We start from the raw sequence: 288,358 nt of genomic DNA on the forward strand, positions 1-288,358 counted from the left end.
TGGACATTTATTTTCTCCAGAGAACCTCCATGGTTCATCATTTTGATTAAATTTTCTCATTTTGAGTGTACTGAAGGTCAATTTGTTTTAACTGTTAAAAAGCATTTAACAGCTAATACCGCATTAAATATTTGTTTACTTTAGACAACCGGTTTCATCAGTCTTTGCAGTTATCTTCAGGTTGTTGTAAAACATGTTTATTTTACGCTGAACCTCACTATCGTGTCAGGTGGATAAAAATCAGTACATCATAAAAGATTTGTCGTCTATGCTATCCACTTGGCATCCTGTACGCGAGGATAAGCGTAAAATGAACGTATTTTACTATTAAAGATGTTTAAGACCTGAAAATGACAAAAAAGTTGGATGAAACTGGTTGTCTTAAGTAAAGAAATATTTTATGCAATCTTGGCTGTTGAGTGGTTCATCATTTTAATGTTGTCGTGTTACCCTCCGTTGTGCATTGCTTTCCTGGACCTCATAGAAAAAGCTTGCAGCAGCCTCCAGACGGCAGTAATGGTCGTCAGCTTAGCTGCACTAGATGGTGAGATCGGTTAGTCCTCCCATCCTTTTTGGCGGGGGCTCACAAACATGCCTGTGTCCCTTGTGATTGTTTCACAGGAATCTCGTATCATCGTCCCCGCTGTGGCTAAATGCTAGCTCTCCCGACCTGAGCTCGAAAACCAAATCTGACAAAACACATTCAGTATTCCCAATCAGAATAGATATGGTTATCAAATACAAACACATTGGGTGACCTTCGCAATCACTGATATCATTACTGCAATCAGTATCAAACTAAATCCGATAACATCTGACTGAATGAGCATAATGAAAACGAGATGTGTGAGACCAGGGACGAACTGAAGTCTCTCTTATGGATTGCACAGGAATTCCGCAGCACATCTCAGAGCACTGAAAAGCAAAAGCTCACGCTCAACATTCGCAGATCACCTAACACCCCAGAATCACCCCCACCCCCCAAGCAAATTAATAACCAACTTAAAAATCCTTTAAACTAGTACAGCGTATACCAAAAGTTAACAACAGAAGAAAACTACAGCATCAAAAAATCAGTTGCCCAAGGAAAGAGAGTACTTAACGAATATATATCACTGCAATAAAACCCTCTTTGCCACAATAGAAGAACTATATGAATAACTACTACCCCAAAACTGCGTATGTTCGACCTCAAAACCACAAAACTCAACAACATTTCAAATTAGCGTGGCAAACAAACATGCCACGCAATAAATGAACACAGCGACAGCAACGCATAAGGGGGGCGAAAACTCTGTGCTTGCCGAACATATCGTAGAAATTGAAAGTATCACGCCAGAAGTGTAAGATATAAACGTGTTACCACTATGTCAAAAACTGTGAGTAACATGCTAAACAACGTGATATCTAGTTATTCTCGGCCGGAAATGTATAATAAACAGAAAATAAAATAATTTTTTCCTGTTTGCGGATGACAAGCTGCAGATTGCGTAGGACAAAAAATCTACTAGCCTAAATATCCAGTAGTTTCATGTGAGATATGTAAACAAATGATACATCCACTTTATTTCCAAATATACTATAAACTATAAATTTTGGACATTTCGTTAACAAGCAACTTAGAATGCTTCAACTCAGTTATACGTGTCTCAACTCTGTGTTGTATGCAAACCTCTGTAAAGGTATTTAACAATAATCGCTCATTTTACAAATGCAAATGTTTTGTGCAAAGAGTTTCTTTAAAGGTTAACGCCTAACAATTTCGAGAAGGAAAATGTCCAAATTTAGCCGCTGCAGATGTTGTTGTTGTTGTGGTCTTCAGTCCTGAGACTGATTTGATGCAGCTCTCCATGCTACTCTATCCTGTGCAAGCTTCTTCATCTCCCAGTACCTACTGCTACCTACATCCTTCTGAAGCTGCTTAGTGTATTGATCTCTTGGTCTCCCTCTACGATTTTTACCCTCCACACTGCCCTCCAATGCTAAATTTGTGATCCCTTGATGCCTCAAAAATGTCCTACCAACCGATCTCTTCTTCTAGTCAAGTTGTGCCACAAACTTCTCTTCTCCCCAATCCTATTCAATACTTCCTCATTAGTTACGTGATCTGCCCACCTTATCTTCAGGATTCTTCTGTAGCACCACATTTCGAAAGCTTCTATTCTCTTCATGTCCAAACTGGTTATCGTCCATGTTTCACTTCCATACATGGCTACACTCCATACAAATACTTTCAGAAACGACTTCCTGACACTTAAATCTATACTCGATGTTAACAAATTTCTCCTCTTCAGAAACGATTTCCTTGCCATTGCCAGTCTACATTTTATATCCTCTCTACTTCGACCATCATCAGTTATTTTACTCCCTAAATAGCAAAACTCCTTTACTACTTTAAGTGTCTCATTTCCTAATCTAATCCCCTCAGCATCACCCGATTTAATTTGACTACATTCCATTATCCTCGTTTTGCTTTTGTTGATGTTCACCTTATATCCTCCTTTCAAGACACTGTCCATTCCGTTCAACTGCTCTTCCAAGTCCTTTGCTGTCTCTGACAGAATTACAATGTCATCGGCGAACCTCAAAGTTTTTACTTCTACTCCATGAATTTTAATACCTACTCCGAATTTTTCTTTTGTTTCCTTTACTGCTTGCTCAATATACAGATTGAATAACATCGGGGAGGGGCTACAACCCTGTCTCACTCCTTTCCCAGCCACTGCTTCCCTTTCATGCCCCTCGACTCTTATAACTGCCATCTGGTTTCTGTACAAATTGTAAATAGCCTTTCGCTCCCTGTATTTTACCCCTGCCACCTTCAGAATTTGAAAGAGAGTATTCCAGTTAACGTTGTCAAAAGCTTTCTCTAAGTCTACAAATGCTAGAAACGTAGGTTTGCCTTTTCTTAATTTTTCTTCTAAGATAAGTCGTAAGGTTAGTATTGCCTCACGTGTTCCAACATTTCTACGGAATCCAAACTGATCTTCCCCGAGGTCCGCTTCTACCAGTTTTTCCATTCGTCTGTAAAGAATTCGCGTTAGTATTTTGCAGCTGTGACTTATTAAACTGATAGTTCGGTAATTTTCACATCTGTCAACACCTGCTTTCTTTGGTATTGGAATTATTATATTCTTCCTGAAGTCTGTGGGTATTTCGCCTGTCTCGTACATCTTACTCACCAGATGGTAGAGTTTTGTCATGACTGGCTCTCCCAAGGCCATCAATAGTTCTAATGGAATGTTGTCTACTCCCGGGGCCTTGTTTCGAATCAGGTCTTTCAGTGCTCTGTCAAACTGTGTTCACGCAGTATTTTATCTCCCATTTCATCTTCATCTACATCCTCTTCCATTTCCATAATACTGTCCTCAAGTACATCGCCCTTGTATAAACCCTCTATATACTCCTTCCACCTTTCTCCCTTCCCTTCTTTGCTTAGAACTGGGTTGCCATCTGAGCTCTTGATATTCATACAAGTGGTTCTCTTATCTCCAAAGGTCTCTTTAATTTTCCTGTAGGCAGTATCTATCTTACCCCTAGTGAGACAAGCCTCTACATCCTTACATTTGTCCTCTAGCCATCCCTGCTTAGCCATTTTGCACTTTCTGTCGATCTCATTTTTGAGACGTTTGTATTCCCTTTTGCCTGCTTCATTTAATGCATTTTTATATTTTCTCCTTTCATCAATTAAATTCAATATTTCTTGTGTTACCCAAGGATTTCTATTAGCCCTCGTCTTTCTACGTACTTGATCCTCTGCTGCTTTCACTACTTCATCCCTCAGAGCTACCCATTCTTTTTCTACTGTATTTCTTTCCCCCATTCCTGTCAATTGTTCCCTTATGCTCTCCCTGAAACTCTCTACAACCTCTGGATCTTTGTTTATCCAGGTCCCATCTCCTTAAATTCCCACCTTTTTGCAGTTTCTTCAGTTTCAATCCGCAGTTCATAACCAATAGATTGTGGTCAGAATCCACATCTGCCCCTGGAAATGTCTTACAATTTAAAACCTGGTTCCTAAATCTCTGTCTTACCATTATATGATCTATCTGCTACCTATTAGTATCTCCAGGATTCTTCCGGGTATACAACCTTCTTTTATGATTCTTGAACCAAGTGTTAGCTATGATTAAGTTATGCTCTGTGCAGAATTCTACAAGGCGGCCTCCTCTTTCATTTCTTCCCCCCAATCCATATTCACCTACTATGTTTCCTTCTCTCCCTTTTCCTACTGACGAATTCCAGTCACCCATGACTATTAAATTTTCGTCTCCCTTCACTACCTGAATAATTTCTTTTATCTCGTCATACATTTCATCAATTTCTTCATCATCTGCAGAGCTAGTTGGCATATAAACTTGTACTACTGTAGTAGGCATGGGCTTTGTGTCTATCTTGGCCACAATAATGCGTTCACTATGCTGTTTGTAGTAGCTAACCCGCACTCCTATTTTTTTATTCATTATTAATCTTACTCCTGCATTACCCCTATTTGATTTTGTATTTATAACCCTGTAATCACCTGACCAAAAGTCTTGTTCCTCCTGCCACCGAACTTCACTAATTCCCACTATATCTAACTTTAACCTATCCATTTCCCTTTTTAAATTTTCTAACCTACCTGCCCGATTAAGGGATCTGACATTCCACGCTCCGATCCGTAGAATGCCAGTTTTATTTCTCCTGATAACGACGTCCTCTTGAGTAGTCCCCGCCCGGAGATCCGAATGGGGGACTATTTTACCTCCGGAATATTTTACCCAAGAGGACGCCATCATCATTTAATCATACAGTAAAGCTGCATGTCCTTGGGAAAAATTACGGCTGTAGTTTCCCCTCGCTTTCAGCCGTTCGCAGTACCAGCACAGCATGGCCGTTTTGGTTAATGTTACAAGGCCAGATTAGTCAATCATCCAGACTGTTGCCCCTGCAACTACTGAAAAGGCTGCTGCCCCTCTTCAGGAACCACATGTTTGTCTGGCCTCTCAACAGATACCCCTCCGTTGTGGTTGCATCTACGGTACGGCCATCTGTATCGCTGAGGCACGCAATCCTCCCCACCAACGGCAAGGTCCATGGTTCATGGGGGAAGCGCTGCAGATAGTAGCACAAAAAGTGCTGAAACATGTCTGAGTGAAAACTAAACAACAAAGGTGTCTTACATGAGGCGGAAATACTCTCCAGTTTTCTTAACAAGCACAGAAAGAAGAACTTCAACCTTCATAACACGATGTCTCATATGTACTGTCTGTGTGTAGTGTATACAACGCTTGGAAAATAACTGAACAGTGGAGCACATTACATTATCATATATAGTACTTGCAGGACTGGCTTGTATTCAGGAGGTTGGATCTTCAGTCCCCACCTGGACATCCCGATTTTTGTTTTCTTCGACTTCCCTGAATTGTTTTACATGAAAGTTGAGACAGTGTCTACTCTGTGGTCTGCCCATCCTTGTCGAACAGGACATAAATGTCATAATTTGAGTTATACTTATTTGCTCTTAAACTGTGTTAACACGGTAGGCTAAGTATTCTTCTAAAAGTGATCCACGTACTAATAACAATAACAAGTTCTACTACTATTAATAGCAGTAGTAGTAGTAGTAGTCGTGTAACATACCCACAAATTTTTGTATCTGTCTGAAATTTAACCTGCGGCTCCCCCCCTCCCCCCTCCCTCGGTGGTTTGAGTCCTTCCCTCGGGCATGAGTGTGTGTTGTCCATAGCGTAAGTTAGTTTAAGTTAGATTAAGATTAAGCAGTGTATAGGCTTAGGGACCGATGACCTCAGCAGTTTGGTCCCATAAGACCTTACAACTAATTTTCAATTTCCAATTTCAAATTTAACCCAACATTATCTCCCACTCTATAAACTCTTCGTTTTACCATAACTATGTACGCACAAACTGACATTGAACTTAAACTCGTATGCTAGCCTATGACTAAACAGGACCTAATCTGAAGTAGACTGTAACTGACCCGAATGCAACACTTCATTATATGAAATGTGTAACTGAAGTAAAACAATTGTCTGGTCCTGATAAAAATTTTCACTTACCTCTCGCCCTGACAGCAGCAAGCAGCAAGTAGATAGCGACTAAGCTAGATTTCTGTTTCTAAATACATATGAAAACTATTGGATGTGGTAATACGTAGTGGTAAACAGTGGGATGGGGAGAGTAACCATTCCTACGAAATTGTATTCGAAGACAACATTTTTAGAATGCATTATATATTCAGAAAAGGCAGAGTAAAACTTGGCGTGATCTTCGCACATAACATACGTCTGAACAATACTATGCTCGACAACGTAAACAGTTATTTAAAAAGGGTACAATGTCTACATAGAATTCCTATAAAAGTTAAACATCTTAATCTTTAATATGTTAATGCATGACTCAGGGATGTTGGGTGGTCTTTCTCTCAGCTCTGAGCAAGTTAACTGGGTGACAATAATAGTTCCTCGTTGCGCAGTGCTGAAGTCTTTTCTCAACCTTCTTCTCTTGAAAAATAATAACTTCATTCAAAATATATATCTCTTTGCTTTTTAATGTATTCATCTTACTTATCCTTGCTGTCCTTTACAATCAATCTTTCTTCATCTAATACATACCATCGTAAGTCAACACAGCACTACCGAATACGTCCATCACCTACCACACTTCAACTAAGAATGTACCAAACTGCACGGAGGTAATGATTGAGCCACAACAAGAGTAAAGAGTGTTTAACAGTAACGTAACTTGCTCTATCTCTCTCTGACGTGCACATCGATGACCCACAAGAATCAAAATTACATGACTACCTTACAGTTTTTGTTGTTGAAGTAGTACCAATGGTCTCACCACAGTGGTTACACCGGTTACCGTCAGATTACCGAATTTAAGCGCTTTTGGGACTGGCTACCACCTGGACAGGTGACCGTGCGTTGCTGGCAGGCGGGATTGGCAAGTGGGATGAACTCACCCCTTATGAGGCTGTTTGGGGATCTACTTGATTCAAAAGTAGTGGCTCCGATCACTAACACTGACATCGGCCAGGAGAGCGGTATGCTGACCACATTCCTCTCCATATCCCCATCTAGGGTCACATTTCAGCTGAGGATGACACGGCGGTCTGTCGGACCGTAGGTTTTTCGTAGCTCTGTTCGGACAGAGTCGTAGTAGTAATGGTAGTAGTAGTAGTAGTAGCAGTAACCGCTGCGCGACCTCGGGCAATGCCCGGCATTTGCCATTTACCTGGGTTCGACGTTACTAATCATGAATAAATTTGCTCCAGGACATTCTTCAGAGGGAGTGGGATCACAGAACACCGCCGCGTGCTCCTCCTTCGGCGTTCCATTAAAGAGCCGGGAAAAAATTCAGAAGCAAAAGAGGACATAAAAATAGCACAGTTGTCCGTTTTATGGAAATGGCGCAATATTGCTGAATGTGTACGTCTGAAGCTCAGACGTACACGGAAGAGAAAAATGAACTACCGGGTATCCGGAGCAGAAGAAACTTTAAACGTTAGAAACTTAGTTCTCTCGAAGAATTTTAGAAACGGTGGTTGACAGACAAAGTAGAAAATGAAGCAGTACTAATAAGAAGTCTGTGGAAGGCCGTTGCCAGAAAAAGGGACAGATTAGTGATATTCCCTCTGTGGCACCCACAAATAGTGAACTTTACGCCGCAAGGGTTGTTGTTTGGGGGAGGAGACTAGAAAGCCAGGTCATCGGTCTCATCGGATTAGGGAAGGCCGGGGTAGGAAGTAGGCCGTGCCCTTTCAAAGGAACCATCACGGCATTTGCCTGGAGCGATTTAGGGAAATCACGGAAAACCTAAATCAGGATGACCGGCCGCGGGATTGAACCGTCGTCCTCCAGAATACGAGTCCAGTGTGCTGACCATTGAGCCACCTCGCTCGGTACGCCGCAAGGCACAGCAGAGGAGAAAAAGTAGTAAGCGCAGACAAAGAGTAGGATATGCAAAACAGTTTATACAAAAGTAGCGTGAAGTAGTTACGTAGATATGTAAAGATCACCACAATATAGGGAAAGATGGGGAACACCAAAATGCCTTAAAAATGGAAGAAGAGTCTAGAACGAAATTTTAGACAGAACCATCCTATAGTTTAGTCTAATGTCTACGATTAGATTCTTTACCCTCTGCCAAAGACACCACTGCACGACTACATCAGCGGTTCACTGTCTCGACGTACAGCTTTCTCGGCTGTTAATGTTGTTCTACGAACACTGGTCTTATTGTAGAACAGTCCATCTGGTGATGAGAGCTACTCAAACGGCAAGTTATCCATTATAAAGGCCACTCTGAGCGAGACCTCCACAACAAAAATGTTCAAATGTGTTTGGATCTTGTGGAACTTAACTGCTAAGGTCATCAGTCCCTAAGTTTACACACTACTTAATCTAAAGTATCCTAAGGACAAACACACATACCTATGCCCGAGGGAGGACTCGAACCTGCGCCGGGACCAGCCGCACAGTCCATGACTGAGACTTCCACAGCGGTAAGGCCCGTGACTGGAAAACCAAAAGTCACAGGATCGAATCACGATCGGACCTTGGATTTTTCAGTATGAGTTTCGATCTAGTCTTCAACTCCGAACAATGTGAGGAGTCACCACGTGAAATTATTATTGCCGGCCGCGGTGGCCGTGCGGTTCTACGCACTCTCGTCCGGAGCCGCGCTGCTGCTACGGTCGCAGGTTCGAATCCTGCCTCGGGCATGGGTGTGTGTGATGTCCTTAGGTTAGTTAGGTTTAAAAATTTCTAAGTTCTAGGGGACTGATGACCACAGCAGTTGAGTCCCATAGTGCTCAGAGCCATTTGAACCAAATTATTATTATACTGAATAAATTTACATACCATCAAATTCAGCTGAACTGTCAATAACACAAGGATCATCATTCATGAAGAGGTGTATTTTGTCTAATCATGACAGAAGATTAAGCGCCTGCGAACTGAATAATGCTCCAAATTACGCACCTGTGTCTTTCAGAACGAAGGAACAAGGCGCTGTTAATGGTGACTCAACACCAGCGGATGGTTTAAGACGGACTGTGATGTCTTGTTATGAACATAAAGTACTAGGATGTGAAAGACTAACAGTTAAACCTGAGTACAAGAGGTAACTATCTTATTTTCGGTGGAACCATGAATGTCTAACTTACCCATCCTTCTCATCAATAAGTAGCCAGAGGTAACTTTTCTCTTTGGTATGAAGAATGTGATGTACCGGATTCGTAATGGTGAGCGCCACTACGTCACAGGAATTTCATGACATTAGCTGCAGAGGTACATGGTGAAATCTTCTTACAAAATTTTCCTTCGAAATATTTATCTTCTCAATCGCTCATAAGTTCAGATGGTTGTTCTCTTTACTACAAGAGATGTAACAATTACATCAAACGCCACTTGCCACGTAATTCGGTGTTTCGTTAAGCTATTCCGTATAGGACCGACAGAGCCTGCCTTAAACCATGAGAGTAACGGCGCGTTTCTTGCGCAACAGGTGTAAGGCTTACGCTGTAGTCTCGCCAGAAATACCCACAACGTTACACATTGTTCCGTGCACGCCTTCTGAATCGAGTTGCTGTCTTACTCACTTTGCACTTCCAGCGACAGACTTTCCTCCTGTACAAACCATCATCGTATATTTTGAGAGCTACATTATTAGTAAAACACAGGTATAATAAAAACAATTGACTGTTTTGCGCAATTGGGGGAAAACGCCATTTCTTGTAATACTTGCATGACGACTCACCGTTTTCCACATCTCGCTCGGAAATCGAGTTATAAGTGGAAGGTTTCATCGTAAATCTCAAGTGCAGAATTGTCTCTGTGCGATAGTTACTTCATAAGTAAGAATAAAATGGGTGAACTAAGTAGTCACTGACGACAACGTTCGAAAGGAGGATGAAATGATGCAGATCCGCAGACGTTTAGTGGGAATTATGCTCACACGTTTCCAGCCTTACGAAGTGACTACAGATAGATTGTGTTAACGGAATGTGGTTGAAAATTCGAAGGCTGTGACTGAAAACCGGAACAACAAAAATTAGAAACGATAACGACTGGATTCGGAACGGATATTCATCGCGCGTTATAGAGAATAAATAACTTTCTGGTTGAGCGTGTGTAGCTGTACGCACACTTTGTAATAAGCGATAACGACTGAAATTTGTATCCGTCACGACTGCACAGCACTTTCTTCAATGTTATCGCTTTGGATTCTCATGTGACGTTTGTTAACTAAAAATTTAGCATTTTACGGATCTTAGGACTGTATAACAAATGTACAAATACCAAATAGTCTTGCTAAACGAACTGCATTTGCAGTGAGACATTTCCGATCTCCGACTGACTGTGAAAGTGGTTTGTGACAGACGCGTATATCTAGTATTATAACACTTTGCAGTAAGATAACTGTTGCCAAGACGGATAGTAAAAGAAAATTTGAAATGATTCATCCCATAGCAGTCATCAAGAGAGGAATTAAAACTTTACGCCCAAGATCAAAGATTCATGGCTCTCACTTATCTGGAATATTGTCCCCTATCAGATGCTACAAAAACATCTTGGAGCAAACGAGCAGTGAGGAATGCAGCTGCGGAGAATTTATTGACTACAAGATCAAAGATTCACTGTGGAACCCACGGTTCGAGGACACATTATATTTACAAAACATCTGTGAGGAATGCTGTTTCGGAGGATTTGTTTACTGCAGGAAGAAGCCTGCCCCAAAAGAATACCCGAAAGTGAACGTATAAATAGATAGCTGTGATTAATATGTGTATGTCCAGATTTTTCGGCACATATTGCATACAGATATAAGTAAATCCTTTGTATAACGATTCCTGTTCTTCTAACCCATGTTGAATATAACTATATCATAAAGAAACGAATCAGTAACACTTTAAAATAAAAAAATGAACAGAATGCTAGCTAACACAGTAACTTTATGTACTGTCCAACTCATAATCACGTTCTACAGCTTCACACTTCGCTGCAGGGGAAAAGATTCATTCTGAAAACAATTCCCTAGACTGCAGTCACGTACCATGGATCGACCAAGAGTACAGCAGATGCTCACGTGTCAGCCAGTGAATCTTATGATACTAATGAGGGAAGAGTGTTGAAGAGCACGTTATCGACACATGATACGCTACTCTCGATAAAAAAGTCTCGACGGATACTGAAGATTCCACTCGCTCCAGTGTCCTCGTCCGGTACGTTACGCATTCACATGTCTGTCCGTTCCATTACTGGTAGCGAAAATCTCTTCCAATGATGGATACGAAGAGACTAGCCACTAGTGTGCGTTAGTCTCCTTGGCTGCCGTTGGCTTCGGCTGCAGAATGTTTCAGAAAGAACGATAAATATACATGTGGAGGTTGTTTTTTCGGACACACCGAAAGAACAGACACCGCATATCTAGGGTCAACATTGATAAAACCGACAATTGCAGGGACAGATTCCTGATTCTAAATGAAGAAACATGTATCGATCAACATGTGTCCGGAAACGCACCGTTGCCACGGTAGAAGGAGCTGACGAAGTTACGCTGAACACATGACGTGTTCCCTGTGTGTTGCAGGCTGTGTGATTGACGCGGCGTACTGTAAGAAGCAGAATGGTCCGATATTCATGTCAGGAACAAGCCGAGATGGTGTTTGTGTACGAACAAGCAAATGGAAATCGTCGAGAGGTTGCACGGCTATACCAAAACAAGTACCTTCACAGACACCAACCACATCACTCAACATTTAAAGCCATTTTTTGGCGTTTATGTGATCATGGGTCCTTTCGGACGGACGAACGTGCAGGGAGGCAGCCGACTGTGCTACATCAGATTTGGAGGACATCGTTCAACAGGATATTAAGGTGAACCCTGGTACAAGCTCCAGGAAAGGGGCCTGCCAATCTAGTATAAAAGTACGATTACGTGTATTCCGCATGACAACTGTGACTATCCTTATCACCTGCATCGAGTGCAAGGAATATCAGCAGCGCATGTACCTCTATGGGAAGGATTTTGTCGATGGTTTTTGCACCAGACCATCACAGTTATGGTATTGTATTTCTGTCATCAGTCCTCCTTGCTGACGTGTGAAGGCGTGCATTGCATCCTATGGAGGCCACTTTGAAGATCAGTTGTGGCATGGATTGGATGTAGCCCTGTACTATGATCCGGGACGATTTGTTGTCGTTGGACATACACCGTCCAGTTCTGTACACGGGTTCATGGCACCTTTTTTCCTCCATTTCCTGTCAGGAATTCGTCCTTGTAATGTGTCGGCTTTACTCATGTTCATCCTGCGTATAATTAAGGCGAGCACGCCCAATTATAGCTTCAGTGTGGATGCCCACCAGTCACGAACTCTTATGGGAATCAGCGAAATGCCGCTAGTAATAACAGGCAAACGGCGCTTCATTATTAGAGTGCGGATAAATTGCGAATTTGAGGGTGACGGGAAGCGTGCTAGGTTAGTCCGTACAGTTCAAATGGTTCAAATGGCTCTGAGCACTATGGGACTCAACTGCTGTGGTCATAAGTCCCCTAGAACTTAGAACTACTTAAACCTAACTAACCTAAGGACAGCACACAACACCCAGCCATCACGAGGCAGAGAAAATCCCTGACCCCGCCGGGAATCGAACCCGGGAACCCGGGCGTGGGAAGCGAGAACGCTACCGCACGACCACGAGATGCGGGCGGTCCTTACAGTTGCGATGATCGCTGTGTCTGAATGGCTTAGTACACACATCACCTCGGTTCCCAGAACTCCTGAAAATAGACGTTCACTGTTGGTATTGTATCACAGACACAGTCCCTTTGACTGTTCAGAGATGTCACTAAACCCGTACAAAGATGTAAACAACCACGCTTGAGCAGAGCCTATTAGACGGAGGGGGTCCGACAGCCGATCAGTTCCAGTCATTCCACCAGGAATGAGGTACATAGCTCGCGTTGTCTGTAGTTCAATCGTGCCTAGACGATCAATACCGCGGTTCGATCGCCTCAGTGCCAGGAAGGGCTCTCATCAAGGGAAGTGTCCAGGCGTCTCTGAGTGAACCACAGAGATGTTTTTCGGACATGGAGAAGATACAGAGAGACAGGAACTGTCGATGACATGCCTCGCTCAGGTCGCCCAAGTGATACTACTGCAGTGGATGACCGCTGCCTACTGATTATGGCTCCGAGGAACCCTGACAGCAAGGCCACCATGTTGAATAATGCTTATTATGCAGCGACAGGGTGTCCTGTTACGACTCAAATTGTGCGCAATAGGCAACATGATGCTCAACTTCACTCCCAACGTCCAAGGCGAGGTCCATCTTTGCAACCACGACACTACGCAGCGCGGTACAAATGGGCCCAACAACAACCCGAATGGACCGCTCAGGACTGGCATCACATTCTCTTCATCGATGAGTGTCGCATGTGCCTTCAACCAGACAGTCGTAGGAGACGTATTGAGAGGCAGCCGGTCAGGCTGAACGCCCTAGACACACTGTCTAGCGAGTGCCGCAAGATGGAGTTTCCCTGCTGTTTTGGGTTGGCATTATGTGTGGCCGACGCACACCGCCGGTGGTCATGGAAAGCGCCGTAACGGCTGTACGACACGTGAATTCCATCCTGCGACCGATTGTGTAACCATTTCGGCAGCATATTGACGAAGCATTCGTCTTCATGAACGACAATTCGCGCCCCCATCGTGCACATCTTGTGAAGGACTTCCTTCAGGGTAACGGCATCAGACTAGAGCGGTCATCATGTTCTCTAGATTTTAAACCTATCGAACATGCCTCCGGTAGATTGAAAAGGGCTGTTTATGGACGACGTGACCCACCAACCACTCTGAGGGATCTACACCGAATCGCCGTTGAGGAGCGGGACAATCTGGACCAACTGTGAATTGATAAACTTGTGTATAGTATGCCACGACGAATACAGGCATGCATCAATGCAAGAGAACGTGCTACTGGGTATTAGAGGTACCGGTGTATACAGCAATCTGTACCACCACCTCTTAAGATCTCGCTGTTTGGTGGTACAACATGCAATGTGTTGTTTTCATGAGCAATAAAAAGGGCGGAAATGATGTTTATGTTTATCTCTATTCCAATTTTCTGTAGGGGTTCCGGAACTCTCGCAAACTTTTTTTAATGTATGTAGTTGGTCAGTCTGCCGTCGGTAGTGATGAGCCGAGCACGCTTAGTTTGCGTCTTGCCTGTTGTGCTGCTTGCGAGACAAATCGCGTTTCTTCAGTTCCGCCAAGAACCGCTCGGCCACCGCGGCCGGCTCTCCCCATAGGGTGGGGTTTGCGAGAGAGGAGTTAGAGTTTTACAAATGTTGACCCAAATATTAATTTCTTTCATATTAACAGAATCTTCCGTCGGTTCTTGGTAGAACAACATTATAATGAATGAAAATCACCAGTTTGCTTTTGTTCTACAACATTGTAGAACAAAAGCCAACTGGTGCTTTTCATTTTTTTTTCTGCAGAGCCGGATAAGTTCTTTTTTTCCGAGGTTATGATGCCACACAACTTTTACTTATCAAACAGATCATCTGACTAGCTAACTAACTAACCAAACATCCTACTTACTAACGAGTGAATTTATTAACTAAAGAATCTAATAAAAAATTAGGTTCGTGAGTCAGTTAGTTTTTTAGTTGGAGGCCTTCTGGGCCTGGAGACGAACAGAGGAAGCTGGGTTCCACAGAATCATTGTTTTCGGATCCCATGTTGATTCCACCGGAGGAGATTTTTGGTCTCCAGAAATATCATAAGACACGAGCATAAAATTTGACCGAAACTTTTATGCGTCTATTCGACGATCCTTTGTGAAAACGGGAATGAGCTGTGGTTTCGCCAGTCCTATTTGACCCAAAATTTTATGCGTCTATTCGACGATCCTTTGTGAAAACGGGAATGAGCTGTGGTTTCACCAGTCCTATTTGACCCAAACTTTTATGCGTCTATTCGACGATCCTTTGTGAAAACGGGAATGAGCTGTGGTTTCGCCAGTCCTATTTGACCGAAAATTATATGCGTCTATTCGACGATCCTTTGTGAAAACGGGAATGAGCTGTGGCTTCACCAGTCCTATTTGACCCAAACTTTTGTGTCTATTCGACGATCCTCTGTGAAAACGGTATCGCCAGTCCTGAAGAGCTAAGGCCACTTGTTCAGTAGAAGAGATGTTTAACTGTAGCGTAGATGAAGACGTGCTCATAGCACTTAAGGTACTATTCGTGTTTTAGAGTCCATACTTACCAACCCTTTTTTTTTGTTTCAGTCCATCTTACATCCACCAAAATATGGAAACCAAAGAGTTTGCAGTATCGAAGTTGAACAAGTGCTCATAGCTCTTAAGGTACGCATTTTACAGCCCATGTTTGCTTCATATTTTTTTCGTGTTTTGGTCCATACTATCACCTTCTAAAGTTGGTCTACCCTGCAGTATTAGCAGCAACAGTACCGGTACATGAATTCCACAGTCAGAAATATCAGAACGACTTTTGCTTGTAACTTTCGACTCGCTCGTTTCCCGGCCAGGGTTCATTACCTCAGATTGATACATTTACCCTTCTCCATCACCCATGAAAGTCTGTAACATCACGACGGCACTACCAAGTACGTATATACTCCACAAGCAACCATACAGTGGTTGACGGAAGGTACCTGGTACCACTGTTGTCATTCCCTTTCCTCTCTCATTCGAAGATGGAGTGAGGAAAAGTGACCCTGTGTATATTGTCGTACGAACCTTGATTTCATTTATCTAGTCTTTATAGTCTTTGCTTGACATGTATGTTGGTGACAGTAGAATCGTTCTGCAGTGTGTCTCAAACGTCGGCTCTCTAACCTTTCTCAGTCGTGTTACACGAAACTAACGTCTTCTTTCATCCAGGGATTTCCATCCGAGTTCATCGAGTACTTCCGTAGTACTCGCTTGCTCGCTCGTTGATCGCATATACACGCGGATGGGTGAGATGGGCGGAGAGGCGAGGGGGGGGGGGGGGAGGGTAATTATTAGGTGAACTTCGCGCAGAGAAGATGAGTATACTGGTGACAGCATTAGGAGGTTGTCATTCTGGAAATAAATTAAGGTAAATGAGACGAAGTGTGTGGAAAAGCGGGTGATGATGTCCCTGGAAACCGTATGCTACATCAAAACATCAGGTATAATGCAAATGCTCCCTGACCTAAAATGGAAATCCCTGGAGGGAAGAAGACGTTTGTTTCAGGGAAAACGATTGAGAAAGTTTAGAGAATCGTCATTTGAGACAGACTGGAGAATGATTCTACTGACACCAACGTACATGCTACGCAAGGACTAAAACGATAAGATAAAATATAATACGACTCTGACGACGGCATATACATGTAGAGGGAAGCTGTACTTCTTTGTATTGACCAAAGTTTACGGTTTTGGGCCTCTGTGTAATGCCAGTTCCAGATACATAACCTTGCGCACAATCCACAGACAATTTCTTTGATTCCATGATCCACTATGTAACTCGAGTTTCATCTTTGCTAACTTTGATGGATAATCGTAAAGCGAAGAGTGAATAAGTTGGTCATGTACACAGAAGATTTATTTCCAGAATGAGATTTTCACTCTGCATCGGGGTGTGCGCTGATATGAAACTTCCTGGCAGATTAAAACTGTGTGCCGGACCGAGACTCGAACTCGGTCCCGAGTTCGAGTCTCGGTCCGGCAGACACTTTTAATCTGCCAGGAAGTTTCAAAATGTTGAAATGTGTGTGAAATCTTATGGGACTTAACTGCTAAGGTCATCAGTCCCTAAGCTTACACAATACTTAACCTAAATTATCCTAAGGACAAACACACACCCATACCCGAGGGAGGACTCGAACCTCCGCCGGCACCAGCCGCATAGTCCATGACTGCAGCGCCTAAGCCCGCTCGGCTAATCCCGCGCGGCGCCAGGAAGTTTCAGAAGAGTTATTGCTCGTACCATAGTTATCTGGATGTTGTGAACTTTTCGAACTGCGTTTTATTGTTTGAGTGACAATTACACTGGACAATAAAACGAAGTTGTCACACTAGCAGACATGAAATTGATATCGTGTAACACCACCTCTACACCTGTCAGTAGCGTCAAAGGATCCAAACAGTCCATGACGTTTCCTATGGGACTGAGATCGACTGATTTGCCAGGCTAATCGACGTGCAGTAAGGTGCCAGATTTTTCTCCAAACTATGGAATTGTGCTCGGAATCTCGTGACCACAGGTTCCGTAATCTTGTAAAATGGGAGTGTCCGGAGTATATTCATAAGAAAGATATAAAAAGAATGGCGACACTTGGTCACCGAGAATGTGGAAATAGACAACCTTGATCCTTTTACGGTAATCTGAATGAGTAGACCCTAGTCATGGTTCGAATAACATCCTCCTCTCTCCCGCCCACTCCACCACCCCCTAACACTAGCCGGCCGCGGTGGTCTAGCGGTTCTGGCGCTGCAGTCCGGAACCGCGGGACTGCTACGGTCGCAGGTTCGAATCCTGCCTCGGGCATGGGTGTGTGTGATGTCCTTAGGTTAGTTAGGTTTAAGTAGTTCTAAGTTCTAGGGGACTTATGACCTAAGATGTTGAGTCCCATAGTGCTCAGAGCCATTTGAACTCTAACACTACAGAACAATCAACGGGCTACAATGCAACTTAACACAGTGTGAAATAAGTGCCTCATTGGGTCGCTGAGGCACGTGATGCTTAGCGTCATTTGAAAACAAATCAAAATCGCTAATCGTCGGACTACAAACTATTGCCGTTTCGCTGTTGTCTTTCAGTCACATGTTATTGTAGCACAGGGAGTAACCCAAGATAACTACACACGCCAGAGGAATTTTGATTTCGTTTTGTCCAACTAACGGAAAGTTACGTCAGTTGTGACGTAGCTGAAGCAAGATGCTATTTACAGGGAAGAAAGTCCCTTAATACACCAATTAAATCACCCTGACTGAGCGAGGTAGCGCAGCGGTTAGCACACTGCACTCGCATTCGGGAGGACGATGGTTCATACCCGCGTCCGTCCATCCTGATTTAGGTTTTCCGTGATTCCCCTAAATCGTTTCAGGCAAATGCCGGGATGGTTCCCTTGAAAGGGCACTGCCGATTTCCTTACCCATCCTTCCATAATCCGATCTTGCACTCCGTCTATAATTACCTCGTTGTCGATGGGACGTTAAACACTAATATCCCCCTCCTCACCCTGAAGACTGCCGCTACAAAGGCAGTCGAAAAGACGAATTTACCTGTTTTATTGTTCCATTATAACGCTGCCCTACATCCGACAGGTTTTATTCAAAAAGGCTGAAGTGTATTCCATTGATACTGACACAAACGCTAAGTAAGTAAATAGCAAACTTTTTACCCACTTTCTGGCATTGGAGAGCTCTTTTTCTATAAATCAGAGTGCCTGCAGAGAGTAGCACATAAGAAACCGCAGTAAGGCTGGTTTAATTTATTTTCGAGAATTTCATAGACTGTGAAAAAATGTTTAATACGGTGTGACGAAAGAAGTGCTGAAATAGTTAACATACGCGTGCGTGCACCCCTTTCCACGCGATACAGCGTGTTCATCGAGTGTCACCTAATGGGGAGGGAGGAAGTCAGTCAAGTGTTGGAAGTGTTGGCCGCAAATTCGGCTAAACCGCTCGAGCGTGGACAATTTTTCCCTCACTAACAAAATCGGCCGCGTCGGTGAGGCAGCTCCATTAAATTAACGCAGTTCTACTGTCACTTTACGTATTTGCTGTGTCCAACGCCACGCACTTGTTCGCGGAACCGAGGCGTGCTTGCGTGCACACACACACACACACACACACACGTGAACATACACGGCATCTCCTCTACCCTCATTTCTCTTCTCTCTCCCCCCCCCCCCCCCCCTCCTACCTTTTCCGACACCATTTATCCATCCCTCTCTTTCGCTCTCCCTCCCTCTCTTTAACTAACACACACACACGTATGTGGGCGTGCGCACAGGTAACTGCGCAGCGAACCTCTTTTTTTTACGTTTTTTCCGATTGTGTCCGCTCTCCTGTATAAATTACGTGGAAGGCCCTGAATGAAAATTAAATGAAGCGTATTACACATACGGGCGGACGACTCCGCCTAGGCAGCGGTAAACAAACAGCGCGTTCGTCGCCAAGTCTGATGGCCGCATTGTCGTACGGTATCCTGCTATTTGCTGCGTCACAGCCTCCCCCATCTGCTATGAGATCGATGAACTGGGGCGGTAAAAAAAAAAAAAAAAAAAAAAAAAAGAATAAAATAAAATAAAAAAGATGGCGAACTCTTTTGCGACACCAAGCGCTTCCGGATAGGCACCACAGTACAGTTTGTTGCGACATGTTTTCAGGCGAACTAGCCAACCAGGCGCCATCCCCTTCTTATCACCTACTTTTCGTCACAAGGTACTTGTTTCTCCCTTTTGTTAGATGTGATTCCTGAGTGATTTATGACAACACCAACGATAAGATTATATGATAACATAGTGAGAGACGTAACGAAACGTACTGTAAAAATCATCTGAGTTTGTTATACTACTTCTAAGTATAAGATGACCAGAAGCAACATGGAATGGATCTGTCGCTTCCTTCCACAGTTTCCTTACACCATTTTTTTTTCTTTCGGCTTCGATGTTACCTATGTAGTGCAGTCAGGGCGTTAACGACAGTATGAGCTTAGTAGCTTGTTTCTCAACCTTGATAGCGGAGATGAGGGGGAGGACCTGCCCTTGGTTGGGATGGGAGTTCAGTTACAACAGGTGGGTGATTCTCGTGGAGTTGGAAGATTGATCTGCTGAAGTAGCAAGTACTTACATTTAGTCAATTCGTTTCATGTCAGATGTTTTATCAGTGACGAGTGCTTTCACTGGCACTCGGTCTGCTAACTGTTGGCCACTTGGCCAAAATTATGAATCATCAACACTTTGAAACAATTCACTGTCTGTCAAGGGCCAGTTGCTTTATAGTACAGGAGACAATTACCAATCAATAGCTTGTTCTTGCTATTCACTCAGATTCCTCTAACTTAATTCTTTGAGAATGTTCAATGCTATTTCGATGAATATTGGAAACAGCTACTAAGCTTGCAGTTGACGAGTGTCCGCCATAGTCGATGACCGTCTTCTCATAGGTGAAGTGCGTAGCGCTCCATCCGGTGCTGCTGAGGAGTGTCGTTAAACTCTGGCTGCTCTGATTGCACGCTGAATATCTATTCTCCTTTAATCTGTCCTCCTGTGAGCTTTCATTCCGTTCTACATTAACACTGGGTGTACCGTGCCCTCTGCAACATCTGTCGGAAATATCCCCTTGGAAGCTTTCCTCGACATGTGATCGTCTTTAACTATCATTCTAACGTGCATCGTCAGCCGCTGACAATCAAACAGCTTTCTGTTGTCGTTATCTCATCCTGCTTCTCAAGGTCTGTTCCAGGCGCCTGAAGGGGTATTTCCGCTTCTGGCTATGATCTGCTACGCAATTACATTTATTACCAGTTTCTGATTTGACACAGAATTAAAATCATTAATATTTTCTTCGATAATGACAGACTTAAAACCCATCAAATGTAATCACACGTGAAAATAAATATATTGTTTATACTAAGATGAAGAACAGCACTATCGAATAAAAGTAAAGATTTAAGCATTGGCAGAAACCTGAAAAATATAATTCGCCTTCTTTGTCAAGCATTTGTTGATGGCATTGCACTCAGATCAAACACAATCGTATCTGAATAGAAACTCCATGAAAAAGCAGCCACATCTTGACTCCTGTTTTCATACGAGAAGACGCACTCTCCGGGAGAGACGAATACGGAATACAACAGTCAACTATTAATCGCCAAATAAGGCAAAATCTCTCAAACAGACATAGTCACCTACCAAAGGAAAGGAGCAAATATTGGAATGGTGGGTCTAAGTGGGAAAGCTAACAAAGAACGCATATGAAAACCATTAAGAGCACCAAAAGTCACCTAATGATGCAGATACAAAAAAAAAATTGTAAAACAGGAGAGGAAAATTCTGAGAAAAATCCTGGAACGAACATGTTAAAATTGGATGAGAAAGAAATAACCGAAACTTATCAAATTCCAGAAAAAAATCACTGAGTTTTCTGAAAAACGGCGATTACTGATTTATCGTCCCATGTCTAGAATGGATAAACGGGCTCGCAAAGAAAACTGTGAGCTAAGTTGTATAGATGAAAACCCACAACAACTGATGTTGATGATGTTCTAAAATAAACTGGCACTCATAAATAGATTATTTAAGATGAAACTAAGTGTAAAAGCGTAATTTACAAATAAATATTTTCTGGGAAGCTTATCCGACAAAATTCAGAATGGACTGAAGAACGCAAAAAGAAACACAGTAAAAGAATGGAGAGATACTGCTAGAAAAACATGGGAAAGAGAGCAAAGAATGTTCAAAGCAATCTAGAGCCAGTCCCAACGAATAAAAAAATGGTAGCTATTATTTTGCGTATAAAAAAGAAAGACAAATGTAAACGAAGGAGCTGTTTTTTAGTTGTGACATATGTATTAGCCAGATGTGGTGACCAATGCATTGAGCAACTGAAGCGCTTCGTCGATGATTAAATTATATCAGATCTTTCTCTGTTGGTCACATTTACTTTAAATGTTAAATTTTTTATCAGTAACGGACCCCATTCATTTGAGTGCGTCAGATGCTGCTCCCAGTACCGCAGTATATTAATTCCCATATCAGATCAGAGACAAAACATGCTAGCGATCGGAAATGCCTCCGGGTCGACACATAGGCGATGCATCAAAGCAGTGACCTGGTCCCGACGATATGCAAATATCTTAGCTTAAATAAGGAGACCACATAGCGAGCAATCACTTATTGTTTCTACATGAAATGCGTAGCACCGCCCAACTTCCGTGACACTGTTATGACCTTGCTACTTCTTTGGATTTTTTAAAATTTGATATTGCTGCGATATTCTCTCGGCGTTGATAACATTAGCTTTACATCTGGTAATTCCCGTCTTCACGGACATCACGTCTATCCAGGAACTGATTGCTTCGTGTCTCTTCACTCTACCTGCACATATCGTAGAGCTCAGTCCAGTTTGTCTACATATATGGGCCTATATCAGGCAATTAATACATAAAGACAGGTCGGGTACTCTGATTTCGTCCCGGGGGGCGTGGGCCGGGGGTCGGTGATAAGAGACTGGTGATTTTAGACATTGAGTCACTTTAAAACACAATCAGCATCAACAAATACTAATACTATATTCGAACAAAAAAATGGTTCAAATGGCTCTGAGCACTATGGGACTTAACAGCTATGATCATCAGTCCCCTAGAACTTAGAATTACTTAAACCTAACTAACCTAAGGACATCACACAACACCCAGCCATCACGAGGCAGAGAAAATCCCTGACCCGGCCGGGAATCGAACCCGGGAACCCGGGCGTGGGAAGCGAGAATGCTACAACACGACCACGAGATGCGGGCTATATTCGCACATTAGAAGTATGTTTCTCCCTCAGTTGACATTAAACTGCATGTACAGAAATTGCACGAAATGTAAATGCTATCTAACAAGGGGAGGCCGCCAATTGTGAAATTCAGATTCGATTCATACTGCGCATAATAAAAGCTCATGGCCAGAGGTGTAATGTGGCAAAGCACCAAGATGCACTTCTCATCCGTTGTCGAGAAAATCGACAGTTAAAAGAAACCGTTGCGGTGAAATACTCTTGACGATTAGTGATTTTCTACAGTGTCGTGGCGTAGCGGTAAGCGCTCGGTTTCGTAATCTGAAGGTTGCCGGATCGAATCTCGCGCCATGCAGTTTTTTTTTTATTATTGGTTTTTTATATATTAATGAATTGCTTATGCATGTTGGTGAAGGCGGATCGCTCTCCAATTGCACCGCCTCCATTTTCCCGTTTTTTTAACAGGGTGTACCAATGATTTTCGACAATGTTATAAGTAGCGCTAGGGACCGCATCTACCTTCTTTCGAAGTTAGCAGGCAACTACGCTGTTATGCGGCGGCTCGTTTCGGCCCATTCAACATCTGTCATTCAAGTGTAACGAGCGAGTAACGGAGTTTATATTTCATACCTGCCACAGCAAATTTGTGTTCGTGGGGTCTCTATTCTAATTCGAACGTTTGACTTACGCTATACGTATTCGTTTCGGAATATCGTTTCTACGTCTTCCGTCAACTATACGTGGTTAACATTATGAAGACATTTAATAACATTTGTGAAATACAACTTTGTTTGCGGAAAACATAATGATGTTCCACGACAAACGACTTTCAACAACTTATTATATGCATAATAGTTGCAACTGATTCCCGGGAATTATATATATATACACTACTGGAAATGGAAAAAAGAACACATTGACACCGGTGTGTCAGACCCACCATACTTGCTCCGGACACTGCGAGAGGGCTGTACAAGCAATGATCACACGCACGGCACAGAGGACACACCAGGAACCGCGGTGTTGGCCGTCGAATGGCGCTAGCTGCGCAGCATTTGTGCACCGCCGCCGTCAGTGTCAGCCAGTTTGCCGTGGCATACGGAGCTCCATCGCAGTCTTTAACACTGGTAGCATGCCGCGACAGCGTGGACGTGAACCGTATGTGCAGTTGACGGACTTTGAGCGAGGGCGTATAGTGGGCATGCGGGAGGCCGGGTGGACGTACCGCCGAATTGCTCAACACGTGGGGCGTGAGGTCTCCACAGTACATCGATGTTGTCGCCAGTGGTCGGCGGAAGGGTCACGTGCCCGTCAACCTGGGACCGGACCGCAGCGACGCACGGATGCACGCCAAGACCGTAGGATCCTACGCAGTGCCGTAGGGGACCGCACCGCCACTTCCCAGCAAATTAGGGACACTGTTGCTCCTGGGGTATCGGCGAGGACCATTCGCAACCGTCTCCATGAAGCTGGGCTACGGTCCCGCACACCGTTAGGCCGTCTTCCGCTCACGCCCCAACATCGTGCAGCCCGCCTCCAGTGGTGTCGCGACAGGCGTGAATGGAGGGACGAATGGAGACGTGTCGTCTTCAGCGATGAGAGTCGCTTCTGCCTTGGTGCCAATGATGGTCGTAAGCGTGTTTGGCGCCGTGCAGGTGAGCGCCACAATCAGGACTGCATACGACCGAGGCACACAGGGCCAACACCCGGCATCATGGTGTGGGGAGCGATCTCCTACACTGGCCGTACACCACTGGTGATCGTCGAGGGGACACTGAATAGTGCACGGTACATCCAAACCGTCATCGAACCCATCGTTCTACCATTCCTAGACCGGCAAGGGAACTTGCTGTTCCAACAGGACAATGCACGTCCGCATGTATCCCGTGCCACCCAACGTGCCCTAGAAGGTAAGTCAACTACCCTGGCCAGCAAGATCTCCGGATCTGTCCCCCATTGAGCATGTTTGGGACTGGATGAAGCGTCGTCTCACGCGGTCTGCACGTCCAGCACGAACGCTGGTCCCACTGAGGCGCCAGGTGGAAATGGCATGGCAAGCCGTTCCACAGGACTACAACCAGCATCTCTACGATCGTCTCCACGGGAGAATAGCAGCCTGCATTGCTGCGAAAGGTGGATATACACTGTACTAGTGCCGACATTGTGCATGCTCTTTTGCCTGTGTCTATGTGCGTGTGGTTCTGTCAGTGTGATCATGTGATGTATCTGACCCCAGGAATGTGTCAATAAAGTTTCCCCTTCCTGGGACAATGAATTCACGGTGTTCTTATTTCAATTTCCAGGAATATATATATATATATATATATATATATATATATATATATGAATTATAAAAAACAAATACAAAAAAAAGGTTGCACAGTGCGAGATTCGATCCGGCGACCCTCGGATTACGAACCCGAGCGCTTACCGCTGCGCCACGACGCTGAAGAGAATTATTAATCGTAGAGAGTATTTCACCGCAACGGTTTCTTTTAACTGTCGATTTTCTCGACAACGGCTGAGAACTGCATCTTGGTGCTTTGTCACATTACACCTCTGGCCATGAGCTTTTATTATGTGCAGTATGAATCGAATCTGAATTTCACAATTGGCGGCCTCCCCTTGTAAGTTGTCCTAAACGCTGCTACAGTCACTCGACGGCGACACATTCCCCATGCACAGTAGCATATCGAACAAACAGGCCAAGTTATTTTTCACGTGATCCAGCAGATCATTAAGAAAAATAATACAAATTCTTCGTTGAGGTTGACATCACATAAAATGAACTCCTCTTTTCATTTCGTACGCATTTGTAAAGTATTTTGAACTCAGACTGTCGTAAGCTCAAAAGAAAATGGACCTTTGATAAGTTATCCCAGAGTAGGAAAATTAAAAATCAAGCGAGGCTAAGTATTCAAGATATCAGCTACAGAGGAGAATAAGAAGTGCGGAACGAAACGTGGCTGATTCTAAATGTTATCTGGAGAAAATAAGCAAAAGGGGGAGGTAATTACACCACATACGTCGCTGTGTACGAAATTTATATTTGATAACAAACAGAAGCTGTGCAAAGTAGAAGATCCTGAAATCACCGATATTTAACCTGATGTAAGGCTAATCCACAACATACTAACCGAACTCTGAACCACAGTTCAATAAAGAGCGTCTGCTCCGCCAGATCCTATATGACACGGACATTGCCCATTGCCTTATTAAATTTGGAACGCAATGGAGACTAATCATTTTCAAGAAAAGTAATTATTTAAATGACATCAAAATGGACTCAAGTAATTTGGTTTTGCTGTCGATACTTCGACATTTACAACACTTAAGATCAAATGGGATAGAATTTTCAAACACTTCCATTAAATTCATGGTTCGAAGAAATTGAAACACTTATTTTCTCTGTATGTATTCCGATGAGATCAACAATATGCAGTATTTAGGTATCACGAAGTCTGATGGAAAAATGAGATCAAACCACATACAAACATTGATACAGTTAATTATACAATATAAGTGCGGGAAAGCTGTACTGGTTAGGGTAGCGCAAATGCACAATACCATAATGGATCTGAAACACAACCACAAAATCTCCCTTTAGTAGCTAGTTGTGCGAGTGGTTACATGAATGTGACTGCGAAGGTATCCGTAGTCAAATGGCTCTGAGCACTATGGGACTTAACATCTGTGGTCATCAGTCCCCTAGAACTTAGAACTACTTAAACCTAACTAACCTAAGGACATCACACACATCCATGCCCGAGGCAGGATTCGAACCTGCGACCGTAGCAGTCGCGCGGTTCCGGACTGAGCGCCTAGAACCGCTAGACCACCGCGCCCGGCTATCCGTAGTCCCAGATACGTACTTTGACCAATAAATCGCTGGTGAGGCCAGCGCACATTTATATTTTTGGAGCGATGATTACAAATTGAAAACAACACATAGTCCGTTCGTGCATAATCTTCATCAAAGTCTCGCAACCCCGCGCCGTAAATACGTCTTACCGACTGTGTGTCGTAATCTGCCTGCACGACGTGTGCGCTCACAACTGGACGAGCCCCAAATATCTGTTGCGTTACGTACAGATATACCTTGTTTTCGATATCCTTCTGTCTCCGCAGCTCATCAGCCCAAGTACGAAAAGTGCTTAATGAAAACCAAGGCCGGAAACATTTTCAATCCAAGAACGCCTACCACATAATCCTCCGGAACTCCTCCTCTTCTCAGTTCCAGAGTTCGGTTCATTTTTGCACCATCTTCCACCGTCAGAGGACTAGCGCCAAAGCTTCTGACATATGGAAACTTTAATAACAAAGTTAAAACTTACACTTAAGAAAATTCCCTGAATGAACCCATGGGCTTGAGTTTCTGTGTACAGAGCAACGAGTGCTCAAATCTTTTCCCAGGCCAGGTGCCTCTCCGGCACATTCCACCCCTACAAAGCAGAGAAAAAAGCGTAATTGAAAGCGGCGTCTGCTCCTCATTCAACATAAGGGATTTCTATCCCAATGAAACCCTTTTCAGCCAATACTCCGGGGATGCGTCATTTTGGCAACAACTACTTTCATGTTTTCTGCTGTCGGAGGGCATCCACTGAAAAACATTATATGGTCTGGCTGAAGCACACGTATCAGTTCTACTTCACAAGCACTATCCAGTTAATTTCCAATTTAGCAAATGAATATGAAGAAATGGAAATGAGCGTAAGGCACTGTTGGCCGGGAGGCCCCATCCGGGGAAGTTCGGCCGCCAAGTGCAAGTCTTATAACAGTCGATGCTACATTGGGCGACTTGCGTGGCGGTGATGAGGATGAAATGATGATGAGGACAATACAACACCCAGTCCACCAGCGAAGAAAATATCCAGTCCGGCCTGGAACTGAACCCGGGCCGGATGCACGGAAGGCAAGCACTTTGCCACCCACCTAAGCGGGCGGGCATATGAAGAAATGGACTTAAAAGAATGAGAGGAGGTAGCTAAACTTGAGGCGCTTTACTACTTGAAGATGTTCTCTTGATCAGGACTGTTTGTCAGTGAACAAATACAAATTACAGCAAATTTCCTTTGCGTTTCTTGATGTTTAATAAGTAACACTGTTTTGTTTTGCAGTTCAGTCACATGTACGTTGAGAAATTGATACCCCTAGCTAATATCGTGTAGAGGCTCCGCGAACACGCAGAGGTGCGCCAACACAACGTGGCATGGACTCGACTACTGTCTGAAGTAGTGCTGGAGGGAACTGACACTATGAGTCCTGCAAAGCTGTCCACAAATCCGTAAGAGGACTAGAGAGTGGAGATCTTTACTGAATAGCGTTGCGAGGCATCCCAGATATGCTCAATAATTTTCATGTCTGGGGAGTTTCGTGGCCAGCGGAAGTGTTTAAATGCAGAAGAGTGTTCCTGGAGCCACTCTGTAGCACGTCTGGACGTGTGGGGTGTCGCGTTGTCCTTCTGGAATTGCCCAAGTCCTTAGAAATGCACAATGGGTATGAATGGATGCAGGTTATCAGACAGCATGCTTACGTACGTGTCACCTGTCAGAGTCGCATCTAGACGTATCAGGGGTCCCGTATCACACCAACTGCACACACTCCACACCATTACAGAGCCTCCACCAGCTTGAACTGTCCCCTGCTGACATGCCGCGTCCATTGTTTCATGAGGTTGTCTCCATAACCGTACACGACCATCCGCTCGATATAATTTGAAACGGAACTCGTCCGACCAGGCAACATGTTTCTAAGTCATGTCTTCGCAATATCCTTTCTTCCAGGAGTGCTAGTTCTGCACCGTTCGCAGAAGAACTTACGTGAAGTTTGGACGGTAGGAGATGAGCTACTGCCAAAATTGAAGCTGTGCGGACGGGTCGTGAGTCGTGCTTGGGTAGCTCAGATGGTAGAGCACTTGCCCGCGAAAGGCAAAGGTCCCGAGTTCGAGTCTCGGTGCGGCACACAGTTTTAATCTGTCAGGAAATTTCATACCAGCGCACACTCCGCTGCAGAGTGAAAATCTCATTCAGGAAACATATTTCCGTTCATCAACAGTCCAATGTCGGTGTTGACGGGCCCAAGCGAGGTGTAAAGCATTGTGTCGTTCTGTCATCAAGGGTGCACGAATGGGCCTTGGGCACCGAAAGCCCGTATCGATGATGTTTCGTGGAGAAGTTCACACTCTAATATTTGTTGATGGCCCAGCATTGAAATCTGCAGCAATTTGCGGTAGGATTGCACTTCTGTCACGTTGAACGATTCTCTTCAGTTGTCATTGGTCCCGTTCTTGCATGATCTTTTCCCGGCTGCAGCGACGTCGGGTATTCGATGTTTTACCGGATGCCTGATATTCACGGTACACTCGTGAAAATGTCGTAAGGTAAAATCCCCACTTGATGGCTACCTCGGGATTGCTGTATCCCGCCGCTCGTGCTCCGACTGTAACGCCTCTTTCAAATTCACTTAAATCTTGGTAAACTGCCATTGTAATAGCAGTAACCGATCTAACAACTGTGCCAGACACTTGTCTTACGTAGGCGCTGCCGACCGCAGCGCCGTATTCTGCCTGTTTGCATACCTCTGTATTTGAGTACGGATGCCTATACCAGTTTCTTTGGCGCTTCAGTGTATCTCTGTATTTGAATACGCATGCCTATACCAGTTTCGGTTGGCGCTTCAGTGTAAATGCGCCTATTCTATTGATGCTTATAACATGGGTGTTGAATGTTCTAAATTCATGTTATCTTTTACAGTACCTGTTCAAACGTATCCGGACACCTCTGTACAAGAGCATATATGTTTGGCCGAAAGGGTGTAAGTCAGGAGCGGATGCGCATCCGGCGCTTAGGAGATGACTGCAGGTTGTGAGATTACAAATGCAAGAAGTTTCTATTACTGAATTATGGCAGGATTTATTGTCTATCTCCAAGGGATACGCCAAAGAAGTCTGAAATCTCTCGTACAATGTTGTGGCCTCATGGTCGGAGAGGGGCGGAGGTACGTCTTAACAATCTAAAAGCTGACTGAGAAGAGAGCGACCGAAAATTGAGCACACTCTCCAGCTCTCTCCTGGGCCCCATGTGATCGATTCCGTTCCTGCGATTGGTTTTGCCCGCTAAAGTTTGTTTTCGTATGGCATCAGCGACGGTTGGTCGTGGCGGTACCTTACCAGCACAAGTTGGTAGTTCCATCACATAAACTGATCCTGAAGTGGCTGGCATCCGGCTAACATCCGGTGTCAGCCAGCCCAGATCCTGCTGCAGCCTAAGAAAAACTCCATGAGCTACCCGCCTCGTACACTCTTATCTATTGCGAAACTGGCCACTAGATGTCATGTGAGACGGACCTGCCAGTATAAAAGGAGGTGGTGAATATTGTTTGGTCAGTAGAGACACAATAACAGCAGAATGGGTTAGACAAGAGAGCCCAATGACTTCGAACGTGGGTTAGTTATCGGTTTTCATCTGTTTAACAGCTACATCAGACACTTTTCAACCCTTCTGAAACTGCCTAAGTTGACAGTTGGTGATCTGAGAGTGAAGCGGAAACGCAGAGGAACAACCATAGCTAATCGAAGACCAGGCAGACAGAAGTCGTCGAATATTGCGGAATGCTATTGTAAAAAATCGCATTAAATCAGTGGAAGGATCACTCGTGGGTTCCAAAGAGACACCAGCAATTCAGCTAAAACAATAATTGGGCATAGATGTAGAAGCAAAGAGGTACAACGGTGGTACAGCTTCTCTTAAGCCAGACATTTGTGTAGCAATGCTAAACGACGCTTGAGGTGGTGTAAAGGGTAGCTACACTGGGCGGTAGATGACCAAAAACGAGTGATTGGGAGCGATGAAACTCTACACACTCTGTAGCTACCTTGTGTATGTGTTTGGTTCTGGCGGATGTCCAAAGAATGTCAGCCTTCATTTGTAAAGCCAAATTTTAACTAAGGAGGTTTGGATGTTATGTCATGGGGATGTTTTTCGTGGTTTGGGTGTGTGATCCCCTCACTGCGCTTAAGAAAACGCTAAAAGCGGAAGGCTATGAACAAATGAAATGTATTCGCAGTTGCGAACATAAACGACCATCAGGTGTATAATGGAATTACAACAATGGAAGTTTGCGCCGGACCGCAACTCGAACCCATATTTCTCGCCTATCGCCAGCGGTCGCCCTATTGTTAGTTATTCCAAACACGCCTCACTGCCAGACGCGTGTCTGCAACCTGCACTCTTACATCCGTTATGTACTCTGAAGCGCCAAAGTAACTGGCATAAGCATGCATATTCAAATACGGAGATACGTAAACAGGCAGAATGTGGCGCTGCTGTCGGCAACGCCTAAATAAGACAACAAATGTCTGGCGCAGTTGTTCGATCGGTTACTGCTTTTACAATTGCATGTTATCAAGATTGAAGTGGTATTATAGTTGGCGCACGAGCGAAGGGACGCAGCATCTCCGAGGTAGCGATGAAGTGGGAATTTTCCCGAACGACCCTCTCACAAGTATACCGTAAATATCAGGAATCCGAAAAAACATCAAACCTCCGACATCGCTGCCACCGGAAAAGGATCCTGCAATAATGGGACCAACGACGACTGAAGAGAATCATTCAACGTTACAGAAGTCCAGTCCTTCCGCAAATTGCTGCAGATTTCAAAGTTGGGCCATCAACAAGTACCATCGTGTGAACAATTGAAAGAAAAGTGAACGATATGGGCTTTCCGTGCCCTCTCGTATAACTTTGATGACTGCATGACAAAGAGCTTTACCCGTCGCCTGCGCCCTTCAACAGTGACATTGGACTGTTGATGACTGGAAACATGTTGCCTGGTCGGACGAGTCTCTTTTCAAATTGTATCAAGCGGAAGAACGTGTACGGGTATGAAGACAACCTCATGAATGAATGGACCCCGCATTTTAGCAGTGGACTGTTCAAGCTGGTGAAGGCTCTGTAATCGTGTGCAGTTGGTGTGATATGCGAACCCTGATATGTTTGTAGACGATTCAGACACGTGACACGTACGTAAGCATCCTGTCTGATAACCTGCATCCATTCATGTCCATTGTGCCTTCCGACGGACTTGGGCGATTCCTGTAGGCCAATGCTACACCCCACACGTCCAGAATTGCTACAGAGTGGCTCCAGGAACACTCTTCCGCATTTAAACACTTCCGCTGGCCACCAAACTCCCAAGACATGAGCATTATTTCCTTGGAACGTGCTGTTCAGAAGAGATCTCCGCCACTGGTACTCTTACGGATTGATGGACAGCCCTGCAGGATTCATGGTGTCAGTTCCCTCCAGCACTACATCAGAGATTAGTCGACTCCATGCCACATCGTGCTGCGGCACTTCTGCGTGCTCTTGGGGGGGGGGGGGGGGGCGTACACGGTATTGGGCAGGTATACAAGTTTCTTTGGCTCTTCAGTGTACATTCCTGTACAGCACAGACTTTTTTATTGAAAGTAGCTTGCCCCCTGTTGGCGGACGAGTACGATACTGCAATCACTGCCCAACGTTCAGACATCTCACTGAAAGTATCTCCTTCAGAGTTCAAGCCGACTTGAAGGAGAGTGGTAGAAACACCTCATAGTAACGTCCACTAGAAGGTGTCCACATACTTTTCATCAACAATGAAGTGAAAAATGTATAACACGTGAATGTATTCGTGACAAATGCTGCAACTAATAACAAGCATGTATTTGACGCCAAATGAAGCTTCCTTTAACATATAATTTTAATTATTGGTTTTAAGATAAACGCTTGATCAAAAATGCTTCTCTCAGTGCTTTCATTACACGCTGTTCTTTAAATACATTGACGCTGTGCAGCACTGTTTACGGAAGGATAATATTAGATAAAGGTCAAGGTAGCTACATTCATCTACTCTTAACAGAGCTTTCATACTTCGCGAATTAAATATGCCTGCGGGTGCGGAGGATAAGAAAAACTTTTCCCATCTCCCAGTTATTCGGCAACTCTATTTTATTTCTTAACTCTTAGATTTCAAAAATTGGAAAGATATAATGTAAGGACGACTTTCGTCCGATTTTCCAGCTTTGGAGCGGTGTAATCATAGGGTTTCCTAGAAACGTCCGATTTTGAACGGAAATCCGGAGCACTCTCCCGCGTTTAATTTCGACCTGAAGCGGTGCCACAGCTAACGGTACAGTAATCAGAGTGCGTCCGAAATGCCGACTGCAGCAACGGAACTGCGCAGGGTGAGGCCACCCTAATTGCTGTTCGCCATTCGAAGCATGTCGCAACGTATGTGTGCGGTGCACTGAAGCTCTCGCTGGCGCTACGTACGCGGACCAGTAGATGTGGCCCTAAGCCGTAGCTTTAAAGAGGGACGGGGTGGGACAGGGTGCTAAATGTCGACGCGCCTGCGTCCACAGACGTGCGCGGAATGAGACACGTCCGGCTGCAGGAGTGTACGCGTTAGGGTGGGGGTTGGATCCGAGGGCAGGAAATGCGATCAGCTGCGGCCTTTGGGGCCGGGGTCATCATAGTCCTAAACAAACTCGGCCCTCCGTTTGCGCGAAGATCAAAGCGCCGCCACATCTGCGCCGCTTCCGTAGGCTACACGCCGCCCACTGTCGGGCGGGCTGCGCACACGCCACCCGTCACAGTCAACAATTCGGCCGCAGCACGGCGCTGCAATCGCTAAGGCCGCAGCGCTATAACGGCTCATGCGTGCGTACAGCGCTGTTGACTCCGCCCCTAATGGCGGTGATGTTTCTCAGCCAGTAGCAGGCAAACCAGTCTCGCTCTGCTGGGTATGTCACGCCATAATCTCGTAAATTAAAAAAAATAACAAAAAAACATTAATTAATTTTCCATTTTAATTTAATTGTAAGAACAGTTCTAATTTTTAGTTTAAGAAGCATTATAGAAGCTATAAACAGACACTCACTTACGTTGTAAGTTATCCATGACGTTACTCAACCTGAGGACTGGGCGAAATATGAAGGAAACAAAGGATTTTGGAATGGGAATTAAAAGTTCAGGGAGAAGACATAAGACCAAGGTATGTTGATGACTTTGTAATTCTACCCGTAAATCAGCCACGACACTTGAAAGAATGGACAGTGTCTTGGAAAGAGGATATAAGATGAACTTCAACAAAAGTAAGACAAATACAAGGGATTAATAAAATATTCCCAGGTTTCAAGCGGTGTCAAGTGGTTAGCTGCCCACGAGCTCTCGGCAGTGACCTTGTCTGCCATTGTCAAACAGTTGATTGTCGTTTAGATGCCACTGCTGTGCTATATAAACACTTGTCAGTGGCAGAGGAGATCTCTGCCGAAAACTCGTGGGCACTTAACAAATGATGTGGCTTGAAATCCTATTTTATTAATGGACGTCGCTGCGAGAGCACACATCCGCGCATAATATGATGGAATATAGTCGAACTAAATCATGCTTACTAAATAAATCAGATTAGAAAATGAAACACTAACACTTGTAAATGTATTTTGCTACTTACTCAGCAAAATAGGTGCTAATTCGCAAGTATAGAATTCAGAAAGGCAATAGCATGAAAACATTTATGAAAAAGAGAAATTTTCGAACTTGGCGTATATGTTATGTGTTCGGAAGACTTTCCTGAAGGTATTTGTCTGGCAAGCAGTCTTGTTCGGAAGTGAAACGTTGACAACAACGATCTCATACAAGAAGACAACAGAAGCTTTTGAAATGAGTTACTACGGAATAATTCGGAAGATTAAGAGACTAGCTCGAATAACTGATAAGGAGGTACTGAATCTAATTAGGGAAAAAATTGGAAATTTGTGGTAAGTTCCCATGTGACCAAACTGCTGAGGTCATCGATCCCTAGGCTTACACACTACTTAATCTAACTTGAACTAACTTACTCTAAGAACAACACGCACTTCATGCCCGAGGGAGGACTCGAACTTCAGACGCGGGAGCCGCACGAGCCGAGGCAAGGTGCCTGAGACCGCGCGGCGATTTAGGGAAAAAGAACGCAGACTAAAAGATGAACTTCTTAAACATCAAGGAAACGTCGGTTTCGTAATGAACTGAAGTGTGTGTGTGTGTGTGTGTGTGTGTGTGTGTGTGTGTGTGTGTGTGTGTGTGCGCTCGTGTGTGTGTGAATAGGAACAATAATACAGATATACAAAGGTATATCGAATATGTCTTTCTGTACCTGTATTGCTTTCGATTAGATCACATTCGGCGTATTTAGTTGTAGGTCTCCAAATAAACAGGTTTACAGGCGTAATTGAAGATTCATACGCGGCACGGTCGTTTACTTTTCTCCACCCTGCCACAAAACTGAATAGTACAAAAGGGCCAGTCTCATTCTTTCAGCTCTGTATCTAGCCACTGGCATGCCAGGTCTGTTTAGTGATCTCTATGTCGACCTCGTCTCTTTACTTTCATGTGGCTCGGAAGGCGCCAGTCAAATTTCCATGCTCGCCGTGGGTCTAGCGTGGTCTGTTGAGCTGAACCAGCCAGAAAATGGTTCAAATGGCTCTGAGCATTATGGGACTTAACATATGAGGTCATCAGTCCCCTAGACTTAGAACTGCTTAAACCTAACTAACCTAAGGACGTCACACACACCCATGACCGAGGCAGGATTCGAACGTGCGACCGTAGCAGCAGCGCGGTTCCGGACTGAAGCACCTAGAACCGCTCGGCCACAGCAGCCAGCTGAACAAGCCAGACCTTGGGTTTATGCATATGTGTTTTCCTCGACTTGGGGCGTTTCTCATGTTGTTGCACGTTTGGTGAACGCACTTCAGTGACAGAAACTATTTTTTTTCCGGTCAGCAGCTTCACTGCCTCACACCGTTACCGGATGCTAATCCCAACAGCGTCGATATCGTGTCTAATGGTGTCGATCTTAGTAAGCTGGTGATGATACTGCTGGACTACATCCGCTTATTCAAAATGGCATAACCTGCGAGATGACTTGCATACTCGTCTATAGAGTAGCACGTAACTTTGCTCCGGTTCCCAGTGTCTGTGGAAGGGCGCCACAGATTGCACCCGTTAACTAGTCAGTTAGTTGAACGATTCTTTTATCGAAATGTTGTGGAACGAGTAGGTTTTCGGTATATATGACTAGTGTTACTGTTAATATAAATGAATACGTTATGTTTTAGTCCTACTCGCGCAACTACGTTTGTAACAGAGATTCGTGCAGGCGAAAGAACTGCCAGTCTACTACCAGAAATCAAACAAGCATCCAGAATTCTGAGAATCCATGTAGAACACCGCCCCGAATCAAAATAACCTGGAGTTGTGGGGCCACGTAGGTTTTTTTTTGTTTCCAAAAGTTACTAATATGAGTAGCCATAAAACAGTCCGGAAACGTGTTACTCGAAATCAGTAGTCCACTCGTACACGTTTGAGCTCACCAGGTCTGAAAATAAATTTATACTCCCTACTTTGAAGGGAATGGGGAAATGATGACTAAAAATTAAAAGATCCGTGTTTGCAATAGTCAAGTACATTAAAAAATCTTTTGTTTCACAATAAGGCGCATAAATTCTTTACTGCTCTATCGACACTTTGCACAACACAGATCCCAAATATCCTCAAAACTCTGATATGTATAAATTCATGACCTGCGACAAATCGTTCTACCGATTCAGAGTTTAGTTTTTCTCGCCTAAGCGAAGTAGGTTTTAATACACCACCCGCCACGCGAGTTTAGAACAAGCGCGACGCACAAAACACCCCAGGCCAAAGTGAGAGATGCTTGTAACTACTCGCATTTCGCTGGAAACTTCGATTTCTAAGAGCTCTATAACAGTGTCATTTTAAAGTTCCTCGTTATTACCAAGGGGAGTACGTACACAGCCATCCGACGCTCGCGTTCCCGTTTGCGTTAACATCACAACGCACTCTATCGCTAAACTCGGCACCGACTTATCCGACAGCGATACACACTCATGAGGGAAAGGCTCTGAGCGAGTGAAACTCCAAGGCAGCTCATATACTTTCGATTCGGTCGGGAGCGGACCGTCAAACAGAACACTCGCTTCGAGTACGCCGGGACCCCTGCCTCAACATTCAAAAAGTGCCCTCTCGTCACACTAAATTACTAATAACTTTCCCAATTGGGATTGTATCACCACTCTAATTTATGATACCACAGAGTCGTGTCTGAGAAACATTTTCACTTCAATTTCATTTTTAAATCTTGATAAATCTCGCAGTTAGTACGATTTTAAAATGCAACTTTAAGCGGTCTCACCCCATCCAATCTTTGCTGTATCCCTGTTAAACTAACTCTATTTTATTCATGCAACTTACGGGAATGCAGTCCGGTGATAGTGACTACCACCGATATTTCGGCAGGAGCACACACTGGCATTTTGAAGGCAAAACTGCAGCAAGCCATCACAGTCCACGGGTATTTAGAACTGGCTGCATTCCTGTAAGTTGTATGAGCATTGTATACGCCAGAAATAACTCAGGTCTAACTCTGTCTTCTTCAATCCTGGTACATCGTCATCATGTTACATACAGAATATGGTGCTGTAATATCTATATTCTAGCTTATATCTAAATAGAGGATAATCTACTAAGGTTTTTTGACTTAAGTCCAAAACTTAATTTTTCTATAAATTTTCTAACATCATGGAAGACAACTTACTAGCTTGTTCAGTTCTATAGTCCATGTGGTGCGCCAGTAATCACCCTCCATTGCAGTCTGTTGTCGTTTACTCCCAACTAACTAAGTTGAAAGCTTCCGCATTATCCTTCACGTCGTCTTCCCATCTGTTTTATGCCCTACACAGGGGACTTGTTGTTATGTGGACAATGAAAGGTTGCTTAGAAAGTCGGTTCTCTGATATGCGAATTACGTGACCTGCCCATTGGAGACGTCTGCTCTTTTGGTATTGTAAAACGGTATGATCTCATAAATTTCATTCGTCTTTGTCGCTCTCACCGGGTCTCAGATTCATTTCATCGCCTTTCTTTTAAATAACATAAGTGTTTGCTTCTCCTCTTTAGTTAGCTATCCGAACGATAGAGAACAAAGTGGCGTAGAACGGCGTTGTACATCTTTTCTGAAGCATGTGGTATGATTTTAGTCTTCAACGTATCTCTGATAGGATCTGGAGCCAGGAGAAATTTTTTAATTTACATCTATGTGTATTTGATAGTAACTATTGTACGAGTTTCCTTGGTACCTGAATTGATCTACAGGCATGAACTTTTCTCCGTCAAGCCTGAAATTCACATTTTCTCGCCTATTTTTGTATCATATTTTTATTTCAAAATGCGTATACTCCCAAAAGTTAACCCTTGCATCTTTAAACCAAGCCGGATGCAAAATTACGTAAAATAACGAATTTTAGTGAAACTACTTTTTGATTATGCTCCAACTCAGTATTCCTTACTTCCGCACACTTCTACACCACTCTACTAATGAATTCAACAAGTTTAAAATACTGTGTTACACCGATGCATAACTCTTTCTCTACCTCAAACACATCTAGAAGTGAGCCTGGCTTGATCATGGGGCTGGATAGAACGAAGAGGGAAAGTCCCTCTGTCTTGAACCTCGACAATGTTTCCAGGCAGCAAAGGCGCTTGCTTCTTCACAGTGACACAGGACAGGACACTCAAGTGTAGGAAGCATTACAACAAACACGGAGCATACGGCAGTGTCTTCGAACAATATTATTCGGAACCAAGTTTCAAATCTAACCTAAAGGCTTTGGCCATGTACAGCATTTCCTCAACAATTTCGAAATTTTCTTCTTGGACTGTAATGTCACAATCGTTTGGTAAGGTTTGATTATCGCACACTGGACACTTATATGAAGCGATCAGTATCTTCGTGTCCATCCATTTCTTCTCGTACATTCTTGAAAATCCACGAAGTATACCAACATCTGTCTTTGCTTTACTAATGCAATGAACTAAACTACGATTTCTTTTGTTATACGTTTTAGCTCAAGATTGAAGGAATAGTATTATTACCAGTTTCTTAGCAAGTCATCTTCAGATGATTTTCTAGCGACTGTAGTTTTATCACTTGGTTCTAACAGGGTATTACAACGATTGTGGCTGTCGTCACGTCACTGGTGACTGAAATGAAAAGATTGGTGAACGACCTAACAACTGTCCCTTATCAGAAGGTAAGTGAATAACTCGCCCTGACCTTCTGTCCTATGACTGCTGAGGAATCAGTCCTCGTCACGTATTGCATGTTTTGGTTGTCTAGTCGATGATATAATTGATAAATTATTGATATAGGGAAGCTACAGTAAGTGCCGATCCTTTTTTCTCCTCTCCTTGCCAGACTTTGATCTCAGAGTACGACTTGCACCCTACGTCCTCTATTACTTGCCGCATGTATTCAAATCTCTGTCTCCTACTACAGTTTTTAACCTCTACAGATCCCTCTTGTAGCAAGACAGTATGTCTTAAAAGTTATCCTATCAACCTGCCCATCCATCTTGTCATAGTTTTGCAAATATTCCTTTCTCCGCCGAATCTGCGGAGAACCTCCTTATTTCTTACCTTCCATGTCCACCTAATTTTCAACATTCTTCTGTAGCACCACACCTTAAATGTTTAGATTCTTTTCTGTCCGTGTCTCCCACAGTCCGAGTTGTTGTTGTTGTTGTTGTGGTCTTCAGTCCTGAGACTGGTTTGATGCAGCTCTCCATGCTACTCTATCCTGTGCAAGCTTCTTCATCTCCCAGTACCTACTGCAACCTACGTCATTCTGAATCTGCTTAGTGTATTCATCTCTTGGTCTCCCTCTACGATTTTTACCCTCCACGCTGCCCTCCAATACTAAATTGGTGATCCATTGATGCCTCAGAACATGTCCTAGCAACCGATCCCTTCTTCTGGTCAAGTTGTGCCACAAACTTCTCTTCTCCCCAATCCTATTCAATACTTCCTCATTAGTTATGTGATCTACCCATCTAATCTTAGGCATTCTTCTGTAGCACCACATTTCGAAAGCTTCTATTCTCTTCTTGTCCAAACTATTTATCATCCATGTTTCACTTCCATACATGGCTACCCTCCATACAAATACTTTCAGAAATGACTTCCTGACACTTAAATCTATACTCGATGTTAACAGATTTCTCCTCCTCAGAAACGCTTTCCATGCCATTGCCAGTCTACATTTTATATCCTCTCTACGTCGACCATCATCAGTTATTTTGCTCCCCAAATAGCAAAACTCCTTTACTATTTTAAGTGTCTCACTTCCTAATCTAATTCCCTCAGCATCACCCGACTTAATTCGACTACATTCCATTATCCTCGTTTTGCTTTTGTTGATGTTCATCTTATATCCTCCTTTCAAGACACTGTCCATTCCGTTCAACTGCTCTTCCAAGTCCTTTGCTGTCTCTGACAGAATTAAAATGTCATCGGCGAACCTCAAAGGTTTTATTTCTTCTCCATGGATTTTAATACCTACTCCGAATTTTTCTTTTGATTCCTTTACTGCTTGCTCAATATACAGATTAAATAACATCGGAAAGAGGCTACAACCCTGTCTTACTCCCTTCCCAACCACTGCTTCCCTTTCATGTCCCTCGACTCTTATAACTGCCATCTGGTTTCTGTACAAATTGTAAATAGCCTTTCGCTCCCTGTATTTTACCCCTGCCACCCTTAGAATTTGAAAAAGAGTATTCCAGTCAACATTGTCAAAAGCTTTCTCTAAGTCTACAAATGCTAGAAACGTAGGTTTGCCTTTCCTTAATCTTTCTTCTAAGATAAGTCGTAAGGTCAGTATTGCCTCACGTGTTCCAGTATTTCTACGGAATCCAAACTGATCTTCCCCGAGGTCGGCTTCTACTACTTTTTCCATTCGTCTGTAAAGAATTCGTGTCAGTATTTTGCAGCTGTGGCTTATTAAACTGATTGTTCGGTAATTTTCACATCTGTCAACACCTGCTTTCTTTGGGATTGGAATTATTATATTCTTCTTGAAGTCTGAGGGTATTTCGCCTGTTTCATACATCTTGCTCACCAGATGGTAGAGTTTTGTCAGGACTGGCTCTCCCAAGGCCGTCAGTAGTTCCAATGGAATGTTGTCTACTCCGGGGGCCTTGTTTCGACTCAGGTCTTTCAGTGTTCTGTCAAACTCTTCACGCAGTATCGTATCTCCCATTTCATCTTCATCTACATCCTCTTCCATTTCCATAAGATTGTCCTCAAGTACATCGCCTTTGTATAGACCCTCTATATACTCCTTCCACCTTTCTGCTTTCCCTTCTTTGCTTAGAACTGTGTTTCCATCTGAGCTCTTGATGTTCATACAAGTGGTTCTCTTATCTCCAAAGGTCCCTTTAATTTTCCTGTAGGCAGTATCTATCTTACCCCTAGTGAGATACGCCTCTACATCCTTACATTTGTCCTCTAGCGATCCCTGCTTAGCCATTTTGCAATTCCTGTCGATCTCATTTTTGAGACGTTTGTATTCCTTTTTGCCTGCTTCATTTACTGCGTTTTTATATTTTCTCCTTTCATCAATTAAATTCAATATTTCTTCTGTTACCCAAGGATTTCTACTAGCCCTTGTCTTCTTACCTACTTGATCCTCTGCTGGCTTCACTACTTCATCCCCCAAAGCTACCCATTTTTCTTCTACTGTATTTCTTTCCCCCATTCCTGTCAATTGTTCCCTTATGCTCTCCCTGAAACTCTGTACAACCTCTGGTTCTTTCATTTTATCCAGGTCCCATCTCCTTAAATTCCCACCTTTTTGCAGTTTCTTCAGTTTTAATCTACAGGTCACAACCAATAGATTGTGGTCGGAGTCGACATCTGCCCCTGGAAATGTCTTACAATTTAAAACCTGATTCCTAAATCTCTGTCTTACCATTATATAATCTATCTGATACCTTTTAGTATCTCCAGGGTTCTTCCATGTATACAGCCTCCTTTTATGATTCTTGAACCAAGTGTTAGCTATGATTAAGCTGTGCTCTGTGCAAAATTCTACCAGGCAGCTTCCTCTTCAATTTCCTAGCCCCAATCCATATTCACCTACTACGTTTCCGTCTCTGCCTTTTCCTACTACCGAATTCCAGTCACCCATGACTATTAAATTTTCGTATCCCTTCACTATTTGAATAATTTCTTTTATTTCATCATACATGTCTTCAATTTCTTCATCTTATGCAGAGCTAATTGGCATATAAACTTGTACTACTGTAGTAGGTGTGTGCTTCGTATCTATCTTGGTCCCAATAATGCGTTCACTATGCTGTTTGTAGTAGCTTAACCACATTCCTATTTTCCTATTCATTATTAAACCTACTCCTGCATTACCCCTATTTGATTTTGTGTTTATAACCCTGTAGTCACCTGACCAGAAGTCTTGTTCCTCCTGCCACCGAACTTCACTAATTCCCACTATATTTAACTTTAACGTATCCATTTCCCTTTTTAAATTTTCTAACCTACCTGCCCGATTAAGGGATCTGACATTCCACGCTCCGATCCGTAGAACGCCAGTTTTCTTTCTCCTGATAACGACATCCGCTTGAGTAGTTTTGCTTCCAGCCGTATCACTGCCGTACAATTCTGTAGATCCTCAGAAACGTCTTCCTCAAATTACGACCTATGTTTGATACTAGTAGCCTTCTCTTGATCAGGAATGCTAGTTTTTTAGTACTAGTCTGCTTTTCATATCCTCCTTGCTCCGCCCGTCATGGTTATTTTGCTGGTGAGGTATCAAAATTCCTTAACTTCATCTACTTTGTGACCATCAGTCTTGATGTTAAAATAATCTTAGTCCTCGTTCCTCCTCCTTTCTTCTCATTACTTTTGTATTTCTCTGGTTTATCCTCAGTCCAAAGTCTGTACTCGTTAGAATATTCATTCCATTCAGCAGGTCCTGTAACCGTTCTTCACTTTCACTGAGCATAGCAGTATTATCAGCGAATCTTACGATTGATATAATTTCACCTTCTGTTTTAATTCCGCTCTTTAACCTTTCTTTTATTTCCATCATTGCCTCTTCAAGAAACTTCATTGTTTTTCTTCCACTCCTACTGATCTCCCTTGGTTCTTATGCATATTGTGTTTTCCTCGAACTTCCCTAAAACTAACCATTATTTTTCTCAGGATTTCGAACAGGTTGCATCATTTTACGTTTTCGAACATTTTTTACGGGTCTAGATATCCTAGAAAGTATTTGATATTTTTTTTTTACCTTGCTTCCATTATCAACTGCAACGTCAGATCCGCCTTTACGGTGCCATTTACAAACAGCTCGTTTTCTATCAGGTCTTCAATTATCTTTTCCATTCTCCTGAATTTTATTCTTGTCATCAGCTTCGAAGCAAGAGCTATTAAGCTGATTATGCGATAATTCGAACACTTGTCGTCTCTTGCCATCTTCGGAATTGTGTGGATGATTACTCATTTCTAATTTCTGCTATCAGTCATTTTTATTTTATTTTATGTTTAATCTAACATGATACAACGCGTTTCGAACACGTTCTGTTCATCTTCAGGCGTTTATACATACATACATACAGAGAAATGTTACTTAAAAATAAACAGTCTTCACTAGATTAATCTAGAACTCTTTCTCCAATGTTTGTTACTGTAGAGGCTGGTGTGGCATTTGGGGGGGGCGGGGGTGGGGGGCGGGGGGATGGGCCAGTGGACGGCTGGAAATCGAAATCAGTGGCGTCTTCTGCTGCTGTTTTTCTTCCTTGTGGTTGAGTAAGTATGATATCACAGCCTGTATAGGATACAGGTGGATTTGCATCAGTTATGTGTTACGAAAATAATGTGAAAGGCTTTTATATGACAGTTAATCACTTACGATTTCGTCATCTTTCTGCTTCACTTGCATTACTAATGTAATGGTGGAGATGTTGATTGACATTACACTATTGCACGTTGTATTTTGTCACTGATTGCCGACGTAATCCACTGTTCGAAACGTGTTGTATTATGTTACATTAAACATAAAATAAAAAAGTGACTGGTAGCAAAAATTAGAAATAAATAATTATCCCATAAGGTCACGGTTCACAAACATAGCCATTATGGCTGAGAATAATTGTGTGGATGATGATTCTCAGAAAATATGATGGTATATAGCCAATCTCATACATTCCATACTCGAACGTGAATAATCGTTTTATTGCCACTTTTCCCAGTGATTACAGAAATTCTGATCGAATATATCTATCGCTTCTGACTTATTTGATTTTAAGTGTTCAAAAGTTCTCCTCAATTCTGATTCTAATACGGGGTCTCCTATTTCTTCTGTATCGACTCCCGTTTCGTCATTTTTTCGCGTGATCAGACAAGTCTTCACCCTCATAGACGCCTGAAATGTGCTCCTTCCAGTTGTTCACTCTCGCCCCTGCATTTAATAGTGAAATTCACATTGCACTCTTAATGTTACCGTCCTTGCATTTAACTTCACAGAAGGTTGTCTTGACTTTTCTATGTGCTGAGTCAGTGCTTCCGACAACAGCTTCTTTTCCGATGTCTTCACGTTTCATCTAGCTACTTTGTCTTAGATTCCATGCATTTCCCATTTATTTAATTTCTTAGTGACGTGTATTTCTGTATTCCTGAATTTTTCTGAGCATTTTTGTACTTCCTCCATTCGTCGATCAAGTGAACTATTTCTTCTGTTATCCATGATATCTCCGCAGTTACCTTCCTTTTACCTACATTTTCCCTCGAACTTCTGTGATTGCTCTTTGTAGCGATGTCCATTCCTCTTCAAATGAACTGCCTACTGAGGTACTCATTGTCGCAGTATCTACAGCCTCAGTGACCTTTAAGTGCGTCTCTTTATTTTTTACTACTTTCGTATCCCATTTCTTTGCACATAGAATCTTCCTCACTAGTCTCACTCTTCTTTATTACCAGATTGTGATCTGAGTCTATATCCGCCCCTGGGTGCGACTTACGATCCAGTATCTGATTTCGGAATCTCTGCCTGGTCATGTTGTAATCTAACTGAAATCTTCCTATATCTTCCAGCTTTTTCGAAAAATATCTGTTCCTCTCGTCAATATTGAAGAGAGTTGTCGCCTTACTATCTGAAATTTATTGCAGAACGCAGTTTTTCTCCTACTATTAAGCCCATATTGTCCTGTAACAACTCTTCTACTCCGTTTTCTGCAACCGCATACCAACCCCTAAGACTATTACATTTTCTTCTCACTTTATGTACTGAATTATCGATTCAGTACCCGCATATACTTTTTCTGTCTCTTCATATTCTGCTTGCGACGTTGGCATGTTTACCTGAACTATCATTGTCGATGTTGGCTTGCCGTTGATTCTGATGAGTACAACCCTATCACTGAACTGTTCACAGGAACTCACTTCCTGTCATACCTTCCTATTCATAACAAATTCTACTCCGTCCTACATTCTCTGCTGTTGATGATATTACCGCATACTCACCTGACCAGAAAGCTTTGTCTTCTATCCATTTCACTTCACTGGCTACTTATACCTAGACTGAACATTAGCATTATTCTTGTCCTATTTTCTTGCTTTCCTACCACGTTTAGATACCTGACATTCCAATCCCCGACTCGTAGAATGATACCCTTTTGTTGGTTATTCCACCTTTTTCTCATGGTCACCTCGCCTTTAGATCGGAATGGGACTAGTCCGGAATCTTTTGCCAGTGGGGAGATCATCATGACACTATTTCAACTACAGGCCACATGTTCTGTAGATACACGTTATGTGCATTTAATTCAGTGGTTTTCACTGCCTTCTGCATCCTCATACCGTTGATCATTGCTGATTATTCCGCCTTTTAGGGCAGTTTTCACCCCAAGGGCAAGAGAGTACCTTGAATGTCTGTCCGCTCCTACGTCCTCTATGACAAGTCCGTTAGCAGAATAGGGCTGATTTCTTATGCTGGAGGTATTCGACCACAATTTATTATAAGTTTTCTTCAAAACTGAAGCAGTGGAACGGAGTTGTGGGGTGTTGGAACCCTGCACCCAAGACGTTTTGCGCACTAAACGAAGACGCTACCCCTAGACCACGGGGCACCAGATGTCATCGACGAACAGCACCTACAGACGCACACACACAGACACACACACACACACACACACACACACACACACACACGCGCGCGCGCGCGCGCGCGCGCGGAGAGAGAGAGAGAGAGAGAGAGAGAGAGAGAGAGAGATGATGTCGAGAGTTGGACCTCGAAAATGAGAAAGGAAATCCATGGCAATCAAGACACAGGTACGTTAGCAGAAACATGACGGCACGTTAAACCTGCATTACTGCCGACGGACTGGCGCCGCTCTGCGATTGCACGATATGCAGCCACTCTAGTTGCAACATGCTTCCGACTTCCTACGATGTTACCCTAGTTGACGCATACAAGTAGCTGATTCGAAGGTGATGGACAGGCGGTAGTGTTCAAAGATGATAACATCCATTTTGCGGATACTGACTGCATCTTCAACCGACTGCGTACAATGAGGGCGTGGAGGTAATTTCATCGTGGTTTTGTTTCTTTTCGTGCCGCCTCATAGCACGCTTCCGCAGGAGGCGAGAAAGTGCCCGATGCCATCGTAACTGGGAAAGGAGGCGCCAAGGTTCCTATGGCTCCTCATGGGCGGAGAGGCTCGGCCGTTCTCCGTTTAGGAAATGACTTACAGTGGTACAGCGTACTCCCCGCCAGGCGCCATACGGAGGCTCGCGGAGTGCCGATGTAGATGTAGATGTAGCTGTCGATGAAGTTAAGGTTACCGGGCCTGTTTGGGCGCCATTTTTTTGAGCTTATGCACAGTCGGTACCGCAATGTATCGGAGTGCACTTTGGCCAGCTTTGAAAGCAACGCCTCCCAGAAAACTCGCCGTCTTGAGTGATTTTAATATCAAATGTATGGTGGAGGGGAAAAATGTTTTCTCTCCTCCTGTTAACAGTCCGCCCTGCAGGGTTGACATCGGTGGCGTGTTTTGGCCGGAGAAAATTGGTTTTGGTACACAAATTGATTTATTTAATTAGTGAGCTTTCTAATTGCACAGTTAATAGGTCCATGTTTGGTACCAATAAACTCGTCCTTTTGTCAGCATTATGAATCTCTAATTTTACAGATTAATTAGGTACTGGGCAGTCTGGCAGGTGCTGGGTCAGGTCACGAAAAGTACATGAGTTACAATTTGAATACGCTACGTAAAGTTAGTGAGAAACTCTACGTGACTGAGTTATTATTTAACACTTCTAATAATAACAAGAAGGAAATCGTAAATGGAAAATACTTCTGCGTGACCTTAGGCTGAAATATATACGGTAATTAAAAATATTCATTATGAAACAGTCACTATGTTCCCTAAGGAAGCAAAGCCAGTCTGTGGAATCAACTAACTTTCTTCGCGTGTGTGTCTTTGAAACATTATGTTCCGTAACTCTCAGTTACTCTCATATTTTTTGGATGGCAAATATCTGTTCTCATCTGAAAACCTCACATGTATCAACACTAAAAATATCGGTACCTCAGGCATTTTCTTGTACCCTCTTACCGAACACACGACCTTTCACTCTCTATTGTTCAAACAGCCACTAGAATTCATTGGCGCAAGAGTCTGACAATGCAGTACTACAGAAAATGAGGCACTAGCAACTCATTATTTTCCACAAAACTACACAAATAAATCAGCGTAACGAACGTGATAGTATCGTAAGATGTAGCACTCTTTCACATTAAAACTGCGAAAAAATTCTGACTAGTTGTACCATTGATTTAGTAGTTGGAAAAAGTTATCCCCCTGTTTCAACAAATGACTAACAGGCGGCAGTCTATTGTGGCCTCACAGAAAAGAATGACGTGTCCGTTCAGAGACTGGCGGCGTGCACAGCCCTGGAGAAGAGATCTTGTAATGGTCGTTCACGGCGTAAAAGACGATTAACTTTACTATTACCGAGCCAAGGTCCCGTCACGCTTTCCACTTAGATCAAAGAAGCCGTTACCGAACATGTGGAGATTCAGGTGCGGGTGGTAGTATCACTAACGATTCCATTGTTTCAACTGTTTACTCTTTATTGCGTTTATGTATGACTAAGTTTGTGCTGTTTGTGCTGTCTTCACTCGTGTTTTCGGGCGCCACAAATCCGCTATTGTTCTGGCCATTCTCTATGAGTCCCTCTGCTCCCCTCCCCCTTTAATCTTATTTGTCACTTTCGACAGGAACTACGGTTTAGCATTCATGACGTGATGCAATTGGCGGGAGCGGCTGGCAAAATAATCGTTTATATGTCAGTTATCATCAATTATCATTCGTGATTTTGCGCAAAATGCTGTGTCCATGTAGACTACTCCTAACTGCTCCAATTCACTGGAAAAGTAGAAACTTAAGACTTCAAAAAGTCTGGAACAATAATACGCATACTGCGGCGGCGCAGTGCGTTGCTGCTTTGAATAAAGTTTCACTCACCTTGCGATGAATCTCTTCTCACACGTACGCCTCCCTCAAGTCACTGGACAGCAATTCCCAGCCGGAAAAGAACTTCAGAATAAGTAGCTGTACACCTCGTTACCACAGTCGCATTAAATATTGTTTTGTCGGTGGGAGGTTAATTATAGTTAAACGAAAGTATTTATATGCTTAAAATTTAACTACGTTACGGTAAGCTTGCATACACCAATTACTACCGAACCTTACTCTAAGCTGCCCTAAGTCTGAAAAGTCAACACACACACACACACACACACACACACACACCTCATTCAGAACCGTATCCAGTTTATGGTAATTATTAGTCATCCTTCAGGGAAGGTTTACAAGCGGATTGTCTCTTTTAGAATAGCTCGCTCAAATGTTGCCGTAATCAGTCTCTAGCAGCAAAATGTTCACGTTCGCCAGTAAGCAACAAGCCATGCGGAATTTTATTATTTAAAATGCCACCACTAAATCGAACTCTCTTCTACACTAGACGACACTTTCATTTTGCTACCGAAATATCGCAATATTAATAATTTTCGTCGGAGTACCTACCAATAGGTCTGATGACTATGAGATCCAAGACCCGAGTCTACACAAAAGAAATTTCTAGTTCCCAAAGTAGCCGCGAATATGCTAATTTCTGACTGGCAGAGAAACGTCACACGCAATCGTAAAACAACATCAAACCCGCGCATATATACATAATCAATCGAAAGTTGTCACTGAATCAGAACAGTAAATTAACATAAATAAATTTTGAAACCTACAAATATAAAATTATCTCCCTCTTAACAGAACTACTTTAAGGATATAGTAACCTCATTTACCCAGTACTATGAAGAGACAGAATATAAGAAATTCCCCGGTACGAATAACTAACACACGCATCATTCTCAAATATTGATCACGGAACCAGTTACTCAAGTTTAAAGTATAAAAACTTTACGTAAAACATTATTTCACATTCACACCTTTCTTCACTCTCATAACTAAGCACACTTATAATAGTAACTAATAAAAAATTAGAAAATTAAACAAGCGGAATTGCAAATGAAAATGAGAGTATTTTGGCTGGTGCTCAGTGTCCGCCAGCTAATGACCTATACCAGATCGCATTGAAACTACATGCACTTGGCCATCTGGGGCCACCTATCCTGCGCGTGACTCATACTGCACGTCCGTTCATCGCTGTACCACACCAAAGAAAAAGTGAGAAGTACACCTGTGGTCAGACTTCTGGAAACAATAGCAGCTGAAGTACATCTTTCAATTCCTGAGACCTTCAAACCAATAAAATTAGTTTTATTTATGTGGATCTGCTTCACAGAAACTGGAATTCTCAGACTTTAAGTCGGTTGCGTTGTATTGATTGAATGAACTGATGGTGTCGCCTCACTATGCATTAGTCTATTCCTTCTAATCTAGACGACGTAGCACCCTCGGCGCCAGCGACTAACGCATACTGCGTATCCACAAACTCTTTACTTCCCGACGTCCATTTAAGCTGCATAATGGAAAGGCGCTTTGGGACGTCTTTGGAGACGAATAATCAGTTGGGATATTCGAGAGTGGACCGGTACTACTGTTCGTCATATTTCAAAAATGCATTCGATATCTCCTATCAACCAGTACATTATTTTGATAAACCACCAAGGATATACAAAATAATACCTATTTAACGAGATGTTAAGACAACGGCACGTGATTTTCATCGAGATCCTTAGCATCTAATAGACTCCATACTAGGACCACAAGTTCATTCACAGACCTTCGCAGTAAGGTCATAAACACTATTCTTGCTGTGAAAGTTCCATACGATGTAGGAATCGGAACCAGTTTCCGGAAGTTTACACAGTTGCACCTCCGGACTCTCACTCGCGCAACGACACGTACTTCGACTTTCACGAAGAGTCTCCTTCGATCGGTTAAATTCGTAAGGACGTTTGTATATACGGCGCCCACTCGTTGACGTTCATGTCCCAACGCGTCCGCTAGTGTTGGCTCAGCACACAGTATTGTCCATTATGTGCTAAGATTCTGTAAAGTGTCCGCTACATCGGTACTACGGAAATGAGGTATCGTCGTTTCGGTGCGTGTGAAGGACTTTTGCATTGTTTCCCGGCCAGAGAGAGTGGATTACTGGACAAAATTGTTATGGGGGATGAAATCTGGGAGCACTGTCGCCAAACTGAAGCAAAAAATCGAGTGAGGAATTGTACCATAGCGCTTCGGCAAAAACTGAAATCAATTCGCACTCAACCATCGGCAGGGAAAATCAAGTTCACTCTATTTTGGGATGCAACAGGGCTAATTTTGGAGCATTATGTGGGAAGGGGATTAGCAGTTACCAGTAATTCATGTACGAAAATCTGTTACAAAACATGCTTCGGTGGGGAATTCTGATTGCATCTGTTTTCGTGGAACATGACAATGATAGTCTCTTTACTGACCGTTCAACCTTAGCCACAATACAGGAAATTAAATTTGAATGTGTCCTTCTTACCTACTAGATCCCACCCCAAGTGACTTTCAGGTGTTTGGTTGCTCAAAGAAGCACTGGAAGATAAGGATTTCGGAAGCGATGAAGAAGTGAAAACCGCGGTGCACGAGTGGCTGCATTCACAATCAAGTTAAATCTTCTCACGAGGTAGTCAAGTATTTCCAAAGTGGTGCAATTCGTTCTTTACACGTAATAGGATTAACAGTTTTTCTGAGTTACCTCATTTGCATAATATTAAATGAAAAAGGTTTCCATCTGAGTCACCCTCGAACATCAACGTCCTCCCGTACTCCACAAGCCACTGTACACAGTATGCTGTATGATGTACCAATATTAGTGCTGCCACACTTTCGATTTCCAGCCCAAGTGAAGAATTAAATTTTCAGTGCTAAATTTCTAAGATCGACCCGTTGGTCTTCTTCAGCTAAGTGCGGATAGCCTTAGCAGTTCTTGCTATATGAAGTTCGATCAGACTATTGAATATGTGCGGTGTCGCGGTTACATTTAAAGACCAGTTCGTCTCCCTTTGACACGTATTCTTTTTCTACTCCCTTGGCAGTACTACATAAAGCACTCGTGCCCTCAAAATTACGGACGAGATGGCCGGTAAGGTCTTTAATTTATCGCTGCCTTAATTCAAACTCCCGTTTCTGTTTGTTAGAGCTTTCACTTCACTTATTTTTATGGACTCATTCATTAAACTACCCCAAAAGCCTTGGAAGTGAAGCGCAATACTGGTCCAGTCGTGTCGCACTTTAGGGTTATATTCCTGGCAGTGCTAAGTAACAGCTGATTTGCTTAGCGGTTTACATCGAATTTCTCACAGGTATTCTTTGCACCTCTACATATATGCAGTTGGTACATTCAGGACTACAAGTGGTAAGTGCTCTGATGCTTGAACCCACCACAAACCTGACTTACTAAGTTGATACAAATATTTCCGCGAAGGTTCTGTATGGAATGGAGTCCACGCTAAACCTGACGAGAACAAACTATAGTGGGTATGTGCTCCACCGTATTCGGACATGTTAGACGTATAAAAATGTCACAATGTGAAAGTGTGTCCGTTTCCCTCAAAAATTAGAAACAAAATGAGATGTATCTTAAAAACGTGTTACTTTTAAGGTCATCATCAATAATTTTAAATTACATTCAAAAACAGTGTCAAAATTTCTATTATTTTAAACAGTGCACTACACTGACCACTTTTGCTTTTTTTGTTTGTTATACGTATTACTCATTTCTGCCTTACAGAGGTAGTTTGGTTATTCTTCATATACCCAAAAGATTATGTTGGTTGATTTGGGGGGGAGGAGACCAAACAGCGAGGAGGTCATCGGTCTCATCGAATTGGGGGATGATGGGGTGAGAAGTCGGCCGTGCCCTTCCAAAGAGACCATTCCGTCATTTGCCTGGAGCGATTCAGGGAAATCGCGGGAACCCTAAATCAGAATGGCCGGACGCTGGTTTGAACCGTCGTCGTCCCGAATGCGAGTCCACTGCGCCACCTCGCTCGGTCCAAAAGTTTAGGATTTTACTCATGACAATTTATGTGAGCAAAGTAATCTGCCCTGACACACATAACACAATGAACTGCTTTTAGACGGTGAAGGGCGTAGCCTGCCACAGAGATCATTGTTTCTTGTAATTTAATATATTCATTCTGTTTTATTCGACAGTTAACGCGTACAGAATTCTTCAATCCAGCATTAGTCATTATTTGACAATTGCAATGAAAACACTGTGCAAATTTTAAAACGTGTGGGAAATGGGTATCAAAGGAGAAAAATTAAGAAAACTTTGTATTTTAGCTGTGTACACACAGCTTCCAGTTATTTGTAGTAATTCAATGCAATTCATAATGGTAGTTCAATGAGCTGTACCAAATGAATATGTAATGGGCTACTCCCGTTAATTCGCCTGCAAGAATGGGTACCACAGTTCATGGAAACATGTCAGCTCAGTATAATCACTTGAAACTGGTAGTTGAGAAAAAGTATTTGAGAAAAGAGTTTAAATGCATTGTCATCAGTCATGCCCTAATTTTTATACATTCGTCAATACCCCAATAAAAAGATCACGTTTTCAGTAGGTCTGAAAACAGTACATCTACCACCGCACTTCAGTGTTCATTCGACTGAGCCATGATGACACTACACTTGAGAAAGTTAAGTTACCGTTTGCCAATAATATTGTCAGGTCTTTCTCGTACAGTAGACAGATTCTCACACCCAAAGAAAGAACAAACACACACAGCTTCCAGTTATTTGTAGTAATTCAATGCAATTCATAATGGTAGTTCAATGAGCTGTACCAAATGAATATGTAATGGGCTACTCCCGTTAATTCGCCTGCAAGAATGGGTACCACAGTTCAGCGTCTGGAACGATCGTAAAAGTCAGCACATAGTCTCCGTCGTCTTCGATACAGTGTGTACACATCAAAATAACGTCAAACCAGACTTTTCTGGGTGCAGACAGATCCGCCCCCCCCCCTCCCCCAACAGCAGCCAGCAGTGGCCAGAAAAGGATTTGGCGGGCAAATCATGGACCGCTTGGGTTCAAACCGTGGCTCTGCAGATGGCGGAATCAGCAAAACGACGGACAGTGGATGTGCTTTTTACTTTTATGACTTTTTACCAGTCAGAGTATTTGTTCCATTTATTGATTATTTTTCAAATGGTTGTTGCTGCATCTACTTGCACTATTTTGTACTAAATGTAACAGTTTTATTACGTATAAGGTTTCAAGTTAGCATTTCAGTTGTCTTTTCACCTCCACACAATCCTTCAAGCTCGTGATTATCCTTTAATTGCAGTGTCTGTGAAGAGAGCTTCTGGCGACAGCGATTTAAGTTACAGAATGCCAGGTCTATACAAACATCTTTATATTTCAAAGTAAATATGCAAGACTGAATTACCACTGTTTGCTTCCGCTTCTTATCAACACCTCGCTTCCTTCTCACATAATCCAAAATTACCTAGAGCATTAGATATATGAAAAACACTATGTTTTTGAAAACTGGTCTTAAGTTTCCCTAAATGACATTGTAGCTTTGTGCCATTATTAAAATAGAAATTTTACTCTAATAGGGCATAGTTAGTGCACAGTTTCACTTTCCCAAGCACTCACTAACTCTAGATGTAAATTGTTACAATGTCTGTTGTGATGTCAAATTTTTTGTGTACAGTACTTTTAAAAATTTAAAAACGTGGTACAACGTTACTCCGACTGACTGTGAAGAAATATTTTTAAATTAAATAATAATTCACAATTTTGTCATGTTACAAAACCAATCACATGGCCATAATCACGGCAATGAGTTGCGTAAATCGAGCCTTTAATATCAGCTGTATTGTAAAAATTACAGTGGCACAGTAAATGTTTTACATTACACAAACCATTATAAATTAATACTTATTGAGCACTTCATGTGATCTTTACGACCAAGGTGTTGGGTAACAGCTGAGGTCACTAGATGTCATCACAGGAAGTCAAAGACCTGTCTATGTTGTATTTATTGAACTGTTCAATACTTGTTTTTTATTATGAAAATGTGTCAGAACAGCGTATTTCCCACACTTCCACAGAAAATGAATGTAGCATGTCATTCTTTGTATCTTTGCCTATGTAATCATGTACGATATGTGTAGTTTTCTAAGTAATTTCGTTCAAATGTTCAAATGTGTGTGAAATCATATGGGACTTAATTGCTAAGGTCATCAGTCCCTAATCTTACACACTACTTAATCTAAATTATCCTAAGGACAATCACACACACCCATGCCTGAGGGAGGACTCGACCTCCGCCGAGATCAGCCGCACAGTCCATGACTGCAGCGCCTTAGACCGCTCGGCTAATAGTAATTTCGTATTTAATTAATTATATGGTACTGCGGCGTTTAATAAAGACAGTCCTCATTTAAAAGTAGTATTATATACATAAAATATAAAAAGTATAAACAGAGGAGAACATCTTTTTTGTTTGTCATGTATTGACAACAATACATATTGAGTGAGTGTGCAGAAATTTTACGTTGTAAGTACCTGTGGGTAAAATTGTAGACATGTATTGCCTGAGAGGAACTATCAACGAAAAACAGTTCTTTTGACATATTTGTCGTATTTGTGCATTGCATATACTGTAAAGCTTGGAGGAGTAAATTTCTAGGCATGGAAGTCCGCATGGGGACATAGCAGGAGACCAGAATGATGCTGAGTAATTGCTTCGGAAGTTAAAAGAGGAATATGTTATGGGCTCACACAAGTTTTTCAAAAACAGTATATCTCCAGGACGGCGACTGTACAGTAGGGTATCTCGAGGCAAGATCAGGGATATAAACTCTTTTAAATGTCCGGTGGTTACGATATCATTGGACGGAAAAAGAGAAAATGACATAAATAATAAAATAGAGCAGAACAAGAGGGCCATACACCACTTTAGAAAATCAAAATAACAAACAGAACCAAACACGTGATACATAATTCAAGTGTTGAAAAAAACCTCTAAGTACAGAGCAGAAAAAAGAGAAGTAAACAAGCGTCAGCGGGACGATTTGCTTGTTCTACAGTTGACGTTCTGGAGGCGAGCTTGTGGCATCTCCAAGCTGGACCAACAACATCGAAGAGGCGACGGGTTTCGTTAAATCAGTACTAGACACCGTAGAGATGAAACGTCTGAAATGACAGTTGATAGTCAAAGGAAGTTCAACAGTGAACTCTAGCGTGGAAAAGAAAGCGTGGGTGATGTAGCAGGAGCTGGGTTTGAGATGATGGCCAGGACGCGAAGGATACCAGAGGACCACTAGAAAGGAGGGCGGCATGAATGGAGGAAATGGAATACGGGATGACAGAATCGTCGCCAAACATAGAATACTCTCCAACATGATGAGCACTTTTTTTTAATGGTGATACATTTCATGTATTTTTGTGATCGATCGAAACTTTCAAGGGCTTAACGAGGGCTTATAAGGCAGCATGGACTGTCGCGCCTGGTCATTCTGCTTGAAGCGTCCTACCGCGCTAAGCGGACGTTGGAGGTATCGTATGTGCTGGAGAGGTGCTAGCGTGGTTTATGACTTGTAATGTGACAGATTTTGAGTGGTAACTGGCCGCATGAATACATTAAATTACGTTCGTATTGAGAAGTATTCATGGCTGAATGGGATTTAGAATGTCTGAACCAGCTGAAATTCTACAATTAAGCGAGTGTTATGCGAAAGACAGCATTGTGCTCTGAATTATTTCGGCAGCAATTTAGGATCTGTTACTGATTAACCTGTTGGATCTACTACTAAACTACCGGTTTACATATGTTAATCGCTGTATTGAACTATATTTATGTGTGAGGTGGTGATTATTTTGTGTGTAGTTTAGCAGAATGGGTCTTGGTATTTCATACCCACTGAAATTAAGTTATACTAAGGAATCTGCTCCTACTTTACTTAGTATTTAAGGAATCGGCTCCTACTTAAATAAGCAAGCGTAACTGAAGTTGATTTTTATTTTTACTTCATTTCATCTTTATAATCTTATTAATAGGAACACTATTTTTATTATTTATTAGTCGGAAGTACAAGTATACAACATTTTTATTGCTTTGTTGTTATTTATTTAATATTAATTTAATTTCGCATAACCGGGCAACACTTACAACATTTAGAGTACAGGAACACCAGCTGAATCAATTTTGCTGTGAGTTTAGATGCTGTGCAAGAAAGCAAACGGTGCACAGCTCGACTCTAGGACAATATCAAGCTAATATTTGAAACACATTCGTTCATTTTCCCAACTGTGTGTGTGTGTGTGTGTGTGTGTGTGTGTGTGTGTGTGTGTGTGTGCGCGTGCGTGCGTGCGTGTAAAGTGTATCATGATGCTAAACTGGTTTTCTCGTCAAGACAGCCACTTGGTGACGCAAGGTTGTAACACACATCAGTAAAGACGGAAGATACTAAGTTCATATATGTATTTACTTTGTTGTATATAGACTTAATAATAGAGTGAATAAAATGTCGACACAGATGTGGTTTAGAATTCCTATGGATTATTTGAACTATGCTTACTTTACATTCAGTGGACTGAGCTGTGATTGTTAGTGTTGCATCCCACTTCTCCCCTGTTCACAAACTACGGAAATCACTGATATATATTACTCCACACAACACGCTGAACGCTACAGTTTGTTTCATACTTCAGGAAAATGTTCTTTGTTTAAAATTAAATACCTGGTAGTTCTACGGGGCCAAACTGATGAGGTCATCGGTCCCTAAGCTTACACACTACTGAATCTAACTTAAACTAAGTTACCTAAGCACAACGCACACACCCTTGCGCGAGGGAGGTCTCGAACCTCCGACGGGGGTAGCCGCAAAAACCAAGACGAGGCCCCTAACACCGCGCGGCTATTGCCAACTTTCCAAGAGCGTTTAACTTTAATCTTGTTATTGGCTCTGTGTTCACTCGTTCAGTATTCTACTTTCATTATTGAGTATTTCAGTATGCTACATGTAAGCATGAAGATCATGTATCTTTCTGGACAATAGTTTTATTGTCTGGGATTTCATTAGGGTATTTTGCCCACACAGTGCCACAGTGATTCCGTAACAGATCCATAAACTATGGCTGTTCTTAAGAAAGTGAGATGAGACGTTTATGGAGTTTCAGATTTGGAGGAAATTACATAAGGGCCGAAACTTGGCAGTTGTCCTTGAGCTCCACTCTGGCAGTAAAAATCTGGTTGGATATCTCATTTGAATTTGTCAAGTGGTACATGGAGTAAAAGAGTACTTCCAAATTTTCTCCATCTGTAGCAGTATATTGGTGCAGTTTTCTTCACAGATCAAGTGCAAAACGCTCGAGGAAACTGCTAACACCTTCACCAAATACTTTTATAAAGAACCAAACGGGTTTAAACTGATGGAACTGAGCGCAGTAAAGGAATAAATTATGAGTAAAAAACCGGTACGCTTGGGTGCCAAAACAAGAACAGATATAAACAATAAATCGGAAAGACATTTTTATCGTATGTGTATTTCCTCTTTCATTTTGTTTTTATGATTGTTCGTTAAATTAAATTCTTCAAACAACCGTCGCCCAACCCTTCTCAATCTTTATTTACACTCTAATATTCGACTTCTTTTTTGTTTCAGGTATGGGTCGTTAAGAGGTCTAGGATTAAGACTCCCAAGAGGACAACACAGTGAGTACCATATTGATTTTGCGAAGCTGAGAACAAATTTCCGTGACTTTTACTGCCCGAAACATACTGATTGATAAAAACTGAAGCACCAAGAAGGGACAGAGGAAGCGATATGAAACTACACGGGTTGAGAAGATAAATGATCTTACTGCAGCGTTTAGAAAATCTAGTCAGATTTACAAAAGAACTGAGCCCGCTTACCAGTATGTAACTGCACTCTCTCTAGTTTGGATGCACGCACTGATTCGTTTGAAAAGCGTGTCATATTGTCTTTCTATCCAAAGTCAACCTGGCCCACGGCTGTTGAACTGGTGTGTAACATCTCCGATACTGACATTGGGGAGAAGTTCGATCTGGTCTCACACATACTCTATCGGGGACATATCATCCTGACCATGGCAGTACGTCAATATCACGAAGACACTTCATAGAGACACGTGCCAGTTGTGGACGGACATCGTTCTCATAAGTTTCCACATAGTTACAGTGAAGTTTCCCAGCGATCCAGGAAATTTTTATTTTATTGTAGTTCCAGTAACAGATCGATAACATTTACAAATGAGGTTTACAATAATTTGTGGTGAGTGACTGGAATTATACACTACTGGCCATAAAAACTGATACACCACGAAGATGACCTGCTGCAGACGCGAAATTTAAACGACAAGAAGAAGATGCTGAGATATGCAAATGATTAGCTTTTCAGAGAATTCACACAAGGTTGGCGCCAGGGGCGAAACCTACAACGTGCTGACATGAGGAAAGATTCAAACCGATTTCTCATACACAACCAGCAGTTCACCGGAGTTGCCTGGTGAAACGTTGTTGTGATGCCTCGTGTAAGGAGGAGAATGCGTACCATCACGTTTCCGACTTTGATAAAGGTCGGACTGTAGCCTATGGCGATTGCGGTTTTTCGTATCGCGACATTGCTGCTCGCGTTGGTCGAGATCCGATGACTGTTAGAAGAATATAAAATCGGTGGGTTCGGTAGATTACCCTCCTGAAACCACCGATTCCATATTCTGCTAACAGTCATTGGATCTCGACCAACGCGAGCTGGATCCCAACGGCCTCGTATCACTAGCAGTCGAGATGACAGGCATCTTCTCCGCATGGTTGTAACGGATCGTGCAGCCACGTCACGATCCCTGAGTCAAAAGATGGGGACGTTTGCAAGACAACAACCATCTGCACGATCAGTTCGACGACGTTTGCAGCAGCATGGACTATCAGCTCGGAGACCATGGCTGTGGTTACCCTTGACGCTGCATCACAGACAGGAGCGCCTGCTTTGGTGTACTCAACGACGAACCTGGGTGCACGAATGGCAAAACGTCATTTTTTCGGATGAATCCAGGTTCCGTTTACAGCATCATGATGGTCGCATCCGTGTTTGGCGACATCGTGGTGGATGCACATTGGAGGCTTGTATTCGTCATCGCCATACTGGCGTATCACCCGGCGTGATGGTACGGGGTGCCATTGGTTACACGTCTCGGTCACCTCTTGTTCGCATTGACGGCACTTTGAACAGTGGACGTTACATTTCAGATGTGTTACGACCCGTGACTCTACCCTTCATTCGATCTCTGCGAAACCCTACATTTCAGCAGGGTAATGCACGACCGCATGTTGCAGGTCTGTACTGGCCTTTCTGGATACAGAAAATGTTCGACTGCCTCCCTGGTCAGCACATTCTCCAGAGCTCTCACCAATTGGAAACGTCTGGTCAATGGCGGCCCAGCAGCTGGCTCGCCCCAATACGCCAGTCACTACTCTTCATGAACTGGGGTATCGTGTTGAAGCTGCATGGGCGGCTGTACCTGTACACGCCATCCAAGCTCTGTTTGACTCACTGCCCAGGCGTATCAAGGCCATTATTACGGCCAGAGGTGGTTGTTCTGGGTACTGATTTCTCAGTATCTATGCACCCAAATTGCGTGAAAACGTAATCACATGTCAATTCTAGTATATTATATTTGTCCAATGGATACCCATTTATCATCTGCATTTCTTCTTGGTGCAGCAGTTTTAATGGCCAGTAGTGTGATAAAATAAACATTGTCCACTTGGAAAATGGCATCTCGATACCGTCACATTGGGGCGCAGGAAGTCCGTAACATGCAGCTGTACCAGCAGTTTTCTCAATTAGTATCTGCCGTGACATGAAATCACACCCTATCGCTCCCTTCAACATGACGTCAGGAATAAGACCGCTGTCCCTGTCCATAACGCTAGAGCAATAGGATTCTCCCTAGGTCACTGCTACACTCGCCGACTATGGTCACCTGCGGTGACGTAGAACCCCAATTCATCGCTGAACGCAGCCTGACGCCTTTCATCAGCAGTACATCCTCCTCGCTGACGGCACTTCTCCAAGTGCAGCCACTTCTATTGTGGCGTTAACGCCAGCCTACGCATGGGGCGGGTACTACCTACTCTCACTGCTGCCTGCCAGCGAGCAATGGTACGGGATAACCCAGAATGTTACAGGAAGTCCATTATTTGGTCACAGATGGTGTGCGCAAACGACGGTCTTCCATTGTCGTTGTCAGGTGTGGTCGGTCAGAGCCCTGACTAAGACTATGCCTGCCTGTAAGTTCTCATGCAGACCAGTCAACATCGGGACACTATCCCATCGGAATACATCACAAATGTGGATGTGCACGATTCGACCATCCGGCCAAATGGAGACCGACAATGAGGCCCTTTCAAACTCTGTCAGCTGAAGGTGATTATGTTCCACACCAATATGCGACATCTCCGTGTCCTTCACAGCGATCTCTCAACATCTGACTCTGTTCACGCTCCTTACATGCCCAACCACATCTGGTAACATATAATACGAAGACAGTAACTTGTTTTTGAAAGAACAGTTACTGATGACGACCGTGCAGCTTTTCCCTGGATTAAATGATTAACTGAAAACCTCAGCTGCCGACAGGTGTTGTTGATACACCTCGATGTGGACAGCTGAAAATGTGTGCCCCGACCGGGTTCGAGTCCCGGTCGGGGCACACATTTTCAGCTGTCCACATCGAGATATATGAACAACACCTGTCGGCAGCTGAGGTTTTCAGTTAGTCATCATTTATATCTGGTAACAATACTAAACACAAACTATACTAACACTCACTGGTGGACGTTTTACTCGTCACAAAAAATGCATCTGTAATCATTTTCGGACCCACAGATTGTGAGTATGTGTGCGAAGTTACATTGATATCCGTCCATGTTTTCTGGTTACCTTATTTTTTATTTGTCAGGCAGTGCAAGTTTCGTGATTATTTCCCTAGAAATTTATAAAGTTTTTTGCTCGTTCTGCCTCTTTCTAACTTATTGTTAGATGTATTTCTCCAGATCTATATTATTTTTAAGGTCTGATATGCTTCAGTCTCCAAAATTACCTATTATTCGTAACTTTTTGTCAGATGTGGTCGGTCAGAGCCTTGAGAATTATCTCCAGTTACTGTGTCATCAAGTTTACAGCGTCAGATTGTTCCCTTCCATGCTGTCCACCCCCACTGACCTGTCCTTCGCTTTGTCCCACCATCTTTCCTCAGCCTTTCGTCTCTCCTCTACCTGTACGACTGCCTATATCCTTTGTGATTTGTCAGCTAGCCCAGTACAGCTTCCCATAACACTTTTTCAGGCTCTCCAGAGATATGGCGTTCTCGATCCTCCCAGCGACTTATTTCTGCCTCTTCAAATGATTTACCTTACCGTAAATAGTTTTTCGACATTTTGTCTTCATGCGCGCGTGTACTACGCATTGACATATAATGTTGAATTGACACTTAGCTGAGATGAACACTTACAGTATCTGTATAGTTTTGAAGCCATTGAACACAACATTTTTTCGTATTGATAAGGTACCAGTCTTTTCATATCTGTACCGAAACAATCATGGCGCATGTGACGAAGTTTATTACACACTATATGATCAAAAGTAACCGGATATCCCCAAAAACGTACTTTTTCATATTAGGTGCATTGTGCTGCCACCTACTGCCAAGTACTCCATATCAGCGGCCTCAGTAGTCACTAGACATCCTGAGAGAGCAGAATGGGGCGCTCCGTGAAACTCACGGACTTCGAACGTGGTCAGGTGATTGGGTGTCACTTGCATCATACGTCTGTACGAGAGATTTCCACACTCTTAAACATCCCTAGATACACTGTTTCCGATGTGATAGTGAAGTGGAAATGTGAAGGGACACACACAGCACAAAAGCGTAAATGCCGACCTCGTCTGTTGACTTACAGAGATCGCCGACAGTTGGAGAGGGTCGTAATGTGTAATAGGCAGACATCTATCCAGACCATCACACAGAAATTTCAAACTGCATCAGGATTCACTGCAAGTACTATGACAGTTAGACGGGAGGTGAGAAAATTTGGAAGTCATGGTCGAGCAGCTGCTCATAAGCCACACACAACGCCGGTAAATGCCAAACGACGCCTCGATTGGTGTAATGAGCGTAAAGCTTGCACGATTCAACTGTAGGAAAACGTTGTGTGGAGTGACGAATCACGGTACACAGTGTGGCGATCCGATGTTAGCTTGTGAGTATGGCGAATGCCCGGTGTACGTCATCTGCCAGCGTGTGTAGTGCCAAAAGTAAAATTCTGAGGCGGCGGTGTTACGGTGTGGTCGTGTTTTTCATGGAGGGGGCTTGTACCCTTGCTGTTTTGCGTGGCACTATCACAGCACGGGCCTACATTGACTTAACCACCTTTTTGCTTCCCACTGTTGAGGATCATATGGGGATCGCGATTACTTCTTTCACCACGATCGACCACCTGTTCATAATCCACGGCCTCTGGCGGAGTGGTTACACGACAATAACATCCCTGTATTGGACAGAGTCCTGACCTAAATCTTATAGAACACCTTTGCGATGTTTTGAAACGCCGACTTCGTGCCAGGCCTCACCGATCGACATCGATACCTCTCCTCAGCGCAACACTCTGTGAAGAATGGGCTCCCATTTCCCAAGAAACCTTCCAACTACTGTTTGAACGTATGCCCGTGAGAGTGGAAGCTGTCATCAAGGCCATACTGAATTCCAGAATTATCAATGGAGGGCGCCACGAACTTGTAAGTCACTTTCAGCCAGGTGTCCGGATACATTTGATCACATCGTGTATATTACAGATATATTCTGCTTTCTACAGTTTTACCTCCTGTTATGCTCTCCAGACAGAGACATAAATTACTTATTATATAGTAGTGATGGACTTCAATTAGATTCAGGCTCCACGTTGATGAATTCAGTTGATATCAGTGTCAAAAATTAATTAATTAAGCATGCATCACTCCACTCCATGACCCTGCAGTAGTTAGTTCTTCCAAAAGAAGAATACAGTCTTTTTTGCATAAGTCTTTATCGCTAATGATGCGTTTCGTGCGGCTGGGTTATCTTCAAACACAGATAATGTAAAGATGGATCGCCCGCATCTCGTGGTCGTGCGGTAGCGTTCTCGCTTCCCACGCCCGGGTTCCCGGGTTCGATTCCCGGCGGGGTCAGGGATTTTCTCTGCCTCGTGATGGCTGGGTGTTGTGTGCTGTCCTTAGGTTAGTTAGGTTTAAGTAGTTCTAAGTTCTAGGGGACTTATGACCACAGCAGTTGAGTCCCATAGTGCTCAGAGCCATTTGAGCCATTTTTTTAAAGATGGATCATGACGCCCGCGCGAAACACCTCATCTGCAATAAAGCCTTTTGCAACAGAGACTGTTCTTTTTTTGCTGATTGGGATTATCTATTAAAGGTTGTTGAGGGAGAACGTAACCAACGAAAAGTATTTATGAAGCCTTATTATATACCGGATTTGATATATCATGCCGATCTTCTGATGATTATAGTTGTCTTACTACAGTAGTAGATTGGTCAACAGAACGTGATCGGCTTCGGTGCTGCATAAGAAAATTCTTGTGAAATGTGCGTTTTCAGAACTAGACGTTAAAAAGATGCAGCATGTCAAAGGTAAGTCTAAATGCACTTTGCCACTCAATTTTTGGACAATATATTTCTGTATGGTGTGGAAGGAGTACCTACGGACAAACATCTTTAATCTACAATTGAAACACTTCTGATATCTCTCACATATTTTATTTCTACTGGTAGATTGTAAAAGAGATTTATAGCCAGTTATTTCACGCTTTTCTGCACCAAAGGCAGGTTCATTAAAGAGAACAGCAAATTATTTTTCTTTCCGGTGTTATATTTGCGAATATCTCCGTTACTTTGAAACTCAGATGGATTGCTGATGATAATTTTCACAAGTGAATTAAAGTGCTGTGAAGTTATTAACATTTCTAGATGCTGAAAGAGATGCCTGCGACATGTATGTGTGTGAGCCCCACACATAATTTAAACTTTTTTTTAGTGTGCAATGAATACTTTTTGTCTGAGTGAGGAGTCACTACCTAATATTATCCCAAGAAACATATAACACTTCCATATTCCCAAAGCTGGCAATTATTCTTATAGCAAAAGTAGTGCGAATCATCTTACTCCGGTTGGAAGTTCCTTTTGATGCTATTTTCAGTGTTTGCGAATTCAAGTTTGGGTTCTTTTTCTTAACTCCGCTTTATACAAAAATACAATTTGTTTCTCCAGAATGAAATTCTCACTCTGCAGCGGAGTGTGCGCTGATATGAAACATGGCAGATTAAAACTGTTTGCCGGACCGAGACTCGAACTTGGGATCTTTGCCCGGGAAAGGTAAAGGTCCCGAGTTCGAGTTTCCGGCACACAGTTTTAATCGGCCAGGATGTTTTACAATTTGTTTATTTTTATTCACTCAGTCATATTTCTTCTGTGGGTCAAATTTATTTCTGTAAACGATCATACAAACCTTGCGTTCGTTCATCTGATGTAGGTCCAATATTGAAACATGGGAATTTAAATTTGTTGGTTTCATTTGCTCTCCTGAAAATTAAATTGCTAATGAAAATAGAATTTTCACAGATCTTTCTTTTTGCTCTTTTTTGTTGTTTTGAGAACATGTCACTGTAAAGTAGTCATGAAGAAGTTTGTGCAGTTTTAAATATATTTTGTTGGTAGTGGTTATCTGAGTTACTGTGCATACACTTTCCATCCTATTGTGTATTTCTGGTGGATATCTCTTTCTACTTCTGTTGTGTACTCAGTTTTCTAATTTTATTACACAATTTCACTCTCATCTTTATTTCACACGTATTTTCCATAAAACTTAATTTGACCAGTCGTTTATGGCGCAATACTTACTGAGAGGAGCTACGTTGTTGTCGCTGGTTACTAGTTCATCATTTGGCTTATGCTCAGTGTAGCGCTAATCAATGTGATGTGTATGTTGGTGGAGAACGTATGTCATGTCATGTGATGTGATGTGATGTGTTGTGGTGTGTGTATGTGTGTGTGTGTGTGTGTGTGTGTGTGTGTGTGTGTGTGTGTGTGTCCACAAAATGCGATAGAGAAAGCGTGCGCGTGTGTGCGTGTGTGTGAGAGAGAGAGAACTGGAAAAGGGGTGGGAGGACGGAATTGAGAAACAGATATTTGATTACTAGTTTTATGTGTGTGTGTGTGGGCGGGGGGGTGTCATTGTATAGTTCAATGAGTAATAAAATGGAACACCTACAGACGTTCTTTTGATGTTATTTATTCATTCTATGGGTACCAGTTTCGGTGCCTCAGTGTACCATCTTCAGGCGTTAATTGACTTGATAGTTGCAGGCACAACACCGTTGTCACGGGTGATTTGCGTAAACCTGGTTATAGATGTTGCCCACTGATGAAATCGTGTACATGATTGGAGCTAACCCATTCAGGGCCTGAAGGTGTTTTACTGAGCCAGCCGGTGTGTCCGAGCGGTTCTAGGCGCTTCAGTCTGGAACCGCGCGACCGCTACGGTTGCAGGTTCGAATCCTCTTTCGGGCATGAATGTGTACGATGTCCTTAGGTTAGTTAGGTATAAGTAGTTGTAAGTTCTAGGAGACTGATGACGTCAGATATTAAGTCCCATAGTGATCAGTGCCATTTGAACAATTTTTTTTTGTTTTACTGAAGCACCTTAACTGGTACCCATAGAATAAATAACACCGAAAGGGTGTACAAAACGTTCGCTGAGTGTTCCAAGCAGTGTTTTGTCCCACAGTGTTGTATTTTCATTCAAGAACTTTTTTCACTATCTCTTTGCTGTTTGTATATGGGTGTTCTCTTCTACTGCGTGTTTTTGTTAGAGGTTATTGCTTTCTCTGAAGATCTTAAGATCAGTCTCAGTGTTATCTGGGTGGTATATTTCTTGTCTGTATTTTCATTCAGTACTTTTTTCCTTTGTGTTATCGCTTTTTGATAGATTCTATTGCTATCTCAGTCTCAGTGTTCTTTGGGTGGAAGGTTTCTTGTTCTTGTCTCTCTCTCTCTCTCTCTCTCTCTCTCTCTCTCTCTCTCTCTGTGTGTGTGTGTGTGTGTGTGTGTGTGTGTTTGTGTGTGTCTATTGGTGTGTAAAATGCGGGTGTGTCTGAGAGAGGGAGGGAGGGAGAGAGATCTGGAAGGTGGCCGGAGGTTAAGGATTGAGAAACGATATTATAGATATTTGAAGGAAGAGTATGTATATAGCTCATTGAATGTTCCCAACAGTATTTTGTTCCATGATGTTGTCTTTTCAGTCTGCACTTTCTTCGCTATATCCTTGCCTTTTGTGTATGGTAGTTTCTTCTGTTGTTAGCTTTTGATGGGAACTATTGTTTTCTATGAAGATCTTAAGATCAGTTTCAGTGTTGTTTGGATAGTAGTCGACTAGGTATGATGATCTGCTGATGTGGAGTGTGTACTGCAGTAGTACGAAGACGTATGTTAGGGAGTTACGTTGCGCTGCGGAGAAGTGATCGTTAGAAACTACACCGATGGCTCCGCTTTCACATGGAGTGGTATCGCGAGCGACTACAAGTTGTGATCGAAAGGGCCTGTTGTGCGAGGAGTCTCTTGTTTCTGACCGGGAGAAAGGTAGACCGACATCTCGTCCAACAAAGAAAAAGGAAATAGGAAAACTTTGTCACTCGGCCGGTACTCCTTCCGCGAACACGCCAAAAGCGACGGGCGTCACTGACAAAGAGAAAAATGTGGGACTCAGAAAGAGGGGGGGGGGGATAGCGGGGATAGGAGTGGGGTCAGGGTGTGAGTGTCACAGGCAGCACGAATTTGGAGATTGCTTTCCTTTCTTCCAGCTGGTGCGAAGTAAGGAAAGGGATTAAATTGCGATGATGGGTGGAGTGGAGGATGAGGCCAGAGGGGGAGCGGGTGCAGGAGAAGGGGGGGGGGTGAGAGCTCGTCGCAACCTGGCGCTGCTAGCGTCGTCTTTCAATTACTGGCGGCTGCCTGTGACCGAGAGGACGGCCGCCCACCCCTCGGTTCTGCAGCACGGGCCTCTAGCCCAGGAGGTTAGCGACCCATACCACTGCCGCTGCCACTCTGTTTTGCGCTCGAGAGTAAAATTGGATCTGGCAAGGGGCGGCGAACGTGGGAGCGTGCGGCAGCCGCTGTACGGGCTATCCACCTCGCCCTGCGCTTTAATTGTTCTCGGCCGGCCCTTGCTTGCCCTTCGTGCACCAGTCCTGCACACGCAGCGGTGCCCGACACCTCCGCCTCAAGGGCGCTAATGACGCAGTAGAGCCGCGTAAGGGAAGGGCTGCCCCATGCTGCGACTTCTATCCCTACAGCGAAAGCGTTACTTATACATTTTCTTGTTCTAGCACAGGATTCCCCAGTGTTTGAACACGTGGATACGTGATGGCCAGAGAGATATACTCTAAGCAGAATGAGATCCACCTGCGCGTCGACATATGCACTCTCTAAGAGATGGGTATTCCTCAGCCTTCTAACTCGATAAATGTTCGAATAATTAGATCATTCAAACAAATTTATTCGCCAATATATTATCTCTAAACTAAATAACGAATACCAAACGATGATACCTTACTTTCTTCGTTTACCTCTTGTACAGAACTAGTATTTGTTCCCTTGCTAGTTTCTTTTTCATAAAGAACTTATTCCTGATTTAGTTAGAAACGTGGCTTTGTGGGTCAGTGGCTTGAGTTCCAGGCAGCTAAACTAAAGGTTTAGATATATATACTAAGATGGTATCTGTTCTTTCGGACATGTCCGACCATGCAGCTCGTTAGAATGAAATTACAATGAGAAGAACACCCAAGAAATGCATGCAGACAATTTCGGCAAGGAAGGTGATGACGACTGTCTTTTGGGACAGAAAAGGTGTGATTTTTGTGGATTTCCTGGAAAGAGGCACTACAATAAACTCTCAAAGGTATTGCCAAACTCTGCACAACCTCAGAAGAGCAATACAAAACAAGCGCAGGGGAAAGTTGAGCTCAAAGATCTTGCTGATTCACGACAACGCCCACACGGCAAATGCCACTCGTGAAGTTTCTCCAATCTTTGAAGTGGGAGTTGTTTCCTCATCCGCCGTACAGTCCCGACCTGGCACCGAGCGACTTCCACTTATTCCCAGCAATGAAGAAGTGGTTGGCTATGTAGCGTTTTGATGACGACGCACAGCTTCAAGAAGAGGTAACCACGTGCTTGAAGGCGCAGGCGGCAGAATTTTACGACGAAGGAATTTCCAAGCTCGTCCATGGCTACGATAAGTGCCTTAATTTAAATGGCAACTATGTAGAAAAGTAGTATATAAGCGTGGCTTTCATCTGTATATAATAAAAAAATTTCCAATACTTTATTTATTTTTAATTCCAAAACGTGGTGTACTTTGTGGATAGCCCTCGTATATACTAAGATGGTACCGGTATCTGTTCTTTCTGACATGTCCAAAAGAACAGATACCATCTTAGTATATACAAAGTTAAGGCTCACCGGCCACTTGACTATCTTCTTCTTCTGTGCGAATGCACAAACAGTGCCCGAACTCTTAACGGGAATCGGCAACACGCCGCGAGTAATGAGTATAATGGGCGGGGGCACAACGATTGCAGGTCGGGACAATACGTTGAGAATGTGGGTTTCGCGGAAGGCGTGCCAGAGATAAATCCCTGCAGTCGCGCTATCCTCTGTGTCCTCGGTGGCTCAGATGGATAGAGCGTCTGCCATGTAAGCAGGAAATACCGGGTTCGAGTCCCGGTCGGGGTGCACATTTTCATCTGTCCCTTATGACGAATGTCAACGCCTGTAAGCAGCTAAGGGTGTTCATTTCATTGTAAAGGCTTAGAGTTCTATCCCTTGTTGGTACTACGATTTTCTCTGTTAGGTATTGTTTCTTTCACCAATAAAAAATGACAACAATGCCAAGTCAAGCTGCACTGTGTATCGGAGTAGGCATTGAAACGTAGTTCAAGTGGCTCTGGGCACTATGGGCCTTAACATCTGAGGTCATCAGTCCCCTAGAACTTAGAACTACTTAAACCTAACTAACCTAAGGACAACACACACATCCATACCCGAGGCAGGATTCGAACCTGCAACTGCAGCGGTCACGCGGTTCCAGACTGAAGCGCATAGAACCGCTCGGCTGTATATGTCTAGTCAGAGGTGGGAGGAAATCAGGTGCACTCCACCATGCCTAGTAAAGCACTGCAGTGCTGAAGGCAGCCTTCGAGATCAGCACAGTTTTACATGATGTGCAGCGTAAAAAAAAGAAACTTAAGAATTCTTACAGATGAACGGCCTCAGCAATTTGGGCTAAAACACACTATGTATACACCGTTACGACACGACACATGCTGCCTGGCTACACGGCACAACGCGTTCCAGTCTCTAACTGTTTCCGTCTCACTCGTAGGCCGTCAATGAACTCGCCCTCCTCCGAACTCCAGCACATGGCGAGTACTGGGTCCAGCAACGCCAGACCCAACAGTTAACAGCCAGCGCTTCAGCACAGACCGCGGCTGTCCCACGACTTGTCAGCCACTGGTCATTGTGGTCTGTGGCGGTGGCTAAGTTGTCGCCGTTACTACATCCGTACCGCTGACCCGCGCGTCTAAGACCAACCCACCTCAAGTGTTACACCATCGCCTCGTCACGACAACGCATCAGAGTTCGAAGTTAATCAATCGTTTTCGTTTGTTACTACGAGGAAGTGTTGGAAGGTAATGCCGCCAAAAATTTTTGATGTGAAGACTCTCAAAGGTTTTTAAATAAGACAAATGGTATTTACATTCTACATCTTTACACTTCACATCTGTAGCTGGAGGGCTCCGATATGTGGCATGTAAGACGGCTGTGCCGGCCAGTGTGGCCGAGCGGTTCTAGGCGCTTCAGTTCGGAACCGTGCAACCGCTACGGTCGCAGGTTCGAATCCTGCCTCGGGCATGAATGTTGTGATGTCCTTAGGTTAGTTAGGTTTAAGTAGTTCTAAGTCTAGGGGACTGATGACCTCATATGTGAAGTCCCATAGTGCTCAGAGCCATTTGAACCAAGACGGCTGTATTTAACATAAGTATGTAAGTACGCGAGAAACAGCGTGCTGTAACTTAAGTTTCGAATTCGATGAGTTCGTCCACATATGGAGCACAATCTCCTTCACCATGATAGTGTCATACCATATACGAGCGCTGCGACATCTGCAACAATCCGGCGCCCTGGGTTCACTGCCATCGGTCATTCTCCATACAGACACGGCCCCACCCGCTTTTCATCTGCTTCCGAAACTCAAAGAACACCTTAAAGAACTTCAGTTTGATAGTCATGAAGCGGTGCAAGCAGAGTTGAGGTTTATTCTATCAACAAAGTTAAACATTCTACATAGGTGGTATTAACCAACTGGTCTGCGTTGGGAGAAATGTGTTTTTCGCCAGGGCAACTGAGTTCAGAAATAAATATGTAGACATGAAAAATTAAGATATAGAATGTTAATAAAAAATCTTTGAGTTTTCACAAAAAAAATCGGAGGCATTACCTTTCATCGCGTTCTCGTAGGTAAGAACTTCGAATACTTCCTCAGAACGGCAGCAAATATTACGGCTCATCAGCATGCTTCCCTATGATTACCGCTGTCACACTGAAAGTATTCTGTTGGTCATGGTTAAATCAAACACATCAAGTAACATTGCAAAGGTTCATACCTCCTGTAGAGGTCGATTGTATTTGTGGTCTAGTATTCGACAAACCAGGAGGCCTCGTGATAATTATCTTTAAACGTGGTCTACCGACACAATAAATAATAAATAAGACAGAGACTTGCTGACGCACCCATGATTTACGCCAGCATCGCATAGCACATAAGAGACGGGAGGACATATGAGACAATGAAGGAAAAATATTAAATTGGTGTCACGCATCAGTACACATTCACAATGAATGCGTAAGCATCCAGAATATCATTCTGGAAACGTATCAGCAGGCTGTGGCTAAGCCATGTCTCCACAACATCCTTTCTTCCAGGAATGCTAGTTCTGAAAGGCTCACAGAAGAGCTTCTGTGAAGTTTGAAAGGTAGGAGAAGGGGTACTGGCAGAATTGAAGCTGTGAGAACGGGTCATGAGTCGTGCTTGGTTAGCTTAGCTGGTAGTGCACTTGCCCGCGAAAGGCAGAGATCCCGAGTTCGAGTCACAGTCCAGCACACAGTTTTAATCTGCCAGGAAGTTTCAAAGCGCAAACATAATTCTTAACCAGAATTAGTAACCCCACATTTATAGCAAACCCGCCTCATTCCAAGGGCGGTCACAAGTTCGTGAAAAGGCGGTAGTTCTTTTAAAATGAATTTTGGACCAATGAAGGCAAATTACGTAGATATATGAGTATCCATCCGGCAAAAAATGCTGCGCATTATTATCCGATTGGACAGGTTTCGATGATTATTTGCAAAACAATCCCGTGAACCTCTGTCCGCGGTCGTTTCGCATGTAGAAGGGGAATACACCACCAAAATTCATCTGCATCTACATCTGCATACGTACTCAGCAAGTCATAGTGCGGTGTGTGGCGGAGGGTATCCTACACCAGTACTAATCATTTCCTTTCCTGTTCCAGCCCGCATCTCGTGGTCGTGCGGTAGCGTTCTCGCTTCCCACGCCCGGGTTCCCGGGCTCGATTCCCGGCGGGGTCAGGGATTTTCTCTGCCTCGTGATGGCTGGGTGTTGTGTGCTGTCCTTAGGTTGGTTAGGGTTAAGTAGTTCTAAGTTCTAGGGGACTTATGACCACAGCAGTTGAGTCCCATAGTGCTCAGAGCCATTTTTTTTTCCTGTTCCACTCGCAAAAGGAGCTAGGCACAACTGACTGTCATTTGCCTCCGTAAGAGCCCTAACTTCTCGTACCTTAAGTTCGTGGTCATTACGCGAAATGTTTGTTGGCGACAATAGAATCGTTCTGCAGTCAGTTTCAAATGCCATTTCTCTAAATTTTCTCAATAATGTTTCTCGATAAGAACGTCGCCTCTCCCCCAGGGATTCCCATTTCAGTTTCCGAAGCATGTCTGCAGCACTTGCGTGTTGTACGAATCTACCGGTAAAAATGTAGCATCCTGGCTTCTATATCTTCTTTAATTCAAACTGATATGGAAACAAACACTCTAGCGCCGACCGCGGTGGCCGAGCGGGTTCTAGGCGCTTCAGTTCGGAACCGTGCGACTGCTACGGTCGCAGGTTCGAATCCTGTCTCGGGCATGGATGTGTGTGATGTCCTTAGGTTAGTTAGGTTTAAGTAGTTCTAAGTTCTAGGGGATTGATGACCTCAGATGTTAAGTTCCACACTGCGCAGAGCCATTTGAACCAAACACTCTAGCACTATTCAAGAACAGGTCGCACTAGCGTCCTGTATGCAGTCTCCTTCACAGATGGACCAAATTTCCCAAAACTCTCCCAATAAATCGAAATCGACCATTTGCCTTCCGTACAACAAGCCTCATAAGCCCGTTCCATTTCGTATCACTCTGCAACGTTCCGCCCAAATATTGAAAAGGCATGAGTGTGTCAAGCAGGACAGTACCAACGCTGTATCTGAACATTGCGGGTTTGCTTTTCGTACTCACCCGCATTAACTTACATTTTTCTACAAGAGATAGCTACAATTAATTACACAAACTAGAAATTTTGTCTAAGTCACCCTGTATCTTCTATAAGATGGCTAATTTCTGATGATGTTATTGGATGTATTAATATTAGTAAAGGAAAGATATATGTGTGAAGAATTATGATTAGAGAAACTGTTGGTACGCAACAATATCTGTGTCTGCAATGGCAGCACTGTGGAGTCGTAGAATCTTTGACAGCCAGTAGTGGAAAGCTGCAGTGAGTAGTTGGCGGGGATTCGTCGAGTGTACAGTGTAATGCATGGACGCACGTTTGGATCTATGTGAGTTGCAAAATTATTACGAGGAGGAATGATGACTCGCAGCAGTAGTTGGATAGCATACGGTCAACGGAAGGTTTTGAAATGAAGAACGAGGTATGATTTGATGAGGTAAAATGTTTATTTTCATTTTTTTAGACATGTATTGTTGGTCAACTTCACGCTCGTCACAGTCGAGTTTTGATAATTAGTTTATTGACTGATCTTCAGAGTTAATTTACTATACCAAGGAAGATGTTTCACTAAATGAATTATCATATTATAGTCTATAATTGTTTCTTTCCTTTTTTTTGATAAGTTCGTTCCTAACTGAAATTTCGGAACTTAAAGTTGAATCATGTGTTTCATTGGCATTCCCTGACAAGGTAATGAACCCAATTTCCTTGGCCCAACTGTAGTTAGTTTTTAGTAGTATTTTTTTAGCCGTTGCGGTGTCTTACTGTGTTGCTGTTTCTGCCAGTACCACATTTTGCAGGTGAGATTCATAATACAGTTTGTTTCTTTTCCTTTGCGCAATATAGGTCACTTCAGTTTTTTTATTTTATCAAGGCCATATGTCAGTGCAGAAATTTTCGTTTGTTTCAGGTTACATTCTCATGCAGTTCGACATTACAGTTTTTTTTATGCATTTACGTTTTTTCAAGCAGTTCGCACTGACCAAGTCTACTGGGCGTGAAATTATTCGTTTACTTATTTATTTGCTTACGAATGAGATGGGATTTAACACACGGGGGATTCTTTACAATTTGATGTAAGTGATCTGTCTTTGAGCTCAATAGCGCATGTAGGCTGTCGGTTCAAATTCCTAGATTTGTATTTACGACAATACACACACACACACAAGTAAAAGCTGCTCACTCAGACCTCCTACAATAATTCTCCTTCGAAACCTTCCCGTACACTAAGGCATCATCAGCAAACAACCACAGATTGCTGCCCATCCTGTCTGTCAGATCATTTGTGTGTATAGATAATAACAGCGGTCCTGTCACACTTTCGTGGGCCCTTCTCTTGTTACACTTGTCCCTGATGAACACTGGCAGTCGAGGACGAGCTGATTTCTGTTACTTAAGAAGTCTTCGAATCACTCACATATGTGCGAACTTATTCCACATGCTCGTATCTTCGTTAACAGTTCGCAGTGGGGCGCCGTGTCAAACACTATCCGGATATTTATAAAGGTAGAATCTGCCTCTTGCCCTTCAGCCATAGTTCGCAGTATAAGACGTGAGAAAAGGGGGAACCTGAGTTGCGCACGAGCGATTCTTTCTACTGTAAAACTGTGCTTCTCGAACTCAAGAAAATTTGTTATATTCGTAATGAGAATATGTTTAAGGATTCTGCAGCAAATCGATGTTAGGGGTATTGGTCTATAATTTCTCGCGTCCGTTCTTTTACTCTTCTTTGGAATCATTTGCGCTTAACGAGAAACATCTAGCGACTCAGCTTTAGAACAAAAGCGAGAGTGAAGCACTTGTGATCATACGTGATGCCCTATACGACTAAAATTTAGTAAGGATCTGTAACATTCAACCAAACACTGCGAATGAATGCCTTTTTAAATAAGTGCTGAATGGTATACGCAACTAAAATGCATTCGAATTCATGTGGGATGTAGTTCAACAATGACCTGGTTTTTGACAAGGCACAATTCGAACCAAATCAGACACAGGTGGGAAACTGCCCTTAAAGGTGGAAGAATCAGCAATGATCAGCTTCTTGAGAATGCAGAAGGCAATGGAAAACATTGCATTAAAGATACGTAACATGTATCCACAGGACACGTGGCCTGTAATTGAAAAAGTGTCATGATGATCTCTCCATTGGCGAAAAATTTCGGAAAAGTCCCCCTTCCGGATCTCCGGGAGGGGACTGCCAAGAGGTAGGTGACCACGAGAAAAAGAATGAATGAACAACGAAAGGATAATGTTCTACGAGTCGGGGCGTGGAACGTCAAATGCTTGGATTTGGTAGGGAAGCAAGCAAATCAGAAAAGGGAAATGTAAAGCTCAATCTAGATTTAATAAGGGTCAATGAGGTAAAATGGAGAGAAGACAAGTATTTCTCGTAGGATGAATATACGTTAATATCAGCAGTACCAGAAAATCGTATAACGGGAATAGGTTTCGTTATGAATAGGAAGGTAGGCCAGAGGGCGTGTAACTGTGAACAGGAAACAAACATCGACAACGATGGTTGAGGTATACATGCCGACGTTTCATAGATGAAGATATAATAAAAGTATATGAGCATTTAAAGGGTAATACAGTACGTAAAGGGAGGTGAAAATTTAATATTCATGGGGGTGTAGAACGCAGTTACAGGGGAAGGGGTGGCGGAAAAGGTTACAGAAGAATATGGGCTTGGGACAAGAAATGAGAGATGAGAAAGACTAATTGAGTTCTGTAATAAATTTCAGCTAGTAATAGCAAATACACTGTTCAAAAATCACAAGAGGAGGGGGTATACTCGGAAAAGGCAGAGTGATAGGAAAAGATTTCAGTTAGATTACATCATGGCCAAACAGAGATTCCGAAATCAGATAATGGGTTGTAAGGCACACCAAGGAGCAGATATAGACTCGGATCAGAATGTCATAGCTATGACAAGTAGGCTGAAGTTTAAGAAATTAGTCAGGAAGAATCATTACCCAAGGAAACGGGATACAAAAGTACTAAGGAGTGTCGAGATACGTTTGACACTCTCTAAGGCTATAGATACAGCAATAAGGAATAGCTCAGTAGGCAGTGCAGTTGAAGAGGAATGGAGATCTCTAAAAATGGCAGTCACAAACCTTGGAAAGAAAAACATAGGTGTGAAGAAGGTCACTTCAAAGAACACAGGTGGGAAACTGCCCTTAAAGGTGGAAGAATCAGCAATGATCAGCTTCTTCAGAATGCAGAAGGCAATGGAAAACATTGCATTAATGGTTCAAATGGCTCTGAGCACTATGGGACTCAACATCTATGGTCATCAGTCCCCTAGAACTTAGAACTACTTAAACCTAACTAACCTAAGGACATCACACAACACCCAGTCATCACGAGGCAGAGAAAATCCCTGACCCCGCCGGGAATCGAACCCGGGAACCCGAGCGTGGGAAGCGAGAACGCTACCGCACGACCACGAGCTGCGGACAACATTGCATTAAAGATACGTAACATGATGATGAAAGGAGGAAGTACAAAAATGTTCAGCGTGATTCAGGAATACAGAAATACAAATAGCTGAGGAATTAAATAGATAGGAAGTGCAGGGAAGCTAAGACGAAACGGCTGCATGAAAAGTGTGAAGAAATTAAAAAAGATATAACTGTCGGAAAGACTAACTCAGCATACAGGATAGTCAAAACAACCTTAGGTGAAATTAAAATCAGGGGTGGTAACATTAAGAATGCAACGGAATTCCATTATTAAATGGAGAGGAGAGAATGGGCAGGTGGAAAGAGTACACTGAAGGCCTCTACGAAGGGAAGATATGTCTGATGTGATAGAAGAAGAAACAAGAGTCGATATGGAAGAGATAGGGGATCCAATATTGGTCAGAATTTAGGAGAGCTTTAGAGGACTTAATAAGAAATAACCCAGAAGGGATAGATAACAGACGGCCGCTGGTGGCCGATCGGTTCTAGGCGCTTCAGTCCGGAACCGCGCGACTGCTACGGTCGCAGGTTCGAATCCTGCCTTGGGCAGGGATGTGTGTGATGTCCTTAGGTTAGTTAGGTTTAAGTAGTTCTAAGTTCTAGGGGACTGATGACCTCAGATGTTAAGTCCCATAGTGCTCAGAGCCATTTGAACCATTTGATAGATAACATTCCATCAGAATTTCTAAGGTCACTAGGGACAGTGGCAACAAAACGACTATTCGTGTTGGTGTGCAGAATGTATGAGTCTGCCGACATACCATCTGACTTTCGGAAAAGTGTCATCCACACAATTTCGAAGACTGCAAGAGCAGATAAGTGCGAGGATTATCGTACCATCAGCGTAACAGCTCATGCATCCAAGCTGCTGACATGAATAACGAAAAGAAGAATGGAAATGAAAATTGAGGATGTGTTAGATGACGATCAGTTTGGTTTTCGGAAAGGTAAAGGCACCAGAGAGGCACTTCTGACGTTGCGGTTGATAATCGAAGGAAGACTAAAAAAACTCAAGACAAGTTCATAGTATTTGCCGATCTAGAAAAACCGTTCGACACTGTAAAATGGTGCAAGATGTTCTAAATCCTGAGAAAAATAGGGGTAAGCTGTAGGGAGAGACGGATAATATACAATATCTACAAGAGCCAAGAGGGAATAACAAGTGTGGACGACCAAGAATAAAGTGCTCGGATTAAAAAGAGTGTAAGACAGGGATGTAGTCTTTCGCCCTTCCTGTTCAATCTGCACATCGAAAAAGCAATGATGGAAATAAAATAAGGGGTCTGGAGTGGAATTAAAATTCAAGGTGAAAGGATATCAATGACACGATTCGCTGATGACATTGCTATCCTGGGTGAAAGAGAAGAAGAATTACATGATCTGCCGAATGTAATGAACATTGTAATGAGTACAGAATATAGACAGAGTAAATCGAAGAAAGACAAAAGTAATGAGAAGTTGCAGAAATGAGAACAGCGAGAAACTGAACATCAGGATTAATGGTTACGAAGTAGACGAAGGTAATGAATTCTGCTACCTAGGCAGCAGAGTAACCAGTGACGGATGGAGCAAGGGGGACATCAAAAGCAGACTAGCACCGGCGCCTTAATTTGTGGAAGAAACTTCTGAGAATGTATGTTTGGAGCATAGCATTGTATGGTAATTTAACATGGATTGCTGGAAAACCGGAAGAGAAGAGAACTGAAGCATTTGAGATGTGGTGCTGCAGACTAATGTTGGATATTAGGTGAATTGAAAGATTAAGGAATGAGGAGGTTCTACGCAGAATCGGAGAGGAAAGGAATATGTGGAAGACACTGACAAACAGAAGGGTCAGGATGACAGAACATCTATTAAGACATCAGGGCATGAATTCCATGGTGCTATAGGGAGCTGCAGATGGTAAAAGCTGCAGAGGAAGACAGAGATTGGGATACATACAGCAAATAATTGATGACATAGGTTGAAAGTACTACTTTCTGATGGAGATTTGACACAGGGGAGGAATTCGTTGCGGGCGTCATCAAATCAGTCAGACGACTGATTCAATTAAAGGGAGAGAAAACAACATTCTGAACCACTAAAACAAGAATTAATTTTACCATTAGCAAATAATTTGAGCAGTTGGCCACTGCGGGGGGAAAGATGCACATGTGATATTTATGTCATATAGAAAATTGTTTCTCTTATATCCTCCCTCTAAACTTTCCGGATGGGTGTTAATGGAACAGACTGGTTTGCAGACGAATATTGATAAGACAAAATACCTCACAGAAAGAAAGAAGACAGACATTTAGACGTCGATCATAAAATCTTTGACATGTTAACAGAGTTCAGATATCTTAGGGCAGTGCTCAGTGAAGCGAATGAGATAGACCAGGAAATAATGTCAAGAACTGAAGCAGGAAACAGGTCAAGGTTTATTCTCGGAGAGTTGCTCAGGCCCTGGCTTCCCTAGAGATCCACGATCTACAGGAACACAATACGGTCCATGGGTGTATAAGGAGCAGAGACCAGGATTATGATCCGAGAGAGGAAGAAAGGCCCTGACATTTGAGAATGTTCTTCTGCGACAAACGACTGGAGTTGTACAAATCGTTGGACATTATGGCAGTGATTAGGGGTAGAAGACTGAAGCGGTACTGGCACGTAGTGCATCAAGAAGGCCAGATCACCAGGCAGGTGGTGGAAAAAGATATCAGAAGTAACAGAACAAGGGAAAGATCACGGCTGAGATGGACTGATGGGATCATGAAGGATATGAGTTCGATGGGACTTGCTGGAGAATACAGGGGCCCAAGAAGATGGAATAGGCTGATGGGCTAGGCCGAAGGCCGCGTTTGTGTGGCCAATCTACTAAGTAATTACGTTTTCTGGTACCCTATAGTCTTTCATTCAGATGTAGGCTCCGATCTATGTGATGCTCGTCATCTTGTCAAAAAACAGTTTATACTGATTACAGTTTGTGATAATACCATATTGAAGTCAGTGGTAGCTCACAAACACATCCGTGATTTCGTCGCAAACGACAGTTCTTTACCGGTAAGCTTCCGCTTCTACAAATGGTTCAATGGGACTTAACTGCTAAGGTCATCAGTCTCCGAGAACTCAGAACTACTTAAACCTAACTAACCTAAGGACATCACATACATCCATGCCCGAGGCAGGATTCGAACCTGCGACCGTAGCGGTCGCGCGGTCCCAGACTGAAGCGCCTAGAACCGCTCGGCCACTCGGGCCGGCTCCGCTTCTAGTTAGTTATGGTTTTGTGCATCCACGCACTTGAAAACGTTTAGAATTCTCGTAATGATAGAGGAGTCGCAAGTAATTTCATACCCTCGATCTTGAAAGCATATACTAATATGAAGGTTATGGATCATTGATAAAATACAGGAGTAGTTCACACTTGTACGTGAGACATTGCTTCGGAAACAGTTGTATGACATTCACTGTGAAAGTGTTACATGTCAGCTGGGCCTTACAGCAAACTTGGAATATGTACAAAAATGGCAAACAGAGAATAATTCGACTACTGGAATACAGTAAGAGAGAATACTTCAACATTTGGCTACTATCATAAAGTATGGGGTATAAATCGTAGCAAATATATACTAATAGGAGTAGTCCTAAGTCTCCAACACCATGCTTCCTTGGGTTTCGTGGAGGCACGTTAACGCTAATAAGTGTTAGCATCTAAGCAGTCATTCAGTTCATATGCATCTGTCATTACAACGGTAAAAAGAACGGTATAAAGAAAGAGAAGTACACTCTTTCACGTAAATTGTATGGACTCACAGATTAGTTTAGAAATAATTCACTACTACCTCACCTCCAGTCGCTGGCAAAATCATTTTCCGTAAAAATTTGTGTATTTATTTGTGGCATCAGATTTCACGCAGTTATCAGGTCCTCTCACCTTCCTCTCAAGGAGAAATACCCGTCGCTCTCCGTTGTCTCAACAAGCTATTGTTCATATTTGGTTTCATGCTGTTTGTCTTGTGTTACCTCGGAACTTAACTGCAGGTAAATGCTTCCAGAGGACCCGTGTGAGGTGTGATTAACTGGCGCTGAATAACACGCAACGAACAGGAGTGGTTGTGAGACGCTAACTCTGAGGAGATAGGAAGGGGAGAGCTTTTAATACTTGATGGTGAGAACGTTAAACGTGAGACAGCACTCGGAAAGTTAAGAAATATTCTTGGCAGTGACGCAGAAAAAGCAGGTGACTTGCGAAACCTGGACAGTCGACCTCATTCTGTTACATACGATCGGCTCCTTAAGCCAAGATACTCAGGGACAAGTCACACGAGCCGACGGTGGGAGGTAAGTACGTTTCACTGCGTCTTGAGCACGCACCGATGCAGCCGAATGAATCACAGGGCTTTTGTCTACCGCCGTATTACCTCTGAGCTCAAAGCAGTTTCAAGAAGTAACACATAAAGTAAGAGTTGTGAGCTGAAGTAGAAAGATTGTCAAATTAATAACACTGAATTGTAATACGCTCACAACTTAGAACAGGACCTACGGAAAGCAGTGGAAACTTCCAGCTTGAATGTCGAAACAAAAACTGTCGGCGTGGATACAATGCAACCTTAATGCTGTGTTGGCTAGAGACCAGTTGAAGGTACCTACCCCGTCGCCTTCCTCTGACTTGTGTTTGTGACAGGTGATTGATTGTGATGTGTGCGTATTCTATATAACATTACATACATCAGAAACAGATTTGCAGCATGTGTTTGTTTCGAAATTCGTGGCACAGGAAGTAATTGGCTCTGAAGCATGGGTGTACATTCATTTGAAACATGCCCAGGTCCTAGACCACAAAAAAAAGTTTAACGACAGACTTATCTAGAATGAAACATCCCCCAGGCTGTGGCTAAGCCATGTCTCCGCAATATCCTTTCTTTCAGGAGTGCTAGTTCTGCAAGTTTCGCAGGAGAGCTTCTGTAAAGTTTGGAAGGTAGGAGACGAGATACTGGCAGAAGTAAAGCTGCGAGTACCGGACGTGAGTCGTGCTTCGGTATCTCAGATGGTAGAGCACTTGCCCGCGAAAGGCAAAGGTCCTGAGTTCGAGTCTCGGTCGGGCACACAGTTTTAATCTGCCAGAAAGTTTCATCGACAATCTGTTTCCAAGCGGGGAGGGGGAGGGGGAGCAAGGGGGCACATAGAGGATTCACAGCACTCCTGTCTTCTGAGCAGTGTCAGTACGTGATGGAACGACCCTTGATCAGATGTAAACTTGAATATGTAGTGGCATACTATCGAAGAGACCATCGAGCCAGCCCAGTCCAAACCTTCCCATTCTTCAGTGACAATTCTGAAATCAGCTCGTTTCAATCCACCCCATACAATTTCGATTGGTTTCATGTCCGCAGAACAGGTAGGACACTCCATTCTGGAAATCCTAATATCCTGAAGGAACGTGTTCACGAAAATAGCAAAGTGAGCACCCGAGTTATCATCTAGCAAGATAAACTTGTCGCCATATACTGCCACACTTGAATATCGCTCCAGTGACACATTGTTGAACGTGTGAAACACAATGTTGAAGGCGGCCAATACTACCGGTTTGTCTCCAGACAAGTTGTCTGCGATTATCAGGCTACAAATAGGCCCGAGTTACCTTCGTGAACAACGTCCGACGCCAATCCAGGCTCGTCCATCCTGCGGGATTTCTTACCCGCCTGTAACGGTGTCCGTGGTGTTGTAGTGTAAGACATGCTGCTCCTCATGGTAATCGGAAATGGAAATTAGCATCACGTATTTCTCTCCTTCCAATCTGATGCGAAACGTGTCCTCCATGACCTCCTCGAAAGCCGAATTTAGTAGTGTAGCCGACGGTTCTTTTGCCTCATAAGGAACCTGTTGAACGTGGACGGCCCACGCTGCGTAACTCATGTACACTACCTGTCATTTGGACTCGACTCCATGGCCGCAGCTGATCACTTTGACTCCAGTGTACAAGTAGAGTAACTTCCTGGATGACAAGCCTTCTGCGCAAAACGTTCGTTGCTATTGTTCTTCATGACATGATATATGATCACGCTACTGTTTTATAGACGTCTCTCATGCGTCCCTGTTGGTGTTCCACTTTCAACTAAAATTATGCCATCAGTTCCAGTGCGGCGTTCTATTAATATGCAGCACTCAAGGCAGCTGTGTGTTTGTTTACAAACAATGTCAGGTATGATCTTTCGATTGGTACAGGATCAGCCACAGCAGCAATACACCTTAACAACATATCGACGAGTTGAGGCGTGCATCTTGTCGCGGTTACAATAGAAATGAAAGCATAAATTAGGCTAAAATTCTGTGCGGGCACATTGCCTACGAAGCTAGCACTAAGCTTAACGGGGACATCAAACGGGCGGAACACCTTCGCTGTATGAATCATCACTGAGGTACAAGGGATTGCAGAGTTGAACATTACGCCATCTTCTCTCCTCCTCTCCATGTCCATATTAACGACAAAAATACCGTCTAATTCAGTTGTTCGGTCAGGTTCAAGACTATTTTGAGCTTCACAAATTTTTGTTTTTATTAATATTATTATTAATTTATTTGTTCAAGGTGATTACATTAGAGACAGCGACCGATGTTTTTGGGTGTACAAAACTTATCGCATTACAGTTTAGTTAAAAAAATAATGGTACTTACTCCGTTACAAACAATAATAATGAAAGTTAAATGTTAAATTTAACGATAATTGCATACAATTTTGGAATAACAGTGCTGACTAGAGATTAACTTTACTACTTGTACTCCCCTATTACTATGAGTACTACTGGTACTACTTCTACTACTACTCCTACTACTACTACTACTAGTAGCAGTACTAGTGCAAACCCAGTCATTTGAAACGGTACAAAATTCTGATTTCATGAAACAGTAGATTCTTAAAAGAAAGAGTTTTATGTAGATTGACCTTGGTAAAAAGTAAAGGGCTTGTGGGGAACGCAGGGTAATAGGTTGAAAAGGTGCAAACAGGGTTTCAAGAACAAAGGTCAATTTTGTACAAGATGTCATTGGACATGACTGAAGCCTTCAATACTGTGAGGGAGACTTGAAAAGCGGGACACTTTTACGGAATAGGATTTAGTGAATGTGGTTGAGTAGTTGAGCGAGGCAGTTAAGAGTTTGCTCTCATGAGAACGAGTGCTCTTGCCTTTCTGTTCCGGTAATAGTTTTAAGGCGACGGAGATACAGAACAGCACCCGCTGACCATAAGGTAAAGCAAGCAGAGTGTATGGAAATATTTGCCCCTTGACTGCATTTGGGATAAATGTGCATGAGACAGTGAAATTTGTCTATCGTACACATGCGTTTATCACTAGACCTAAGCATCGTGAGCTTTCCACAGAGAGATTTTAGAGTGCTGCGTTGCTGTATGTACGCTTCTAGGCTATTCCGGCGAGATTCAGTTTCCACGATATTCTTCTGGTTTGTAGGGCGCATATTACCGTTGCATGAACCAATGTTTCGATCTTTATAGCAAGTGACCTACCTCAAGGTACGTAACACTGTTAGGGCAATGTTACTTTAGTGTAGTATCTATATTTTTGCCCTTCCATTTTTTTTTTCTTTTGGACCATCAGTCTCCTGACACTTTTGTTATGGCTAGCCACGGATTCCCGTACTATACTTGCTTCTTTGTCTCAGAGTAGCACACTGAATGTCCTCGATTGTTTGTGTCCTCCAGTATCCTTTCTGTCTTCGACGTCTCAGTTGAATACCATGGAAGTTATTCCCTGACGTCTTAACATATATTCTGTCATCCGTGAGCAAGTTTTGGTTCTAAATTTAAAACTGATCTCATTTCTACAAAATGTCATTACTTTCGTCTTTCTTCGGTTTACTATCAATTCGAATTATATGCTAATAACATTGTTCATTCCATTCAACAGATCCTATACCTCTACTTTATTTTCACTAAGGTTTTCAGTGGTATCGGCCAACCTTATCATTAATATTCTTCTCCACTAGGCTTTAATTTCCGTCTTTGCTTTATCGCTTTTCTGGTTTACCAGTAGAGGAGAAACAAATCCTCCATAATCCGAACACCTATTTCTTCATCTTCAGTCCTAATTCTTCCCTCTTGGTTCTCGGGCGAGTTGTATATTATTTGTCTTTCTCTATAGCTCACTATTGTTTTAAATTTTTCAGTACCACGTGGTTTTACATTATCGAACACTATTCCCAGTTCGATAAATTCTATGAAGGTGTCTTGACTATTCTTAAATGTTGTTGTCATTCTCAAGCACAACGTATTAACTGTGTCTGTAGCACCTTCATCTTTCGTAACGCCGAAACAATCGTCTAACATTCCACTCTCTTCCGTTCTTCTTTATATTACTGTGAGCGACCTGTATGATTGAGCAATTAAGCTGACTGTGTGACGGTTTTCGCATTTACCTTTCTTTGATATTTTTGGAACTGTGTGGATGAAAGTCTAGTGGTGTCTGTCCGGTCTCATAGATTACTCTCATCAATTGAATAGTCTTTTAATGAACGAATCCACAGCCTGAATGTATCATCTAAATGATGGAATCATTGTAACCACCATGGAAGTCAGTTTTATTCATTTAAGGCAGTTTGCATATAGATTACGTTAATGGCCAGTTTTGGCCTTAGGCCGTTATCAGATGTCTGCAATCAAATATCAAAAGTACAGTAAATAGGTAAGACATAGTAGTAGATAACAGTACGCTTGAATACTACAACTGTTGTTCAGATTACTCACATAATACTGGTAATGTGTGTGTATCACACAGATGTGGTGACACACAGATCGATCTGACATGGGATGTGATCAAATATAAGGACTGTTTTATTACAATAGAAAGGGACAGGAATGTTGTGCCACTTTATGGTTTGTGCAACGACAATAAGAAAAGAGGTTACTTTCAGCGATGGCATATAAACCTCAGGCAATTTTTAAAAGAATGTAATAAGACCGCGTAGCATCAATCCAACAATTATGGAAGTTTAATTATGCCTACAATGTTTTAAGTATTGTCAAAGTCCATCACGTAAGAAGTTTAATGAGAATTAACAACGTGTACACAAAACTGTGTTCACATGACTGCAGCTCCTCTGGCGATAACTTTGTCTCTGCTAAATGACACGTTTTAACACGCTCCTTGGGATATGCATGTTTCCCATGATTTGTAACAGTTATGTGTATGTACCAGTGCGGAAAAATACACGGTATGCTGATAAACGAATGTGACTGGTTAGTAACCTACCTGTTAGTTAGATTTTTGTTGTTTTTGTTGTGAAAGTTGTTCTTGTAAGCTGGTTAGTACGTGCAAGACCATTTCTGTAACATTCGACGTATGTATATGTGGGAATTTGTGTGTCCCTAGATAATACGAAAGAAACATCACCACTATCATGCAAGTAATTTAAACAATTGCAATACGCAAGCGTAATGTTATCCACTAATATGTATTACCTATTTACTGTACTTTTTGTGTTATATTGCAGACATTTGAACATGGCTTAAGGCCGATACTGACTAGTAATGTAATTTTTATGCATAGTACATTAAACAAATAAACTGAAAGCCTCTTGTGGTTAAAATGGTTACATCCATCTGAATAATCATTTGGCTTCCACTTCCCCTAAGAATTTCAAATTTATTAAAGAATGTTACCTGTACGTTCTGGTTTATTTGCTTACTAGTCTTCCAAACTTGCATTAACGTCTGCTATAATACTGAATCCACTAGGCCTTCCAAATCACCATTTCCTCTTCTATCACGTCAGCAGCCAGTTCTCCCCCTCATAGAGTCTCTACAGTCTTTCTTTTCATGTATCTGATCTCTTCTTATGCATTTAACAGTGCAATTCCTTTCGCGCAGTTTTGTATCCACTGTTTCTTAAATAAGTATAGATAATATTTATTGAAGCGAAACCTTACTAATTCTAAATCATCTGGGTCAGATCTAGTCCTAATCACTAAAAGACAGAGGATTAGAAGAGTTTCGTTAACTAGTTACCGGAATCCGTGATTACGAGTATAACATCGAGTAAATGTAGTGATTAAAGAAGTAGAAGTGCTGTAATATTATACGAAACACTGTACATTGTATCTCATTTTAAAGCAGCTGATGTAATGAGTTAATTATAATGAACAATACGGTTAAAAAAATTAAATTTACAATACATATGGGCCATAAAGTTCTTGATACACGGAGATGAAGAGGACTGCCTAAGATAGGAAGCTGTGGCTGCAGAGACAAGGCATAGCCTCTTGGAAGAAGACAAATATATTCAAAAGTTGCACTAAACAAGCTTGATATATACAATGCTGCACACATGCAGTACTCTGGGGGCACAAAAATAAAATTTTGCATTATGATGGACAATTTTATGCTACAATTCCTGTATAGTTACACGCAGTTTACCAGTTATTTGCTGCAATCATCTGGATCTATGATCAGGTCCACAGGAGGCAGAGAGGCACTACTACCTGATGTTGAAGCAATGGCAATATTTTGATGGCCAGTTTATATTATTAATGGCTCAAAGAAGGAATTTGTTTTTGAATGAAACCCTGTTGTGTGGGTTCTTTTATCAGTTATTGTCGCATCTCCTCCAGTGAAAAGCAATACTTTCGGAAACCAAGATTCCATAAAGTTGATACGTGTGACAGATTTTACCTTGCGTTTCAGAGTTCAAATATTGGTTTGCTACCTATCTGAACTATCACAGATTAGTGACTGTTTACTGTACATGACTGGATGTTGGGAGTGGAAAGAAAGGTACATAATGTTCTCCATTGGTTATAGATCAAAACTGAATTTCATAATCCCACAGTGGTGATTCAGAAGTGAGCTGCTCCTATGACATAGCGCTCCTGCCGCTGTGTCTGGCGGCAATTATGTTAACCCAGAACGTTGTATGTTTCAGGCAGAAGTATCTACAATTGCGTACTATGGGGCAATCCAGCGAGCGCAGTCTGTACCTATGTAAGCTACTAGTAGAAGCCGAGATGTTAGAAGCCTGGAACTATCTTCAAGGTTCTGTTGGAGGAACACTTCGCCATCTTTCTTTCCTAAGCAAGTGTCTGCCTAGATAACATGTGAACCTCTATATGTTAATGCTTCATTTTGATATTCAAACACTGCTGATTTATCACGTTGACCGAAAGGAACGTGGCGCTCGCTGTATTTAACCCATGTTCTGATAGTTCGCTCGGTCATTCTATTGTAAATCAATCTGCGAAGACGTGTTAAACTCACGGTGCATGCAGGGTTCCGATGACATATTTGGTGAGCTGTAGCAGTTCTTTCAAGTTTGTTGTTGCTCTGATACTCTCGTTTTATTACGCTCGGTGAAGTTTCTCCGAGCGTTCTACGAGTTCAAGTGCACACGGTAAAGGAGAAGTGAATGCTTGTTCCACGTCTTCGCTTCGTCACTTGAGGTTTCTGTGCCCATGTTTTGGAATTTTTCCGTTTTAATCATTAGCTAAGCTGCTATGCGGCTTGTACAGTATCAATTCCACATTGTCTGCAGCATCGATTCGTTGGCATCTCTTGCTCATCCTTTGTCATATCGAGCTCTGCTAATGTAGCTGGTGATGGAACATAAGATGCAGCATTACATTGATACTAGTGGGAATCTTATGGACTAAGCTCCCAAGTTGATTGCTATACAGTGGCCCACATTTTTCCAGATCGTGAGAGAGATAAGGATGCAGCATTACATTGATACTAGTGGGAATCTTATGGACTAAGCTCCCAAGTTGTGTGCTATGCAGTGGACCACAATTTTCTAGATCGTGAGAGAGATACCGACGCCATCTTCCAAGCAGTAGCTATGGGCGCCGCCCTTAACTCTCCGCTGATGAAGGGATGTTTATCGTAATCCCAATTAGGTTTAAAGGTGGGTTTCTCAAAATTTTGGGATAATGAACGACAAAACCAACCAGGATTCATTGAGTTTGGGATGGATTTAGTCATGTGCCTGTTTTCATAATGCGCTAAGATGTCTTGATAGCAGTTCTAAAATTGTTTATTATTATTATTATTATTACTGGTAGTGGTGGTGATTGTGGTGGCAGTGGTGGCGGTGGTGGTGATGTTGAGGTAAGCTACATTTGAACAAAATTTAAGCAATCGAAACCCTGACAACGTCAAATCGTAATTGAAGGCGCTGAGACAAATACTTCTGGTTGTTAGTCAGGCGTTGATGTAAGCCTGTAGCGATTGTTGGTTTGGTGAATAGCTGTAGCTACATCTAGTGTTTCTGTCATATCTCTTTTTAAGAGTCTGAATTAATGCAGTTCTCGAAAGATGAAAGAAATGGTCTCCGGAGATGTGCCAACTATTAGTGTTCGCTATCAGATCACTCATCTGTCGGTCTCCTGCCCCAGGCAGCTGACTTTGCCTTTTAGAGCACGTGTTTCATCGCCTAATAAAGAACTCATAAAAGGTAGAGACCAGTGAAAGTCAGTGGAGTCTGGCAACGCATCTATGCAGAAATGGACACCCAAGTGAGAGATAACCCTGTCACAAGTTTCCTAATGTATCTCTCATAATAAAGCAGCCGGTACACGAGTAACGCACCTGCTGTAGGACAAGTCAAAAGAACATAAGTTCACAAATATAGTAATGTCCAGTATAAAGACCAGTCCATATAAAGAGAGCACAAAATAAATTAATCTGAATCACTGCTTCTATGAGTTAATAATTCGGTCGCAGTTAAGAATGCGGTCACAGTTACCACGCTACACGTCGATTTTCAGCACCAATACCTTGTGGTGCAAATGCAACGGTAGTACAGACGCAACTTTGCTGCTGCAAGTTGCATCGTAATTCTAAATGTCACGAGCAAATTGCGGATGATTAACACAAGGCTGTTCCCATGGTAATGTAAGAAAACACTTGCTTCAAAATTGTGATAACTGAGGCACGACGAACCTCGCAGTGTCGATACCTTTAGTAACTGCAAAGGAAAGGACCGGAGATCTGATCTCCGGATTATTTAAAGACTCGATCGTTGAATTTACAGTGCACCTCCACGATATACGTGGAAGTCTGTGGGAGGTGTAACCGTACCGACTGAATCGGCCGAGTTCTTGCCTACAAGTCGGATGGGCCGAACTGGCGCGGATTTCCAGAACGCAGGAGAATTTGTCTGTCTCCGCCATTGCGTGGCTTCAACAGCCATTCGAAATAACAGCCAGTAAAACAAGCAAGGGTTCGCAATCTTGGGCTTTTTCTGTCTTAAATAAACGGGGAATGCAAAAATAATCCTGTCCCATTCAATCGCTGATTATTTATGTCTACAAAATCTCGGTAGTGTCTGCGGATATGGGGAAATTAGTCTAGCAGTATTAATTGAGTTATTAAGATCGAGGACTTGTTAATTAATCAATCGACGGTCTGTGTGTGGTTTTAATTAACTCGGAATTTTATTGGGAGTTCAAATCGGTAATGAGAATTACAGGATTTATTTTGTTACTGTGGCCTCGGCAAGTGCATTATTTGGTTGACAAAGTCGCTGCGTTAAAAAGTGAGCGGCTTGAGCATAGTAATTTTAGAGAACATATCTCTTGGAGAATAGCGGATTTTATTACTTTAAAAAGAACGTAAACGGTCTCCAACCGCACGAACTTTTTTTTTTTTTTTTTGAGCTTACCGTTTTCGGTATGATTTAGACCATATTCATATCTTATACCAAGAATAGTAGGCGTGACCCTCAACGGAGAAGGTACTACGACTGCTGAGTAGCTAGCATTCGTGGAGTCGTAGCGCCTGCTCCGTTCACCGCGACGTCTACTATTCTCGGTATAAGTTCTGAAGATGGTCTACAATATACCTAAAACGGTAACCTCAAAAACGAAAATTCTTGCAGTTGTGATTGTTTATGTTTATTTAAAAGCATGATTTTACACAGCCAGCTAAAATTTAAAACCACTTAGCCCCAAGGTGATAACAACAGAAATGAATTGCAAACCGCACGGCCACAAATCTCATAAAAACGTCTCATGCTTCAACTGTTACTTAATAATCCTGAAAATAACAGTGGAAGTTTAACACATGAGTATATAAAAGACAACACAATCTTTTAAAGGTTAACCTCTTCTAAGAGTTTTAACGCATAGGCCTTTAAAAGAAAGCACGGAGTTTTAAAAAGAAGATTATTTTCTTAGGAAATAAATACGTAAATAATACGTCCATAAAAACAATGAGCATTAAAGTCTAAATTCTATTTGGTTTTTACCAGTGGACTTAAAGTAATACTGGCATGTACTGGTAACTCGGAATGCTGATCTACATTGGGGACGGACAGAAATGTAGTGATTGCTAGTCAAAACTGGACGGAGCTACACGCGAGAACCCAAATTACATCTCTATAAAAAAGCTTCACTCAAAGGACAAGGGTTTGCATGAATCACAACTCTTACTTTAGTCACACGTAACAAAAGGTGGTCATCGTTTTTCTCTCTAATCGGGTCCTTGGCGTACAGTAAGCTCTGGCAGCTCCGTATCCACAAAACAAAGAAGTAAAGACCGACCGAAGCAGAAATTCTTCACATACGGTAGGCACCCTTTATTCGGGCAAACCATCACCATCCGTAACACGGGGAAATCGACTACATTTCTCCGTTAGCAACTATAGTTACCATGCGGAGCAGCAAGCAAACACTGAAACCAGAAGAGAGTCCACTTTCCAGACCGTACATAGAAGTTTCATGAGATCGAGATATCGATAAAAATGCGCACACTGCTCAAAATCATGTTACTTAGAATGTAGGCCGTAACATCTCGCCGTATTATAGAGACAGTGGCTGGCGATTGTGTTCCAGTAGCGTGAATCACGTTGATCATTTACGACTCGCGAATAGAAGACGGAATTTTCGAAAGCTCTCTCTGCCCCCGTCTTATTGAAATCATGATGCCGGCCGGTGTGGACGTGCGGTTCTGGGCGCTCCAGTCTGGAACCGCGTGGTGAGTGATGTCTTTAGGTTAGTTAGGTTTAAGTAGTTCTAAGTTCTAGGGGCTGATGACCATAGATGTTAAGTCCTATAATGCTCAGAGCCATTTGAACCATTTTTGAAATCATGATGCCTGCCATGAAATCCTGTATGTCTGACACTGACTGGGTGTTGACTCGTCCAGGACACCGACAAAACTGAGGATTAGGACCATGCTGAGTCATATTGAAAACTTCGCTGCCTGCAAGACAACAACAGGCTGTCAGGATGGGCTACATTTTCTATTGCCAGCAGAAACGGCCGTTCCCACATATAGTTATATTTGTGTGACAAGCGAGTTCTGAGGGAACTGTTCAGATCTGTTAGGGTGCTGTTACCTGGCTGGTCCTGACATTAAGGCATCTCTGTGCTCCTAACATCCTTCAAATCAAGAAACCTATCTAATGCTATGGCCACACCGGACGCGCCTCATTCGCGACTCGCAAGGTGCCAAGTGCGTGGATACTTAGTGGCCACACCGCAACATCGATGCCAGTCGCCAGAGGCTTGTTTCTTCGCTCGCATTTTGGAAATACCTCTGCCAATGCACAGTCAGAAAAAGCGTCTGGCAGAAAATATTTCTTTGAAATAAGAACTGTTGCGGAAACTAACATCACGCTATGCACATGGTACACTGAGGCGAGAAAAGTCATGGGATACCTCCTTTTTCCTGCTGTAGTGCAGCATCTCGACGTGGCATAGACTTCACAAGTCGTTGGAAGTCCCTTGCAGAAGTAATGAGCCATGCTGCCTCCATGGTGCCCATAATTGCGAAAGTGTTGCCGGTGCAGGATTTTGTGCACGAACTGATCTCTGGTTTATGTCTCAAAGATGTTCGAAGGGATTCATGTTGGGCGATCTGAATGGCCAAATCATTCGCCCGAACTGTCCAGAATATTCGTCAAACCAATCGCCAATACTTGTGGAGCAGTGACACAGCGGATTGTCATCCACAATAGTTCATCTACATCATAATCCGCAAGTCACCTAATGGTGTGTGGCAGAGTGTACTTTCAGTACCACTAACTGATCGCTCCAACCCTGTTCCACTCGCGAATAGTGCGTGGGAAGAATGATTGTCGGTAAGCCTCTATATTGGCTCTAATTTCTCGACTTTTCTGCTCTTGGTCAATACGCAAGATGGTGTGGGGGGAAGTAATATGTTGTTTGACTTCTCCTGATAAGTGCTGTTCCGAAATTTCAAAAGTAAATCTCTCCGTGATGCACAACGTCTCTATTGTAATGTCTGCCAGTGGAGTTTATTTAGCATATCGGTAACACTCTCTCGCCAGCTAAACGACCCCGTGACGAAACGCGCCGGTCTTCGTTGGATCTTCTCTATATTCTCAATCAGCCCTACCTGATAGGTATCCCAGGTAGGTGAACAAAAGTCAGTAATCGGGCGAACAAGCGCCTTATAAGCCACTTCTTTCGTTAATGAGTTACATTTTCCTAAGATTCTTCCGATGAACCTGAGTCTTGTGTCTGCTTTTCCCACTATTTGTTTTATATTGTCATTCCACTTAAGATCGCTCTGGATAGTTGCGCCTAGATATTTTACGGCAGACGCTGTTTATCCTCGATAGTGTAGCTGTACAGTAGTGGATTTCTTTTCCTATGTTACATTTATGTACGTTCAGAGTCAACTGCCAGAGCCTGCACCAATCATCAATTCTCTGTAGGTCGTTCTGCAAATCCTTATTATCTTCTGGCATTGCTACTTTGGTATAGACCACTGCATCATTTGAAAATAGCCTTGAATAGCATCCCACGATTTCTACTAGATCATTTATATATACTGTGAACAGCAATGGTCCTATCATACTTCCCTGTGGTATTCAGGATATTACCTTTACATCTGTCGATTTGGTTCCGTTAAGAGCGACTTGTTGAGTTCTGTCAGCAGGGAAGTCTTGAATGCAGTCGCGGGTCTGCTTCGATACTCCGTAAGCTCCTATTTTTTTCATTAAAGGGCAAAGCGTGAAGGTGTCAAATGCCTTACTGAAACACGACATCAACACGAGCACCGCTGTCCACCGCGTTGTGGATCTCATGGAGGAACAGAGCGACCTGAGTTTCGCAGGATATCTGCGGAATCAAATGGTTCAAATGGCTATGAGCACTATGGGACTTAACTTCTGAGGTCATCAGTCCCCTAGAACTTACTACTTAAACCTGACTAACCTAAGGACATCACACACATCCATGTCCGAGGCAGGATACGAACCTGCGACCTTAGCGGTCGCGCGGTTCCGGACTGTAGCTCCTAGAACCGCTCGGCCACACCGGCCGGCTCTGCGGAATCTATGGTGATTTTCATCCAGGAGCTGTTCGTTTTCCAAGAATGTCATAATTCTTGAGCATAAAACATGTTCCATAATTCTACAACAGATTGACAACTATATAGGCCTATAATTGTGTGGATCTGTCTTAGGGCCCTCCATAAAAACGGGAATGACCTGCGGGTTTTTCCAGTCATTAGGCACCTTTCGTTGCTTAAGCGATCTACGATAAATTACTGCTAGAAGGGGATCAGGTTTATAGACTCTTATAGGTATCTCATCTGATCCTGAAGCCTTTCCACTATTAAGCGATTGTAGCTGCTTTTCAGTTCCGCGATCGGTTATCTCAATATTTGCCATTTCGACGTTCGCACGACGACTCAAAGGAGGGACAGTGTTACGATATTCCGCTTTGAAACAACTTCGGAAGACCGAATTCAGTATTTCGGCCTTGTCTCTGTTATCTTCTGTTTCTGTGCCGGTGTGGTCGCAGAGAGAATGAATAGATGATTTTGACCCACTTATTGATTTTACATACGAACAAAATTTCTTAGGGTTTTTACTCAGATCGATTGACAACGTCTTACTTTCGAAATCATCCATCGTTCATTGGCTGCAAATGGTCTCCAAGTAGCCAAAAATAACCATTTGCAGTCAATGATCTGTTCCGTTGGACCAGGGCATCCAGTCCATTCCATGTAAACATAGCTCACACCACTATGCAGACATCACCAGCTTGCATAGCGTCTTGACGACAACTTGGGTCCATGGCTTCCCGACGTCTGCGTACACTCGAAGCCTACCATCAGCTTTTCCTACTGAAATCGGGTCTCGTGTGACCAGGCCACGGTTCCCCCGTCGTTTGGGGTCTAACGAGCCCAGAAGAGGCACTGCAGACAATGCCGTGCTATTAGCAGAAGCACTCGTGTCGGTCGTCTGCCGGCATAGTCTATTAACGCCACATTTCGGCACAATGTCCTAACAGGTACGTTCGTCATACGTCCCACACTGATTTCTGCGGTTATTTCACACAGTGGTGCTTGTCTGTTAGCGCTGACAATACTACGCAAACGCCACTGCTCCCTATCGTTTAACTGATGGCTGTCGATTACTGCGTTGTCCATGCTGAGACGTAATGCCCGAAATTTGGTGTTCTCCACACACTGTTGACATTGCGGATCTCGGAATATTGAATTTCCTAACGATCTCCGGAATGGTATATCCCATACGTCGCCTTCAATTTCCGTTAGTTCGAGTCGTGCTGTCATAATCACGCAGGAGAAATTTTCGCATGGATTACATGAGTACAAATCACAGCTCCACCATTGCACTGCTCTTTCATACAGTGTGTACGCTGTACTACTGCCATCTATATATGTTAATATCTATATCCCATGACGTTCGTCACCTCAGATTAATAACAGTGAGAGGAGCGCGCGTGATGAATTCAACATGTTGTACAAACAACTTTGGGAGTTTCTAGACAAATTTTTAACTTATTTACTAATGAGTGGAAAATAGTTCGAGATCCTTCACATGGTTATTACAGAAAATCTACAGAAACCAAATACTAATTGGAGGGCTATTCATCCCCTCAGTATCTCTCCACTAAGTGGCGACGGAGCTGATGATACTGCCAGAAAATTTTCTAACTTTTTTTACCAGTTAAATTTTTTTTAAAGTACTACAATGAACTCCGAGGATAGAGATTCTAGTGTTTTATAAAGTGGAAGCCAATCAACACATGAATGTGGAACGCTGTTTCAAGACATTCAATCTCCGAAGTTAACACACCTAACTACATAAGAAGCAAGAAATGTGTTCCCCTGCGTCTAAAAGCAAAGGGGACTAGATGTTACTCTTTCAGCGAAAACAGATTGAGATAATAGAGTAACAGACTGATACACGATAAAATGACGAACTTCCTTTCTTTCCAGAGTTCGGTACTTTGGTTGAAACTCCACCTTACAAAATCTTATATTGCGAAGCAAAATACCTAATTTAAATGTTACAGATCTTGGATCGGTTCAGCATGCCATTCCCCTTTGGAAGATTGGCTGTATCAGTGCTTTGTCATCCAAGCTCTAAAAGAAACAAATGACGAAATTAGTAGCGTTTATCAAGTATCGATAGTACAATCGTCGAAGCCAGTAGGCGACACTCCAGGAGGGAACAACACGACCATTCGTCCCTAGAGAAACGCCAAGTGACTTCCTTAGTTACCTAGCACTCATTGTTGCCAGTGTCTTAAGTTCATAGCTGTTCATTTAGCAAGCAGTGCTGCCTGACGAGTCTCAAGGTATCTAGGCCCCAAAGGTGGCTGGCTGGTCGGGTGTGGCCGTAGCTTTACACTCACCACCATCTTGGTAACAACCATTAACTACATTTTGAAAGGCGTTGCATTACAACCAATCTCACCCAGGATGGGATGCTGTTTTCGTCACACTCGCGTCTCACGCGCAAGGAAAACTGGCAAGCCAGATTTTTAAATTTAATTTACACTGAAGACAAAAAGAAACTGGTACACCTGCCGAATATCGTTTAGGGCCCCCGCAACCCGACGTGTCATGGACTCGACTAATGTCTGAAGTAGTGCTGGAGGAAATTGACACCATGAATCCCGCATGGCTGTTCATATATCCGCAACAGTACGAGGAGCTGGAGATCTCTTCTGAACAGTGCGTTTCCAGGCATCCCAGATAAGCTCAATAATGTTCATGTCTGGGGAGTTTGATGGCATCGGAAGTGTTCAAATTCAGAATAGTGTTCCTGGAGCCGCTCGGTAGCAATTCTGGACTTGTATGGTGTAGCATTGTCCTGCTGGAATTGCCCAAGTCCGTCGGAATGCCCAATGGAGAGGAATGGATGCAAGTGATCAGACAGAATGCTTACGTACGTGTCACCTGTTAGAGTCGTAGCTAACACGTATCAGAAGTCGCATATCACTCCAACTGCATACGCCCCACACCATTACAGAGCTTCCACCAGCGTGAACAGTCCCATGCTGACATGCAGCGTCCACGGATTCATAAGGTTGTCTCCACACCCGCACCCGTCCATCCACTCGATAGAATTTGAAAAGAGACTCGTCCGACCGGGCAACATGTTTCTAGTCATCAACAGTCAAATGTCAGTGCTGACGAGCCCAGGCGAGGCGTAAAACTTTGTGTCGTGCAGTCATCGAGGCTACACGAGTGGGCCTTCGGCTACGAAAGCCCATATCGATGATGTTTCGTTTAGGGGTAGCGCGCTGACATTTTTTGATGGCCCTGCATTGAAATCTGCAGGAATTTGCAGAAGGGTTGCACTTGTCTTGTTGAACGATTCTCTTCAGTCGTCATTGTTCATAGAATGAGAATTTTTTTCACTCTGCAGCGGAGTGTGCGCTGATATGAAACTTCCTGGCAGATTAAAACTGTGTGCCCGACCGAGACTCGAACTCGGGACCTTTGCCTTTCGCGGGCAAGTGCTCTACCAACTGAGCTACCGAAGCACGACTCACGCCCGGTACTCACAGCTTTACTTCTGCCAGTACCTCGTCTCCTACCTTCCAAACTTTACAGAAGCTCTCCTGCGAACCTTGCAGAACTAGCACTCCTGAAAGGCAAAGGTCCCGAGTTCGAGTCTCGGTCGGGCACACAGTTTTAATCTGCCAGGAAGTTTCGTCATTGTTCATGTTCTTGCAGGATTTTTTTCCGGCCGCAGCAATGTCCTGATATTCACCGTACACTCGTGAAATGGTCGTACGGGAAAATCCCCACTTCATCGCTACCTCGGAGATGCTGTGTCCCATTGATCGTGCGCCGACTAGAACAACACGTTCAAACTCACTTAAATCTTGACAACCTTCCATTGTAGCAGCAGTAACAGACTAACAACTGCACCAGACACTTGTTGTCTTATATAGGCGTTGCCGGCCGCAGCCCCGTATTTTGTCCTTTTACATATCCCTGTATTTGAATACGCATGCCTTTGCTAGTTTCTTTTTGCTTCACTGTGTATTCCCTAACAAAATATAAGTTACGTCACGATATGTTCAAATGCCGGCCACACTCTGAATTTTTCTATGTTTGCTTCAATTCTTGTATTCCAGTTCTCTGTGTAACAGCATACGTACCAGTGTACGACGTCGTTGCAGAATGCTTTTCCTGCTCGCTCCCGAGACATCCTTTCACGTTTTTTCTTGTTTTCGTTTTTATCGGCTGCAGCGTGCTACAGTTTCAGTCAGCTGCAGAGGAATTACGAGGGTCGACGGCGCCCGCGTTCCATCGGATTAGTCTCACTGATTAATAGGCGCGGCACATGAATGAATTTGCATCCGGCGGGCGGTAGCGAGGATGCTTCATATAAGGGAAAACAAAGAGCTGCGCTCGCGTCGATAATGGCATAACGCGCTCACGCGGAAGTTTCTGGGGGCGCTGCGATGCCATTTTCCGGCCACGTTTCGGTCGCTGGAACGATCGCCGGCTGAATATCCAGTGGGAGATTAAAGCCTAATTCGTTCCCTTTTGGTTTTCATTGTGACGTCTCTCGTCGAATATCACGAAAATAACGCTAATAAATTCGGACAGATAAGTGAAAGCTAAGCTACCAAGTCGTATTCTAAAACTGGTACGCTTTAAATAAGAGGATACAATGATGTTTCATTAGCTATACCAGTAGTGTGCGACTTTAGCGAAATCCTGCTCTATTGATAATGACTGGTTGTAAACTTTAAACGACAATGGCACAGTGAATTTTACACTGCATGCCCGAATGATACTCAACTACTGCGTCATCGGGATCTTCCCAACATTCAGCCCACATCATCTCCGAAAACCGTACAATACCTGTATGGGAAATGGAATTTTATTGCAAATTATGTGCCGGCCGAAGTGGCCGAGCGGTTAAAGGCGCTACAGTCTGGAACCGCATGACCGCTACGGTCGCAGGTTCGAATCCTGCCTCGGGCATGGATGTGTGTGATGTCCTTAGGTTAGTTAGGTTTAAGTAGTTCTAACTTCTAGGGGACTTATGACCACAGCAGTTGAGTCCCATAGTGCTCAGAGCCATGTGAACCGTTTTGCAAATTATGTCCATAGTCGAATTTTCTTAGACTGTTCTATTTTCTAACATTTTTAGGCTATTACCAGTGACAGAAAGTAAATGTTTCTAAATTTATACACTCATTCCGTCTTGAGATGTTATTTTCCACATAACCTCAACTTCAGAATCTCTCAGAAGCTGCACATCTACAATTTCCTTAGTCTCACCGTTCCAGATGTAAACAGACATTGATGTTCGTCACCTCAAGACGCCTCTCAGAAGACTGCCAGTACAGAGGGAGTTGGCGTCCCGTTGGCGATGATGTCCTTGGAGACGTAGTAAGACCTGTGATTGTATAAGGACGGGGTAAATAAACCGTCAACGTCGAGACTATCAGAAACGGAATTCAATTGATTTCGTCATTGTAGAGGTTACACATTAACATTCATGAGATAGTTGAAGCACTGGACATCATGGAGTTCACGAATCACAGTCTACTGTATAAAGCTCTTGCATTTGGAATAACCATGAGCGTAAGTAATTGCAGTGAAGACCTCTTAGTAAAAAGAATTCATTGGGTATTGCGTAAAATAATAGTTTGAAAGCTTCTGAGACATAGATCTAGGCAGGTTCTTAAAAATTGGATGGACTGATAAGAAATGAGGAGACTCTCAGCAGAACTGGGGAGAAGAGGAGGATGTGGAAAAGACTGGGACAGGATGGTAGGACGTGGTTAAGGCATCAAGGAGTAAGTTCAGTGGTACTAGGCGGCGCCGTAGGGAGCTCTGTCACAGCATTTCCTTGAGACTTTGCCTTGCATCAAACAAACCTGTAACCATTCGTGTCATTAGTCCTATTTGTATAGGTTCTATGCACATGAGTAATATAATAATCTATGCTGCGATCAGTGTTATAACATGAGAAATATAGGTCTTTTGTATTCAGAGCCCAAGAAAGAGGTGCTCACATAAATGGTTTTAAGACAGAAAAGAAGACCTTCACCCCTACTGCTCAATCTGTACATCGAAGAACCAGTGGCGAAATAAAAGGGAGGTGCAGAAATATGATTACAATTCAACAGAAAATAATACAAAAGATAGGCCGGCCGAAGTGGCCGTGCGGTTAAAGGCGCTGCAATCTGGAACCGCAAGACCGCTACGGTCGCAGGTTCGAATCCTGCCTCGGGCATGGATGTTTGTGATGTCCTTAGGTTAGTTAGGTTTAACTAGTTCTAAGTTCTAGGGGACTAATGACCTCAGCAGTTGAGTCCCATAGTGCTCAGAGCCATTTGAACCAATACAAAAGATAAGTGTCGATGATGATATAGTTATCCTCAGTGAAAAGAAGAAGAATGCAGAATCTGCTGAATGGGATGGAGGTCTAGTGAGCACAAACTATGGTCTCAGAATAAACCAAAGAAAGACGAAAGCAATGAGGATTAGCGGTAAACTTAATACAAAAATTCGGGACCATGAAGTAAAAGTGAAGGAATGCTGATGCCTCGGATGCAAAAGTAAAACTTGACCAACGGATCAAGGAGGACATTAGCACAGGTTGGAAAAAATAGTATCACGCATGAAGCTTAGTTTGAGAAAGAAAGTTCCGAGAATGTTCGTGAGGAGCACGGCACTGTAGGGAAGAGAATCGAAGACTGTGAGAAAACCGGAAAAGAGGAAAGTGGAATCATTCTTGATACGATGCTATTAAGGGGATGTTAAATTTAAAATCCACTGCCAAGATGAAAGAACGAGGAGGTTCTCCGCAGAATTGGCGAGGAGTGGAACATTTTAAGAATATTGAGAAGAACGGATAACATGACAGAACATGTACTGATACATCAAGGAATAATATTTATGGTACTTGGAGGAACTGCAGGGGAAAGTCAGAGATCAGAATTAATCCAACATTTAATTAAGGAAATAGGATGGAAATTCACTGCTGAGATAAAGGGGTTGTCACAAGAGAAGAATCTGTGGCGGACTGTACCAAACAATCGTAAAATGAAAGATAAAGAAAGGATCGGGGTTGGAATTTAGCCATTTAGGGAAACTATGGTCTAGGATTTCAGCTGTCGTCCTCCCCATTGAGCGTCCAGTCCAATGTTGTTCAACTGCACCACTTCTCTCGGTCTACCAGTTTCGATTTTCTTTCTTTTGTGTGTCATCAGTCTTCGAAATCGTTTGATGTCGCCCGCCACGAATTCCTCTTCTGTATCAACCTCTTCATCTCAGAGTAGCATCTGCTGGATGTATTCAAATCTCTGTTTCTCTCTACAGTTTTTACCCTCTACAGCTCCTTCTGGTACTACAGAAGTTATACCGCGGTGTCTTAACAATGTCGTATCACCCGGCCCTTCTTCTTGTCAGTGTTTTCCACATGTTCCTATCCCCATCAATTCTCCGGGGAACCTCCTCATTCGTCACCTTAACAGCACACCTAATTTATATCATTCTCCTGCTGCACCATGCTTTGAGTCTTTTCTTTTTCCGGTTTCCCACAGTCGATGTTTCATTTCCATACAATGACGTGTTTTAAACGTACGTGCTCAGAAATTTCTTCCTTAAATTAAGGTCTATGTTCGATACCAGTAGACTTCTCTTGGGCAGGAATGAGCTTTTTGCCAGTTCTAACCTGGGTATCATGTTCGGCTTGCGTCGTCCGTAATGAACTTTTTGCTGCGAAGGTAGTAGGATTCCTTAACTGCATCGACTTCCTGATAACCAAACGTGATGTTAACATTGTCGCTGTTCTCATTTCAGCTATTTCTCATTACTTTAGTCTTCCTTCGCTTTACTCTCAATCCACATTCTGTACTCATTACACTGTTCATTCCAATCAACAGATATTTTAGTTTTTCCTCACCTTCACTGAGGAGAGCAATATCATCAGCGAATCGATATCTTTTCATCTTGAATTTTAATTCCACTGTTGAACCTTTCTTTTATTTCCCCCATTGCTTCTTAGATCTATAGACTGAACAGGGTAGGCGAAAGACAAAGTCCCTGTATTACACCTTTCTTAAACCGAGCGTATCGTTTTGGTTTTTCCACTCTCATTGTTCCTCTTGCCTCTTATACATGTAGCGTATTACCCGTCTTTTCTTATAGATCACATCTATTTTTTTCTGAATTTCAAACACCTTGCTCCATTCTATTCTCGAACGCTCTTTCCATGTCGACAAATACTATAAACGTGTCTCACTCTTGTTTCCATTATCAACCGCAGCGATAAAATTGCCCCTCCAATGCCTTTACCTTCCATAAAGCCAAACTGATTGTCATCTGACACATCGTTAATTTTCTTTTCAGTTCTAATGTTACCGCCCTTCCTTTTAATTTCGTCTTAGGTTGTTTTGACTTTTCAGTATGCTGAGTCAGTTGCTCCGACAGTCATTTTTTTCGATTTCTTCACATTTTTCGTGCACTCATTTTGCCTTGCTTCCGTGCACGTCCTATTTATTTCAGTTGCAAGTGATATGTATATCTGTATTCATGCATTTATATGTACATGTTTGTTCTTCCTTCTTTCATGGTCAATTGACGTATTTCTTCTGTTACCCATAGTTTCTTCGCAGTTACCCTTTTTGTACTTATATTTGCGTTTCCACCTTTTCTGATTGCCCCTTTTAGCGACGTCCATTCCTCTTCAACTACTGTCTGTTGAGATATTTCTTATCGCTGCATTTATAGCCTTAAATAACTTCAACCATATCTCGTCATGTCTTAGTGCTTCTGTATCCCACTTCATTACATATTGATTATTTCTAATCTCTTCAAATTCAGCCTACTCTTCATCACTAAAAAGTTGTTACCGAAGTCCATATCTGCTCCTGGGTACGCCTAACAACCCAGTGTCTGATTTCGATATGCCGGCCGAAGTGGCCGCGCGGTTCTGGCGCTGCAGTCTGGAACCGCGAGACCGCTACGGTCGCAGGTTCGAATCCTGCCTCCTGCATGGATGTGTGTGATGTCCTTAGGTTAGTTAGGTTTAACTAGTTCTAAGTTCTAGGGGACTAATGACCTCAGCAGTTGAGTCCCATAGTGCTCAGAGCCATTTGATTTCGATATCTCTGCCTGACCATGACGTAATCTAAATGAAACCTTCCCGTATCTCCCGGCGTTTTCCGAGTATACCTTATTATAATGTGACCTTTAACAGAGTATTCACTATTAATAATTGAAATTTATTGCAGAACTCCATTAGTGTTTCTCATTCCTTGTAACAAGCCCATATTCTTCAGTAACCGTTTCGTCTATTTCTTTCCCTACAACAGCGCTCCAGTCCCACATCACTATCAGATATTCATATCTCTTTTCGTATTGAATTACTCGTACAATGTCCTCATACATTTGTCCGTCTCTTCGTCTTCGGCCTGCGACTTCGGCCTGCGACTTCGGCGTGTATACCTAAACTACTGTTGTCGATGTTGGTTTGCTGTCTATTCTGCCTATCACTGAACCGTTTATAGTAATTCACTTTATGCCTCCCCTCCTTTCATAGTGAGTCCTACTCCCGTTATACTTTTTTTGCTGCTGTTGATATTACTCTATACTCGCCTGACCAGAAATCGTTGTGATTGATCCTCAGCATTTCTGTATTCACATTTTCCAGCTTCACTACCAGTTTAGATTTCTGACATTCCGTGCCCACACTCGTGGCACATTATTGTTTCATTTCTTTTTCTCGTGGTCATTTGTCCCTGGGCAGTCCTCTGAAAGGGGGACTAGTCCGGTAGCTTTTGCCAATGGAGAAATAATCATGACACATTACAGGTCACGTGACTTGTGGATACATATTATGTGTATTTAATACAGTGTTTCCATTGCCTTCTGCATACTCAAGCCGCGAATCACTGCTGCTTTTTCTGCATTTAGGGGCAGTTTCCCACCGCAAGGGCAAGAGACTGCCCTGAATCTCTTTCCGCTTCTCCGCGGTCTTTGACAAGGCCATTACCTGAATGAGGGTGACTTATTATCTCGGAAGTCTTCGGCTGACATTAGTGATTATTTTTAGTCAAAATTTAAGCTGTGACGCGGTTCTAACCTGGAAGCAAGGCTGTTTTAATTAATAATCAAAGATTCTGCTCTGAGACAATGGGTACACCTTGGTTTCGATCTACAAAATCATAATCAGATCACAATATGAGATTTTCACTCTGCAGTCGAGTGTGCGCTGACATGAAACTTCCTGGATGATAAATACTGTGTGCCGGACCTTTGCCTTTGGGTAAGTGCTCTACCATCTGAGCTACCCAAGCACGACTCATGGCTCGTCCTCACAGCTTCAGTTCTGCCATTACCTTGTCTCCTACCTTCCAAACTTTACAGAAGTTCTCCTGCGAACCTTGCAGAACTAACACTCCTGAAAGAAAGGGTGTTGCGGAGACATGGCTTACCCACGGCCTGGGGGACGTTTCCAGAATGAGATTTTCACTCTGCAGCCGAGTGTGCGCTGATACGAGGTACTGCTGTGAGGACAGGGCGTGAGTCGTCCTTGCGTAGCTCAGATGGTAGATCACTTGCCCGCAAAAGGCAAAGGCCCCGTGTTCGAGTCTCGGTCCGGCACACAGTTTTAATCTGCCAGGAAGTTTCAGATAACAATATGTTGGTACATATTCGTTGATACTCTAGTTTATGGAGAAGTGATAGGCTTAAGAGTGGAAGCGGCTACAAACTGTCAGGGCGCAAGTTTACAAGGTGATCCAGAGGTCAGTTAGCATTTGAAAATGCACTAGTACATGGAAAAATGTAGGTAGAAAGGGTAACTTGACACACATGCCTCAAATAACGTGGGGTCTTGTTGAAACCAGAAACGAGTGCAGAAGTCGGCTAACAGATGGTGTTGGACATCAACACGGCAGTGGCGTCTCATGAGAATTGTGTATAAAACGAGTTGAATTTGGGCTTTCGACAATCATAGAACAGTCGTGGAAGGGAAACTGAATGCACCACATCAGTCGTAATGAGGCCCTTTTTCTTCGAGGCAATGCAGGGTGCTGTTTTTGAAACTGTCAGCGTGACGGGTGGGAGGTCTCTTGCACACATCGCCTGGCGGGGATCACGTGCTTAATCGCCACTTCCATTATGCTTCTCGTCCTTAGTCGCCAGATCTCAACCCGCGTAATTATTGGTGGTGTCACATGATGTCGCAAGTCTACCATGATCGTCTGACAGATGTTGTTGATGAATGAGTGTCGAGTTGTTTGTCAAGTTACAGGGGACACCAACTTTGGTAGAAATCAATTGTTATGCAAATTATTGCTTTTGCTCCAAATGAAGTGCCATCTGTTGGTCATTTTGTGCAATTTTTTGGTTTCAATAAAACCGCATGTCACTTCAAGCATGTCTGTCATTTTTACCTCATTATCTACATTATTCCATGAAGAATTGCAATTTCAATGTTAACTGACTTCCGGATCACCCTGTATTTTAGTAGTTAACAAAAGTTAGCTATCGAGTAAAGCTAAACTCTAGCTCAAATTACTTTACACGCAAGAAATGTTGTACGAAACAAAGGAAATAATAAAATCAAACGTACACAAAAAATACTTGGACCACCAAAAAATACAAAGGTATGGAAATTAAGAAGCAATGAAGAAGTTTATCGCAACATAGAAAACATAAATGAAACACTACGAAATAGGCTACAGCTAGTTTTTGGACACTTATACAGTATGAGCAGCAACAGCTTAACCCAACAGATTTTTTAATATCTTTGGGAAAAGAAGTCAAAAATAGCCTGGATACAAGAAGTTAGGGAAGATTTGGAAAGAAAGAACATAAGTGAAAAGGATGTAACAGAAAGAGAGAGTTTCAAGAGGAATGTGTTAAAAATGATAGGATTCCAAGGCAAGAGGGAGAAGAAGACAGGGTCAAACTGGTCCGAGGAGAGAAAAAGGATACATAGTGAAAAGATGAAAGAATACTGGAGGAAAAGGAAAGAACAACAAAGAAGGAAGCATTGAAATTGGTGCGTGGTCTGCAGATGACCCAAACGAAGAAAGAAAGAAAGACGAAAGTCAGTATTATGTATGTGATACGCGGCCAGTGCTCAGTGAGTGCTTGTGGAGTGGGAGGGCCGGGCAGCGGGAAGCAGAACAGCTTTCATAGCAATAGCACAATTTATTTGACCTCCCAGTGGTGCGACTAACAGACAAACGAAGTAACAATTTGACAGTGCAGTTACAAAAACCGGCTGCTTCTGCAGAAAAATAGGTCCGCCGCCAAGTCACACACTGGGAGACAGGATTCAAACCGTGCACCGTCCACTAGTCTCGACGCACCACAGTACACAATGGTCAGGTAACGCAAGTACTGGACACTTCACGAACACGTACACAAGGTATCTTAAGACAACATAACGAAAGCAAATACATGGGTCAAAATAATAAATGAACTGCCTGCAGATCAAATGGTGCCTCTTCCCTCATTTCTTTTTTCTTTCTTTAAAAAAGAAGAAAGAAGACGACACAGAGAAAAATGAAACTCCATCTTCAAATGACATTACACAACAGAATCCAGTTCATAAATTGTTGCCAATTTTGCTAGATATCACCCCACGCCTAAAATTCAATGAATGAATAACTACAGTTAGACAACTGTAGGACAACAACATTCACTTAGTGCAGACATAATTTTCTCAACAACAAGCAGAACACAATCAGTGGAACAAACACTTAATACTGCACAAACTAGTGTCGATCCAAAAGCGAAACCACTTAAGAAAGTTAACGCTTGGTCTAATATAACAGCACATTTTAAATAATCTAAATGGCTCAAATGGCTCTGAACACTATGGGACATAACATCTGAGGTCATCAGTCCCCTAGACCTAACTAACCTAAGGACATCACACACATCCACACCCGAGGCAGAATTCGAGCCTGCCACCGTAGCGGTAGCGCAGTCCCAGACTGAAGCGCCTAGAACCGCTCGGCCACACTGGTCGGCCATGGCCGGAGAGGAGAGGGAGGTACGTCTTAACAATCCAAAAGCTGACTGAGAAGAGAGCGAACGAACTCCAATTGATCATGCCCTTTCAGCTTGCTCCTGGGCCCCATGTGATCTATTCTGTTCCCGTGATTGGCTTGTTTTACCATGGAATCAGCGACGGTTGGTCGTAGTGGTACCTTGTCACCACAAGTTGGTAGTTGCATCATATAAACTGAGCGTGAAGTGGCTGGCATCCGGCTAACATCCGGTGTCAGCCGGCCCAGATCCTGCTGCAGCCTAAGAAAATCTTCATGAGTTACCCGCCTCGTACACTCTCACATATTGCGAAATTAGCCACTAGATGTCATACGAGACGGACCTTCCAGTATAAAGGAGGTGGTGAGTATTTTCTGGTTCGAACCTGCAACCGTAGCAGCAGCGCGGTTTCGGAATGAGGCGCCTAAAACCACTCGGCCTCAGCGGCCAGCTTAAATAATCTCGAAAGTTCATTATTAAATACGGGGGGCAATAATAGAACACATGAGAACAAGTGCGCCGGAAGGTGTGGCCGAGCGGTTCTAGGCGCTTCAGTTTGGAGCCGCGCGACCGATACGGTCGCAGGTTCGAATCCTGCCTTTGGCACTGATGTGTGTGATGTCCTTACGTTGTATGTTGTATGTTAAGGGAGACCTAGAAACGACGAAGAGGCTCGGTCCCCGGCGCAGCCGCAGTGGTCCACAACTCCACGACGACTGCTGCAGTCCACTTCACCCCTCCGCCACCCCACACCGAACCCAGGGTTATTGTGCGGTTCGGCCCCTGGTGGATCCCCCAGGGAACGTCTCACACCAGACGAGTGTAACGCTTACGTTTGCGTTGTATAGTAATGATGGTGTACGCGTACGTGGAGAACTTGTTTGCGGAGCAGCCACCGACATAGTGTAGCTGAGGCTTAATAAGGGGAAACAGCCCGCATTCGCCGAGGCAGATGGAAAACCACCTAAAAACCGTCCACAGACTGGCCGGCTCACCGGACCTCGACACAAGTCCGCCGGGCGGATTCGTGCCGGCGACCAGGCACTCATTCCCACTCTGGAAAGTCGTGCGGTGGACCGCTCGGCCAAACGGGTGGGCTTGTCCTCAGGTTAGTCAGGTTTAAGGGGAGGTTCATTATCTTTTGGTTCAATAAATCGACTTTTAATAGCAGTTTTGGATTCATAAAAGTGTTTAGAATTCACCTTTGAAACGGTTTTTCCGAATACGGAACGGAAATGTTTGTTATTCGCGGTTGAACAAAAAAAAAAAAAAAATTCACCTGCCCTAAATCGGCGTTTTTCACCCACCAGTTTTTATCTTTCGGAGGACGAGTTATTGTACCGGTGCTTGGGAGACAACACACAAAATTCGAATGAACGTTTCAACGCGTGTGTTTGGATGTTATCCCATAAGCATTTGCATTCTGGTGCGAAGACTGTGGAGATTGCGACTTTCCTGGCAGTAAGCAGCTTCAACGAAGGGTATTGAGCAATTCCGAAGACCATGACAACGATGGACGTCACCCTGGAACTCTATTCGACGCAGTTCGCCCAGCATCGGACGACCACCGGATTCAAGCGGCCGAAACCGCTTGTCACCGGCCGTAAGAGCGGCTCTGGAGCAGGGCAGGATCGCCCTATATGAGGAAGAGAAAGGACTAGTTAATGGACCTGGAATAGCAGATTGAACTTAAGTTGCATAATATTGCATTTATATGTAGTCAAAACGTCAAACGCGTTTTTCTCGAAATTACTTTTTTTATCGCACGGTGTGGTAACTTCAAATCTACTGAACCGATTGGCATGATTCTATGTTTACGACGAAGCTAATTAAATTATTTAGGATTTGTACCACTTTTCTTCCGACCCATCAACTATAGATGTATTTACTTGACCGACCAAGTCGAAAAGTCGATGAAGAAACCCCGATTTTTCTTCAAATAGCCGCTATTTTGTTTCCTATGGTCCAAATAACTTCAGCGAGGTACAACTACTGAAGAATCTTATATACTCCGCTAACGTCAACTCAATTTTGAATTCTGACTAGCCGGCTGACCTGTCACATACCGCGCTTGGAGGTCTACATCGAAATTTTGTTTCTTTCCGACGGCACTTCCGCCTTTGATCTTCGACATTTCCGGTGGAAAAAATTCCAGTTTGTACAAGAAATATCAATAGACATTTTGACCAAATTTGACATTGGTATCTATAATATATCCAGAGAAAAAATTCTCAAAGTACGTGCTTTTTTCGGGCTAAAGATAGTAAACCGCCCCTTAAATAGTTCTAAGTTCCAGGGGACTGATGACCTCAGATGTTAAGTCCCATAGTGTTCGGAGCCATTTGAACCAAGTATAAGTGTACCACGAGAGACTGAGCTGTACTGCTGGTAAAAAAAAAAACTTCTGAATATTTCAGATTAAAGCTTGTTTAACCAAACAGCACTAAGAGCCATAGCTTAAAAGTGGCTGACACAACGGCACACAATTCAGAATGCTAATAGGTGTCAGTCGAACAACATGCCCGCCGGAACTAGATGCCGAGGAGTGCTCATTTCACTCCAGTTCGCACAGTGCATCCGAGCAACCACAACTATAATCAGTACAGAAACGCGTTTTGGCAGGATTCTTGTCGTTGGTGGGAGACTCGTATGGATGTTGTTACCGTATTCCCACAACCGAAGGTTCCCTCTTGCGCGAGCTGCTGATCACACGGCCTGCTCGGCTGGAGGGACGATTTGATCTGATGCATTGGGAGTCGGTGTGATAGACCGCCCTCTAACACCAACTCCGGCTGCGAGTCTTCTCCCAGAAGGAAAAGCTGCCGTTTCGGCTGATAGAGGGAGCTTTCCTCTCCAATCAAGCACGTCGTACCACATACGGACCGCCGCCTCAGGTTGCTGCCACGCTAATATGGATCGGTGCGCACCATGCGCTCCCCATAGCGCCGGACGTTCTCGAGAGTAAAATCTGTGGAATCCAGGGGCTTGGCACGAGCTATCGATAGCCGCAGCATGGTTCAGTATGCACAAAGGATAAATTTAAGATAAAGGAATCTTGAAAAATGAAATGGATATAACACAATAATAATATATAGTGTACTCTCGATTGTCCGCGGTGACTGGGAATTTGAAAACCGCGAATTATCGAATTCCGCGGATAACCCGTAGTTAATGTTCGTGGCAATGTATGAGAGTAATTAAAAGCAAAAGTTAATTACAACGTCGTAAACAAAGTCATTTAAATAATGGTAATAATAAACTCTGCTTCATTCTTCTTACTACGTGTGAGAATACAGTACTTACAAAGAACAGAGTGGAAGCCAATTTCTCATTACACTACACCACTTTCAAAACAAAATAGGTCTGAACTGATATCTGTCTCAGCGAGATGGATCACCAGGAGGAGGTTATTGTTTAACGACCCGTCGACAACGAGGTCATTAGAGACGGAGCACAAGGACGAGGATGGAAATCGGACGTGCCCTTTCAAAGGAACCACCCCAGCATTTGCCTGAACGATTTTAGGGAAATCATGGAAAACCTAAATCAGGACGGTCGGACGCAGGTTTGAACGGTCATCCTTAATGAGGTAGCTTGTCTTTTACATACTACACTACGGATTTTACTCAACAATAACTTACCAGAAACTGGAGCATCTTCTTGCTGTTCCAGATAGTCCAGTAGCACTTCGGACCGTTGAAGTGCTGATACATGACTGATTACTGTTTGTGGAATTACAGGAATGTTGTCACCTTCGTCACTGTATCTACTCGGATATCCCTTGTACTCGCTGAACAATAGTACTGTCACTCAACATCTCATGGCCTGGATCTGAGCAGTTTACGTCAAACAATTCAGAAATATTTTCTTTGTCAATAGTTTCACACCCTGGAGTACTTTTCAAAACAGCAGCTAACGTTGCTAATGAGCAGTCATCGTCGTCATCGGAATCACTGATTTCATCAATTTTAGAATTAATGGTGTTCCACGACTCGGCTATGATTGTTTTACCTCACGCCAAGCCTTCGACTTCCATAAATTGCGTCTAGACAGTCAATTGTTTCCAAAAAGTTTGAACATTGCTGCAAGTTTGAACATTGGTGCAAGTATGAACATTGCAGCAAGTTTGAACATTGTTGTCCTCGTAAATGACTTATTGCAGCAGTTTTCCTCTATAAATTTTCTTCCTGGCAGCAATGACACCGTGCCCCACTGGTTGTCACATTAGGCTCAAATGGCTCTGAGCACTATGGGACTTAACACCTGAGGTCATCAGTCCCCTAGAATTTAAAACTACTTAAACCTAACTAACCTAAGGAAATCACACACATCCATGCCCGAAGCAGGATTAGAACCTGCGACCGTAGCGGTTGCACGGTTCCAGACTGAAGAGCCTAGAACCGCTCGGCCACACCGGCCGGCTGTCACATTAGGGGTTTTTAAAAATATCATCCCGTCATTCGATTTGAGAACAAGTGCATTTGGACACGAGGATGCATTGTCCAGTAAAATTATAACCCTAGCAGCTAGACCCTTCAACGTTAATTGTTCAAAAAAAAAAATGTTCAAATGTGTGTGAAATCTTATGGGACTTAACTGCTAAGGTCATCAGTCCCTAAGCTTACACACTACTTAACCTAAATTATCCTAAGGACAAACACGCACACCCGTGCCCGAGGGAGGACTCGAACCTCCGCCGGGACCAGCCTCACAGTCCATGACTGCAGCGCCGAAGACCGCTCGGCTAATCCCGCGCGGCCGTTAAATGTTCTCGCACCTGTAGCACAGAGCAATAACGAAACAATGTTTTAAATATTGTGCGATCCATCAAGTCCCGTTTCTGGCGAAAATAATGGACGGATAAGTTGGACAATTCCTTTCCTTTGAAATAGCGCGTTTTTGTAGCTGTTATATCACCTGGGTAACAGAAGAAATACTTCAGTTGATTGACGAAAGGAGGAAGTACAAACATGTTCCGGGAATATCAGGAATACAGAAATACAAATCGCTGAGGAATGAAATAAATAGGAAGTGCAGGGAAGCTAAGACGAAATGGCTGCAGGAAAACTGTGAAGACATCGAAAAAGATATGATTGTCGGAAGGACAGACTCAGCATACAGGAAAGTCAAAACAACCTTTGGTGACATTAAAAGCAACGGTGGTAACATTAAGAATGCAACGGGAATTCCACTGTTAAATGCAGAGGAGAGAGCAGATAGGTGGAAAGAATACATTGAAAGCCTCTATGAGGGTGAAGATTTGTCTGATGTGGTAGAAGAAGAAACAGGAGTCGATTTAGAAGAGATAGGGGACCCAGTATTAGAATCGGAATTTAAAAGAGCTTTGGAGGACTTACGGTCAAATAAGGCAGAAGGGGTGGATAACATTCCATCAGAATTTCTAAAATCATTGGGGGAAGTGGCAACAAAACGACTATTCACGTTGGTGTGTAGAATATATGAGTCTGGCGACATACCATCTGACTTTCGGAAAAGCATCATCCACACAATTCCGAAGACGGTAAGAGCTAACAAGTGCGAGAATTATCGCATAATCAGCTTAACAGCTCATGCATCGAAGCTGCTTACAAGAATAATATACAGAAGAATGGAAAAGAAAATTGAGAATGCGCTAGGTGACGATCAGTTTGGCTTTAGGAAAAGTAAAGGGACGAGAGAGGCAATTCTGACGTTACGGCTAATAATGGAAGCAAGGCTAAAGAAAAATCAAGACACTTTCAAAGGATTTGTCGACCTGGAAACAGCGTTCGACAATATAAAATGGTGCAAGCTGTTTGAGATTCTGAAAAAAGTAGGGGTAAGCTATAGGGAGAGACGGGTCATGTACAATATGTACAACAACCAAGAGGGAATAATAAGAGTGGACGATCAAGAACGAAGTGCTCGTATTAAGAAGGGTGTAAGACAAGGCTGTAGCCTTTCGCCCCTACTCTTCAATCTGTACATCGAGGAAGCAATGATGGAAATAAAAGAAAGGTTCAGGAGTGGAATTAAAATACAAGGTGAAAGGATATCAATGAGACGATTCGCTGATGACATTGCTATCCTGAGTGAAAGTGAAGAAGAAGTAAATGATCTGCTGAACGGAATGAACAGTCTAATGAGTACACAGTATGGTTTGAGAGTAAATCGAAGAAAGACGAAGGTAATGAGAAGTAGTAGAAATGAGAACAGTGAGAAACTTAACATCAGGATTGATAGTCACGAAGTCAGTGAAGTTATGGAATTCTGCTACCTAGGGAGTAAAATAACCAATGACGGACGGAGCAAGGAGGACATCAAAAGCAGACTCGCTATGGCAAAAAAGGCATTTCTGGCCAAGAGAAGTCTACTAATATCAAATACCGGCCTTAATTTGAGGAAGAAATTTCTGAGGATGTACGTCTGGAGTACAGCATTGTATGGTAGTGAAACATGGACTGTGGGAAAACCGGAACAGAAGAGAATCGAATCATTTGAGATGTGGTGCTATAGACGAATGTTGAAAATTAGGTGGACTGATAAGGTAAGGAATGAGGAGGTTCTAGGCAGAATCGGAGAGGAAAGGAATATGTGGAAAACACTGTTAAGGAGAAGGGACAGGATGATAGGACATCTGCTAAGACATGGGGGAATGACTTCCATGGTACTAGAGGGAGCTGTAGAGGGCCAAAACTGTAGAGGAAGACAGAGATTGGAATACGTCAAGCAAATAATTGAGGACGTAGGTTGCAAGTGCTACTCTGAGATGAAGAGGTTAGCACAGGAAAGGAATTCGTGGCGGGCCGCATCAAACCAGTCAGTAGACTGATGACCAAAAAAAAAAAAAATATCACCCTTAACTTCAAGTGACACCGTACTATTAGCACAACACAACACAGTTATCCTCTCCTTATTTGATTTACAGCCAGGTGCACTATGCTGTGTCTCGGAAACTGAAGCCTTTGTTGGGAGAACAGTCCGGTTTCACCCCCGTTATATGTTTGCTCCAGCTCTAAATTTTCTCATGCAATAAACTCACGGAAATAATTACAAAATTCAGAAGCATCCTTATTATCTGTACTTAAGTTTTCTTCTTGGACGGCAATCTCGCTGACACCACGACGCTAACGTTAGCCAGCAGGAAGACACATTAAAATCTGCTACAGTCCTCAATGTTCTGAAGAAAAAGTGGGGCTGTTTGGCGGGTATTTAGCGAGGTACTTGTGCGCCCTCTGCTCTTTTCTGCTGCAACATGGCTTTCAGAATGGTTCAAATGGCTCTGAGCACTATGGGACTCAACTGCTGTGGTCATAAGTCCCATAGAACTTAGTACTTAAACCTAACTAACCTAAGGACAGCACACAACACCCAGCCATCACGAGGCAGAGAAAATCCCTGACCCCGCCGGGAATCGAACCCGGGAACCCGGGCGTGGGAAGCGAGAACGCTACCGCACGACCACGAGATGCGGGCGCAACATGGCTTTATCCAGTTTTTCGTATACAGGCTTTTCATAGCCTTCCGCTTTGATAAACCTTTGGATGGGTCACAACTGCTAGCAAATTGAATTATTTCGCTTTTTTTTCTTTTTCAAATATCACTGACCGTAGTTTCACCCACATTCTAAATCATTGCCAGATTCCGCACATCAATAATGCCTTCTTCGAGTTTGTGTATTATTTCCATTTTCTGCTGTATTGTCAGCACAAAACGTTTTCGCTTTTCAGACATAGGCGACCACTCTCAGTTAAAAAGTAAAAAAATAAAAGTTTTCAGCAGCTAAAAAAGTCTTCTTTTACTTATTTAGCGTAAAAACACCATTCCTCGCCACGTGTAGTAGGATAGAAACTGTAACAGTGCTCCCAGAATGAGATTTTCACTCTGCAGCGGAGTGTGCGCTGATATGAAACTACCTGGCAGATTAAAACTGTGTGCCGGACCGAGACTCGACCTCGGACCTTTACCTTTCGCGGGCAAGTGCTCTACCATCTGAGCTACCCAAGCACGACTCACGCCACCTCCTCACAGCCTCACTTCTGCCAGTACCTCGTCTCCTACCTTCCAAACTTAACAGAAGCTCTCCTGCGAACGTTGCAGAACTCCTGAAAGAAAGGATATTGCGGAGACATGACTTAGCCACAGCCTGGGGGATGTTTCCAGAATGAGATTTTCACTCTGCAGCGGAGTGTGCGTTGATATGAAAGGTTCGCAGAAGAGCTTCTGTAAAGTTTGCAAAGGTAGGAGACGAGGTACTGGCAGAAGTGAGGCTGAGAGGACGGGGCGTGAGTCGTGCTTGGGTAGCCCAGATGGTAGAGCACTTGCCCGCGAAAGGCAAAGGTCCCGAGTTCGAGTCTCGGTCCGGCACAGAGCTTTAATCCGCCAGGTAGTTTCTGTAATAGTGTTGTTCACGAACCAATTGATGACGCGCAAGCAGAGATGCACATACGGCCACCTGCTGATTTTTGTGATAGTATCTGAGAGCATTTTGTACGCTTACACCAGAATCTGGAACCTCCCAGATTGCATTCAGATGTCGCACGGTGGCGGAATGATCACAGTTCACCACGTTTGCAAGTTCTCAGGCACACTGACGTGAATCATCGTAGGTTAGTGAGTTTAAACGATCTGCTTCAAACCCCAAGGTCTTCCTGGACGTGGAGTGTCACTAATACCAAAACGATCCTCCGTAAAACGAGTAAACCACTTGAAAGTATCCAAGCAAAATTATATCCTTTTATTCTGTGAAAGTATCAGTGATAAGATTGTTCTAAATTAATTATTCAGCAAACCTGCATCTGACTGCGTCTGTAAACTTGTTTCTTGCACTCCTCCATTTTGCCAGAAATGCAACATGTATTTGATTCAGCAAACTAGTTTAAGAGAATAATGCTGTTTGTGCGCTGGCAAAGATGGTACTGGAAAATTAACTTTTGGCCCTGATGTTTACTTGGCTCTTTCATTGGTGGGTAACTTTAGTTTACTACTCATTTTCATATTCAACATAAGCAAAGGATGTGGATTACGTTTCAGGCTGTTAGATTTAACACAATGTTGATCTCACTATATACATTGTTAAATTTTTAACTCATACACAAAACCTACTATTTCAAACATTTTCGTAGCACGAATCACACTTACAAAAAATTTTACAAAACGCTTACTGCGTCAAACCTTGGACATACAAATCCTAACTCTGAACATTATCTAACTAAATCCAATTAGAAATGATTATATCTTCTCTCATTTACGTGCTAAAGTTTGGTCAGGGGCAACGACCTATCTTAACGCTGTCACCACACTTCTGCTTCCTCTGGGCAACTAGCTGCGACTCCAGCCTTAAAGCTGTCTGCACACGTCTGCTTCCTCCGGGCACCTACCTGTGACCCCCGGTTTTTTTTTCTGCGCGCGCCCAGCTCTCTTAACCATCAAAGATCCTCCTACTCAAAGATATTACACTCGTTCCACCTTGCGGTTGGCAACTACCGACCATTTTCTGGAGCTACCCTGATCAGACCTTACCACATACCATTCACACTTTCTTACCGTGCTCTGTCCAATAGAATGATCCACACACACGTCGCAAATGTTTCTGGCTGCCTCCGCTGCTGTCACCCTTCTTCTGCACTCAGACATAAGAAAATGTCGGAAATGTACGGATTTCTCCACTTGGAACTCCAATTTGCAGCGTCCAGAAATTACATAATGTCAGTACGTAAACTCAGGTAGCGACTGTGAACCAGAAATAAAAAATGACAGTGAATCTATAGCAGTCGGAATATTGACAGTCAGCCGGCCGGAGTGGCCGTGCGGTTATAGGCGCTACAGTCTGGAACCGAACGTCCGCTACGGTCTCAGGCTCGAAACCTGCCTCGGGCATGGATGTGTGTGATGTCCTTAGGTTAGTTAGGTTTAATTAGTTCTATGTTCTAGGTGACTGATAACCTCAGAAGTTAAGTCGCATTGTGCTCAGAACCATTTGAACCAACCTATATTGACAGTCAAAACAAAAACCATACGAACTTTCGCACCAACCTTATAATAATAATAATAATAATAATAATAAAAGAGATTTGTGTATTGTGTGAAGGTGGAAATCTCGGCCCTGTATTTTAAGAGGCACATGGAAGCAACACAGCTTTTCCAGTCTCACCATTCAGCCTTCTGGCTCGTGTATTTGTTGCTGAACGCAGTCCAGTTGCTTATCAGCACGCCAGATGACTGCTCCTACAGTATCGGAATGGCACGCGTAACAATTTTCCGGCGGAGTGGGCGCGGCCCGGCCGCGCCACCCCCGCACAGTGCATCGCGCCGCGTTTCCGGATAAGCGCCGGCGTTGCCGCCCCGCCGGCCTCCACCGCAGGCGCGATACGCGGCTCGCCTGTCACGCGCTTCCGATTACAGCAGCGAACCGGCGCAGCGTAATTGACGCGCGCGACTCGCCGCATCTGCTGCATCGGCCTGACGAACGGCCCGCCCGCGCGTCCGAGCCATAACGCATCGGCCGCCGAAACGCGACAAAGTGCTGGCAGTAACTTCCTTGCAGCGCCGTGCTGACAGTGATAGCGAGCTGCAACGCTAAATGTACAATAACGCGAAAATATGGTGCGATAGCGTTGCAAGAGGCCGCGCTGTTGTCATCCGACCTTTAGCTTTGTCTGCCCCCACACTTCGGAATTATGGGATCCATAACACCGCCAAACGAGCGTAATTTGAGGAGGTGATAACGTTCCGACGACCTCGACCGTAACTTCGTACAGGTTGTATCGTATCTTGGCGGCGGCGTAGGTGTCAGTGAGGAAGTAAGCGTTATCTGACACTCCGAACTCCTCGATAAATTCTCTAATATTCGAGACCTTACTACGATGGATTCAGACTACCCAGTGAGCTCAAGAGCAATATTTCTTAGAGTCCCCAGGAGTCGTCGTGATGTGTAGTGGGGTTGAGATTTGCTTTGGACATGATCATGATAAACGTATTGTATTTAACTCCGCGTATTGTCGCACTGATACTTTAGGCCAGCACAACTGCTCACTTTCATACTGTACATTTCTGTTACAACCAGATTTCTAAATTTTCCTCAAAATCCCCCACCGACTCATTTGATTAAGATGTAGAGCCGAGTTTCTTCCGTATGAACAAAGATGGTAATTTGCTAACTCGAGGAATGCTGCTTCGGAATGTTAGGTCCGCAGCTGTATAAAACTGATCAATTTTGATCAATTTCTATTTTGTCCATCTCATTTGCATGAATATACAATATATTGCTGACGGGGTTACATGTTCCGAGCTGACTCGCCCGTTCTCAAACCACACACCTTGTTATTAACCTTAATTAGTTACACAGCATAGTGCCAAAAGGGACGAACTGCTTCAGACAGGGAAGTTGAACTGTTAGCAATAAATACTCTCATCGATATGACAGCCAAGTGTCTACCGTTTTACACGAAAAATACAATCAGACTCGCAAATATGCCAGTGTGCGTATTTGTTGCTGACAGTTCGATTTTCCTCTATGAAGCAGTTCGTATCTTTTGGCACCATATCGTGTAACTGTTACAGAGAAAGGCTGGAGGCTTTTGAGATGTGGACATGGCGGAGGATGGAAAGAATAAGTTGGATGGTCAGAGTAAAAAATGAAGAGGTACTGAAAAGAGTTGGAGAGAAAGGACAGTTACTAGATGTAATAAAAAGAAGATAAAGAAAGTGGATTAGGCATATTTTAAGAAAGAATGATGGACTGATAAAAACAGTTTTAGTAGGTTATGTAGAAGGGAAAAGGAAGCGAGGAAGGGAGAGATTTCAAATACTGGATGACGTGATTGACGGTAGCCTTACGAAGGAAGCAATGGATCGCAGAAAATGGAAATGCAAGGGACCTGCTAATATAGCAGATGATGATGATGATGATGACTGTTAATAACAACGTCTTTGCTTTGAGAATGGACGAATGGACTAATCAGCCAGAAACCTGTAACTACTGCAGTAATAAAGTGCATACTCATGTAAATGAGATGGACGAAATAAGAATTCACTGGCATTCCTCAAAGAAGATGATTTATATATCCTGAAATTGTTCGGAAATAATTATGTGTGACAAGAAGATTACAGGTATTGCTTTCTAAAGCCTTCAGTTTGAACTGCATGTTCGATCTTGACTGCGAGGAAAATTATCTGTTTTTCTTTGTGGATAAAAAAATGCAGACGAGAGCTGATAAAACGGCGCTGTGCTAATGTTAACCATTTTGAATACTATTTGCTATTAATTACTTTCATTTCTCGTAATATAATTAGGATAAACTGCTGTAGTGAAAGTGACTAATAGGGCCTATTAACTGCCATGTAGTTAAACTGAAGAAACAACAAACTGAGATTTAATGCAGCATCACACCCTTTCAACTCTGGGTTACGTGAGCTACAAAAAATTCAGCGTTGTCTCATCGTGCCTTTCAATCTTGTTTAACTGAACAAAATGACAAAATGAATTCGTTACCCTAGTTCGCAACAGTGCGGTTTCGAATTATGTAGACTGTTAGAGTTCTAAATGCGTAGGTCTATTTTGCATCAATCGTAATATATTATTAGAAAGAAATAACTTTTCCACATTCGTATTTGACACGCATTGCAATAGGAAGAGCAAACAAATACACACATCAAAAAAGTTTTGCATCACCCCATTTCCGAGAGTTCCGGAACCTGTACATAAAATTGGAATAGAGATAAACATAAACATCATTTCCGCCCTTTTATTGCTCATGAAAGCCACACATTGCATGTTCTACCACCATACAGCGAGACCTTCAGAGGTGGTGGTCCGTATTGCTGTACACACCGGTACCTCTAATACCCAGTAGCACATCCTATTGCATTGATGCATGCCTGTATTCGTCGTGGCATACTATTCACAAGTTGACCAAGGCACTGTTGGTCCAGATTGACCCACTCCTCAACGGCGATTCGGTGTAAATTTCTCAGAGTGGTTAGTGGGTCACTTCGTCCATAAACAGCCCTTTCCAATCTATCCCAGGCGTTTTCGATAGGGTTCTTGACTGGAGAACATGCTGGCCACTCTAGTTGAGCGATCTCGTTATCCTGAAAGAAGTCACTCACAAGATGTGCACGATGGGGGTGCGAATTGTCGTCCATGAAGACGAATGTCTCGCCAATATACTGCCGATATGGTTGCACTATCGGTCGGAGTATGGCATTCACGTATCGTACAGTCGTTATGGCGCCTTTCATTACCATCAGCGGTGTACGTCGGCCCCACATAATTTCGCCCTAAAACAGCAGGGAACCTCCACCTTGCTGCACGCACTGGACAGTGTGTCTAAGGCGTTCAGCCTCGCCGTGTTTCCCCCAAACACGTCTCCGACGATTGTCTGGTTGAAGGCATATGTGACACGCATCGGTGAAGAGAATGTGATGCCAAACCTGAGCGGTCCTTTCGGCTTGTTTTTGGGCCAGTTTTTACCGCGCCGCATCGTGTCGTGGTTGCAAAGATGGACCTCGTGGACGTCGGGAATGAAGTTGCGCATAATAAAACCTACTGCGCACAGTTAGAGTTGTAACACGACGTCCTGTGGCTGCACGAAAAGCGTTATCCAACGTAGTGGCGTTACTGTCAGGGTTCCTCCGAGGTATAATCCATAGGTAGTGGTCATCCGCTGCTGTAGTGAATCATGTCATAGACAGTTCCTTTTTTATTTATTTATTTATTTATTGTTCCGTGGGACCACATTAAGGAGAAGTCTCCATGGTCATCGAACGAGTCTATACATGAAATTATAACACGATTGTAGAAACAGATAAAATGAAATATAAGAAACATATTCAGTTGTAGATTGTAGAAACAGATAAAATGAAATATAAGAAACATATTCAGGCGACACGTCATTAGTTTAAATAAAGAAAATCAAGAATGTAACACTGGAATTTGCTTAATTTTTAGCTCTTCCAGGAGCTCATCGACAGAATAGAAGGAGTGAGCCATGAGGAAACTCTTAAGTTTAGACTTAAAAGCGTTTGGACTACTGCTAAGATTTTTGAGTTCTTGCGGTAGCTTATTGAAAATGGATGCAGCAGAATACTGCACGCCTTTCTGCACAAGAGTCAAGGAAGTGCATTCCACATGCAGATTTGATTTCTGCCTAGTATTAACTGAGTGAAAGCTGCTAACTCTTGGGAATAAGCTAATATTGCTAACAACAAACGACATTAAAGAAAATATATACTGTGAGGGCAATGCCAAAATTCCCAGACTATTGAATAGGGGTCGACAAGAGGTTTTCGAACTTACACCACACATAGCTCGAACAGCCCGTTTTTGAGCCAAAAATACCCTTTTTGAATCAGAAGAATTACCCCAAAAAATAATACCATATGACATAAGCGTATGAAAATATGCGAAGTAGACTACTTTTCGTGTTGAAATGTCACTTATTTCAGATACTGTTCTAATGGTAAATAAAGCGGCATTTAGTTTCTGAACAAGATCCTGAACATGGGCTTTCCACAACAGCTTACTATCTATCCGTACGCCTAGGAACTTGAAGTGTTCCGTCTCGCTTATAACATGCCCATTCTGTCTGATTAAAATATCAGTTCTTGTTGAATTGTGAGTTAGAAACTGTAAAAACTGAGTCTTACTGTGATTTAGCATCAAATTATTTTCCACAAGCCACGAACTTATTTCATGAATTACATTATTTGATAATGTTTCAATATTACACACAAGATCCTTCACTACCAAGCTGGTGTCATCAGCAAACAGAAATATTTTTGAATCACCTGTAATACTAGAAGGCATATCATTTATATAAATAAGAAACAGCAGTGGCCCCAGCATCGATCCTTGGGGAACGCCCCATTTAACAGTGCCCCATTGGGACTGAACATCATTACCACACTCAATATTGCGGAGAATTACCTTCTGCTTTCTGTTCTTAAAGTAAGAGGCGAACCAATTGTAAGCTACTCCCCTTACTCCATAATGTTCCAACTTCTGCAGTAATATATTGTGGTCAACACAATCAAAAGCCTTCGTTAAATCAAAGAAAACACCTAACGTTCGCAACCTTTTATTTAATCCGTCCAAAACCTCACAGAGAAAAGAGACTATAGCATTTTCAGTTGTTAAGCCACTTCTAAAACCAAACTGTACATTTGACAGCAAATTATGTGAATATAAATGCTGCAGTAACCTTGTATATACAACCCTCTCGATGACTTTAGCAAACACCGATGGCATAGAAATAGGTGTATAATTATCAACATTATCCCTGTCTCCCTTTTTATAACGTGGCTTCACTACCGAGTACTTTAATCGGTCAGGAAACCGACCACTCCTAAAGGAAAAGTTACAGATATGGCTAAGTACTGGGCTAACATACATGGAACAATTACTTCAGTATTCTGCTAGATACCCCGTCATATCCATGAGAGTTCTTTAGTTTTAATTATTAACTCAATCTCCCTCTTGTCAGTATCATGGAGGAGCATTTCAGGTAACAGTCTTGGAACACTTTTTTCTACGAGCGCTATATGATTCCCTGTTGGGACTAGGTTTCTATTTAGTTCACCTGCTATATTCAGAAAGTGATTATTAAATACTGTACATATATGCGACTTATCAGTAACACGGACATTCCCACTACGCACTGATTCTATATCCTCGACCCGTCTCTGCAGACCAGCCACTTCCTTTACGACTGACCATATGGTTTTAATTTTATCCTGAGACTTAGCTATTCTATCTGCATACCACATACTTTTTGCCTTCCTAATAACTTTTTTAAGCACCTTACAATACTGTTTGTAATGGGCTACTGCATTTAGATTGTGACTGTTTCTAGCGTTTTGATATAATTGCCACTTTGTTCTACAAGATATCCTTATATCTTTAGTCAGCCACCCAGGCTGCCTGTTTGTGCTAGTACCCTGTTTTGAACGTTCTAACGGAAAGCAACTTTCAAAGAGCACGAGAAAAGTCTACTGTATCAGCACTATAAACATCTTGCCACTCTTGTTCCTTGATAAGGTTTACAAAAGTCTCTACAGCAACTGGATCAGCTTTCCTAAAAAGTTGGTAACTATATTTAACATGTGTTGCAGCACAAAAATCTTTTAGACTTAAAATTTGTGCATCATGATCTGAAAGGCCATTCACCATTTTGCTAACAGAATGCTCTTCTAGTGATGACGAATGAACAAAAATACTGTCTATGGTTGTTCTACTGTTCCCTTGCACTCTCGTTGGAAAGAATACGGTTTGCATAAGATTATATGAATTAAGGAGGTCTACCAGCATCCTTTTCCTTGCACAGTCACTTATACAATTTATATTGAAGTCACCACATATAACTAACTTTTTGTATTTCCTATAAAGTGAACCAAGAACCTGCTCTAGCTTTAGCAAAAATGTTGTGAAATCGAAGTCTGGGGATCTATAAATAACCACAGTAAGAAGTTTAGCTCCACTAAATTTAACCACACCTGCACAACATTCAAACACCTTTTCAGTGCAGTACTTTGAAACATCAATTGACTCAAATGGGATACCGTTTTTCACATACATGGCTACTGAATTATCTCCTTATTTAAGAAGTGTTCAGATATACCAATAATTTCAGAGTCAACATCTATAAGCAGTTCACTAACTTTATCTCTAATGCCTTGTATGTTTTGATGAAATATACTAATTCCCTCATTAATCGGATACCTAAGCTTTGTCCAAAGTGGTTTCTTTGTTAGAGACACTTCCCTTAAGCAGGAATACCTGTCAGCTGACTTCAATCTAAAAAAGGTACAGCTCACACCCACAACTACCGGAATTTTCCCATGAGTGATCCCACCACCCCCACCTATGCTGTCACCTATAAGCTTTGCCAACCTCCCCTTTCCATACCTGTTGAGGTGCAGGCCATGTCTAGTGAAACCCGTCCTGCTGATAGACTCCACCGACACCACTGAAATGTGACTCATGCCTTCTGTCATTAGCGCACCCCCAAGTCTCATGTTATTACGCCTGACGGCTGTATTAAGATGAGGCCGATCGTGACGCTGAAACAGTTCCACGAAATGCACATTCGTGTTGCCAGTCTGAGTGGCTATCTTTTCCAGGTCACCATCTATGTCATACTCCCCATCCCTATCAATACTATTACCAGCCCCACCCACAATCACTACCTGATCCTCTTTTGTAAAATCCCTACATAACCCCCCTATGTTAAAAGTCACCTGAGCCAATTCTGCATTAGGCTTCACAATGCTGGTGACCTGGTACTCACTCCCCAAAACTTCCTGCAACTGCTGGCCTACACCTTTACCATGAGAACTACCTAACAGCAGAACCTTCTTCTTTCTCTTAGACTTTGCAACTGTCCTAGCCACCGTAACTGCTGAGGTCTGCTGCATACTTCCTACATCTACAGCTACTAGATATTCCTCTCCACTGGACTCTGACAGTTGGTCATATCTATTACAAACACCAATAGTAAAACTATCTGAAAATCTCCTTCTCCTAGCAGATCTCTCGCCAACAGCCAGCTCCCATTCCCCAACCCCCTTCTCCCTCCTCATCCTATCTAGCTCCTCCTGTGCGTTTTTCAACTGCACCTGAAGGGCACAGATCTTACGCTCCTGCTCCTCTATCAACTTATTCTTGCTACATAACCTGCAGTTCTAGGAGAGGATCTCACCAGGATGCCCACTGGCTTCCCCACTGCATTCCCCCCAGTGAAAATACTTCGATCAAGTCTCACACCGCAATCCACTACTCACGAACCTACGGCAAAGCCCACACTTGTCACTCATGGTAAAATTTTACAGCTATTGAAACAAGAAAATAACTTTATCTAAGTTCCGCTACTACAATAAGAAGATGTTAAAAACTGACTACAATAATCACAAACTTGCTCAACAAGGAAAGTAACTACTATTATTGACAGTATTAATCAACAACAAATGAGAATATAACAAAATACTAACACTCTCTGTATCTCCTCCATGTCCGAACAACATCGCTTTGGTTCACTCCGAGACGCCTGGACACTTCCCATGTTGAGAGCCCTTCCTGGCACAAAGTAACAATGCGGACGCGATCGAACCGCGTTATTGACTGTATAGGCATGGATGAACTGCAGACGACACGACCCGTGTATCTCCTTCATGGTGGAATGACTGGAACCGATCGGGTGTCGGGCCCTCTCCGTCTAATAGGCGTTGCTCATGCATGGTTGTTTACATCTTTGGGCGGGTCTAGTGACACCTCTGACCAGTCAAAGGGACTGTGTCCGTGATACGACATCCACAGTCAACGTCTAGCTTCAGAAGTTCTGGGATCTGGGGTGATACAAAACTTTTTTTTACTAGAAACAGATCTGTACCACTGACGTCCATAAAGTTGAAGGACCAGAGACAATATTAACTTTTTAATAGCCTATATATGCCTGGGGATGTGACTTCTGTGGCGATTCATTCATTGGTTATCTCTTTTTTTCTTATTTTTATCAAGCACCTACTTAAAAAGTACCGATGTGCAACCACAATCTAAAATAACTTACTAAATTTCATTTCTCAGGTTCCATAACCCGTTCTTAAAAAATAGCAAAATATAGTTTCTTTTCTTAATCTTTCAATAAGTTACTCAATTTGATGTTCTGGATATTGGCTGTTCGGTTGTGCTTATTATGCCTTGCACAAGTTTGAGATCTTTGCAAATGTGCCTTTGTTAACAGCATTGTAAAAGAGCTACTGTGTTCGCTCTTTGAAGAGAAACATCATTATTTAAGTCGTGATAGATAAATTTAATGTTCTGAATAATCATTATTAAATTGTTCATTGAGGTACACTTTATCGTCACGTAACAAAGCTGGTATCCTATGTAAATGTCTCATGGGTAACTTCAGTTCATTGAGAAACTGTTTTTCTGTATCATCACAATTTATTCAGAGTGCCAGTAGTTATAATATGTATTACAATACTGACGAATGAGTCAACTTTCAAAGTTGTTTGGGCAATAGATATCGTGTGTCAGATCCCTACCCTCTATTTATAAGTGAAAAAAATTACGCTGACCATTTTAACCCAACATGCGTTCTTGCGGACTGCCATCCGTGTTTAATCTACGTACTGTAAATATCATACATGCTATGAGTTGTAAACATCTCCCACTTTCCATTTTCTTTGATGTCACTAAAAGAACATAACCCGTATCATTAACACATTCATTCCAGTTAAAACAGAGACGTTTGACAACATGTAGCTAGTTTTTATTACTTGGTAAAAGCAGGTACGCTGCATACTCATCAGCTTATTTTTATTTCTTTTAATATTCACTGAAAGAGTGAAACCAGTTTGATCACCTGCTTAACACCGCGTTCTCCTGGATGATCATGTAGCTGGATACCAACACTGACTGACTATAACAAAAAACGTTCTCAGGGATCCTCCCCTGAGGAGCTTCGTGTTCAACAATGTTCGGTGAACGATTTGCTCCGAAACAGGTGACCCAGCGTCAGCATTGTCACAGCTCTCCGTCTGTCATGCTTTAAAGAGAGGGCAAACCTCCGACCTGGAGATTCTGTGACTAGGTGTCGAAGTCTATATTGTTGTCTAATGGAGACAACAGTAGAGAAGTTATTGCTTATCATACATTTCAGATATGTAACTTGTATAACACAGATAGTGATTCATCTTACTATATGTCTACAATGTCGTTGGTTCTTAGGACAAGGAATCGTCGTAAAGTAAATGAATCCAAGTCTGTGTCCATATGGGTCAAAGGTGTAATGAATTGTGCCAAGATTAAAGTTGTTGGTGATGTGACACATTACTACAGAAACTGAAATAAAGTACCTGTCCTTTCCTTGAGAAACTAAAAATAATAATAATATATATTACACGACAGCAAAAGAAACCTAGTGGGTTATGGTAAATGACCCATCCCAAGTCATCCAGATACTGATTCACTAACAGACACTGACATCTCAGAGGGAGAAACCATGGCGACATAAGCAATCATTTGCTGCCAGTTGCTACGATGTATATATTCGATAAAGTGATGGAGTTTCTTCACCACTTCAACTCCATTCGTAGCAACATTCGCTTCACTATGGAAATAGAGAAATATGGCTGTCTGCCTTTCTAGGATGTCTTGGTTAGACGAAATAATTTTGGCTCTCTGGGTCATTCAGTTTGTCGTAAGCTCACTCAAACTGATTTGCTAGCGTCAAGCCGTCATCAGCCGTCACGAACTATGAGCGCGCTTAAAACACTCGTACACAGAGCTCACTCTGCCTCAGGTGTGGATGGTTTGCCAAAAGACCTCACCCACCTAAAGGCAGTGTTCAGAAAAAATGGATATTGCACCCAGTAGGTTAACAGGGCACTGTTACAACCAAGGGTCAGGAATTGGACAAAGAGGAGAACACGCCACAGAGGTCGTTAGCTTTTCCTCCTTTCGTGGGCAACATTACGTTTAAAATAGCAATAATCCTCTGTAAATTACAGATAAAAGTGTTTTTTTTATAGACATCTAAGATTTCAAACCTTTTAGGATCAGTGAAGGGCGACTTGTTACTGCGGAAGACCGGATTTTGCAAAATACGTTATTAATGTGGAATGACTTACAAAGGGCAGGCCACACGCACTGTGGAATAACCCTGTACGGAACAACGTTGCGTTCGCCTTTTGCAGCTATACAAGTCAGCTATTGCCGAACACTGTATTTCCACTGGATGTTCAATGGAGTATGACAGAACTATGATTCGGATCACAGCAAAATTTTTTCGGTACTCCATTATGACAGAATCCGTGGACATACGAGCGGCGGAAAATCTGATGGAACGCGATAGTGGCTACCAGTTGGACAGTGCGTGGAACCCCATCACCTCCACGATTTGTTCTAATCGAAGACGACAACGAGAGCCAACCGCCTTGGCGAGTAAAAATGCAGAGGAAGCCGAGTTCCGCGGTTCGTCAGCAAGGGCGCTGCAGGCGGGAAATGTGCTCCGATTGTCAACTTGAATACTCGCAGCGCGCTATGTATTGCGGAACAGAGTAGCTCTTCGTCGGTCATATATGGCTCATCTGAAGATGACTGACAGGTGCCCAGTGGAAATAAGGTACGATGAATTCAACGATGACCGGCTGCAATTCCGAAATTTGTCTTGACATTCAGTTCCACGAGAAAATTATAAGACTTACGTCCACGTCTTTGTGGCCTATTCGCAGTTTCACATTCCTTCCACAGATACTCACGACAGTAGCACGTGAACAGACGACCTGCTTCGCCGTTTCCGAGACGGTAGTTTCCAGACGCTGGGCTATAGCAAACGCTCTGTCAAACTATTATCCTTGTCCTTCAGACATGCATGCATGTTACGTACTACAGCTGTATAATACAGAAGGAATGTATTCTCAGTCTACGGTCGCAGGTTCGAATCCTGCCTCGGGCATGGATGTGGGTGATGTACTTAGTTTAGTTAGGTGTACGTAGTTCTACGTCAAGGGTGCTTAGATCCATTTGAACCATTTATATTCGCAATTGCAGATACGATTAGACTTCAGTTGCACAGTTTATTGGTGACATGTCAAAACCTTTCCCGAACTGGGACTCGAACCTGGATTTCCCTCTTTTCTGTTTCATACATCTGTAGATTATAGCAATATCTGTTCTTTGAGACACACAAGCATATTTGAAGGGGGCTGCATTGTACACTATGAATCACAGACACAACAAAAAAGTATTATGTGCCTAGACGGGCTGCAACAATAATAAATAAGTCACTCTCAGCGGGGAAATCACAGCAGCTTGTAAAACCCCGGTGGTGGTTATATTCCCAAGTCCTCAATATTGATTGTGAGCAGGATACTTAATTAAGGTCTACCATTTAAATTTAAATTGTGAGCGAAGTTAAGCGAATAACGAGAAACTGCTGCCCTCGTCTTGGACCTTAAAGTGGGGAATTTGCATGAATCTGAATGTGACTGACGCCACCCGCCTGGAAAAATAGTTAGTTGTATAAGATTTACTGTCATTTTAAGTATCTCGCTGATCGCATCTAACTAAACATAGTGAATTTATCACACAGACACACTAACTAGTTAAACACTGAAATTAACTCCCAAGTCCATTTATTAATCAGTGTATGGATTCTACTATGGAAACAGTGACAATTATGATTCCAAATTCAGGTGTAAGTTTAGATGGATGCCCATTAATCAATTTATTACTTACTTACTTGAGAATTTACGCTCTAGTAAAGTAATATGATAATTCCGTCTGTATAATATGTCCGCGCGGCTAGCCGCATGGCCTAAACTGCCGCTTGCCGGCGGGAAGTTGTTCCGGTCCCCGGCACGAATCCGCCCGGCGGATTAGTGTCGAGGTCCGCTGTGCCGGCCAGCCTGTGGATGGCTTCTAAGACGGTTTTCCGTCTACCTCGGTGAATGCAGGCTGGTTCCCCTTATTCGGTCTCAGTTACACTGTGTCAGCGACTGCTGCGCAAACACCGTTTCCACGTGCACGTACACCATAATTATTCTATCACGCAAACATTTGGGGTTACATTCGTCTGGTGTGAGAGGTTCCCGGCGGGGCGGGGGGGGGGGGGGGGGGTAGTTCCACTGGGGGCCGAACAGCACAATAACCTTAGGTTCGGTGTGGGCGGAGGTTCGAGTCCTCCGTCGGGCATGGGTGTGTGTGTTTGTCCTTAGGATAACTTAGGTTTAGTAGTGTGTAAGCTTTGGGACTGATGACCTTAGCAGTTAAGTCCCATAAGATTTCACACATTGTTCGGTGTGGGATGGGTGGACTGCTGTGGTCTGTTGTGAGGTTGCCCGCAGCTCGTGGTCGCGCGCTAGCGTCCTCGCTTCCCACGCCCGGGTTCGATTCCCGGCGGGGTCATGAATTTTCTCTGCCTCGTGATGGCTGGGTGTTGTGTGATGTCCTTAGGTTAGTTAGGTTTAAGTAGTTCTAAGTTCTAGGGGACTGATGACCATAGATGTTAAGTCCCATAGTGCTCAGAGCCATTTGAACCATTTGTTGTGAGGTTATTAACCACTGAGGGCTACGGCGGAACTAAGCCTCTCCATCGTTTCTAGGTCCCTGGTTTAATACATACATACATACAGCTATATAATACTTCAAACTGCTGACTGGAACAGTGACTGGAAGTTGGTGATTATCCCCACAAGTTCAGACATTTAGTACAAGTGTGATGAACTAGAGAGAGGCAATCAACCTGCACTCCACAAGTGTGGAGTTGAACTACTCCATCGCTGCTGCGAATTATGCTCCTCGTTAATATGACGGTATGTTCGCCGAGATGAACACCGCAGCGTTGCTGACCTCTTGTAAGGTAGCGGGAGATAATATGGCCATACAGCGGCTTTGCTGGCGATGGAAAAATCTGCTATGAAAAAATGGATGGGATGTGAAAAGCACAAAGGCAAGTCAATACATTTATAGACTCATATTTCCCTGATAAAGGGAAGGCATTATTCCGCAGTTTCAGATGGTTTAAATTACTTGGTTACATATTTGCGTATAATTACTGTACATGACTTTGCACTTAAGTAAATAATGTAGGGTGTGCTTGTGATGTGAGCCCTTGGATTTGCTGGATGCCTAGTCATTGAAATAGAAGTCATGCAAAAACAAGCTCTTCCAAGTAGCTCGTAATTTGATTTTAAAGCACAGCAGCAGAAATAATGTGGTGAGCTGGTGTACTTCAATCAAAACGTTTCATAGTAGAATTAAGTTGTAAAGATGTTTAGAACAACTGCAAAGTAAGTCATTATTTTATTATGAAGGCAGAAGTCAATTTAGATCCTTGAAGTGCCAGAAAAGTATTTGTATGTCTCATATTTTGTGCAAAAACGTCATTAAATGAAGGGATAGGGGTGAACCTGTGCCTAAACATGAAGTTATTCCTAATTATGTAAATCTGATAGCATGCCTTAAATTAGTACTGATTTTAATTTTCCGTGCTTAAGAATAAAATTATGTATTAAATGCAGAGTGAAAATAGTATACTACAAAATGAGCATGAAAGTACTTGTTCTGTGTTTTGATGAGCGTTCGTAGTTCCGTTGTTTTCTTAATTGTAACGAATTATAAAATGACGTGGTGATAAATGTGTGTATAATTATATTATGTATTTAGGTTTAAGTATTTAAATCTTATAAAATGGTAAACGAATTGTGACCATGTTAAGGACTATTTTGATTAACGTAGTGTCACATGACACGACTGAGGACTGGGGATATAAGCGTGAATGTGGGGCTATTGGTAGTTGTCCGTTGTTGTGGTAAGTTCGGAACGGCAAAATGCCGCGAGTGTAAGCATGGACGCCAGTGTATGAGAATAAACTGCGAAGGAACAACGCAAAAGTTCCAAGATGCTACTCCAGGCGGGTGTAAAATGAATGTGCGCAACGGAGAATAATAAACACTAAAATGAAGATCCTACTAAATGATAAACGTTGTTCCTGCTCATATATTTACTGTAGATTAAAAAAAACTTTATATTACAAAGTTTACATTTCCTAAGTAAAATTACTAATCAGTTGCCCAATTCTGCCCCTTATTATGACTGCGCGGTCTAATATCAATAACGCGAAATGACTGACATCATCTACGTACCAAAACTAGAAGATACTACTTTCAAAGATAATCTACAGTGGTGTGGAACCTCAGTGTAAATAAACTAACTTGATCATAGCTGTTTAGCTTTTATAGCCCTAATAAACCGAACCAATTTGCGACATCACCGTATGTACTGCGTCCGGTGCTTCGAAGTGATGGTTCTCGTACACGTCTGCGACGATGGAAGAACTCCAGCCACAAATAAACTCTGTCAAACACTAGGACGGCAGAATGCGGTCCTCTGACTAACGTACTATAATACTGTCCTCTCCTCTCTGGGTTCTACAGGATAGAAACGCGAACTCCCAGCCACAAGGACGGAGTTCAGATAACGTCTCAACATAAGTATAGGCAGAGGTAGTGTTCTCAGTTACTGAACTCTGCGTACTCAACGACGACTTCCAACACGGAGGTGAAGTCCAGAATCGTATGGGTTCGCAACAGTACAGTTCCCAACAGTTCTAACTATAAACTCTCCTGTTAGCAAAGACAGCAAGTCCGTCCATACCAACAAAGCTGATATCGAGCGACCGTCACACACGGGCGCTCACAACGGAAGACTTCGTCTCTCCACCGCTGGCCTCCAAGCAAGGCTCAGCTCCTCACCATCGTAATTCCGAAAACAAACCATATTCCCGAAAACACGGAATATTCTCCTTCTCTACAGATTCTTCTGAACGCCGACGAACCATATTTTAGTCTTATGACGTCCAGCGCGGAAAGTTGGCGAGGAAATACCTATACTCATACAATGGTACGCATCTGAGTAAAAATCCTAAGAAATATCCCAGCCTGCGTGGTTTCCGAGGTGCCGCTTCTTCTTTCCCCTCAGCTGTGTCCAAAATTTGCAAAGTTTGGAAGTATTATCCAGTTATCCTTCTGGCACTACTACGATAGCTACCGGCCGTCACCCTATTGCATTCCAGAGCTCAGGTGCCACGACGTCTGTCTAGCTACTCCCTGTATTTAAGCAGGACCAACACCTGTGTGGGCCTTCCTCCCAGAGCTTGAGTTCTGCCTGTCGTTTCATCCCCGCTGGCGTTCCAACCTCTACTAGTATAGGCAATCATTCATTACGCTGTTTTTAAAATAAAGACACTCCGTCCCCTTTCATGCAATAAGCGTTAGCATTTATTTGCAAGGCGTACGTAACATTGTCGATCTCCTTTATATATTCATATATACGATGTACAACCTCTCACATGATTCCTAATTGTGTTTGTAGATCACGGCAAAGTATGGGGATGAGTTCTTGTAAGGTGCGAAATTATAGCCACCTTACAAAGTGTGTAGGTGTGGGGCAATAAACCACGCGTACGAATTGCACCGATTATCATTTATCCAGATCGGATTTATTTGTGAACTTTAATATGCATGGCCACATAGTTACAAATGGTTTCTTTAAGTAAATAAGTTTCAATCTGAACTTGTATGGTGCACCTCATTTTGCGCAAGGTTTTGGTAAGACAATTGTGTATTCAATTCACTGCTGTTCAAAGGCTTTCCAATACATGACTCAGTATTAGGATTGCAAATGCAACCGTTCACTACCAACCCCCTTTGCAGATGAGCCACGTGTAAAATACGTAGCCCGAGTACAGTTGCACTCTTCGCGTAGAAGATGTCATTGCTACCCTGTCGTAACTCGAAGATGTGGTAGGCTCAACCACGATTCAAGGCTATACGTCCTCTGCTGCTACCGTTCACGGATTGTATACGAACACCGCCGTGATGATAGTGCCCGATGATGTGATTACCACTGCGAACGAGCTGCAAGTTGATGTAGACATTTCCGCGACCGAACCCAAAGTGCTTCCCTTGTAGCATTCACTTACGCCCTCCCGAGTCCTTCCTGCCAGACAGTTCTTGCTGTCAATTGCAAAATTAGGAAGCACTGCTGCCAAATCACAACGTGAACATCTCCCCGACTGTTAAAAAACATTGACTTTAGAGCTGCATTATTGATGAAAACTTTGCACCAACGGCACATTCTCCCACCTATGTCATTAGCCTAGCACCTGAGGGCATGAGAAAGAACCGCTATGAGGCTAAATTTTTTTTTCCTGTAACCCACACTTTCTAAAACTGGTGAAAGGTTATTCTCAACAGAGTTCCTCAAAACCAAGAAAGACTCTCCCACATGCTGCACTTGGCACCATACCTCTCTCCATACGATCACAAAGCCGTGTAATCGTATATTTCGACAGTAGCATCCACCCTCCATTCTGACAATTCACCATCCAGGTGGCTGAGATTTGCTTTTGGCCTTACCCATATCGCCATTGTGTTCCCTGTTCACGTGATTCATCCAGCCTACTATGTACTAACATGTTTAAGAAAATTTTTCACAAACTAGTGAGGTCATCACCGGGTTCATAAGGGAAAGAATTTAAAATTACATAGAGCACAATCCTCCAAGTAATGTGATTCCAGCCCATCAATAAACTAAAGGAGTCTGGTTGCAGACTCCTATAGTCGTCAGGAGAGAGCTGGGCAGCATGCGGTGGTGAGGACCTAGGTTCATTCGAGGGTGCCAATAGAACATCATTGACAATAATACATTCATTACGCAGTAATACAGGATTGTTTTCCAAAGCCCCGCACCACAACCGCGTCGGCGGAGGGGCAGCCTCATACGCTCGACTTGAAGTTTCGCCAAAGCAGCGAAGCATCAGCGGCGGCTGTTTCGGTACGGGGGTCGTCGATTCATGGACGCGCGCCTCCAGGTCTATATATCGATCTCCAAAGTGCTCTTGTTGACCCCGAAGATTTACCCTCAGCAGTCACACCCCCAGGTCCACCTGAAGTACTCCCTGGCCTGCAGGTGTTGGATCTCAGCTCCCATATAGGAACAGGATGAGCAGCAGCAGTGGCCCTCTCTCTCGAAGGCGAATTAAAAACAACACCTGGTCACGCATGTAAAGCCTCCAGTATACCTGCAGGCTCCCCTTCCCCAATCAGCGTTGCCTCTGAAGCACTAGTGTCCTTCCAGCTGGACTCGTGGATCTGTAGACAATTGAAGACAGCTGGTCATACCAAGCGTCGATCTCCGTAGCCTCCGCTCTCGCTGGATAGCTGCAATTGACACAAGGGAACTTGGCAGGAGACAATCAGCATTTAGCAACCAGCCATTTGCTAAGAAAGGTGGGATATTTATGTTGAGGTTTCCTGTGCGCTCTGTGGCGTTGGGGATGGCTATGTCGTCCCAGTTTTCCCTCACAGTCAGCTCGCCTAGTGAGTTCATATTTTCGCAACGTCACCTTTCAGAGGCTCCTTTCTTCTGATTAGGTGTCTAAATACTTATTCTTGCGTTCTACCTAGCCTACCTTACACCCGTCCGGTTTGTCACTATATGACGGTACATTTCGGCTTCCATGATGTCATTATGCTTCCCTCGCAAGCATGGGTTCTCAGTCGTTTCCCCATCCTAGAGGAGCTTCAATTTTTGTCGCACTCGCTCAGCATTTGCCACTAGTTGGCACTCTACTGGTCATTGACACAGGTGATTGAACTTCCCGGAGCTGTCAAGGTAGAACTTGGACGAACTTTTGATGTCTTCTGGGGATAATATCTTTGGGCATAACAAAACCTTCTTATTCCGATTTAAACTGTTGTCAGTCTCTGAATTAATCACTCCACTTATGAGGAAAACAGCATACTCTTTCGCCTTTTAAACTGTGCAAGTGCAGGACGTAGACTCTTAGTGGGATAGAGGGATTTTGGTTGTCTGGGAGATGTGCTGGGATAGCCGATGCGGTTAAGGCAAATACATCCATAAAGTAGGAAATCCGGGACCAAGTACCAGATCGGTAAAGGTTTTCATATATAAACAAACACCGTCCAAACTGGCATTGAAGGCCCAATGGTAAGAAGCAGCCGCCAATGTCAATCTCGGCCCTAAGGTGCCAACGGATGCAGATACAGAGGTGCATACGGTCAGCGCACCGCTCTCCCAGCTGTTGTCATTTTTCCTGACCGGTGCCGCAACTTCTCAGTCAAGCAGCCTCTCAATAGGCCTCACAAGGGTTGAGTGCATCCCGCTCGCTAACAGCACTCAGCAGATCCGGATGGTGAGCCATCCGAGTGCTAGCCACGCCTGACAGCAGTTACCGTCAGTGATCTGACGGGTACCGGTGTTAACACAGTGGCAAGGCCGTTGATAAAGGTTTTCATATGTCAGAAATAAATTGTACTCTTAAATTCTAATCGTGATCACAGCTTTCTATAAAACGCTTATGTCATTATATTTCCCCATTTTTGGCCTTTGTCGTCACTATAAAGATTCTGCATTCATGTCTGCTCTATTTACTTACTTCCATTATTAGGTTATGTTCCCACAGCTCCCTACTACCTCTAACAGAAGATTGATATCGTGCATGGGTATGTGAATGAAAAGCATTTCAGCATTGGGAGCACCACTGCTACCATTTCGGGGCAAGTCACGTCCACGGTTGCAATGCAGACAGTGTGTTGTGCTTCAAACGTAGTCGCACTGCGAGGGATAAGTCCCTGCAGACGCACTATCCTCTGTGCCAGCGGTGGCTCAGATGGATAGAGCGTCTGCCATGTAAGCAGGAGATCCCGGGTTCGAGTCCCGGTCGGGCCACACATGTTCAACATATCCCCAATGAAGTACATCAACGCCTGTTTGCAGCTAGGGTGTCCATTTAATTATCATTTCATTTCTAGCAACGCTGCATGGTCATCCACGGTAACTGTTCTTTCGGGAACAGATACTACCGTCATATATAGATAAATAAAACGAGTACATCACACTATATTGGATTGGTGCACAAGTTCGTAGCGTTTTTCCATACGTTTAGTACACACAAAAGCTAAGCTCAGAGACTTTCTCCTTCGCTATCAACACAAACGCTGGTGTAACTTTTCGATTGCACGACTGTAGAAATCACGTTGATTTCAGTCGAAGAATTCGTCGATCCGTGTTCGGAGCGCATTTTTATCCGGAAAGGAAGGTCTTTGAAGAGGGCGCAAAAGTTGCATAAGGTTGGTGCAGAACGACTTCCCCACCCCTACCCCCATATACGTAGCATTTTTTTTTTGTCTAGGAGAATGGGGGTTGGTGTTATCGTGGAGCAGCATCACTTCATGCAGCCTATCTGGTCGTTGTTCTTGCACTGCGTCTGCAGACGCCATTTCTCGTCACCAATAACGTTGAGGTATAGAAGCTGCTCACAAACGAACTTATGACGAGAAAGCAGAAACGCACAAGTGGCCAGCTGCTGATATTTGACATTTTGGCCTTAGGGCATGCCGTACCCATACACCTAATTTTTGAATCTTGCATGCAAATGTCACACGATAGTGTAATGTTCAAAGTTATTCGTATTTGAGTACTACACTACACTGACGTGGATCATTCTGGATTAATGCATTTAAAAGATTTTCATCAAACCCCAAAGGTCTTCGTGAATATGGCGAATCACTAATGTCAAAACAATCCTTCAGAAAACGAGAAAACCACAGCCGCTTTCAGCTCTTTATTGAACTCAAACAGAAGAATATGTAAGAAAAGTTACTATTTCTCAACTTGACACTCCATTTTCTAGCATCTATAGCTGTCTCGAAATAACAAATGACAATATTCAAATCGCAAAAGATAACTACAACATAAATTGAGGATCGATGACTAAACCCATAGCAACCGGGGAAACAACATGCAAAGTGCTACGAATTGACGCACCAGCCTAATACGACAAATTCAATAATTTTCAACAACGTTTATGTTCACTGATTTAAGGAAAGAAATCCCATGTCCTACTTTACCTACTAAGTGGTCTTTTAATTTTTTAATTTTTTATTTTCTAAAGCAGTCTACGTTCTCCATCAAGATTCAAGCTCTGTCAACGCCACATTTTATCAAAATGGGTTCAGAGGCATAGTCATACGAACGTAACAGGCAGAGTTACTTTCAAATTTATAACGTTAGTGTTGATGTAGATGGTACTGCTCCTACTTTCTTCGCAAGTTTGCACTGAAATGCTAATCATTAACACAGTCACCCATAGGGTTCATGCATTTTTTAGATTTGTTGCATGACACTTTCATGGTGTTACAGTGTCAAATGAGAGCAGTGTATTATGCGGGAGGACAGCATTACAGCTGAGTCGGAGTTGACGCTTGACAGTTTCAGTGGACTACCTGTGGTAACTTCGTGTACCTGCCTCAACCATTTACGTAACGCGATTTTGTAAACGCCTCTATGGCAACGCGTCAGTGCTGTCACAGCTCTATAGAAGGCTATTTTAACACATCCTTATTAAGTCGCTTTCTTGTTTGTCTGTTAGGTTCAAATTTTGCAGTTAATTTTATACTAGTATCCCAATGAGCTAGACACTTGAAAGTTTCAACATAGCTCACTAAGAACGGACAGTGCAATATTAACTCGCCTTCTTGTCCGATGTGCTGCTAAGGATACTTTGTGTACAATTGCTATTCACCCCTTCCATGTGCCAACTGCAAATGCTTCGTGGTAACAACGGTTTGTGGTCAGTCTTCATGTGAGCTCGAGCCTCTCCAATTTTTAAATGGCTCAAATGGCTCTGAGCACTATGGGACTTAACACCTGAGGTCATCAATCCCCTAGAACTTAGAACTACTTAAACCTAACTAACCTAAGGATATCACACACATCCATGCCCGAGGCAGGAGTCGAACCTGCGAACGTAGCGGTCGTGCAGTTCCAGACTATAGCGCCTAGAACCGCTCGGCCACTCCCGTCGGCACCAATTTTTAACTTTGAGGTCTTCTCCTGACGTGATCGTAGGAGGATGCAATGCGTTGGTTGACTGAGATGAAAATAAACTAAACTAATGCTAGGAGTTAACGTATGTCTCCGCTGTAATCTCATAAAAATGTTTGAAATACACTGAAGAAATTGACACCCACGAAATTAAATAATTATTTACATAAAAAACTTTTTAAAACAACCCATTATTTTTCTCCTGCAGCCGTTAGCGCTTCGCAGTTGAAAGCTGGAAACAGCGCTGCAAGCTGTCAGTGATCTTATTACGCTGTCTCGACTATTGCAAGAGAAAACTACGCTACTGGCCATTACAATTGCTACACCATGAAGATGACGTGCTACAGAGGCGAAATTTAACCGACAGTAAGAAGATATTGTGATATGCAAATGATCAGCTTCGGTGGCGACACCTACAACGTGCTGACATGAGGAAAGTTTCCAACCGATTGCTCATACACAAACAGCAGTTGACCAGCGTTGCCTGGTGAAACGTTGTTGTGATGCCCCTTGTAAGGAAGAGAAATGCGTACCATCACGTTTCCAACTTCGATTAAGGTCGGATTGTAGCCTACCGCGATTGCGGTTTATCGTATCGCGACATTGCTGATCGCGTCGGTCGAGATGCAATGACTGTTAGCAGCATATGGAATCGGTGGGTTCAGGAGGGTAATACGGAACGCCGTGCTGGATCCCAACGGCCTCTTGTCACTAGCAGTCGAGATGACAAGAATCTTATCCGCACGGCTGTAACGGATCGTGCAGCCACGTTCGATCCCTGAGTCAAAAGATGGGGACGTTTGCAAGACAACATCCATCTACACGAACAGTTCGACGACGTTTGCAGCAGCATGGACTATCAGCTCGGAGACCATGGCTGCGGTTACCCTTGACGCTGCATCACAGACAGGAGCGCCTGCGATGATGTACTCAACGACGAACCTGGGTGCACGAATGGAAAAACGTCATTTTTTCGGGTGAACCCAGGTTCTGTTTACAGCATCATTATGGTCGCATCCGTGTTTGGCGACATCGCGGTGAACGGACACTGGAAGCGTGTATTCGATTCATCGCCATACTGGCGTGTCACTCGCCGTGATGGTATGGGGTGCCATTGGTTACGCGTCTCGGTAACCCCTTGTTCGCGTTGGCGGCACTTTGAACAGTGGACGTTACATTTCAGATGTGTTACGACCCATGGCTCTACCCTCCATTCGATCCCTGCGAAACCCTACATTTCAGCAGGATAATGCACGACCACATGTTGCAGGTCCTGTACGGGCCTTTCTGGATACAGAAAATGTTCGACTGCTGCCCTGGCCAGCATATTCTCTGGATCTCTCCCCAATTGAAAACGTCAGGTCAATGGTGGCCAAGCAACTGGCTCGTCACAATACGCCAGTCACTACTGTTGATGAACTGTGGTATGGTGTTGAAGCTGCATGAGCAGCTGTACCTGTACATGCCATCCAAGCTCTGATTGACTCAATGCCCAAGTGTATCAAGGCCGTTATTACGGCCAGAGGTAGTTGTTTTGGGTACTGATTTCTCAGGATCTATGCACCCCAATGGCGTGAAAACGTATTCACATCTCAGTTCTAGTATAATATATTTGTCCATTGAATACCCGTTTATCATCTTCATTTCTCCTTGGTGTAGCAATTTTAATGGCTAGTAGTGTACTTGCTGTGGCTAAGATACACGGTACGCAACGTTCCATTAGTTATTTGCTTTAGCGGAGTCCTCGAAACTACGGGCTCCATTGCCGATAAAGAGTTGCAGACCATCTCAGATGCATCCATCCAGGTGTCGCAACTGTCACTATTGTGACTGTACACGTATGCTCATCGTGGACCTCGCAGCTGCAGCGGGGCGTTGTATCGTTGCTGGAATATATCGTTGTAGGGAGTACGCAATGGTGGCGCTGCTACCCGCAAAGCGCAGAGGAGTCGGCGTGGGACAAGAAGCGGCCTCGCCGCAGATAAATGGAGGCTAGGACCGCGAACTGTCGCCGCGCCGCACGGCAAACAAGCGCCCTATTTATACCTCCGTCTGTGCCGCCCATCTGCACATGTGGTTGCAGCTCCCGGCGGTCAGCAAAAGAACTGCTCTAACAGGACAACGTGTGCATCCGTCCCGCTAACTACAGGCTAAGGCTCCCCAATGTACAAGCTGTGTTTCCTGACGTGCGTCTAGAGGAAAAGATACTGTCTCGCCCGCAGCGGACTTACATGTTCTGATTTCGGGAGAAGAAGTCTGGTTCTGTTCACCCTGGAATATCACCTGCTACCATTTCCTAGGCGTGACTGTCGCTTTACCCAAAATCATAAATAGGGCGCTGTTGTAACATCCAGTTTCTCGTTTTCTAATTCTACACTGACCTGAAATTTGGCTTGTTTCTTTAGGATCGATTACACCGGAGGCTGTTAAAAGAGCCACATCATCTATTACAGACATTGTTCCAGCCGTGTGCCTATTAGAGAAATGCAATCCGCCTTACTACACTTAAAGTTCCTGGAACGTGCTATTCGAGTCCAACAATACTTGAGGTAGCAGCAGGGCCATAATTACCAAACATACACAGCTTGAGGTAAACAGCGTTCATTAGCTTGCACAATTTAATTACAACAAAATCGTCAATTTTAACAACCATAATAATTTTTTTTCTTAAACCTCTGTTGAAATCTGCATAACAAATGCATAAAACATTACGATAATTTCTGTTAGTGCAAATACTTAATACAATCTAAACTTGCCAAACTCTCAACCCTCAAGACTATCCTGTACAATGAGTTCTCTTTTGCAATATAAATTCATACCAAGGTATGACATTAAGGCATAACAAATTGCACACAAGTAGCAATAAGACAACTTCTGAAACTTGAACGCTCGGCAATGAAGACACTGGGCACACGACCTTCTGACTAAGGAATAATCCAGTTGATGGCAGTACAAGTAGGCACTAATTAAATAACAAACAATTAATAAAAAAACAGCACCTCAGCATCTAAACGTTCCCTGAGAACATACGCACATTAAACCTTCCTTTATAAGAACTTAACTTCACAATCACCATACAATGTACAAATTTGATACAAATGGCTGATAATTGAATACAGAATTAATAAGGTGGAACCTCCATTAATGTGATCATGCACTAATTACAGAGTGAACCAGTTTTACAAATTTAAATTCATGTTTTGAGCGAGAGGTGCATTGGCCAAGGCGGCGCAGGAACGAGCTACAAAGCTTAACTTGACAGAGCCAGTAACAAAGAACAGCAGTAGTCAACTTAAGGACGAGGTCGGATAAGAAGGCCTGGAACATGGAGCCCAGTCTAACGAAACACATTTCCACTGGCAAAGGCCAAGTCGTCAAGCCCCGGTTCCACGTCCCGCTTTAAGGGAGGAAATACACTGCGCTCCGCCAAACTGAAACATAGATCAACTACAGCAACATAGTTTCACTTGCACATTGGCCGGCCGCGGTGGCCAAGCGGTTCTAGGCGCTTCAGTCCGGAACTGCGCGACTGCTACGGTCGCAGGTTCGAATCCTGCCTCGGGCAGAGATATGTGTGATGTCCTTTAGTTAGTTAGGTTTAAGTAGTTCTAAGTTCTAGGGGACTGATGACCTCAGAAGTTAAGTCGCATAGTGCTCAGAGCCAGCCACTTGCACTTTCATATTACATAAAATAATAAAACATAACATTAAAACAAGAACGTCAAATTTTCTTCTTTTTAAATTCAACCCTTAAGCATTCATTTAAACACTGCAACACACTCGTAAATAAGATTGTTTCTTGAAACGTACAAGCAACAGCCGAGTATTACCTTATAGAGGCAAGAGCCCGCCAAACTACTGTTTCACTGAATGTGATGTAGTTTTACACATAGTATTTTGATACTATTAATTAAGGTGCAAATTTTGGTACTTAATCACCAAGGTTACAACAATTTCAGACATACCATCTCTCAATAATGAGGAGCCACCGGGATTCCTTACGTAAACTGCAGATCCGTCATCAAGTGGTAGGAAACCGTGATGGAAAGCCCAAGCCCCGTTATCATTTCACCTGTGACATCACTTTGATATGTCGCACTCGTTACTGAGGAGAACATAGTAGTATAATTTTAAATTCCTTCCATTTTCATTATTTTTATTTGTTTATAAGACTGGCGTGCATCTTAAGTGATAGCAATGCCTTTAAAAACTGTCACATTAAAAAAAAATGCACTCTACCTACGAACTTCACAAATATGCACAACTACTTCGTATCGTATCTGTACAGCATGTCAGCTAAAGATTATTGCAGCCTACTCATTGAAAACCGTTTCAATAAAGACATGTTGCTGCTCAATAGTAAATCGTTTGACGTGACAGTCTTTGCCATTCCACTTTCGCAACAACTTCGTTAGAAAGAAGCCTGCTGCTACATCTTTGCACTGACGTTTATCTTCACCATGGCAACCACTAGTTTTCCTATCGACTTTACAACAACTTCAGTGGAAAGAAGCCTGCTGCTTCATCTTTGGAACGGCGTACAGCTTCACCATGGCAACCAGGTTCCAAATGGTTCACTAATCGGCCTTGAGGGGGCAACTCATGTTCTGTCAAAACGAAGTTCATTTACCCCAAATGTTTAAATATTTTTAATGCTTCTTAATTGACAATAGCTGTTAAATAAGCTAAATTTAGTGTGTGTTTATTTTTATTTCCTGACAATGCTCTTTTAACTAAGAAATATTACGTTGTTATTCGACGTATAACTCATTGGTTAGTAATTACATCATACAGTTAGAAGTGGGCGGAGCGTCCATTATATATAGTAAGACGTGCACTGGTTTCTCCAGTAGTGATTCTCAAGCAGAAGCAGGTTCTTACTAATTGGTAATTCATCTTTTTATAGCTTTATAACTTTATGTGTTTTAAGTTTGTAGCCCTCTAATTAAAGCTTTGTGTACGATTTGTAGGTCTGAAGATGACCACAATAGTGGTCGAAACCGGTCACCATACTATATAAATTGTGACCAAGACTGTTTTAATAGTAAATACTAACCACTAACAAATATTTAAAACCACACAATCGCACCTGTTTAAATGGAACACACACAATATGCCCAGGCGAACGGTTCATGCGAAGCCAAGCTCTTCTTCTCAGCATGCACTACGTCGCGAGAAAACCCAAACACTACGCCTCGTGCCGTGACCCAAAGCCTTTCCGCCGTCTCCGGCCACAGCACTCCAGTAATACCACGCACAATGAGCATGCGCATCTACATCTACATCCACATGGTTACTCTGCAGTTCAGACTTATGTGCCTGGTTTATCGAACCATTTTCATACTATTTCTCTACCATTCCACTCTCGAATGGCGCGTGGGAAAAAGGAACACATAAATCTTTCCGTTCGAGCTCTGAATTCTCTCATTTTATTTTGACGATCATTTCTCCCTCCAAGCAAGGGCCTATCTCCCGACCGTGTTGTAACCGCAACCGACAGACCACACAGTGAGACGTGCTGCCTCGACGAAAAAAAATGTTTCAAATGGCTCTGAGCACTATGGGACTCAACTGCTGTGGTCATAAGTCCCCTAGAACTTAGAACTACTTAAACCTAACTAACCTAAGGACAGCACACAACACCCAGCCATCACGAGGCAGAGAAAATCCCTGACCCCGCCGGGAATCGAACCCGGGAACCCGGGCGTGGGAAGCGAGAACGCTACCGCACGACCACGAGATGCGGGCGCTGCCTCGACGTTGCAGACTTAAATACCCGAACCCGCGATTAACAACCGACACGCGGCCGGCCAAAGTAAAATCGATGGCAATGATGACACTGCAAGAAAGGGGTACTGGCGCCAGCCGCGCAAGGTATCAGTTCCTGTTGCCCCGATGCTTAAGTGAAGTTAACGAACAGGTGGTGCGAAATGAAGCGGTAAATAGCGGCTATAATTCATTGGCCTAGAGTGACCATTAACTCTGTATCTTCTAGTTCACTCACATAAAATAATAACTTGAAGCTATCCTGTGCGTTACTTACTGATATACATGATAAAGACAAATAGCTCCAGGAAACTGCTGTCAACCACGGTAGCCTGTTTTACTGGTTAGGCTTCTTCCCCTTTTTAATTATAACTTACCCCTCTTGTTACCAACACCACTCTCTACTCGGCTGCTTCCACTTCCCGTTCTATTAAACAATAACTTGTGCAGTGCAGATACGCTTATTGACCGCCAAGTAACAACTATCTATGAAATTTAGACTACAAATCGAAAGAACTACCGTAGTATGCTACACCAGGTACCTGAACGAAATAATGCATTGAGACGAAAAGGAATGTCATATTTCTTCAAAGACAATAATTGCACTAATGTCGCCACGATTTATTGTGGTCCCTCCACCTTCGCTGTTCGTGCATTGGCAACCAAAAAAGTGAAATCAGGACCGAATGCACAACTTAAAACAGACATACAGAGATGGAGTACATTGTCACTATAACATTGGTCTGTTAATGTGCGGAGTTCAACACTTGGAGTCAGTACGCCCAGGCAACATTACTTCTCCCTACACCATAAGATCTGGAACCAAACGATCATATCCGACATTGTTCCGGCCCGGGGGGGGGGGGGGGGAGGGGCGGCGTGGTTCTTTATTTCTTTACAGGGTCTGTGATCACTACAGACGGCAATGTCGGTCCGTTCACAGAAGATACTCTCCTACCACGAGCTCCTCCACCTGCGCCGTTCGTGCGGCCGCGCGTTTTCATCCACCAAAAGCAAGTGAGGGACGAATCCAACCCTGAAAACGCTCACTGGGGAAGGAGTACAGTGTCATAGTAACGTTGACCGGTGAGGGTACCGTGTTAAAAAGAGTGGATGTCAACTTACCAACTTTGCATTATGCCTCCGCACACCTTAACACGTGGACTACCAAAACGATCGTGTTTGATAATGTTCCTGGGTGTATTAAATGTTCACATATCTCGTCATTTGAATGCACCCATCAGTGTTGTCGAATATGATCGCTGTGGTGATCCATGTGCTGTGGTGTGGTGAACCATAATGTCGTACGGTCGTACTGACATCCCTATATCTGAACTCGGTACGCACATCGTTCATCTTATTGTGACGCTTGAAAGACGTATGCGTCGCCGGCGATGGGCGAGGCATGGCAGAGTCTCTGACCAGAGTTGTTGCTCGTCGCGAGTCGGCGTCATTCGGCTTTAGTCTTCTGTCCGTGCTAGTAAGCACTAGTCTACAGTAGTCGATAGTAGCCTGCGTGAGTCGGAGGTAGTCGGCGCGTGTCGGCTGTCTGGTCTGCTCGGGACTCTGGTCAGAACTCTGCAAGATGAGTATTGTTGTAAAAGGTAAAGAAGCAGCCTTGCGCATATCTAGTAATGTATATTAATTGTTATTTAATTTCTTTAAAAAAATGCCCTCATAATAATTTTTATAATATAAAGTAACTTTTTTTAAAGAAAAGCATTCATTTCAATTTAAAGAATATTTCCAATTCATGATCATTCCTTCCAAGAATCAAAAAAAAAAATTATATGCCAGCATTGCACGACGCTGTGTCGAAAATTTCTACATAAGAGCAGATATATTTGCAGTTTTTATTGAGGTAAGAATTTTTGCTTTTTTATTCAGAATACAGGGACGAAGGGCAGCGCTGCTGTCCTCATAAAATTTACCAGGTTACTAATTTTTTTTATTATTTTGGTGTTTAGGAATTTTTCTGTTTCGAACATAGCATTAAATGAGAAAAGAATTTTGTGGGAACATTAAATGTGAATGCATTTTTGCAGACAGATTATAAATGGGAGCCAATTTTGTTCTGAGGTTACAATATTAACAAATTCATTTAATTATTTTTTTTGTGGGGACTTTACACTTGGTTTGTGGTTTAGTAATAAAATATTCGTGTGGGGAGATTACACGCTATATGCCTTCTCCATCTGTGTCTTTTCAGGGGTGCATTCGGCCCTGACTTCGTGTTTATGGATGGACAATGCACTACTATGTCGAACTCCGTAGGTGGAAGAGCTCTTGGAAGGAGAGAAGGAGAGGTTATTCGGCGAATGCACAGGCCTGTCCCTTCTCCTGTCCCAAATCCCTGCGAGCACGGGTGGGATGCCTTGGTGACACATACACCAGCATGCGCACGTGCGCCATCGACCATCCATACGTTGTGTGTGTGAAATCTTATGGGACTTAACTGCAAAGGTCATCAGTCCCTAAGCTTACACACTACTTAACCTAAATTACCGTAAGGACAATCACTTAACCTAAATTACCGTAAGGACAATCAAACACATCCATGCCCGAGGGAGGACTCGAACCTCCGCCGGGACCAGCCGCACAGTCCATGACTGCAGCGCCCTACACCGCTCGGCTAATTCCGCGCGACCATTCATACGTTGCCATTCGTGCTGGTCGAGAAATACCACGCCCTACAACAAGAATTCCTTACTACCTTGGTGACCAACCTCAGAGCACGTTGCAGAGCACGCATGGTACTGAGAACCATATGCCACCTTTTGTATGTCCAGGAGGCTTTGGAAGAAAGTGAGGATAAAATAAGAGAGATTAGAGCCCACACAGAGGCATACCGACAATCTTTCTTTCCACGAACAATACGAGACTGGAACAGAAGGGAGAACCGGTAGAGGTACTCAAAGTGCCCTCCGCCACACACCGTCAGGTGGCTTGTGGAGTATGGATGTAGATGTAGACCATTAGATGTAGAAAGTGTCATTTTCTTTCGTCTCTTTTGGTATTTCCATGAGTTTCGTTCTATTCTGCACTGTACTATACTGTAACAGTTTTTTCACTGTATGGTCCAAATTGCATCGACCTATGTCAGTTGGCCGTGACACAGTATGCAGATGTCACTTTCTTCCTTAGGCACACCACTGTAATATTAGTAAATGCTACTAGTGTAGAGGTACGCTCGAGGAATTTGCTGCCACAGGTGAGGGGATAGGAATAAGCGTATGACTCTACCGTAGTAGCTTGGCGTCATCTACACTGACCGGAGAAAATATCGTAGCACCAATAAGGAAATTTGTGAGATAAATGAAAGTTGGTAGGCATGTTTCGACATTCGAAAGATGACGTCTGTTGAAATTTGGCGCCAGTTGCGTCACAAAGATAATACAAAACGGGTTGGCTTTAAGTACGTTCTGTAACAGTCATGGGCGTTTGTTACCACTGAGAAAGGACGTATTGAGTTGATGTTAGTGAAGACTATCTTTAAGACAAGGAGGAAACTATCAACAGCTCAATGTGTTTGAACGAGGTTGTCTTATGGTTGTGAGTTGATGTTCCTTCTGCATCATTGTAGAAAGACGATGGCACAAATGGCACGGGGAGGCACTGTAGCAAGAAAGACCGGGCTCCAGACGGCCACGTGGCACTACCGGTACATCGTGCTGCGTCTGCAGCAACAATTCGTCCAGCAGCTGGCATCACAGTGACACAACGAACTGTTACAAACCAGTTATTGCAGACGCCCTGTAGCCAGACGCCCTGTAGCCTGCATTTCACTCACCCCAGACCACCACAGCTTGTGATTTAATGGTGTGAGTCGAGAGGTCACTGGAGGGTGGAGTGGATATCTGTTGTGTTTTCTGATGAAAGCCAGTTCTGCCTCGTTGCCGTTGATGGCTGTGTGTTGGTTAGGAGAGGACAGGGGAGCTCCTTCAAACAACCTGTCTGCTGCCTAGACACACTGGACCTTCACCTGGTGCTACCATCTGTTGTACGATTTCGTATGTTGGTATGAGTACTCTCGTGGTTAACTCACGCAACCTGAGAACAAGTTTTTACGTCAGTTTGCTGTCATTCATAAACAGCATTCCGGGGTGTGTTTTTAAAGAGGGTAACGCTCGCTTTCGTACGGTTGCCGTAACCCAACGTACTGTACAGTAGGTTGCCATGTGTCATTGGTCTACTCGATCACCAGATCTGTCTCCAATCGAGCAGCATCGGACGAAAACTCCGGCTTTATCCACAGTTATCTTTGCCCGTCTCTGTACTTATCGACTAACTTCACAGGCATGGAATTCCAAGCCACAGACTGACACCCGGCACCTGTACGACACAATGCATGCACGTCTACATGCTTGCATTCATCATTTTGGCAGTTATACCGGATATTAACGTACCAGTATTTCACATTTGCAATGGCGTGTTTCACGCTAACATTAACTTTTGTTCTCGGGGCGCTGATAGATTACTTAGACAAATGTAGTCCCGAAATTTCATTACTGTACATAATTCGTTTCTTGGTGTTGCGACTTTTTCCCGTTACTGGACAGGTATCCTCATAAGGTGTTACGGACGTCCAGGATGAAGCTGTTTTACAATTTAGAGGACGACCCCACCTACTGTACAACAGATGAGGTTATATGCTACGGACAGATGAAAATAAAATTAGTACTTTACTTATTCCTATCGCTCACAGCCTGTCCAAGTCAATTTATGATCCACAATTAATGTAACTAGCGTAACCCGCCAGGCTAGCCGAGAGCGCTACCGCGCTCCTTCCTGGACTCGGGTAGGCGCGCCGGCCCCGGATCGAATCCGCACGGCGGATAAACGACGAGGGTCAGTGTGCCGGCCATCCTGGATGTGGTTTTTAGGCGGTTATCCACATCCCGCTAGGTGAATACCGGGTTGGTCCCCACGTTCCGCCTCAGTTACACGCGTCGCAGAAATTTTCAAAACGTCCGCACTATTTCACGATTTACACTAGATGCAGATACTGCGAACGGCTGAAAGCAAGGGGAAACTACAGCCGTAATTTTTCCCGAGGACATGCAGCTTTACATGCAGCTTTACTGTATGATTAAATGATGATGGCGTCCTCTTGGGTAAAATATTCCGGAGGTAAAATAGTCCCCCATTCGGATCTCCGGGCGGGGACTACTCAAGAGGACGTCGTTATCAGGAGAAAGAAAACTGGCATTCTACGGATCGGAGCGTGGAATGTCAGATCCCTTAATCGGGCAGGTAGGTTAGAAAATTTGAAAAGGGAAATGGATAGGTTAAAGTTAGATATAGTGGGAATTAGTGAAGTTCGGTGGCAGGAGGAACAAGACTTTTGGTCTGGTGATTACAGGGTTATAAATACAAAATCAAATAGGGGTAATGCAGGAGTAGGTTTAATAATGAATAAAAAAATAGGAGTGCGGGTTAGCTACTACAAACAGCATAGTGAACGCATTATTGTGGCCAAGATAGACACAAAGCCCATGCCTACTACAGTAGTACAAGTTTATATGCCAACTAGCTCTGCAGATGATGAAGAAATTGATGAAATGTATGACGAGATAAAAGAAATTATTCAGGTAGTGAAGGGAGACGAAAATTTAATAGTCATGGGTGACTGGAATTCGTCAGTAGGAAAAGGGAGAGAAGGAAACATAGTAGGTGAATATGGATTGGGGGGAAGAAATGAAAGAGGAAGCCGCCTTGTAGAATTTTGCACAGAGCATAACTTAATCATAGCTAACACTTGGTTCAAGAATCATAAAAGAAGGTTGTATACCTGGAAGAATCCTGGAGATACTAATAGGTATCAGATAGATTATATAATGGTAAGACAGAGATTTAGGAACCAGGTTTTAAATTGTAAGACATTTCCAGGGGCAGATGTGGATTCTGACCACAATCTATTGGTTATGAACTGCAGATTGAAACTGAAGAAACTGCAAAAAGGTGGGAATTTAAGGAGATGGGACCTGGATAAACTGAAAGAACCAGAGGTTGTAGAGAGTTTCAGGGAGAGCATAAGGGAACAATTGACAGGAATGGGGGAAAGAAATACAGTAGAAGAAGAATGGGTAGCTCTGAGGGATGAAGTAGTGAAGGCAGCAGAGGATCAAGTAGGTAAAAAGACGAGGGCTAATAGAAATCCTTGGGTAACAGAAGAAATATTGAATTTAATTGATGAAAGGAGAAAATATAAAAATGCAGTAAATGAAGTAGGCAAAAGGGAATACAAACGTCTCAAAAATGAGATCGACAGAAAGTGCAAAATGGCTAAGCAGGGATGGCTAGAGGACAAATGTAAGGATGTAGAGTCTTGTCTCACTAGGGGTAAGATAGATACTGCCTACAGGAAAATTAAAGAGACCTTTGGAGAGAAGAGAACCACTTGTATGAATATCAAGAGCTCAGATGGCAACCCAGTTCTAAGCAAAGAAGGGAAGGCAGAAAGGTGGAAGGAGTATATAGAGGGTTTATACAAGGGCGATGTACTTGAGGACAGTATTATGGAAATGGAAGAGGATGTAGATGAAGATGAAATGGGAGATAAGATACTGCGTGAAGAGTTTGACAGAGCACTGAAAGACCTGAGTCGAAACAAGGCCCCGGGAGTAGACAACATTCCATTAGAACTACTGATGGCCTTGGGAGAGCCAGTCCTGACAAAACTCTACCATCTGGTGAGCAAGATGTATGAGACAGGCGAAATACCCACAGACTTCAAGAAGAATATAATAATTCCAATACCAAAGAAAGCAGGTGTTGACAGATGTGAAAATTACCGAACTATCAGTTTAATAAGTCACAGCTGCAAAATACTAACGCGAATTCTTTACAGACTAATGGAAAAACTGGTAGAAGCGGACCTCGGGGAGGATCAGTTTGGATTCCGTAGAAAGGTTGGAACACGTGAGGCAATACTAACCTTACGACTTATCTTAGAAGAAAGATTAAGAAAAGGCAAACCTACGTTTTTAGCATTTGTAGGCTTAGAGAAAGCTTTTGACAACGTTAACTGGAATACTCTCTTTCAAATTCTGAAGGTGGCAGGGGTAAAATACAGGGAGCGAAAGGCTATTTACAATTTGTACAGAAACCAGATGGCAGTTATAAGAGTCGAGGGGCATGAAAGGGAAGCAGTGGTTGGGAAAGGAGTGAGACAGGGTTGTAGCCTCTCCCCGATGTTATTCAATCTGTATATTGAGCAAGCAGTAAAGGAAACAAAAGAAAAATTCGGAGTAGGTATTAAAATTCATGGAGAAGAAGTAAAAACTTTGAGGTTCGCCGATGACATTGTAATTCTGTCAGAGACGGCAAAGGACTTGGAAGAGCAGTTGAACGGAATGGACAGTGTCTTGAAAGGAGGATATAAGATGAACATCAACAAAAACAAAACGAGGATAATGGAATGTAGTCAAATTAAATCGGGTGATGCTGAGGGGATTAGATTAGGAAATGAGACACTTAAAGTAGTAAAGGAGTTTTGCTATTTAGGGAGTAAAATAACTGATGATGGTCGAAGTAGAGAGGATATAAAATGTAGACTGGCAATGGCAAGGAAATCGTTTCTGAAGAAGAGAAATTTGTTAACATCGAGTATAGATTTAAGTGTCAGGAAGTCGTTTCTGAAAGTATTTGTATGGAGTGTAGCCATGTATGGAAGTGAAACATGGACGATAACCACTTTGGACAAGAAGAGAATAGAAGCTTTCGAAATGTGGTGCTACAGAAAAATGCTGAAGATAAGGTGGGTAGATCACGTAACTAATGAGGAGGTATTGAATAGGATTGGGGAGAAGAGAAGTTTGTGGCACAACTTGACTAGAAGAAGGGATCGATTGGTAGGACATGTTTTGAGGCATCAAGGGATCACAAATTTAGCATTGGAGGGCAGCGTGGAGGGTAAAAATCGTAGAGGGAGACCAAGAGATCAATACACTAAGCAGATTCAGAAGGATGTAGGTTGCAGTAGGTACTGGGAGATGAAGAAGCTTGCACAGGATAGAGTAGCATGGAGAGCTGCATCAAACCAGTCTCAGGACTGAAGACCACAACAACAACAACTAGATGCAGACAGTTCGAGTATATTGATTCCGCACTGGGGGGTACAGGGTGGCGGCAGGAAGGACATCCGGCCACGGGATTTAATGTACTAACATTAAATCCGTTGTCACCACACCGACCCTGCGATCACTGCGTGACTATGGCGTAGCTAGCGTCATTGCTCTTGTTTAGCTGTGGCCGAGCGGTTCTAGGCGCTTCAGTCCGGAACCACGCTGCTGCTATGGTCGCAGGTTCGAATCCTACCTTAGGGATGGATGTGTGTGATGTCCATAGGTTAGTTAGGTTTAAGTAGTTCTCAGTTCTAGGGGACTTATGACCTTAGATGTTAAGTCCCATAGTGCTTAGAGCCATTTTTGAGCTCCTGCTTCGTGCAAGAGTGCGCCATGGGGAACACTCATGTGGTAACATATTAATGCTGTCGATGACGAGGGAGACGGCTAAAGATTAAATTACGTGCCTACACATAGCTTTCCCTCCGTAAGACTGTCTACCGAGCAACAAAGCTTAGCGCTCTCGTCCGGCAGAGAGATAAGAATGGACATCGGCTCAAAGTCTCACTGTCTAGAATTTAACGCTGCGAAATTCGACGAAAATTATTCCATGAGCCACTCTAAAGAGCGCCTCAATGATCTCTGTTCCTGAGTGTCTACTTCAGAGCTAGAAGAATGTTTCACGATCACCATTTTTTTCGCACATACTTAAAAATCGTAAGTGATAAACTTTTTCCTTTCATCATTTTGTGGGGGTTGACCGTGAGAAAAATTTCGTGCAGATTTGACAGGTGTAAGGTTCGTTGCATGTCTCTATGTTCTCTCATTCTTAAATACTGGATGACTAAAGTATGGGTATTCGCGTGTGGTAAGATACAGCTTTTGCACCCGCAGCTTAACGTTTGATAGTTTGACAGCAAGTGTTTCGTGCAGCTAGTTTGCTTAAAATCAGTCCTGTGGTTCAGGAGGAGAGGTGGAACACACCACACACACACACACACACACACACATGGATGTATACATACATCTCTTTTATAACATGTACCAATGGATATATGATTTTATCAACTTTTAAAATTAATTTTTGTATGTCATATTTTTATGCTCTCATTCTGATCACATTTGTGAAGAATATTTCTAAAACTAGCCGTTGAACGTGTTTTATGTACCTGTTTTTAATAGTATAGTATGTGTCAGTAAATATGTAACATATAAAGGGGAAAAGATAATACCAAAACTCTTGAAACGTTGTTGACCGGTTTTCTTCAAAATTTTGTACAATATTCTGATGAACATTCTAACGGACGTAGGCTATATATTTTCAATATATATAAATATACCTCTAAGAAAGGGAAAACATTGTTATCAAAAATCGTAAAAGTACTAGACCCATTTATTTCAAATTTTTTACCCGTGTCTATAATAAACATGCGGCCACATGCGTACACTACATACCGTAAAACTTGATCAAAGTGATAGTTGTATAGTTCTGAAATTTGCCCAAACGGTATATGTATTTCAATCCCAAGCATGTAGTACACTTTTATATGATATTTTTTGGTATAAATCGGAAAGTGTCCAACACGTAAACTGAATGACAACTTTAAGACTTAATTAATAATTCATTGCATTATTTGGAAAAGAGCTTATACAATACTACTGTACTACAGTATGCATTTGTTACTCATGACCCTAGGACTCTACTTTTAACACAAAAACTGCACAGCCCTGACAATGTTGTTAAGTTGCGCAAAATCAAGAAAAGCAGTTGGGTGCAGCGCGCTGCTGCGGTTGAGGACATCAAACCTTACCGCTCTGTGCAGTAACGAACAAGTTACGTGCACACTCTGTCCGTCAAAGAAAATGGTTCGTTCGCGAGCGCTCTGTTTGTCGGAGTTTCTCGTTTTCCATGATTACTGAAGTTCGCGGACGCACACTGAGGCAACGCTGCGCATCTATGAACCCTCTGCAGCAACCTGCGCAGTTAAAGAGATGGGAGTCGCTCCGTTAAACAGTGGTTTTACCCTGAAAGTTCAGGCATTCTAGAGAATGCATTACTTACATTAGTTCCCGGCCGTTTCAGTTGCTATTAGCACTTTAGTCATAATATATCGTCGATATGATGTCGGACAAAATATATGTGTCGCTAACACTTAACAAAAACAGTAAGGTAATAGAGGCGAATGAGAAAAACCCTCTATGTGCAAATTAATGTTGCGTTTCAAAGGCGGTAATACACAAATTTATGATAGTTTAAGAAACAAGGATGAGATACGGGATGAATGGATGAAAGGGAACAGGCAAGTGAAAAGAAAAGCGATGAAGACGGGTAGTGAAAATGTTAGAGAGTTGGCTTGGAAATCGATCGTAAGTGCACATGCAAAAAACTTACCTTTGTCTGGACCCATGTTGCAGTGAATGTCACTAAAGACCTCGGAAGGATAAGGCATCCACACAATAGTTGGACAGTTTCAAAGCTAGGTACAACATCATGTGAAATGTAGTAGATGGGGATGAGACAACCCATAGACCAGGGGGCTAGTTACACATTGTAGTTCCATTATAGACGATTATTGATGCAGTCGTTTATCGTTAGTGAGAAGCCGAAAGTGCATTTACTATTGTACGATCAGTTTCTATCCTGGATGCAGTAGATTAGAATGATTTAGCAGTATGGAAAATATATCCCGGAAAAGATGCTTTTGTGTCATGGAAGCTCAAGAAAATATAGCGGCAATTACTGAATTAATTCAACTGCAAAACATGTACCCCTGACGACTAAATTCGACGTGATTCCAGTTGTAACAACAACGTTGTCCTATTGTACATATAATAATTTTTTTCTTCTGAATTTTGATAAATTAGTGTAATCGATATTCTGATTTCATTTCTTTTCTTTTCATGTCATTGTGTTAAGAAAACTGTAAACAAATTTCGATGTGAATATTAATGTTTATGTCTAATGTCAAACAATATTGTAACAGAATTGAAATGTAAGAAATGTTGAAACTGTTGTAACATGTTTAAAATTGTAACTGTGTGTCTGGTCCATACGTAGGCAATGTGTTAGGATATGTAGAATGCAAAACCTCGGGTGAATACCCTGTCTGTAAGGGAGCGGTAAAAGGTGGATGGCAGGCGAGCGCGGGAAAATGCGCACGGGCGCTGCACGGCATAACGGGCTCAGCAGTAGTAGTCGGAGTTGGGCATTGATCTGAGCCACACGTTCTGGATCGAGGAGGCTCTCCTGGAAGACGTAGTTTCATTGAGCCTCGGATGTGCCGTCCCGACGCCTATACCGCATGGCAAAATTCCATAGGCACAAAATGGAAAAGAATTGCGACGCTAAGAAGAAGCAAAGTGCCGATACATCAAGAGCCATTGATGTGATTGTATGTGTGCCCTGTGCCTCGCCATCTCGCTGCCTGCCGACCGCCGCATCGGTACGAACATGTTGAAACTTTTAGTACTGTATTCGTGTGGACCAGTGTTACTTTTGTTCCATACTGTTCAATAACAACTTTAATTTTACCAAGAAAAAAACCAAAATTTATCAGTGTTTTACATGTATCAAAATTGACATTGTGTGTGTGTTTCGAAAGTGCTATTTCTAGGGTAACCTATGCCCGATTTTAATCAGATCAAAATGGTACGAAGTTTCGTAGTAAACATTATAGTTTAATTTTGTGTATTTATGGTTTATCCATATTGGTACAGAAAGTGAAATTATCAGTTCAGTAGATTTTCTGGTTCTAAAGTTTACCATATTATGCAGTGTTGTTATGCTCGAACGTACATCAACTTGTACAAGTAAGAAACTCAGTTAATGCCTATTTAGACTGGCGACCGTATTATTAACAAATTGGTAACATCTTCTGTGTTGTTTCTTGTCCATCCTGACGTGTAGTTGCATTTCGGACTTGCTTGACGTATCATTGTTATTACTGAGTGGGTGTAAGTCTGATTTGCCTCCATTCAGGTACACGCGATCAATGTCTATACAAAAATCCTTTCTCTTAAGATGAAGCCCGTCAACCTACTATAGTACAGGCTTTAAGGAGTATCGTGCGCCCGAGCGCAGCGTTACACAGTCATCTCATACTACCTCTACTTCAGCGACAGATTTCTATTAAATCGCACAGAAGATGCTCAGGAAGAAACAAAGGAAAAAGAAGAAGTGCAAAATGATGCCTCGAGAAAAATTAATACGCATCAAGAACTGTTGCATGCGTAAACGACGTTATGCTGTTTACTACACACATAAATTCTCCTAAGCTTTTGGAACTATTGTACAGTGCAAAAAGACTGCGTAGAAAAAACAATTTTGGATAGAATAAAAATTGAATTCCCTCCTTGATATTTGGTGAAAAAAGTGAAATGTAAAGCAAATGAACACAGGAATAATATGTATGTACATACAGTATTAGACGAATTTCAAGTCTGAGTAAAAACACAGAAATACCGTATTAGTTACCAGTTAGTTTGATGGGTTTGTTTTCTGTTGTGCATTATACAGTAAATGTGCATCTACTCTGCAGGAGTGAAGGTGCATGAATAAGTGCGTAATTACAAATTTTACCTTTATGAGTGCTACTTGTCGAATTTTATGTAGTCTAGTGAGTAAACCGGAAACTTGCCCAATTTGGAAATTATTCTAGTCCCATATTATTCCGTTCTGTGCAAGTTTTATTGTATATACAATACCGAAATTCTCTAAGGAAATAGGAAACTTATATTGCCTATCTGCTTATGATTAGAATCCCACAACAGAATCAGAATTTGCAATAAATATAAGCATGGCTCAAGGCCAGAGAGGAAGGGTAATACGAGATGAAAAATTGTAAATTTGGTGTAAAGTCTTTTGGGACCAAACTGCTGAGGTCATCGGTCCCTAAGCTTACACACTACTGAACCTAACTTAAACTACCTTACGCTAAGAACGACACACACACCCATGCCCGAGGGAGGACTCCAGCCTCCGACAGGGGAGCCGCGCGGACCGTAACAAGATGCCTCAGACATCGCGGCTATCTCACGCAGCAAATACGAGATGAACAGAGGGGTGTGAGGAAATGGACACAGAGAGCGGAAAGAAGGAGATGGGCAGGGGGAAGGTGCAGGTGGAAAGAGAGGAGGGGATTAGAAGATGGACGTAGAAAGGGGGGATGAAGTGATGGACAGAGAGAGGATGATGGACAGGGAGCAGAAGGTAATGCACAGTGAGTGCAAATGACAAGATGGACAGAGAGGCGGAGGAGGTGGTAGGCAGAAAGAGGGGGAGTGAGGGGACACAGAAGGAGATAGTGGTGGAGAAGATGGAAAGAGAGAGAGGAGAGGAGGTGATGGACAGCGGGGAAGGAGGAGCAGACAGACAAAGAGAGAGGGATTTGGAGATAGACAGAAGGGGTTGGAGAGTGAAGAGATTAGGACCCACTTTCATTTCCCATACGTATTAGAAACGTATGCTGAGTCTTTCTCTTCTCATTTAACCAAACTGAGTCACAGAAACACGTGTCTTGGAATAGTTAGTGATGAATATATAGAAACATAGCGGCGTTATCGAAATCAGATGAAGTTATGATTTTTGTCCTGCTATCCAAATTCAGTTTCTTGTTTGGGAGAGCGAGGTCTATTGACAAAAATATCATAGCTAGCTAATGTGAATACCGTAGTAATATGAAATAATCCTTAGTGTTTTTGTCAACTACATCCTGTTAATGTTTAGAGTGGATTTCTATGTGTGATTTACACCGCAATGTTTCCTGAGAGAAGAAACTTTAAACATAAGATAAAAAGGAGTAACAGCTTCACGTTCCCAAGCTGCACGGCACTCTGCAATTATTGTAGCCTCTGAGGGAACGAGGCTCGGAAAATCTAACATTCTTTCATTAATTTGTTCGTAACTTTTAGAGGAAACATCCGAATACATTAGCAGACACTATAAGACTACACTGTTGCGCTGCTTCTTTATACGATTCGGATGTTGTTACCAAGAGTCTGGCTTGCTTGTTGCCAATTAGCATCACACGAATCCGCCAACTCGAAATATCTTCTATCCGGAGCCAGCTTACAATTTACAGACCAGCTTTCTTTGTTTTCACAAAGTGATCACTAATTGGTTCCTTCTATACAGCTTGCTCTCTTGCTTTTTTGGTACAAAAAATCACATAAATAATCGCACAGTTAGAGCCGCAAAATTGTTTCCGTACAGCAGCGTCTGATGACGACAGATACACGCTATTTGCATCCATATACTTGAAAAAATACCCCTGCTGCAATAATTTGGTTAGCGATGAAATGATAGTGTCTGTGTACTAGCCTACAAATGAATATATTTCTAGGAGGCTATTTTGTATGATTAAGCAACTAATGAAGTAATTTGAAAACAGTGAATTAATTTTACAAGCACAAAATAGCTCGCCATCTTTCGTAAGCAAAAACATAATACCGCGTATGATATGTATGTAACGTAGAAACTTGAAATGTTATACAATTCAGTAAATTGAGTGAACCGCTTTAACCCACAAAACGGGTTTTTAATGTTAATATCACATCCTCTTACAATATTTACTCGTTATAGAGGATATTTATATAGTGTTGTCCGTAATGGTAGAGACGTGTTCGTGATCCCGAAACATTTCCGAAGTCGGTTTGATCACTGGTCCGAAAATGCGTATTAGGGTGTTAGGTGGGTGTACTGCTAATGTTACTTGTAATATATTTAAGCACTTACATTTACAAAAACTGTGCTGAGTTTCCTCCTCCTGGTTCGATGCGTACCATGGGCTTGCGTTTCCATGCTTTGTCGTACTCTGTTGAAAACTTTCAGAGTACGCTGTATTTGGTCAAATCCATTTTGGGTTCACGACCTCAATACATAAACATAACGTACAGGAGTTGACTGCACCATGGGTTTTAAATGTTCACAAAGGTAAAATTCCAACGGATTGAAACCTGGTGACTGGAAAGAACGCAATGTGTCATCGTTGACTATTTAAATAATTCGGAGATTTTTTATCCAAATAACGGCGAACTATTGGAGTAGAGTTAAATAGAGCACCGTCGTGGATAAACAACTTACGTTAATTACATCTAGAGGAACATTATCAAGTAAATGAAGTACCTATTTCTGAGAAACGTTAAGGAAGTTTGTCCATTGAGATGTTGTGGGAAGGAAGAGGGACCCAAAAGCAGATCGTGAATGATTCCACCCCCGCACATTGATGGCGAGACGCCGTTGATGTTTGTCAGGTCGTATTGCACTGAGGTTTTCATTTTCTCAGATGTGACTGGTATGATTAGAGAAGACATCATCACGTGCAAGCGCAGTAGTATGAGTGATTAGGATATGTGCTATGAAACGTGTGAAAAACAGCACACTGCTGTAACATGCATTGACCCGAAGTTCTTGGCTAACGTCTTCCGCATTTAACACTTGCACCCGCTGAAGGTGGTATAGGTGGAAATTATTTTCAAGCAGAGGATTCCAGAGGGTGACGTGACTATTGGTTTCCCTTCTCGCAGTTCACCTCGTACTGGTTGATAGGGTTTCGTCCGCTGTAAGAAGAACCCGTTCTTCAAGCGCACAACTTCGTACCTCTGGCGGTTTCACAAAATCTGGAAGTTCCCTGTCACTTGCGTCTGTCCTTTGCAAGCGTTGGAAGAGTCGTGTTAATGTTCCTACCAAATGTAGCTGCCATCCAGGCTAACTCCCAGCGTAGAACTGACATGTTGCTACCGCATTCCTATTTCTAAAACTACGCATTAACATGTAGTGCTTGTCCATCATTTCACTCTTTTAATACATTGTTTTAATCCTAAAATAGCACAAACCAACAAAAGATGATCAGTCAAATCGAAACAATTTACTATAACATACACAAAACAGAACAAGAGACAATCTGAAAAAGTAAAACAGAACCCAGACCGTCTGTAAAGAAGAAGGTAAGTAAAAATTCACGTCTGAGGTGCGTTGTTAAATCAGGAGTCACACAAGAGAACTATTTTCGCAACTTCACAACGAAGGATTATCAGGCTCATGTTCATATGAACTTCTTCTAATGTTTTGGACCGAGCGAGGTAGCGCAGTGGTTAGCACACTGGACTCGTATTCGGAAGGACGGCGGTTCAATCCCGCGTCCGGCCATCCTGATTTAGGTTTTCCGTGATTTCCCTAAATCGTTCCAGGCAAATGCCGGGATGGTTCCTTTGAAAGGGCACGGCCGCCCTCCTTCCCCATCCTTCCCTAATCTGATGAGACCGATGACCTCACTGTTTGGTCTCTTCCCCCAAACAACCCAACTCTAATGTTTTGGTGTCAGGAACACTAGGTTACAGTTTTGGACACCAATTCATAAACAAACTCTACTTGGGAGATTAGTTTGTAGAATAGAATGTTTACGTGAAATGTGTAGGAAACCACCGATTACTATTTCCATTAAAGTTACATATTTTATGATTACTTGTCTTGGACGGTTGCTTGTTTCTTGTTGAATACAGGGAAAGTCAGAACATTTCACTTAGTTTTGTTCTCATGTATATTACAGGATACATCAAGAAATTTTCTCATTTGAAGCTTAACGCTTCACACATTATATTGACGAGAACAGTCGTACGCTTCTTTCTCTTCCTTCCCCGTCTTACTCACTCTAAGTATAGATTACATTGTCACAATCTCAGGGTACACGCGACAGTGACCAACACACTAGCAAGCAAATCATTATAGAACACTGATATTCAAAAATACTCTGTTAAAATGGTGAAAGCTTCCGGAAATGGTTAACTGCAACTTTTGCCAAAGTGCGCAGCCATTTTTTAAAAGAGTGAGACACCACTTGTCATTGTATTATTATATTTCTCTTTTGTACTATCCAGTTTTCGGCTTTTATCCCATTATCAAGTACAATGTTAAAGGTTGTTAGAGCATTATTAAGTCCTATTTGTTAAGGCAGCCGAAAGCAGGTAAATAAGGCTAACATATGTCTTTACGATGTAACTGTCAACACTTAGCGAATTCTCAACCGTGGCTTGGTTCCCCTAATCACCATATCTCAGCCCAATACTGTATTTATTTGACATTATCGATGTTTGTTTACTCTCGATGAACTCAGCGCCAACTACCCAAGAACAACTGCGAAGAGCACACACAAAGGTGCACACAACAGTATCCCTCCAGAACTAATCCAGTACCTCTCAGTGTACATACCTCGATGTGATTTAAGGGATAACATCCAGTACCTACCCATGACTTTTTGCCTTTGCAGGAGGTGGACGTGGCGCCTCACATATTCTCTTCATTTTCAAACATGTAAATACCACCCACCTGTTTACCACTTGGCATGCATAAGGTATGTCAGGTGACAAGTAAGCTGTAGGATATTACACCCCCCCCCACCCCCCCACCATTCAACATGAAATAATAGGCGTTGAAGACCTTCGGAGTACTTGACAGCATCTCTCACGCTGAAATAGTAGTTATTGACCAAATACTCATAAATTCGGTTCAAATGGTTCAAATGGCTCTGAGCGCTATGGAACATAACATCAGAGGTTCAAATGGCTCTGAGCACTATGGGACTCAACTGCTGAGGTCATTAGTCCCCTAGAACTTAGAACTAGTTAAACCTAACTAACCTAAGGACATCACAAACATCCATGCCCCAGGCAGGATTCGAACCTGCGACCGTAGCGGTCTTGCGGTTCCAGACTGCAGCGCCTTTAACCGCACGGCCACTTCGGCCGGCTTAACATCAGAGGTCATCAGTCCCCTAGAACGTAGAACTACTACCTAACTAAACTAAGGACATCACACACATCCATGCCTGAGGCAGGATTCGAACTTGCGACCGTAGCAGTCAAGCGGTTCCGGACTGAAGCGCCTAGAACCGCTCGGCCACCGCGGCCGGCCGCATAAATTCGGTAATAGATTTCAGGTGCAATATGTTGCCGCGTCAGAAATACTGTAGGAATGTGGATGCAAACAGAAAGCTATAAAAATTCCACTTGACGATGTCCAAAAATGGTTCAAATGGCTCTGAGCACTATGGGACTTAACATCTATGGTCATCAGTTCCCTAGAACTTAGAACTACTTAAACCTAACTAACCTAAGGACATCACACAACACCCAGTCATCACGAGGCAGAGAAAATCCCTGACCCCGCCGGGAATCGAACACGCTACCGCACGACCACGAGCTGCGGACTGACGATGTCCACTAGCCGTTTGTGCCACAAATCTTTCATTCCACCCTCCTCCCCTCCACACACATACTCACTGTGAGGAGATAAGTAACTACTCCTCCCTCGCCCACAACAATCAACTTTTCATATATTATTTAAGCCATGTCCTTTATCCTGCCAACTGCAGGAAGAAAAGTGCAATAGACTCAAGGATAAGGTCATTTTATTGACAAGTGAAGTGAGGCGTAGTTTATCGTTGTAGGAGTATACGACGGTAGATTCAGGCGATATGCCGAATAATCGCACCAATACATTACGAACCCGCCTCTGGCTGCAACGCACAGATGTATTCTCACATGGAAACAATAATAAAGGTGCAGAATGGTATCCTGCGATAGGCTGTCTAAAGTATCTTGCAACTTTGGTTGAAGTTCGGCAATGGTTCTTGCATGCTCTGGAGAAGGAGTAAATTGCAGCTTCATCACGTCACGTGGCGAGGTGCACGTCACCGTCCTGTCGAGGAACGGCAGTAGCAGGAGATAACAATCTGCTGAGCGTAGCGGGCGCTGTTTACTTTACCTCGCAGAAACACTTGTAACTGATACCCGCAGCCCACACCACTTAGCCTGGTGGGATCTGTGTGTCGTGGACGAATCCTCTCTGAACTCACCAGCTCTACGAATTTCAAGTGTACGTCCATCACTCGCGTTCAGGCAGAACCTACTCTCATCACTGAGGACAACAGACCGTGATTCCACTCTCCACTCAACACTTTCACGACGCAAGAGTAGCCGTGGTGTGGTGGTGGCAGTAGCAGGCTGGCCAGAAGCAGACGTGTTCTTAGTACTGCTGCAAGCAGAAGGTTCTCGATATTCTTTCGTGACAAAGCAGCTTGAAACATGTCCTCCGATTCCTTCCCTGGGTGGTGTTCTGTCGACCAACCCAGCTCGTAAAATGCATCGATCTTGACGTGCGTCTATAGCACACCGACGTCCAAAACCTCTTCTACAGGTGGGAATGACCCACAGAGAACTCCTGAAAGCTGTGATACAATACAGATACATTGTGTCCGTGGATACTTGCATCCAGATTCCTGCAGGCGCGCAATACAACTTCCTTCAAATGGCTGAAGCTGTTAAAAGAACTAACATATTGCCTGGGCATGGACGTACCATAGAATGGATGTCGCAAACGCTGTTCACCTCTAAATTCAGCATAGACAAAACAAAGCGCTCACAGACAGGCCTCCTGAGAAGTTTCTGATAGCTGATGACTGTGACAAAAGGACTGCTAGCACTATAGCCCCTCAGTTCGCACATGTTGTAGCCTGGTGCCACGGAACACACTGCTTGAAGGTGTTGCATTTTTTTTTTGTTGGGGAAGTGTACTTTTCAGTTCCTTCGACACATAATTTAACATTTTCCATATCAATCAACGACACAAAAGTAAATCACAGGGCGTCAGACAGGACCTCTAGGCGAACTCTCTTGAAGACGTGGAGAAATCCATGGTACACACTTTTCTGTCTTCCAATACATTTATTCTCTACCAATTTCGATCCTAGAGCACCTTCATTGTTGTGCCTGTGCGGTGGTGTTGTGCGCTAACTGCTCTTACAGTTTTCATGTTCTAAACGCTGTTTTCTGCTTGGTTAAGCCTGTACTAAAATATAAATTTTCTTACTCTTTCAAGTCAGCAATGGCTTATACTTTCCTGGTTAAATAACACGTATGCATTACGAAGTTTCTACAAAAGATATTTTTCCACTATGAAGATGGTCGGTGATGTAAACAGGTAGGTTATATATGTAGCGTACGACGGCACATGTGCATCATGCATTGCCCCAAGTATGTCGTTGCTATCGACAGTTGCCTGAAATATTTTTCTATTTTTTTCCCCTGTTGAAAACTTAGTAGTCCCAGTCATCAGCCCAATAAAATGACGTAACGACTTAGTTTTACGTTTAGAATACTTCTTTTTCATGTTCACAAAGGGGGATTCCTCACCAAAGTCCTTACGAAAATAGTGCTACGTCATCTTATAAAATGGAACGTCGAAGACCAAACATTTTACATCTCGTCCGCTATTTTAGTGTTTTTGCGTTTTAAGTAATTAATAAGGTGATGAGGCATTATGGATAGGAGCATATTCGGCTGTGGGAGCCTGAATATTTATAAACAGAGCTATGTTTCTAACAAGATCTCCTTGTACCATTTACGAGGAGCGTTTGAAAAGTCCGTGCAAAAATAAAAATTGCTTACGTGTTTAGGGTGAACCTTTTTTTTCCGACATAGTATCCTTCTAGAATTATACACTTCGTCCAACGCTGTTCTAATTTGTTGATCCCTTCCGAATAACAGGAACTGTCCAAGTCTGCAAAATAGCTATTAGATACTGCAGTCACCTCCTCGTTTGAATAAAATCATTGTCCCGCCAGCCATTTCTTTAAATTGTGGAATAAATAGTAGTCTGGAGCATAGGAGGAATGTGAAACGAGTTGGAATCATATTTCCATCAATTTTGCGACCACAACTGCTGACGTGTGTGCTGGTGTACTGTCGTGATGCACAAGGACTTTTTTGCGGTCCAATCGCCGACTTTTTCTTGCAGCTCGGTTTTCAAACGGTCCAATAACGATGAATAATATCCGCCTGTTATAGTTTTACCCTTTTCCAGATAGTCGATGAGGATTATCCCTTGCGAATCCCAAAAGACAGTCGCCATGACCTATCCGGACGAAGGAATGGCCTTCGCCTTTTTTGGTGCAGATTCTCCCTCAGTAACCCATTGTTTAGATTGTTGTTTGGTCTCAGGAGTATAGTAATGTATCCATGTTTCATCCACAGAGACGAAACGACGCTTAAAGTCCCGAGGATTCTTCCTGAACACCTGGAAACCATTCTTGCAACAATTCACACGATTCCGTTTGTGGTCAAACGCGAGCAATCGAGGAACTCATCTTGCGGATAGCTTTCTCATGTCCAAATGTTTATGCATAATACACTATTGGGCATTAAAATTGCTACACCACGAGGATGACGTGCTACAGACGCGATATTTAACCGACAGGAAGAAGATGCTGTGATATGCAAATGATTAGCTCTTCAGAGCACTCACACAAGGTTGGCGCTGGTGGCGTCACCTACAACGTGCTGATATGATGAAAGTTTCCAACCGATTTTTCATACACAAACAGCAGCTGACCGGCGTTGCCTGGTGAAACGTTGATGTGATGCCTCGTGTAAGGAGGAGAAACGCGTACCATGACGTTCCGACTTTGATAAAGGTCGGATTGTAGCCTATCGCGATTGCGATTTATAGTATCGCGTCATTGCTGTTTGCGTTGGTCGAGATCCAATGACTGTTAGCAGAATTTGGAATCGGTGGGATCAGGAGGGTAATACGGAACGCCGTGCTGGATCCCAACGGCCTCGTATCACTAGCAGTCAAGATGACAGGCATCTTATTCGCATGGTTGTAACGGATCGTGCAGCCACCTCTCGATCCCTGGGTCAACAGATGGGAACGTTTGCAAGACAACAACCATCTGCACGAAGAGTTCGACGACGTTTGCAGCAGCATGAATTATCAGCTCGGAGACCAAGGCTGCGGTTATCCTTGACGCTACATCAAGGACACCAGCGCCTGCGATAGTGTACTCAACGACGAACCTGGGTGCACAAATGGCGAAACGTCATTTCTCCGGATGAATCCAGGTTCTGTTTACAGCATCATGATGGTCGCATCCGTGTTTGGCGACACCGCGGTGAACGTACATTGGAAGCGTGTATTCGTCATCGCCATACTGGCGTATCACCCGGCGTGATGGTATGGGGTGCCATTGGTTACACGTCTCGGTCACCTCTTATTCGCGTTGACGGCACTTTGAGCAGTGGATGTTACATTTCAGATGTGTTACGATCCGTGGCTCTACCCTTCATTCGATCCCTGCGACTCGCTTCCCACGCCCGGGTTTCCGGGTTCGATTCCCGGCGGGGTCAGGGATTTTCTCTGCCTCGTGATGACTGGGTGTTGTGTGAGGCCATTAGGTTAGTTAGGTTCTAAGTTCTAGGGGACTGATGACCATAGATGTTAAGTCGCATAGTGCTCAGAGCCATTTCGATCCCTGCGAAACCCTACATAATGCACGACAGCATGTTGCAGGACCTGTACGGGACTTTCTGGATACAGAAAATGTTCGACTGTTTCCCTGGCCAGCACATTCTCGAGATCTCTCACCAACTAAAAACGTCTGGTCAATGGTGGCCGAGCAACTGGCTCGTCACAATACGCCAGTCACTACTCTTGATGAACTGTGGTATCGTGTTTAAGCTGCGTGGGCAGCTGTACCTGTACACGCCATCAAAGCTCTGTTTGACTCAATGCCCAGGCGTATCAAGGCCGTTATTACGGCCAGAGGTGATTGTTCTGGGTACCGATTTCTCAGGATCTATGCACCCAAATTGCGTGAAAATGTAATCAAATGTCCAATGAAAACCCATTTATCATCTGCACTTTTTTTTTGGTGTAGCAATTTTAATGGCCAGTAGTGTACTATGTACCCGTTCATTCAAGATGCTCACAGCATTAAAAAATCTCACGCACCTTAACTCTTCTGTCATCCACACCATATCATGGATTTTATCAATGATTTCTGGAGTTGTGACCTCCACAGGACCTCCAGAACATTCAGTATCGCTTGTGCCCATATGCCCACTCCGAAAATTTTGAAACCTCCTATAAACTGTTCTAGTCGAAGGTGCAGAGTCACTGTAATGTTTATCAAGCTTCTCTTTAGTCTCCTGAGGCGTTTTTCCTTTCATAAAGTAATGTTTAATCACCACACGAAATACTTCTTCGTCCATTTTTTGACAATCACTCGACTTCCTTGATTCACACGAATGCCAAAGACAAAGAAATAGACCAATATGGCTGAAACTTGTTGTGCGTTCTTTCCAAAGACGCTATTAAATATATGATCTCGATACGCGCCGGTGGTGCCATCTCTCGGACTTTGCACGGACTTTTCAAACGCCCCTCGTGTGTTGTAGTCACGTATCTCCATACCCAAGCGTTCGTAGAATAGGAGTTGTCATTCAGATAGTAAAAAACAACGCGCACCAAGTGAAAGTAGTTCTGATGATCTTCTTCGTGTTTTCAGCGTCTGACTCGCCTTCCATAACTCAGGAGATAACTACAGCGGCTGTTATCTCTAGCGGCTCTTCCGTCCCTTTTTTCGTCCTTTTTCTCTCTCCAGCATCCGTCCTCGGTCGCCCCCGCTGCTCGCTCTGCATGCGGCCGCAGATGAGCGTTGCATATGCATAGCACGAGCGCCCTTTGTCTTCTGGCGCAGGTAGACGCTGGCCCTAATGTGATACGGCGCCGTCACACACGCTTTGCATTTCTGAGACTCCGTCGTATTCTGCCCCAGCACTTTCTCCATCAGTCTTCTACGGTTTCACAGATGTTTCGATATGCGATCTGACGTTACAAAAACGCATATTTTTTGTAGCCATGACAGAACTGAAGAATATTTATAATTAGTTGACTTCTATAATCGCTGGAGAGAAAGAATAACCACTGGCTCTTCTCTCTCTCTCTCACACAAACACCCACAGTGTCTCTCTCCCTTAAAAAAAAAAAAAAAAAAAAAAAAAACTGCTGAAGCATTCGCAACAGAGTACCAGAGTCCTGAAAAAACAGTGAAGCTCGTATACAGAAAGAGGGCAGAAACCTAATTTTTTAATATAATTTCTAAGAGAAATTCGAGGATGAGGCACTTACAACTGCTGCCTACCAGCCGAAATGTTTTTTCAGATACGTTGATGACACTTTCGTCATCTGGCCACATGGCAAGAGAAGACTGGATGAGTTCCTGGACCATCTGAACACCAGACACCCCAACATCAACTTCACCATGGAACTAGAGAGAGATGGTCAGCTACAATTCCTCAATGTACTGGTAAAGAGGAAGGCAGACGGCACCTTAGACCACAGTGTGTAAAGGAAACCAACACACACTGACTTCCATCTACAGGCTGACAGCTGCCATCACCCAGAACAGAAGCATGGTTTGCTGAGAACACTCGTACACCCAGCCAAGACACTCTCTGACCCAGACAGATGACAGAGGAATTAGAACATCTACAAAGAGTGTTCACAGATAACGGATACTCCACCAGGGACATCCGCAAAGCGCTCCATTCCTCCAGAAGACCTGAGGCTACAGGAGAGGAGCACGAATAAGAGACCAGGAAAGTAGCTTTTCTACCCTATTCTGGGCCTATATCTGCCAAGATCAGCAGAATCTTGAAGAAACACAATATCAAGAGTGTGTTCTGCCCACCTAACAAGATAAGGACGCTCCTTGGAACTGTCAAGGATTTTTGGGGTTAAGGAAACCTGGTGTCTACCGTATACCCTGTGAATGTGGGATGTCTTACATCGGTCAAACTACCATAAAAGTTGAAATAAGATGTAAAGAACACCAGAGACATACCAGGCTACGACAGGTAACAAAATCTGCAATAGCACAACATTGCCTGGAACTAGAACACGCCAAGGATTATGACAAAACCAGGATCCTGGCTCAGACTCCCCGATTCTGGGCTAGTGTCATTAATGAATCGATTGAAATCAAGATGGCGGAGAAGTTGGTAAACCGGGAAGCCGGATATCAGCTTAGTATTGCGTGGAATCCTGCTTTGGAACTACTACAGAAACAACGGAAGAAAGTTCCCTCCTCCAGGAATGAACTACAGACATCCAAGGGTGTTAGTAACGGAAAAGTACGGCATACGCGATACCAGGGGGCAGCAAGCTGCTTGGAGGGTGGGCATCCTAATATGCAGCTGCAACAGCAACCGGACGCCGCAGGAAGCGCACCTCACAGGCGCATACCGGATTCAGAAGCTCAGGAGGATGCCTCGGCCGCGAGAGAAACTCGTCGCGGTCGCGGTCGCGGACAGCATAAGAAACTTCAACAGAACCGTGGTAGTGCTAGGATCGCGCCCATCGGGAGCGGACCCAGTACGGAACGCCTTGGAATGCCCGCTACCTCAGAAGATAGCCGCAACAGGCGCGGACCGAAGAGAGAACCCCTAGAGATTGATACCACCGCCAGAAATGGCCACAACGGGCGCGGACGGCATAGGTAGCACCACACACCGCCCAGGCATAAATATGAGACGAGGTCAGCTTGTCAACCAGTCTCAGGGAACACCTGATGAAGACGCCGAGTTACGATGTCGAAATATCGTGTTGGGAAGACGCGGACAACCAGCAGTACACCCGATTGTACGAGATGACAATTTTATTTTTTTTATTTTTGAGTGATTAGACTTCTTATTGGTTTGATGTGTCCCGTTACGAATTACTCTCTTGTGCCTACGTCTTCATTTCAGAGTAGCACTTGCAGGTGCCAACGTCTTCATTTCAGAGTAGCACTTGCAGGTGCCAACGTCTTCATTTCAGAGTAGCACTTGAATGCAATATGCATCCTCAATTATTTGCTGGATGTGTTCCAATCTCTGTCTTCCTCTACAGTTTTTGGCCTTTCCAGCTCCGTACCATATAAGTTGTTCTCTGATGTCGCAACAGATATCCTATGATCCTGTCCAGATGTCCTTTTATCCTGTCCCTTCTTCTAGTCAGTGTTTTCCGGATATTCCTTTCCTCTCCGATTCCGTGCTTAAACTCCTCAGTCCTTAGATTATCAGTCCACCTGATTTTCAACATTCGTCTGTAGCTCCACATCTCAAATACGTCGACTCTCCTCTGTTTCGACTTTCCCACAGTCCATGTTTCACAATCACACAATGCTGTGCTCCAAAAGTGTGTTCTTAGAATTTTTTCCTCAAATTAAGGCCTATATTTGATACTAGTAGACTTATCTTGGCTAGGAATGCCCTTTTTGCCAGTGCTAGTCTGCTTTTCGTGTCCTCCTTGCTCCGTCCCTCATTGTTTATCTTGCTATCTACGTAGTAGAATTCCTGAACTTCATCTGCTTCGTGACCATCAATCCTGGTGTTAAGTTTCTCACTGTTCTCATTTCTGTACTTCTCACTTTGATTTACTCTCAGCCCATATTCTGTACTCTGAAACTGATAGCAGTGAGATTTTTGGACTAAAATTTATGTACATATCTAAAGTACAGGCTAATGGGAAATAGAGGCGGTGTATTTGTCGCTATATAAAGAAATCAAAATAGACAAGAAAGTCACATCCACCGAGACAGAAATTGTAGCTTCAAGTGAGTCTGTGCAAGACTCAGTATCAGAGGTGGTCATAAAATTGTAATGGATCTTTCTATCGGCCACCAGACTCGTCTCCTAATGTAACCAAAGTCTTTGCAGAACACATAAGTTCGCCTACACGTAAGTTCTCAGTCATACTGTAATCATAGTTTGACACTTATATCATCTAACAATCAATATGGAAAATTACAGTTTTGTTAGTGGTGGGCATGATACGACATCCAGTGGAAACTACTTACAACAGATAATTCGGAACCGAAGTCATGATGAAATGTACTGGATGTAATGGCAACAAACAGACCTCTTCGAGGATGTCCACGTCGAAACTGGTATCAGTGATCATGACGTGGTTGTGGCAACAATGATTAGCAAAGTACAAAGTGCTACTAAAATAAGCAGAAAGATGTATTGTTCGATAAATTACATAAAAAAATCATTAATGTCATATCTCAATGAGGAACATGAAACTTTCAGCACAGGTTAGCAGGAAGTATTGGAACTATGGCTCGAGTGTAAAAGAATAGTTGACTTCGCACTGGATAGATATGTCCCCAATAGAGCTTTTCATAATTGGAGGAAACCTCCATGGTATAAAGTCACTGTAAAGAAACGAAGGCTACTGCGAAATATGTCTAAAACAAAACATAGGACTGTAAGGAGAGATATTCTGAATGAAACGCGTTTAGCGGTCAGGAGGGTAGTGCGTGAAGCCTTCGATAACTACCGTAGCAGAATATGTCAAATGATATTTCACAAACTCCAAAGAAATTCTGTTCGCATGTAAAGGCTGTTAGTGGCTCCAAAGTTAGTGTCTGTTCCCTAGCGAATGGGACAGGAATTGAAATTTAAGTAGCAAAGCTAAAACTGAAAAGCTTTACTCTCTGTTCAAACGTTCCCTTACAAAGAAAACCCCTTGATCCTCGTACCACTGAAGCGGTGAATGAAATCAGTATTCGTGTCAGTGACGTTGAGAAAAAGCAGAAATCATGAAGCTTGATCAAAGCTCCAGAGGCCGATGGAATCCCTATCAGATTCTGCATTGAATTTGCGGCTGAGTTAGACCCGCTTCTAACTGCAGCGTATCGTAATGTGTCCTACAGTTGGAAGAAAGCACAGGTAACAACTTTCTATAAGAAGGATAGCAGAAGTGATCCACAAAATTACCGTGTAGTATCTTTGACATCGATTTGTTGTAGAATCTTGAAATATATTCTGATCTCCGGCATAATGAGGTATCTTCAACAGAATAGCCTCCACCATGTCAACTACCATGGATCCGAAAACATCGAGCATGTGAAACCCAACTCGTTCTTTTCTCGCGTGATATACTGAAAGCTTTGGATCAAGGCAGTCAGAGAGATGCAGTATTTATTGATATCTGAAAAACATTTGACTCGGTACCACGGCTCCCCTTATTGTCATAAGTTCGATGATACGGGGTATCAAGCGAAAATTGTTGGGTGGATTGATGGTTGTTAGGTAGTGAGGACACAACATGTTACCTTGGATAGAGAGTAATCGTCAAATGTATAAGTAACTTCGAGTGTGCACCAGGGAAGTGTGTTGGGACCTTTGCTGTTGATGTTGTACATTAATGACCTTGCGGACAATATTAATAGTAACCTCGGATCTTTTGCTGACGATGCAGTTCAAAATGGTTCTGAGCACTATGGGACTCAACATCTGTGGTCATCAGTCCCCTAGAACTTAGAAATACTTAAACCTAACTAACCTAAGGACATCACACACATCCATACCCGAAGCACGATTCGAACCTGCGACCGTAGCGGTCACACGGTTCCAGACTGAAGCGCCTAGAACCGCACGACCACAAAGGCCGGCCGACGATGCAGTTACCCATAATGATGTACAGTCTGGGAAAAGCTGCATAAATATTCAGTTCGATTTTGTTAAGAGTTCAAAGTAATGCAAAGATTGGCAATTTGCTTTAAACGTTCAGAAATACTAAATTGTGCACTTCAAAAAACGAGAAAACGTTGTATCTTATGACTGTAATAGCAATGAGTCTCAGTTGGAATTGACCAAAAAGTACAAATACCTGGATGTAACATTTTGTAGGGATATGAAATGGAAGAGACTTACAGGAGATATTGAAGTATTTAGAGAACGGCAACACGAATGGCCACAGGTTTGTTTGACCCGTGGGAGAGTGTTGCAGTGAAACTGAGGAAACTAAACTTGCAGACTGTTGGACATAGATGTAAACTATCCTTAGAAAGTGTACTACAAAGCTTCAAGAACCGACTTTAAATTATGTCTCTAGGAACATACTACAACCCTCTAAGTTTCGCTCAAGTAGGAATCGAGGGGTAGGATTAGCACAATGGAAAGAATCGGGTAGAACGGTGAACATGTCCTTCTATACTCTGTTGTCAAGCATTTCCTGTTAATCTATGTAGGAAATACGGATGGGCGGACTGGAAGGTCCAAATCACTTCACTTTACAGATATTTCTTTTTCTAAGTTCTGTTATTCAACATTCTGTAATCATTTGGCCTGATGTCGAATCAGGAAACATCAACGGAGAAAGGTCAAAAAAGTCCGAGACACTTTTTCCCCATGTAAGCACTTTGAAGATTTTTCACAGGAGAAATGGGCATCAATTCTGTGTGTGTGTGTGTGTGTGTATGCTTATTTTCCATCAGTCCTCTGACTGGTGTGATGGCATCTTCTCCACTGTGAGACCCTTCCTTTCGAAGTAGGAGTTACACCCAACGTCCTCCATTATTTGTCGGATATATTTCAATTTCTCTCTATCTTCCTACAGATACTCACTTCATTTGCTTCATTTTCCTGTAACACCACATATCCAACGCTACAGTTCTCTTCTTTTATGATTATCTACCAGTCAATGATTCGGTTCTCTACAATGTTCTCAGAAACTTTTTCCTCAAATCAGCACTTATATTTGATGACGGTAGACTCCGTTTAGCTAGGAATTCCTTCTCCTTTGGGGTTAGTCTGCTTCATAAATATTCTTTGCTTCGTCCTCAGTTCGTTACTAAGCTTCCAAATTAAACAGAATATCTTCACTTGGTGCATTGCTTGGTGTCCATCTTTGATTTACTCTCAGTCCTTATTCCATGCTCATTACACTGCTCATTACATTCAGCAGGTCCTGTAATTCTTCCTTACTTTCACTGATGACAGCAGCGTATTCTTCCGAGAGGCCGGTGGGATATACTCCTGTCTCATAGATTCTACACACTAATTTGAATAAATGTTTACTTGTCACTTCCACAAATTAACCTTTTTGACTGCAAGTCTTTCATCGCTAATTTTGTGACTATCATATTTGCCCCCATATACCCTTTACATTAACAACCATTCCATGTTCGGTCAAGTTGTCAGACAGTTCCTCGTTTTCGTAGAGGCCCTTGACGTAGTTTCCACCTATTCATACTTTTCTCTTCGGACGACAGCAGAGGATTCTGCATTGTTTTCATTGGCGTCCTTGCCTTTAATTTTATTAAATGTTAGTTTTAATTTTCTGTTTACTGAATCTGTCCGTCTCAACATTTCGTTCTCGACTCACTCTCATTATTTCCCGTGCCGTTTCGCTTCTGGCTCCCTGCAATTCATGTTGACCCTGATTCCCATATTATTGCTATTTCAGTTTCCTGTAATACCCCTACCATCCTTCGATGTTTGTCGAAAGATTTCTGAGACACCGTATACAGGGTGTTACAAAAAGGTACGGCCAAACTTTCAGGAAACATTCCTCACACACAAAGAAAGAAAATTTGTTATGTGGACATGTGTCCGGAAACGCTTACTTTCCATGTTAGAGCTCATTTTATTACTTCTCTTCAAATCACATTAATCATGGAATGGAAACACACAGCAACAGAACGTACCAGCGTGACTTCCAACACTTCGTTACAGGAAATGTTCAAAATGTCCTCCGTTAGCGAGGATACATGCATCCACCCTCCGTCGCATGGAATCCATGATGCGCTGATGCAGCCCTGGAGAATGGCGTATTGTATCACAGCCGTCCACAATACGAGCACGAACGGTCTCTACATTTGGTACCGGGGTTGCGTAGACAAGAGCTTTCAAATGCCCCCATAAATGAAAGTCAAGAGAGTTGAGGTCAGGAGAGCGTGGAGGCGAAGGAATTGATCCGCCTCTACCAATCCATCGGTCACCGAATCTGTTGTTGAGAAGCGTACGAACACTTCGACTGAAATGTGCAGGAGCTCGATACTGCATGAACCACATGTTGTGTCGTACTTGTAAAAGCACATGTTCCAGCAGCACAGGTAGAGTACCCCGTATGAAATCATGATAACGTGCTCCATTCAAAAATGGTTCAAATGGCTCTGAGCACTATGGGACTCAACATCTTAGGTCATGTCCCCTAGAACTTAGAACTACTTAAACCTAACTAACCTAAGGACATCGCACACACCCATGCCCGAGGCAGGATTCGAACCTGCGACCGTAGCAGTCCCGCGGTTCCGGACTGCAGCGCCAGAACCGCTAGACCACCGCGGCCGGCTAACGTGCTCCATTGAGCGTAAGTGGAAGAACATGGGGCCCAATCAAGACATCACCAACAATGCCTGGCCAAACGTTCACAGAAAATCTGTGTTGATGACGTGATTGCACAATTGCGTGCGCATGCTCGTCAATTGGGCCAACTGGCGTTGAATCGAGGAAGTACAGTACATACTGACGAAACTAAAATGAGCTCTAACACGGAAATTAAGCGTTTTCTGACACATGTCCAGATAACATCTTTTCTTTATTTGTGTGTGAGGAATGTTTCCTGAAAGTTTGGCCGTACCTTTTTGTAACATCCTGTATATGAACATTCATGGTCTTGATCTACATCTACATCTTCATGGATACTCTGCAGATCACATTCAAGTGCCTCGCAGAGGGTTCATCGAACCAGTTTGACAATAATTGTGTATTATTTTAATCTCGTACAGCGCACGGAAAAAACGAACACAATATCTTTCTGTGCGAGGTCCTATTTCCCTTATTTTATTAAGATGTTCGTTTCTCCCTATGTAAGCAGGCGTCAACAAAATATTTTCGCATTCGGAGGAGAAAAGTCCGTTAGATATCTTGCACAACAATTATCGGTAAAGACGGCGGTCGCGCAACAGTTGCCCGCTCGCTGCGAAACAAGAGCCGAGCGCACAGTGGCTGCCCGGCGGAGCACGTGCAGTGGAGCGGCCATCGCGGCATTCCACGGCTGGCGGCGGGCCGGATCCGGGCCTGATAGCCGACGGCAGTGGCGGTGGCGTTGTTTTCCGCCGCTGTGAAAATAACCCGGTGACTAAGGGCGGGCGCACGCCGACACGCCACCCGGCCGCTGCCGCCGCGCCCTCGTTCCGCCCAGCTCCGCAGTCGCCGTCGCGGTCCCGGCGCCCTTGTTTACTGCGGCGAACAATTGCCCGGCACTTGCCGCGATATTTATGTGGGTCACTGCAGCGCTGGAGCCGACTCGTTACGGCTGGTGCGCCCGCAGCGTGCAGCGGGGGACGAGCGAGGCTTGCTGCCATTGTCGGCGCAACTTTCCGGCGTTACGCTCTCACCGGCACGCGGGCTCATCCACTCCGCAAAGCGACTGACTCACTAGAGCCGTAATATTGCGCAACCTTGCGCTCTCTCTGAATTGAAACTATCTCATTTCTTGCACGATTCCCATTTCAGGGTTAGGACAAAATGCGCACAGGTCCATTCATTATTCATCTTATTACGACTCCGTAATCGTTTCGGATACCCAAGGGCTTTAGCCCTTCACATTTATTTCTTCATCTTGTAACTCACTCCTGCACACTCTTATCCCGACATTACTTCTCGTATTGTAGTTTCTTTCTCGTCAGATTAACGGAAGATTGCCATTATTGTTTGGTCTCAACTTCTCTCTGTCGTCTCTCCCTTCTTTATTGACCCCACAATTTCTTGGATCAAAATGTATTTCTTTCATTCGTGGGACTTGAGTTGTTCTGTTCTCTTGGTAATTTATTATTTGTAACACATTCTGAGTCCATTCTTTTAACGTGTCCACAGCAAATCAGCCTCCTTTCCTTTATTGCAGTAGGGACCTTTTCCAACGACTCCTTGTTTGATTTCAAATGAACTGTAAACTCATCTGCTGTTACTTTTCATGGCTCCAAAGAGGCCTACTCTTGTTTTCCTTTCTAGAAACTTGTCTCTGCTGTAGGAACTGAGGTGGTAAAAGTCATTGGATTGCGGTACGCACATATACAGGGTGGTCCATTGATCGTGACCGGGCCAAATACCTCACGAAATAAGCGACAAACGAAAAAATTAAAAAAAAAACGAAACTTGTCTAGCTTGAAGGGGGAAACCAGATGGCGCTAAGGTTGGCCCGCTAGATGGCGCTGCCATAGGTCAAACGGATATAAACTGTAGTTTTTTTAAATAGGAACCACCATTATTTATTCCACATTCGTGTAGTACGTAAAGAAATATGAATGTTTTAGTTGGACCACTTTTTTCTCTTTGTGGCAGATGGCGCTGTAATAGTCTTAAACATATGACTCACAACATTAGACTAACAGATGGTAACAGGTAGGTTTTTTAAATCAAAATACAGAATGTAGGTACATTTGAACATTTTTCTTTCGGTTGTTCCAATGTGATGCACGTACCTTTGTGAACTTATCATTTCTGAGAACGCATGCTGTTACAGCGTGATTACCTGTAAATACCACATTAATACATTAAATGCTCAAAATGACGTCCGTCAACCTCATTGTATTTGGTAATACTTGTAACGACATTCCTCTCAACAGCGAGAAATTCACCTACCATAATGTTCGCACATGCATTGACAATGCGCTGACGCATGTTGTCAGTGGATCACGATAGCAAATATCCTTCAACTTTCCCCACTGAAAGAAATCCGGGGACGTCAGATCCGGTGAACGTGCGGGCCATGGTATAGTGCTTCGACGACCAATCCACCTGTCATGAAATATGCTATTCAATACCGCTTCAACCGCACGCGAGCTATGTGCCTGACATCCACCATGTTGGATGTATATCGCCATTCTTTCATGCAGTGAAACATCTTGTAGTAACATCGGTAGAACATTACGTAGGAAATCAGCATACATTGCACCACTTAGATTCCCATCGATAGAATGGGGGCCAATTATCGTTCCTCCCATAATGCCGCACCATACATTAACCCGACAAGGTCGCTGATGTTCCACTTGTCGCAGCCATCGCGGATTTTCCGTTGCCCTGTAGCGCATATTATGCCGGTTTACGATACCGCTGTTGGTAAATGACGCTTCGTCGCTAAACAGAACGCGTGCAAAAAATCTGTCATCGTCCGGTAATTTCTCTTTGTGCCCAGTGGCAGGACTGTTCACGACGTTCAAACTCGTCGCCATGCAATTCCTTGTGCATAGAAATATGGTACTGGTGCAATCGATGTTGATGTAGCATTCTCAACGTTTTTGATATTCCCGAGTCTCGCGCAATTTGTCTGCTACGGATGTGCGGATTAGCCGCGACAGCAGCTAAAACACCTACTTGGGCATCATCATTTGTTGCAGGTCATGGTTGACGTTTCACATGCAGCTGAACACTTCGTGTTTCCTTAAATAACGTAACTATCCGGCGAACGGTCTGGACACTTGGATGATGTCGTCCAAGATACCGAGCAACATACATAACACAGGGCCGTTGGGCATTTTGATCACAATAGCCATACATCAACACGATGTCGACCTTTTCCGGAATTGGTAAACGGTCCATTTTAACATGGGTAATGTATCACGATACCGTCCGCACTGGCGGAATGTTACGTGATATCATGTACTTATACGTTTGTGACTATTACAGCGCCATCTATCACAAAGCGAAAAAAGTGGTCCAACTAAAACATCCATATTTCTTTGCGTACTACACGAATATGTTATAAAAGTGGAGGTTCCTGTTTAAAAAACGCAGTTGATATCCGTTTGACCCATTGCAGCGACATCTAGCGGGACAACCACAGCGCCATCTGGTTTCCCCCTTCAAGCTACACGAGTTTCGTTCTTTGTATTTTTTTCGTATGATGCTTATTTCGTGAGATGTCTGTCGCGGTCACTATCAATGGACCACCCTGTATACAGTAGATTCCGGTAGTATCGCGCGTACAAGGTATAAGTGGTCACTGTGCTTTGGCTGAGCTGGGTGATTCATGTTAAACGGGTTCCAACGTGATGATGGCCGCACTGACTTTGAATTCAGAATGGTAATTGGACCTAGACCCACGGGACATTCCGTTTCGGAAATTTTTAGGGAATTCAATGTTCCGATATCAACAGTGTCAAGAGTATGCCGAGAATGCCAAGTTTCAGGTATTATGGAGAACGCAGCGGCCGACGACCTTCACTTAACGACCGAGAGCAGCGGCGGTTGCATAGAGTTGTCAGGGCTGTCAGCCAAGTAAACAACCACAGATATCTACATCTACATCTACATACATACTCCGCAATCCACCATACGGTGCGTGGCGGAGGGTGCCTCGTACCACAACTAGCAGCTTCTCTCCCTGTTTCACTCCCAAACAGAACGAGGGAAAAATGACTGCCTATATGCCTCTGCACGAGCCCTAATCTCTCTTATCTTATCTTTGTGGTCTTCCCGCGAAATATAAGTTGGCGGCAGTAAAATTGTACTGCAGTCAGCCTCAAATGCTGGTTCTCTAAATTTCCTCAGTAGCGATTCACGAAAAGAACGCCTCCTTTCCTCTGTAGACTCCCACCCTAGCTCCTGAAGCATTTCCGTAACACTCGCGTGATGATCAAACCTACCAGTAACAAATCTAGCAGCCTGCCTCTGAATTGTTTCTATGTCCTCCCTCAATCCGACCTGATAGGGATCCCAAACGCTCGAGCAGTACTCAAGAATAGGTCGTATTAGTGTTTTATAAGCGGTCTCCTTTACAGATGAACCACATCTTCCCAAAATTCTACGCCCAAATATTTAATCGACGTGACTGTGTCAAGCGCTACACTACTAATGGAGTATTCAAACATTACTGGATTCTTTTTCCTATTCATCTGCATTAATTTACATTTATCTATATTTAGAGTTAGCTGCCATTTTTTACACCAATCACAAATCCTGTCCAAGTCATCTTGTATCCTCCTACAGTCACTCGACGACCACACCTTCCCGTACAGCACGGCATCATCAGCAAACAGCCGCACATTGCTATCCACCCTATCTAAAAGATCATTTATGTAGACAGAAAACAACAGCGGACCTACCGCACTTCCTTGGGGCACTCCAGATGATACCCTCACCTCCGATGAACACTCAGCATGGAGGACAACGTACTGGGTTCTATTACTTAAGAAGTCTTCCAGCCACTCACATATTTGGGAACCAATCTCATATGCTCGTACCTTAGTTAGGAGTCTGCAGTGGGCCACCGAGTGAAACGCTTTCCGGAAGTCTATTCTGTGAATGACAGTGCACAATGTCATTGGGACACAATTGTTTGCTACTGGTTTCAAGTACAATCAGGGCAATTTGAGCGTGTAGCCATCCAAATCGCCCAACATGAATCCCATCGAACATTTATGTCATATAATCGAAGGGTCTAGGACTTCTGCAGGTTTGGTCGCAATTTGCAGATTAATTTGAAAAATACTAGACTGTGAAATCGAATCGTTCGAATATGAGTGCCACTATTTAGATAACCTAATCTGATTCCATTAGGGATACTGCGTCGACTCGATGATGTTGAGGTGTGGGTTAGGAAACGAAAGAATAAAGATTGCTTTGCATGGCATTTGGCAAATCCAGTGATGGAATTATCCTGAAGCACGTAATGAGATGGTAAGTAAAAATTTGTATTGGTGGTCAACGCAAGTGTATTTTTATGCAACGCTAAAGGTAATCGTAGATCTCCTGAGAGGCTCCGTGTCTGAAGTGATACAACATCTTACTACTGTTCTGGAATTTCAGTGTTCAGTATACAGTCAAACAGATCTGGTCAGGTATCATCTCTTTTAAAATGGTTCACACAGGTATCCCAGAATGTAACGTGCGATTATTTCTTTGCTAATATTTGTTATACAAGTAATATTCTCTAGTCATCTATTCCAAACTCTTTCGGCCTTTCTAAAGTTTGCATTGGGTTGTAGAACCATATGCCTCCTTACAACCAGAAATATCAGGATCACCTTGTGGCGTTGTACAAGGTCCTAATGGTGAAGGTTTGGTTTACGCAAGAAGGCCCTTTACTGTATCCTGCTTCTCACTCTCCTAATTGCTGATCTTTGTATCTCTCTATTCCTTAGTCTTTTGGAAAGTAATTTGAATGCGACTGGCTGAAGTGAAATAGTTTTTTACTTGTTGACATTTGTTTTGCCTTTTTTCATGTGTACTAAATAAATAGTGTAACTGTTCTAGTTCTTTCTTCACAGGTAACCTAAAAGTTCTCTAACGATTGGGTCCTTGCGAAATGTTTTATTATCCTTGAAGCTTTTTATATGTCTATTCGTTACATATTTCTCTACGACCTATTACCTAAAATTTCTCTGCACCGCTTGCATACTTTCGTCACCGCGTCACGTGTCAGCATTGCAACGAGGCAGCAATCAATCTCGCGGTAGGCAGTGGTCATAATGTTTCGGCTCATCTGTGTTAGCAGCGTTCGTGTCCTAACAGGATGAAACTGTTGAATGGCCAACGATAGATTTGAATATCGCGACTGAGTTTAAAGTTGTTGTAATGTGTGTGTTTTTTTACAAGAAGAAGTAAAGCTGTCATCATCCTGAACGTTCATATGAACCCTGCATACGTTGTCCTGGTAACCTCTAGATTACCAGAGCCTATTTCTGTCCGTACAACTGACTTCCCAAGTTTAATGCACCCTTCGTACCACTACAAGTTTCGGTATTTCCCACACTAAATAATCAAGTCGAGAGGTAATGTAATGGCTAAGAGTTACAGAAAAATCGCAGGATCGAGCCCAACTCTCTTGAATCTGAAGTAGAACACTTAAGCCACCGAAAAGCAGATACCTTGTGCATGTTCCACGGATAAGCTGAACGACTTTTTTTATGTAAATTATATGCCACGAGTCGGTTTACTGGGTATATATGGGTTATTAGTTTCAGTGAAACGCTACATGCTGTCCATTTACAAGTTCCTTACTGGTACAGTGGCAGAAATTTAATAATAATAAGCATCCTACTGTCTGTTTTTCAGTTTTAATCATACAATTACAGTTAAAACTAGTAATATTCTTTGACAGGCACCAGTTTGTAAATAGAAATTCGGCTATGGAACAGAAATAGTTGTCCAGAATAAATGATTTTAGATTAGATTTAGCACTTCTTTTATTCCCTGTCAGACAATTTATGTTTTAGGGCAAATGATGAAAATTTTTTGTTGATGATTGAACTTCTTTCTGAGGCACTACGGGCTTTAGTGATGGGTAGTAAAAGGTCATTTTTCTTCTAGTGTTGGTATGGACGTCGATTTTGATCATAAATTCCGTTAGCAAATACATAATTTACATTGTGAAGGTGCAGTTTTAACGCCTAATTCCTTGAAGATGCATCTACAGAATGAAGGCGTGTGAACAGCATGTATCTTTCTTTTGTTCTTTCTGAGCGATGAGTTACCACAGAAAATGATTGCTTAAGACATTACTAAGTGGAAATAAATTGTCTGACCAGCTCACTAATACGAGTCATCCAGTTCGTTTCCCTCCGTAAGTACACTCAAAAATTTGGAACTCCCTGTCCTGTTAACTGACCGCTCGTCATGCGCCACATAAATTGTTGGTATTACTCTATTTTTGTGAACAACAAAATTCTCAAAATTAAGGGACAGAACATTTCGCGAAGAACACTTAATAAATCTTTGAGAAACATCGTTATCAATTTCTCCTGTTATTCTCTAATGTATCAATGTACAGCCATAGTGCCGTCTGCAAAAAGTGCCAATTCTGCTTCATGCTGGAAAGTGACTGACATATACAAAGAATCGAATGGACTTAGAATTAGATCCGGGAACTCCTTTCGTGCATTCTCCCCTGTTACTGTATTCTCCTAACACTGTTTTAATTATTCAGCACAATTGTGTTTGTTGTGTACGATTTAAACCAGCTTTTTGTAAATCCATCAATTCCATACAACGTTAGTTGTAAAAATCATGCACAAAGTGCAACAGATCACAAAAAACTATATTTGGTGAGTGAATGTTTTGATAGTACACAGTTTTCTTGGGCCGTGAAACATTGTTTCGTGATTACAAACGCAGTAAGAGTCACAGAGAAATTGTTTTCAGCGTAACACAGAGGGAATGTCCACTCGCTCTTTGTCTAAAAATAAACGCAGCCGTATTTGCTTTCATTTACTGGTATCTGTTTGGAGTACACAACTTGGATACTCGAATTTAATCGCCAGTTGACTGGTACCACTGAGCGGCTCTCTTGACAGGCTCACACTGACAGATCTTCTGTACTACAATGAAACAGAGTTTCCTTAAATTCTGTTCTGTGAACAACTCTGTGCCGAATGTCTTGGACAGTTTTTGTGTCGTAGTTTCTCGTGAGTCTCTATGCACAGTGATACATTACTTCGAATCGGGCACTGATCTAGGGTTTGGTTTGCACTAGGGGGAGGAGGGCACTGTTTGATACTGCCCACATCCACGAAATAAATCTTCCCGTCACCCTTAGTTTCAACGACTTACAGTTATCGAAGGTTTTAAAATAACTACAAGTAATAATTATTTGACTGAATCATTTCATATAAATATGTTTTCATATGTGTTTAGTTCATCGCTTCACCATCAGTTTGTAAGAATAACCCACTCGTACTAAAACTCCAGAAATGTCTCAGTTGAGCCAGTGGGTCCGTAGATGGTGGTATAAGGGGCGTTCAATATAAAAGGCTACGCTTTCCTGTCCGAGTTTTGCGATGGTTATACCAGTCCGTCATTGAACTGACTTAGTGAGCCGCCGAATAGAAACTCTTTCTACATGTTGCGTGGAGATGCTGTCGTAGTTTTTGTCCCTTGCAGAGCCGTAACAGCGTAGTCAGATTCAGAAAGTGTGATACTACTGTCTATGTTTTACATAATAAAGGGGAGAAAGTTTTTGTGCAAACAATTTTTAGATGGGGTGCCATTAAGGTGCGTTTATTTAAGAAACAGAGCAAAATCAACTTGTTCACAGTGATTATAAGCTAACTATCAACGGTGCGATAGCACAGTCTACCGCATGAATAGATCGAAAGGGATCCAATCGATGACCGCGCGACTATGATGCACAGTCTGTAATTTGATCGTACAATCAATACAGATCGTATAAGATCGTACACCTTCGGTTATGCCAAAGTTATTCCTTTCTTTATGAATACAAACTTTTCCTGGCACTGTAAATTTACTGAAAGATAGTACTTATGACATGCGGATTCCTCCAAATGTCTGAGTGGCAGAAAACAACTTTTGTTAGGAAATATTTATTAGTAATAATTACTTGATTCATGCCGGAATAAACGCACTTCCCCTAGGTATCTCTCTGCTGACGTCACGAGCGATTTTTGCATCGGCACCACATCCCACTGCCTCTGAAAGAGCCAGATGGCCAAAAGCGACAGCGGCTGATAACCTGCGTGGGAACCTACAGAGCGCTCCTTAGTACGTACTGCATCGCTGAGACATTCACTTCACAGATGTGAAACAGCAAAACTGGAAATTAAGCAAAATATGCCCTTATCTGCAGGTAAGGGGTACCCTACAAGTTCCATGAAAAGGAAATTCCTATAAAGACGTCAACAGAAAAGCATTTTTTCGAAAACTTTTCGAGGTTTGTACCCCGCAGTTGCTTTAAGAACTATTATAGCAACAACCATGAACCATGGACCTTGCCGTTGGTGGGGGGGGGGGGGGGGGGGCTTGCGTGCCTCTGCGATACAGATAGCCGTACCGTAGGTGCAACCACAACGGAGGGGTATCTGTTGAGAGGCCAGACAAACGTGTGTTCCTGAAGAGGGGCAGCAGCCTTTTCAGTGGTTGCAGGGGCGACACTCTGGACGATTGACTGCTCTGGCCTTGTAACACTAACCAAAACGGCCTTGCTGTGTTGGTACTGCGAACGGTTGAAAGCAAGGGGAAACTACAGCCGTAATTTTCCCCGAGGGCATGCAGCTTTACTGTATGGTTAATGATGATGACGTCCCCTTGGGTAAAATATTCCGGAGGTAAAATAGTCCCCCATTCGGATCTCTGGGCGGGGCCTACTCAAGAGGACGTCGTTATCAGGAGAACGAAAACTGCCATTCTATGGATCGGAGCGTGGAATGTCAGATCCCTTAATCGGGCAGGCTAAAAAGGGAAATGGATAGGTTAAATTTAGATATAGTGGCAATTAGTGAAGTTCAGTGGCAGGAGGAACAAGACTTTTGGTCAGGCGAATACAGGGTTATAAATACAAAGTCGAACATGGGTAATGCAGGAGTAAGTTTAATAATATATAAAAAAAATAGGAATATGGGTAAGCTACTACAAACAGCATAGTGAACGCATTATTGTGGCCAAGATAGACACGAAGTCCACGCCTACTACAGTAGTACAAGTATATATGCCAACTATCTCTGCAGATGACGAAGAAGGTGAATAAATGTATGATGAAATGAAAGAACTTATTCAGATAGTGAAGGGAGACGAAAATTTAATAGTCATGGGTGACTGGAATTCGGTAGTAGGAAAAGGGAGAGAAGGAAACGTAGTAGGTGAATATGGATAGCGGGTAAGAAATGAAAGAGGAAGCCGCCTCGTAGAATTTTGCACAGAGCACAACTTAATCATAGCTAACACTTGGTTCGCGAATCATAAAAGAGGGTTGTATACATGGAAGAAGCCTGGAGATACTGACAGGTTTCAGATAGATTATATAATGGTAAGACAGAGATTTAGGAATCAGGTTTTAAATTGTAAGACATTTCCAGGGGCAGATGTGGACTCTGACCACAATCTATTGGTTATGAACTACACATTAAAACTGAAGAAACTGCAAAAAGGAGGGAATTTAAGGAGATGGGACCTGGATAAACTGACTAAACCAGAGATTGTACAGAGTTTCAGGGAGAGCATAAGGGCACAATTGACAGGAATGGGGGAAAGAAATACAAGAAGAATGGGTAGCTTTGAGGGATGAAGTAGTGAAGGCAGCAGAGGATCAAGTAGGTAAAAAGACGACGACTAGTAGAAATCCTTGGGTAACAGAGGAAATATTGAATTTAATTGATGAAAGGAGAAAATATAAAAATGCAGTAAATGAAGCAGGCAAAAAGGAATACAAACGTCTCAAAAATGAGATCGACAGGAAGTGCAAAATGGCTAAGCAGGGATGGCTAGAGGACAAATGTAAGGATGTAGAGGCTTATCTCACTAGGGGTAAGATAGATACTGCCTACAGGAAAATTAAAGAGACCTTTGGAGAAAAGAGGCCCACTTGTATCAAGAGCTCAGATGGAAACCCAGTTCTAAGCAAAGAAGGTAAAGCAGAAAGGTGAAAGGAATATATAGAGGGTCTACACAAGGGCGATGTACGTGAGGACAATATTATGAAAATGGAAGAGGATGAAATGGGAGATATGATACTGCGTGAGGAGTTTGACAGAGCACTGAAAGATATGAGTGGAAACAAGGCCCCAGGAGTAGTTAACATTCCATTAGAACTACTGACAGCCTTGGGAGAGCGAGTCATGACAAAATCCTACCATCTGGTGAGCAAGATGTATAAAACAGTCGAAATACCCTAAGACTTCAAGAAGAATATAATAATTTTAATCCCAAGGAAAGCAGGTGTTGACAGATGTGAAAATTACCGAACTATCAGTTTAATAAGTCACGGCTGCAAAATACTAACGCGAATTCTTTACAGACGAATGGAAAAACTAGTAGAAGCTGACCTCGGGGAAGATCAGTTTGGATTCCGTAGAAATATTGGAACACGTGAGGCATTATTGACCCTACGACTTATCTTGGAAGCTAGATTAAGAAAAGGCAAACCTACGTTTCTAGCATTTGTAGACTTAGAGAAAGCTCTTGACAATGTTGACTGGAAGACTCTCTTTCAGATACTGAAAGTGGCAGGGGTAAAATACAGAGAGCGAAAGGCTATTTACAATTTGTACAGAAACCAAATGGCAGTTATAAGAGTTCAGGGGCATGAAAGAAAGGCAGTGGTTGGGAAGGGAGTAAGCCAAGGTTGTAGCCTTTCCTTTTCCCGATGTTATTCAATCTGTATATTGAGCAAGCAGTAAAGGAAACAAAAGAAAAATTTGGAGTAGGTATTAAAAACCATGGAGAAGAAATAAAAACCTTGAGGTTCGCCGATGGCATTGTAATTCTGTCAGAGACAGTAAAGGTCTTGTAAGAGCAGTTGAACGGAATGGATAGCGTCTTGAAAGGAGGATATAAGATGAACATCAACAAAGCAAAACGAGGATAATGGAATGTAGTCGAATTAAGTCGGGTGATGCTGAGGGAATTAGATTAGGAAATGAGACACTTAAAGTAGTAAAGGAGTTTTGCTATTTGGGGAGCAAAATAACTGATGATGGTAAAAGTAGAGAGGATATAAAATGTAGACTGTCAATAGCAAGGAAAGCGTTTCTGAAGAAGAGATATTTGTTAACATCGAGTATAGATTTAAGTGTCAGGAAGTCATTTCTGAAAGTATTTGTATGGAGTGTAGCCATGTATGGTAGTGAAGCATGGACGATAAATAGTTTGGACAAAAAGAGAATAGAAGCTATCGAAATGTGGTGCTACAGAAGAATGCTGAAGATTAGATGGGTATATCACATAACTAATGAGGAGGTATTGAACAGAATTCGTGAGAAGAGGAGTTTGTGGCACACCTTGACTAGAAGAAGGGATAGGTTGGTAGGACATGTTCTGAGGCATCAAGGGATCACCAATTTAGCATTGTAGGGCAGCGTGGGGGATAAAAGTTGTAGAGGGAGACGAAGAGATGAATACACCAAGCAGATTAAGGAGGATGTAGGTTGCAGTAGGTACTGGGAGATGAAGAAGCTTGCACAGGATAGAGTAGCATGGAGAGCTGCATCAAACCAGTCTCAGGACTGAAGACCACAACAACACATAACAACAAATTTCGCCAATTTTTAAGTTAATATAATTTATACTTTATAAAAGCGAAATATTCATTCATATTACCAGTTTTTTACGTGTGTACTTCAGAAAGTAAGTTAAAGATGTCGTCTCACGCTAGAAAACCATTGCACAACAAGGGCGGCACATTGCCATAGTACATGTCCCGGGTTTCCTATAGACACAGTTTGGTGCTTCGGCATGAATAACGGGTGCATCACACCATGCGTGAGAAATGGCGCTACATGTGGAGACCTACTCTCAATGTGAAGTACGCTGAACAGTACGATTCTTGAACGCGGTAAGTGGAGAAAATGCAACGTCCCGTCCAGCCGTAGTGAAATGGTGCCAACAATTTGGCCAAAGCCGCACAGACGTGTGTGATGCTGACCGCAAAGTTCAGATCTTGCCCCATAAGATTTCCGTCACCACGCTGAAAAAACATCTGATGGACAAAGAGATTTTAAACCTATGATTACGTTTGCTCAGCTGTTCTCGAATGACTTTGTGACTGACGAGTGTATTTCTGTCGTTGAGGAGTTGAAAGATTGGTCGAAAGTTCCAACCATTATTTACAGAAAATTGTTGACGGCAAAATAATGTCATGTGTCTGTGTCTCTCTGAACCGTGGTGCAGCATTCACTAGCAGTTACTTGGCCTGATTTAACTATATGTAACTTACTTTTCCAGATTCTCTGTGTGCGTGCGTTCGCGTGAGCACGCTCGCGTGTGCGAGGGGGAATGGTGGATGGCGAAAGGGGGGCTGCTGGATCTTTCAGTCGTTCCCACCTACATTCGGGAAAGTCAGTCTTTCTGTTATTTTTCTCTTCAGGATCGTAATTCCACCTGTGTCTTGCCATCCCTCCTCTTTCTGTGATCTGCCGGTTCCACCTGTGGACTCGGGAACCGTGTGTTATTTGTTGTTGGCAGCAGGTAAGGTCAGTCTATGAGTGGGAGTGTTTTCCTGGCTTGAACGTAGTCTACAGCCAGTCACGCCGGAAGCTAACACAAGTGGACTAGCCCTGAGAAACGCCCTGTTAAACGTAGCCTGAAGTGCTTTTTTTTAGTTCCTTGTCAGTTTCCAGACGCTTAGTCCTCCAATACTGTATTCTCCGTAAGTTTACTGAAAATTCTGCAAATTTATATTGTGAATGTAGCTTTGTCTTTAAATTATCAAGCATGATTGTCTGATAATGAAATCTTACTAAGAAATTCTAACGACAATGATAGCGCATTAGGCTTTTCACATAAAAACTTCCTAAAGAAACAGATCAATGACTTTTTTACTAGGAGTACTGTTGCAGTAATGCGTATCTATGTAATGAACTTCGTCTTGTAGACGAAACTTGAGCAAAGCAAACCTTTCCCATCTGAACGCTGTGAAATTAAGCACTCTGTAACATGTACTTTCAAATTGTAACAAAGACTGACGAAATTTATATTGAGGGGACTGAACTGACAACGTTGTTGCTCCGAACTGCACTGCATCACGTCGACTTATCTGCCAGTTGTGAATCTTACGAAAGGCAGCAGAATAGCGCTTGGTGAAGTAAAGCAACTGCACTTCTTAGTGAAGCGAAACAGTTAAAATGGGACGAAATAGCAAGAGGAAACCCACTACAGGTGCAAACATATAAAGCCACGTAGTTGCAAGTTCAGAGAAAGAAAACCTTTTAATGCAATGAAAAGAGGAACACGAACTGTATTAGAAAGGTATTCTGTATCTCTAAGGGATGCCTTATAGGCAAATAACCCCGCGTGGGTGGTTACTATTTGTTTTAACTATCACATAATATTTAACAATTTTAAGACATCGTATATTTTTCAGTCCCAGATGCACATTATTTTTCGCAATATGACTAGCTTCGAACTCCATGGATCGTGTTCAGATCAATGCAGTTGAATCAGCAACCCATCTTTTCTTTATGAGCATCACACATCAGAATACTGTCACAATGTGTATCAACGATGTCCGTATACGACAAGGGCAGAAAACAATACAAAGAAATCGTTCTTCTTACTCCTGGTTGAGAGCCATCGGTATTCACGGGTGTGATAATCGCAACTGGATGTCGCCATCCACTTGGTGACATGGTTTCAAACTGATCACAAAAGGAAGCAGATTTACGAAATAATTTGAACAAATATGCGAAACGAGAATTTATTGTGCATCAACATGTCTCAAAATTAATACGATCTACAAAAAACGATGACGATACGCGTGAAATACGCAGACTAAACTAAAAGTATGCAACGACCTCAACCAAGTATACGAAACAGCGTGCTCAAATAGATCGGGATCATCCATCCGAAAACTATTACCAGAGTGTTCAACACCACATGAAAGCTGGCCGCAGAATGGCTTCTTGTGCGGCCACGATGTCTCAAATCGCAATTTTCGGCGTCAGCTCTACTGTGCAGTTCCAGTTCTCGGCTTCCAGACGTGATGTCATGTGTTACGCCATGAGTTTATGATGCGAAGAACGCAAGCGGCCTGTTATTAAATGTTATATGTATTTGTGTTTGCAACTGGCGATAACAATTCTCTTTATTCTAAATAAGTCGTGATTTACAATGGTGTGTTCAGTCTGGAACCTAAGAGCATGGTTTAAACTGCTGTGAGTGAAGCGAGTGCCCAATCAGAATTATTGTGATACCGTCCAAAGACCGCGGTGCCAAGCCACAGTCACCAACGCGCACCTATACGACAGACATTACCAGTCTCGCGACGGTCTGCAACGATGAATGGAAGAAGACACGCCCTCTCTCTCACCCAACAGCGCCTTAGCGCCGAGGTCAATATGGAACCGGGCTTGGAAGTTCTCAGCCCAGTTCGTGACCTCAGATGAAGCAGTCAACATCGTCGAGTAGGACCAGTGTTACTCAAGTCTCAAATGGAAATGTACTGTTGTAAATGCTGAACACTGTACTTCAAGTGAAGAGTTGTAATAGTATCATCAAGTTTGCTGTGACAGTAAATCAAAGTTGTTAACTATCAAGCGCTCCTTTCGCATACAATTGCATCTACTTAAGTAGATATTTTGATCATTCATTTCATAAAGTGAATTAAATTTTCGTATGTTGTATTTCAGTTGAGCCATCTCCCTGATCATTCGAAGACCACACAGCTATGACCGTACGATTGTAGTTTCGTCTGGTCATCTTGTTTCGTACAAATCTTTAACTTTTATTTTTCGAATGTGGCATTCTTTTAGGCCTTACTTTTTGATATCACTCTCTCTGCTTGAGCTACGTAGTTCAATTCATGTTTGCCGCTTCCATGGTTCGTTATTATTTGTCAATTTGAGCTACAGCTTGTTCTTGTCTTTACTTATTTTCCCGCGAGTATCCCATTAGTTGCTACAATCATGTTAAAACATACCACAATTAGTACTACATTTCAGCGCCACTTACTATTATTCGCTATTTTGAAATATATTGTGTGTTCCATTTGTAGGTCCTGCATAGGGTCGTTGGTCAAAGCTACGATGGGCAGTACGCTGAAATTTTCGCCGGGCGCACCTGAGTGGCTCACGCAGACCGATGTGATAGGACATTCCACCTGCAGCTACGTAGAGATAAATGCTCCACACACTCAGACAGTGCTGCCTCTCATAAACACAAAAATGGTTCAAATGCCTCTGAGCACTATGCGACTTAACTTCTGAGGTCATCACTCCCCTAGAACTTAGAACTACTTAAACCTAACTAACCTAAGGACATCACACACACCCACGCCCGAGGCAGGATTCGACTTGCGACCGTAGCGGTCGCGTGGTTCCAGAGTGTAGCGCCTAGAACCGCTCGGCCACCCCGGCCGGCTCTCATAAACACAAATACTACATTTTGGAGGTCTGCCTGCTTAGCTAAATGCGCCGGCACGGTAGCTCAACGTGTTCGGTCAGAGAGCTGGCTTGCCTCTGTAATACAAAAACTGAGTGAAAGAATCAACAACGAACTTCAATGGTTGTAATGTGACGTCCGCTACGACGAAATTCAACTAACCACAATGAACAAACAAAAAAACAAACAAACAAAAATGCTAACGCACTTGTCTCCCATGCAGCGGACACGGGTTCGATAAACGGCCGGGTTGGAGATTTTCTCCGCTCATGGACTGGGTGTTGTGTTATCATCATCATCATTTCATCCTCATCACCGAGCCGGCCGCGATGGCCGAGCAGTTCTAGGCACTTCAGTCCGTAACCGCGCGACTGCTACGGTCGCAGGTTCGAATCCTGCCTCAGGCATGGATGTGTGTGATGTCTTTAGGTTAGTTAGGTTTAAGTAGTTGTAAGTTCTAGGGGACTCATGACCTCAGATGTTAAGTCCCATAGTGCTCAGAGCCATTTGAGCCTCATCACCGACACACGAGTCGCCCAATGTGGCGTCGTGTGAAATAAGGTTCGCACTCACCGGCCGAACATCCCCGGATGGGGCCCCCCGGTCAGCAATGCCATACGATCATTTCATTTTTTTATATTTTGGACCGTAACAGAAGATTGACGTGCGACGTGCTTACTCGCTCCATATACAGACTTTCATCAATATTTTGTTTGAGGGGTCGGTGTCTTCATGTACCACCCCTGAGGACACCTGTTTGCAATATGGATGCTTCTGCACCATGCCCTGAAGACATATCTGCAAGTTCTTTTAACGTGTCTTGTGAATCAACGCTAAATGGGAAAAGCGTGCTCAGAAGGGCACACTACGGGCGGGCGCGACTCAACGATGCTATTGGCCGGTGTGTCATGTGGTATAAGGCCCCTTGCTACTGCGCCTAGCCGCACCGCCGTCTTATGTGCCGAGCGCCAAAGGAAAGCGAGAAAGCAGCGACGTGCAGTGTGGCGGGGGCTGGCGAGCGGAAGGTGTGGGCGCGGAATGGCAGCTACGTGCGTGCGCGCCGCAGCCGCCACGTCGCCGCGGCTCGCGTGCCGCGCCACGTCACGTGACGTCACGCCACGCCTGGCAGCAGCGGCGGGCGCGACGCCAGGCGCTCCCCACATTGTCTGCCGACCCCCGCCGCGCTCTTAATAAAGCAGCGGCCACGCCGCAGCGCGCACGCCAGCTGGGTCTCATCTCCACCTGCCGTACCGCAGACCCTGAGTCTGAGACCGTACCGCACCACTCAGAAAGTCATCGGTAGGGGTACCAGTCATTACACCTCTCGCGAGCTGACGCGAACGCGGCGCGCCGCGGAACCGTGCAAATTTCTAACGATCAAGCGCGAAGCAGTACGATACGGTTAGTCTGTCCATGTGTGCAGTGCAGCCGCGTTATGCTGATTGTAGACGCAGCGCTAGGGCGTACGCGCCGGACTCCGTGAAATACTTATCAACCAATATTATGAAAACCATTCGGTGAAAGTGACCGACGAACTTCCAACTTCCAGCAAGCTAGAGTAGCTGTGAGTCAGCAACTTCTGTTAATCAGTACAACGAAAAACCAGTCCAAAGTTGCAAATGTTACACTACTGGCCATTAAAATTGCAACACCGAGAAGAAATGCAGATGATAAACGGGTATTCATTGGACAAATATATTATACTACAACTGACATCTGATTACATTTTCACGCAGTTTGGGTGCATAGATCCTGAAAAATCAGTATCCAGAACAACCACCTCTGGCCGTGATACGCCTGGGCATTGAGAGCAAACAGAGCTTGGATGGCATGTACAGGTACAGCTGCTCATGCAGCTTCAACACGATACCACAGTTCATCAATAGTAGTGACTGGCGTATTGTGACGAGCCAGTTGGTCGGCCACCATTGACCAGGCGTTTTCAATTGGTGAGAGATCTGGAGAATGTGCTGGCCATGGCAGCAGTCGAACATTTTCTGTATCCAGAAAGGCCCGTACAGGACCTGCAACATGCGGTGGTGCCTTATCATGCTGAAGTGTAGGGTTTCGCAGGGATCGAATGAAGGGTAGAGCCGCGGGTCGTAAGACATTTGAAATGTAACGTCCACTGTTCAAAGTGCCGTCAATGTGAACAAGAGGTGGCCGAGACCTGTAACCTATGGCACCCCACACCATCACACCGGGTGATAACGTCAGTATGGCGATGACGAATACACGCTTCCAATGTGCGTTCACCGCGATGTCACCAAACACGGATGCCACTATCATGATGCTGTAAACAGAACCTGGATTCATCCAAAAAAATAATTACGTTTTGCAATTCGTGCACCCAGGTTCGTCGTTGAGTACACCATCGCAGGCGCTCCTGTCTGTGACGCAGCGTCAAGAGTAACCGCAGCCATGGTTCCAAAAAAAATGGTTCAAATAGCTCTGAGCACTATGGAACTTAACATTTGAGGTCATCAGTCCCCTAGAACTTAGAACTACTTAAATCTAACCAACCTAAGGACATCACACACATCCATGCCCGAGGTAGGATTCGAACCTGCGACCGTAGCAGTCGCGCGGTTCCGGACTGACGCGCCTAGAACCGCTCGGCCACCACGGCCGGCGCAGCCATGCTCTCCGAGCTGATAGTCCATCCTGCTGCAAACGTCGTCGAACTGTGCATGCAGATGGTTGTTGTCTTGCAAACGTCCCGATCTGTCGGCTCAGGGATCGAGACGTAGCTGCACGATCCGTTACAGCCATGCAGATAAGATGCCTGTCATCCCGACTGCTAGTGATACGAGGCCGTTGGGATCCAGCACGGCGTTCCGTATTACCCCCATGAACCCACCGATTCCAAATTCTGCTAACAGTCATTGGATCTCGACCAACGCGAACAGCAATGACGCGATACGATAAATCGCAATCGCGATAGGCTACAATCCGACCTTTATCAAAGTCGAAACGTGATGGTACGCATTTATCCTCCTTACACGGGGCATGACAACAACGTTTCACCAGGCAACGCCGGTCAACTGCTGTTTGTGTATGAAAAATCGGTTGGAAACTTTCCTCAAGTCAGCACGTTGTAGGTGTCGCCACTGGCACCAACCTTGTGTGAATGCTCTGAAAACCTAATCATTTGTATATCACAATATCTTCTTCCTGTCGGTTAGATTTCGCGTCTGTAGCACGTCATCTTCGTGGTGTAGCAATTTTAATCGATAGTAGTGTACTTTTTTCTTGGTCAGTTCATGAGTAGGTTGGAGCTGAGACCCATTTTCTAATCATCTTATCGTAGTCAAACTCGTTTCCGAAGATGGTTCAAATGGCTCTGAGCAATATATGACTTAACATCTGAGGTCATCAGTCCCCTAGAAATGGGAACTACTTAAACCTAACTAACCTGAGGACATCACACACATCCATGCCCGAGGCAGAATTCGAACCTGCGACCGTATCGGTCGCGCGGTTCCGGACTGAAGCGCCTAGAACGTTTCCGAAGATGTGAGAACCATGTCAAGTGGTTCTAGGCCTGAAGTCAATCATCGAGTGAATAATAATAAAAGAAAATAACTTATGCAGTGTAACCTCCCCACACGAAAATAATTAAATCTATTTAAATATGAACAATAAGTGTGATCCTAATTTAGTGTAACCTCTCTACAGAATTGGTTCCCATTTATAATCTCCGTGCACAAATGCATTCACATTTAATGTACCCACAAAATTCTTTTCTCATTTAATGTAAGCACGAAACAGAAAAATTTTGAAACCTCATAATAAAAAATAAATTCAGTAACCTGGTAAAATTTGGACGACAGCAGTGCTGCGTCGTGGCCCTGTAAGATCATTCCGAATAAAAAGCAAAAATTCTTACCTCAATAAAAACGGCGAATATATCTGCTCTTACCTAAAAAAATTTTGGTACAGCTCCGTGCAATGCTGGCCTATACATTTGTGATTTGTGAAAGGAAGCAACTGATTTTTTTGAAATGAAGGCTTTTTTAATAAAAAATTACTTTATATTACCAAAATTATTATTAGGACATTTTTGAAACATTTGGATGACAGTTAAGATACATTACTAGATATGCGTGACGCTGCTTATTTACCTTATACAATAATATTTCATCTCCAGATTCCCGACCAGAGCAGACTGCAGACAAACGCAGACAACCTCAGACTAGCGACTAGCAACAACTAACTGCTACAGTTACACAGTTCGTACTGCAGTCAACACTGCTCTCTGGTCAGCGATTCTCATATCGCAGACAGCGCATACCTCTTACTTACCCTCCACTGGGAGGGCAAAACTTTAGCAGCGATGGTGAGTCAATTGGACTTGCCATGAGCAACAAATTTTTCTTAATTAACTAAGTTTACAGTAACAGGATATATACATATATATAAGTGCAGAACATGGAATGAAAGCCGGCCGCGGTGGTCTCGCGGTTCTAGGCGCGCAGTCCGGAACCGTGCGACTGCTACGGTCGCAGGTTCGAATCCTGCCTCGGGCATGGATGTGTGTGATGTCCTTAGGTTAGTTAGGTTTAAGTAGTTCTAAGTTCTAGGGGACTGATGACCACAGCAGTTGAGTCCCATAGTGCTCAGAGCCATTTGAACCATTTTTTTGGAATGAAATATAGTGCACATGCACTGAGTACAGAACATATCAAGCAATGACAAAATGTAAACGCCATGTGTACAAAACATATTAACAAATGACATAAAGTGCACACGCACTGTAGTACAGAACATATCAGGTAATGACAAAATGTGTACGCAATGAGTACCAAACATATTAACAAATGACATAAAGTGCACACGCACTGTAGTACCGAACATATCAGGCAATGACAAAATGTATACGCAATGAGTACAAATCATATTAGCAAATAATTACTATTAAAAACAGTCTTGATCACGATTTATTTAACAAGGTGACCGGTTTCGACCACTACTGTGGTCATCTTCGTATCATATTTGGGCAGCATGTAGTATACATGTTAGCTACAGATTGTTGTAGCTTGCTCTTTTCGTTTCAACAAAGACAGGTTGATGCTCAATAATACATCGTCTGACGCCACAGTCTTTGCCATTCTACTTTGCAACAACTTCGTTGGAAAGAAGCCTGCTGCCACATCTTTGCACTGGCGTTTGTCCTCACCATGGCAACCACTAGTTCGACTATCGACTTTACAACAACTTCAGTGAAAAAAGCCTGCTGCTTCACCTTTGCAACGGCGTCTAACTTCACCATAGCAACCAGTGGTTCCAAATGGTTCACTGACAGGCCTTGAGAGGGCAACTCATGTACTGCCAAACCGAAGTTCATTTTCCTACATATTTAAATATTTTTAACGCTTCTTGATTGACAATAGCTGTTTAATAAGCTAAGTTTAGTGTGTATTTATTTCTAATTCTTGACAATGTTCTTTTAACTAAGAAATTTTAAATTGTAATTCGACTTATAACTCATTGGTTAATAATGACATCATGCAGTCAGAAGTGGGTGGAGCCTCCATTATATATAGTAAGACGTGCACTGGTTTCTCCAGTAGTGATTCCCCAACAGAAAGAGGTTCCTACTCAATGGTAATTCAACGTTTTATAGCTTTATAACTTTATGTATTCTGTTTAATGTATGTAGCCCTCTAATTAGAGCTTTGTATACAACTTATAGGTCTGAAGACGACCACAGTAGTGGTCGAAACCGGTCATCTTGTTAAATAAATCGTGATCAAGACTGTTTTTAATAGTAATTATTTATAAGACATTGATCACTGCTGTTCCCATAATGCATTCAAAAGTAATATTAGCAAATGACATAAAGTGCATACGCACTGTAGTATTTTTTTTACCATTTTACAAGAACTAGGATAGGAAAGGGAAGGATTGCATCATGGTTGTAGCACAGTAGGTTGCACGTAGCTGCACTGAAAGTCCATATCTTTTCACAGAAGTACGACACCAAGTGAGACAATCTGAAGTTCTCTTCCCTGAAGTATTAATCAGTGTAGCCAAGACACTGAAATGTCGTATTAATATTCAATGTTATCATTTTGGTAGTACAATAGGTACACCAAACAGTGGGACCATAAAAACATCTCCATCGCTCAAGGTGGTGGACAGCATGTCGTGTGAACACCACGTTCTTGTAAGGTATACCAACGTAGAATTAGTGCAAAAACCAAATATAGTGCTCCATGATCATGAGGATAGACAGGACAAACATACACTCCTGGAAATTGAAATAAGAACACCGTGAATTCATTGTCCCAGGAAGGGGAAACTTTATTGACACATTCCTGGGGTCAGATACATCAAATGATCACACTGACAGAACCACAGGCACATAGACACAGGCAACAGAGCATGCACAATGTCGGCACTAGTACAGTGTATATCCACCTTTCGCAGCAATGCAGGCTGCTATTCTCCCATGGAGACGATCGTAGAGATGCTGGATGTAGTCCTGTGGAACGGCTTGCCATGCCATTTCCACCTGGCGCCTCAGTTGGACCAGCGTTCGTGCTGGACGTGCAGACCGCGTGAGACGACGCTTCATCCAGTCACAAACATGCTCAGTGGGGGACAGATCCGGAGATCTTGCTGGCCAGGGTAGTTGACTTACACCTTCTAGAGCACGTTGGGTGGCACGGGATACATGCGGACGTGCATTGTCCTGTTGGAACAGCAAGTTCCCTTGCCGGTCTAGGAATGGTAGAACGATGGGTTCGATGACGGTTTGGATGTACCGTGCACTATTCAGTGTCCCCTCGACGATCACCAGTGGTGTACGGCCAGTGTAGGAGATCGCTCCCCACACCATGATGCCGGGTGTTGGCCCTGTGTGCCTCGGTCGTATGCAGTCCTGATTGTGGCGCTCACCTGCACGGCGCCAAACACGCATACGACCTTCATTGGCACCAAGGCAGAAGCGACTCTCATCGGTGAAGACGACACGTCTCCATTCGTCCCTCCATTCACGCCTGTCGCGACACCACTGGAGGCGGGCTGCACGATGTTGGGGCGTGAGCGGAAGACGGCCTAACGGTGTGCGGGACCGTAGCCCAGCTTCATGGAGACGGTTGCGAATGGTCCTCGCCGATACCCCAGGAGCAACAGTGTCCCTAATTTGCTGGGAAGTGGCGGTGCGGTCCCCTACGGCACTGCGTAGGATCCTACGGTCTTGGCGTGCATCCGTGCGTCGCTGCGGTCCGGTCCCAGGTCGACGGGCACGTGCACCTTCCGCCGACCACTGGCGACAACATCGATGTACTGTGGAGACCTCACGCCCCACGTGTTGAGCAATTCGGCGGTACGTCCACCCGGCCTCCCGCATGCCCACTATACGCCCTCGCTCAAAGTCCGTCAACTGCACATACGGTTCACGTCCACGCTGTCGCGGCATACTACCAGTGTTAAAGACTGCGATGGAGCTCCGTATGCCACGGCAAACTGGCTGACACTGACGGCGGCGGTGCACAAATGCTGCGCAGCTAGCGCCATTCGACGGCCAACACCGCGGTTCCTGGTGTGTCCGCTGTGCCGTGCGTGTGATCATTGCTTGTACAGCCCTCTCGCAGTGTCCGGAGCAAGTATGGTGGGTCTGACACACCGGTGTCAATGTGTTCTTTTTTCCATTTCCAGGAGTGTATATTACAGTAATTTCTGGTAATTAGGTCAGAAGATGAAGGACATTAAGTCTTATGCCAGTCATCATTGAGAATTACACTAGTCTATCAACTGATTTGAATAATTGGTGGCACTCATCGCCTAGTTACTGAACATTTCTGTACTATGTATGAAGTATTACAGAATAATGTTCATATGTCATCTGATAATAGTGAACATTGGGACTCATTGACCAGTTACAAACCATTTTTATGCATTATTCAAAAGTGATCGTTCAAAACAAGAGTTAATTAATGGCATACTATTTAATAATTTAGCTAGTTATAGTAATCATTGGCACTCATTGGCCAGTTACAAACCATCAGAAGTCATCCTTCAAAACAGGAGTTAAAGAGTGTAGCATCAAGCTACCAGTATTCATATATATAGCATGTAAGTGACATAATACAAATATAAGAAACAGTGGCATTCATTGGCCAGTTACTAAACATATAGCAAGTATTGAATATTACAAAACATTTTTCATGATTCAAGTGACATACGACATATTTAGAATAATTATTGGCACTCATTGGCCAGTTACAAATCACCGGAAGTCATCATTCAAACGGGAGCTAATAAGTGTAGCATCAAGCTACTGGTATTCATATATAATAGCATGTAAGTGACATAATACAAATTTACAATATAAGAAACAGTGGCATTCATTGGCCAGTTACTAAACATATAGCAAGTATTGAATATTACAAAACATTTTTCATCATTGAACTGACATAAGACATATTTAAAATAATTATTGGCACTCATTGGCCAGTTACAAATCATCAGAAGTCATCATTCAAACGGGAGCTAATGAGTGTAGAGCATGTATGCATTATTACAAAATATCATTCACTATTACTCAGAACTCATCATTCAAGTGACATATGACATATTTAAAATGTAACACACTGTAACTATTACTCAAGGTCTGTGATTAGAAAACATCATTCAATATTACTCAGACCTCTCCTAAACTGGTAGCATTATTTGGCACTGGTAATACATTTTTTTTTGTGCTTGCAATGCATTGCGTTGGGATCGATAATTAATTGCTGGGGCATAACAATATTTATTCTTGACTTATTGCTGCAAATGAGGATAGGTAACGTCATTCGTCATGAGTCAGCTGTAGCAAGGTTATGAAACAATTAGAGTATATGTGATCACATTCATGAGTGACACACACAAATGGGTAAAAAAAAAAGGGCAAGTACTAGAACAGGTTTAATGACTAACTGCTTATAGCACATTAATTTCATGAATAGCTTCTCCTGAAAAAAAATACAAAATGGATTATTAAGCTGAAAGAAGAAACGCATATTATGCTGAAAAGTAGTGAACTTCGAATTAACAGGTAATGAAATGTGTATTCAATATACAGGGCTATTACAAATGATTGAAGCGATTTCATAAATTCACTGTAGCTCCATTCATTGACATATGGTCACGACACACTACAGATACGTAGTAAAACTCATAAAGTTTTGTTCAGCTGAAGCCGCACTTCAGGTTTCTGCCACCAGAGCGCTCGAGAGCGCAGTGAGACAAAATGGCGACAGGAGCCGAGAAAACGTATGTCGTGCTTGAAATGCACTCACATCAGTCAGTCATAACAGTGCAACGACACTTCAGGACGAAGTTCAACAAAGATCCACCAACTGCTAACTCCATTCGGCGATGGTATGCGCAGTTTAAAGCTTCTGGATGCCTCTGTAAGGGGAAATCAACGGGTCGGCCTGCAGTAAGCGAAGAAACGGTTGAACGCGTGGGTGCAAGTTTCACGCGTAGCCCGCGGAAGTCGACGAATAAAGCAAGCAGGGAGCTAAACGTACCACAGCCGACGGTTTGGAAAATCTTACGGAAAAGGCTAAAGCAGAAGCCTTACCGTTTACAATTGCTACAAGCCCTGACACCCGATGACAAAGTCAAACGCTTTGAATTTTCGGCGCGGTTGCAACAGCTCGTGGAAGAGGATGCGTTCAGTGCGAAACTTGTTTTCACTGATGAAGCAACATTTTTTCTTAATGGTGAAGTGAACAGACACAATGTGCGAATCCGGGCGGTAGAGAATCCTCACGCATTTGTGCAGCAAATTCGCAATTCACCAAAAGTTAAAGTGTTTTGTGCAATCTCATGGTTTAAAGTTTACGGACCCTTTTTCTTCTGCGAAAAAAACGTTACAGGACACGTGTATCTGGACATGCTGGAAAATTGGCTCATGCCGCAACTGGAGACCGACAGCGCCGACTTCATCGTTCAACAGGATGGTGCTCCACCGCACTTCCATCATGATGTTCGGCATTCCTTAAACAGGAGATTGGAAAACCTATGGATCAGTCGTGGTGGAGATCATGATCAGCAATTCATGTCATGGCCTCCACACTCTCCCGACTTAACCCCATGCGATTTCTGGGGTTATGTCAAAGATTCAGTGTTTAAACCTCCTCTACCAAGAAACGTGCCAGAACTGCGAGCTCGCATCAACGATGCTTTCGAACTCATTGGTGGGGACATGCTGCGCCGAGTGTGGGAGGAACTTGATTATCAGCTTGATGCCTGCCGAATCACTAAAGGGGCACATATCGAACATTTGTGAATGCCTAAAAAAAACTTTTTGAGTTTTTGTATGTGTGTGCAAAGCATTGTGAAAATATCTCAAATAATAAAGTTATTGTAGAGCTATGAAATCGCTTCAATCATTTGTAATAACCCTGTATTTGTTCTCTAGCTGTCCTTTCCAAAACCTTCAGACATTATACCATGCGACATAAGACATACTGTCAAAACGAACTGCAACAAATACTTAAATAACTACATAGCATTTCTTAACTAACAGTAAATATATAAACTTCATCATTATCCTCATCTGCAAAGAAAAACTTAAAAGTGGTGCGTTTAGTGGCCATATAAAATTTATCACTATCATCACCTGTAAACAAAAACTTCATTATTCAAATCACCATAACTTCATTATTATCATCACCTGTAAAGAAAAACTTCATTATTCATATTACCATATTCTTCATCACCATTCATTATCATCTGCAAAAAGACACTTCATTATTCATATTACCATTTACTTCATACAACTATTCATAGTATAGAGTTCCTTATTTCTAGCATATTTCATCACTGAAACTAAGATGTGTAGTTCTGTCTGACAGCCTGCATTAATCGACTCGTATTCTGAAAGAAAAATAAATAGTTAAGACTCCTATCATACGATGTGTATAGGATATTCATGTTAATGTTTGTTAAATCTGATCCATTTACTCTTCATGACGAGATATTGCATCTTCTTTCGTTCATTCCGAAGGTGAAATTCCCATTTCATAGTAATCCAGTGTGGTTTGTTTCATTTATTTCATTTACACGTTATTGCTTTCTGAAAATGATGAACAATGATTAATGTCTTGCATTTAAATCATATACCCATTAAATAAAAACTGGTTTCGAGTGATATAATTGAGCATACAGCACAGCATGACAGACAACGTAATATGTCAAAAACATAGACAGTGATCAGGTGCAAAAATGTACACAGAGTATCACAATGTAGCAGCAAAAAAAAAAAAAAAAAAAAAATGTAAAATAATCACGATGTTGAGATATCATAAGGCAAAAATGTCGAAGTCAACTGATGTTTGTTATATCTTAAACATTTCATAGTGCATACAAACAAACAGGAAAACAATCATATATACATGAAAAATGGAAAATGTGCACGGTCTGATATATAACGACAGAAAAAGCGACCTGCTAACCTTGCCTTGCCGGGCACTTGCCAAGAAAAAATACGATAATCATCCGTAAGTGTTCATATAAGTATAATTGCATAAGTAGTCATAAATTAAGTTTATCTGGAAAAATGAACACGGTCTGATGTGTAACGACAAGAAAAGCGACCTGCTAACCTTACCTTTCCGGGCACTTGCCAAGAAAAAATATGATAATCATCAGTAAGTAATCACATAGATATAATTGCATCAGTGGTCATAACATGTGTAAGTTTATCTGGAAAAATGTGCACGGTCTGATGTGTAACGACAAGAAAAGCGATCTGCTAACCTTACCTTGCAGGGCACTTGCCAAGAAAAATACGATAATCATCAGTAAGTAGTCACGTAAATGTAATTGCATCATTGGTCATATAAAAATCAGGAAATGGCATTACAGTGTGATAAGTCATAAAGTATGTTCATTCAATAAAGGGTTTAATATTGGAGACATGGTGATTGCCTTTACTTTTTCTGGTTCTCAGAGTTTCGACGTGTACTACATTGGAGTGAGGAATGCTGCGAATTCGATATGGACCTGCGTATAGAAGCTCAAATTTACTACATCTATTCTTTCCTCTGTTAGATAAATAGTGTGTACGTACTAATATCTTCTGTCCAATGTGAAAGTCACGGCGAGTACAAACCTGTTTTTGCTGTCTTCTCCGGCGCTCTGCGGCACGTTTGATGTTGTTCAGCGCAATGTCAATTATTTCATGGTGTCGTAATCGACGAGATGTAGGAAAGGTTACTAATTCTTTAATTTTGTTAGGTGGTTCAACATTTTTCAGTATAACAGTCGGAGATAGCATAGTAGATTCATTTGGTATGGAATTAATTACATCCTGGAATGAGAGTATGTGTGTGTCCCAATCAATATGTTTTTTATGGCAGTATATTCTACACAGTTTACCAATTTATTTCATTAGTCGTTCACAAGGGTTCGAAGAAGCATGGTATCTGGATATATAGATCGGAGAAATCTTTCTAGCTCGTAACATACGTGTCCATATAGCAGATCGAAATTGTGGTCCATTATCGGAAATTACTTTCAATACATGCCCTACATGGAATAGAAAATGTTTTACAAATGCTTTCGAAACAGTTTTAGCAGTAGCCTTGCGTAACGGAGTGAAGGTAACAAATTTTGAAGTGAGTTCAACAGCGACAAAGATGTAGCAATAACCTCTAATAGTTCTGGGAATCGGACCAAAAATATCTACAGCTGCCATGTGTCTCAATTTAACAGGTACAATGGGATGTAATGGAGGAATATGTGAAGTCGTGTCTGACTTAACTTTCTGGCAGATTTTACATGACGCTAAAACTCGTCGAATACGTTTCTCCATGTTAGTAAAATAACAGTTCTGTGTCAGTATAAGAAAACATTTTCTGGCTCCATAATGTGCATAACTTAAATGAGTATACCAAATTAATTTGTTAACAAGCTCGTCAGGAATACATAATAACCAGTTGTTGCTGTCAGGGTGAGAACGGCGAAACAGAATGTTATTGCGTACAGTGTAATAGTTTCTGATGGTAGCATTATTCCTATCTTGCCAAAGGTGTTTAATTTCTTTCCATACATTGTCTTTACTCTGCTCTTGCGCTATGTCTTGTAATGACGACGAAATTAAATTTTCAAATGCAACTTGTTGAATGTACATGACGCTGAAATTTGCTTTGCAGAAGCTGGTTGCGATGTCTTGCTGATTGTTGCTGAGAGAACGGGATAGTGTGTCTGCTACTATATTTTGTGTGCCGGGAATGTGAACAATTGTAAAATTAAATTCCTGCAAATAAAGTTTCCATCTGCTTAATCTGTCGTGTGTAACTTTTGCTGAAAGTAAAAACTGTATAGCTCTATGATCTGTGTAAACGGTAGTGTGTCTTCCATAAAGAAAATGCCGAAATCTCGTAAATGCCCATACAACACGTAATGTTTCAAGTTCTGTGACAGAATAATTGCGTTCAGCAAGTGACAGAATGCGACTCGCAAAGGCGATGTTTTTAATTACTGTAGTACCATCTTCTTCAATTTCCTGAAAAATGTGTACGCCTAAAGCGGTGTTAGAACTGTCGGTGGCAATAGAAAAATTTCTAGTAAGATCTGGATGTGATAAAAGTGGTGCATTCAACAAAGCTTGTTTCAGGATCACAAATTCGGAATGTGCTTGCCTATCCCAGGACCTAATAGTGTTTTTACCTGTCAATTGACATTATCTAGTGATGTCTAAAGCAGAGTAATGAATAAATTTACGAAAAAAGTTAATTAAACCCAAAAAGCTGCGTTGTTGTTTCTTCGTCGTAGGAACAGTAATGTCACGTAAAGCTTGAAGTTTTTCCGGGTCAGGCGCAATGCCCTCTGCTGAAATTACATGTCCCAGAAATTTTATAGAAGTTTTGCCAAAGTGCGATTTACTGAGATTAACTGTGAGTCCTTGTGCACGAAAAGTTCGTAACAGTTGTTCAAGAATCAGATTGTGTTCAGACCAGTTAGCTTCTGCAATAACAATGTCGTCTACATACGTTGTGATTCTGTCTTTTAATGCAAAAGTGTGAATCGGATGTCATCAAAAGTAATAACATTTTCGTGAACAACATTCTGCGTGTCAAAAGTATTGCTTGCGTTGCTGGAAGATGCAACCTGTACTGTATCTAGTCAAATTCTATCTGACGTGCTATCATTTTCGGGAGGATGCTGTGGCATTACCACTATTTGTACTGTTCTGTTATTTCGTCCTGACGTATTACGTTCGGGATGATATCTACTGTCTGGTTCATTCATGGTAATTTGTTGTTGCGGATGATTCTGCTGCTGGTAAGACCGACTGTTATTAAACGTACGCCGAAAATTGTGCCCAATACTTTTACGTCTGTCTTGATAGTCATTTCTATACGGTGCATTGCGATAGGAATTGAAATGGTGTGTTTTCTGTACGTACTGATTTCCTTGTTGCTGTGCGTTACTATTTGTGGAAGCTGTCGCTATACGTGTAGGCGGCGAAACAATAAAGCTTGGTTGACCTTTTACATTAGATTGTTGGTTAGGTATGCTAACCGGCTGGCTTTGATGCTGTTGCAGTGAAAAGCGTCTATAGTTACCAAAATGTGGTTCCCGTTGCTGATAATTTTGACGATACTGATAATTAAAATTTTGTCTGATATTAAAGTTCTGGTGGTTGTCGTTCCTGAAGCGTCTATTAGCTTTGCTACTGAAATAGCGTGGCTGATCGTAATTGCTGTGTCCTTGTTGACCTTGGTTATTATGTGAAAAATTTTTGTTTATAAAGGAATAATATGATTGCTGAACTTCCAAAAGCTGTAACAGATCTCTGAATGCCGAAATATTTTCTTTCTGCTGTCCTGTTAAAAGTGATACTCTTAATGATTGTGGTAATTTAGAAATACATAATTGGATAAGTGCAGATTCACTGTATGGCTCACTTAAGTACTGGTTTTGTTGCACCATGTGTTCAAAAAATTGCGTGACAGTGGAAAAATTTGAGTTCTCATAATTCGGTAAACTAATTAGTTAATCCTTGATTCCGCGCTGTGTCGTCTTTGACCAAAACGCTGACAGAAAAGCATTCTGAAATTCTTCTACCGAATAGCATTGTCTCGCGATCGGTCTCATACGAGTTGCCGGTTCGCCTTCCAAAAACCTGCAAATAAATTCAAGTTTGTGTGTTACGGGCCAAGTCAGTGGAAAAGCAAAGCTAAATTGTTGTATCCAATCCAATGGGTGAATCTGTGTTCTGTCATTTTTAAATACTTTAAATTTTCTCACTGATAGAAAATGCTTGTAATCAAAATTATCGTCTCTGTATGTCTGAACAGGTTCAGGGTTGTATGAGAATCTATTTGTCTGTGACTGTTCGGAATCTAACTCACGTATTCTCTGTAAATTACCTAAATTATACTGGCTGTGTGAGTCTGACAAATGTTCGCAAAGTGGCGTATGCTGTGATGTGTTAAAGGCTGAAATATTTTTTATCTCCGTCACTTCGTGCTGTAAAGATGATAATTTTCTACTTAATGTATTATTAGACGAATCTATCTCACTGATCGTCTGCTGTAAATTTTGAAATTCGGGTGTTTGACTAAACGAAACAGGTGACGTATCGTCTGATTTGGTGTCATTATTACTTTCGATAACATCAACACGACTGGCCAATTCATCATATTTTTCAGTCAGTATTTTTACCTGATCATCGTTTTTATTTTCACAAGCATTAATTTGTTTTTGTATTTTACGCGTGGTTTCGTTAAATTTTTTAACGTCTGCTTTGATGGCATCGGGATCCTGTATTAGTTCTAATTGTTCAAGTCTGTCAGTCACTGTCTGGAAGTATACTGTCTGTGTGTCTGTTTTTGCTTTAAGATCTGAGATTTCATCATGTAATTCGGTGTTCAACTGTTTGATAGCATTAATTTCGTCTGATACTGTAGCAATATTGTTGTCTACGTATGTTTTCGCTTTCGTAAACAATTTACGTTTATCTTCCGTCTCTGTGCGGTAATTGTTTCCATGACTTGTCGCTTTACTTTATTCTGTTCCTGTATCAATTTACGGAAACGCGTTTCACTGTTTTGTAGGTGGTAATTAAAACGGTCGTCAATTTGGCTTTTCTGTTGGTCGAATTTTGCGTCTACTTTTGCATCCGGTGTGCGCGAAATTTCTGCTGACATTAATTTAAACTCGTCGCGTAACTGTGTTGCGTTTTCAGAGCATTGTTTAGCGACTGCACTAATTTCGTCTCTAAGTAATTTAGTAGTGGCTGCATGTGTATTATTTAATTCTTGTGCCACAGATCTAATTTCTTCACTACTGTTCCTAGCACAAGCCTTAATTTCTTCACGTAATTGTTCTTTAGTATCATGACATTGCGCGGCAACGGCTGTAATCTGTTCACTAAGTTGTTTGTTCTGTTCATTAAGTTGTTTGAAATTGTTATCTTGCTTATCATTCGACTGTTTCGAATTGTTATCTAGTTTTTCATTAAGCTTTTTGTAATTGTTGTCTTGTTTTTCATTTAATTGTTTGACATTTTCATTATTTTCATTAATTTGTTGTTTGAGATTTTCATTAATTTGTTGTTTGAGATTTTCATTAAGTTGTAGCATTAATGCAATAACTCGATCCATGCCAAAATTAGCTACTGTATTCTCTGTGCTGTGTGATGGTGTATCTGCTTTTGTCGCGTTTTGTGTAACCATTTGGTCATTCTCTGATTCACAAAAAGGTTTACCAATCGGATGTGCACTGTTGGTCACTACACCGGAATCAAATAAATCTGACGTGTTTTGTGAATATTGTTCACCTTCGTTAGAAACAATTATCTGTTCACTACGTAAATTTTGTAAATTAGGGGTGTTAAACTGGGCAGCGTTCATTGTATCAGAACGTGCCGCATCATCAATTGTCGTTAAATTAACAGAGGACACAATTGAATTTGGTTGCTCATCATTAGCATTAAAATCATTATTAGTGGTCGGTACGCACTGATTGTCCGTAAATGGAGGATTATCATTATTATTACTCAGCTTGTCGCAAGTATTATCAGTCAAATTATTCGAGTCGGCTGTTTCACTCATTACACATCACGATGTACTGTTAACAGTTTTTCGCGGCATTTTCCATAAATCAAAATTAAGCACAAAATGAAACAAAGACAAAGCAAAAATGGAACAAACACAATTACAACAAAGAGTAATAAATTGCCGATGATCTGTGAAAGAAAGAGTGACCAATTAGTAAATTCGTTGCGCCAGATGCAAACTACATTTAAGTAAATAAGAGCAGATATATGACTACTTCTCAGAGATTCACAAAGAAATACGATCCTGGCCGGATGCCGCCAAGTGTAACCTCCCCACACGAAAATAATTAAATCTATTTAAATATGAACAATAAGTGTAATTTAGTGTAACCTCTCTACAGAATTGGTTCCCATTTATAATCTCCGTGCACAAATGCATTCACATTTAATGTACCCACAAAATTCTTTTCTCATTTAATGTAAGCACGAAACAGAAAAATTCTTAAACCTCATAATAAAAAATAAATTCAGTAACCTTGTAAAATTTGGACGACAGCAGTGCTGCGTCGTGGCCATGTAAGTTCATTCTCAATAAAAAGCAAAAATTCTTACCTCAATAAAAACGGCGAATATATCTGCTCTTACCTAAAAAAATTTTGGCACAGCTCCGTGCAATGCTGGCCTATACATTTGTGATTTGTGGAAGGAAGCAACTGATTTTTTTGAATTGAATGCTTTCTTTAAAAAAAATTACTTTATATTACCAAAATTATTATTGGGACATTTTTAAAACATTTGGATGACAGTTCAGATACATTACTAGATATTCCGACGCTGCTTCAATACCTTATACAATAATACTCCATCTCCAGATTCCCGACCAGAGCAGACTGCAGACAAACGCAGACTACCTCAGACTCGCGACTAGCAACAACTAACTGCTACAGTTACACAGTTCGTACTGCAGTCAACACTGCTCTCTGGTCAGCGATTCTCATATCGCAGACAGCGCATACCTCTTACAGCAAATATTTACTGATAATAATTGATTCTTTCCCATCCGCCGGCTGGTGTCGCCGAGCGGTTCTAAGCGCTTCAGTCTGGAACCGCGCGACCGATACGGTCGCAGGTTCGAATCCTGCCTCGGGCATGGATGTGTGTGATGTCCTTAGGTTAGTTAGCTTTAAGTATTTCTAAGTTCTCGGGGACTGATGACCTCAAATGTTAAGTCCCATAGTGCTCAGAGCCATTTGTACCATTTTTTCCCCCTATCCTTCAGCCTGATATCTTCGCTCGTTAAATTACTGGATATCTTATCTCTATTCATCATAATTACTATGCCGCATCGAATTAAGAAAAATACTGCAAGAATTTTTAAGAATCTGGCATGATAAAAACGCACTGCATTGACTTTGCGTATCGATAATTTTAACTCTGAATAGAACTGGGGAGAATGGGAATTTGTGGCACAACTTGTCTAGAAGAAGGGATCGGTTGATGGGAGATGTTCTGAAGCGTCAAGGGATCACCAATTTAGTATTGGAGGGAAGCGTGGACTGTAAAAATCATAGAGGGAGACCAAGAGATGAATACACTAAGCAGATTCAGAATGATGTAGGTTGCAGCAGTTGCTCGGAGATGAAGAGGCTTTCACAGGGTAGGGTAGCCCGAAGAGCTGCATCAAACCAGTCTTTGGAGTGAAGACCACAACAACACAACATTGCTGTGTATGAAATGTAGCTAACATATCGAAATTATGTTTAACGGTGAGGATAGAGCGATACCAGTCTCTGTTGTTGAAAATTAGTGTGTATATGTATGGGAGGTTCATGTGCAATGCGCCTAGTTCTCTCCATGTACATGTTCAATCGTATTAACACATCTTATTTCATAAACTGTTCAAGATAAGAAAAAGAAATTTTTTTTAAAATTAAATCACCCAAAGAGGTGCCAATTTTGCCATATCATTAATACACAGAATTTTCTTATCAAGATATGGAAGTAGGTACAGACTTTTTATGGAACAATGTACTTGATTAACAGGTTTTAATGTCTCATCAGAGAAGAGTACTTGCTATTGCTCACATTATTATTTACGATATTTTATGTGGGTTGCTTACCATGAATCGAAACCTAATTGTTGTTTTGTCAAAAGATGTAATCACTAAGTAACTACTGTGTTGAAACAAGCGCTGTATCATTCTGAGAGATACAGAGTCGAACCAGTGTGCTGGGACGTACCCTGTCCACTGCTACCGACGCCACGTCATCGTAACGCGCCTGTGCGTAGCATACAAAGTATTCCGCCATAATCTAAGAATGAAATTAAAATTGTTAAGGCTTTCGTGGCCACTTGTTGACAAACTGCCTATTGGCTTCTGTCTCGGGTTATTCGGCCGACGTTCATCTAATGATTTTTCTGACGTTTCGCCAGCACGAGTGGCTGGCATTGTCAAAGCTTCACCCTCCATTGCCGGTGGTGAACTGGAGCCGAGCTCGCGGCCGCAGACTATATGTACCTGGCGCGCCAACGTCCGAGGGCTTCTCCGCGGTCATTTCCGGTGCGATTCTCCTCTTGCTACCTGCGACGGTCGTTCGCTGCAGTGCGGGAAGCCAGGATCCGTTTACCTTAAGGCTTTCGTCTTTCTTGTTCAAACTGTTCGCATGTTTTTGTATTTCTACAGCTTCTCTGAACAAGCGCGTGTGATAGTGCTTCTCTACAGCCAGAACTTCCGTGTCGGCGAATTTTATTACGTGGTCGGTCTCATTCAGTGCGTGCTCTGCCACGGCCGATTTCTCCACCTGGCCCAGCCTGCAGTGTCGCTTATGCTCTTTGATCCTGGTGTTAATGGATCGTCCAGTCATTCCGACATAAACTTTTCCGCATGTGCAAGGTATACGGTATACTCCCTACATTGCAAGTGGGTCTCTTTTCTCCCTTGCCGATCTAAGACATTCTTTGATCTTCCTTGTCGGTTTGAAAATCGTCTTTACGCCATGTTTGCGCGGGTTCGATTCCCGGCGGGGTCAGGGATTTTCTCTGCCTCGTGATGGCTGGGTGTTGTGTGCTGTCCTTAGGTTAGTTAGGTTTAAGTAGTTCTAAGTTCTAGGGGACTTATGACCACAGCAGTTGAGTCCCATAGTGCTCAGAGCCATTTGAACCATTTTTATATAGGCCAAAGTTGAATCACCTAATTCTGAAAACATTGGCTCAATCAGGGAAAACTCTTGGGCATATTCAAGACAAACACATGGAAAAATAACAAAATACCACTCAACAGTTGAGTATTACATAGATATTAAAACTATTGCGTTAAAAATCAAACTTCAGACAGGGAAACCATCGAAGGGACAGGTACAGCAGGCCAGGTGTGAATAAGATGGTTTAGAATAAATTAAAGCCCGATTGTTATGAGATAGAAACTCAACTTATGAATGAGGCCGTAGCAAACCAAGAGACCGTAACGTCTCAGAGGCTACGGTGAGGCGGGAAGCGGCGCACGTACACAGCCGACGCGGACAGGCTACGCCCGATAGTCCGGCGCGTATGGAATAACACCCTGGGGCAGCGCCTCCGAACGTTACCAACAGCTCTGAAGGCGAGAGAAATCAAGCAAACTTATAATTCATGCATAATAATCATAGAACATATGAAAATGTTCAGATCAAGACCAGAAGCGTGGCCGCAAACCCCAAGCAATCATTACGTGTAACAACAAGAATTTTAGAATAAGAAGTAGTAAATGTATTAATTGGTTAGTCTTACAATAATATATAACAGGTTAATGTAATAACCAGAAAATCAGACGGGCCTCTGACATTAACTAAAGTGGCTTAAAAGGTGACAGAAGGATCTTGAAGACTAACGTTCAAACAACTACAATAGCAATTATATATGAAACAATTGATATTGATGTTTTTGAAAGGGGCAAAATCTCGCCGGAGTTCTGAAACTCAAGTGCCCACCGAGCCAAGAGTGACTGGGCCACTAGCGTTTGCTTACCACAGCCGTAGGCAATTTTAAAGCGGCTACATCAGTCAGGGGAGCAACAGCTCCGAAACAGGCAAGACTCAGTTTCGACCTGAGTGCTCACTAACACACGTGACTGCCTAGAACTTATGACAGTTTCACGCGCAACTGACAAATAAGCAGATACTGAACAAGGTATAATTAAGAGATAGTTCAAATGGCTCTGAGCACTATGGAACTTAACATCTGAGGTCATCAGTCCCCTAAAACTTAGAACTACTTAAACCTAACTAACCTAAGGACATCACACACATCCATGCCCGAGGCAGGTTTCGAACCTGCGACCGTAACTGTCGCGCTGTTCCAGACTGAAGCGCTTCGAACCGCTCGGCCGCTCCGGCCGGCATAATTAAGAGCAATTTTAAAATACACAGATATAGCACTAGAATTGAAACAGACGCACCAAGGGGTAAATTCAAATCTTCAGAGTGTTGGAGAACCACAGGCAAATCAGCCTAGCGGGAGCAACTTTAACACTGGAGCAAATGCTTAATTAACGATTATCAAGTACCTTAACCCCCAAAGAGCAGAACAGGTAGCACCAGACTATGAACAGCACTCCAACACCACATCAGCAACTATGTTTCCCTAGTCCAGGGTAAATCGGCTGCCTAGTCGTTAGGTCCAAGTATTGCCGACCAACAAGACTCTAGCTACTACTGGCCCCTTAGACAATCGTGCGCCCGTAGGCTCCCTGAACAGCCCACCGTACGTCACATGTGTCTCACATCTCTCTCTCGCTCACTCGCCCTGACTGCGAGCGACTGCAGACCATGTGGTCAACAAGCTGCTCCAAGGAACTACAAACGAAGGCAACTAACTGGAGACTAGACAGAGAAGGGTCGTGCCTGTATGCAAAGACGTAAAAACGGGCCAACAGGGCTCACTAGATATATAGTGTGAAATAAATTGACAATAACAGTAAATGTGCTGTAAAATTTTATGTACGTACGATTCAAGTCAGGAAGATTCCGATGGACAAATATTCATTGCAATTCCGTGTGATGTGAAGTTCCATGGCGCCTTAAATATTCATAAACCAACAGCTAAGCCAAACATTTAAATTTCAATAGCACGTTAAATAAACTATAAATTTCCTCAAGCGTTAATGTTGTTTTCTGGCTTCCCATTAACATTTATCATAAGCAGCGGAAATAATGTTGAGACTCGCGCTGATGACGTCCGCCAGTCGAGTTCCAGCTGATTGCCGAATTCTACCTTCAATCCGCTAGTAATTTTCACTAACTCTACACCAAAGTTAAAGTATACACTACATGATCAAAAGTATTCGGACACCTGGCTTAAAATGACTTACTAGTTCGTGGCGCCCTCCATCGGTAATTCTGGAATTCAGTATGTTGTTGGCTCACCCTTAGCCTTGATGACAGCTTCCACTCTTGCAGGCATACATTGAATAAGGCGCTGGAAGGTTTCATGGGAAATGACAGCCCATTCATCACGGAGTGCTGCACAGAGGAGAGGTATCGATATCGGTCCATGAGGCCTGGCACGAATTCGGCGTTCCAAAACATCCCAAAGATGTTCTATAGGATTCAGGTCAGGACTCTGAGAAGGCCAGTCCATTATACGGACGTTATTGTCGTGTAACCATTCCGCCACAGGCCTTGCATTATGAACAGGTGCTCGATCGTGTTGAAAGATGCAATCGCCATCCCTGAATTTCTCTTCAACAGTGGGAAGCAAGAAGGTGCTTAAAACATAAATGTAGACCTGTGTTGTGATAGTGCCACGCAAAACAACAAGGGGTGCAAGCCCCCTCCATGATAAAGACGACTACACCATAACATCTCCGCCTCCCAGTTTTACTGTTGGCACTACACACGCTGGCAGATGATGTTCGTCGGGCATTGGCCATACTCACACCCTGCCACAACGTTTTCCCACTGTTCAATCGTGCAAGGTTTACGCTCATCGCACCAATCGAGGCGTCGTTTGGCATTTACAGGCGTGATGTGTGGCTTATGAGCAGCCGCTCGACCATGAAAACCCAAGTTTTCTCACCTCCCGTCTAACTGTCGTAGTACTTGCAGTGATACTGGTGCGGTTTGAAATTCCTGTGTGATGGTCTGGATAAATGTCTGCCTATTACACATTACGACCCTCTTTAACTGTCGGCGGTCTCTGTCAGTCAACAGATGAGGTCAGCCTTTACGCTTTTGTACTGTACGTGTCCCTTCACGTTTCCACTTCACTATCACATCGGAAAGAGTGGACCTAGGGATGTTTAGGCGTGCGGAAATCTCGCGTACAGACGTATGACACAAGTGGAACCCAATCACGTTCAACGGAACACCCCATTCTGCTGTCTCACGATGTCTAATGACTACTGAGGTCGCTGATGTGGAGTACCTGGAAATAGGTGGCAGCACAATGCACCTAATATGAAAACTGTATGTTTTTGGGGATTTCCGGATACTTTTAAACACATAGTGTATTTTTTATCAGTTTGCTACCACAAAGCAACTCGAAGAGCTACTCTCTATTGGAACAAAATGTTCAGCGCGCCTGTGCGCGGTTTGACATGCTCTCGCTAGACCAATAAACGATAGGAAGTATGAACAAATTGCTCTACAGTTCAAATTATGTTACTTACCCGTAACAGGTCCTCACTTCGTCCGTCTTTCCTAATGGTTCATTCGTAAACAATGTAAGTACATGTAGCACGCACATGTGATTAACATTTGTCACAAAGAAAAAAAATATACAAATACAATATAACATTGTCTGTTAACAAGGATGAGCATTTTCTGCTCTTTAATCGTGATTTCAGAACATGCACAAGTCTCTCCATTTTCAAATTAGTTGCGTTTTTTATTATTGAACAAATGAATTTTGACTTAATTAATAAAACAAAGAGATATACATTTGACATATTGGAATATAAGGCAAGTTTATGGGTACATAATGTCCCATTTATTATGAATCTACGTGTGGAGGTATCCCCGTTAGTCATATTTGCGTAATTAGCTGTAATTGAAATATGGTACAATTTAGGCTGTGTATTAGTTAGTGATGCATGCATATGGCTGACTACTTGACTGACGTCCTGAATGTAATTATCACTGAATGCTTTTACCAGTAGGTAATGTTGGAAGGTTTAGCTAATATTTTTCATATAATTGTACCTACGTAACTTCTATAATTTCATAAAATATAGACTTTCATGGCCGCAAATGGCTCATTTATTAAACTATTCTTTGCTTTTTATAAGAAAGCAATATCGCTCCGGCTGAAGAAAGTGTTTTATTAAAACTACGGCCGATTTCACGCCAATTTAGGCACATCTTCGGATGGTCTAATTTTTTCCTTTTTCACTGGATAGTAAATATTTTTATATGGCGTAGAACAGTCCTATACATTAGGTACTTACATAAATTGTGTCTACAATATTATTTTACGCTGTTCTGTGGTCTCTCCCCCTCCTTCACGTCAATGTTAAATTAAAATTCGCTGGAAGCATTTGTGAAATAGGTAAAAAGGGAGGTGTCCGTAAAACAAAATAAAACGAATGTTAGGAGCGGAGAGAATAAAATGAGCCCACCAAAGCGTGCGAAAATGTAATAACAACAAAAATATACCATATTATTCAGGACAGAAACGAGGTCAGCATCGGTCGTAATATGACTTTTTTTTGTTTTTATTCCATTGCAGATCTAGATTTCAACTGACAATGCAGCTGTCATCAGTGCGTTACAAGCAGTCGCGTAGAGTGAGCTTAATTATATCGACACATATTCCAATCTAACCCAGGCATGTACAAGCAATAGTGGACTAACGTTTCTTTAATCTCCTTGGGTAATTAATTACACAGTTTTATTCCCACATCGAAATTGCTGTTAGTGTTTTCTGTTTCATTAATCTTGGTAAATGGAAGTTTTATCTAGCTTCCTTTCCATGCTCATTAACGCTGCTATTTGTGATATAATAGTAGGTGTTCGCCTTGATGTAGATATTGTATTGGTAGATGTAGGTACACGTTAATACAGGTATTGTCTGTCATCGTGGAAGACGTGTCCTCGCGTTACTCATCCAAAAGACGTAGAAGAAGGAGCTACACTAACATCGACGATGTTGGAATAAATATCACGGTTCATATTCACGGTAACCTGAACTGGTGTGCTCAACTCATGGTACGGGAAACAACAGTACAAAAACATCAACGACCAACAGCCAGCTTGAACTAAGGCTCCTCACACTAGGCCTTACACGTTTCATTGGACCTTTAGTGTACTCGACGTCTTTCATCATTTGAAGAGAAAAGATCTCCACTAATTTAACGACATTCCATGCCACGAGTCAGATACTGTCTATCCAATTTCTATGTTATTTGGTCCATTAAATACGCGAGACTTTATGAGCCGCTGTGTGCAGTGGCCTTATACTAATTACCCCGACGCCGAACATCTAACGTGCAGTCACCTTCGCAAAGTTCGCTCAGAAACTGGTTCAGCTAGATCTGCATTCATTGGCAGAAGAAACTGCTACCTGATTTCAATCGGTTGTCATTGACATCATATAATACATCTGGCTCTTTCCTGCTAGGATATACAGGTTCTAACGGGCATTTGTACAGATATTTACTTGTATGGTTCTTTAATTTGTACACACATCATTGTGTTGGTTGCTTTTTCTCTGCGTAGAACAGTCTTTCCACAAACACGTCACGTAATTTACTACCTAATGTTTTCTGCAAGGTTGTAACTGCACAAATAAGTGGAATACTCCTGTCAGTATATATCACCCGTTTTGCATTACGTATCCACACTTCAACACCTGTCCAGCTGCCCAGGTGAAAATAAGCATCAATGTCTTGCTCTTGCCACTTGGACGTACTATCCAACCTAAAAGCGTACGACTTGTAATAGCTATAACTGCCGGCCGCGGTGGTCTCGCGGTTCTAGGCGCGCAGTCCGGAACCGCGCGACTGCTACGGTCGCAGGTTCGAATCCTGCCTCGGGCATGGATGTGTGTGATGTCCGTAGGTTAGTTAGGTTTAACTAGTTCTAAGTTCTAGGGGACTGATGACCTAAGATGTTAAGTCCCATAGTGCTCAGAGCCATTTGAACCAAGCTATAACTACTAGCCTGCAAATGACATAAATAGCAAATGTAATGTTGTTCAGTACACCGTCCTCAGTCACCAATAGAAATATCTGCACTTATACCCGTTACACACAGTGTATCTTCACCTACATGACTGAAGTGCACACTTTTGTATTTGGCACATGGCTCGTACAACTACTTTAGGACTAATTCTCTAACGTTACACTCTCGAACAGCACACGAGAAAAGTCAACACCTAAATCTTTCCTGGCGATCTCTCTTCTACCAAGATGGTCGTCGCTCCCTGCGCAAGCGAGAGTTAACATAACATTTTTGACTTTCGTAGTCTATACCTTGCGATTTTTTTTTTACATGAAAAGATGCCACTACAACCAATAACAACTGTGTTTCAATAATTAGCACTACAACTCGATTATGATATCCGTCGCACTCTCACCCATATTTGCCGTTGTTCGCAGTCAATCCAATCTGGGAAGGATCCTTTACTGTACAGCCGGTCTCCAGACGAGGACGAACAAGCGAATTGTAGAGTCTCGCTAGTACGTATGTTTGATATCCTAAGTATCCTGTTAGCAAAACGGAGTCGGTGGTTCGCCTCCCCCCCCCCCCCTCTTCTATACAGGGCGATTCTTATTAACGACCGAGCGAGGTGGCGCAGTGGTTAGACACTGGACTCGCATTCGGGAGGACGACGGTTCAATCCCACGTCCGGCCATCCTGATTTAGGTTTTCCGTGATTTCCCGAAATCGCTCCAGGCAAATGCCGGGATGGTTCCTTTCAAAGGGCACGGCCGACTTCCTTCCCTAATCCGATGAGACCGATGACCTCGCTGTCTGGTCTCCTTCCCCAAACAACCAACCAACCATCTTATTAACGTTAAAGAACCCCTGCAGCGACGTAGATGATGCCGAGACAAGTAATTTAATATGAGACACATGCGGTTGCAAATGTCAGTAAATACTCCAAAAGTGGATGACAAATATTGAATATGAGACCTCACTAGATGACGTACCTTGCCGCATGAGCAGCGGTTGGGCTTGTCGGTCCTACGCTCACAGGTAGGGAGCAGTGCTATACATCGCTCCGCTAGGCTACTCTTTAATCGAATACCTTTCGTAACTGTGTTGCAAAATTACTGTCCCTGCTGTAACCAATCAAAAACTTCATTATTTTGTGTTCCTGTCCTTTTGTCCCTTCTTTCTTTCGTTTACAGACTTCATTTAGTAAAGAAAGTGTAGATCATTTTACTGGTAGCAACGAAATTCGGAACCTTAAATGAATTTACTTGTGACGCAATACGCTAGTTCTTAGCAGTATCGCCCTTTGCATTAAACCAGCGGGGATGGTTCAAATGGCTCTAAGCATTTTTTTAAATATATAAGCACTGAGATCATCAGTTCCCTAGACTTAGAACTACTTAAACCTAACTAACCCAAGGACACCACACACATCCATGCCGAGGCAGGATTCGAACCTGCGACCGCAGCAGGCGCGCGGTTCCGGACTGAAGCGTCTAGAACCGCTCGACCACAGCGGCCGCAAACCAGCGGGGACCGCAAGACTGGTAAGTGAAATAATAAATATTACCTCAATGTAAACGCACAGTTGTCAACCAATGAACGCAACATTTGTTTGTAGTTGAAGCCACAGCCTTTAAGCTTGAATGATTTATGATTGATCGTGTAACCGAATGTTACTGGATGTTTTGTCACTCAAGCGGACGATATCACATATTTTATTGTGCAATTTCAGTTGTCACTTTCGGACGCAATTTTTGAATAGTTTTTGTGCCGTACTTTCATGTCACACCATAGTAAATCAAAACTGGTAATATATACTATTTCGTTTTACGATCCCTGTTTTACGACGCCGTGTTACATACCTGCGAGTAGTATACTGTTCCCTGCAAATACGTGTGGTAATATGAGTTGACAGAATAATTCCACCTAGCAAGGTGGCGCAGTGGTTAGCACACTGGGCTCGTATTCGGGAGGACGAGGGTTCAAACCCGTGTCGGGCCACTGTGATTTAGATTTTCCGTAAATCGCTTCAGCAAATGCCGGGATGATACCTTCGAAAGGGCACCGCCAACTTCCTTCCCCATTGTTCCCTAATTCGATGAGACCGATGTCCTCGTTGTTTGGTCCCCTCTCCCGAATCAAACAAAATGGCTCTGAGCACTATGGAACTCAACTTCTGAGGTCATTAGTCCCCTAGAACTTAGAACTAGTTAAACCTAACTGACCTAAGGACATCACACACATCCATGCCCGAGGCAGGATTCGAACCTGCGACCGTAGCGGTCTCGCAGTTCCGGACTGCAGCGCCTAGAACCGCCAGGCCACTTCGGCCGGCCCGAATCAAACAACCAACCAACAATATTGAAAATTCATACACGATGTGGTCATGGGTACATCCAAAGAAGTTAGCTCCTATCTGCCATTGGATCACGTCAACCCATTTTATATAGAGGCGTTTTGCAGTGTATGGTAACTAAAACAAACTTCACAAGCCAAGTTCACTAAAAAAGGCCTTTTATTCAATAACTGGTTTCGACAGAGCTGTGTTGCTGTCATCGGATGTTATTTAGAAAGCATAAGATCCGGTGATGACGGCAGAGCTCTGTCGAAACCGGCCTCCTATTAAAATGCTTTTAGCAACTTGCCTTGTGAGGTTTCCTTCATTTCCCATTTTAGTGCGCTGATTCTATTAAACTCTGTCACTTCCATGACTTGCACCAGCACTGGAGGCTCACATGACCACCTGCACTGATTTCTACACCATATACATCTACATTTATACTCCGGAAGCCACCCAACGGTGTGTGGCGGAGGGCACTTTACGTGCCACTGTCATTACCTCCCTTTCCTGTTCCAGTGGTGTATGGTTCGCGGGAAGAACGACTGCCGGAAAGCCTCCGTGCGGACTCGAATATCTGTAATTTTACATTCGTGATCTCCTCGGGAGGTATAAGTAGGGGGAAGCAATATATTCGATACCTCATCCAGAAACGCAACCTCTCGAAACCTGGACAGCAAGCTACACCGCGATGCAGAGCGCCTCTCTTGCAGAGTGTGCCACTTGAGATTGCTAAACATCTCCGTAACGCTACCACGCTTACCAAATAATCCTGTGACGAAACGCGCCGCTTTTCTTTGGATCTTCTCTATCTACTCTGTCAACCCTACCTGGTACGGATCCCACACTGATGAGCAATACTCAAGTATAGGTCGAACGAGTGTTCTGTAAGCCACCTCCTTTGTTTATGGACTACATTTTCTAAGGACTCTCCCAATGAACCTCAACGTGGCACCCGCCTTACCAACAATTAATTTTATATGATCATTCCACTTCAAATCGTTCCGTATGCATACTCCCAGATATTTTACAGAAGTAACTGCTACCAGTGTTTGTTCCGCTATTATATAATCATACAATAAAGGATCCTTCCATCGATAGCGCCCCATAGCGACCTGTTTCTCTTTTAAGGGGGCGACTGATAAATGTATCAAATTATTCAAATAGTCCTAAGCAATATGGGACTTAACATCTGAGGTCATATGTCCCCTAGACTTAGAACTACTTAAACCTAACTAATAAGGACATCACAAACATCCATGCCCGAGGCAGGATCCGAACCTGAGACCGTAGCAGCAGCGCGGTTCCGGACTGAAGCGCCTAGAACCGCTCGGGCACATCGGCCGGCGATAAATGTATCCGGTGTCGCTATACACGCCTTTCATTGGTCTTAGCTCCATTGTGTGAGAGACGCGCAACGCTCAACAAAGGCATCCGATTACATCGTGACGGTCATCATTGCACCGCGAAATCCTAAGTCGGCTCTCTAAACATTACGTGCAGACCGCACGATTACGCTCGGGGAAAGCGTGTAAGTCACATTAAGTACCACTTACCTGCTGACCGCCAATAGCTAAGAAGGAATGGACTGCGGCGGCGCCGCAATTGGCTGACAGTAACAGATGCAGTTAACGGCGGCAGTAATCCGTATCTGTAACGGCGGCGTTACTGCGTGTCCGGCAGTAACGGCAGGCGCCCGGCGCTGCCGTCCCCGCGCGCTCGTTATGTTTACGATGGCCACTCCGAGACTCCGGCCAGCCTGTAAGTACCGGTTTATTTGCCAATTCGGTCCGTGTAGGTCGCGAGCACTCCGCCGGAAACACTGCTCGCCCCTGTGCGGGGAATCCTCGTTGCGCGTACATTTACATAGCAGCGCCTGGGAAAGCTTTCAGGTGTGTCGCGGTGTGTGCGTCCGTGTGTGGACGGGCAAGTAGTTTCATTGTTGTTTTATTCCCCCCTGAAACAGGTAGCGTTAGCAGATCCTCTTGCTGCTGAGTTACGCTTGCCTGACAGTCCGTTGGCGACACTGAAACGTGCGAGTTCACAAAATAATTGAATTTATACCAACGGCGATATGCGTCAGCGCACAGTGGTTCACTTCCATTTGCTTATGCTCTGTTACATCCGCGGAACTCTGTTTTAACACTCTTATTTAATGCCTAACATAGAGACGGAAGAGCAAAAGGCTATTCACAACCTCTGCAGAATTTACACTTCAGTTATAGCGGTCGAAGAGCATGAAAGGGAAACAATGGTTGAGAAGCCTATCGAAGTTGCTCCTCAAAATTTACATGGAGCAAGCAGTGAAGGAAACTTAAGAGATATTTTTGAAGGGAATTGAAGTTCAGGGAGAAGAAATAAAAGCTTTGAGGTTTGTCTATGACAGTGTAAATCTGTCAGAGACGACGAAGTACTTCAAAGAGTATTTCAAAGGAATGGGTAGTCTCTTGAAAAGAGGATGTACGATGAACATCAGAAAAAGTAATATTTGGGTAATGGAATGTAGTGGAATTAAATCAGGCGATGCTGCGGGAATTACATTAGTAAATGACACGCTAAAGCCAGTAAATGAGTTCTGCTACTTGGGCTCCTAAGCTACTGAGGGTTACTTAATTACCTTCATGCTCCATGGATCATTTGCACGATAAATTGTAATTATGTGGAAGAGTCGTATTACAATCACATTGTTAATTGATCTGACAATATAGATACATGCTGAACATATATAAATGCAGTTCGTTTCTTCATGGTTGTAATTTTCAACAACTGTAATATATATTTTTCAGAATTAAATACAGTCATCAATTGCAAATACATTTTTATCACCCATTACCCATTTCGACAAATTAATTTGTCATCTTCAGAAGCTGAATAACGCTTTAGTAGATCTCAGTATCTTCTTTATAGAAGCATAACGCCATGATATGCCCAGAAATGTACTTACTGTAGGTGATTATTGTAAAAACATATTCAAAATTTACAGTAACTGAATCACATCTGTGCATGAGTTACTGTTAACTGTCAATCTGTGTTTACAGTAACGGCATATAATTTGTACATTTCCCGACATATCATGGCATTATGTTTTTATATAGAAAATATTGGTATCTACGAAACCTATACTAAGCTTCTGAACATTACTAATTAATATATCGAAATCGGTAAGGCGTAATAAAATATATTTGCAACTGACAACTGAATTTTATTCTGAAAAATTGAAATTCATCTACAGAACTGAAGGAGTGAATAAAACAGCGAGAACATAAAATTCGGAGTGTCAATAACAAGAAAATATTTTGTAAAAAACGACATTTTGTCAATGGAGTGAGTGATTGATTCTCTTGTAAATTTTTTTTGTTTATTTATAGACACTGATACGTCCCCTTAGAAAAATTATTGAATTACTGTGCTGATAAACCTCTTACATTATTTGATTTTCAAACACCTGAGCAAAACTGAACGTACTCAGACATTCACCTTACTTATTCTGATCATCACTAAATTGACACACAATATTTTTAGCGCAACGCAATCTGACTTTCAATAATCCCTACAAAAGAATAGCCCTGACTAACATTAACCTATACCTCTCACAAATCACTTACCTCACAAAAATCTTCGTTACTCTAACTACCGCAATACAGCGAGCGCCACTACTGCCAGCTAAATAAAAGATTCTAACTACTGAAGTCACTAACTACTGATAGGCATAGTTAGCAAATGAAAGATTTTGATAGAGATCCAACAATGTATTTACCTTAATAGTGTTCAAAAGTCATAATATATATATATCAGTTCATGGCATCCAGTCTTACAAATTTACTGTCTCTGTCCAGATCATCCGCTGTCACAACTCCGCCATCTCACTCCCCACATCCACCACTGCTGGCGGCTCACCTCCAACTGCGCAACGCTACGCGCTGTTCACATCCAGCTGCCCAACACTACAATGGCAGACAACAATGCAAACTAGCCACAGACTGCACACAGCACAGCCAGTGATTTTCATACATAGCGCTACGTGGCGTTGCCAATAAGAAAACCTAAACAGCTTACTTACAACACAATCACTTGTTTATGACACAGTCATAATAGGATTCAGCCATACTATGACCATCTTCAGATGCAAAAGGCGGCATACACAGAACACAGGTTCATGCGTTGTCGAGAAATTGTAACAAGAAAATTGTTTGTGGGAAGAAGAAGTATCTTAACATACTGCACAAATATGTTAACAAGTGATTTCTGAAGGTGTTTATTTATATGGTGTGTAGCCTTGCATAGATGTGTAACGTGAGCGATAAACATTTCACACAAAACGAGAATAAAAGCTTTTGAAATGTGGTGCTGTAGAAGGATTCTGCACATTAGATGAGTAGATCGAACATCATATGAGTAGGTTTTGAATCGAATAAGCATAAACATAAATTTGTGCTACAACTTCACTAAGAGAAGGAAGGGATCGTCTGACGGACCAGAGCCTGAGGCATCAAGGAATTGTCGATTTCGTAGTGGAAGGATGTGTGTGTGTGTGTGTGTGTGTGTGTGTGTGTGTGTGTGTGGGTTTTGTGTGTGTGTGTGTGTGTGTGTGTATGAGGGTCAAAGAATAGGGAGGGTGAGGGGATGTTGTAGAGGGAGACCTCGGCTTGAATACCCTAGTTCGGTTCACAGTGGTGTTAGCATGGTGAGCTACCTGAAACGATTTTCTGGAGCGAAGGAAACAGAAACAACAGCAACGACAACAACAACCCCTATTAAAGGATGGTGGTGAAGCTTTTCTTACATCTACACCATTACTCTGCTACACACACTTAAATGTTTGGCAGACGTTTCGCGGAACCACTTTCTGACTATTTCAGATCACTCCGCAGCATGTGGGAGAAATGTTTTCTTATTTTATTACAATGGTCATGCCGCCGTACGTAAGTCAAAGTCGACAACATGTTTTAGCTTCCGTGGGAGAAGATTGGTGGTTGAAGTTTCATGAAAACATTTCGGCGTGACGAAATAAGCCTTTGTGTTAATGATTGCTACTTCAACCTACGTATCATATCCGTGACACTGTCAACTTTTTTTCGCTATAATACAAAACGAGTTTCCCTTCTTTGAGCTTTTCGGATGTCCTAAGTCAATCCTATATGGTAAGGATCCCATTCCGCCTTACCGCGCAGCAATACTCCAAGAAAGGACGGACAGGCGTAGTTAGGCACTCTCTCAGATTAGTTGCATCTTAGAAGTGCTTTAGCAATAAAACGCTTTCTTCAGGCCAATTTCTATTTGATAGTTATAACTGAAGTTCGTAATTGTAATAATACGTAGTTATTTGCTTGAAATGACAAACTTTAAATAGTATGTAACACAAATTTAAAGGCCTTTTTTTTCAGCTCATTCCATTGTGTAAGCCCAATTGCTACTTTTCGCACTATGCAAATACGCTGTCTCAATCATTTTGCTATTCTTTTTAATTTTCTGTTCATTTAACTAGACAGTCAACGACAGCACCATTAGTAAATAATCTGCATACATCGATTATATAGGCCTAGAAGAATAAGAGTACAGGGCTTATAGCATTTCCTCGGGCAATTGCTGATATCACTTCTGTTTTACTAGATGACTTTCCATCAAATACTCCGACCTGACCTTCATAATAGGAGATCTCTAAACTTGCTTCACAACTGAGACGATTTCCATAGGCCGGAAATTTATCAGAAGCCGGTTGTGAGTAAATATATCAAAAACCGTCAGGAAATAATAACACGGAATAAGTTTGAGATCCACTGTAGATAGCATTTATTACTTCGGGTGAATGAAGAGACATTTGGGTTTAACAAGAACAATATTTTCTGAATCCGTGCTGGTTATGCGTCGATAGAGAGATATCTTCAAGTATTTCATTACGCCCGAACACAGTTGTTGTTGTTGTGGTCTTCAGTCCTGAGACTGGTTTGATGCAGCTCTCCATGCTACTCTATCCTGTGCAAGCTTCTTCATCTCCCAGTACCTACTGCAACCTACATCCTTCTGATCTGCTTAGTGTATTCATCTTTTGGTCTCCCTCTACGATTTGTACCCTCCACGCTGCCCTCCAATACTAAATTGGTGACCCCTTGATGCCTCAGAACATGTCCTACCAACCGATCCCTTCTTCTAGTCAAGTTGTGCCACAAACTTCTCTTCTCCCCAATCCTATTCAATACTTCCTCATTAGTTATGTGATCTACCCATCTAATCTTCAGCATTCTTCTGTAGCACCACATTTCGAAAGCTTCTATTCTATTTTTGTCCAAACTATTTATCGTCCATGTTTCACTTCCATACATGGCTACACTCCATACAAATACTTTCAGAAATGACTTCCTGACACTTAAATTTATACTCGATGTTAACAAATTTCTCTTCTTCAGAAACGCTTTCCCTGCCTTTGCCAGTCTACATTTTATATCCTCTCTACTTCGATCATCATCAGTTATTTTTCTCCCCAAATAGCAAAACTCCTTTACTACTTTAAGTGTCTCATTTCCTAATCTAATACTCTCAGCATCCCCCGATTTAATTCGACTACATTCCATTATCCTCGTTTTGCTTGTGTTGATGTTCATCTTATATCCTCCTTTCAAGACATTGTCCATTCCGTTCAACTGTTCTTCCAAGTATTTTGCCGTCCCTGACAGAATTACAATATCATCGGCGAACCTCAAAGTTTTTATTTCTTCTCCATGGATTTTAATACCTACTCCGAATTTTTCTTTTGTTTCCTTTACTGCTTGCTCAATATACAGATTGAATAACATCGGGGAGAGGCTGCAACCCTGTCTCACTCCCTTCCCAACCACTGCTTCCCTTTCATGTCCCTCAGCTCTTATAAATGCCATCTGTTTTCTGTACAAATTGTAAATAGCCTTTCGCTCTCTGTATTTTACCCCTGCCACCTTCAGAATTTGAAAGAGAGTATTCCAGTCAACATTGTCAAAAGCTTTCTCTAAGTCTACAAATGCTAGAAACGGAGGTTTACCTTTCCTTAATCTTACTTCTAAGATAAGTCCTAAGGTCAGTATTGCCTCACGTGTTCCAGTATTTCTACAGAATCCAAACTGATCTTCCCCGAGGTCGGCTTCTGCTAGTTTTTCCATTCGTCTGTAGAGAATTTGTGTTAGTATTTTGCAGCTGTGGCTTATTAAACTGAAAGTGTGGTAATTTTCACATCTGTCAACACCTGATTTCTTTGGGATTGGAATTATTATATTCTTCTTGAAGTCTGAGGGTATTTCGCCTGTTTCATACATCTTGCTCACCAGATGATAGTTTTTTGTCAGGACTGGCTCTCCCAAGGCCGTCAGTAGTTCCAATGGATTGTTTTCTACTCCCGGGGCCTTGTTTCGCCTCTGGTCTTTCAGTGCTTTGTCAAACTCTTCACGCAGTATCGTATCACCCATTTCATCTTCATCTACATCCTCTTCCATTTCCATAATATTGTCGTCAAGTACATCGCCTTTGTATAGACCCTCTAAGCTCTTGGTATTTATACAAGTGATTCTCTTATCTCCAAAGGTCTCTTTAATTTTCCTGTAGGCAGTATCTGTCTTACCCCTAGTGATATGCGCCTCTACATCCTTACATTTCTCCTCTAGACATCCCTGCTTAGCCATATTTCACTTCCTCTCGATCTCATTTTTGAGATGTTTGTATTCCTTTTTACCAGCTTTATTTACTGCATTTTTATATTTTCTCCTTTCATCAATTAAATTCAATATTTCTTCTGTTACCCAAGGATTTCTACTAGCCCTCGTCTTTTTACCTACTTGATCCTCTGCTGCCTTCACCACTTCATCCCTCAAAGCTACCCATTCTTCTTCTACTGTATTTGTTTCCATCATTCCTGTCAATTGTTCCCTTATGCTCTCCCTGAAACTCTGTACAACCTCTGGTTTAGTCAGTTTATCCAGGTCCCATCTCCTTAAATTCCCACCTTTTTGCAGTTTCTTCAGTTTTAATCTATTGGTCATAACCAATAGATTGTGGTCAGAGTCCACATCTGCCCCTGGAAATGTCTTACAATTTAAAACCTGGTTCCTAAATTTCTGTCTTACCATTATATAATCTATCTGATACCTTTTAGTATCTCCAGGGTTCTTCCATGTATACAGCCTTCTTTCATGATTCTTAAACCAAGTGTTAGCTATGATTAAGTTGTGCTCTGTGCAAAATTCTACCAGGCGGCTTCCTCTTTCATTTCTTAGCCCCAATCCATATTCACCTGCTCCGTTTCCTTCTCTCCCTTTTCCTACTACCGAATTCCAGTCACACATGACTATTAAATATTCGTCACCCTTCTCTATCTGAATAATTTCTTTTATTTCATCATACATTTCTTCAATTTCTTCGTCATCTGCAGAGCTAGTTGGCATATAAACTTGTACTACTGTAGCTGGTGTGGGCTTCTTATCTATCTTGGCCACAATAATGCGTTCACTATGCTGTTTGTAATAGCTTACCCGCATTCCTATTTTCCTATTCATTATTAAACCTACTCCTGCATATCCCCTATTTCATTTTGTGTTTATAACCCTGTAGTCATCTGACCAGAAGTCTTGTTCCTCTTGCCACCGAACTTCACTAATTCGCACTATATCTAACTTTAACCTATCCATTTTCTTTTTAAATTTACTAACCTACCTGCCCGATTAAGTGATCTGACATTCAACACTCCGATCCGTAGAACGCCATTTTTCTTTCTCCTGATAACGACATCCTCTTGAGTAGTCCCCGCCCGGAGATCCGAACGGGGGACTATTTTACCTCCGGAATATTTTACCCAAGAGGACGCTATCATCATTTAATCATACAGTAAAGCTGCATGCCCTCGGGAAAAATTACGGCCGTAGTTTCCCCTTGCTTTCAGCCGTTCGCAGTACCAGCACAGCAAGGCCGTTTTGGTTATTGTTACAAGGCCAGATCAGTCAATCATCCAGACTGTTGCCCTTGCAACTACTGAAAAGGCTGCTGCCCATCTTCAGGAACCACACGTTTGTCTGGCCTCTCAACAGATACCCCTCCGTCGTGGTTGCACCTACGGTACGGCTATCTGTATCGCTGAGGCACGCAAGGCGCCCCACCAACGGCAAGGTCCATGGTTCATGGGGGGAGGCCGAACACAGTATATGTTCCAAAAAAACCCTTCAAGTAGCTGTCAAGGTCATGGGTCTATTATTCAGCGGACTACTTCCTTTTCCTGATAAGTCGTGTGGTCTGAGCAATTTTCCCGTCTTTAAGCTTGTACCTTTCGTCGAGCAAGCATTCGACTCAGTCTTATTGACTTCGTCACACCGGGGTACCTACTACCAAATTACTAATGTAGACATCTGTTTTTTATTAAAATTTTTGAACATTTAGTGAATCTTTTTGGTGTAAGAATTTCGAAAAACCGTGCTTAGGAACTCCACTTCAGTGTTGCTGTCAGCGGTAGCATTTAACACAGCTATTGCGCATTGAAGGCACTGATTTTGTCTTGCTGCTGCAACTATTAAAAGCATTTCGCATTGAAGTCCGTGCTATGTTTCGAGTTTCTGTGAAACACCACCAATGTTGGGAGAGTATATTGACAGTAAGATTTAAAAAATTCTAAGTGCAAGTTTCTTTTTCGAACAGTGTGTAATATTTTTCTAGTAATGTATTAGCCATTCACGGTTTACAGCTGCAGAGTGTCAGCTTTTAAGTGACAGCAAGAGCAGCTGATAGAATAAATCATCCTTGACGTTCAGTTTCATTCAGCCTGATCATTACTATGATGGAAAATAAAATTTTTATGTTTACTTACGCGATAAGTCACACAAATCTGATGGCTGTAAATTCAGCTAAATACTTAGGGATTACATTTACAAATACCCTAAATTGAAACAATCACATAGATAATGTTGTGGGTAGAGCCAACCAAAAACTGCGATTCATTGGCAGAACACTTAGATGGTGCAACAGCTCTACTCAAGAGACTGCTTACACCACGCTTGTCCGCCCTATTGCTGTGCGGTGTGGGATCCCCATCAGGTGGGACTGACGGATGACATCGAAAAAGTACAAAGAAGGGCAACTCGTTTTGTATTGTCGCGAAGTAGGGGAAATAGTGCCACAGACATGATACGTGGAGTGGCAATCATTAAAACATAGGTGTTTTTCGTTGCGACGGGATCTTTTCATGAAATTTCGTTCACCAGTTTTCTCCTCCGATTGCGAAAACATTCTGTTGGCACCCACCTACACAGGGAGAAATGATCATCACGATAAAATAAGAAAAATCAGGGCTCGCACAGAATAATTTTAGTGCTCATTTTTCCCGCGCGCCGTTCGAGAATCGAACGATAGAGAGATAGCTTGAGGGTGGCTCATTGAACCCTGTGTCAGGAACTTTATTGTGAATAGCAGAGTAATCACGTAGATGTAGATGTACAAAATTATAAAAATTCATTCTCAGCTGCACTTCTCAAGAAGTGGTTACCTAGCGTAATGTACCATATGCTCATGATTCGTTCTCACTTCGATTAGAGATACAGTAAATCTCATTTCCAAAGTGGCGCTGCTATTTATCGAAGACTTTCTGTAATGCAGATGCGAGACAGAAGAAACGTTATGCCAATATTTGTAAATGGTAGTGGGTTTAAAACTTCTCTGCTCGCAAAGTTTTCGAACCTATTTATATGTCATTGGCTTTATTATAGTCTTCAGCTTAAAGAATGTGTTAAAGCAAGTTTTCTCATCCCTGCGTAACTGCTGCATCCTATATCCGTTTGAAGCTGCGTAATATGTTCAAGTCCTAGTATCCCTCACCGATTTTTAAGCTCTGTGTATCCCTGCACTACCAAACTGACTATTTCTATAATGGCTCCGAGTATCCCTGTTTGGTGGCGCTAATAGAAAGCTCGTCTCTGGGAGTGTTGGTTGGTTGACTCGTATGCGAGAGGGGACTATACAGCGAGGTCATCGGTCCTCTGGGAATGTGCTCTGGAAAAGTGGGCTTTTGCGATGGGCACCGAGCTCTGGGTTGGATGGTAAGCTACACCCGTCCGAGGACAGTGGTTGAGAGGGCGCAACATGACGGTAACGACTTTTAGCAGGCTAATCTATCGGGCCTTTGGATGGGTGTTTTGTCTCAACGCCATATATAGTCAGCATCTCTCTTAAACGGCCCAATTACTGTTTGGTAATAGAGAGACATTTGTACGTAATTATCGCACTGCACTATCATTTTATTGTGGTTCGTACATGGGGAAAAGCCTTAACTTGTGTGTTCAGTCTCATATTATCTAGTGTCCTAGGACTGTGGTACGCGAAGCCTTATTCGAGTACCGTAACTAACAACGTCAGTTATTACATTTTGTTACTAATTGTAATGCCACTTCCTCTTACGAGAAATTAAAATAAAAAATTAGCTCCAAAATTCCCAAAGATTTCCCGAAAACAAGTTCCAAATTCCATGAAAAATGAACAAGCAAACAATTTTCCAGTTAACACTATTATTTGGATATTAACTAGTAATTGAATCAGGAATCCAATACGTAGTAATTTATTAACATACGAAAGAAAGATAGGATTTCAGTAAAATCAAATTCAAAATTGAAAATCATTATAGTGAAAATTCGCAAAGTAGAACCAACTTTCCCAAAGAATACTTCGTGTGAGTACTCTTTGAGATTCGTGAGTAATGGCTAAAGATAATTCAATCCATTGTCACTACGTTACGAGAGTTAGCCGAAGCAGGTCATACTTTTGAATGCTCGTATATGTAGGCGCAATTAGACTGTTTTTTCAGAATAGATTATTGCGATCTACTATGACGCAGTGAAATGATACTTTGACTTCAAATACTATGTTATTTAGAATTCAGATAGAGGACTTGTATATATTAGACAGAAGTGACTTTTAATTAGATAACCTGAAGTTAATACTACTTAGGAAGTGAGCACAGATAGACAATTTCATTCGTAATAACTAATGGACTATGGAACTTGGCGATAGTTACGAAGCATATAATTTATAATCCCCCCCCCAAACACCTCGGAAAGCTTCAGTCTCACGGCTCTGTTAGGAAGTGACTAATATTGTGCAATAAACCAGCATATCGTGTCAATTCACGCATTTATCATTCAAGTTTTACAATATTATTTATAGAGATAACGTGCTGCGATATTATTTGACTGAAGCGCTCGGTGCTTATTTAGAAACTCTTTGACGTTAGGAATTAATAACACTGTTACGACTGACTCTAGATTTGAGATTATAACCAGTGTACAGGGAATTTGGTGTCGCTGGAACTAATTTGAACGTATCGTTAATATTTAAATAGCAACCGATAAACCGTCGCTTATAAACGATTTAATTACGACATTTGGTGAAGTAAATATCTCGCACAAGTCGCGAGTTCAAATCATCAATGTTCTGTTTGTAACGTCGATACCGATACATAAAAATAACAGTCTCATTGCTCTACCGCTGAGTGTTAGCCAAGACCGAAGATCCAAAGGACGTTACATATTGAAATTACTTTTAAATCACTGCTGAGTCCAAGTTATGTTCTCCGTCAAATGGATAGTTCTCCTATGTTGTTCGTTACTGATCAGCCGAAGACTATTAAGCTTAAATGAGTTTTCGTTACTGTTCTGTGCTGTCCTCATCATTTCATCGTCATTCCGGAAAGTGGCGAGATTTGGCTGAGCGAAGGTTAAGAATTAGTACGAGAGCTCATAACCAAGCAGTTGTGCGTCCCACAAACGAAACATCATCATCCTCATCATCATCATTACTGTTCTGATAATTTGATATGAATCTTGATCACCATATTTCTCTTGAGGATGTATATACAGATACTGCTAATAGCACAGTTCTTTATTTGGTACAGGTTTCCATCGATCTGATTGTCATTAGACAACACCAAAGTGTTACAGAGCCCCTTCTACTGTGACGTCAGTATAAAAATAAAATTATAACAGGAAATTCCCGGTTGCATAAATCAATTTTACCGTTAAAGACAGTGATGCAGAATTACTTTTGACCATTCATGCGACAACAGTTGTGATCCCACGTGACTATCTTTAAAAATTTTGTGTCGCCTTATGATGATGAGTTCGATAAAAACTGGCTGTAGGTGAAGAATTGTTTTGTCAGCAGCTCCTGGTGTCACGTAAAAATTACTTTGCTGAAATACTTAACAGCTGCCCAATACTACCAGCCTAACGTGTGTTTACATATATTTAGAAGGGGATAAGTGTTATCTATGTCGATCTACCAAGTGAGACATTTTTGGAAAATAAGCAGGAAAGCTGCAAAAAAAGCCCAAGTCGAATTCCACGTGAAAATAAGGGTAAATCTGTGGTCCCACACAGATGTTCGACCCACACTTGACAGTGTATTAAACATCTGTGGTCACCATCAAACTACTGACAGTATCTGGTTAATTGTAAGAGAGACCTTGCAATTCCTAATCATCGTATTGAAAGCACATGTGGGACTAATCGGGACCCATCTCTAGGTATGTCTCACATAACCCTGCTTGTGTGTCTTTCACGTAGCAACTTACTTCTCAAATGCTGAACTAGTTAACTGTAAACCACTGACACTATGTGCGAAATACGAGAGTTGTTGTTGGAAATGAAATGCCCATGGCATAACAGTATTTGTAGCAAAACGTATGCGTCAGTTGGTCTTTCGCTATTTAAGGGGAGGTTTACTATCTTTTGGTTAAAAAAAATCGATTTTTTAAAAATTGCATTTTTGGATCAATAATAGTGTTTAGAATCCACCCCTGAAACGGTTTTTCCGAATACAGAACGGAAATGTTTGTTATTCGCAGTTGGACAAAAAAATGCACCTACCTGAAATCGGCCTTTTTTGCGCAACAGTTTTTTTCTTTCGGAAGACGAGTTATTGTACCGGTGCTTCGGAGGAAACACACAAAATTCAAATGAAAGTTTGAACGCGTGTGTTTGGAAGTTAGCCCCCAAGCATTTTTATTCTGGTGCGAAGACTGTGCAGACTGCGACTTTCCTGGTAGTAAGCAGTTTCAACGAAGGGTACTGAGCAATTCTGAAGGCCATGACAACGACGGTCGACACCCTGGGACTCTATTCGACGCAGTTCGCCAAGCATTCGGTCGACCACCGGATTCAAGCGGCTGAAAACCGCTTGACACCGGCTTTACGAGCGGATCTGGAGCAGCGCAGGATGGCCCAGATCGAGCAGAACGCCCTCTATGAGGAAGAGGAAGGGCTACTTTATGGACGTTATGGACCGGAATAGATTGAACGTAAGTTGCATAATATTGCATTGATATGTAGTCAAAATTTCAAACAGGGTTGTCTCAAAATGACTTTTTCTTTATCGCGCGGTATGGTAACTTCAAATCTACTGAACCGATTGGCATGATTCTTTGTTTCCGACGAAGCTAACTAAATTGTCTAGGAGTTGTATTACTTTTATTCCGATGCATCAACTATAAATATTTTTACTTGGCCGACGAAGTCGAAAAATCGATGAAAAAACCCTATTTTTTTCAATTGGTCGCCATTTTGTTTCCTATGGTCCAAATAACTTAAGCGAGGTACAACTCCTAAAGAATCCTATATACTTCGCTAACGTCAACTCAATTTTGATCTCAGACGAGCCGGCTGACCTGTGACATACCGCGCATGGAGGTCTACACCGGAATTTTGTTTCGTTCCGACGGCACTTCCGCCTTTGCTCTTCGACATTTCCGGTCGAAAAAATTCCAGTTTGTAGAGAAAATATTAATAAACATTTTGACCAAATTTGACATCGATATCTATAACACATCCCGAGAAAAAAAATTCTCAAAAAATAGGATTTTTTCGGGTCAAAGATAGTAAACCTCCCCTTAATTGCCCGTTTTATCAACGGGGCACTTCAGAGTTAACACTTGCCCAAACTCTTTCAAAACATTTACGGTCGAAAAAATTCCAGTTTGTAGAGAAAATATTAATAAACATTTTGACCAAATTTGAAGCTGATTTCTATAACACATCCTGAGAAACAAATTCTCAAGAAATAGGCTTTTTTCGGGTCAAAGATAGTAAACCTCCCCTTAACTGCCCGTTTTATCAACGGGGCACTCCAGAGTTAACACATGCCCAAACTCTTTCAAAATTTATGGGGTTAAACACGTGAGATACCTATAAGAATCAATATACGAACGCTGGAACAAGAAATTTTCTCAAAACTGTAGACCATTTCTTCGCCCCGACAAAATGTCGTTACAAGCAACTAGAGCTCGTAATTTTATTAAGCCGCAACGTATGGGTGCCAAGAAAGTTTGCTATCTAGGAAGCAAATCACCGTATGACGGCTGAAACAAAAAGGTTATTACAGCCTCGCATTGACGAGGAAACAATCCCTCGCACGATAGAGTTTGCTAGTATGAAACGCAGATAGTAAGAAAACGGGAATTTATGAGAATGCACATTAGGAGCACAACTTTATGTGGAACTAATTCATGAGCTGTGCGAAACAAGAAAATAATGGAGTTGTACTGTATGGCATGTAGTGGTATTAAAGGATGTTAAATATTACGTTGAATCATTAAATATGAATAGGTTCTTCGCGGTAAACTAACTAGAACAAAGGAAAGATCATAGGACATATATTAAGAGTACGTGGAAAGCTTTTCACGTTAGTAGATGGGGCCACAAAGGGTAGTAACTGTCGCGAAAGACAGAGATTAGTGAGACGTACCTGTTAGCTGTTGTCTCGGTATTTTCGGCCGACGTGTGTTTAATAAATTTTCTGAAGTGTTGCCAGCACGAGTGGCTGGAATTATCACAGATTCACTGTCCATGTGCGCAGACTGAAACTGAGGGTTACTGTCTGACAATTCTAGTCATTCGTGTTGACGAAACATCAGAAAATTCAAGAATTTTTAACATGTTGCAGCCTTGTTAACATCTCTGATAAGTTAATACGTCAAAGGTCCGCCTCAGTTGCGAAAACTTACTGGTCTTTACCCAGGTTTCAGCTAGAGTAATCTAGCCTTCTTCAAAAGTATAAAATAATTTAATACATGCCAGTTAGTTCCAACGTAGCGTCCGCGGCTAACCGATCGCCTTCATGGAGTGGGGCTCGGGCTGTTCCTCAGCTAAGTAACGTAGCTTGACATGCTATCACGGTACTTTAGCTTTTTATGTTTGACGGTGCCTTATTCTGGCATGTATTAGTTTATTTTATACTTTTGAAGAAGGCTAGATTACTCTAGCTGAAACCTGGGTAAAGACCAGGAATTTTTCGCAACTAAGGCGGATCTTTGACGTATTAATCAGAAAATTCGTGAAAGAAACATTCACCGAAGGCACCGAGACGAAAGCAATACATCAACAAGCAACGAATAAAGACTGCAAATATAGTGGAGATCGATATATACTAATGAAAAAATTGAAATGTTTAAGTGCTTCTTAGCACATACACTTTTTTCTCTTTAGTTTTACACGAAGAATCATTTCATATTTACTTGTTCAACTTTAACGAATGCCCACAAGTAATACATCAAAAAGAGGCCAATAAAATCTTACACTTTTGTGGAGATAGACAGTGATTAAAAATTTAGAACGTTGAGTGCATTTGCTACTTAGCAGGCCGAGAGGTTCTTGGCGCTTCAGTCTGGAACCGCGCGGCAGCTACGGTCGCAGGTTCAAATCCTGCCTTGGGCATGGATGTGTGTGAGCATGGATGTGTGTGATGTTCTTAGGTTAGTTAGATTTAAGTAGTTCTAAGTTCGAGGGGACTGATGACCTCAGATGTTAAGTCCCATATTGCTCAGAGCGATTTGAACCATTTGAACTACTTAGCACATACGAGGGCTATTCGGAAAGTAAGGAACGATAGGTCGCGAAATGGAAACCACCGTGAAAATCAGAACTGTTTTATTTGCAGTGGTTAGCTACACCTTCCAGCTACTTCTCTGCACAGTCGCCGCTCAGACTTAGACATCTGTCGTACCCTTGTACCAACTTTCCAATTCCGTTGTTATAGAGGACAGCGGCCAGTGCTTTTCGACAATTTTCTACTCTGGACTGCAGCTCGTTGTCTGTGTCCAAATATTGTCTTCATAGCCAGCGGTTCATTTGAGCAGAGATGAACCTCAGGGGTAGCCAATTACAGTACGTATTGTGGGTGGTCAAACACTTCCCATCGAAAAAGCTGCAGGAGCATCTTCATTTAGCTCATTGCCCCTGTAGAGTGCGGCCGAGAACTGTCCTGTAGAACGCATCGCATGACAGTTATGTTATGTGGATTGCATAGCTTCAGGCGACATCTTTCTCCAGGCCGTCATAATTGGCGAGAGATGCTAACTTGTAGCCATCTTTACGTTCTCACTGTGAGCTCAGAAATGAACAGAGCGGCATGATGCGATCGTTGGGCGTACTGGACGCAGTGCCCAACGCATCTGTGCAAAGCTTCATCAGATTTTCACTATATTTTCCATTTCACGACCGATCGCTCCTTACTTTCCAAATAACCCTCGTACATGATGTATGTGCATCTTAGCAGATACTCTTTGAGCTAGTTTCTTTTCTGCAAAGAGTCTACTCATCATCAGGCTACCTTCCATTCCGAAAGCTGTTGCACTCGGTGACTGTTATGTTGAGTTGTAAATTATAGATTGCAGCGATCAGTCGTCCTCTTTAATTTTATTGTGAAGATCTAGACTTAGGCTAGAACTGTGGATGAAGCTCGACCAACAGGCATTACATGCTTTGAGCGAAAATCATAGTGCATTGGGAAGGGCTAGCTTCTAGGCGAAATCTAGATCTGCTCCATAAAATGGCTCTGAGCACTATGGGACTTAACATCTATGGTCACCAGTCCCCCTAGAACTTAGAACTACTTAAACCTAACTAACCTAAGGACATCACACAACACCCAGTCATCACGAGGCAGAGAAAATCCGTGACCCCGCCGGGAATCGAACCCGGGAACCCGGGCGCGGGAAGCGAGAACGATACCGCACGACCACGAGCTGCGGACTATTTAAAAAGTACGACTGATGCTGCAATCTATAACTTACGAATGTAATCATGTTTAATGATTCAATTTGAAACGCGATGTCCATTCAGCATGCCATTTTCGCCAAAATTAGAGTGAGGTTTTGTAACTTAGGCACTGACAACAGGGTAAATCAGTATTAGAAATTTTGTTGATGGGATTGTATCACGGTGGCTGCCAATACGTTGCTGTACATAACTGTAATTTCTTTCCTTTATGAACACAGTGATGGGCACACTAGGCTGTGAAAATTTGTGATGTGCATGCAAATAAATAGCACGATGGATTTGAAACGGTAAGCAGGGAACGCCACGACCGAACGGAACTAGCCGGAGGAGGGGGGGGGGGGGGGGGCAGGTACCGGTGGCTGGGACTGTGAATTCTTAGAATGGAGGTGGAATGCCCGTCCCATAGGGCGGAAAGCTGCTGTTCACCTTTACTATTGCACAGTTTAATTCCGGTTGGCGAGTAGCGCTGGCGCCTAGTGCAGGAGGCGGGGACGCCTTTCTGTGTTTTGCAGACCTCCTTTGAAGATAGTCATCTACCGGTTGTAGAAATCATGGGCTACGGGAAAGGAAGTCTAGTCTCGTAGCAGTTCCTGCTTTATTTCTCAAGCCCTCAGGTGCAACACTAACGGCATAGGCGGGAAAAGGAGCTATTGACGTAATAGTGTGTGACGTCAAGAGCGCAGCTCTGAAGTATTTTTTTGTTTGGTTTTTTTTTTTTTTTTTTGTTTCTGGAAGCAGGAGAAATTTCCTTGTTGTGACTGACGTCTGATGGAGGCGCGCTATTTTCACGGGATTCCCTAGTTAGACAGAATCCTCATAATTCGGCTGCAGTGATCCTTAATTTAGCATTTGGCGTCCAGCACTGTTTTTTCGGTAAGGAATTAGGAGGGTGTGAGTCGGCATCAATTTTAGGTTTCGTCGCAAAGGCATCTGCATCGTCTTGCGCTTTTGTCATGAATGTGTACATATCGAATCTATAGAGAGTAGCTGCAGAGGGTGGATCGACTTGGCATGGCGTCGAGATTGGGCCTGCAACATCTTCGCGTTGCTACGGGGCACTGACGAACTTGTCTTCAAGAAGGGCCAGCACTTCTGCAGGGTACAACGTGGCGAAACTCAGCGTTATTCATGATAAGCATAATTCCCAGTTTGTGAAAAGTGGGACGATCGTGTGTCTCAAGGTTATCCCACATGTATTAATGTGTGTACTTTTGGGGAAAGTCACCTATTTACATTGTTTCAGTCACGAATTTGCAGGGATATATAGAATAGAATTATCACTGTACTTTATTTGAGTGTAGATGCTCAGGCGGGCAAGTAGTAAATTCACAGATGGGCAAGTAACAATGCTCTTCTCTTAGACTTACACCTGAATTTGAAAAAAGAATTTTAACGATTTTCATAAATTAATTTATATGTCATTAACTGGTGCAAATGTAAACAGATTTGAGTATTTAACTAATCCGTGGTTCTGTTTGTACCTTCACACCATCAAGCTATGTGAAATAAACTAATGTTCAGGGAAATACTTTCAATCATAATACATCATATGCAGATAAATTATTCCAGTCAGACAGCGTCTATCACATTGAGATTTATGCAAACTCCTCGCCTTAAAGTCTATGTCAAGGGCCTTAATTTCTCATTATCCACTTAAGTTTGCACACAAATGAAATTTAAAATGTGTGCATTACGAGTGGCCAGCCTGGAATCAGTTTCGAGTGATAGTATAATCGCTACCAGGGGTTTGCATAATTTGGTGATGCCAACGAGTAATGCTTCAACAAGTGGGCAGTAGTGCCATACAAATTTTGAGGCGTCTCATGTATACCAATAAAAAATTTGGAGTATTGTGTGTATGTGCTACTTAGCCAACACACTTTTCTATAGTTATTTTTCCGTGGAGAACCTATTCATATTAAATGATTCACTTTAAACGAATGGCGATAGGTAATACGTCTACAAGTGGGCAATAAAGTCTTGTAAATGTTGTTGAAACTGATATATACCAGTAAAAAATTTTGTAGAATGTGTGTATGTGTTTCACAACCCTGTAACGTAGTACGCTGTGCTCATGTTTGCGAGACAGGAAGGTGAGCCAGAGCCGGATCTAATCAGCATGGTGGGTTAGCGACTGTGATTGGTACACTACCAGCCTAAGTGCGTTTTGTGTGCTGTTTCTCACCCTTGTTTAGGAAAACTGGCCTGGTTCCTAATTTCTGTTTCACAAACTATGACACACAAATAGCAAAAAAAGGATTATGCACATAACATAATTCATATAGTTTACATATAGAGGGCGCACTCCACTTCCTAAAGGCGACTGCGGCGGGAGCAGGGTCATACGGCTATAAAGTTAAATAAATTTGCGAAAATTTTAGCACAGACGACACCGTACTGGACGGGGTAACAGTAAGAGGAGGAAGACAATTGTAAAGATCTTAGCTAATAATAAGAATTTTTCTGCAGCACTGTCAACAGTCCTATTTTTCGTCGCCTTCATCCCATATCTTCTCGTGGTCGGCATCTTAATCTTTGGATCAGGCATTATTAGTGGTACAGGACGACCGGATGCTGTTCCTGTTGTAACACCCCACCCATCACTTAGCTGGTTTTGGCGTGTGTTCACTCCAACTAATTGACTAACAGATCAACAGAGAGTGCAAAACTGCCGCAATATCGGATAACGCAAAAAAGTAATATGGCCCTGTGACTCCTGATTTAACTGCAGTGACAGTGTTGACATTAATTTATTCATAATTGATCACTTTTAATTAAAAACTGATGCACATTGATGTTATATTCAGCTATTGAACACCAGATGCAAATGTTGAACATAAAATTAATTAAGAAAGTGACTTGGGATTTCAACTACTTGATTGAAAACAGATGCAGTCGATTAGCACAAATTTATTTTAACTTCCGACCTTCTATCATCACATTACAAGACTCTCCTATCAGGCAGTGGTAATAAATTGCGTTTGTGTGGAGTAAAGTGCGATAACTCAAAAGTAATTCCTATCGACTGACCCAGGCGTAATGCGAAGTGCGAGAAGAATTGTACAATACACGGCCCATGAAACCCTTGTGTAAACTTTGCCCACGTGATCCAACAAATTAATCAGTGGCTGGAGCGGGCGCAATATCACCGAAATCAGCGTGGCGGAGCGACGTCGTTGTGTGGACGTCGGCCGACCTCATGGTACTGCAAGGCTGCGCTCGTCTATTCACTCCTAGCTATCTTGCTCAGTACATAGCTGAACCAAGACTTTCTATCTCCAAGCTCAATTGTTCCATTTGCTATGTCCTAAACTGCAGAGATACTCAATCTTTCTCAGGCAAGCTGAGTCAAGAACGCCACGTCCGCACTCTAGGCAAGCTGGGAACGGAAGACCTCTACTGAGACTTCTGCCAGTCTGCTCTTCGCCTCGGTTTCCCCTCCAGCAAAACCACTTACGCCAATTGCAGCGCAAGTCACGTTAATTATGTGTCGCTTCCGAGCGCCAACCAATGCCAGCTCTGGGAAGTGAACAAATTACCACAAAATTTCCCTTCCTCTCAACTTCTTCTATTTAGCTCCTCCCAGGCCACCCATCAAGGTTAGCATCTGCACAAACACCAATTTTTCCGGAATTCTGACTCCCAGGAGAGTACTTCAAATTCCTCGGTCCTACGTTCCCATCGGAGGCCGGTGTATTTCATTCTGTCGCTCTTCACCCGATTTACTTCAGACTCTGTGGACTGTGAATTCAGCGTGAAGTTTCTATAGACACGAACACGCATATTTTGACCTCTGTTGACCGCTCCACCGCAGCTTTGCGTGGCTTTCTCGCATGTTTCCCTGAAAACGGTACAACGGACATTTATCAACAGGCGTACAAGTTCTCCATCTGCTTCCCGGTACACCAGCATGGGGTTGGGGTCAACCACTCATGCTGTCACTTTTCTTAAGTCGGCTGGAGGCCGCGCCGCGTGACCACTTTCTCAGAGCTTGAGCCACCCTAAGCTGCCTATTGTTGCTTCCCTTCACCATTCCCCAGCCGGCCACAGTCAACTCTAAATACTTCCCTGGGGTAAACTAGCGTTCAGTAAATCGACTCGTTTCCACAAAGTTTTCATGTCGTGTGAATTACTTTAAAACCATCACCCAACATTAATTATTCCAATACGTCCATACTATACCCTCTACAAGATGCATTGTGCCTTGTCAGTCATTCTGTTCAGGCCTACTGTTCTCTCAACGTGAGTTAGGTGATCTTTAATGACTTCATGTAAGGGGCACAGTTTCTACCATCTTACACTGTTACCACATCGCCCCCAACCCCGCTCCAATGCTCAGAGATTGAAATCCTTATAACGTTGAGCTTAACTTCATAAAATTTTCTGAGTGATCGTTTTCATAATACTATCAGTTGTTATTTTTGGTAAATTGTATAGATTATCAGTTGCTTTAGCACTGTGGTATATTTCTTATGCTTACTGAGACTACCACTGAGTTTTGCCCTTGTAAATTATAAACATTTTAAAACATCATTACATTCCTGTTGTTAGCTGTTCGGGGCCTAAGACTAAGTTATTCATTACTATCAGCGCTGTTTCTTTCAACGTAAACTCCCCACCCGGCCATTCTGTTACTCCAGCCACTGTTGCATACCGCCCCACTCGCATTGGTATCTCATCTTTTTAGCGACATTAAAGAGGACTTGCTTGTTTGGCGCCCAAGGGGACTCGAGTCAGTGCAATAACTTTTTGATGAAAATGATCGGAAAACGTTGTGTCGTTTCTGGTGGAAATGTCTCAAGGGTATGTTGAACGAATAGAGAGGAGGGAATGACGAATTGCTACTGATTCGACTGGCCCACTGCGGTCTGTCACTGAAAAGCTGAAACATCTGAAATGACCAGACATTGAAGCCATGCAAGTTACCCATGGGTGCCAAATTACAAAGATCCAAGGGACGTGGAATCTAGGACTATGAACGGTGTCCGAAAGAGAACACCGACAACTCTTGGTATGTTGTGCTGGATGGCACACTGATGGGTTTTCAAGAAGGAACGCATATCCGGAAATGCACGGCTTGAGCGGTGGAGAGCGTTGAAGTCCGAGACGTATGTGCGTTCCACATTACGTCAATAGACCCAAAAAATGTAGCGCATCGCACATTTTACATTACACATGGGCTTCGAACTACGTACATCCTACACCAATGCAGAGCCTACATCGGCTGTACCAAGCCTCACCGACATGTGACAATACGAGAGCTGTCTTTGAAGTACTTGAATCGCTCTGAGTACTCGAGCAATAAGGTCCTCCACTGACATTATAGGTGTGTCATACACTATACCCTTCGTCCTGCCCCACAGAAAATAGTCTACAAGTGTCAGATCTGGTGACCACGCTGGCTATGAAACTGATTCACCTCTACCAGTCCATCGATTGGGATATCAGATTTTGAGGTGATACCACACGACGACATTAGAGAGTGCTGGAGCTCCGTCGTGTTGCAGCTACATGTCTGTCCGAGCATTTAGTAGCACAAAATACGGTAGGCAAAATATATTTACACTACCGGCCATTAAAATTGCTACACCAAGAAGAAATGCAGATGATAAACGGGTATTCATTGGACAAATATATTATACTAGAAGTGACATGTGATAACATTTTCACGCAATTTGGGTGCATAGATCTTGAGAAATCAGTACGCAGAGGAACCACGTCTGGCCGTAATAACGGGCATTGGGTCAAACCGAGCTTGGATGGCGTGTATAGGTACCTACCCATGCAGCCTCAACACGATGCCACAGATCATCAAGAGTAGTGACTGGCGTATTGTGATGAGCCAGCTGCTCGGCCACCATTGACCAGATGTTTTCAATTGGTGAGAGATCTGGGGAATGTGCTGACCAGGGCAGCAGTCTAACATTTTCCGTATCCAGAAAGGCCCGTACAGGACCTGCAACATGCGGTCGGGCATTATCCTGTTAAAATGTAGGGTTTCGCAGGCATCGAGTGAAGTGTAGAGCCACATCTGAAATGTAACGTCCACTGTTCAAAGTGCCGTCAGTGCGAACAAGAGGTGACCGAGACTTGTAACCAATGGCACCCCATACCATCACTCCGGGTAATATGGCAGTATGGCGATGACGAATACATGCTTCCAATGTGCGTTCACCGCGATGTCGCCAAACACGGATGCGACCATCATGGTGCTGTGAACAGAACCTAGATTCATCCGAAAAAATGACGTTTGCCATTCGTGCACCCAGGTTAGTCATTGAGTACACGATCGCAGGCGCTCCTGCCTGTGATGCAGCGTCAAGGGTAACCGCAGTCATGGTCTCCGAGCTGATAGTCCATGCTGCGGCAAACGTCGTCGAACTGTTCGTGGAGATAGTTGTTGTATTGCAAACGTCCCCATCTGTTGACTCAGGGATCGAGAGGTGGCTGCACGATCCGTTACAGCCATGCGGATAAGATGCCTGTCATCTCGGCTGCTAGTGATATGAGGCCGTTGGGATCCAGCACGGCCTTCCGTATTACCCTCCTGAAGCCACCGATTCCATATTCAGCCAACAGTCATTAGATCTAGACCAACGCGAGCAGCAATGTCGCGATACGCTAAATCACAATCGCGATAGCCTACAATCCGACCTTTATCAAAGTCGGAAACGTGATGGTACGTATTTCTCCTCCATCACGGCGCATCACAACAACGTTTCACCAGGCGACGCCGGTTAACTGCTGTTTGTGTACGAGAAATCGGTTGGAAACTTTCCTCATGTCAGCACGTTGTAGGTGTCGCCACCGGCACCAACCTCGTGTGAATGCTCTGAAAAGCTAATCATTTGCATATCACAGCATCTTCTTCCTATCGGTTAGATTTCGCGTCTGTAGCACGTCATCTCCGTGGTGTAGAAATTTTATTGCCCAGTAGTGTAATAAATCTGAGGTAGATTGGTCTTGGTAGTCTTTCTGGCAGTCGGTATGGTCCAACTACATTTTCACCAATTATCCCTGCCCAAAGGGTTCATACCGACCACGTGTTGGAGATTTAGAATCATTTACTTATGCGGATATTCCGCCGCCCAGACATGCATGCTGCGGAAGCTTTATATGCAGTCTCTAATAAACGTGAATTCGTCCGTTCGTAGTACAATGCTCGGGAATTGCAGCTGCAGAACGCATTGTTGTAAATACCACTACATAAACTGTAGCCGACGTGGGTAGACCTACTCCAATAAAGCCTGGACTTCCTGTACTTGGTTTATATGGAGCCGGTGCTCAAGAACAACACGCCACGTGGCACATTTACCTGTGTGCAGCACCTGTGCCACCTTCTGAGTGCCCGCATCTCGTGGTCGTGCGGTAGCGTTCTCGCTTCCCACGCCCGGGTTCCCGGGTTCGATTCCCGGCGGGGTCAGGGATTTTCTCTGCCTCGTGATGGCTGGGTGTTGTGTGTTGTCCTTAGGTTAGTTAGGTTTAAGTAGTTCTAAGTTCTAGGGGACTTATGACCACAGCAGTTGAGTCCCATAGTGCTCAGAGCCATTTGAACCATTTTTTTTTTTTTTGAACCTTCTGAGTGCTGGTGGCTGGCTTCTCTTCGAACATTGTCAGCACTTCCTACTCGAGACGAGAGTGGACGACCCGCATCACATTGCAGCAAGTATCAGAGGACGAACGCTAGACTGATGGCTGTATTCGCAAGTACCAAGCGCAACAGACAGAAAATACCTGTGTGCAACTCTCCGGCTTCCCTGAGGCGTCTCTCAGGGCCTATGACGGGGGGTACGCTTATTTTTTAAAACGTTCTGAATTCAATCTGGGTACAGTTCTCCCACTGCAATTTTCTTTACAGCATACAAGCACCATGTCGGTCACTACCCAAGCGGTGTACTGATACATTTTGCACTGCTCATGTATATTATAATTATCCGGCCTGTTATGCCGTGGTCGGTTGATGAATTCTGTGTCAATTCCCAACGTTTCGTCTCTGTCTGCGGGGGACGTCTTCAAGGGGGTCTGTAGCTCAATGGAAAGTCCAACACACCCACTGGCTCGCTACTGACTGCCGCTAAATTCCGTGTCCACGCGCTCCCGCGCCGAGGCGTGATGTCACGTGTTTTGAAAACGTTAGTGCGATTGGCCGCTGTCCGCTGCCTTCGATCGCCGTTGCAATCACCCAGTGGTGGATGGGTGGTACACATCTTCTACAACACCGGAATCCATATACCGTTTAATTCCAAGCCCTCCTCCTTTCAATTGAAATGATTAGGTTGTTTGGCGATTTCGATTGCCTTCCTGTAGAGTCTTTCGTAATATCCGCTTGTGGCCGCTAGTAATTGTGTCTCCTCGAAACGAATATGGTGGTTACCTGGCTGGAAAGCATGCTCCGCAACAGCTGATCGTTCCGTTTCTCCTCTTCTACAATGGCCCTCGTGCTCTTCCAAACGTTTGGAAACAGTTCTTTTAGTGGTAACCAAATATACATCTCCAGAGTTGCATGGGATCCTATACAATCCAGCTTTTTCCAGTGGTTTGCGAGTGTCCTTTGCAGGCTTAAGGTATTCCTGTATCTTCCTGGTGGGCTTGTAAATTAAGGTAATATTCCGCTTCGTCACAGATCCTTCCTATTCTTTCCGTTAGATTTTTAACAAACGGCAGGAAAACCTTAGATTTTGCAGTAGCCTGTACGTCACTATGGTTTCTGCGTGGCTGTCTCAACGCACGTTTTATTTCGCGGACGAATATCCGTTCTTCATTAGTGCATTGTGGAGATGTTCCATGTCAGCGTCGAGCAACTCAGGTTCACAAATATTTCTAGCTTTGTCCACTAGCGTATTGATAACACCCCGCTTCTGTTGTGGGTGGTGGTTCGAATCCCGGTGCAAATAACGGTCCATGTGCGTGGGTTTTCGGTTTACTGAGGGGCCCATTTTCGTTTCTAAAAACCAGCACCTCGAGGAAATGTAATTTGCCGTCCACCTCCTCCTCCATTGCAGTGTTGAAAGCGGAGCATGTACAAAATATGAATATACTACGCAGTCTGAAACATTATTTTTAATATCTTTTGTAATAAGTGATCCTTCTTGATAAACGGTCGGTTGCCTACCCAGCACAACCTACTAAGAAGGGAACCTCCCCATCGCAACCCCCTCAGATTTAGTTATAAGTTGGCACAGTGGATAGGCCTTGTAAAACTGAACACAGATCAATCGAGAAAACAGGAAGTTGTGTGGAACTATGAAAAAATAAGCAAAATATACAAACTGAGTAGTCCATGCACAAGACAGGCAACGTCAAGGATAATGTGAACTCAGGAGCGCCGTGGTCCCGTGGTTAGCGTGAGCAGCAGCGAAACAAGAGGTCCTTAGTTCAAGTCTTCCCTCGAGTGGGAAGTTTAATTTTTTATTTTCAGACAATTATTGTCTGTCCATCCGTCCTTCCGATGCGACTGTGAAACTGTTGCATTCATTTGATGCAGTTTATGTGACAAACTCTTATGTTTTCATCACTTTTTTGGGAGTCATTATCATATCCACAAGTAAACCTAAATCGGGCAAGGTTCAAAATGGCTCTGAGCACTATGGGACTCAACATCTGAGGTCATCAGTCCCCTAGAACTTAGAACTATTTAAACCTAACTAACCTAAGGACATCAAACACATACATGCCCGAGGCAGGATTCGAACCTGCGACCGTAGCAGTCACTCGGTTCCGGACTGAGGTGCCTAGAACCGCACGGCCACCGCGGCCGGCCCGGGCAAGGTAGAAGAATCTTTTTATCCGTTCGCCAAGTGTAGAAGTTAGGTGGGTTGACAACATATTCCTGTCATGTGACGCACATGCCGTCACCAGTGTCGTATAGAATATATCAGACGTGTTTTCCTGTGGAGGAATCGGTTGACCTGTGACCTTGCGATCAAATGTTTTCGGTTCCCATTGGAGAGGCACATCCTTTCGTCTACTAATCGCACGGTTTTGCGGTGCGGTCGCAAAACACAGACACTAAACTTATTACAGTGGACAGAGACGTCAATGAACGAACGGACAGATCATAACTTTGCGAAAAAAAGGAAAGTAAATTTTTCACTCGAGGGAAGAGTTGAATCCGGGTCCTTTCATTTCGCAGCTGCTCACGATAACCACGGGACCACGGCGCTCCTGAGTTCACACTGTCCTTGATGTTGCATATCTTGCCCTTGGTCTACTCAGTTTGTATATTTTGCTTATTTTTTTCATAGTTCCACACAACTTCTCCCTGTTTTCTAGATTGATCTGTGTTCAGTTTTTCAAGGCCTATCCACTGTGCCAACTTATAACTAAATCTGAGGGGGGTGCGATGGGGAGGTTCCCTTGTAAGTGTTGTCGATCGTTTTTTGGGACACCCTTATTTGGACTAGGTATGTATCGTTCCCTTAGGAACCTCGAAGACAAGGGGAAGCCAATTACAGCCCGCACTGATGGGCCTCAGTAAATATTCCCCCAACGCTCCGTACCCAAACGGAACGTGTATAAACGTCAATACATGGCACCCTGCGCCGTGCATTTGAACGTGGTTTGTCGAGTGCTGTTGCAGACGTAGATATAGAGGTTACCCAGTAAGGACTTGCTTAGCGGACGCCTCCTCCCTTTGGCCGCGCGGCCTGCGGACAGCACAAGAAGCGCCTGGCTGCACGGGGTGGTAACAAGTGGGCCATCGCCTGCAGCCGCGGTCATCTGTTCAGGGACCCCACCCTGGATAACCCGGGGGCTCGCCGCCAAAGCCTCCTGTGGCTGCCGAGGTCGACTCTCCAGTGGAGAACCCTTACAGGAAACCTTCATTCTCGTTTGATTCATAGCTCATTTTTCTTGTTTACTGCGTCACTGCGTCTCTCCGATGAAAAGCCGTGTTGCCAACAACTGATAGTGGAGAATGTACAAAATATGAATGTACTGTGCACTCTGAAACATTATTTTTAATATTTTCGTGGAGAAGTGATCCGTCTGCGAAATTAAAAGCTGTTTGTTTTTACGCCATACGCTTTTCTCTTCATTTTATTTGCGAAGTATCCTCAGTGGTCTCCAATACATGTTGGTTCCATATACACAGAGGGTAAAAATCAATGTATACAAAATTTTAGAGTGTTTACGAGGGGCGGAGAAAAGTAATGAGACTGGATTTTTACCTAATTAAGCTTTTATTGTTTTCAAATAAAAATATTGTCCCCTTGAAAGTAGTTCCCTTCGGCTGCTGTACACCGGTGGAGTCGTTGTTCCCTGTCTTGGTAGCAGCGCTGAAAGGCTTCGACTGGTAGGACCTTTAACATGTCGATCACATTCTTTTGAATGTTCTCCAGAGTCCCAAAATGACGTCATTTTGAGACAGTGTTCCATTTCAGGAAGAGAAAACAGTCACAATGACACAGAGCAGGTGAATAGGAGTACTGGGGAAAACGCGGATGCCTTTTTTCGTTAATCTCTTACTGTTAGATGAGGAATAAGTTTATGGAGCGCACGTTAAGTAAGGTTAATTCACTGAATCTGCTTACAGACTTTTTGAAATTTCACTATCACAAATGTCGTCCCGGAATTATACCTTGTTCTCTTGTGTACACCAGCATATTCGCTGATTGCAAGCTCATTTCACATAAACACTTCACTTTATGAGTATGTACATTTTAAAAGTGTGTTTTCCTTGCGGATCCTTATGTATAGGGTTGCCAAATGTCATGCGTGATTTTGTTATCTTTCTGTTTGTATTGTTTTGTCCGTATACAGGTTGATATTCGTTTATTTGTTGTGGAGGATCATGTGTTATTACGTGTGATCAGGGATCCCTGATCAGGGACAAGTGCGGAAAATGGGTTGAGAAGATTTCATTTGTTTGTAATGGACTTCTGTCTGGTGCGGATGTTTAGTATGTTGCTGTTTAAACTGATCAGCCAAAACATTGTGATCATCTACCTAGTAGCTGGTATGGCCACCTCTGACACGTATGACAGCGGTGACGCGTCGCAAACAATGACGCATGGAAGCAAAGAGGTCTTGGTAGGTCGCTGGAGGGAGTTGGTACTTCATCTGCACACACAAGTCACCTAATTCCATTAAGTTCTGGGGAGGGGTGCTATAAGCTCTGATGCCATGTTCAATCAAATCCCAAATGTTGAAAGGTCTCTGTTGGATTCCTTTCATGTTAATTTCTTAAATCTGTTGTCATTTACGGCATAAAGTCCTCTTCTAATTTACTGTGGTGTTTCTATCTGGGAAGAGACTGGGCAGTGAAACGTGTCACTTTTACACATAAACAAGAACGATCTGTCACACTACTACACTTTAAACCACAGTTTATATGTAATTCATGTCACACAGTCTCATACGGAACCTACATCCGCTTTCTTTTATATACTGTATATGATAAGATACTGTCATCCCCCTTCCCTTCTGTGTGAACGAATGAATGAGCAAATGTATTTGTAGTTGCATGCTTGATGGTAGCAGACAAGCCTGTCTGCTAGAGAAAAGTAGGACCAACGTCGGAACAGGTAGCTACGCTTTCTAGAAGCAAAGAGGTTTCTATTCTTAGTATGGTCCTGTCCGTCCCTTGTCATGTTGGTATAGGGAGCTGCCTCTCTGGTCACTTCCGTTTGTATTTGTGAAGCACGATCGGTAGGAGTCCAGCAGGTCAGTCTGTCCGCGGCGAGCGTCTGAAGTGGTAAGATCTCCGGCTAAGCGCGTGTCTGCTAAGTCCGTAGGACAATGGATTTCTTAAGTACAGCCTAACTGAAAATTTAATCACCTTTATCTCAGGTTTAGCTCTAAAATATCTAATATTATCTTAAATTGCAACGCAGCGTAATTCGAGTGTGAAGTTCAGAATATATTCCGGTAGTTGCTTTGTCACTACTTTGTGAGTAAAGTGAAAGCACGTGTTGATCAGTAACTCTAACTAAAATCATCAATCTTAAATGCGAATGTGCGTGAGATTATAACGTCTCGTCTTGACAACATTTTTCAATATAGCAACTTTTCTTTATGTTCAACCGCCGGCCGAAGTGGCCGTGCGGTTAAAGGCGCTGCAGTCTGGAACCGCGAGACCGCTACGGTCGCAGGTTCGAATCCTGCCTCGGGCATGGATGTTTGTGATGTCCTTAGGTTAGTTAGGTTTAACTAGTTCTAAGTTCTAGGGGACTAATGACCTCAGCAGTTGAGTCCCGTAGTGCTCAGAGCCATTTGAACCATTTATGTTCAACCCACGTGGGGTGTACTTTGTGAGACCAGTACCACGTGTTTATACAATTGTTTGACCCATCAGGTTAATAGTAAGACGGTAGTAACCAGTTCGAGGTTTTTCTTTTGTAAATTGCTTTTCGATCTAATTTGTTTTAATTATCAAAATTATTGTGGAGTTACACTCATCGTGTAAACCAAGTTGACCACGTGAAGCATGTGGTGTAATAATCAAAGTAGCCCTCAGCTATTCTTTTCTGGAAGATTTCACAGAGAGTTAGTATGAATTTAACATACCAGTGTGTGGTAATTACATGACGGACAGGATTGCGCTACGAACGTAACTTCTTTGGGTGAAAATTGAATCGGTTGGTTGTGGTTAATTTCCTCTTGCATATGTTTCAACTTTCTTCGTGTGTTATTTTATGAATGCAGTGTGTATGTAGTCTCCCAATCTTGGATCCCTATTTGATGTGTTCCATAAGATTACAAACTCACATTTTCACAATCCTAAATAAGGCACCAGTTTAGTTATGACTCAAGTTTGATATGCTGAAATTTTAACGGAACAATGATCAATGTTAAAATAAATGTCCAAATATAAACTGATTTATTTCTTTTTATTTAAATTGTCTTTTTATATTCATATCACCGGTTATCGTAAGATGAATACCAAAAGATTATAGTTAATGTTAGTCTGGTTGGGAATTTGGTAAGCTAGACTGGATACCTGGTGAAACAGTTGCGCAGTAATGCAACTACCTCACATAGCTCACAGCTTTTAACCCGCTTTTATTGGCCATCAGCACCGCCTTCATAACAAATTAATGCAACAAAATTACAATGTGTTCGATCGGGTTCAGATCTGGCGACTTGGGGGGCCAGCACATCAACTGGAACTCCCCCCTGTGTTCCTCGAACCACTCCGCCACACTCTTGGCCTTGTGACAAGGCGCATTATCCTGCTGAATAACGTCACCGCCATTGGGAAACACGATCGTGTACGTGTACGTGGTCTGAAACCAGTACACAATACTCCTTGGCCGACATAGTGCCTTGCACGACCTCAGCATGACCCATGGATGCCCACGCATTTTCCACAGAGCATATTGGAGCCGCCTCTAGCTTGTCTCCGTCCCGTAGTAGAGTGTTACGGAGCTGTTCCCCTGGAAGACGACGGATTCGCGTCCTCCATTCGACATGACGAAGGTGTCGGTATTCATTAGACCATGCATAGCACTTCCACTGCGCCAATGTTCAGTGCCGATGGTTTCACTCACAGTTGCCAATGTCATGGTGTTAACATGGGCACATGCATGGATCGTTTGTTACAGAGGTCCATCGTTAGGAGTGTTCTGTGCACTGTGTTTTCTGAGACATACTTGTGCTCTGCCCAGCATTAATGTCTGATGTTAGTTCCACCACAGTTTGCCACCTGTCCTACTTTACCAGTCTGCCCAGCCTACGACGTCCGATATCTCTAGTGAGTGGTGGGCGCCCAAGTACACGACGTCACTTGCAGACGTGGTTTCACCTTGGTTTCGCCACATGTTGAAGACACACACCACAGCACTCGTAGAACACTCGACAACTCATACAGTTCCCAAAATGCTGGTGATGATCCTCTGGGCCATCACAATCTGCACTCGGTCAAACTCAGGTAGATCGCGTGCCTCCCCCATTCTACACAGAGACAGCAAGCTGACTGGTACTACATGCCAGTGCGTGTGTCTGACTAGCAGTCATTCCTCACCAGGTGACGCTGCTATCACCTGGACAAGCTTACATCGATAGTAGGTCGGTTGTCATATGTGCTGGCTAATCAGTGTAATTTTCTTGTTATTGTTTTTGTGGCTGCGACTACCAGTGAGTTACACTTCTGGCCATTAAAATTTCTACACCATGGAAATGACGTGCTACAGAAGCGAAATTTAACTGACAGGAAGAAGACACTATGATATGCAAATGATTCGCTTTTCAGAGCATTCACACAAGGTTGGCGCCGGTGGCGACACCTACAACCTGCTGACATGAGGAAAGTTTCCAACCGATTTCTCATACATGCAGCAGTTGACCGGCGTTGCCTGGTGAAACGTTGTTGTGATGCCTCGTGTAAGGAGCAGAAATGCGTACCATCACGTTTCCGACTTTGATAAAGGTCGGATTGTAGCCTATCACGATTGCGGTTAATCGAATTGCGACATTGCTGCTCGCGTTGGTCGAGATACAATGAGTATTAGCAAAATATGGAACCGCTGAGTTCAGGAGGGTAATACGGAACGCCGTGCTGGATCCCAACGGCCTCGTATCACTAACAGCCGAGATGACAGGCAGCTTATCCGCATGGCTGTAACGGATCTTGCAGCCACGTCTCGATCCCTGAGTCAACAGATGGGGACGTTTGCAAGACAACCATCCGCAGGAACAGTTCGACGACAACCATCAGCTCGGAGACATGGCGGCAGTTACACTTGACGCTGCATCACAGACAGGAGCGACTGCGATGGTGTACTCAACGACGAACCTGGGTGCACGAAAGGCAAACCGTCATTTTTTCGGATGATTGCAGGTTCTGTTTACAGCATCATGATGATCGGATCCGTTTTTGGCAACATCGCGGTGAACGCACATTGGAAGCGTGTAATCGTCATCGCCATACTGGCTCATCACCCGGCGTGATGGTATGGAGTGCCATTGGTTACATCTCTCGGTCATCTCTTGTTCGCATTGACGACACTTTGAACAATGGAGGTTACATTTCAGATGTGTTACGACGCATGGCTCTACCCTTCATTCGATCGCTGCGAAACTCTACATTTCAGCAGGATAATGCACGACTTCATGTTGCAGTTCCTGTTCGGGCCCTCTGGATACAGAAAATGTTCGGCTGCTGCCCTGGCCAGCACATTCTCCAGATCTCGCACCAACTGAAAACGTCTGGTCAATGGTGGCCGAGCAACTGGCTCGTCACAATATGCCAGTCATTACTCTTGATAAACTGTGGTGTAGTGTTGAAGCTGCATGGGCAGCTGTACCTGTGCACGTCATTCAAGCTCTGTTTGACTCAATGCCCAGGCGTATCAAGGCCTTTATTACAGCCAGAGGTGGTTGTTGTGGGTACTGTTTTCTCAGGATCTATGCCCCCAAATTGCTTGAAAATATAATCACATGTCACTTCTAGTATAATATATTTGTCCAATGAATAACCGTTTATCATCTGCGTTTCTTCTTGGTGCAGCAATTTTAATGGCCAGTAGTGTACTTATGTGAAATAGATTATTTAGTGCTATTTTGCTCATCGCAAGGGGTCTTTGCGTGTGAAAATTCTGTTGTAACTTTAGTTTTCCGTTGTGATTGTTCGTTCTAATAACTGTCCCATCATGTTCAGTGTTAGAAGGCTTATGCTCATGCTTTGATACATGTTTACAAACGGTTGACAACCTATTCTCATACTTATAGCTATTTATGTATTCTTTGTACATAGTTTTGAATTTCCGGCCTGTTTTCCCCAGGTACACTGATCTGCAGTCTTGGAATTACAACTGATATATAACGGCTCCTAGGTATTTGTCTGCTTTTTGTATTTCTCCAGTGTTTCTGCTATCTTGTGTTGATTGGTGTGTGTTTGTCGATGAAAACAATGTATTTTTGTCATTCGTCTCTTAAGTGTTTGTGTTCTATGTGTTTGGAGATGATAATACCTTTGAACGAAAAATTAACGTCATTGAGATGTGATATTTCATGTATTCTCGGAGTAATTGACTGGTGTTGTGCTTTCTGGCGTTGAACCATTGGTTTGTTCCTATTTGCTGCATGGTATTTCTACAACCCAACCAGTCTGCTTCTTCTTCGAGTCTGTTACAAACAGATCGTGAAGTATTGCCTGTATCGAATAGCTATTTATAGCAGAATTCGAGTGCCAGCAACCGCCACTCCCTTTATCCTCGTTTGTTTTTCGAAGACCACGCTGTTATTCTGTGAAACGCACATTTCTGCTGCATTGTGTTTCAGTCAAAATAAGCAGCGCCAGAGGGAGAAATTGAGTCTAAGTAAGAAAACGAAAAGTTCAGAATCAACTTTTCTGGCTTAGCGCTGACACTATTTCCGGAAATATTGGTTGACCAGCGGAAACATGGCGTCCCACATATTTCACTCCTGTCAACTAAGATAAACAGTCTTTCTTACGACCTTAAAGATGACCTAGGTTTCCGAGAGCCGAATGTATACCGCATTCTACGAAAATGTGGCATGTGTTGTGTGAGGCGGACTATGTGTTAAGAACAGTCAAGGAAAGGTGCAAGAAGGATTAGTGAGACATCGGCCTAAAATGAGCATCAGTTCAGCTCACACAGAACACTACTTCAGGTGTAATCATGTAATGAAATACGACGAGGTTAGTACCACTGTGCAAATCCAAGTTTCTGAACTTGGAACTTGTGGTAAGATCTGTGGGACCAAACTGCTAAGGCCATCGGTCCCTAGGCTTACACACTACTTAATCTAACTTAACTTACGCTAAGGACGACACACACACCTATGCCCAAGGGAGGACTCGAACCTCCGACGGGGGGAGCAATGCGAACCGTGGCAAGTCGCCCTAGACAGCACGCCTAAACCGCGCAGCCAACTTTCTGAGACAGTAAAATTTAGGAGTCTTACGAAGTAATGATATCGGAAAACCTGATAAATAGGAACGAAAGTTTCATTTTAAGCAATTATTGGGCTCGGAAACACAACTGATTTGGATCTCGACTCCCATTTCAAATATCACGGTTGGAAAACTCTGTGCAATGGTGCGATTCGTAGAGTAACAGTCCACTCACCGAAAAACAAATCAGCATCAGTTAGCATGTAAGCGCATTAAGGGTTCTGTGAGTCGGTCTTTTAATATCAGTGGAGCGCTAACAATAACTCACTGTCGTTTTGCAGTCCAAGGGGCGATTACGCATAGCAACACAGCTTGAAGCATCAGAAGAAGACGGCTGCGTCAGTGGTCGAAATGTACCGATAAAAAGGAATCAACCTCTCGGCTGAACGCCTATAAACATAATTAATATTACTACGATTCAGGAGAAAACGAGTGCATGGATTCCTACCGTCTTTGGCACCTAAAATGCAGCTACGGAAATTTTAGACTAATCTGGTAATTATATACTAACCGATACTCTTATATTCTCGTGGGCAAGTAAAATTATCGCCTACATTATTCTATATCACCTGATGTTAGTTCGTTCACACTAATTTCCTGCAGTCAGCTGCAGATTCAGTGGAAAATAAAAGTTTAATCGGTTTGCGTCAGTAGTGACCCTACACCAGCATAATGCTATGACGTTGCTATAAAATATAGTTGCTTATTACGTCTGAATACTGCTAGGTCGTTAGTCAAATAGTCATGAAACAACATACAACAAACTTATAATCCTAGGGCATATCGATACAGCTCTCCCCAGTCAATAAGCAGACTTATATTCAAATAAGATGAGTGCAGTTCTCGTTACCTTTACTGAGTAATATGAGAATGGTTGTCGAGTTTGGCTGCTGTGCACAACGATAACAGCGCCACAGAGAGAACAACAACCTTCAGTGTGCAACAGGTTACATTTATTATTACTGGGCTGCTTAAACACGGGAAAGCTGTAGGACAATTTCACGGATATTGTAATTTAAATCAAGTATGAGAGTAAAAGAATTTTGTATGCTCTTATAATACCACACAGTACACAAGCAGTTAAGATAGAGCAAAGTTTTCGAACAATTTGGTCTGGGTTCAAACAAAATGACGCTAACACTATGGGGAGGTATCAAACTTAATGGAAGATTGCATGGGGAAAACGCAACATGTTATCCTGCGCATCTTGCGCATTTGATGCTAAAGAGAGAAAATCAAGAATTACTGTCCAATGAGGAACTCAAGTTGCACACCGGAAAAAGTAAGTAGAGAGCTAATCAGAGTATGGGTCACACTAATGCAGACAGCGAAACTAACATTTCCACAAAACCAGGTGAGTAAATTTCCATCAACATAAACAGCGGCTGGCAGACCAATCGCAAGGCTGCTTCAACAGGAATGCAATGGAAAATTACATCTCCCTACTTAACTCTCTGCTTTCAAAATAACTCATGGGCGAGAGAAAAAAAAGGGGAACACAGCAGAAGTCTCCTTTATTTAATCGTGTCTGAGCTACATCTGTAATTAATTAATATGCTATATATACTAGATTACAAATACAAGTAAATGATAGTTATTCATTCATATATACATTCATGATCTTCACGTATTGTAAGTCGTCATTATTGTCTAAAGCAAGGCTCATATCTCTCTCCAGTGTTCGGTACACTTCACTGCAGAGTCGTTGGCCAACCACAGGTCTTGGAAAGTGCATGGGGCCAGCAAAGATGGACAGGTCAGCAGGTGTGTCATGGTTTGTTTTCCTACACATTGGCAGGGCTCTTCTTCGGCGTATCCCCACTTGATCAGGTTATCCTGTGATCTTCCCATTTGACATCTAAGTCTATTTAGGCTCTTCCAGACTCTCCATTCCAATTGTGATCCAGCAGGAAGTTTTCCTTTAATGTTCCAACTTTTCAGACTGCCTTTATCCAATTTCTGTTTCCACATTGATTCTCTAGTTGTAGACTGAATTTCGGTTAGTGGACGTTCAACTTTTATGAAGTCTTTCCTAGATTTAAGTCTTGTCTCCGCTGGCTGATGTGCGTACAGAGGATGTCTTCTATCTTCGCACTGCCTGCTTCGTTCGGCCATCGCCAACTTTTGCCGTCTGATCAGTGGGGGGGGGGGGGGGGGGGGGCTATTCCAGAACACATATAAAGGAGATCACGGTTTGTAGGCTTCAGGCATCCCGTGATTAATCGACATGAGGCATTCAGTGCTGCGTCTAGCTTCTGAGCATGTGTCGATCTTCTCCAGACGGGGCATGCATATTCAGCTGGAGCAAAGCACAATGCCAGGGATGATGCACGTAGAACTTCAGGGTTTGCTCCCCAGTGTGAGTTGGTAAGTTTACGGATTATGCCGTTCCGTGTGTTGACTTTCGCTCTAGTTTTCTCTACGTGTTTCTTGTAAGACAATGTTCGATCTAACGTGACTCCAACTGGGTTTGGGCAGTGTTGAAGTTTAACTGAGTTCCATTCCAATTGTAATTCCCTGTTTGCTTCCTTGTTGTTTGGATGAAATAAACAAGTCTGCGTCTTTGCTGGATTAGGTCGAAGCTGGTTCCCGTTGTAATATTCAGTTAGTTCTTCTAAGGCATCTGTTAGGTTTCTCTCAATCTGTTTGATTAATCTAGATTGGCATGCAATGGCTACATCATCAGCGTAGATAAAGCTTCTTGTCGTCGGTCCAACCGGTTGGTCATTTGTATACAGATTAAAAAGTAGGGGGGACAAAACACTACCTTGTGGGAGCCCGTTCTTCTGGTTCTTCCAGCGACTTCTTTGTTCTTGAAATTCCACGTAGTAACTTCTGTTGGAGATCAGTGATCTCACAACTTCAGTAAGGTGGTAGTTTCCCGTCATTTTGAAAATATTTCCCAGGAGGATTTTGTGGTTTATCGTGTCGTAAGCTGCTGATAAGTCGACAAACACCACGCCAGTTTTTTCTCCCTTCTCAAAACCGTCCTCTATGTATTGTGTTAGGCAGAGGACCTGGGCAGTGCAAGATTTACCTGGTCTGAATCCTGCTTGTTGTGGAATGATTTGCCTTTCTAGTTGTTGTGCTATTTTATTCAAGATAAGACGTTATATAGCTTGAAAGGGCAGCACAGCAGCGATATTGGACGATAGTTCTTAGCATCATCTCTTGGTTTACCTTGCTTTGGGATAGCTACTACCTTGGCCTTCAACCATAGCTTAGGTACCGTCTTGTTTGACCAGCAGAGATTATAGAGTTCTAAAAGCCATTCCTTAGCTATGGGAGAAGTCTCCTACACCAGGCACATAAAACCCACATTAAGAAACACGGAGTTGGTACTGGTATGGAGCAATGTCTCCTAGATTAGTTGCCCTCTGGCACGAAGCGCTGTAGCCGGACAACTCAGTTTATTTGTATGACCAAAATATTGGAGCAAAAAGCAACCGCCCAGGCCAGGGAGCTCCACAGCACCTCGACCGTTGATGCTCGTACAGAAAAAAAATACAACATTATCATATTCCATTATGGCAGTGGCGGCACGGCGTCCCCTACTCACAGGTAGGACAGGTGACTGCTCTGACCTCAAAAGCACGAAACAGGCCTCAACCTCAAAATAGCGAAATTTGTCCATCTCCTTCATGAGGCTTATCTCTTCTTACCAATTTCAATGACTGCCTTCTGTAGACACCATGAGCCTGAGACCACACCGGGAGTGCACCTTCCCAGTGCAAAAACCAAAATGTCTTCCTTCCAAGCCCACATGTGTACTACTGTCAATACAGTAACCGCCAAATAGTCGCAGAAAACGAAGCAATAGTAACACCCCACCCGTCACTTATCTGGTTTTGGTCTGTGTTCACCCCAGGTAATTGACTAACAGATCAAAAGAGAGTGCAAAACGGCCGCATTTTCAGATAACGCAATGAAAGTAATAAGCAACTGTGACTCCTGATTGAAATGCGGTGGCAGTGTTGAACTTAATTGATTCAGAACTGATCCCTTTTAATTAAAAAGGGGTGCACATTGATGTTATATTCAGCTATTGAACATGAGATGCAAATGTTGAACATAAAATTAATTAAGAAAGTGACTTGGGATTTCAACTACTTGATTGAAAACAGATGCAGTCGATTTGCACAGATTTGTTTTGACTCACGACCTTCAATCATTACAGTACATGACGCTCCTAACAGGCAGTGGTAATAATTTGCGTTTGCGTGGAGTAAAGCGCGATAAATCAAAAGTAATACCTATCGACTGAACCAGGCGTAATGCGAAGTGCGAGAAGAATTTTACAATACACGGCCCATGAAACCCTCATGGAAACTTTGCCGACGTGATCCAACAAATTAATCAGTGGCCGGAGCGGGCGCAATATCACCGAATTCGGCGTGGCGGGGAGTCGTCGTTTGCGGACGTCGGCCGACCTCGCGGTGCTGCAAGGCTGCGCTCATCGATTCACTTCTAGCTATCTTGCTCAGTACATAGCTGAACGAAAACTTTCTATCTCCAAGCTCAATCGTCCCGTTTGCAGAGTCCTAAACTGCAGAGATGTTCACTCTCTCTCAGACAAGTTGAGTACAGAACGCCACGTCAGCACTCTAGGCAAGCTGGGAATGGAAGACCACCACGGAGACTTCTCCCAGTCCACTCTTCGCCTTGGTTTCCCTTCCAGAAAAATCACTTATGCCAATTGCAGCGCAAATCGCGTTAATTATGCGTCGCTTCCCAGCGCCGACCAATGCCTGCTCTTGGAAGCGGACAAATTCCCATAAAATTTCCCTTCCTCTCAACTTCAGCTATTTAACTCCTCCCAGGCCACCCATCAAGGTTAGCGTCTGCACAAAGCACCAGTTTTTCTGGAATTCGGACTCCCAGGAGTGTACCTCAAATTCCGTGGTACTATGTTCCCACCGGAGGCCGGCGTATCTCATTCTGTCACGCTTCACCTGATTTACTTCAGACTCTGCGGTCCGTGAATTCAGCGTGAAGTTGCTATTGTCACAAACATGCATATTTTGACCTTGGTTGACCGCTCCACCATAGCTTTGCACGGCTTTCTCACATGTTTCACTGAAAACGGGACGACGGACATTTATCAACAGATTATCTGTACAACAGATTTTTTTTATTTACTGAAGACAATGAAATTGTCTAATTACAAAAAGAATGATTTTCTTGTTTGTAAATCAACTTCAGGATCAATTAAAATAGAAATGTAACAGAACTTTTTAATACATAAACATAAAAGACGTATAAGACAACTTGCTTCACAGTCATTCAAACACACACAATCAAGGGATAGGGAATCAAGATTATCTGGACAGGATCGCATCACCATTTCTAACTACCAATTCCTACGACTAACATGGTGTTGGCCAACCTGACTACATATCTACTATTTACTACTTTTTATCTCTAATCTTGATTTTTTTCTGAATTCCCTATGTGGCAGACGTCCCTCTTATTGTACCTGCGAGTCTGTATAAAACACAACAAACTTAGACATGTGTTAGCCTTACCAAGATTATTGTTGGAAGTTTGGATAGCGTCCTTTATCGTGTTCTATTGCGACACCTCTTCTCTCCTCTATTTTCTTCCCGTTTTCTCCTTTTGTCACGAATGGTTTTATAAGGCCTGTGAACATTTTTCGCATTAGCAGTGTCACAATGCCACAACACAAATATAGCTCACTGATCACACTCGCAGTTGTTACACTATCTTGGTATCAACAAGTATTTCTGGCGTATTAACGCTGCTGTTCGCTTTGTAGATGATTACATCCGGTTCATTTTACCATGCAGTGGGTGCGCTAATTCACGCAACTGCGCATAGCAGTCCACCTCTTACGTATTCAAGGGCATACGAGATGCGCCGGTGCGTCCTCGTAACGACCTACGGGACTGGCCACCTTAAATATGTTCTCCAATGACGGAGATACAATTACAATGAACCTTCCTATAACTTACAGAGTCCCTAATCTGTCTTTTGCTAGGGGTACAACCAGAAATACTTGTTTTCTATTCTTTACTCATGTGTTTTTACAAAATAATCTAGTGCACTTCACTTTCACAACATCGAGAGGCGAGATATCTTAATTAATAATAAAAACACAAAATATAGGCACATCTAAAGCCAGACATTCTACCACTAAGATGTGTACATACACAAACAAACAAGACACTTTAGCAAAATCCTTATTCTAAGCCTATATTTGCTACGTCCACGCTCTGGTCTAGTCATTCGTAATCCTGCCCGTTGGGATGGACCAGGCTTCGGAGGGCGGACTTCGACCTCTTCCTGGTTGTTATTTCGGTAACCACTACTCCTGTTCCTTCCCGATTGCTGATTACCGCCCCAAGTAGTTTGTGATTTATTATGTTGCACCGGAGAGCGTCGCTCTTCTTCCGTGTACCTTCTTTTCGAGTTGCCATTACTCTTATCTTGATTGTGGCCGTTGTTGTTCGGTGCTGGCGTACTATCCCACTGGGGTCCATTATTGCGACGGTTGTTATTTTGTTCACGATGTCGGCGTTTCTCCCGCGCCTGTTCCTCTTGAAATGCAAATTCCTGTTCGCGCAAAATGCCCTTAAATACCTCAGTATGGCTACCACAACGACCAGCAAGTGATTGTTGATACGAAGTGGGAAGTTTCATGTAGCATAATCTGATTTTCGCACCGCTACATGGGTTGTCTAGGTACTGGTTCCTTTTTGTCATATTTTAAAAAAAACTGACCGGACTCCGGTGCCCTGCCCCTTCCATATCTCTGGACATCATAATTTCTTGTTTGATCCTTTCTTGGTTTTCTTTAGGCCAGTACTTGCCCGAGAAGGCATTTTTGAATTCTTCGAACGATACGCTCATCTTCGCTACATTTCCCATGTACTCAGCAGTCGCGCCCTCCATATGGGAGCACACAAAATCCGGCTGCTACATCAATGGTCAGTGTGGGGGCAAAGATAACTCGAATTGTCGCATAAAAGTTTTTGCATGCAAACTATTACCTTCGTCCTTGTAGTGATGGAACTTTCGGACTGATACAAAATGCTTATAGTCAAACCGGTCATCATTCCAGTTATCATTTCGCCCGTTCTTGCGATTCGTATGAACTTCTGGACGTGGAATAATTCGTTCCGACACGCTATCGTCATCTCTTCCCCTCTGTAAGTTCGACAGTTGTTCGGTGCATCTAATCAGCCGACAGGAATTGTGCTCACTGGACTGCTGCGCGCTGTCCGTGTTTACCTCGGTCGTTGCCTCAGAGCTGTGAATCAATGCGTGGTTCCCGTTGCTTATAGTGTCAACTTTGTCACATCGTGAAGCGGTTATTTGTGTTCCGGCAAGTGAAGGTTCAGTCGACGCAGTAATTACACCCTTCTCCTTTCCTGATGTCTCTGTAATGAGACGTTTTACCTCGTCCTCTAAATTTCTTTTTAATATCGCTACCTCCTCTTTCAACATATCGTTAGGCCCTATGTCCGGTTGCTCTTGTTGCTTTTCTTCGACACTTTTTATCCGGCTTTGTAGCCTTGATAATGTGACCCTTCCTACTTTTGCCGTGCTTTGTGTAGAATCCCGAGTTTCTCTCGCTATTTTCCTTGCACCTTTCGCAATTAATTGCCGTTTGTTTGATTATGGCAAACTCTTTCTCTATTTTGACGCCGAGATTCTTTACATCCTCTTTTACTTGCTCTTTCAACTCCGAATTCGCCTTTTTAATTTCGGCATTAAGGTTGGCGCTCTGCTCTAAGTTCACCGTTTGCATCTGTTGCAACAGGTCAGTAATATTTTTGAGAGTAGCCGCATTTTGATCCTCTTGTTTTGTGGTTGAAATTGCGACTCTTCACCTCTGTTCTGAGGAACCCTTCGATATCTAGACAAGTACCGTCTCCGCGTCCCCGTCGGATCACTTGTGAACGAATCGTTTGATAAAGGTCGGACACTGTTTTGTTCCAACACACTCTGGCTTCTTAGGCTGGATCTTCCATACTTATAGATTAATCCTGTACTGTCTGCGTCCCCCGAGCCCTCAGTATCACTGCCTGAATCAACGTCCTTGCTATTAAGCGGACTAAACCAGTCGTGAGACGCAGTTTCAGGAAGTTGCAACTCGCGTTCGTCACGCTCATCGGTAAAGCTTTCCCTACTATCACCCATGTTCTCCCGAGTAACAGTCTGATTATATTCAGCCGTTATCTTGGCTTTTCTCCTCGTTATCATTTTCACTTCTATGTTACACGAAAACTCAAAACCCAGGTACCTCTTACACTCAATAATTAGATAACGCAAAACATATATCAGGACACAAATTGATACACTGGGTGTCAGCAGTGACCCGACAAACAGTTCATGAAGAATTCCCCCAAAAATGCCAGTGCAAATGATTGTGTTCTGTGTGCTCAGCATCATAAGTACTCCAAGAAATCACAAATACCATGCACAGGCACCTATAAATGCAATTTGAAAGGACAGCACATAAAGAAGACAATGTAACTTATTGTAACTAATGCTACCCGTTATTCACTTAAAAATGGCTAAGCAATGGATCACGTGGAAAAATTTCCTATTTCAAGATTACTTCCTAGCAAATACCGAAGTATCGTATAATGGCATGTGTCAGCCATATGTAACACGACACCCATCACTTAAACTGCAGAGATGCTCAATCTCTCTCAGGCAAGTTGAGTAAAGAACGCCACGTCGGCACTCTAGGCAAGCTGGGAACGGAAGACCACCATGGAGACTTCTCCCAGTCCGCTCTTCGCTTCGGTTTCCCCTCCAGCAAAATCACTTACGCTAAATGCACCGCAAGTCGCGTTAATTATGCGTCGCTTCCCAGCGCTGACCAATGCCTGCTCTGCGAAGTGAACAAATTCCCACAAAATTTCCCTTCGTCTCACCTTCTGCTATTTAGTTCCTCCCAGGACACCCATCAAGGTTAGCGTCTGCACAAAACACCAATTTTTCCGAAATTCTGACTTCCAGGAGAGTAGTTGAAATTCCTTGGTCCGACGTTCAATTCGGAGGCCAGCGTATTTCATTCTATCACTCCTCACCTGATTTACTTCAGACTCTGCGGACTGTGAATTCAGCTTGAAGTTGCTATAGTCACAAAAACGCATATTTTGGCCTCTGTTGACCGCTCCAACATAGCTCTGCACGGCTTTCTCGCATTGTCACTGAAAACGGGACGACGGAGCTTAATCAACAGGCGTGTACAAGTTCTCCGTCTGCTTCCTGGTACACCAGCATGGGGTCAACCACCCACTCACTGTCACTCATCTTAAGGCAGCTGGAGGCCGCGCCCTTTACTGCTTTCTCAGAGCTTGAGCCGCCCTAAGCTGAGTATTGTCACTTCCCTTCGCCGCTCCCCAGCCAGCCACGGTCCTGAATACTTCCCTGGGATAAACTAGCCTCCAGTAAATCGACGCGTTTCCACAAAGTTTTCATATCATGTGAATTACTTTAAAACCATCACCCAACATTAATTATTCAAATACGTCCATACTATACCCTGTACAAAATGCATTGTGCCTTGTCAGTAATTTTTGTTCAGCCCTACTTTTCGCTCAACGTAAGTTAGGTGATCTTTAATGACTACAGGTAAGGGGCATAGTTCTTGCCATCTTACACAATATCGCTTAGCGATATGTGATAGTAATGTCACTGTCATAGTGCTGCTGACCGTATCTAGTAAGTTCAGATGGTTCTAACGGCTCTGAGCACTATGGGACTTCACTTCCGAGGTCATCCCCTAGAACTTAGAACTACTTAAACCTAACTAACCTATCACACAAATCCATGCCTGAGGCAGGATTCCAACCTGCGACCGTAGCGGTCGCGGGGTTCCAGACTGTAGCGCCTAGAACTGCTCGGCCACACTGGCCGGCATCTAGCAAGTCATTTACGTTAAATGAGAACTTAAGCTTGGTACTACTGTTGGCCAATGTTATGATTAGATAAATGGGAGTTGGATTTCAGATGAGGGACCTTTTTTTTTTTAATATTTGTGCTGATTCTTCAATATTTCCTCCTATCCAGGAATGTCCTAATGCTATATCATAAAATATGGTTCAAATGGCTCTGAGCACTATGGGACTCAACTGCTGAGGTCATTAGTCCCCTAGAACTTAGAACTAGTTAAACCTAACTAACCTAAGGACATCACAAACATCCATGCCCGAGGCAGGATTCGAACCTGCGACCGTAGCGGTCCTGCGGTTCCAGACTGCAGCGTCTTTAACCGCACGGCCACTTCGGCCGGCCATAAAATATGCTCACAAATACTGCAGTAGACCTTAGTCTGAAATTTTGTGCAGCAATGCTTTCATCCCTTCTGTAACCAGGAGTGACTATCGCTCCTTTCCGGTCAGGCGCAACTGTTCACTCCGTAATGATTCTCAATAAATATGAACCAGGACTTCGACTGGGGCTTAATCTCTGCGAATAATGTCATAAATATTTTATATCACGTGTAGTTCCCGGTATCTCTAATCTGTGATTTGTGTGATGGTCAGAGTTTGACGTTATACAATTATCACGTATGAATACATTTTTAGTTGAACAATTAAATATTTTTACTTCAATTCTCTTCTCTTCTGTTTCAAAACCAGACAGATATATGAGAGACTGAACTCAAGACTAGCACTGATATAATGACTTTGCACATGACCTGAATCCTTGAATTTCCTATTAGATGTGGAAGTTCTTGCACACATTAGTCTTCTTAAAGACGAATGAATGTCTTCGGAAATGGTTTTCTAAATTCTTATGCTCCTCTTCTCAGAAAATACGTCTAAAGACAGCACCGGCAGTGTTGGGTTCTTGTCATCCTTTTTTACTCTACTGCGTACACACTTATGTAGAGTGCAATTAAAAAGCCGGCCGAAGTGGCCGTGTTGTTAAAGGCGCTGCAGTCTGGAACCGCAAGACCGCTACGGTCGCAGGTTCGAATCCTGCCTCGGGCATGGATGTTTGTGTTGTCCTTAGGTTAGTTAGGTTTAACTAGTTCTAAGTTCTAGGGGACTAATGACCTCAGCAGTTGAGTCCCATAGTGCTCAGAGCCATTTTTTTTTTGCAATTAAAAACTTCTGCGTTTTAATCACAACTCTCCTACTTTTGGCACATTTTCAAACAATCTCCCTAGTTAACTTGTTAAGTGCGACGAGTAACTAGAGTTCACGCGAAAAGTGGGCTAAGCCTATGAAATGCGAGTATAAATCCACATCTCCATATGAATAACGAAGGGTGTCTAGCGGGAGAGCAACGCGTAGTGTGACCAGTAATTTCACTGATTTCGCCTTTCTCCTTTGAAGACGTCTTCATTGACCAGGTTTCTACCGATGACCTTGATATACGTATTTTCCATGTCATTCGAGGGCTTCTTGCAGAGATACACTGATGTGCCATAACACTATGACCACCTACTTAATAGCTTGATTTTCCGCCTTTGGAACAAAATATGTTCATATGTGTGTGTATTCCTACGGGACGAAACTGCTGAGGTCATCGGTCCCTAGGCTTACACACTAATTAAACTAACACAACGCTAAGGACAACACTCACACCCATGCCCGAGGGAGGACTCGAACCTCCGGCGGGAGGGGCCGCACGATTGACCTCTGACCTCGCGGCCACTAGGAACAAAATACATCACGGATACTGCGTATCAGGGATCAGACAGTTTGTTGGTAGATTTGCGGAGGTATATGGCAATACATGTCTACGAAAAGGTCATGTAATCCGAGTGAATAACGGGTCGCTGATTTGCGTACTTGGAGAAGGCGCCCGATAACGACCCACATGGGTCCCATAGGATTTACATCAGGCAAATTTTGTCGCCAAGACATCAACGTGAGTTCACTATAATCCCCCTCAAACTACTGTAGCACGGTTGTGGCTCCGAGATAAGGACATTTATACTGCTGAAAGATGACATCGCCGTCAGGGAAGGCATCGACCATGAAACGAGCCAAGTGGTTTGCAGCTGTCAGCGTGTCTTCGACTACAAGTCCCATGCAAGTGCAGGAGAACTCTTCTGTAGTATGACACCGCTCCCACCAGTCTGCATCCGTGGGGCGCTACAGATTTGGAGTCGCCTTTCACCTCAATGACAGCGATTGTGGAGATGACCATCGACCTAATGCTGCAAAAATGTAATCCGCCCGTAAAGCCGACTCGTTTCCATTCATCGACGGTCGAATACCGATGGTCCCATGCCCACTGCAATTGTAGCTGACGATGTCGTTGGGTCAACATGTGAACATCAACATGTGAACATGAACATGTGAACATCAGCATGTGAATACATAGGTGTGGTCTGCTGCGAAGCGCCGTGCTACACAATGTACGATGGAAGGTGTGTTCCGAAACACTTGTGCGTGCACCAGCATTGTGCTCTTCCGGCAGAGATCCCACAGATCACCGTCACCAGAAGCTGAGTGGTCAGCGCGACAGAATGTCAATCCTAAGGGCCCGCGTTCAATTCCCGGCTGGGTCGGAGATTTTCTCCGCTCAGGGACTGGATGTTCTAATCATCATCATTTCATCCCCATCGACGCCCAAGTCACCGAAGTGGCGTCAAATCGAAAGACTTGCACCGGGCGAACTGTCTACCCGACGGGAGGCCCTAGTCACACGACACTTACTTACTTACCATCTATCTAACTTCACAGGGCAGACACACCTCCGAACCCCACGTTCTGTGAAGAGTCGTGGGTGTCCAACCATTAAGGGCCTAGAGGTAGTTTCACTGTCCTACCTGTTTCTGTAGATGTTCACGATAGTAGCACGTGAACATTCGACCAGCATCGCAGTTTTCGAGGTATTCGTTCACAGACTATGCGTAATAATAAACTGCCCTTTGTCAAAGTCGCTTATCTCAATGGATTTCCCGATTTCCAGCCTATATCTTCCCTTGGACGATCTCTTCTGTTACCGCGTCACGTGCCCGCAACGCCACCAGAGGGCATCCAACATCGTGGTAGGCAGTGGTCATAATGTTTTGGTTTATCAGTGTACATTACCTACAACACACTGCTATACAATTTCGATGTCAGTGTACGCTTTGACACCACTTTTCATTTGCGACAACTACACTAAAAAGATGCTACCTAACACAAAAACCGCGTTCCAGACAAACCGCTATCTGCTCCAGCATCTTTAAGTTCGTTGTGAGGATGGACATATGTGATTCGATAGCCTGCTGAAACAGACGTGTTTGAGCTGTCCTTTGAGTCAGGTAGTCGCAAATACCTTTTGCCGTAATTTTCCTTAACATTTTAGTCTCTTAGTGCGTTTCTTGCAATGCTAGGTGCCTATAAATTAAACTGGTATTAAATTTTTGGTATTACGAATATATTAATAAAGCACTGGCAACGAAATTGTTCTTCTTTACATGCAAAAACAAGATACGTAATTTAAAATTCAGTGACGTCACCCAAAGCGACAGCCAGCTGTGTTAAATGATGTGATACGTGAACCATAATTTTCCTAAACAGTTCTATGGGACGTCTCTCTAACTTCTCCAATACGTGCATGTAGACTGGCGTAGTGTGTGCTGCATTGACCAGGAAATATTTTTCTTTTGTACAACTCAACAAAGCACATCACATGTTCTGGCCCTCTCACAGGCCACTTTTGAGAAACTTGTCCTCCCACCAACTTTCCTAGAAACCTCTTGCCCAACAAGGCACTAATAGTGAGGTTCACCGTCTTGCATGAAAACAAGTTCATTAATGGTTCTCAAATCCGATATCATGAACCATAGATTTTTTTTTTTAACAGCTGAAGGTATGGATCGGCGTTTATGATGTCATGTTGCACACATGTATCTTTTAGACCGCTGGCTATCATAACACATCATACACTCACTTATGGATGACGGTTTTGTGCCTTCTTGCTGATAATTTAACGATTACTCTAGCTTTAGAAAAAGAAAAGCACAAGAGGGACAGTTGCAACTTTGGACTTCATAAAGGAAATAAGACACGGAAAATCAGGTACCTCCACATAATTTATTTACTATTAATCACTTTTGGGCTCTACTAGACCACATAATGTACAACGAAAAGCGCTTTCAGAGCACTGTTTTAGCAATCCTCACGGAATGGACACTTTCCTGTTCGTTAGAGCAAGTTGTTCTGCTATTCTTGGGTTTTTCTTCCTTGTGAACAGTTCAGTCGCGAATTTTCTGTCTAAAACTTCTATTCCTATTATCTTATTACTCCCACTCCCTTCCTTGATTGCTATGTTGTAGGTCTCAGTTTAGTGTATTTTTTAGGCGTTTGAGTACCACGTTGTTACTAGACATGAACTTTTTTACTTATTTTGCGAGTATTTTATTTTTGAAAATGATATTATGGCACTGTCTCTTTCTACGGTATCTTTCTAATGATTTCCACTTGTTTTTGTGCTGTTTGACTGTCCTGACGTAGACTCGTCAGATCGTTAGCCAAAACTAAACAGTCTACCAGTCTGTAATTGTTCGTAATTTGATTCTTTCGTTTATTTTAAACTTCGTTCTCTGTTTTAGCCGCTCTCGGTTTATTCTTTCTACGACTGCGACAGTACCTAACAGTTAAACTAAATGATTACTCTTCTGAACAGCATCCCAAACGAGTGAATCAATTTGCATCTGTACCTGTGGTAATTCGTACGGTAGGTACTTCGTGTACGTACTGCTCCGTTTAAAAAGAATAGCTCGTTGTATTCATAGGGTCGAGTGATGGGCGTCTGCTTCAAGCTCCAAACCCAATGCGCTGCAAATAATTACCCGTAAATGTGATCCTGCAGTCAAACTGTCTGTGCGTTGGCTGAAATTGCGTGTTAATAAAATACACAGAAATACGAAACAACAGTTAAATGAATAATTTAATAGTATATGATTGTATTCTAAAGTCTGTAATTGATGTAGGCGACAGAGAATTATGTGAATAATGTTTATTCCAAAAAGGACATCTCAAATAAACGGGACATGGTCCTCTGATATTAATTTAAAATACAGACAGAAAATACGTAGATGAAATGCAGTAGATTTACGTTCAGAACATTATGATATTGACAAACTGTCTATTGGCTTCTGTTCGGGTTCTTCGGCCGACGTTCATCTAAAGTTTCCTGAGGAGCAATGGGTACTCCACAAATTATATCAGAAGTGTAATAGAGCCAAACACTCGGCGAAGTAAGGAATCAGAAAAAGAAATGTCGGGTACGGACTTTCTGTCGTACATTCCCAGAGTGATGGACAGAATCGGCCGTATATTGCGCAAACATCGCGTAAATACGATTTTCAAACCGACAAGGAAGATCAAAGAGTGTCTTAGATCGGCAAAGGAGAAAAGGGACCCACTTGCAATGTCGGGAATATATCGTATACCATGCACATTCGGAAAAGTTTATGTCGGAATGACTGGATGATCAATCAACACCAGGATCAAAGAACATACGCTACACTGCAGGTTGGGGCAAGTGTAGAAATCGGCCGTGGCAGAGCACCCACTGTGTGATACCGACCACGTAATAAAATTCGCCGACACGGAAGTTCTAGCTGTAGAGAAGCACTATCACACGCGCTTGTTCAGAGAAGCTGTAGAAATACAAAAACACGCGAACTGTTTGAAAAAGAAAGAGGAAAGCCTTAAGGTAAACGGATCCTGGCTTCCCGTACTGCAGCGAACGACCGTCGCAGGTAGCAAGAGGAGAATCGCACCAGAAATGACCGCGGAGGAGCCCTCGGACGTTGGCGCGCCAGGTACATATAGTCTGCCGCCGCGAGCTCGGCTCCAGTTCACCACCGACAATGGAGGGTGAAGCTTTGACAATGCCAGCTACTAATGCTGGCGAAACGTCAGTAAAATCATTAGATGAACGTCGGTCGAAGGACCCGAGACAGAAGCCAATATGCAGTTTGTCAACAAGTGGCCACGAAAACCTTAACGATTTTCTATTATTAGAATGGTAGCAAAATCTACAAACTAAATACATATGCACAAACTAAGTCCATTTCGTGTTCACAGTACACAAAATACTCATCAGCTCAAAATAGTTCAGAGTACATAATGATGATTCACAAATTGGGCAGTAACTCATACTTTGTCTATCCTCAATTCCATAATACAAGCGGAAAAGATTCCTACACTGGAGCCCATGCAGACATCTCGAAGTCCCTTCAGAAGTCAATGCATGGTAGCAAACGTTCATGGCCGAGAATCTATCATCCTCTCGATCAAAAACCAGACGGTACCACAGGCAGGTCCGCCTACTTACCGAGCGAGGTGGCGCAGTGGTTAGCACACTGGACTCGCATTCGGGAGGACGACGGTTCAATCCCGTCTCCGGCCATCCTGATTTAGGTTTTCCGTGATTTCCCTAAATCGTTTCAGGCAAATGCCGGGATGGTTCCTTTGAAAGGGCACGGCCGATTTCCTTCCCAATCCTTCCCTAACCCGAGCTTGCGCTCCGTCTCTAATGAACTCGTTGTCGACGGGACGTTAAACACTAACCACCACCATCCGCCTACTTCCAGACCCAACATCCAGGTGGCCCTTTCAATGTTTAATCGAAAATTATCCTAAAAAAGTTAGTCTCACAGCAGCTGTTCACCACTCAGAATCTATTACCTATACGCCCGAATCAAGAACATTACCAAGTCTGTTTTCTTCCAGCACAAATGTAAAAGTTTTTAGAATACCTCCCATCTCCAATTGACTCCCACAGTATGCAGATGCTGTCTGGTTTCCCATTGGCTGAAGGCCATCCACACCAAAAATATGTGGAAGTTACATTCTACAGACATGATGCGACTCATCATGACCACTTCCCGAAGTAAACTACTATATTACAACTATATTTAAATAATGAAATGTCATAAACATTTGGTTACACTCAGATCATTTACATAAATATAAATAATGGCTGGTTCATAAATAAATAAGCCGTAACTACAGTACAAATGTGATCACGAAAAATGAAAACAGACTTGTTAAATACAGTTAGAACAAATATTTATGCCTTCTTGACAGAAACGTCTGTTGGTTGTCTTTTCAACTGTGGCGTCCACCAAAACATGCGACTGATCACTTTTCAATTAGCACAGCTTTTTGATAACGGTTGCAGTCAACATTTAAATAAATTTACTGTCAAAATAGTAAACAGTTCATTAAGTAAAAACGCAAGAATGGCAAATAATGAGGAGGTGATTTTGTGTTGGTTTGCTATGTAAATGTGGAGAATATGATGTTCTGGCAAACATTTGCATAATAAAAGAGATGTAAAAGACGTAATAAATCAAAAATGAAATAGATACAGGTACTTACCTTTCAGAGATGATAGCTACAGTGCAATGCTGTCATCTGAGATATCGTTTGTTGAATTCGCATGGATCATTTAAAAGTTGTTAAATCAGTGGTCCACTATGAAATGTTAATGCTGTGGCCTTCTCCACCAGACATCACGGTGCCTAGAGTATCAGCAACCAAACTGAGAGCCGGCAGTAGCGGGTTGCCCGCTTCGCAGGCACACCGAAGCACTTCACAAACGACAGGCCATATTGATGAACGGTCACAACAACAACAACTACTACTACAACAACACCGGAAAGATACCAGCGGCCACCAGGGGCTACTACCGGCCCACATAAACATAAGGAAGAGGTCGTTGCAGATCCCGGAACTATTTTCACACGTCAAACCACGTGATGGAAAATAGTTCCGAGGTACTCATCCGCCGAAGCGCTATAAAGACCGGCGCTCGGCCGCACATCGGCAGTTCATCGACCGCCAGCAGACGTGGATAGCTGCCGCCCAAGCAGCCCGCCTTGGATCTTCTCACTGATCTCTGGATTAGGTTTGGTATATCGGAGAAGTCTCTGGTGGAGAGTAGTAGTAAATTATTTCAGATGTTTTCTATATTATTCTTGTATGTAGTTGTGATTCGAAGACGGGTCACTGTTTTGTGTTGGTGTTATACTTGGAGAATTTGTTTTGGTTAATTGAACAGTCAAATAAATTTTTTTCGTACTTTATCGTTAGTTTCTTCTGCTTACGCAGACGTATCAGTTAACTTCAATAGTTTTCGAGATATTGTAATATTCATGTATCAGTGCATGCTCCTCATTTTACTGAGATCGCAGATATATTCAGATTTGCATTAATATTTTTGACTATAATTTATTATAGATTCTCTCAGCTTGTCTGGGATTTTGCAATTTCTTAGAGCATCAAAGTCCTCCCGGGATTTTCCCGTTCTCCGGTCACTTGTTTTCGCCTGCACCTGGGGTGTCCAACAACGGTGGCGGCCTCTGGACCGGCCGCAGCGCTTCGACGGCCCTGGGGCTGTGTGATGCACAACAAACTCACCTAACCCCATACCAGCACTTGGCGACCGATTTTCACTTCTAAATACCCGTGACGTGTTGAAAAATAATGAAGGGAGCCCATCGCTTTATCTCACCCTTATTTTGATCAAGATGTTTCGAAATTCCTCTTCTGAATCGTACCTTGGATCTTGAACTACTTGTTGTTCCACTAACAACTGCAGTGATCGAACCGTGATTTATTTTCAAAGAATATTCTTAAGAATTTATTTTATTTACTAGCGATTCATCAAGAACATTAACAGTCCGCGGCTCGTGGTCTCAGAGATTTTCTCTGTCTCGAGATGATTGGGTATTGTGTGTCTTTCATCATCATTTCACCTTCATTCACTCGCAAGTCGCCGTAGTGGCATTAAAGAACTTGTGGAGCGGCGGCCGAACCGCCCCGCGAGGCGTCTCCCGGTCACAAATGCCATACGCTAATTATTAAGAACATTAACACATGTAATCACACTATGTAAGCATGGAAGTAGTTCGCAGGGAGAAACTAATAAAATCATAACCAAATTCGTTGTAACAAATGGGAATTTTATTCACTTTAATAGTGCCTAAAAGCATTTTTTTAATGAAACAGATTAAAAATTAGAATCAGAAAGCACCCTCTAAATATGAAAGTTACAATTTATTTAGAGGCAGAATGAAACAAGTTTTGACTGTATGAGCTGTCGGGCAGAGAACCTTGCCGCTCCCTTTTGACACGGCCGTATTTACGACGGCTCATAACAGCCTCTGAAAGACTACACTGGTACAAAACTGCAACACACCACATTACTTTAAACTAAGAGTTTTAACAATTTACACCAGCACACAAACTATGCATCCCCGGTAGGAGGGATGGAAATGGTACAAAAAACTAACAATTAAAATATTAGCCTTGCCACCGAAGGTGCAACTTGATTTTAACTTCTATGAAACGTCTTACGGTGAAAGGGTGGTAACTTTATATACTAAAATGATCATTTAATTAAAAGCCCATTAAATGCAATCTTACATAAAATTCTATAAGGTTGGGCAAACAACAGTTAAGATGCTATACAGTATACAGATACCGCCTCTTAAGATCATAGGCAATAATATCAATTTCCAAAGATCAAAACATATTTCAGGTATTAGGCCATTACACTCCAAGTAATAAATTCGTTAACACACCAAATCCGACAAACATGACAGAGGTAGCTACTAACGTACCGTAGATTGATATGGAGATTACCGAACAACCCGAACCGCAGGTTGCTCTAACCCGCCCCTACTCCACAAAGGAAAAACGCACCATCCAATTTATAAACAACCACCTTCCAGCGGGTGGGCAAACGGAGAAGAATGGTGGGACAACCCCAAAGCAAAGCGGCTGGTGACCTCACCAAGAAAACAAGTAGAGTTTAACAAGAGTAAATCACCAAGATATCACCAATCACTTAATTTCTAATAAACTGCGATTTCTCGAGAAGACCTGGCGCAGCACCCCCAAATCGCCCTCCCGAACCGTCCGCTGCCAGCCGCTTCAACGGACGCAGGAAGGCGCGCCGATCTCCCGTCTCACGGCGTTGCCCCCCGCACCGGCCAGACAGCTGTCGTGGGTTGACTCCTGTTGCTCTCGTGTCGACCGCGAAGCCACTACCCCTCGCTGTACGCCGCAGCCCACTGGACTCACGTGGTGACCTCACACGCGCCGACGCTCAAGACGGACAAGTCATCTTGTGTTCTCAGTGGGCGACCGACCAACCGATCGATTCAACCGCTAGTGACACTTGCCTGAACAAACTCGAGCAGACTGGCGGCCTAACGCGCAGACCCAGATTCAGGAACTAAGCCCCGACCCGGCGACCACTCGCTGAGTTCTCTTACTGGTGGAGTGGAAAGACACTCATTTTGCCGGCTTTAAAGGTTAATCCGAACGACAGACATACTAGCAGTCCGAATGACAGACAGACACTAACTGCCTAACAAATGCGGAAGAAAGACAGACTAGCAAGCTGGGAACGAGAAACTGACCCAGACTTATCGATTGGCGAGCTCATGTCGCCCCTTAAATGCACTTGAACAGGCAACCTTTCCCCTTTTCCACCAGAGGGAGAAACCAAAGCTCCGATTACCACAGCAGCGCCACCGCTAGAAACGGAGGGCGACTGCTTCACACTACGCGCTGCAGCGCTCTCTTCAAAACAGCAATTTTTACCACTAATTCTATTTAATAATCTAAGTTCACCTACCAAATTTAATGACGGAGGGCAGCTGTATTTGATGATCTCAAAAGGAATCACCATAAAGCCATTCTAGGTATCAAATTAAGTATACCCTTGTTAATTAATAATCTTTGTCTACCTAAACGTTCATAAATAATATTAGACAAACAAAATAATCCAGAAGAACATAAACCATGACCAATCATTAAAGAAAGAGAACCCATACAACCTCATCAATTTATGGTTACCAATCCACCAATAACCATTCTTATATGAGCAACAGAAGAATATGTAATTAAAGACTTTAAATCAACCTGTCGAAAACAAATAAATCTAACAACCACCCCACCAGATTAACTTAAAGATAATCAAAAATAATTAAACTTTAAACCCAAATAAGAAATAACCTTTATAACACGAAAATTACCATAACCACCGAACTTCAATAAAACACCAGCAAGAACTATTCTACCTGAAATAGGGGCCTCTACATGAGCCTTAGGAAGTCATAAATGAACCAAAAATATTGGCATCTTAACAAAAAAAGCCACAATTATAAATACATAAAACCTAAAACAATAAGAATCAAAATCAACCAATAAAGGGAAATATAAAGTGTTAGAAAAATCATAAACCCTAAATAAAACCAACAATAAAGGTAATCTAGCAACCAAAGTATAAAAAATTTAATAAATACCAGCCTGTTTCAAGAGAACATGTTTATGATAAACAGGCGGAAATCAATTTTACCTAGTTACTTATAATAAGTTTACAAGGTAAAAATTTTATACAAGTAAATATACTAATTCTATCATTATTACAAAAACGCCTGTTGGTACAGTGTTATTACACTCCTACAAAGCGCCGCTGTCACATCCAGATGTCCCAGAAATCTTGGATACTACTCAATTCGACCAACGGACCAAATGGAGAAGCACAATGAGGCCGCTTTAATCTCATACGAGTACGCGACATCTCCGTGTCCCAGCAGTGATCACACGACACCTGATAATGTCGCCGCCCTTGTATACCTTAGCGGGCCTGGTAAATACACTAAACACTGAAAAACAGTAGTCCACTCTAGAGACCGTTCTAACTGTTACAGAGAATAGCAATACTAATCATTTCCATTCCCATATAAAGTGTGTATTCGTACACAGTGACATCCGATCGTGTCTTCTGGGTGCTTCACTACGTGTCAGACTGTGTAGATATGCTAGTGGATATGACGTTAGCGTTAGATGTCTTCATAGGATGTCATTATGCTATTTCAGCAACACTGCTATTACATGTGACAAGGAGGAAAATATCATGTATTACCCTGGAAAGCAGTGCCTCCTGGTAGGGTATATTTTTTTTTTCTTCAGCAAAGGGTCCGGAAAAGGGCTTCCGCAAGAAAGAGTGTCTCAGACTCTTGAGCAAGATATTTCTTGCGTGACATTGCACACATGAATAAGTTCCGCGTATCACATCACCGGTATTTCGAGCCGCAGTATAGTAATATTCCTCCGCGCCGTCAGAAAACGAAAACGTCGCCGGGAGGTTCCGTCGGCGAACGTAGTAAAACATTCCGCGAGATCTCCGCCGTTCGGGAAACGCGGTAGGGTGGAGGAGAACCCCGTCGAAGCACAGTGGGAAAGAAAAAACAAGCGGTGAGCGCTGGGAAGCGGGCGGGTTCTTTCGCGGGCGACCTGGCCCGTGGCTGTCACGGCGGCCGTGCTCACCAGTGGGTGGTGGTAGGGAGGGAGGGAGGGAGGATATTATTTCAGCTTCCGCGAAAAGCCGCGACGGAACCGCCGACCGGGCGAACACGCGTCGTCCGCTCGTGTCCGTCCATCCGAACCGACTTCCCACCGGGCAGCGCATATATATGTATATACAGCGAGACGGTAGCGCGGTCGTCAGCGTGGGATGGCGGTGAAAAGTAAGGGGGAGGGGGGAGGAGGGGGGAAGGGAGGAGGTCGCCCCTAGCTGCAGCCGCCCGCTGCGTGCGGAAACGAAATTTCTCCCAGGCCTGAAAAAGGAATATTTTTTAAAGCGTCGCTCCGTGCTGCGACGCCTGGTGCTAGGCGCCCGGAAGGAATCAATGGCAGCGGCGCTGGCTAGGCGCGGGGGCGCGTGCCTGGGCCCCCTGCTACTGGACGCGGGGGCGGTTAGGTCGGAGGAGATGGAGGAGGGGGGAGGGAGGGAAGAAGGAAAGTGGGGAGGGGAGGAGCAGTGGGAGAGGGCCGGCGCCTCGTTAGATGCGGCAGACACGCCGCGAGAACAATTTGTCTCCGCCGTCGCGAGGCCGCATTACGCAAGGCGCCGAGAACATTGGCTGCGTCTGTCGCCCGGTTACGGGCAGTTTCGTCGCGTCTAACTGCACGCAAACCGGCGAGCGGATTTACTGCATGACACTTGTAAACAGTCTGATTCTCCACACACATCCTGTCATTTCTTTTACAGTTGTAGCAGGACATCCACTTTTAGTATCTCCCAGACTGGCCGATTCTGGCCGCAGCTTAAGCTGTGGTTTGTTTTCTCCTGTAATGCGGCGAGCGCGGTCAATAACATTGACTCAACAAGAAAATTCTTCATTGTACACACACTGAGCTGACAGGGTCATGGGATAGGGATAGTATCGCGTACAGAAGGCATAAGAACGCAGTGGTATGGTGGAGCTGTTGTCTGTACTCAGGTGATTTATCTGAAAACATTTCTGACGAGATTTTGGCGCACAATGGAAATTAACAGGCTTCGAGCGCGGAATGGTTGCTGGAGCTAGACGCATGGGACATCACGTTTCGGAAATCATAGGGAATTCAATATCTACAGCGTCTGCACGTATCTATTAGGAAAGTGAGGCGAAATTTGGCGTTAACGGGCTAGGGTAGCAGCCGACCGACGTGATTGCCTTTTTTAACGGCACAACATCGTCTGCAGCACCTCTCCTGGGCTCGTGGCCGTATCGGTTGGACCCTAGACGATTGGAAAACCGTGGCCAGGTCAGATGAGTCCCGATTTCAGTTAGTAACAACTGATGGTAGGATTCGAGTGTAGCGCACACCCCAAGAAGCCATGAATCATGTTGTCAACAAGGCACTGTGCAAGCTGGTCGTGGCTCCATAATGTTGTGAGCTATGTTCACATAGAATGGACTGGCTCCTCTGATCCTATTGAACCGATCATTGTCTACAAATGATTATGTTCTTCTACTTGGAGACCTTTTTCAGCCACAATATACTTCAGGTTCTCCAACTACTATGTCCCTTGTCACTGTATCACAGTTCTGCGCGACTGCTTAGACGAATATTCTGGATGATAATGATGATGTTAGGTTTGTGGAGCGCTCAACTGTAGGGTCACCAGCGCCTGTACAAAGTCCCAATTGTTACACAGCAGAATTTTTTTACACAGTCCTGTCTAACCACTGTCACGGATGATGATGATGATGATGATGAAATGATGAGAACAATACAAACACCCAGTCCGTGGGTAGAGAAAATCCCCAACCCGGCCGGGAATCGAACACGGGACCCCGTGATCCTGAGGCAGCAACGCTACCCACTAGACCACGAGCTGCGTACAAATATTCTGGACAATTCGAGCGAATTATTTGACCACTAGATCGTTCTACGTAATTGACAGGTCAGTTCGTGTACTGTATCCCGCACTGGTAACACTTCCGTAATTGCTACTATAGAGGCAGCATGGGGCAATAATTATGCAGGGGAGTTCCAACGACTTGTTGAGTCCATGCACGTCGAGTAACTGCACTACGCCGGTTTAAAGGAGATCCGACACGATACTAAGAGGTATCTCATGGCATTTGTCACACAAGTGTATAGCTCTGCAGGTTTTTGAGGCTGTTGTCTTTGATGGTAAAACCTCCTGAGCCAGACAAAGTAATGTTTATGGATGGTAGCAGTCGAAGAATCTATGAATGAGTAACATTTCAACGGGGATGACGGCTACCGGCTTCCGTCTTCGTGGCCACCGCCCATCTTGGAAGTAAACATTTAGTTACAGCGAGCGTGGCTAACATAAATGGGTATGCTGAATTTCCAGGTGTGGGCGGAGGCCAAGCTCTTCGTGTTGTTCCTCCAATCGTAACTACAATTGTGGAACATTAGACATGACGAATGGAATCGGAGTAAATCGTTACTCGTTGTTGTCTTCATTTAGTGCTGAGCCTGTAGCACAGTAACGCTCTACGTGCACAGCAGGTCGGGCCATTTCGTTATCTCTCGCAGATCGTGACTTCGTGCATTCCGGAATGAAATTTTCACTATGCGGCGGAGTGAGCGCTGATTGTAAGGTACGAGAGGACGTACTGGCCGAATTAAACGCCGGCGCGGTAGCTCAGCGTGTTCGGTCAGAGGGTTTAGCCACCCTCTGTAATAAAAAATAAAATAAAATAAAATAAACTGAGTAAACAGGTCAACGAACAACCTGAACAGGTGTCGTCGGACGTCCGCCACGAACAAATTCAACGAACAACATAGAACAAAATGAGATCACAAAAAATAGTTGGTAGAACACTTGCCCGCAAAGGCAAAAGCAGAGCGGTTCTAGGCGCTTCAGTCTGGAACCGCGCGACCGCTAAGGTCGCAGGTTCGAATCCTGCCTCGGGCATGGATATGTGTGATGTCCTTAGGTTAGTTAGGTTTAAGTAGTTCTCAGTTCTAGGGGACTGATGACCTCAGATGTGCTCAGAGCCATTTGAACCATTTTGAACCAAAGGCAAAAATCCTGAGTTCGAGCCTCGGTCCGGCACACAATTTTAACCTGCCAGGAAGTTTCAACTTCTGCATTACTGGCATGGGCAGTTTTCACGTAGACCTGTGGCGACAGTTCTTGAAGCGTTCGTGGAAGACACCAAGAAGGTACTTTCAGTGGATGTTCTAAGGCGCAGTTTTGTACAGGCTTCAGCATCCATAGACTCCATTTCTACAGCTACTTCTACATCTATACCCAGGAAGCCACCGTGCCGTGTAAAGCGAAGGGTACTTTTTCTAGCACCATCACTTCTTGTCATCCCTGTTCCAGTCGCGAATGGTTCCCGAGGATCACCAAGAAGTCTCTGTGAGGACTCGAATCTCACTACGTTTACCATCTCGGCCTTTTTCTAGATATGTCTAGGAGGAAGCAGTATACGTATTCATTCTGGTAAGAACGTGTGCTCTCGGAGTTTGAGTAGTAAAACAAACCGAGATGCAGAACCCCTTCCTTGTAGCGTCTGACAGTAGAATGGCTCAAATGGCCCTGAGCACTATGGGACTCAACTGCTGAGGTCATTAGTCCCCTAGAACTTAGAACTAGTTAAACCTAACTAACCTAAGGACATCACAAACATCCATGCCCGAGGCAGGATTCGAACCTGCGACCGTAGCGGTCTTGCGGTTCCGGACTGCAGCGCCTTTAACCGCACGGCCACTTCGGCCGGCGGCTGACAGTAGAGCTGATTGATCAGTTCCGGGACGCTTTAATGCTTACGAGATGAACCTGTAACGTAATGTACTGCTGTACTCTGGACCTTATTATCACTATGGATTCTGTCTCGCGTATCCCACACTCACTAGCAAGATTCAAGTATTGGTCGTACAAGGCTTTTGTAAACTACTCCCTTTGTTGACAGGCTGTTCTGAATGAGAACTCTTCCAACAAATCTCAGTTTGGCATCAACCTTACCTGCGATCAGTTTTATTGGTCGTCGCGCTTTAAACCGCTCTGTACACATACTCCTAGATATTATGTGGAAGCTACTGTTTTGAGTCAATGTTTTGCAATTGTGTAATAATACAAAAATGGTTCTTTCTGTCGATGTACATTCAGTACCTTAGATTTCTTTATGTTTTCTGTATTGCCCAATACATCAGTAGCATATTGGCAATAGCACTGTTTTATAAAGGGCAATCAAAAAGTTTCCGTTCTAAGTCCGTATGGTCCAGACACGGTATGCCAATCGGACAAAATCGCCATGAGCAGAGAGGGAATCATCTCACCGACAAACCAGACTGAAGATACCCGTTTGGTAAAACACTGTTTTCTGCTGCGTGAATATGTCCGTAATTGCCTGCTGTACATCCTCATCCGACAGAAATTGGCGACCCATAAAGGCTTTTTTAAGCGGCCAAATGCGTGATAACCGCATGTACATAGGTTAGTACTATGGGGTCTGACACGGAACAACGAGCGAGAAACTTAGAGAGCTACCAAGAAAAAAACCGATGCGGTAATATTTACGATTCTGCTCTCTGTCGGTTCCTCTTTCAGTATTTACCTAAAGACGACGATCTACCAATAGCAGCCGGAAGGATTTTACCAAAGTAACTCCACTTCTTCGAAAAAATAACGGGAAAATAGAGTTTTATATGTAAATTAGGCACTGTCTTTCGACATGTTCAGCCATCCATAGACACCAATGGAATTCTGCGAAGGAATCTAAATGTCGAGAAGTTAAAAGTTGTAAGATGGTGTGGCCTAACGACTCATAATATTTTGTCTCCAAACTCCTTTAAATATGTTAGCGGCCCATGTGCCAGTCGTGGGTAGTGGCCAGTTAGTGATGTTGCAGGGACGCTTTATCGGCTTGATGGCATAAAGCGAAGTTATGCGCAGTACTGCTAACGCTCTGTGACGTTTGCGGTAAGTGCAGATGGTCCATATCGAACCAAGGACCGTTGGAAACTGGAGTGTCAGGCGATGGCGTCCCCTGGCTGCCCCCGTCTCGGACGTTCCAATTTTAAGCCCAAAACCATCAGAGCTAGCTGACAGCCCCTAGATCAACGGCTTCACCTGGTCTTTGGCGCTTGTCGACGAGGCTGCAGTAGCTTCGCTGCACATTCCTCTGATGATTGGCGTGGAGGAAGCGCTGGTCGATTGCACGACACCGAAGGAATGTCGCTATTGAACTGGGTGCAGTTTTACTCCCTCCGTCCACATGTGTTATGACGGGAGGTGGGCTTACCTAAAGTATTCGGCCCTGGAAACTATGCCATGTAGCAATCCCAGTATCAACGACACCGCATTGCAGCATTATTGCGACGTCTAGCTGGCCCACATACACTATGACAGGTCGCAACAGAATCCCGAAGCTAATGCCACAACATAGAGTAATCTACGTAGCATCATATCCGCTACAACATGCCTGGCGAAACAGCGCTGTGAGATAGCGAGCGCTCCGACGTCACTGCTGCCTAGCGCACCGAGTGCCGAGGCGAGTTGCGCTGAGGGCTGATGGGGAAGAGCAAAAGGAAGGCTCCAGTGGTCAGACGCCAAGCAGTTTGATGGCAATGCTACTTGCGTTAAATTAATGTTCCACATTAGGAATACTATGGCGTCTATTCACTTGTCATAAAAAAAAAGAAAATAAATCAAGAAGCCACATCGTTCATTCAATATGGAATGGGATTTGCTTCACATTTGCTATTGTTGGATGGCCATTAAACATGCCTAATGTGCCATCGCACCATAATGAGATGGAAGAATAGTCACTGAAGCGATATTGCAACTCAGCAACAAAGATGAACGACGAACGAGAGTGAATTCCGGCTGAAGGCGCTCATTAGTGAAAAGAACTGAGCTAACGGTAAGTAGAGCACTGAAAAAAGAATTTTATAATCAACATCACGATGATTTGAATTCATTACCTCTCCCAATGGAAGAAGAGAATCATTTCCAACAGATATGGTGGACAAGACTGATGGTGCTGTTGTTGTTGTGGTCTTCAGTCCAAAGAATGGATTGATCCAGCTCTCCATGTTGCTCCATCTTGTGCAAGCCTCTTCATCTCCAAGTAACTACTGCAACCTACATCATTCTGATTCTGCTAATTGTATACATCTCTTGGTCTCCCTCTACGATTTATAACCTCCTCACGCTTCCGTTCAGTACTAAGTTGGTGATCCCTTGATGCCTCGGAATGTGTCCCACCAACAGATACCTTCTTTTAGTCAGGTTCAACCACAAAGTTTCTTCTCCTTAGTTCTATTTAGTACCTCCTCATCAGTTACGTCCTCTTCTCCTCCAATTTTCAGTATTCGTCTGTAGTATCACATTTCGAAAGCTTCTATTCTCTTTTTGTCTGAACAGTTTATCGTCAAAGTTTCCCTTCCATACATGGCTACACTCCATACCAATACTTCCAGAAAGGACTTTCTGACACTAAATCTACACTCGATGTTAACAAATTCCTCATCTTGAGAAACGCTTTTCTTACTACTGTTGGTCTACATTTTATATCTTCCCTGATTCGACCATCATCACTTATCTTGCTACCCAAAGGTGTCTCATTTCCTAATCTAATTCCCTCAGCATCACCTTATTCGACTACATTTCATTATCCTCGTTTCGCTTTTGCTGATATTCGTCTTGTATCCCCCTTTCAACACATTGTCCATTCCGTTTAACTGCTCTTCCAAGTCCTTTGCTGTCTCTGACAGAATTACAGTGGCTGGTTCAAATGGCTCTGAGCACTTTTGGACTTAACATCTGAGGTCATCAGTCCCCTAGAACTTAGAACTAATTAAACCTAACTAACCTAAGGACATCACACAGGAGGCAGGATTCGAAACTGCGACCGTAGCGGTCACGCGGTTCCAGACTGAAGCGCCTAGAACCGCACGGCCACACCGGCCGGCAGAATTACAATGTCTTTGGTAGACCTCAAAGTTTTTATTTCTCCTTCCCTGGAAATTACCTCCGACTCCAATTTTCTGTATCCCTTACTGCTTGTTCAATACACAGGTTGAATAATCCCTTCGCACCACGGCTTCCCTTTCACGCCTCTCGACTATTCGAACTGCCAACTAGTTTCTGTAAGAACTGTAATTGGCCTTTCGCTCCCTGCGTTTAACTGCTGTCGCGTTTAGAATTTGAAAGAGGCTATTCCAGTCAGCATTATCAAAAGCTTTTCCCAAGTCTACAAATGCTATAAGGGTATGATTGCCTTTCCTTAACCTATCTTCTATGAGAATTCGTAGAGTCAATATTGCCTCAGGTATTCATACATTTCTCCGGAATCCAAACTGATCTTCCTCGAGGTCGATTTCTAACAGTTTTTTCCGTTCTTCTGTAAGGAATTCTTGTTAGTATTTTGCCACCGTAACTTATGAATCTCACTGTTCGGTAATGTTCACACCTGTCAGCATCTGCTTTCTTTGGAACTGGAATTATTATATTCTTCTTGAAGTCTGAGGGGATTTCGCCTACTTCATACGGCCTGCTCACCAGATAGAAAAGTTTAGTCATGGTTGGCTCTCCTAATGCTATCAGTAGCTCTAACGGCATGTTGTCTACTCCCGGTGCCTGTTTCAACTTAAGTCTTTCAGAGCTGTATGAACTTCCTCACATTTCATCTTCTACTACGTCCTCTTCCATTTCCATAACATTGCCCTGCAGTACATCTCCCTTGTATAGATCCTCTACATACTCCTTCCACCTTTCTGCATTCCCTCCTTCGCTTAGGACTGGTATTCGATCTGAGCTCATGATATTCATACATGTGGTATTCTTTTCTCCAATGGTCTTTTTCATTTCCCTGTAGGCAGTATCTGTCTTACCCCTAACGATATATGCTACAACAGCCTTACATTTGTCCTCTAGCCATTTCTGCTTAGCCATTTTACACTTTCCGTCGATCTCATTTTTAGACATTTTTATTCCCTTTCACCTGCTTCATTTATTGCATTTTTATATTTTCACTTTTACTCGATTGAATTCATTATCTGTCTTGGGTTAACCAAGGATTTCTACTAGACCTCGTCTTTTGATCGTCTTGTCCTCTGATGCCTTTAGTATTTCATCTCTAAAAGCTACCCATTCTTCTTCTGCTGTATTCCCTTCTACTGTTCTTGTCAATCGTTCTCTAATGCTCCCTCTGAAACCATCTACATCCCCAGGTTCGTTCAGTTTATCCAGCATGCCCTGGGGAAAAAATTACGGCTGTAGTTTCCCCTTGCCCTTTTGCAGTAAGAGGACAGCAGGACCGTTTTGTTTGATGTTACAAGGCCAGATCAGTCAGCCATTCAGATTGTTACCCCTGCGCCTGCTGAAAAGGCTGCTGTCCCTCTTCAGGAACCACACGTTTGTCTGGCCTCTCACTAGATGCGCGCCCCCCCCCCCCCCCCCCCAATTGTGGTTGCACCTACGTTACGCATCGCTGAGGCACGCGAACCTCTCCACCAACGGCAAAGACCATAGTTCGTGGGGGAAGAGATGCTACCAAAGAAAAATCATTCCTGTGCAAAAATCAGCTTTAGCATCATTACATGGAACATTTCCTGCAATTTCTGCACCAGACGTGACTAAGTTTCGGTAATTGAAGGAGTTCGTCGTTACCTTTCATGGAGATTCCAAGACTTTACACGACTGAAGACTAATTTCGATTTATTTGACAGGCCGTTCTTGCTTTTGGTTGCTGACTTACCTCATTATTTCTGACCTCGGCCGATGTGCAATGTAGCACCCGGTCCAACGACCTATTTGCCCATTACTGGAATTTACAAGATTCTTATAAATATGTTACCTCATGAACAGTATCCTCGACTGCACAGATAAGCCTCTAACACTATTTCAAAGTTTGGTCTTTTAAACTGCTGCCAACGTTCAAGTTTAACAGTTATTAATCTGCGTAACTTAATGAGTTTAACTGTATTGCGAACAATAGTTCTATATTGGAAATCTATAAAAATTTATAAACATAAAAACTTAATCTTCAGCAAGCTTTACGTACAGCCATTTAGCCTGTACGTAAAGCTTCCTGAAATTATGCTTACTATATTAGCGCTATCTGAAGTACTTACATAAAGTAGTAAAGTTATTGCTTTGGCAGAACAAGAAAAAGTTGGAAACAAACTCTAGTGATAAAATCCAGCTTGTAAAATAATGCTGAAGTACTGGCTCCATAGAAGCAGTCCCACTGATTTGTAGACAAGTCTTCCTAAGTTTCCCGAGTGGATAGTCTTCCGTAGCATGCAGATTTTTCGGGAATAAAAAACGACAGTTCCTCAGCCGGGTTAGACGTTTCACGAAAATGATTTTAAGTTATCACGTGAACTTTAGGAAGGGTTCCTTCAGACACATGAAATGCGCGATTATTTTAAAGTCAAGGTTTTTATGAAACAATCTTAATTTGTCATGAAGACTTAACAAACTCTGTGGTAAATCAAAAATTATTTTTCCACTCCCTTGTAATGATATGTTTGAGTGTGTTTAAATGCAGAACAGTATCTGACTGCCAACTGCTGGCACAGCATTGTCTAAGCGAAAGTATGTTGCACGTGTAAGCAATACCAAGTCAACAAGAGCTGTATGAAACTTGTGAGTGGCATTGTGGCCACCCCTGCTGTATAATACACTAGTTTCGGTCACATGTGACAAGTTTGTGCGTCGAACGGATCATAGATCCCTGGTTCTTGGGTGAGATGTACTACCGATAGCTTTATACATATAACCATCGCAGTGGGAATGCGAACAAGTGGAGAAAGAAGATTAAATCTCATCAACAACTCAGGGACTATGAATATGACAGATTAAGAGAGAAATCTTTTCTCCTCGATGAGGTAATCTCACAACCTCGTGAAGGAACCTCCGTTTGGATGGCGTGGGGAGACATATTGTGACAAGTAGAAGCTCGAGGACCGTTTAGTTACTTTCGTATAGAGAAATGATGGCATCCTCTCTAATTATTACACGATAACGATGATATTACATGAGCTCAATGACAACCAGAAAGAGAGAGAGATTTTTTTTTTTGGGGGGGGGGGGGGGTCATGGGATCAGAGAGAGAAAGCGGGTATGAGAAGGTGAGGCAGATAGGAGGGAGAGGGGGGTCGGTAGGCAGACAAAAGAATTTAGACTTTCAACGGTTGTAGCAGTCATACACTCTGATCACGCAAATACGGAAATTAACAACCGTCGTTTAAAGTACTAATTCTTGTTCTTGAGTAGTGTTGTTGCGCTGCAATCCTGCATGTTACAGAGACACTGCAACACTTTTACATATCTAGTATCGTAAAGGACTTACACTTCCTCTGCGAATACGTAGTCATGAGCAACTAAAAGCTCAAATTTTCAATTTCGTCAAGTAACTATAATGCAGAATATGGCCCCTGTGTTTCTCGCCATTGTCACATGGTAACTGATCAAAGCGCATCCTTCTTAGAGTCTCCTGAAAGATTTCAGGTTCACGCAGTATACACCTCACAGCTGCTCTTCCTAATGATTGTGAGGGTAATGGTTGTATCCCTTTCTATGCCTGTCAAGGCGTTTAACTTCCTGCTGACCGGGGCGAACATCAGGAAACCATTTTTAATAGGTCAGTCGATGTACTGGTGTAATTTAGGAAGGTTTCAGTTCACAGCCCTGCGAGTAGATGCTACAGACACCTCAGTCCGAAGTCCTAAACGGTACAACGACTGT

The sequence above is a fragment of the Schistocerca nitens genome, chromosome 2 (genome assembly GCF_023898315.1).
Source record: "Schistocerca nitens isolate TAMUIC-IGC-003100 chromosome 2, iqSchNite1.1, whole genome shotgun sequence".
Taxonomy (NCBI): Eukaryota; Metazoa; Arthropoda; class Insecta; order Orthoptera; family Acrididae; genus Schistocerca; species Schistocerca nitens.